Source organism: Leptinotarsa decemlineata, unplaced genomic scaffold (genome assembly GCF_025532065.1).
Source record: "Leptinotarsa decemlineata unplaced genomic scaffold, Ldec_3_MD MMD2_tig00001393_RagTag_RagTag, whole genome shotgun sequence".
In the NCBI taxonomy this organism is placed as follows: domain Eukaryota; kingdom Metazoa; phylum Arthropoda; class Insecta; order Coleoptera; family Chrysomelidae; genus Leptinotarsa; species Leptinotarsa decemlineata.
Window position 1 is genome coordinate 6,599,727 of NW_027412562.1, and position 288,358 is coordinate 6,888,084.

At 35.6% G+C, this 288,358-nt stretch overlaps 1 protein-coding gene across 1 annotated transcript; it reads right to left on the bottom strand.

The window, feature by feature from the left end:
• Window positions 1-21,975: 21,975 nt before the first annotated feature.
• On the bottom strand, window positions 21,976-225,076 carry Drgx (Dorsal root ganglia homeobox). Its single transcript, XM_074175921.1, has 7 exons — window positions 224,845-225,076; window positions 173,715-173,832; window positions 155,046-155,239; window positions 109,721-109,837; window positions 106,776-107,023; window positions 28,633-28,766; window positions 21,976-22,562 (listed from the first exon to the last, which is right to left on the bottom strand). Exons 2-7 carry the CDS (start codon window positions 173,806-173,808, stop codon window positions 22,231-22,233), a joined length of 1,119 nt encoding a protein of 372 aa, XP_074032022.1. The 5' UTR covers window positions 173,809-173,832; window positions 224,845-225,076; the 3' UTR covers window positions 21,976-22,230.
• Between the last annotated feature and the right edge of the window lie 63,282 nt (window positions 225,077-288,358).

Sequence of the window (288,358 nt, forward strand, 5' to 3'; positions counted from 1 at the left end):
TTAATTCCAACAAATGTAGCATCATCACAATAACTCGTTTGAAGGATCCTGTTAATTTTGATTATATGATGGATGAGGAAGTCCTCCACAGATGTTCTGAGGTTAGAGATCTTGGGGTAACTTACAACAGTACTTTATCGTTTGCCAAACATATTCAAAATATTGTTAAATCTTCAAATCGAATGTTAGGATTCATTATTAGACAAACTCGGGACTTTACGAATAATAGTACTATAAAATTATTATACTACTCACTTGTAAGACCTAAATTGGAATTTGCAAGTATAATATGGTCAGGTGAATATCGGTGCACAATCAATGCAGTGGAGAAAATACAAAATACATTGCTCAGGTATCTATATTATAAACAGTACCGTATTAGATTTTTCTTGACTACATCTGTTTGATACGCATACAAATTTATTATATTTAGTGTTTTCATCTGTGCACGAATATGATTTTCTATTGATAAGCTAATTTACATATATTACCATTATCGATTTTATTGCACAACTATATTCAATAACAGAGTATATATAGTTCATTGCTATTCAACCTCAAAGTTTTTGAGTAGGTACACAACTGACTCTCATGATTTATAATTATTGAAATGTGAAGATTATTTTATATTCATTATCCATGTAATCAGACCTTCGGTCTGTTTGGATATCAATAAATAAATAAATCAGTGTCATTGCTTTTCGAGTTTGCGCTTTGGTATTTGAGCGAGTATTTCGCTCAAATACCCAAGCGCATGCCACTGCAGGTAGAAAACAACCCGAGCGCTCATGCAATATTTTGTTTGCAATACAAAAATAGGGTCAACCTGGTGAATTTTCATTAAACCGCCTGAACATACTGTGACAAATCATAACGAAGTCACAAAACTTGAGTGTTCGATACTTTTTGCCCTTATAATGAGTAGTCATAACCTTTTACTAGGAGGAAACAGAGTATAGTAGTAGCTACAATTATTCTACAAAGCGATTTCTGTATTGCCTTTGAGCAATCCCTTTTATATAAATTATTAACAAGTTTTGAAATGGAAGTGAGGCAGCAAAAACGATAAATTCCACATAATTCGAATAGTGAAGTAGGGCACAGATGTTTAGAATAAGTTTGCAAGAATGCGGGTGAAATATAGCCTGAAAATAATCAGTATTATTGCACTAAGTACGGCGGAAGGATTGTTTTGTAAGAAAGCGAGGATTTACGACCTTAGTTTTAATTGTCTAAGTAAGTTCTTGTAGGGATTATTTCCAGTTTTCATTCTTAACGGAGTAAGGCGTGGAGCTGTTCAAAGTTTTCAATTTATATTCCGGAAACGTCTGTTATTCCAGCAGGGAAATGAATATTTGTGCTTCTTTGCCTCTATTGATATAACTCACTATATCATGATTGTATATCAAAAGTTAAATGAATGTATATCACAGGAAAACAAAAAAAGGTAAATTTGCTAGTATAACACTCAAAGGAGTTGTTTCGAGTGGGTTACTCTTCTACACTGAGAAAATCTCACATTATGTGGTTAGATTGTCGGTAAGTAAATTCTTTTGCAGTCTAGTTTCAACACTTTACAATTCAAAGATTTTCTAATTCGGTAGTCCGATATTAGCAAAAGATTTGGTGAATGAATGAACGGTTAATAAATCCATAATGATGATGAAGAAGTAAGGGATTTTTGAAGAAGAATCACCTATTGCTGGACAACCATAGGCCAATAAGCTTAAGCCCTTTCATGAGCAAAGTGGCAGAACGAGTCATCTTGAAAAGACTAGAGGATCAAATCAGCGAATTGGGAATGTTACCAGACGAATAGTTCGGTTTCAGATCCGAACACTGAACAGAGCAACAAGTCCTGAGGGTAGTGACTATACGATAGAAGGTTTTAACCTGGAAAAGGATACCACACCGAAGCGATACTCTTAGACGTGTCCAAGGCGTTCGATAGAGTTTGGCACGACGGACTACTAGCCAAAATGAGCAATTTTGGTTACTCGAAACAAATGGTAAGACTAATCGAATCTTTTCTAGCTGACCGACGATGCCGCTGCAGAGTAGGACAAGAACTCTCCACCATGAGACTTCTAGGAGCAGTCCTTTCTCCACATTTCTTCTCGGTATACATAGCAGACGCGCCCAAGCTAGAGAACAACTCTAACAAGTTGACACTCTACGCGGACGACTCAGCTCTACTTGCAACAGCAGACAGATAGCTCAGTGGAATGAGCCAATCTTTGGAAAATTAGTATAAACACTGAGTCAGGCTTTACTGTTCACCCGGAAGAAAACGTCCTCTTCAACGGACAAGAACGGAAACGAATCGAAATAGCTAGGAGTCACGGGAGACTAACGTCAGGCCCCATATATGGCAGAGACTAGGGCTGGCGAAAGCCGCTCGACAAAACCTATATCGGATCATAGGTCGCAAAGTAACATGGGACTCCACGTAAAACTGCTGCTAATCAAGAGCTTTCTATTTAAAATCATTCTATATGCCTGCACTGCCTGGGGCCACTGCACAGTGATATACAGACGCAGTATTCAGACGTTTATGAACGCTTGCTTGCGAGCCGCCGTAAACACTGCAAGATACATGTCTATCAAATTGATCTACCGGGACCTGGACCTTAATATCCACTACGTAGACCCATACATGAAAACGTCTTCGAAATAATTCGAACATAAGGCAATCCAGCGCTGCTTGACCTACACAAAGCGCTCAACAGGGAAGACCCCAGATTTCGCGAAAAGGATAAGCACATGAGGCCCACGAAGCAGAACCAACGACCACCTGAGAGTCGCTGTCTCTGGTTAGGTTTAGGGGACCCCTATGTATACATAACATACAGTAAAATCACGACAAATAAAATCAATAGATCACGAGAGTGAAAGCACCTTAAGGCTACTTTCGACCTCAGGAGGTCGGATGTCAATTTTGCTGAAGTGTCCATCAGCAGGTCCAGTCAGGGATGAGGGGTGGATGGACGAGATTCTAGCTTCTTCACACATCAACCGTCTGGGAAAGATTCTATCTTAGGGCACTCAATCCCGGAGAGCATGGGGGGGACTCTCATTCATCGCTTGAGAGTAGGCAGATTGAGACTCCGGCTAAAAGTCACAAAACCCTTGAAGCATGTCACTACTCTAGACCCGGTTCAACCAATACTTCAGATATCAAAACATAAATAGATGAGTATTCCTCCGACTATTCGCAAGTTAATTTTAATACAGCTGTCTCAGTCTATTCGGCATCGTCAGTGCCAGGCAGGCGGTTTTCAATTGAAAACAAATTATGGAAAATCAGGGCGTGTACTTCATTTAAATTACTGAGTTAACACAAGCGAGGCATTAGTTTGAAAATATATATTCAAAATATGTTTTTTCGTTAACCAGCTATCGCATCCCTCTGAAGTCGAAACTTGTGCGAGCTAAGGACTAACGAGGTCTTACCTTTTAACGTGTGATTTCTAACACGGGTTGGACGATAGCAAGTGAAAATCGAGCGTTCAGCCTGGGGCTTGATCCATCGACTCACACATCGGCCGATTGACTGAGTGAACAAAGCACCCACGTCGAACCGCCCGGCTACCGACCTTCCATCCATGGAAGCATCTACAGTAGTGTTCATTTATTTACCATTTCATTTCAATTCTAGCAGCTTGTCTGCGTTACCTTATCATACAGGGTGTATCAACCATAGAGTTTGTTGAAAGCTTCGTTTCAATATATAGGGTGTCCAATGAATGTGTGATAGACCAAACTTTTTAAATAGAAGTTTATGTCAAAAAAATGGGTTTATTCACCACCAAATATATCCTACTCATTTGAATGGAATGAGGAAATTTTTCAATCAAATATATACTTGAGAATAGTGTATTTTCATGTCGTCTCAATAAGTTTACCGAACGGCGCTTTTACTATACAGTGATAAACAAAACTCGGGATCACTTTTTTCTCAGTATTTTCAAATGGAACATCATGTACATAGGGCCATTCGAGAATGGTCCTCACTATAAGCTTCCAGAAAATGTAGGAATTGATTATTTTATTTCTATCGGAAATGTATGTATTTTCGAGGAGAGTAATTAAATAGAAGTAATAAAGTTTTTCTTATTCAATGCTGATCAAAAAGAGTAACAGAATGGTAACAAATAATTTTGAAACGCATTAATTCACAATAAATGTTTGAAGAATTTTCCATTTTGAACTATGCACCGACTGAAAAACTTCTCTAATCCTATTCTAGCAATTTCTTACTCTTTGCAGATGATTTGCAAATCTTTCGGCCCATTACATCACAGGAGGACTGCTTAATCTTACAAAAAGACCTTGACTTCTTGTACAATTGATGTACCGAAAATAATCTTTCCCTCAATACAAACAAATGTAAATACTCAAAATACATCCTTAAACATAATATTATTTCTCATGATTACTGCATAAATAACAAACCTCTTCAAATAAGCACTCATCAAAGGGATCTTGGTGTCACATTTGACCCTAAACTGAGTTTCTCCATCCACTGACATAATAACATGCTCAGCCAAACGGATGGTAGGGCTCATTTTTCATAACTGTAAGAACTTTCGTAGCAGAGACAGTTTTTTAACTCTTCTCAATGCATACGTCAAATCTCAACTGGAATATGCCTCCCTCATATGATCACCCATATACAATGTCCACATAAACAAAATCGAGTCTATACAAAGAGGCTTCATAAAATATATTACTTACAAGCTAGAAGGAGTTTACCGTGAACAAGGCATCGACAACAGAATACTACTGAATAAATTTAATCTATTATCCCTTTAAAACCGAAGAACCTACTACTCTATAATTTTCATTTATAAACTAGTGAATAATCTGATTGACTGTTCCGAACTCCCATTTCAACTTTCATGTTCCACGAATCAATTCTAGAAATGAACAGACTTTTTATCTACCAAATTCTAGAACAAACATATTACTCAAGTCACCAGTTGTTGCAATGAGCAAACTTTACAATCAACTCTGCGAAAATCTCGACATTTATTATGAACCTATTGGTCAAGTTAAGAACCACGTTAAGAAACTTTTACACTCTAGTCACAATACATGAGGCCAAATTGAAAGTCATTCTACCATGTGAGCTTATTACTACTATTGTATTACTTGAATTATGTTTTTTTTTTGTAATACACCTGAATTATGTTTTTACTTATTAGCTCTATATCTGACTTAAGATTTTTTTTCAATTACTCTCCTAGCTTGCTGCACACAAGTGTTCCACCTAATGTTTTGCTTAACTCTCCTAAATGTTTACTTTATTTTATTTTTTGTGTACTCGCTTCAGGTGTTTCTAGTTGATAAATTAGTATTGTATTCATGTATATGTGTATGTATGTATATATGTATGTGTATTGTGTGTATATAGGCAGATATAAACTGAAACATGTTTGTTAATAATAATATTATGTCTTGTTATTGGGATTTATTCCCGTTTGTATTGAATATTCCTATACATGGTGGACATGGTGGAAGACCAAGGACCTTATGGTCCAAAGAAGAATAATTCCCATTATTATTTTCATAATCACCAAAATTTATTTTTGTTTGTGCATACCCTAACGGGCACAAGCATTCAGCCAATCTTTGGATAACTAAGTAAGAAATTTAATATATTATAGTAGTAACTAATCCCTCGGCTTTCATTTCTTCGAAAGTTGGGAAATTTTGCTGGTGGGGTTGAGAAAATTTGGATTCCCTCCCCCCCTGGTTTTTCTTTTCGCTACGGCCCTGCATACCAAAATCACAATATTTTGTTTCAGCGCTCTGTTAACGTTTGGCATTTATATTGAGCATTTATTACTTCTTACTATTAGGAAACAAGAGGCAATAGACCACCACCTAATTTTTTGCTTAACTCTCCTAAATGTTTACTTTATTTTATTTTTTGTGTACTCGCTTCAGGTGTTTCTAGTTGATAAATTAGTATTGTATTCATGTATATGTGTATGTATGTATGTATATATGTATGTGTATTGTGTGTATATAGGCAGATATAAACTGAAACATGTTTGTTAATAATAATATTATGTCTTGTTATTGGGATTTAGTCCCGTTTGTATTGAATATTCCTATACATGGTGGACATGATGGAAGACCAAGGACCTTATGGTCCAAAGAAGAATAATTCCCATTATTATTTTTATAATCACCAAAATTTATTTTTGTTTGTGCATACCGTAACGGGCACAAGCATTCAGCCAATCTTTGGATAACTAAGTAAGAAATTTAATATATTATAGTAGTAACTAATCCCTCGGCTTTCATTTCTTCGAAAGTTGGGAAATTTTGCTGGTGGGGTTGAGAAAATTTGGATTCCCTCCCCCCCTGGTTTTTCTTTTCGCTACGGCCCTGCATACCAAAATCACAATATTTTGTTTCAGCGCTCTGTTAACGTTTGGCATTTATATTGAGCATTTATTACTTCTTACTATTAGGAAACAAGAGGCAATAGACCAATTTTCGATCAATTTTACTAATTCCAAGTCTGAGAAAAATCATAGAGAGGTTGGTGAAAAATGAAGTATGTCATATTGAACAACAATTTGGATTTCAACCGAAAAAGTACATTCTATATTCAGTGTTCTAAAAATTCAAAGCATTTATTACTTTTTAGAATCAGAAACAAAACAATATATCCACGAAATTTATACATCTATATTTGTAAGTCCAAATTAATGACAATTATACATGTGGAGTGAGCCACCCATCTTCTGTAAAACTAGAAACAGCTACCAAGAAAAAGAATATGAGACACACTTAGTGATTTTGACAAAGTAGTACTTACATTATAAAAATTATTAAATTAACTTGGGTTGAACCAATTGAATAATAACGAAGTCATACGTGGTGACTTGACACGAAAGGATTTTTTTTCTTCAGCTCATGGTTGTGTCCCACATGGTTGGGTAGAGTATTTATATTCAGTAACATTAAATTTTGTAAAAATTCTTCTGGTGTAATCGAATCGTCATACAATACACACTGTTTGATGGAATAGCGTAGACATTTCATGAAGGATCATAAAATCGATTAAAATAAAATAAACTTACAGCGACCTCTTCTAGGTAAATTTGAAATCTTGAAGAGAAGAAGGAAGAGAAAACTGCGGTGAGGTAATAAAGTTGGGTTATAAAGGTTATTTCTACATAGATGGAGGGAGTAGGAAATAAATTACGAAATTGAGATTTAAATATTGAGAAAATTGAAAAAATTCAAACAATCAAAATGAATCTGATTATTTAATAAGATTGTTTGTGTTATTGATAAACAAAACCTCACTAATGTTCAAGGTCCAAGGGAGGGTGAGTGTACACCCACAGCACTTAGGCCACATGTGACCCATTGTACATCCTCCCGAGGAGTTGTCCTCCTAGGCCATCGTCCATCCTGTCCTTTCTAGGAAGGTGGACAGTTCACTAGGAGACATCTCCTTCATATTGGCAGGTGTAGGCCAAGAACACACACTCTCTTTGGCAACCTTGAGGTGTCTCAGGATGGCCTCCGCGAAGGTTTTGGAAGGTACAGCGACATTACTGTCGTTGCGCGGCTTCTTCAACCTTCTTGGGGTTCTCTCCGTGGAGGTACACAAGTGAGGGAACTTTCCTGCAGGAGTACCCGGTTCCTTGCCTTTATTCAAGGTGGAGCTCTTGGCACCTGCCGCAGGAAGTGCCCTTGCTGTTGCTGCTGTCCAGTCTTGGTAGGTCCTCCCTTTATCACAGATGCGTAAAAATTTTATGTCTATGTCTGGATTGAAAAGGTGGTTTTGGTTGATATATGGTTGGCGAAGGAGCTGTTTCTATTAATTTCATAAGAATGAGCATGATGTCTATATTTCTGAATGGTTTTGTGATGTTCCTGAACCGTGGTTTTAGAAGAGCGGCCGGTTTGACCGACATACGTTGCAGAACAAATTAGGGTTGAAGAAGAAAGTTGATAAACTTTTAAATTTTCTAAAATTGGGACTTTATTTTTACTATTGATAAGGTATTTGCCTAATGTATTATTGCAGTAAAAAGAAATACCAAGATTTATGTAAAATTCATGGAAAATATGATTGGAATATGATATTATCAGAAACTTTGTCTAGAAAAGGAATAGAATAATATATGAAGAATTATGAAGGAGACCATAAGTTTTTGTTGATGGATTCAGTTACATACCTTTGGTAAATTTTGTCAATTAAATCAATAGGTTTTTACTTTAAAAACAGATTACAATTACGGCCGCCAGCTACAAGTTCATTTGTCAACACGCCAACGATACCGACACCGATACTTCTGACGTTATTCAATTCGGACATATGTTTGAGGCGCACACGGCTATCTGAATTTTCTAAAATCATGTATGGAGACATAAAAAATATCAGGACGTGGCCTACTTTCAAGCTCTTCAATGTAGCCACAAAATGGAGTCATATCTCACCAGCCACAATGCTGGATACACGTGAAGTGAATATACGCCCGCCATAAATTACATCAGAAGGCATGCTAATTGCGTACAATTAGCCAGAGTGAAGTGCGAATTCGTGACGTGAGCTGTAATTCCCTCTGAATTATGATGCCAATTGTGAAATTAGATATGAACACCGGTACCTGGCCCTCCTCTCCACTCCAGCCAACCTCTCTCTAATGGAATTGCCTACTGATGCTGTTTGCCACTGTAATTTATGGATATTAATTTCCACGATATTTCAGATTAATTGCCAACAACAAAGTACTCGTTTCAGTGGCGATAATGTAATGGGCCGTTGTCGATTAGTTGAAGCGAGATGAAAATTGGTTTAATGTTTTCATTTGGAATTTCGAACATAGGCGGACACTTTCACCAACTGGCATCAACAAAAAACTTCACAGTTGTGAATACTGAATAACATCAAATTGCATATTGCTCGTATATACCTTCCTAAGAGAAAGGCAGTGGCTTCATCACACAAAAAATTGAACAACAGGAAATGGTGAGAATAGCAGAGTAGAAAAAACCAGTCACTAGAAAGAAAAAAAAAAAACGTTGAAGCAAAACAAGGAAAACATTAATCCTGGCACAGCGACTGGAAAAGAAGTTGAAGACGAGTTGAGCAAATTCAACCATCATGAATAAGTGTACCAGAAGTTCAATAAACAAGTGAGTTAACTAAAAAACTAACTTGAGTATACTTACATGTCCAAACTTTCGACCTTTCTGGAGCAAAGTAAGTGAAGATGTTACTATGAGAACAGTTTTACTAACAATAACAAGACCACCATGAGGTAAAATGCCTACCACTTTCGATAGCCAGAACGACTCACCCTTCTTGTTCTGGCGTTGTGGTAGTGGGCATTGGAAATATTTTATAAAATTCTGAACAACTAACACAGCTAATGCCGCACAGAAAACTGAAGTAAAACCTTCAGGCCCCTGTGCAATGTTTCCGATTCGAAAGATTCTTCGCAAGTATTTCCCACCATGAAAAGCAGAAATTGATTTCATTTGGTTGATACGACCAACCGATAGACTGGTTTCGGGGTACTTGCCCCATCATCAGACCGGGCATGGTCTCTTTCGAACGGAGTGAACCGTCTGAGTATCACGACCAAACAAATATAATTCCAGCTAGTCATGAATTCTTTCTGCAGTTGACCCAGTGGGATATGATCCCTATTCATATATTTTAAAAAAACAACAAAATTTGCCAAAAAAAGTTGGAGGTTTGGCCTCCGTTGAAATAAAAAAAATTGAAAATATTTTCCTTTTGTTAAATTTTTTTCAGAATTGAATGAGATATCCGCAATTCTGTCACTGAAGTTCAACTCTTTCAGCAGAAGGTCTACAAAAAAGTAGCAGGATAAAGTAATGTATATATCGAGGAATATGACAAGAATTGGATTGAAATAACAGAATGGAAAAGCTTGATGGATTTGTAGTTTCTTGTCCACCAAAGATTAGGGTAGAGATTACCTTCACTGGATATGCACACTGTCCACCAAAGATTAGGGTAGAGATTTCCTTCACTGGATATGCACATACACTACAGACTACATGAAGATCTATGAGATTGAATTTATTGAAAGAAACGGTCTCGAGAAATTTATTACACAATCAGCTGAAAATATTTCAATAAAACTATGTTTTCATAGAAGAAGAGGAGAAGCGTGAAGTGAAGCACTGGTCTTCCAGCAGGGACTTCCGAACTTTGACAATTAAAAGCTTTTTGAAGCTACATCTCTCAAATTAGTTGTCATTTATTTAATCTGTTTTACCAAATTACCATAGACGGATAAAACATTCAACAACACGTACAAATAATAAAATTGTTTTATCATAGTGGGTGTTCTGTTTGGGCAACGTACCGCGCGCTTCACCCATTTTTCGGTCGCAATAATCGTCCTACCGAGAGGACTATTCGCAATGTGGTTAGGTTAGGTTAGGTCCAAAGTGAGTGGGTCTATTCGACCCTCCACTGCACATCTATTCACATTCGACCAAATGAATCCAGGTTCTTGATGAACCCGATTAGTTTGTATGGTGAGTGGTCTTTCAGGTCGGATGGAAAAAGTACGGCTCCGCCGAACTCTAAGAACCTGATTTGATCCCCAGCGGGGCAGGCTCAAAGTATGTGCTCTGCTGTTTTATCATTTTCCAAACAGAGGCGACACACACTGTCTTCCGACAGTCCGAGTCTCTACATATGATGATTCAAATGACAGTGACCTATAAGAAGGCCTGTTAGACATCGTAGTTCATCCCTACTGTAGTCCAACAACTGTTTGGTATCAAGCTTCGAATGGTGAATAAACGCCTTGGAGTGAGCCAACCCTGGAAGATTCTGCCAGAAGTCTATAAATCTTCTTGCCATCCAGGTGTTCAATCTTTGTTTGGCAAAGCCTAAAGCGATGCCAATGACAGGTTTTGCTCAGTTAAAGCTGCTTGCAGCACCCTCCTCTACAAGAAAGTCAGCAGCTCCATTGCCTTCCAGGCCAGTATGGCCAGGAATCCAGACCAGAGACAATATGTTGAGTCTTCCTATTGAGGAGAGTCGTTTTGGCAATATGTTACCAATTCAGATGTTGCTTGGTAGGAGCCAGAAGTTTTCAACGCTTGACTGTCCGAGAATATTTTTATTGACTTGTGTTTGAGGTTGGATTCTTCCAATCTCTCCGCACACGATTCAATAGTGTGAATTTCCGCCTGAAATACAGTCGCATAGGTTCCTGGGCAGGTTGATATCCCTGTTCTGGGTCTGCAACCAAAAATACCTGCACTGTAACCGAAAGGTGTTTTTGATCCATCCGTGAACCAACAACTAACCGCTCTTAATATTTCCTTCTACCGGAAGATCCAGTCCTCTCTACTTGAGAACAGTACTTAATAGACAATTCGTAGTTGACAGTTGAAGGCATAAAGTCAAAGGTCATTTCCAGAATACTGTCACTTCCAGTGTCAACCAACAGTCTGTTGCACTCTGCATCAAATTGGTTTGTGCAATTGGCAATGTGCACAAGTCTATATGCAGTTATCTAGACTCTCTCTCCAGAAAAATGTGGAGAGGAGGTAGATCTACCAGGATCTCCAAGGTCGCTGACGGTGTGGTACTGATGGCACAACTGATGGCCAGACAAGCCTGTCTCTGTGAGCCAGAAAGCCTTGCCTGTGCCGTGTTCTGTAAAGTCTTCGGCCATCAGGCAATTGCACCATTAGTGATCATTGGTCAATCATTACATAAATACAATGGATTTGTTTGGGACCTAAATCCCAAGTTTCACCACAAATCATTCGACATGTCCATAGAGATAGTCCGACTTTGTGTAAAAATTTTTACAAGTGAGGGCCTCAGGTGCTTTTTTTATCAAGGACAATGCCAAGGTATTTCACCTCCGTTCCAAATAAAATGACATCACCAGTGAGGGAAGTAGCGTTAGATCGTCCAATATTCTCCTTCCGGTGAAGGAGTCGCAATGTGGTAAATGAATTTGAGTCCACTGGTTCAGTAAACGATCGATCAACACATATACGTCGACGAAACACAAGATCCGACGAAAACATCGCCGCTGTCTGTGAAAGTTTGCAGGAGGATTCGAAGCAGTCAATTACGCATCGCTCACAAGAACTTGGTTTTTCGCAGACCACAACTTGGCGAATTTTGCGTCGTGACTTGGGTCTGCAGAAGTCTGCCAGAAGTACAAAGTTCAACTGACCCAGGAACTCAAGGTAAACAACCATAGACAATGACGTGTGTTCGCTAAATGGACTCAGGAGCAGTTGGCAGCTGACCCTAATCATCATCGAAAAATCATCTTCAGCGATGACGCTAATTTCTGGATTGATGAGTTAGGTTAGGTTAAGTTAGGTGCAGATTGAGTGGGGTCTATTCAACCTTCACCGCAACCCGCGAGGGTTTGTTGTGGCTCATACCTATTCACACTCGACCAAATAAACCTAGCTTCTTGACGAAGCCGATTAGTTTGTATAGTAAGATGGTAAAACTACGGCTCTGTCGAACTCTTAAAACTTGATTCAGTCCCCAGCGGGACAGGCACAATGTATGTGCTCTGCTGTTTCGTAATTTTTCAGAGGCGACACACACTATCTTTCGACAGTCGGAGTCTCTGCATGATAAAGACGATTATTATTATTATTATATGATGATTCAAATGACAGTGACCTGTAAGAAGGCCTGTCAGACATCGTAGTTCATCCCTACTGTAGTCCAACAACTGTTTGGTATCAAGCTTCGAAGGGTGAATAAATGCCTTGGAGTGAGCCAATCCTAGAAGATTCTGCCAGAAGTCCATAAATCTTCTTGCCATCCAGGTGTTCAATGTTTGTTTGGCAAAGCCTAAAGCGATGCCAATGACAGGTTCTGGTCCGATGAAGCTGCTTGCTGGATGAATGGGTACGCGAACAAGCAAAATTGTCGAATTTAGGATGATACACATGAGATGCATCCCGAAAAAGTCACTGTTTACTGTGGATTTTGAGCTGACGACGTCAACGGTCCATATTTCTTTGAAAATGACATGTGGTTTCAACAGGACGGCGCAAAGTACCACACAGCACGAGTGATTTGAGGGCATGGAGAACTGTTAACCGAGATCGTGCGACATGACCACGTTTAACTTTTTCTTGTGGGGTTTCCTTAAGGCGCAGGTGTATGCGAATAAGCCACAAACCACAGCGGTCCTCAAGGCCAATATAACCCATGCCAGCTGTCAAATTCAGCCTGATTTATGCGCCAGAGTCATGGAAAAATGGTCGTTCCGAATGCGCTCGCCCAGAGAAACTGTGGGGAATATTTCAACGATATTATATTCCACACATAATGGCATTGATAAGTTTCTCGAACAAATAAAAAATCTCGATGATATCTCATACACACACACACACACACACACACACACACACACATTTTATTTAATTGAAATTTAAAGCAGCTAGGAAGCCCTCAATGAAAGACTGTATTTTTGAGATAAAAAAAGTTTAGTTCTGGAAAACAATAATTATATAATTACATCATCATGTTTTCAATCAGGTTACCTTTTGGTTTGAACTTTTGAATTGCAACAAGTTTGTTTACTTTTTCCCGCCTTTACTTTCGATGGGGGTTCGCAAATCCCGCCTTCTATAGTCTATATTTACCAATGGGGCTCTCGAATAGGACGCATCGATCAACGTCGCGACGTCTGGAGTATCGTCGCTGTTCCCCATTCACGGCTTCTATTTGCATTGCTGATATAGTAAGCACTCTAGAACAAGTGATTGGCATCCTCAGTTATTACAAGTTTTAGTAATTATGTTTGATATTTTATTGTCAAATCAATAAATTCAAGCAATTTGGTATGATCAGCTTTTGACATTCTTCTCCTTATTATGGACCAAACCTTTTTATTGTGTTCTGTTGAAACTTTCTTATGCCGAATTGAGATTATTCAAATCTGTCTTAACATCGGTCGTTAGCCGGTCGGTTGAAAGTGGGTGTTTTGTTCACTCACTCGAATTGACTGCCGTGTTGGTCGGTGGCTCGAGCCCCACGCTGAACAATCGATTTTCACTTACTACCGTCCAACCCGTGTTAGGAATCACACGTTGAATGGTAACACCTCGTAATCCTCAGCTCGCACAAGTTTCTACTTCTGAGGGTTGTCGTTCGTAGGGATGTGACAGCTGGTTAACGGAAAAACAGATTTCAAACAGATTTTTAAACAGGTTTCACTCGCAAGAATTTTCGCCTCTCATTGATTTGTAATGACTTTTGATTTCAACTGCTCCCACTTAAATAAAAGTATTACTTTTGTTGGTGACAATTATGTGACTTACCTGAGTTCATATATCATTTGTGCTTTTCCTTTAGATTTTTTTATTACTAATCCGTTCGAATAAACTTATTATTTGTTATAGTTTTCTTTTGCAGCTATTATTCAATAGTCGATAATAAGATGGAAAAAGTTCAGTTATTCATCTTTATAAGCTGCCATTTTCGAAAAAAAATTGCCTTCCCACAAGCACCTTTTCTTTCATAATAAAAATCTCGAATTAAAATAAGATATTACCTGCGTTTTTCGGAATGATTCCGATACCGGAATCGTCATTACCATCATTTTTATAATATTTGGTTCCTATTTTATTTTTTCTGTTCATTTCGTCTCATTCTACACTGAAATGAAACTTTGCGAGATTGGGGCAGAGTTCACTTACCAAAAAAAAAACCCTGACACTGTTTATTTGCCACTGAATGTTATAATTTTTGAGCATTGTTTGAAAAAGGTGTTAGGAGATTCGAAATCTATGGAGGTACAAATGAAAATGAAATGAATGAAATATGAAAAGTATTGAAAATCCCAGAAAAATACATAATGTCAAAAAAGAAGAAAAATTAGGCAGAAGTAAATATTGTATAGACCTGAGCGATATTTGTTGAAAACCATATCAACAATAACCGATTTAATTTACTGCAAGATTTTCACAAACGAGTTTGATAACAACCAATAACTCAAGCATCCATATTGAAAATAACAAAAACAAGAGTCTCATGTCGGATAGTTTATGAATTTTTATGTGGATCATCTCAGATGTTTTACATATGTCAAACTGAAGAACATTTAAGGTCACATAAGAGAACATTGAAACAGTTTCTAGAATGAAAAAATGAATTCAACGTAAGCTTCCAAAATTATCAGATCAAAATCTTGGCATGAGTTAGTTGAAAAAGTTATCTCCCCAAGGTCATTGTGGATACTAAAATCGTGAAGTAACTTGGTTTATTTTTTGCAATTTTCATTGTTTATTCAATTTTCGTTCCTCTCCTTGTTGTTTGTATATTTTTGACATTTCCCTTATTGTTAATCCATTTATTGATTAATTGTTTCAGGTTACAATGATGTGTTTGCTTAACTTATTAGCGTTTTTACATTTTTTTGAATATTCGTACTGATTTAGGCAAGGCTAATTTTTTTCTGATTTTACTGAGTCATCCAAATACTTCAGTCTGCTAATTTTGAGTGTTTTCATATTTGAAATACTAGAAAGTACCACTTACAAGTGGTCTAGAATACGATAATAACTCTAGTTCTTCATTACTATTGAACGATTCAATTGCTCCAAGTAAGAATGTGTTTATTGGTAATAAAATGTGCATTTCTCAAAAGTAAATAAAGTACTTACTTCAACTAGCTCTTCTGCTCATAGAAAATTCTAACATGCATATCCTTTAATATTTCACTTCTATATTTTCAAAAATCATTTTTAAGAACACGAAATGAAATATTTCAGAATACAACCAGATTCACTTGCCATAAGTATTTTTTGTGTTAATTCCATAAAACGGTTTCATTATTTTGAAATTGAAGATTGAAATATCGTGCATCAATAGAGAATTTCCCACAAGCAAAACTGATTGAGGTAAGTACTTCATTCACAAGTAGAGTAGGAACAAATCTGAACCTAGTATTTTAATCTAAATGAAACTCCTACTTATATTTGGTGCTTATATATCTTTTTGAAAGTTAGTATACCATGAAAGTACAGCATTGAAAGAAATAAGCCCATATACACTATCGATGCCACTTTATAGCCCTGGTGGGAATCATTATTATGATGGTCTAAATAAATTGATTTCCAGATACTTACCTGTACTCGTATTTTTGACAGTAAATTATATAAATTGTATTACAAAAACAACTGGGTTAACTTCGAGTTATATTCATCGGCTCGCAATCAACACACATACCTCTGATGATGCCGCAGTAGCAGACGAATCCTTTCGTACTATAAGTTCCATTTGACATTTATGGTGATTAGCAATGTGCCTTTTTGTGTGTCATTTATATGCAAAACAAAACAGTTCCCTGAGGTTCATCCACGGAAATATTTGATAGCCAACCAAACTCTTTCCCAATTTTAACCACTTATATTCTTTGTGAAAAATAATCTGATTTTTACTTCGGTCTTGAATTCCATAGGTATAAAGTTCATTCAACGGTATATCATGTGACATGGTATCAAGATCAATAAAACCCGCTAGTATTTTTTCAAAAAATTACAGAATAGCCCATTTTTGCAGAATAAAAATGTGTAAAAAAATTCAGAGGCAAGTAACACACGGCATCAGGGTCGGATTTGAAAGAAATAATTTTTTCTGTCGAGTCATTCAAAAATGTATTCCCAGCAAATGAAATTACTTTATCAGTTTTTGGGAAAGATAGTTTTTGGCTTTCTACTACTCCATCTTGATACAAAAAAAGGACGAAGGAATCTTCCAAAGAAAGGAAGGAAGTAATCAATTTGAAAATAAGTAACTCTATACATGGATGTGTAGATCATGCAAAGAAGTAACTTTCAGACACAAACTGAAAGAAAGTTATCAGAGAATGTAGTAATTTGTTAAATTCAAATGCAATTTATTAAAAACAAAATTACCGCTTTAACGAATGGAACTTTGCGAGCTTTTTCACCGAAATGTCCTTGATGATTTCTCTGAAATCTAGCTGACCTGTCAAAATTTGGATGTTTTTTATATCTTTCATTATTATGGTGGCCCTTCTCCTGTGGAGACCCAGGTACATTAACCCCGTTTGCCCTCTCCTAAACCCGGCCCTTCACGGTATACATCAGATATGGCTGAAAAGTTTGTTTTGATGCTGCAAATATATTTTTGTGGAACAGGATGACAAAATTACTGTTTTTTTTTTAGTGTTTGCTTTGCAGAGTTTGAATAACTACCACAGTCAGGTCCTGAAACCGGTGGCTTTCAAACTAGCTGAGAGTGGGTTGGTGTTCTTTATTGGACGTAGAATGATAATTTCCTGCCAGAGACTATATCATCTTTACGGGGCAAATCGTTAAGATGAAAAGCACCATTTCACATAGTACTCCCTCAAAAAAATAATTTTTCGAGAGAGTAATATGGACGAAATCTTTGGAATATCTGGAAATAATCTATTTGTCCTCTTTTTAGAAGGTATTCGTCGTTTCGACAGTCAAGGTACTGCAACTGTCGCTGAAATGAAACAAATTTTGTCTCAATATTGTCTATTAGCACATTTTACATAACAGCTAAAATATTATGATTATTTTACATGAACGTTAGTGAGAAATATCATACTAAATCACATCACAAATTGGTAACTAAACTACAAAATTAAGTGTACGCTACATTGTTATTTACAAAAAATAATCGAAAGTAATTCTATGTGTATATGTTACGGGCAACGTGATTACCTGGGCATTATCAATAAGGACCGACCATTATTAATAATGCCCAAGAGCGATGGGCAAAGTCATTAATTTATCACTTTGACCGGCCATTATCAATAATACTCGACGGCCCGTGGTCCATGTAATAAGTCAGTGTTTGAAATACCTTGAATTTATCACTTGGACCGGGCACTACGAATAATTCTCTACTTATCACTCCGGCATCGATCGCAGTCCTTACGAAGCTATGTTTGGCAAACCCAAAGTAGGTTTAAAATCAGTCTTGCCATCATTTGACGGGTTAACAGAGATAGTAAGTGAAGATGACCTTGAGGCAATGTTAACATTGTGGACAGAGCGGATAATGCCGTAAACGAAGACAGCGATAACATAGATGAAAACTCAACCGCTGCTACTGGTTCTATTTCTGTTACGACTGAACCTGAACCCCGTTCCAAACTGAAACAACAATCTGACGATATTCAACCAGAAAATCAGCAACCTACTGTGGACATAATAAATGAAAACCCTCGACCAGACGATCAACAGCCTTCTGAACTGGAACAACATTCTGCCGATAGTCTACCAGAAAATCAGCAACCCACTGTGAGTGTGAACATAATAAATAAAAACCTGCGAGCAGCCGATCAACAGCCTTCTGCCAATATGAGCAATAAAAAGGAAAATTCTGATAATGAAAAGGTTGCATCTTCACTTAACGCAAATTCAAAAGAAGTTCGGAAGGCTTGTAACACAATTAAAGAATCACTTGATAAGAAAAACTTTACAAACTTGGAACTAAACACGGTATTTTAAACCAACTGAACTTCAGAAATGAGTTTACTGTGTATAAAGACTATTGAACTATGTTCAATAGTTTATTTTTTGTTGACTTTTCATGAATTTTTTTCATGTAATAGACAAAAACACTACAGTTCACCTATTTTATTACTTTGCCCAAGATAGGGTGAGCATTATTCATAATGGCCGGTAAAAGTGATTAATCATGCTGTTTTAATCACATTGCCCAATTGAGTCAGGCATTATGAATACAGACCGGCCATTATTAATAGTGCCCGGACTTATCAAAATGCCCGTAACATATATATGTAAAGTGGTTGTGGAACTTTATGACTAAGTAAGGTATTTCACTTCTTTGAAAAATCAATGAAAAAATAATAATTCTAATTAGTGAGTTCAGAATGGTTCTATTTCGTTTCCATAATTCAATCATCAAATACATTGACATATTATCACTTCAATGAAAACTGAATAAACTTTCGAGTGAAAAAGAGCTCCAAACACTCCAACGATGGAAGTTACATTGGCCAGCCATTATATTGCTCAGCTTCATAACATGCAAAATTCTTTTCTGAGATTTTCTTCGAAATAAAGGTACATGTTTCATTATGCAATTGTTTCTTCAATTAAAACCATATCAATTTCATGAAGTCATCTAACTGAACATCAATAGAGAATTTTCCAATGACGGTATTTTTTTTGTTACATCAGACAAAATATTTTAATTTTTCACCAGTTGCGTTACCAGGGTACACCAGCATTGATGCAAAATTAGTCAGAGGTCAATTAACCAAACAAAGGCATGATATTGGTAAACAATTGATATCCCAATGAATAAAGTATTTTTCAGCTGAAAACCAGAGCCCATACGCAATTCCATCATGATTTACCGCCAGACAACGCTATTTTGATAAGCCATAGGTCTTATCAGTGGTGTTAGGTTGGCCTTCAAATGCATTACCATCTCAATTTCGAACAGGTTGGAGCCTGGCTCCCTTATACTTACAACTGGAGTTTATCAGAAGGACAAACGGGTCAAAAACTTATCATGTGATGGTGGCATGAATGTCCTTAGACATCAGTACCGTCCTTCACGGTGAACTCCTGCCTGGCTGGGGTGGCTGGATGAGGAAATTGTTCATTTGTTAACTGGGGACATGAGGGCCTCATTCGACAGAGTGTCGGAGCCTTCTATATCGGGAGGGGTCGTCTACAGCATAGTCTATAGCTTACCTAACTAACGGTTAAAATGCATTGCCGGACTCAAGTATCCTTGAAGGACAAGACTGAGGAAGCACAGGCAATTACATCTTCACTTACGATGACGCCACAGAGAACACAATCCTTGAATATCCAAGAACAACGAGGCCTTCCAAGGCGGTCGATTGCAAAGCCAAACTTTGATATCGACCGCCGACGAGATTCGTCTTCTGTTTTTCACTGCAAGGCAACTACTACACTGATCAAGGTGATAAGAGCAATTTTACTTGCTGTTTTCAATGTATTGGTCTGATGTTACCCCGTGATGGATAAGGAGGTCCCTGATTCATAATGCAGAGTACCCTTCGAGGTTTTTGGGCTCATTACCCCTGTAGGCATTATTGGGGCTCTTCAAATGATGTACCCTTCACTTTCAACTATTTTCAAATAGAACTTCTGGGACTGCTATATCACGATCACCAACATTCGTGATACATTATATTCGTTTTGTAGAATCAGAAGTGCCGTATTACTTTTACCGTATTTACTGCACACTTTTTTCAAGTACAAGCCTATAAGACCGGTATGGAAATGTTATCAGTCCAAATGCTGAATGACAAAATGGTTAAGGCCTTCGCTGCTAAGGTTTTCAGTATCACTATTTTCCGGGTGGATTTTTGAAATTTCTTCCTGAGTGACTAGCTTCTTTAAAGTTTTTCACATCCTGAGTGTATCATCGATGACTGGATGTTACGGCTGCGTGAAGTGTATTTATGTTGACTCAGGTACTTATGATGCACTGATGGAACCTTTGGTGTAGTAATGAATATTACTGGAGTTTTTTCCCAACACCAAATCGTCATTTTTAACACCTCGACACGTGTTTCGATCACCAAGTGATCATCTTCAAAGAGGAAGATTGAGTTTTTGAAGATGATCACTTGGTGATCGAAACACGTGTCGAGGTGTTAAAAATAACGATTTGGTGTTGGGAAAAAACTCCAGTAATATTGACTCAGGTAGTTTGATGTGCTGTAAATGGATCAGGTATGTTGACTCAGGTAGTCTGTACCTGATTAGGTTAATTGTCAATAGGGCACCATATTCGGTTGAGGTTTACAGCTTCTCCTTTTCTGTTGAAATTATCTGCGTGTTTGTGGATCTCTGTTGCCTCCTGTAATAGGTACAGGAGGCAACAGTATCCCTTGGTTGGGGGCAATGAGTTCTGTGTTTTCCAAACGAATCCTATGATTTCCTTCACAGAGTGCGTGTTCCGCTATAGCCGACTTGCCCCTTCGGTCAAGATCCATGGAACCAAGGTTGTGGGACTTTGAAAGACACTGCAGGCCAGTGACACCAAATACTGAATTTTGCTTTGTTCATAAAAAATATGATAGAAATCTAAAGATTGTATTCTCTGTAAAATCAAAACTTCATCAGCAAACTTCAATGTAAAAATCGATGAAAGGTTCGAATTGAAGAAAGATTATTTTCAGGAAAGATTCGTTTTTTGAGAAAAAAAACTTTTTTGCTGTCTGCTTTTTCATCATTGAACAGAAAATGTCGTTATATTATGGAAGAAATGAGTGCTCCGTATTGTAATATTATCTAAAACAGTACTGATGAGGCCATGAGACAAGTGTTTCGTCCCGAAACTTCGAAGTATACCATTGTTAATGATAGCGTTTCATGTATGTGACATTTTATAGCAATACTGTATCATATAGCATGTTATATAGAGGTCCTTTGAATGATATTTGTTCTGATTAACAGATGTTTCAAGAAAAAACTGAATGGAAAAAAGAAGTTCTGTGTAATTCATCATTCATAGAAAGTAGTTGTTTTAATATGATATTTTCTTTCAGTTTGTATCTGAAAGAAACTTCTGTATGTGATCTATTTATCTTTATAAAGAAGATTAATTATAGTAATTCTCTTTCTACTCCCTACATTTCTATTCAATGATGGAGGAATGAAAAACTAAAAAGTCAAAAAAAAGATAAAAGATATTTTGAAACTTCTCAATGTTGAATAACTTTTCATCTGTTGAATATTATTTTTCAAAAATGCAATCTCTCTTTCTTTTACCAGTTCGTAATTAAATTTAGTTCAGTTACTCGATGCCTATTTGAAATCCAATTGAAATGAAATATTTTTACAAAGATGTTCAGTTCAGTTACTCGATGCTCATTTAGAAGATCTTGTTATCCCATTGAACTGAAATATTTTCAGAAAGATGTTTTGATTAAGATTAGAATACACCAACTTCAGAGCTACAATAACTCATATTCTGGAGGACAAATAAATAGTGATAAATGTTTACTTCTAATAAAAATAACACCGTTGGTGTTATTTTTATATAGCTTAACATTTTTTCCAATGAACTTTGTAGATCTTTCCTTGGGTAATGTTCCACTGATGAGTATATTTATATATGCACTACCATGGACTATTCGAGAAATATTGATACTATATACATCTCAGTATCTTTATGTACACGAAATATTCTCCATTTTACGTTGAAGATTCTTTAGAAGTACTAGGCCCGACATTAGCATCCCCAGCTTCGTGCTTCCTCTGCAACGCTTGAAAACTGAGCGGTGGAAGGAGTGGAAAGTTTAAACCGGCTCCGGCCAAACCGGCAGCCTGCTGGAAGTTCGCTACGTGTTGTAGGCTCTGCAGCAAAGCTGCGGAATGTTCCTGTGCTTTCCGTCTCAGCTCCGCTACGCTGGACGATCTATGGTCGCCTCCTGGTGATATTTCAGATGCCTCCGAAGTTGGCAACAACGACGATCCTAGAGCACTCATTGGTTTTATAGGACAACAAGAGCAGAGGCCTGGGAATCCTGAAATAGAAGAAGAATTAAATTTTAATTCACATTATTTTTTCTCGAGAATTTTGCTTATATGCCCGTGCCATTTTTCGGTAAGCAATTTTGATGTGTTGTGAAGTAAATTCGAGAAACTAGTTTGAAGTCCCGCAAAGATACAGACTGAATGAATGGTATCTACGCCGGTTGAAGGCCGGATTTCCGCGTCATTCAGTTTAGGCAGAACAAGACATTCGTCCTTTGGGAGATGTATACGCCGACTCAAGGCCGGATTGAAGAAGAATTCACGGATCAATCAAGGTATTAGTTTCTTGAAACGTGTTTACGCCGGTTGCAGGTTTGATTGAGGACGGATTCCCGCATCTTCCAAGGAAAGGCGAAACAGATAAAGCTTGGCTATCGGCATTGAGAACCATAGTAAAAATTATTCATTAATATATAAGTTCAAACAATTTCAAATATTAGTGCTTCTAATGACTAATATATTTTAAAACAATATTGCTCAGTGAGCCGCTGTGATAAATATGTCTCGTAAAATGTACAGCCTTCCAGGAATCGAAGGAATGAAATACTGAATCTATCAGCGGAATGTGCTTCTGCAGTGAATATTTCATCTGTCATCTGAGATGATTTTTGTATGTATATAAAATATTTCCATTTGTGGACTATGAAATATCAAATCTATTTTGTTTTTCCTTAGTTTTGCATTGATGATGGTGCCATCTAGTGGCAATAGTTCCTGGGCTACTTTCATTGGGTATGCTTTCAAATAAGATGCATTACTCATATTCTTATTGCATGCATCTTTGAAAGATTTCGAGAAAAGAGAAGCCGCTATGGGCCGCAGTAATAGAAGATTCAATAGGTAATAGTTTATTTTTGTATGCGAATGGGAAAGGTAAACGTAATAAATGAATGAGAAAGTTATACCTATCAGAGGTATTTCTGTATAACATATAAAGAAACCAAACAATCTTTATACTCCTGAAGATGCCACTCGAATTATCATATAACACCTGGGATGAAAAGTCCCAGGCCTGAGCAAAAAAAAACGCTTGATCCATCGAAGTTATCTCCATCAAGAACCACACAATCATACCAGCGCCGCTCTAACCACTTTCGTAGAACGATTTATCTTTCGCCTCAAAATAGGCATCAGTTTCAGCAATAACCTCTTCATTCGAGCAAAATTTCTTACCGGTGAGCATTTTTTGAATTCTGCGCTGGGAGCCAAATCTGGAGAATACGGTGGATATGGGAGCAATTCGAAGTTCAATCCATGTAGTATTGCCTTCGTTTTCATTGATGTGTGATGTGGTGCGTTCTCTTGATGAAACAATTTTATTTCTCTGCCATATGCGGTTGTTTTTTTGCAATTACGGCCTTCAAACGCACCAATAACGCTATATAATATTCACTGTTGATGGTATTTCCTTTCTCAAGATAGTCGCTGAATATTACACCACGCACATCCCAAAATACTCAGGCCATAACCTTTCCACCCGATTGTTGTGCATGCATGGCTAAACACTGCTTAGAATCATCAAAACGTTCTTGTTTTTGGTCAACAGTGAGCTTGCGCGGCAACCACTTTGCTCAGAGCTTTCTCATAGTCAAATGCTCATGCAGTATATAGCCAACACGTTCTTTTGATACCTTTACAATTTCAGCTAACACACGCAATTTCACTTTTCGATCATCCAAGACGATTTTGTGGATTTTTTCATATTTTCTGGTGTTACTGCTTCATTTGAACGTCCTCTGCGTTCTGCATCATCGGTGTCTCTACGACTACGTTTGAAGTCAGCAAACCAACGTTCAATTACTGTTTCTGATGGAGCAGAATCCTTATAACACATTTCAAGCCATTACTTCGAATGAATGACATTTTTTCATTAAGAATCAGTGTGAAATTAAAACACGAAATTGTGGCTGATTCATTGTTTCGAAAATAACAAAAGTAGTGTAACTTTTACCACAATAAATCACAAATCTATGAGTAGAATATAAGGCAATTATGCTTTTTTGAAAGTAAGTAATCACAGAAAAAGCGGTGAATGCAGTAATACTATCTATTACGCACGAAAGTTGCGTTTGGATGTATTCCTCGCTCCGCAAGACTTTGATAGCTCTTCCATCACCTCATAACTAAGATTTATCTTCAAATCCAGCAACGAATTACATTATCTCGTTCCGTTTATACAGCGCAGGGTTTCTATCCACTTATAAGCGGCACATTTTGCCAATTTTCCAACATTTTGCACCTGAGATCTCTCAAATTTATTAGGCACATGATTTCAACCTTTGATATGATTAAGAAAGAACCCTGACGTAATTTATGAGAGAATTTCCATGAGTTATTGAATCGTGGTAACAAAATTTTAGTTTTCATTACGAAGAAAAATGTGTTGAGCAGTTTTGAACTGAAAGTAAAATTATAGTAGACTAGAAATGGATTGGTGTCGAAATAACTTCGACGTTGAAAAGCTGTGAAGAACCGTGTTAGGAATCACACGTTGAAAGGTAAGACCTCGTTAGTCCTTAGCTCTCACAAGTTTCGACTTCTGAGGGTTGTCGTTCGTAGGAGTGCTGGTTAACGAAAGCATCATCTTTTTTTTTAACTATTATTAAGGATTCATGCGAATTTGTTAGGAATATTCCATAGGAACAACAAATAGAAACTTTGCTAGGAATTTTACGATAAAGGGTAAGATCTAAGCACAATGAACGTGTTTAGACTTTTGATGCCGTTTGTCAACTTACAAAAACATTTTTCAAGGAGCGCCTTAAGGAAAATCCTTAAGGCGCTCTCAGAGCGGTGCCTGTGCGGAAGTAGCGATTCACATTGGATTTGAATCGCTGGTGATCAAATCCATTTGGAAAAACGTTTTCAGGAAGTTCATTCCACGTAAACACAGTTCTCTAGATGAAAGAGTTCTTTAATAGTGAAGTAAGAGGTGTACTGAGTTGAACCTCAAAACGATGAGCAGCCACAGTTCGTCGCGTGTTTTTGATATGTACCGCTCTTGGTGGAATCGAGTGTGCCAAGTCACTTGAACACTTCCCGTGAAAGTATTTATAGAAGAGAGACAAATTTCCAACCTTTCTTCGATGTTCCAGGCTATCAAGGTTGCACGTGATGTTCGCGTCTCCAGTCAGGCGGATGGCTCTTTTCTGGATGGACGCTCAATATATTTAACAGAAGCAAATATAGATGAAGTTGAAGAAATAATTAACAACTTAAAAAAACACCAAGCACCAGGAATAGATGAAATATCAGTAGAAGTTCTGCAGCATATTAAAGAATATATTAAAGAGCCACTAACACTGCTCATCAATAAAATACTAACGACAGGATATTGGCCTAAATCTTTAAAGACGACAGTTATTAAACCCATTTTTAAAAAAGGAGAAAAATTCTAGACAATTTGGATGGTCACGGACCATGCAGAGAAGGGGATCCGAACTCCTGACGACTTTACAGGCTGTATCCAGTACCATTCTGTCATGTAGACACTCCAAACTTAAAAGTCCACGACCTCTCTGTTGTCGGGGGAAGTACAACCGTGGAACGGACGATTTGGGAAGCAAACTCCTCTAGAGATGCATCATTTTTTGGGTCTTTACGTCGAGTTGATACCGCTTCTCCCGAGTCCACTTCACTACTCCAAACGAGTAGAGTAAGATTGGAACGGCAAGCATATTTGTTGCAGCAACTTTGTTCTTCCCCGACAGTTCCGATGACCAGATCTGTCGAAGTTTGTGCTGATACTTGCCGCGGAGAGAGTTTTTCACTGCAGATACCTCTTGTGAGTGGCGTTGTTCCACCCCGAGGTAAGTCTCTCCGGCATCCAGATGGTGTAGTATGCTTCAAACTACGAGCTGCACATCCTCTCCGTAGTCCCCGCATCGTCCTCTTTTGAGATGAACCATTGCACATTTGTCTATCCCGAATTTCATACCGATAGCATGCGTGTACTCTTCCACCACCCTCAAAGACATTATTATTATTATTAATCTAGCAACTTCAGGGTATGTTTGGGGGCAGAGCTCCATACATGAGAACAATAATTCAAAAGTTGCTGAGGTGTTCGCATTTATCTTTTTGGAGAAAACCGATGCCTGGGTTTTTGTGGCATTGAATTGAACCTGGTTACTTTCACCCCAATTCGAAATCACTTCTAGATCCTCATTTAGATATGCAATCTAAATATGGAATCTAAATGGAATAACGAGACAAGAACATTCTTTAAAATGGGGAACGTCATCTTTCAAACCTGAGGTGTACTCAGCTGTTAGTCAGTAATGGACAGAAATATCTTGATATTTCAAGTACTTGGGATGGTGAAGAACGTTTATCATCAGTTCTCATCATCCACAGTCGTCTGGGTTAGAAATACTTTTAGAGGAAGTAGAATCATAGAAATTGAATAGTATAAGCTCCAGCATGGAAACTTGTGGTACCCTAGATCTGATTTGAAGATATTATGAATTAGTCCCTTGTATTATAATAGTATATCATCAAACGAGCGGGAAATGTGTTCATTGCCCGTGAGAACAAAGTTTGACGACGCGAATCGGCGGCAAGCGTCGTAAATCATTCGAGTGAGTGAATAGCTATTTATTGATAGTCGAATACTATACTTTCTCTATGATTTTACCAGGAGTATTTCAAAATAAGAATTATTTGTGAATGATATACCGAATCAGAGATAAATCTTTGAATTTAATAACAAGAAGCAACTGACGAAAAACATTCAAAAATATTTTCTAATTTTGTTATTTCATCTAATTTCAAATAGGACTATCGGCACTCAAGTCCGATGTTCTAACAACTACTCCAAGAAGAAGCTTGTGTGGTGTGGCACAAAGCTGAGTTTTTCATTACTCTCATTGTGTTATGAAGTGGGGAAATTTAAAAAAAACACATTTTTTTCGTCACATTACAAGTTTAGAATAAAAAATAAAAATATTCAATAGATCTGTGAAATATGACCAGTTTTATATCGTGGAAAGAAACCACGATATAAAAATAGTGTGTTATGCAGACGATATCAATTTACTAATTTTTGAAAAAGGCATAGACATGCTACTGAGTAAAACTGAGAGGATTTATGAAGATATCATTCGTTGGTCTGAAAAGAATTGTATGTTACTGAATCATAACAAAACAGTTCCAGTATTTTTTGGGCGCTCCAAACAAAGATCACCTGTGTTATTCAAAAATACAGAAAAACAAATAACTTGTAGTGATGAGGTGAAACTTTTCGGAGTAATTTTCAACAAACATATGCAATGGGCAAGTCATATAGAACTATTGTCTAATAAACTGAGAAGTAGTTGCCACAGCATAAAGTATATGAAAGACCACTGCAGCAAAAATGTCTTGCTTACGCTGTACTTTGCACATTTCCACTCCCACATGAAGTATGGTATACTGAATTGGGGAAACAGTGCCGGTATTAATCGGATCTTCATTCTTCAAAAATACGCAATTCGAATTATGGAAAGTATTGATATGAGAACCAGTTGTCGTCAATACTTTATAACTCTTGGTGTATTAACAGTTTATAGTTTATATATACTAGAAGCTTGCACTTATATCTATAATAATAAAAACAAGTTTTCGGTAGATAACAATCATTGCTATAACACCCGTCATAGAAATCTCTTGTAGCCTGATTTTCATCGCACATCTCTGTATCAAAAAATTCTTATTGTATTGGTTGTAAGCTTTATAATATTCTTGATGATCATATAAAATCATCCTCCAATGTTCATATTTATAAATCAATACTAAAAAAGGTCCTACTTCGTAAGTGTTGTTATTCCATAGTCGATTTATTTTTATGATAATAATTTTTTATTTTTAAACCATATAATTGATGTTTTTTATATATACATGTATACGTAAATTTGTATTGTTGACATGTCCTTGTTCGATGTAATGATGTAACTGAAATACTGACGTTTTTAATCATTGATGTAACCTTCATGCATTCAAATGATAAAATAAAGAAATATTATTATTATTATTTCATTATAGTTAACGTGTACATAAAAATGTTTCCTTCAGTTTTCTTACCTTTGAGTGTAGGAAACAATGGCGGTGAAAACTGTGAAGAGAGATGTGAGGCAAGATGTGGTGAGAAAAATAACGGTGGTGTATTTCTTGTGCCTGAACCACCATCCATAACTGGTCTGAAGCCTCCTGTTGTCCTGAAAGAAAAAATATTGATCAGAAAAAAATTATGAAATTGATTGGGAGAGGAATTGCTATTTGCATTTTCAAAATAATATCGCTCTATGGTTGGAGCAATAAAAGCCGCTGTTCCTTATCGAAAATATAGACCATATTTACGGCTTCTTATTCTTAGGAAGTTTTATAACAACCGATGCTACTAAAACCAACGTTATTATCTGAAAAAACGTTTTTGCGTCCATCGTTATCAAAACGATTTAATGATGCTGAAGGGAATGGAAAGATCATTTGTCGAGTTTTTTTATACCCACTTTGAGCGCTGTAACAATTTAGTGAAGTGGAAATTCTGTAGATAGTTTGAAATTGAATTTTCTGTCGAAATGTCTGATTCAACAAAGGAATGGAACACCTGAAATTAAAATGTGACCTTGCTACCTGCTTGGTTTTCAAAAATCTTATCTCTGAATTATTATGGACAGGTCGTATCAGGTTTGTTTACCTTAACTAACAAATGTTATGGCAAATAGAATCGTGAAATCTCCCATTACGAAGATGATATTTATGAGACGAACTGAAGACCCAATAGTTGAATACCAAAGATAAATGAGACACCCCAAAGCGGTTAATTGCAAAACAAAGCTTCGACATCGATCATCTAACGAGAGTCACCCTCTGTCTCTCACTGCAAGGCAACTAATTGGAACTGGAGCCCAAAAACAGTGCACTCATGATCCAACACTGAACAATGCCCTCAAAGGTCAAGCCAGAGTAAATGGAGGCGATGACATCTTTCCGTATGAAGACGCCATCTACCGGGCCTTGCAGTGAAAGCTTCAGTGGAAGACAGTTTAATGTCACACTGATGATTAAGGGTGACTTGGCTTTCTTTCATGTTCTAACGGCGTTCTTTTTCAAATGTTTCGGAAATTAAATAACGCAATGGAACGTGTGGTCAGAAACCGACTCATATTGATTATCACTCAGGCAGAAACCCAAGTTCTAAGTACCTATACAAAGAACTCTCTTTCTGCTACTTGTATTTAAAGAGATTGAACCTCATGCAGCCTGTCAATATATAAGGTTCAGTTATTAGTCGATTTACTAGGCATCTCCATCTAAGAAGTGCTCAGAATGCTCTGCTCGAAAGCCGGTATACATTGGAACTAGCCTCCCCACTGTAAAATGAAGGCTAACCGAAGAACACTCTTAATTTAGATTGACTCAAACGATTCTCTTTTCGCATTTTCCAGAACTAGAAACTAAGATTTGTTCAGCTTCAGCGACTCCCACATTCTCCTTATGTGAATCATTTTTGTGATTAGACATTTCAATAGGTTCTCTGTTGAGGTGGTCATTTTACTGCAGGAACCTGAGTATTCTGGAAGAGTGTGTTCTTGCGTGTCGCAAAAAGAAAAATAAACCATGTCCAATTTGATATACAAGGTGTCGCGGTGCTTTCAAAAAAAAGCAGTAAAATACCTAGGAGCCTAGCTAGAGCACTAAATTAAACTTCGATGAATACATCGAAAGAGTTTCGCAAGAAGGGGAAACAATAGTGACGGTATTTTCCTTCCCCATGTCAAATAAAGGAAAAGTAGAGCAATTATGAGTATAGCCCAGTCTCAAATATTATATGCCGCAGCAGCCTGGCACACGATGACAAGTAACAAAAACTTGTTTTGAAACTTGCCAGCATCTAGCACAAACTACGTATAAGTGTGTGGTCAGTCTATAGAACAATATCTACAGATTGGTTTGAATATTTTATATAATATTAGACAATAATAATAGTCCGAACTTATGCAACATCTACAGAAGCAGCAGGGGTTAGAGCTGGAAGAATATCTATAGAACTTCTCTTTGAAGAAAGGTGAGACAAATACAAAGGGAATGATTGAATAACCGCAAGAAGCAATTTTATCTCACGTTGGCAACACTTGTGGATACACGAAAAATGGGGAAGGTAGAGACATCAGTCGATACCAAACATGGGCGAGTGGACGTGTAAAAATGGTGAAGTGGACTACATCATAACACAAGCAATTTCTGATGGGCACAGTTGCCATAGGAAATACTTGTTCAATTAACTGAGGTCCGAAAGTGAGGACGGTCCATAATATGGAGAAATAATTAACGCAGAGCAGGAATACCAATTAGAAACGGGTTCTTCTTTCGAAAAAAGAACTATGGCAGGATTCACGGTGTTTTGTGAAAATAGATGGAGAAAAGTATATGCAGTGATGAGATTCATTCATTCAAATGAAGAATTGAGAAGACAGAATCAGCTAAAGAACCCAGTCATCTATGGAAAACAGTTATTGAAGTAATGCGCAGGAACTTCCAGCGAGAGGTATTTTAAGCCGGTAAAATTCTAACACACCTCCACGTTATCCATCACCAGGGAAATTCTAAGATTTTTCTCTCTTGCAAAAAAGGTAGTCGCTGTCGAGAGATATCAGTTCTCAGTGGAATCAGTCCGAGACCAGCATTTTCTTAATAACCAGGTGCCACGCGGGGCTCTGTTAGAGGTGACCAACTCTTCCCTTGCTAAATCAAAAACAAAAACCAATCCCGAGGTTGGACAGAAGTGCTCACCTCAATCTGAGGCGGTGGCTGGGAATGAATAGAAATGTCCACCCCAATCTACCGCATGGAATGAGGTTGAACATATCAGATCTCCTCGTGAAGTAATACAAAGGCCAAGGCGTAAGCGCATTTACGGCGCCGAGGCCAAAAGGAGAAAGAGAGTAAAAGAGGCAGGAGTAGCAGCAACTATAAGTGCACCCTCCACCTCCCCCACTCCACCTCCAACATCAGGGCACTTCCTGCGGCGGGCGCCATGAGCTAGGAACCGGCTGCCCCTGCAGGAAAGCTCCCTCACTTGTGCACCTTCATGGGGGGAACCCCAAGAAGGTTGAAGAAGCAGCGAAACGACAGTAATGTCGCTGCACCTTCCAAAACCTTCGCGGAGGCCACTGTGAGACACCTCCAAGTTGCCAAAGAGAGTGTGTGTTCGGCGATTCTTGGCCAATACCTGCCAATATAAAGCAGATGTCTCTTAGTGACCTGTCCACCTTCCTGGAAAGGACAGAATGGACGATGACCTAGGAGAACAACTCCTCGGGAGGATGTTCTATGGGTTACATGTGGCCTAAGTGCTGTGGATGTCCAAACACTCTCCCTATTCTAAAGATATAGATACAAGTGCCACCTACAAATTAGATGGAATGGAATATCATTTTATAGCAAACTCTGATATATATTATTGTGTGTCGCAGTGCTACCGTAAATGAAATTCAATTCACGGAGCATAGATAAATTTCCACTTGTATCTCCTGCCTCCAAGAGTTTGCACTTTTTAATGCTCACCAAGTTCGTTTTTTTATGAATATGTATATACCATACTTATAAACTACAAAAAAGATATTTAGAGATGTAGGTAATTCTTGTAATTTTAAAAGAATACAATTGAAATTAATTTGAAAACTGGTAACCTATGTCACCAATTTCACTCTCTCAATTTATCGCTTTCTATACAGCAAAGTTCAATTTTGGCTTGTTATATCCAAACATCAGCTGTGTTACTTTCAACATTGAAATTCTCTTTCTTCCTTATAATAGGGCGATGTAAAAGGGATTATTCTAATAAGTGGAGAGTAGAGACAATTTTCATAGGACAATTAATTTTCTCGAAAGGAAATTATCCTAATGAAAATATCGGTGTCATTTCGCGTTTCTCTGAAATGCAAATGGGACGTTAGCCATTTTCTTTTTGTTCGAGCGAACGGAAAATTCGTTTTATGATATTAGGATCTTCATGTCTGCTTGATGAATATTTAAAGTCTCGCCTTGTCAGATCTTTGCTAGCTTTCAAAAGATGTAATATGGCACTTCTCACAAAGAATACACAATTTATATGTTTTATAGATCCGTTTTGTAAAGGGCAAATATAGTTTCCCTTCTCTGCATAAGCTACTTTCGATTAAATTTTAAAAAACGTGGATTCGCTTCTGGTACATTTCGTATGCTATACATGAGGGAGTATATTGCCGTGTAGAACATAGCTTTGTGCACGTGGGGGTTTCTCTACACTTACTAAAAATTACATCAACATAAATTCCTGTCCATCACTTTGAAGTGTTTTATTGGAGGAATCGTCAGTAATAGTTATTGGAATCACCAGGAGGAAGATCTATACTTGTCCCTTGGAATATAAGTATATTTAAATCGATTACAATATACCCCTTTCAATTTGAACGATGAATAGATAACTAATTGAAAATATTTTTTTCAGAAAAGTTACTGTTTTGTCAATCGGCACGCGAGTGAGTTTGGAATTGTTTCTGTGAAGCAAAGCAAAGTAAACGCAAGTTTGAACTTCAAATAAAAATAAAACACTCAACTTCCACTTGTGACACTCTAGTTACGTGGTCATAGTTCGTTTCAATCGTTTAATTCCCCTATATGTATATCAGTGATATTTCAAACAGAAACTGACTAAAGCTTATGACGCACTGTTTGAAACCTTTGGTGTAATAGTGAATATTACTGGAGTTTTTTTCGAAGACCAAATCGTTATTTTTCAACACCTCGACACGTGTTTCGATCGCCAAGTGATCATCTTCAAAAGGAAGATTAAACTTCCTCTTGAAGAAGAAGATTAAACTTCCTATTGAAGATGATCACTTGGTGATTGAAACACGTGTCGAAGGGTTGAAAAATAACGATTTGGGAAAGAACTCCAGTGATAATGACTAAAGCTTGTCGCCCACTTGTCCGGCACAGCACGATCCGTCTCGTTAAAATACGGATAGTATTGGAACAATGAAAATGAATGGACAACCGCCCTCTAGTCCGGCACGGCACAGCCAAGAGCGTCCGCTGCAAAGATTCCAGCTCTCCGATCCTGACTGGCAAATAACGGTACGTGCTGTGACGGACTGGTCAAATGAGCGCGTCACCGGCCAGCGCTTGCCAACATCAACTTCTCCAAAAGTGCCTGGGAAGTTTCTGTCTTTCTGTTTTGCTATTCCATCAGTTGACAGCACAGTGTCGGACGGTACCTATGAAAATGGACGAGGAAAAATTGAGTTGCTTGTTAAGGCAGGCTCTAGAATATTCAATTCTGAAAATTTGTCTGAAGTCATTCGGAAATACTGGAAAAATTTCCTTCGTCTTCTTTCAGATCGTTGAAAAGATAATGAAACTCTCCCATATTTTTCCTCTTTTGATTGAATGGGATGTACCCACATTATTATTTTTTGTTGCTATATTCTTTTTCATTCAATAATGCGGCCACAATAATGACGTCTTCTTCGTCAGAACTGCTAGTGATAGGCATGTTTCTGTTACCGCTCGATGTCAACTGAAATTCCGTTGCAATCAAACAAACAACACCTTCAGTATGCTGGTTGTATCTGGACAAGTGGGCGATGCTACTACCCGTCGTCATCAGGCGACAGACAGCGTCGGGCTGTGCTGTGCCGGACAAGCGTGCGACAATCTTTACGTCTTATCGTCCACTTGTCCGGCACAGCACAGCACGGCCCCGTCCCGTCAAAATATGGATAGGATTGGAACAATGAAAATGAATGGACAACCGCCCACTAGCCCGGCACGGTACAGACAAGAGCGTCCCCCACCGGAAAGGTTTCCAGCTCTCCGATCCTGACCGGCAAATAACGGAAAGTGCTGTGACGGACTGGCCAAATGAGCGTGTCGCCGGCCAGCGCTTGCCAACATTGTCCGTGCTGTGCTGTACCGATAAGCTTGAAGCTTGTCGCCCACTTGTCCGCCACAGCACAGCACGGCCCGTCAAAATACGGATAGGATTGGAACAATGAAAATGAATGGACAACCGCCTACTAGCCCGGCACGGCTCAGCCAAGAGCATCCTCTCCGATCCTGACCGGCAAATAATGGAACGTGCTGTGATGGACTGGCCAAGTGAGCGCGTCGCCGGCCAGCGCTTGCCAGCATCAACTTCTCCAAAAGTGCCTGGGAAGTTTCTGTCTTTCTGTTTTGCTATTCCATCAGTTGACAGCACAGTGTCAGACGATACCTATGAAAATGGACGAGGAAAAATTCAGTTGCTTGATAAGGCAGGCTCTAGAATATCCAGAAGTTCTGAAAATTTGCCTGGAGTCATTCAGAAATTCTGGAAAAATTTCCCCTCGTCTTCTTTCAGGTAGGTGAAAAAATGATGAAATTCTCCCAGATTTTCCCTCTTTTGATTAATAAGATGGACCCACATTATTCTTTTTTGTGACTCTATTATTCTTCATTCAATAATGCGGCCACAATAATGACGTCTTCTTTGTCAGAACTGCTAGTGATAGACATGTTTCAGTCACCGCTCGATGTCAAGTGAAATTCCCTTGAAGTCGAACTAACAGTACCTTCAATGGTTGTAGCTGGACAAGTGGGCGATGCTACTACCCGTCGCCATCAGGCGACGGACAGCGTCGTGCTGTGCTATGCCGGATAAGTGAGCGACAAGCTTTTAGATCTATCAATGAACAAACATTAATGAATGAATAATCATTCCTATTTTCCTATCGCTACCACTAATACCTTTCATAACTCATAAAAACTGAAACTATCAAAAGAAACCGTGTGTCACCGAAATGTCTCATCGAATTCATATTCACAGCCATCATTTGCCTCCATCGTTGTTGTCGACAATGACGTCAGTTCACACAAGTAAATATTTGAAATAAGTATAATTATTAGGTTGTTCAGAGAGTTTTCCCGTTTATATTTGTCTACTTTGAACTGCAATGTATCAGTGAAGAGACAATAAGGCAAGTGTCTTACGGCGATGTCGGATGGCTACCAGTGAGGATGACAGTGTTCCATGTGAGTCGAATTTCACCTCTTTCATTTACTACATTGGTAGCATATTGATATCTGAATTCAATTACATAACTAATGTTTCGAATACAAATGAAAAAGTGTTTTTTATTTCATTGTTCATATAAAAGTATTTTTCTTTCGCGTAATTCAATTTTCATATGAAAGTAGTTGTTTCGAGGGTTTTTTTTTCAGTTTGGGTCTGAAAGTTACTCCTTTGCATGATCTGCACATCTTTCTATAATATGTTTGAAATATGTTTTTCGTTAACCAGCTATCGCACCCCTACGAACTCTCAGAAGTCGAGACTTGTGCGAGCTAAGGACTAACGAGGTCTTACCTTTTAACGTGTGATTCCTAACCCGGGTTGGACGATAACAAGTGGAAATCGAGCGTTCATCTTGGGGCTTGAACCATCGACTCACATATCGACCGACTGACTGAGTGAGCAAAGCACCCACGTCGAACCGCCGGGCTACCAGATTTCCACATTTTTTGTACAAAGAAGGAGAAATAGATAGCCAAAAACCTCTCCTTCATAGAAAAAACCTCGAAACATGACAATTTCTGTTGAACGTTCATGGGGCATCCACTTTTCGAGCTTTTTAACCTTTCCAAAACGTTTTAAACCATCAAAAACTGCATAGAGCTGACGCCCAGTTCCCGATATCCCGCGCATCAGCATCGTCAAATCCTCGTTCTGGTTTACTGTCAGACCTGGGCTGAAAAGTCTCGGGCCTAAGACAGAAAACGTTTTTTTTTGTTCAAAATTGGCTTCAATCTCCATCAAGAGCCCCACAATCATTCCAGTGCCTCTCTAACATTTCAGTACCACTCAAGCCTCTTAGCAAAAATCTCTTCATTCTAGCGAAATTTCTTACCAGCGAGCATTTTTTTGAGGTCTACGAATGGCCCGTAGTCGCTGGGAGCCAAATCTGGCGAATACGGTGGATGTGGGAGCAATTCGAAGTTCAATTCATTTGGTTTTCTTATTGTTTTGATTGACTTGTGACAGGGTGCGTTGTCTTGATGAAACAACATTTTTTTATTTGCCAAATGCGGTCGTTTCTTTGCAATTTCGGCCTTCAAACGCTCTAATAATGCTATATAATATTCACTGTAGATGGTATTTTTCTTCTCAAGATAGTTGATGAATATTTCACCACGTATATCCCAAAATACCAAGGTCATAACCTTTCCAACCGATTGTCGTGCTTTCGGGCACTTTAGACGAGGTTCGCCAGTTGCTCTCCACTCAGATGACGATCGTTTTGATTCCGGAGTGAAGTGATGGATTCATAATTTATCCATTGTCACATATCGATAGTAGATGAACAACCAGGGCTTTGGGACGGAAGTGGCTTATCTGTGCTTTTCAATGTTTGTTCATGTATAAGGCTCAATTAGCGGTGGCGTTATCGCTGTTTGAGAGATAACGATTCGAGTGTGCTTGTGAGAACAATAATATTGGGTATATGGGGTGTTGTTTTAAAACATATCAATCACATGTTGTACAGCGTGCGTAGCTTCAAAGAAAAAAACATGGATGCCTGCGTTAAAGAAGAAAACATGGCAGCCATCGCGGTATACATGTTGTGTGCAGCGTTATAGAAAAATCATGAACAAACACTGATAAGCACTGATAAGCCACTTACGTTCCGAAGTCACGGTTATTCATCTTCTATCGATGCAAAAATTCTGGTTTGGTATGTTTGAATCACTGCTCAGAATCATCAAGACGTTCTTGTTTTTGGTCAACAGTGAGCTCGCGCGACACCCACTTTGAACAGAGCTTTCTCCTAGTCAAATGCTCATGCAATATAAAGCCAAAACTTTCTTTTGATATCTTTACAATGTCAGCTAACTCACACAACTTCACTTTCCGATCATTTAAATCGATTTTGTGAATTTTTTTGGACGTCCACTGCGTTCTGCATCATCGGTGTCTCTACGACCACGTTTGAAGTCAGCAAACCAATGTTTAATTTTTTTTCTGATGGAGCGGAGTTCTTATAACAGTTTTCAAGCCATTGCTTCGTTTGAACGGTCTTTTTTCCATTAAGAAGCAGTGTAAAATTAAAACACGAAGTTGGTTTTGATCCATTGTTTTGAAAATAACAGAAGCGTAACTCTTAGCACAATAACTCACAAACCTATGAGTAGAATATCATGAAATTTCAATATAGCTTCCTTTTTAAGGTTGAAACTAACTGAAAAAGCGGTGTATGCAATAAGATTAGCGCCAATAAGACTAGCGCCAATAAGACTAGTTCCGAAACTTTTCAGACCATGTACTAGTTGGACCACTTCGAGGCTCATCTTCGAGGTTAGTATCTTCGAAAAAAAAAATTCGCAAACCAACATCGAACAGTGCGTTCATTAACACCACCATTGCCAAATGCTTGGTTAATTGTTCGTGCTGTTTCGGCAGCGCTTCGGTTCAATTCGGAAACAATTTAAAACAATTGTGATGATTTCATCTACCAAATCGTACCATTGATATATTTTGCTCTTTGAATAGCACGCTGGAAATACCAGTCTTTTACATCACCTCCTTGGTCATAGTCACGTCGTCATTGTCATTGACATATGAATATACTCGTAATTTCTAATATAATGAGATTGAAAACCCCATACATAAAGACCATACCGTGTTGCCTAAAAAAATAACTATTTCAAGCCGTTTCCAACATAGGTTGCTGAAAACCCTCCCCTATAATTACATTTAACACAGCCCCTTATCACCCTCGTATATTTAAACACATTATATCATCCAAATAATGTTCTTCCAAGTAATGTCCCTCTTTCGCATTGTCTCTGCCATCTCGAAGGTCATCTAAATAGGAGTCCGGAAGCGCGCGAAAGAAGTGGCCTGCTTCCGGGCCCGAGTCACTTCCGTGTGCGCATGTGCGCGTTTCCGGTCCTCCGTCGACATTAACGTTTTGTTTGCCGAAAAGACATACGCGGACTTGCATATGCTACATTGATTCTCACCCTCGAGGACCATCGAGTGGGGCGATTGAGGTCTTGAGGGTGGCTCTTTGTTATTATGCGATTTTTTTGGGTAATAGCGGTTTTGGGGTGCTTAATTCCAGGATTGCTTTACGCTATTCCTTATTCATTGGGTGTTTTTTATGATTAGGTCCAATTGTTGGTCTGGGAATGATATTTTTGAAGGGTAGGATTGATTTTTCGTTGCTTATTAACTAGACGAGTATATTCAATACATTTTTATGATAATAGCCATCGATGGATGCAAGTGCAGCAATTTCATGTGGAGCAGTTTTGCATTTTAAAATTTTTCGTTGAAAAATCTTATTTCTAACGTGCAACGTGAGTGGAATAATCTTAATAATTTCAGATACTTCCATTGGTGGAAATTGACAAGAAACAATAGGAACAAAATTACTGAAAAATTACCACCACCAATTGTTCTACAGTAATTTAGCGGATTCTCCAAACCTATCCTCAAATCAATGAAGTTGTTCGGGGTCGTTAATCAATGCTTCACTGTACCAAAACTTGTAATAGAAACCAGAAAAATCGAAAAATGGACCTTTTTATAACGCGGTAAAACTGAGAAAATTTTTGAAAGCACTTGATGAGGGCCACTCTGTAAATATTTCGAGTTGGATGAGTAGCGTTACTATTTTCCGCGATGGTAGTTTTTGTTGGAGTTAGTTATCGTAGAATAAACAATAGATTCAAATTGAAAAGTGAATGTTTTTAGAAGGAGTTGGTTTTTTTGTGAGAAGAAAATGCTGTGCTGGCTTTCTTCTTCTACACCACTGAACGAACTGAACGAGAAAGAGTGATTTTCGTGTAACTCAATTCAATTTTCATCAACAACTTTGTAAAAACTATCATCGAAACTTTCCAAAAATTCTTGTCATTGGTACAAATATGTCGATGACGTTTCAATCTGTTTCACATCGTCAATTACAGTCATTCATGCAATACATCAGTTCCATCCATTGAGAATGTGAAAAATCTACAATAAAATTCGAAACCAATAGTTCGTTAAACTTTTTGGATAACAAAGTTTATATTCTGTATCTGTAGAGTAGGGAGGGTGAGAGTAAACCCACAGCACTCAGGCCACATGTGACCCATTGTACATCCTCCCGAGAGGTTGTCGTCTTAGGTCATCGTCCATCCTGTCCTTTCCAGGAAGGTGGACAGGTCACTGAGAGACATCTCCTTTATATAGGTAGGTGTAGGCCAAGACTCGTCGAACACACACTCTTTTATGGACGATAACTCCGGAATCTCGCATAAATAATGCCTGATACTTTTATCTTCTTGTTCACACATCCTGCATAGAGGTGTGTCCACTAGCACCCTCAGTTAACAGTGGCCAGTCAGAAATCCTACTGTTAAGCGTAGGTTTTTCCTGGTCATCGCCAGATATTTCTTCGACGCCAGCTTCCCATGGATTGAGCATGGGTGTAACATTTGGCTAGTTCCGCAATTATCGAAATCATCAGGCCGTAGGTGCCACTGGGTCCTAAAATTCTTAGTCCAGCCGCTTCTTTGGCTAAAGATTCGGTAATGCGATTACCTTTATTCTTGTCGCGCCTTTAACCCACCTAAGGATGATGTTATTATATACCGAGGCTTTGGCTAAATCTTGGTGGCACTCTAGTACTAGCCCTGAGGTAACACGTTTCTGTTCAATGCTAATAGGGTTTGTCTGCTGTCAGTGCAGATTGTTACATTTTTGCCAGAAATTCTTTTCCTGGTTATTTCTTTTGTGGCGATTGAGATACCAGCCAGTTCTGTTTGGACCTCACTGGTATTTTTCCCATTTCCCACCTAATTCTTAGGCTTAGTGACCTTGAGTACACTCCACATCCTGAGCCTTCTTTGGTTTTCGAGCCGTTTGTATATATGCGTATTGCATTTGTAGCATCTGACTCTGTGTTCTGGTTTATTAAACACAAACCTCAATTGATCCATTCCTACTTCTAGGTTTACACCAACAGCGCGCAATCGTAACGCAACCTTCTCAACGTACAGGCCGAGAATACCTACCACAACAGGTCCAGAGGGGTCAGACTCGTAATTAATTCCATTGCCCCGGTTGGTGTTGTTCTCATGGCTTCTGTGATGTTTAAACAAGCCAGTCGCTGTAAGTTTATATTGAAAGAACCTCTATATACATCAAAACCAGAATCACCGAACAAACGTTTTTAAATTGAAGAAAACCAATTCAACGTATGAATGCCATCTATTTGAAAACAACGACGACCTCGACATAAACTGCGATGTACAACATGAATGCAGTAAATGAAAAACTAAAATTGAACCTGCTTGAATCCCTGGATATTAATTATCGGTGAAAATCAAGTTTCCTAATGGACAACTCACAAGTAGGTAATCTCTCACCACAGTTCAATTTATTTTCATGGAAAATACCAGAATTGGTTGAATCATTAGTTTCAATGATTTACTTGATTTGAAAATATTGGCTACCTTCCGGAATCTTTTATGTTAGTTATGATCATCCACTTTTTCAGGTGACAAAAAACATCAACACTTACTATGTCACCCATATATTTATGGGAACCTGTAGTCATTCTCAGGGAGAAGGAAAGGAAAAACTAGAAATCGAACAGATTTCTTGGAAAAAGATTTGCCCACGAGCACATTTCGAATATGACACTGAACTCAACTGAGAAACCTGTCTTTAAATTCATCAAAATAAGCTTTCGTTTAAAACACCAATCAACGCGTTTCCTGTTCATCATTTCCCAATTTTCCGAACGATGACCTCACCGCTAACAAATGTTGCATTTATGTCGGATCAGGATTATTAACAGAAAAATTCCATTTAGGGCCAATTTAAAATCAGACTATCCCCCGCACTGACGTCGCTTTGAATTGAAATCTGTATTAGAGGGCGGATTGGCGGTGGCTGATTTTTACCATTTTAAATTCGAACCTTAATTTTCCACCCCTCCGACATTTGAATAAATAATGGGAGTATTTATGATGTAGAGAGGATATGAGTTAAACACAGAGTATAATTATTCTTATTATATTTTTGAAGAGGGAATAAGGAAGAACATTGAAACAGGATTGAAGTAGTTGAAAATATTTTCCTACGAATGTTCGGTAACTAGTACTTTTTTCAAGTGGGGCAAGAAATATCGCTTGTGGAATAGTTATTTGTGTTCGAAAGCTATTTTCAGGATTTTTTTGGACGTGGTCTGCAGGTTTTATGCCTGGCGTTTCGTCTACTACTGCGGTAGACAATAACCGTAACCACACCTCAGTAGTGAGCGAAACTTCAGACATAAAAATCTGCAGACCACTGCCAAAAAAACTTGGAAAATAGCTTTCACACAGTTATCAAGTCAAGTCACAAGTCAAAAAGGACATTTTCGTTGCACGGTGGACAAAGTTTGCAGCTTGGACGAAGTCCAAAGCTGCGTTTTACACATGTTGCACACATTTTTTCTACCATTGAGTTATTTTTTCATGTCACATTTTGTTAAAGGATATTCGGGAGATTATCTTACAATGAACAAAAAAATCCTTAAAAACGATAACATAAAAAATTTAAAATAACAATATTTTTACAAAACTGGTGATTACAGAGGCTCGTTCGTGGTGAAGATGATGATTAATTAATCAATTAATTGATGGATGTAGCCGTTACTACGTGGTAGGAAATCATAATGATGAAAAGAGAAATGAAACTTTCTATGTTTTTTACCACTTTTATTTGTAACTAACACTTTCTAGGTTTTTTACCACTTTTATTTGTAACTTATGTTACTGTAGTTTCGTCCTATAAGGACATTTTCAAACTTATATATTGTATAAGTAACTGTAGTAACGTTAGTTACAAATAAAAGTGTTAAAAAACATAGAAAGTTTCATTTCTCTTTTCTCTATCAATTAATCAATTGATTATAAAAATTTAAATTTTGTTTGAGCATTTAAAAATTTTTTTTTATAAATACAAGTATTCTACTTTAAAAACACAATTATTCATTTGCATGCTATTTCCTGAGCTTTTCAATTAATTTAGTTCAATGATTGAAAAAAAAATTAAAAAATATTTTTTTGTCAGAGTAGGCGAATCCCTCTAGATAATCGTCAGATTATGAGACAGCACATCTAAAACATAAAAATGAACCATGTATATCTTAATCTGACGCGCTTGAGTATTTCAAAATGGCGAATTTTTTTTGCACATCATAATAATGGCCGCGAGTTTGCGTCAGATCGAAATCGTGAGATTATTGAATGAGATCATTTTTTTGTTGCACTTAACACCCTCTTAGAAAATCTGACGCGCTCGATTATTTTTTTTTATTTTCAACCCTTATGTACAACCACCCACATCATGCAAACGATCAGATCAACATACCAACATCATCAAAAATACGTACGACATTGATGGTATCAATATCTGATGCGCTCGAGTATGTCCATGCACGTATGTCCATGTTTTTTTTACATATTTAATAATCTATAGCAGCTTCCCCCACCGATGAAAAGGTATATATTATATAACATTTTTTTCTTCTTATCATCTAAGCTTTGCAACCTAATATGTCTTTATAACGCTCGAGTAAATCCCCATTTTGCATCGTGGGCTCCCCTGCTAACAGACACATTGTCTGATACTCGATTGAAACACTGGTTATAACTGGTTACTTTTTGAATTTGCTGGTCATTACGAAGAGTTGTTTTTTACATTCGAATATTTGTGTCTACAGTTTCATATGATTAACCACTTTAGATCTGAAGGAGATGATAATCCTTCCAAATTTATCACTGGTGTGATGTTGAGGAAGCATCGGAAATTGGGATGTAACAAAAAATAAACTCCCGGAAAAATCTTTTCGCATTATGAATGAAAAACTTTTGGAAAAAGGAACGTTTTTGATTTTTACTTTTCCATATTCATAAAAAAGTGAGAATCTTTTCAAGAAAGAAATGAAGCAATTTATTTCGAAATAAACCCTTCATAAAGATCTGTAGGTCATGCAAAGAAGTAACTTTCAGACACAAACTGAATATAAAAAAGTATTTTCGTATAATTCGATGGTCATATGAAAGTAGTTATTTAGTGAGGGCTTTTTCTTCCAGTTTTTGTCTGAAAGTTACTTCTTTGCATGATTCATACTTCTTTGTAGTAAAATTATTTGCACTTTTCTTCTCTTTAGAAGATCCCTACATTTTTTTTATGAAGATGGGAAAGCAGAATGCCAAAACCTAAAAATGAATCTCTCCTAAAAGTATACCCCTTTCAATTTATGATAACCTTGCTGTTTTTTAGTGTATTCGCGAAATATAACGTGAGAAGGGCTCAACGTTATCATTCACACAATCATGCCAATATCTGATACGATTGGACAGAGAAATGCATGTTAGTTGAGACCACAAATTTATTAGATAATCGTCGTAATCAAAGACAATCATAATAAAAGTTTCAAGAAAAAAGTTAAAAATGGATATTGCTCGCCGAAAGATCATTTTCCCATAAACTGGTTAATCAAAATAAATTTAAAAAAATGTATGAACAAAATTGTTCCCCCTATAACCTCCCCCCCTCCAGAAAAAAAAACACACAAGAAAAACAAATTTTACTAACATAGCGGCTATTTTGAGAACCTTCCATGTAACATAATAACTTTACTTAAGCTCATTCTCATACTCATTCTGTACTATTTTATTGATCATTTTATCACATACAAAATATTATATTTTGCGTTCAATCATCAATTACCATTGTCGCTGAACCACTGTAAATATTAGCCTGATCGTAAGTACTATTTTATAATCCAGACTTTTTAAATAATTTTTTAACATTAATTTTATATTACTTCTTATGATGAATTTCAATTTACCTCATATGTACAAATTTTTATTTTTTATTATTTACTGATATGGTTACATCACGAACAAGGAACACCCCTTCGGCGATGCTCCTGTGATGCCATTGTTTATTTACTCCTTTTTATATTTGAGAATTATGTATACATTTCATCTATATTAAGTGAATAAATATTATTATTATTATCCCAATTTCGATTCCGTTTGTGTATAAACTGCTGACATCAAGCCTATTCATTAAATTACGAACCTTTTAATGCCCCGAAATTGCGTTGTGTAGGTTAACGTAGAGAAAGGTGTATTTTAGAGGCTTAGCCAGAAAACATAACGCACATACGCCGTTGCGGTTTACAGAAACCTCGTCCTCTTTGATGCCTCGATGTCTGCTAATCATCTGATTAATTAATTGCTCAGTCAGTCTAATTCGATACCTATTTATTAATGAGCATCAGCATTAATGTAATTAAGGGAGGTGTTGTGAAACATTTTCGTGTTGCCGGGGAACTTAAACCCGATCCCAAAACTATTAAACGGTAATAGATGTCTAGTACGGGAGGTGATCAAAAATGATACCATTAACAGTGGTATTCTTACTTGAAGTTCAAGAGTATGATGTCTACGTAGTCAATTTATACTCCTTACCGTTGGTAATGTATTCATCAATTTTTGAGTTTCCTATTTTTTTCAATTTCAGTTCAGGAAATAGTTATTTGTTTAACTAGGCAGAGAAATAACAATTTATTGCCGAGGCTATTATAGCACATGAAACTAGCCGTGTGAAACATACTATTTTCCTAGATTGTTTGTACAGTCTGTTTGAAAAATCGAAATAACTGACTGCCAGTGTTACATGTAAAAACTTGCAAATTCCATATTCAGTAAAACGTGTCGAGACTTGCAAAGTACTGCCGCAGTCGTCAACGCTTGTTCAGACGTGCAAAGGAAACGAAATACAACTTGTGCTTGCAATCTTGCAGGAACTTGTTTGATTCTTCACTAACATAAATATTATTATTTTATGTTTACCACACCGAATGGGGAGTTTTTTTTAAATAAAATAAGTGATAATTGATTTGTGTCTTATGCTGTGAGTAGATGTCAAAAGTAAAGTTGGATGGAACCACTTTTCGTATTGACCATCTCCACTTTTTTGACATCCACTCGTAGCACAATAAGTCAATCAATTAACCAATCAATTCTCAGTGTTTATTCGAAAATTTTCAATTCGTGCTTAGAAAGCAATCGTAACACAAGTTTCCTCAGTTAGATCTAATCTTAATGTTTCAGTCGAGCTTTGGGAATGGAAATGTTGCTGTAGGGGCCACTGGAACCAGCAAAATTTCAAAAGTGGTTTATGATAAAAACAATTTTGGGAACCTCTGATCTAGGGAGACGACAAGAGATTGTAACTCAACCTTTGATTATATATTTTGATCAATCTACTTTCACTCAATAATTCACTATTACTCATGATCTAGATCACTCATTCCATAGAAAGAAATGTCAATAACACGTAGAACTTTCGGAAACATGCCTTTGTGTGTAGTAAGACAGAACCGCTTGGCAAAATGTTGCTCCATCTAATAACTGGAATATTTTGCCTGACATAATAAATATGTCTGTCGAAGAAGAAACATTTCCAGATACTTTGAAAATAGGTAAAATCATTCCCAAATTTAAGAAAAATGACCCGCTGACCCTGAACAAATATCGACCCATCACGATTTCAAGTACTGTAAGCAAAATCATCGGAAAATGTATTTATAATAAATTGCTTGATTTTTTTGTTAATAAGAGATATTGTGAACAAGTTTCAGTACGGGTTTTGTCCGAATGGATCGACGAAAGTAGCGACTGTTGCTTTCATGGAACGCATTTACAACAATGTTGACAAGGGAAAGTAGGTATGTAGGTGCGCTCTTCTTCGATCTATCTAACGCATTTGACAACTTTCATATTCTATCGTTAGTTATGTACTATAGGAATTTGTGGAATATTTTTAAACTGAATATTGTCATATATAACATACAGAAGGGTATACGTTAGATGGAATGGTGTTGATTCGGACATGTTTGATACTTCACGGTGTTCCCCAAGGACCCATTTTGGGGCCATTAATATTCCTGCTATACATTAATGACCTGCCAGAGTATATTGAAACATACACGATTGTACTTAATGCTGATGACATATCAATTTTTGCAGCAGCAGATAATCCTGAGGAGCTTGAAGGGAGGCTGATTTTTATCAGCAATAATTTTACGACATGGTGTCATGATATCAAGCTCATCGTTAATGCAGAAAAATCAATATTTATTGAATTCTTCAGTAAAGAAAGATGTATTAATCATATACAGGTTTTAGATGATAATGTACCAATTCTCCCTAGTGAAACAAACAAATTTTTGGGTGTTCACATTGACAGTAATTTATCTTGGAAATTTCATTTAAACCATGTGGTTGGAAAACCTAATAGCAGCTTTCATGCACTATTGCAACTACGTCACGTTTTGGCCGTAAATTTGTTGATTGCCCTCATTAAAACAAAATTAAATTTTAACTCCTTCAGCAATTCATATCTATGGTTGTTTGGTCTATACGTGAAAAAATATGAATGACTACGAGTCCAACACTCAGTGTCATCGATATCGCACAAGATCAGGAAATTTAATCAAAACTTCAATCTATCAATAGTTTCCCTTTTTGGCCTGAGCAAGACTTTTCAATTGTCTACCTATTACTCTGAAAAATTTCTCAGATATCAAAAAGTTCAAAGTGAACCTCAAAGAGTTTTTAATTGATTGGTCTATTTATTCAGTGGAAGACTATATGTATTTGAATGTATATTATATACGATAATTGTTTTTCACTCTTTGGAAGGTTCGAAATAGATGAACATTTCAACCTAGAAGACCACTATTATAATATTCATGCAGTCATTGTTCACTGTGGTTCTGGCGTTGAATTTGGTCATTATTACGCCTTGGTCAAAGACGAAATGGACTGGTTTAAGTTTGACGATAGTCGTGTCACGAAGTGTTCTGGCGATGCATTGAATTTATTGGAGCCTCTGGAGACATCCTACATTTTGTATAAGAGAGAGGACATTGTTGGATCAAGATCTTCAGATGATGTGGTGCTGCAGGTTTTTCCGGGTTTTCCTGCAGCTGAAAAAGCAAATGCGCCACTGGAGCAATGAAGTCGCCCCGGAGTGCCAATTAATTTTTATCGTTGTTTTTATTTTATTTTTATTGTTGTTTTAATAAAATATTCATAATAATAATAATATCGTTTATTATGCATAAAAAAACATTTATTAATAAAAGAAAAAGGGTTAGCCAAAGGCTATCTTCCACCCCTCCCAAAAATTATACAGTGAGTATAAGAAAATAATTATAAACATACTTATGATATGAAGACATGATATGATAGAGAAGAGAAAAAAAAATAATACATTATATAGTTGCTAATAACTCTTAATATTTTATTTTTTTTGAATTAGCACTGAGCAGTAAGCATCTGTGATTTTATTTCTTTCTTAAATTGATGAATATTATGATTTAAAAGTGGTAAAATTTATAAGAAAAACATCCTCAAAATGTGGTGCCTAGTTATATTGAATGAGTTAATTCTCAAATTGACCATATGTATGTCAGAATGCCTGCTTAATAAACCATATAAATAACTAGGTGTTTTAGTTTGAAGCAACTTGAACAAAAACATTTTCATCAAATATTGGACTCTGTACCTCACATTCAGCTCCTTCATTTTTAACAAAAATGGGGTGACATGTTCACTATATGGTATAGAGCTTACGAATCGCATGCATGCATTTTGTAATACACCGAACAACAATACTCGATATGGGGGTAAATAAGAGTTTTAACTAACCTGAGTTTCATTTCTTCTGATAACTGATACTTGAATTTATATAGCGATAGTTTGAAAATGTTTGTCACATGTTCATGGAAAGACAAAGAGCTATCTATGGTTACGCCAAGATTTTTGGAACTGTCTACCCAGTCAATATCTGCGTTATCGAGAGTGAGCCTAAAGTTGCACTGAGTTTCTACTATTTGTCTTTGAGACCCTATGCATAAGGCCAAAGTTTTATTTGGATTGATTTTCAGTCCATGATTCTCCGAGTATAGGAATGTTTTGTGCAAATCTGTGTTTATATTTGCCACGCAACTTTCTGTATCGGTGTTATGAGAAGACAAAGATAACTGTATATCATCTGCGTATAGATGTACTTGACAATGTGATAAGAAAGTAGGGTAATCAAAAATAAACACTGAAAACATCAAGGGTCCTAAAATACTTCCCTGCGGTACACCTGATATTGTTTCTTTTAGGGATGACCATGAGTTTGACCCTCTGTGATCGGCCTGTGAGATAGCTGGTCATCCATTTAAGAGAAATGTCATCGAATCCTATGAACTTGAGCTTGCTGATGAGTAAATCGAAATTAACTAAATCGAAAGCTTTACTTTGATCAAGTAGTACTAAAATGGTGACTTTTGATTGATCTCTGAATCTCGCAAAATCGTCGATTACTTTTAAGAGGGCAGTCTGTGTTCCGTGTTTTTTGCGAAAATCAGACTGCTCGTACGGGAGTATTCGATTTTCTTCAAGAAAATCTCTTATTTGACGGAAAACATTTTTCTCGAATATTTTAGAGAATGAGGGCAGGATGCTGATAGGGCGTTGGTCACTGAACGTGGTAGGTGCATTCTTTTTCGGAATTGGAATTATATTAGCAACCTTCCAACTATCTGGAAAAATACCCTGTCTGAAGAACTCGTTGAAAATATGTTTAACTCCATCAGTACAGTGCGGTATCACCAAAGAAGTTATCTTGATATTTATATTGTCAGTACCTAAAGCATTAGATTTTATTTTTTTGATAGCAGTCAAAATATCATCATCACATATATCGGTGAGGGAAAAGTTCATAGGAGCGTTCAATTTATTATTATTGTAGAATGAAAGAGTGTCATTATTTACTATTGAATGTCCAGCCACGTTTAAAATATAGTCATTGATTTCTTCAGGTCTACGTAGTTCAATTGGCAGGCTATTGGTTTGCGAGGATGATTTTGTAGTAACACCCCAATCTGCAAGATTTCTCCATGTCATTTTTGAATTGTTTTTATCTTTGTTTAAAACAAATTGTACGTTTTACTGCGTCACTGACGTAGTTGCGTAAAGTTACATAGTACTGTCTAGCGGCTGCTGTCTTTTCTTTAAGATATTTGGCATGAGCTCAATAACGGGTTTTCATCATCAATTTAATATTATAAGTTATATACGGGGATGCTTTATGTTTTCTGTTTACACTGCAAATTGGAGCATGTTTGTCAAAAAGCATAATGATGCATTCCTTGCATGATGCATGTAACTCTGTTACATTCTATTCTGCGTATTGTTCAACATTATATTGGTTCTGATATAAAGTTTCATTGAAATCGCTCCAAATCCAATATTGTACAATGGATTGAATACATCGTTCTGATCAAATTGATAAAGATTTTATAACATATTCTATATTATAATTATTGTATTGACTTCAAAGTATCTATCAGTCGCATTTAACTTTGCATCGGGGTCTAAGTTTGCCTTGTCTCTTCATTATATATAAAATTTCTTCAATATTTTTTTAAAAACTTCAAATTGAAGCTTGTAATCAGAAAGATGAAAGTAACTCACAGAAACTTCATACACTTCACTATCACATCATAACTCATAAATCCTTCTCAACTTTTCATCGAAACGGTTGCTAATTGAAGTAATCAATTAGGTTGTCTTTAACATTTACGCAAATGTATCCCATATATAATTTAATGCAGCGAATCTCCTAGTACGTCACATATTATATTGAATAATGCTGTGAACTCGGTACGAGCGAATTGCATTATCCCGACTTCAAGCTGTTTCCAACTAAACTGTAAAGGATATCAAATTTATTCATAATTAAGATGAAACCCATTTAGTAATATGTCTGAATTTGGAATGTAATTTCACCAGCTTCTGATGTTGAACATCTCGAGATAGCTGCCATTTTGCCAAATTGAAATGGAGCCATATGGTAATGGCTGAGGTGACTGGATGAGTGATATTGGTATTAGCACCAACTGAAATAATTAAATAGTTGATTGAGAAGCGATATTCAATAAATTCCTTCGTGAAATATAAAATTTATAGGTTACAGAACAGTGGGATTTGTTGAAAGTGTAGTGGAATATGAAAACTATCTCCAACATTTTTTTTTATTTCAAAATGAAACTTGTTTCATAACCTTAAAAGTTAATCCAACCCAGATCATCTAAAAGAACAATTCGTTCAGGCCAGTCTCAACTCCCTACACCGTAGGTTATAAACTGAAACCTATCACAAAACAACTACTCCCCTGGCTAATACTACGAAGGGCGTTGGATTATATCCGACATGTGTCACTGCAGGATCATTCACTGAAATTATTCCTGCATAAGGCGATACAACTGCCGCAATAGATTTTCAATTATTGGAACACACTTGCAGACCGGTTTCGGGCTGTTTGGCCACTAGTCAGTGCAAGGTAGTGTCTATCATCAACATAAAGTCGATGATTTCCGATAATTGAAAAAAGAATTCTTTTAGAGTATCATTCCTCGAATTAGGCTGAAGCGAACAAGAAACAACCAAGTTTGTCATCGCCCCATCTAAGTGTGAGGTTTTTCGTTTCAACTCATTTTTCGTTGATATTTTTCAATATGGAGAAAAACCTGATGAAGCGATGAAAAAAGTAGGTTAAGGAAACAGAAAAGAGTTTGTATATGTACAAAAGCGTTACAGCTCAAAACGGCTCTTGGTTTCTATATTATTAGTGGGCTTTTTTCACATTTTGCTTGTCCTCTCCAATTTAACATTTCAATTTCTTCTATATTACCCTTGACAGCGTTGAACCATTTCTTTCTCAGTCGCCCCCTTTTCTTCTCTGTTTTTCTTGTTTGCAGTACTGTTAGTATATTCCTTTTTTTAGGCATTTGTAGAATATGTCCCAGCAAGCAGTGCTCTCCATCAATTCTTGATTCGAACCTCTTCTCTATTTTCCATCTGTCCCTTTCATACCTCAGAAAATTATCCGTAGGTTATTCCTTTCTCAGATCGCCGTCTCATTTATTCCTTCTAGCTCATGAGTATGGTACTGGTAGGCTTATTATTGTTTCATATGCTCGTATTTTGGAGCACCTTGACACTTTGTTTGTCTTCAGCAGTGACTTTAACGATCCCACTGCTATTGGTGTTATCCATTCATTTACTTGTGTTATCTCCCCTCTCATTTTCATATATTTTTTTGTTTTGGCCAATTGTTAGACTTTGTTTTCTGGCTTCTTCTTCAAATCCACCAATTTTTATAGTAAATCATTCAACGCGTTAAGAATACCAAATCTACTGCAAAACCTTTGCTTTGCCGTTATTCGGAATCGTACCGCTAGCTTGGATATTGGCTAATTATTGTTTTCCAATACTATGTTTAGTAGGTCACATGATAATGGATCCCCTTGTTCGAATCTAATCTAATCTGTTGACGGGAAACTGTACTGAAAAAACGAACAGTATATGCAGTCCTATATTTAATTCATAGCTGTTGTTATTCAGCAATTCTATTAGGTTGTTTGAAAAGTTATGTCAGTCTTGATGAGTCTACTTTAAACTGTATTATCTCAGTAACTTCTTATTCAATTTAACCGAAATAAGCGCCATTTGAATCAGTGCACTTTTTCCAACGTGCTCGAAATTCGATGAAGTCAACGAACGCTATTTTTGCTTGCTACTAATTGGCGAAGGTTCTACTAGCGAGAATGTTCCCGAAGTGCTTGATAAGATTGTAGTCGGTTGGCTGGAGGTCTGGGGAGTATGGAGGGTGAGGTGAAACTTGACAATTTCTGTCGATCATTCAAATGGTGGAGCACCCACTTTTTGAGCTTTTCCACCTTTCTAGTACGTTTTAAACCATCAAAAACCTAGGCGTCGGCATGGGAGCCGACGCCTACTTCTTCTTAAGGTCGACCACTTCGGGGCACATTTCCGAGGCTAATATTTCCGGAACAAAAGTTCACAAATCAACGTCGAACAATGCGTTCAATAAAATTGTGATTACCAAATGCCTAGTTAATTTTTCGGGTTGTTTCGGCTGCGCTCTTGTTCAATTTGAATTCGTAGAGAAATATTTGCTGAAAATCGCTTAACTTAGCTCAGTAATATTTATTTATTGAGATATGGTTTTACAAAAACACATGACATCAAAACGGACAAAACTTTTGAAACGACCTAATAACATAAAGATTCGATCGGTTGTTGTTCTTCTCCACTTGAATCCACAATGATATTCTCCTATTGACTCTGTTTCATATACTTCCCATTCTTATTTTTTCGCTTATATTTTGTACACATCCTCGATATTGCGATTCCTATATAATTCTCATAGATTTTTCAATCACTTTTTTACGTATTTCCTTTATTATTTTCCAAATATTCAATTGTTTTTTGTACAACCTCCATTGTAGAGTGTTGTACTCATTCATGGTCATTTATTTTACTCCTTGTACAGACTAGAGTTTTAAATGAAAAAAATATAGTTTAAAAAAAACTAAAAAACACGCTTTCAAAGAACAAAGAATAATGCTAATACTGTTCGTTCGTTATTGTTTCAAGCTTATTTAAGAAAATTATTTTCAACTTTTTAGTTCGATGTTCTTTAGAAGCGTGTTTTTTAGTTTTTTTCAAACTATTTTCATTTTTCACTTTTCAGTCCGATTTATTGTCAAAAATAATTTTTTTTAAGTTCTAGTCACTAGTATTATAAATCTTTAACAGACGGCGCACGAATCTAAAATTCCTCTCAAACAACATAATAAAGTTTTAGGTCTCAAATTCTATAGTAATACTGAGATGCAGTGGACGAGGTACTGAGATGGAGTGACATTTTGTGATGTTCGCTCCAACTTCGGAAGAGGAATGAAATACTCTGAAAGAATTCCGATTTTCAATTGTGGAATATCATTGACTTTAGGTCGATGATGGTCACTATCTTGCACTGATGAGTGGCTAATAAGCCCGAAACCGGTCTACAAGTGTGCCCGTTCCATAATTGAAGGTCGACTCTTTCAGTTGTATTGCCAATTGCATATGCAGGACATTTTCTGTGAAAATTCCTGCACTGGCGCCTGTCGGATATAATCCAACGCCCTTCGTGGTATTAGCCAGGGGAGTAGTTGTTTTCTGATAGGCGTCAGTCCATTAAACCTACTGTGTAGGTATATAAAGACTGTCTTGAACGTTTGAAGTTCCATTTGCTTTAGATTTGTTTACTGCCAGTCTTCAAGCATAGCCCACTGACTAATAAGAAAGTTCTTGAAATATGTTTTTTATTTTGATTTTTTTTTGAACAACTTATCAAGGAGGTTATGTATAGCGGTATCTGCCCGCGAATAGCTCAAGCGATATTTGATAGTTATGTACTGCGCCATTTGCCCACAAACAGATAAAGCAATAATTGATAGTTACGTACAGCGCCATCTGCCCGCGAATAGATCAAGAAATATCATTGAGGTTACGTACAGCACAATCTGCCAGCAAATAGATCAAGCAACAATGCCGATAATTCGGTCATTCATTATAGTAAGTCATTATAGTAAGTTCACCTCGGAATTCGAGATACCCAGCTGTAAGTCTGTAAATACTTGAATATTGACACCCTAAAAGTTCTCTCAAAACCTACATATGGTAGGGTGTAAGCAACTATTAAATTTCAAGGTCAAAGGTAACAAAAATCGGTTTTTTGCGCTTTTTTTGGAAATATCTCATTTCCTATGGGTTTTTTGCTATTTGTATTTATTATCAATATTGTAGAATACAAAATTCTCTACAAATTTTGTTTGAAAAAATTTATTATACGGTGAACCGTTTTCGAGATAGAGGGTGGAGAGCACGCGGTCACAGCATCACTTCAGGTCAACCGGTACCTCCGGTCGAAAACGCGCCATATATAGTTGATGAACTATCGATAAATCAATGATTATAAATATTAGTCAATTTTTATTAACTATTATATTATATTTTATCATTTTTTTCCTAACTCATCCACTTTTTATGCAGTATTAATTTATTTAACAACACTTACCTGCCATGTAATTGCAGAATTGTTAATGAAAATATAGGAATTATATTTGAATTTTAACCTAATTAATATTTATAACTTTTTATATGATGAAAAAAAACAAATAAATTATGAATTAATCTTTTTATTAAAAAATATCATTGAATACATTTATTTTTATAGAATAAATAATAATAATGGAATAAAGGGTACAAAAACTACAATTTATAATTTTAATCATCTTCTTCCTCTTCATCGTCGTCTTCTGGCTGCTGGTAAATTTCAAACTGGTCTTCATCATCGTCTTCAACGACATTTGTCTCAAGTTCTTCCATGATTTCGGGATCAAAGGTTCCATCTTCGTTAATGTCGCTCTGATATGGTAGAGCATTGAGGCAAGCTTGCCCATTACACTGGCCACAAGCTAAAGAGCATTGCAAGCCCGCTTTCCTGCATCCGCATCGCGAACCACAACCACTCTTGCAGTTGCAGAAAATTGTATTTAGCAAATCTTCTGGAGCAGGTGGTAAAATTGTCATGATAGGCTCCAGAAAATCGTTTCGCATTGCCCAACCCCATACCTGGGGTTGATAATATACACGGTTGAAATGTTGATGAGCAGCTGCACTTGTTGGTGGAATATTTGAAAGCTGCACAGGTTTATTAAGTTTTGTAGACTTGACGTAATGCATATAACGAAGATGATCGAGACTTTTCACAGATTTCGGAGCATTATAGACTGCCAATAAGGTTTGAGTTCCACTCTCTAATAATCTCTGGGCCGAACAATTTTCTTCCTCAAATGCTGCAGCTAGTTCATCCAAATTTGTCAGTTTCTCAAAAACTTTAAAAAATGATTTTTTCTCTTTTTAAAAAGCGCAGAAGTTGTGTCACAGCCACTTAATGCGTGCAGAAATAAAATATGTTTTTTAGAATGAGGATAATTATCAAAACTTTTATTCGAGTATATCTCTGTTTTTACATTACCTTTCCCAACTTTTTTGAAGAAAATTTCTTGTTCGTAAGACAATGTACGCCCAATTAAAATGACAAGTAAATCAATATCTTGTCCTATTAATACTGTAGTTTTTTTAGACTTTGATTCTTCAATTGCAGTTTCAACAATGAGAACATCCGCATCATCTCTGGCTTGTTTAGTAGTGATATTTGCAGTTTGTAATTTTTCAATTAACATTATATTATGATTTAACTTTTTCTCTTAATTATTTTTTAATTTTAGTAAACGGTTATCAGTATTATTGAATAGATATAGATTTAATGCATGAAGAAAATGATAAAATATAATATAATAGTTAATAAAAATTGACAAATATTTATAATCATTGATTTATCGATAGTTCATCAACTATATATGGCGCGTTTTCGACCGGAGGCACCGGTTGACCTGAAGTGATGCTGTGACCGCGCGCTCTCCGCCCTCTATCTCAAAAATGGTTCACCGTATAAAAAAATTTTCCAAACAAAATTTGTAGAGAATTTTATATTCTACAATATTGATAATAAATACAAATAGCAAAAAACCCATAGGAAATGAGATATTTCCAAAAATAGCGCAAAAAACCGATTTTTGTGACCTTTGACCTTGAAATTTAATAGTTGCTTACACCCTACCATATGTAGGTTTTGAGACAACTTTTAGGGTGTCAATACACAAGTATTTACTGACTTACAGCTGGGTATCTCGAATTCCGAGATTCTTATCTAATTTAAACTTAAATGACTGGATTATGAGAGTTACAAACATACATACAGGTGAAGCTAATATAAAGCGTGTAAAAATAGAAAATGAACAAGAAAACATTTTATTAATTCTTTATCACAATCACAATCGTATCACATATAAATTTCCTAATTTCAGTGAATATAAGGGCAAAAAGAAGAGAAGTGCAATAAAGTTGGCCTTCCACTTATCTCTGAGATAGTTAAACGATATTTTGGTGTTTCAATAACACCTGAAAGGGTGTTGATTAGTTACTAATTGTAAAAGCAGAAGAAAAAAAATATAAATGAAAAAACAAACCTTGAGTATATTTGTTATCATTGAACCGTGCATGTATAAATAGATAATCTCGTATTTACAGTTTATCTACAGAAGTTTTACATTGACAAATATGGATAACCTATTTCTATGTCCAACAAAAACCCCTCAAATATATTTTCGAGGAATAACGAATAATTTAGTATGTAAATATATTTTCCAGCAATATGCGAATTTTTGAATCTTTTGTTAGAGGTGGAACCCCATTTCGTACATAGCAACAAATCCTAAAGAAGATCAGCTGCAAATCAGTGAAATGGGATACGTCACCTTCTGAACCTCTGTGGGGATGAAAATGTAAATGAATGTTGAACTCTCAAAGAGCAAACTGACACGCTTGAAATTAACATCGATATGATGGCCCCGCTAATTCTGGTGATATAATTTCCAAATGGAAATAGGATGTGTATCAAGCGATTATGATGCATCATGTAGCAATTAATGCAAACTATATCAAATTCAATTAAGCCACTCTACGAAGGCCCTTGCTTTGACCGCCCAGCACATTACGGATCCCTCTGTCGGAAGTAGCGACAATCATCCCCAGAGAGCGGACAATTTCATTTAGGAAATTCGTCTTTGCTGAATACATTTGTGGCCATATGTCATGATTCTAAGAGCAAGTGAATCGCTTGCAAGAGCAACTTTGATGTGAAGATCTGATATTCCGAAAAAAGTTTGAAATGTAAGGTTCAAAGCTTCATTCCAGAGTCGCACGATTCAAGTACACGTTTTAAAACCCATTATATCGTTTTAATCAGAACAAAGATAAGATAGATGAGAAAGATAAGAAAGATAAGTGATGAGTTCGGAATTGATACTACTACTAAAATTCTAAAAACGAAAAATATTGGACATACTCAATAATCTAGAGTCACTCGGTTGAAAGAACACATGTAAATCAGCTAAAAACTAGTGTTGTTCAAGATTCAAATATAACAGGTAAAATCATTTCATGTTTTTTCAGAAACTGAAAGTATGAAAAGTGACCAGCAGAATGTTGAACCCTTTAGTGTCCATTATTAACTTTGACAATAATACTTCACTCTGAAAATTTCAGTTATAGCAGTTCAGCTAATGGATGAAGTTCGTATGGTGAAAATATCCGCTGTCTTTTCAATAAATAAGGTTAATTTATTCATTAATTTCTATTTTGTCCCCTTCAAGATAGCCCTTCTCAGATATAATACACATGTGCCAGCGTTTTTTTTTCAATCTTGGAAGCAGTTTCGATATGTACTTTCTCTCAGCGATTCTCCTATTGCCTCCTCAATCGTCGCAAGGCGCCGCCCTTTCATGAGTCTCTTCAATCTTGAAAACAGAAAAAATTCACAGGGGGCAAATCTGGTGAATACGGTGGCTGAGACATAATTACGGTGTTATTTTTGACTTAAAAAGTTACGAATAAGCAATAACGAGTGAACAGGTGCATTATGTATAAATTATTCGTTTGAAGGTGATTGATAATGTTTCACCATGAATTATTGTTCCAAAATACCGGACGTTTTTTCTAGTTGTTTCTCGCAAGCGGCGGATAACTTCCAGATAAGACTCTTTCGAAGGTTTCGATGTCATCGGTTTTTTTGGTCAAAATTCAACAATTTTTGAACGAAGTCCGCTGTCACAAGCTTCTTGCCCAAACTTTCCGAAAAAATTGAATGACATCTCTAATAGTGATTAGTTCATTCTCCATAACAATTTTCTTCACTCTTTTAACATTTTCATCGGTTGTTTAGTCCGGTCAATTTATACATTCGAAGCTACCTAAATTCTCACCAAGCTGAAAATCATTGTTTAAAATATGATTAAAAATAAAATTTGAAAGTTCCCCATCTTTACCCTGTATGGAAAAACATTTATTCAAGGTTAAAGGTCAAAAAAATTAGTTTTTCGCGATTTTCAGCAAAACGATAAGTTCAAACATAAAAATACTTCAGACAAAAATTTTAGATCATAAAATTATCTACAAAAATGTATCAACATTTTTTTCTTACGAGCCACCGTTTTTGAGATAAAACGATTCAAAAAGTTGTAAAAGTTATAAGTGAAAATTTTCAACAAATTAGACGTAAATATAAAGGCAGTCCCTAATATAAATATTTTTAGATCAAGATTGAAAACTTTTTTAATTGGCAAAAATTGCTACTCCTTGGAGGAATTTTATCGATGATTTTATCCCTCTCCATGTTATTTGTGTTTCTTGTTCATTTGGCAAATCATTTGTAAATACCTATACTTTTTTCTTTTTTTTGAGCTGACGTTTTTCTTGTTATTGTATATTGGAAGATATGTTTTTTTCATCTTTTTTTCAATTGTACCTTTCAACAAGTGAGATATTTGATAATAAATAAATAAATAAATAAATAATCGTTATAATATGCACACGTTTTCACGCCACCTATGAAGTAGTGTACGTTTTTAACGTGGTTTCCCCAGTAGGCCTATTCCACGGGTCAGTTGTGATCCTGATTAATTTGAAACTATTGCAAAATGATGGATATTAGCTGAGATTGAAAAGATAAAAGCAAGTTAAAAAAGTAGTGAAATTCAATCGTACAAGTCGTAACTTTCAAATTCTTCTTCTTGATCTTCTAGTTCTTGTTCGTTTCGTTCTTCTTCTTTTTCATCTTCATCCTGCGTTATTAGCGATGTATCGCATGTCGTCTCGTTGGAATCAATCGGATCCTCCACTGTTGGTGATTGAATATCAGAGCACGACCTTGAGCCTTGACAATGTGTACATGCCAAAGAACAAAACAGTCCGGCTTTTTTACAACCACATTTAGCACTGCACTCCTTTTTGCAGTTGCAAAAAATTGTGTTTAGCAGTTTTTCCGGCGCAGGTGGAAGTAAAGTTGGACTGGTTCTAATGATTTGTTGACCAGCTTCCAACCCCAGTTTGTAGGGTCTAGCTGATAACCAAGCCACAGTTGAACTTGGTAATATACCCGAAAAATATGTTGATGAGCAGCAACTGAGGTTGGAGGAAAACAAGGTAATTGTACTCGTTTTTTACTTGTGGTATTTTTAACGAAACATGCATATCTAGACTTATCTAAGCAGGTAGTATTTTTAGGAGCTCCGTACATAGAAAGAAAAAAGCGAATACCGTTAGTGATAATTTCTTGTCGAGTTGAATTACTATTTTTGAAAACTTCAGCACATTGAACTAAAGTTTGTTTTTCAAACATTTTGAAAACTGTTATTTTACCCCTCCTGTAAAATGCAGATGTATTACAGCCAGTTATTGCGTGTAAAAATAGTACATGAATTTGACATTCTGCAAAAGTAGATAAATTTTTTGATTATTATATTTCCGAATGATGTTGAGCTTTTCCTGGTTTTGAGAAGAAAAACAAGAAGAAGAATTTGAAAGTTACGACTCGGACGATTAAATTTCACATCTTTTTTTTAACTTAAGTTGCTTTTATCTTTTCAATCCCTGCTAATATTCATTATTTTGCAATAGTTTCAAATTGAACACGATCACAACTGACCTGTGAAATAGGCCTACTAGGGAAACCACGTTAAAAAGAAGGCGCTAAGTACACTTCCTCATAGGTGGCGTGGAAACAACTTTTACAACTTTTTGAATCGTTATATCTCAAAAACGGTGGCTCATAGGAAAAAAGGTATAGATACTACATTTTTTGTAGATGAATTTATGATCTACAATTTTTGTTGGAAGTATTTTCATGATAAAACTTACCGTTTTGCTGAAAATCGCGAGAAACGGAATTTTTTGACCTTTGACTTCGAATAATTTTTTTTCCATACAGAGGAAAGAAGTGGAACTTTCAAATTTTATTTTTAAACTGATTTTCAGTTCGGTGGGAATTTAGGTAGCTTTACTCTCATTTTTTTATCTAATTTGACCGGACTATGTTGATGTGCTAGGGCGTCTATGCGAGCGTCGTCATTCACTATTTCTCGACCTTCTGTGAGAAGCTTGTAGCACTTGTAAAGTTTTTTTACTCAGAGTACAATTACCGTATGCCACTGTTAACATTTCAAGTGTTTTCTAGCACTTATTCCTATTCTTTCTACACAACATTTTTGATAGCAGAAAATCACTGAACACGCAAAACACTACTGACTTATATGCCTCTCACCAACAAACTAAACATGCTAAACAGCTAAAACAGTGAACATGTCTTCGAGACGAATGTACCAACATAAAAATATAAAAAATCGCTAATCAAATGTATGTAGTCCGCGAAATTTAAACATTCACCTCATTTTTCGAACAATCAGTGAGGACACAAAATAAGATCGAATGTAACACTGCGTGTTGGGAAACAATCGCTAGAACTTTTTATTTTTATTTTGGAGTGCGCTTAAGTTGAAAGAGGGCAGTTCTAGGGAAAAAACTTTTCTGCTTTTTATTTCTCCATCTTTATAGAAAAAAACATGTGGGAAACTCCCGAAGAAGATGGTGAAGTTGAAAGTCAAAACGCTATTTTCCCAAAAGTGATCTGCCTTGAAAAATGTATTGACTTTCAATTTGAACGACGCTTCATGACTGAAATTGAAATCAACAGTATTCATGTTTTGCTGTCATTATGACATGAGTAAATTTGTCTCCTATGGTGACTAAAACTCGTAACATTCTGCAAGTAGCTTATGATGAGGTATTGGAAACAAGAGTTTCAATTTCATAGAATGTGGCAAACTATTTCTGAAAAAAGGTATAAGACAATAACATTTTTCAAATAATATTATTGAAGAATGTAACAGCGATACACTGACATACATGCATTAACCAAAATTATATTTCATGAACTTTCTAGCGACGATATAAGAACGTTCTGTTCTCCCATTCAACCAATTTAATCTCGAGCAAAGCTGAAAAAAGTAAAAAATCCTGAAATATTAAAATGCAATAACACGCCCGCCGTAAACTTCCATTACTCCAATAAACGTATAGCGTATGCAAAAATGAAAATAAATTTATCTACGCCACGGAGCACCACATGTTTTCTTAAAACATTTGACTGGGCTTAATCGCGTAATGCTCTGGAAATTATGGCATGCAGACGAAATTATTGAATTATTAATTTTTTTTCTCTTCCCGATCTCACCTGACGGATACTCGTATACAGGACTTTGTTTCGTCGCTGGAAATAATTGAAAATTAAGATTTCATTTCATAAGCTTTTAATGGAACTAAGGTTGGAAATTCCACGGCTTGAGGGCCTGCAGTTTGGCCGCCACTTCAATAAAATTATACAATTGTCCAGACAGATTAAAAAGAAGAGAGCCAGGATCATATAATCCTAAAATTGTAAGAACTTCAACGTTTACTGCCCTAAGTGCTAGTAAATATTTGGCAATATCTCTTCTCATTATTTTTTTCAATATCTGGTTGGGATGTCTATTCAAACGACAAAAAAACATATTTTTATTATTGTGAAATTCGAATATTTTTCTTAGAAGTATACGGTCGAAGCTTTTCACTCAAATGTTACAAAACCCTGCTAATGCAACTTCTATACAAGTAGTGGGTTTTTCCAAATGCACATTTATAATCTATGAAAGGTGTAGACCCAGCCAGACGCTTGGCTTCTCCCGCCACCCTAAATTTTGTACTCCGTCTACTACTTTCCTGACTGATTGATTTTCCGTGCCAAAATCATCCCACTCCAAAATGTTTTTTCTCACTCATCCTACTAGAAGCCCAGCCTTTTTTTGGAAAAGCTCGGAACATTTTTGTATAGTATTTTGTGAGCAGTTCTTGCTGAAGAGGCAATAAGAAGCGTCTTTTTCCGAAACATCGATATCCGCCATGAGGATGACATTGTGCCATGTAGGTGAAATAGTATAGTCGAAGTAAACGATATTGTGCACACTTAAAGTTGGCGGCACTCTCAAAGGCCACAAAAACAGAAATGAACATGCTGCGAACTAGTCTACGTGGACTGTAGAATTGACAATTCCTATTGGATAATTTTCACTAACCGAGAGTTATGATTGGCTGAAGAGTCATGAAATTAAGAGTCATGTTACGGTGACGAATAGAAATCGGGGAAAGTTGAAATTCGGATAAGTACCTACTAAAAGTAATAACGAGTGTGACAACAACGCAGACTTTTTTCAGTGTAGTGATTCCAATAGCGATGGTGAACAATGCGAAAAAGGGATACCAGTAAATAAGATTCGGATGCATTTAAATACTGAAACACAGAGAGTACTGATGATTCGAGAATGTGTACGCCTAACATGTCTGCAAACAATGATCGCCACTAATCATTATGCATTCCGGAGGAAGTAAAGGATGGGTTCTGATTTCTTTGAAATCATGTGGAAAAAAACTTTAGGACTGCAATGTTGACTATCATAAGAAAATGGAAGCTGCTATTTTCGAGCAATGATTTGAAAATCCATTGATCCCAAATTTGGATGCAAATAGTGTAATAGTTCTTGCCAACGCTTCCTATCAATCACGACAGCTCATCAAAGTACCGAATAAAAATTCGAGGAAGATGAAATAGAAAGTTTTTCAATGGATAACAATTAGTATTTTGAAGATTACTGTATCAAAAACCAACTACTTGAAGTTTTACAGACAAACGCACTTGAAAAAGTGTATGCCCGTGAGAGTATTGCTGGAAAATGTGGACACACCATACTTATTTTGAAATCAATGGCTTTTTTCTTTTTTTAAAACATTCTCTCACATTTTTTGTATAATGAGAAGTAGAAATCCCAAACCTTTCCCCGAATTTTTTTGTCGTTGGGAGTTTATTTGGCTGGGTCATTTCTTACAAGCCCATGGAAAATACTGCAGTTTAATGGGTAACTGCATTTTTCTGTCACTTTTATGACAACCATTATAACCATTTTGTTGAACAGTTCCTTTAGTATAAATCTGAAAATATTAATGTTCACATAAAATAAATCAAAATTTGTCTAAAAACGCATACAAGTGGTAACTTTGCCATACAGATCTAAGAATCTATAAAAACATATATTCAAACCGGTATTTTTTCCAAAATATCATCTGAATATTTTTGGAAACAGTTTGAAATGAAGGTTTTGTAACCTGTAGTTTTATGTTGGACATGCGCATGTTTTATTTTTTAAAAAAAAACTGAAAAAAATTTTGAACAATTTGCTATTGGCAATGTCTCATGAAAATGAGTCGGATTTCAAAACTATCCTAGAATAGAGGGTGTTCCATTTGAAAAAACTGAGGTTCGGCTCATATTTATATCTTCAGAATTAGTCATCGATTCCGAACACCTTGTATAATATTTTGGAAATGTTACTCCACCAAAACGATGAAATGAAGTATTTTGACGAATCAGTAATATTATTTCTATCAAACTTTTGAACTTTATAGGCGAATCCCTTGAGAGCCCAAAACTTCTTTTTCAGTAAACAAATGAATATCTTGAAAACGGTTCATTTTTGGTAAAAGTATTCAAAAATGTTAAGGGAGTTGTTACCAACTTCCGACACCTATAACCGGAAGTGTTAGGGGAAAATGTCATTATTGTCATTCGATTCAGCATATTGGAAAACCTATATTCGCTAATTTTCAGGATACGAATCATATTATTAACCAAAATATGGCTAACCGACAGTCATCGCGTTGTACCCTGTATAGATGTTTCATGTCGAACATTTCTTCAAGTTCGTAATGCAAAGAAAATCAATAAGTAATCTCAAGAGCACTTCAGCATTGCAAAAAAACCGGGACAGAGGTAAATTCGACATTCGTTTTAGGATTATATACTCTCTTGTATTGAGATCCATTTGCTCGCGATCTCAGGAATATAAATAAATCAAGACGTCACATTTCTTATATTACATTTTTCGATATATGGAAGCAGCCTTGTTTGACATCTCTAATAATGTTTGCTGACATGTTTCTTCCAGTGTATTCTTCGAATCCGCCCCCAGTTAAAATGTTTAGACTTCAATTTACTTTGGAAAGTCCCCCAGGAAGCTTTGGCTTATGTCAGTTACGACTACAAATCACATCACAGACGAACTGGATATCCCGGATTGCCGGGATTTTAACGTCGAGTCCATTTGTTCTACGTAAATATTATAAATACGAATGTGGTAGGGGTGAAATGAAGAACAATAATATATAAGTAATCACGTAAGATATAGAAAACAAGTGAGTTTGACAACTGAAGGCTAGATAGCACAATGTGCTGGATAGCAGCCTTCAGTTCGGTTTTCAAAGTTCGAAAAATGCCACAGATGCAATTTTCTCTTTTCTAGAAAATGCATACTCTAGCATAAATGATGGCAAGGCTGTTGCAGCAGTTTTGTGTGATTTCGCGAAAGCTTTCGATTGCGTTGATCGCCTTGGTAGAAAGTCATTTGAGATATGGCATTTTGGGATGGGGCGACGCACTGAGAACGCACCTGAAGCCTCTGGAAACCATTCAAAAAAGATTTCTGAGATTAATGCTATCAGAAAACAACAGATATCCTTCAGACCAGCTTTTAGCTTTTAGCTGAAAGTTATATCCTTGATCCAAGTCAATTGTACTATCTGAAAACTGGTTTGAAATATCATATTTCGCGGAATCGGGCACAGCTACCTACTCACCATTACGAAACTCGCCAGAAAAATCAACATTGTATAGTACCTCACATGGCTAAATCGTTTGGTCAAAGGTCATGCAGATACATTGCACCTAAAGTATATAATTCTATTCCCAAATCAATAACGACATCAAAAACATTTTTACTTTCAAGAAAGAATTAAATAAATACATTCTGAAAATGCCTAGAATAGTAGTCACTGAAATAATCGAAGGAAAATGAAAATTGAAAACCTTTTAAATGCCGATGTATAACTGTTAGCAAACATGTATACAGATTATTGATATATTGTATTGAACTGAATTGTTTAAAAGTTTGATATTCGCTAAGTTGAAAATTGTGTTACAGTATTATACTATTTGTTTTCATATTTTTATTTCAAGGAAAATGAAAATTGAACACCATTTTAAATATACTCACTCTTATCAAGCAGGAATACAAACGATTGATATATTATATTAAACAGAACTGGTTGAAAGCTAAATAATCTTGAACTATGTCTTTGTATTGCATTATAGTGTTTGTTTTTTCATTTTATTTTATATTTATATTTGGATAACCACTACATAGAAAACCAACACCACACTAAATTCCTAGGCATTCACATAGACAATAAATTTAATTTTAAAGAACATGTATCTCATTTGAGTAAAAAACTATCTAGTGGATGTTATGCTATTAGAGTGATATCAAATGAACTAGGGTACACTACAGCTAGAATGGCTTACTATGCACCGATCGAATCTCATATTCGCTATGGAATAGCTTTCTGGGGCCATTGTAATTTACAGATACAGAATACGATATTTGTGCTACAGAAGAGGTCTTTGAGGTACCTTACAAAGTCTAACCCGAGAGATCACTGCAAGCCTTTATTCATCAGCCACAAAATATTATCTGTCACCTGTTTATACATAATGGAAACAGTATGCTTAATTCATAAAAATACAACTAGCATGTAATGTACACTCCCGTAACAAATTGTCACAACACCAGACAGAACCATATGCTTTACTTACCTATTCCAAAATTCACCTTGACTCAGCATTCTTTAATTTATGAAAGTATTAAAGTATATATTCACCTCCTTCCCATTCTAAAAAATAGCACATATATCAAAAAGTTCCGAAGTACAGTTAAATATATTTTAATCAAAAAAAGCTTATTATTCGATCCATGAATTCTACCATGATAACCTATAAATTCTACTTGATTTTTCAATGTTCACCTAAACTCATCTGTCTTCTTAATGTTTTATTTGTGAAATTGGAATGTTTGTATTTTTTATATTTTATGTCATGTATTGTGTTTTGCATTTTTCATATTTTATGACATTCATTTAATTTTTTTACAGGACTTTGTCAATAAGATACTAATCTTTTGATAATGAGGCATAAAGCAGAAATACGGGGACTGTTCAAAAAATAAAGTGAATGTTCAAATTTCGCGGGCTTCGTAAATTCGATTACCGATTTTTTTATGTCGGTGCACTAGTCTCAATTTTCTGCAATAAAACAAATGGATCAAAGAACTTGCATCAAATTTTGTGTGAAAAATGAAATTGAGTGCTCAAAAACACTTGAATGTTTACAAGTGGCGTAAGCTTTTTCAATAAGGTCGCGAAGATGTAAATGACGACGCTTGCCCTGGACGCCCCAACACATCAACAACCGATGCAAATGTTGAGAAAGTGAAGACAATTGTACTGGAGAATCGTCGAATTACTGTTAGAGAACTTGTCGAGGATGCCATCAAATCGGTTGGCTCATGCCATGCAATTTTTTTCGGAAATTTTGGGCATGAAGCGTGTGGCAGCGAAGTTCGTTCCGAAATTGCTGAATTTTGACCAAAAAACCGTCTCATAAGCATCACTGAATAATTATTGAATGACGTCAATGGCGATCCAGATTTGCTTAAAAGGGTCATAACTGGTGACAAATCATGGGTATACAGGGTGTTTCAAATTCGATCCTCACCATTGGGATCTCAGAAACTATGAGAGATATGAAGATGGTTAAATGGGGGCAAAGTTGTGCATTTAGCTGATTGGCAATATAATGATTGGCAATATAATATAATAATATAATGATAATAAATCGGCTTTATTGAAAAAAAAACAATACAAAGATATATTTGAGAATGAAAATATTTTACAGGAGATTCTGGTACTCCTTGGCGAAGTCTAGCTCAAAGATACTCTAACTCAACAAAAAAGCACCACTCCATAATGCACGCAAACATACAAAAATGAAAGCAATTAACAGTGATGGTACCACGAAATGAGAACCGTAAATAAAATAATAATTTGTGATTACCTTCTAAAGATAGTTGATAAATAATTTAATTTAATTGATCTGTTGTCTAAAAAGCAAAAGTTGACATTACTGACTATCATAGATATAATTTTTATATTTGTATTTGAATTTCCTGATATTGAATCTCTTCAATTGCTCAGACAATGAACTATAGAGTTTTACAGCACCAAAAAGAAATGATCTCTGAAACTGTACAGTGCGATGTTGTGGCATAGTTAATTTGTTTTTATGTCTAATGTTTCTTGAGTGAATATTTTCACGCAGAATTAGTTTTTGTATTAAAAGAGGAGAATGGGAAAGGGTGATCAATTTATGGACAAAACAACCCAAATGATGAATCATACGGTTTTTCATATTGAGCCAGCGGGAGTTTTTAAAGGCTTCAGAAATTGAATCATACTTACGAAGTCCATAAATTAGGCGGCAACAAGAATTTTGCACTTTTTGTATTCTTTTTTTATCTGCATCATATAAGTATGGCCCATATATGAAGTCACAGTATTTGAAATGGCTTAGCACCAAACTATCACAGAGCATTCTTTTTAGAGGTTGGCTCAGAATGAAACGATTACAGTAAAACAGTTTCAAGTACATATAAGCTTTTTTAATTAAATTTTTAACATGACTAGTAAATCTAAGATCAGTGTCAAGCATGACCCCTAAGTTTTTAGCTGTATTGACAGGAGTCAAGGTAGTATGACCTAGTTCTAAACGGAAATTGTTTTCTGCAAATTTACGATTTTTCTGCGATCCAAAGTGCATCATCATTGTTTTATTAGGATTGATTTTCAAATCATGCTTATGTCATCGATGACATCGTAATGACATTCATTCACCTATTTTTTTTTTGTATCAGATGGAGTAGTAGAAAGCCAAAAACTTTCTTTCCCAAAAAAACTCAAATGGTATTTGTATATAATTAAATGAATGGGAATTGGTAGGAAGAGTGCACTCTTCAGTGATTCACCCTGTAATATACATGTAAGATGTCAGTTAAGCAGTCAATTGTAATACTATTATTGCCAAATATGGAAAATAGTCATGGAATAATTCATTCAAGCAAGTACATGAATTGGAAGATGTTTCAACCTCAACTTCAATATTCTTAAACAAAAACACTCAGTATTCACAAGAAGTGCATTCAGTATCCCTCACGCAGTATCACATTGATCACTCTTTAGAAACAGTTTCAGAGCATATTTTTAGAAACAAACAAAACAAAAACACTCAGCATTCACAATTCCATCTTTTAATACTCCAAGTTGACAGACATCAAAATTGATACGATTATAGAATATAGAAGTTTTCAAATAAGTTCCTTTATTATTTGGATCAATGAGGGTTGGCTGAAAGCAAAAAATCCTCTCGTAATAAACAAAGCAAGAACTGATTGCGACATATGGTGGAGGCGCCGGGTCGATGTTTTGTCTCTTTCATAATTATTTTTATTGATAAAATATCATATTCAATACTTATTATCCAATTCCCGACGAAGACAAATCCAAAACACAAAATCCATAAAAATTGATCCAGCCATTCTTGAGTTCTTTCATTATTATTATTTTTATTGATAAAATGACAGATTTCAATACTCATTATCCTATTCCCGTTGAAGACAAAACCGAACACAAATGTGAACTGAATTTGGTGATACAGATAACAACTGAGATTGCTGAAATTATTATTACAAATTAATATATAAAAATACAAACATTTTTTACAAAGTAGGGTTTTTCGATACATGCCGAGTCAAAAAAGTTCACAGATAATGATTTATCAACTGAGTGAAAACTTGTTTTTGAGTAACAGTTCATTAAAATTATTATTCATTGGGTTTTTCATAACTTTTTCCTATTATATTTCAATTGATAGTATTTATTATTGGATAAGATATATTCAGAATGCTCTAGAGAAGAATATTAATTTGGGAAGTGTTTTTGTGAACCCTTGACTTTTTGAAATGTCGATGATTCTGTAAATGATTACAATTGGAAAATAACGGAAACTGGGACGTATGGAATCCTGGAATTCATGTGCGACTGTGGCAAAAACTATGCCCCTGAAACTAAATGAACCATTGACATTCGTTGAAAAGAACATTTTAAACACATTGAACTGTTGAAAATAAAAGATACATTTTTTTATTTCGGAGACCAGAAAAGTCTAGTTTTGCTCAAAGTTCCTTGGATTAGAAATAAAGAAATTCTGAAATATTCAGAACCGATATATCACACTGGATTTTTGAGTATTTTCGAAAAAAATAGATAATGTCATGGGAATTATGGGGGTAAAGATCCACCAAATAGCTCCCTATTTAAAAATCGGATTCCTTGAAAATTTGTTACAGTACAGTAAGTTATCTCATCTTCGGGTGATGGTTGCTCAATATAATTGCTATTTTCAGGTATTCATTTCAATTTTCAATCATATTGGTTCTTTCAGGGATTTCAAAACATTTAATATCATATTTGTCATATTAATCCGAACTAATGACATTCAACTTATTGGTCTCTTCAGTGGTTTATATTATGCATTATATTTTTAATAATTATCGGTGATGATTAATAAAAAATATTAAATACTTTGAATCAAGTTTGAAAATTAAGTTAAAAGTTTGAAATCAAAGTTACCTACTATAATTTTAATTTGTGGCTATCTATCATACTTGTCCTTTTTCAATTCAATGATGTTGAAGAATGTCAATAATGCCTCATTGTTAGAGAAATCTGCCACGGTTAAACTTATGCTTCAGTACACAGTTCAATTGTCAAACTTGAATTCACGTTTTATAATCAATATCATAGCGATATTTCGTTCGCAATTCAATTCCCATTTTCCCGGACTATAAAAATATGCAAACCATCCACAATAAGTCGAAAATTGTTCGTCGAAAACCCCGCTGGCCAACTACACAAAGCTAACTTGTATCCGGGAAACTTTATTGGGGAAAATTTGATTTAATTTTTATAACAGCACCAAAGAGGAATGAGTGCCGTAATTTCTTTTGAAGCCAGCAATATAATTTCTGTATACCGAGTATCTCCGGGATTAAATTTTGAGCGCTACGAGAAAAGTTTCACTAGCACACCTGAATAAGAAAACAGCATAAAATTTTATATAAAGAGGAAATGGAACACTTTGATACTTCGAAATTTCATATTTTATACGGAATGTGTTCTGAATGAGAGTTGGGAGGTCGTTCGCTGAACATTTGGAATTACATTCAATACATTCGAAAAAACTAGAAGAAATGTAACTGCGGAGCCGTAGAAAAAAATTTGAATTTTGAATTCGAATTTATTGGGATTCAAATCACTATAATATTCAAAGTGTTCCTCTATGATATGCGAATATAGAAGGGTGTAAATCTATATGAAAAATTATGATGAGTTGGTTATAAACTATGGTCCAGAAATGATCCCTTACAAAAATACGTAGTGTTGAAGTTTTAAGAACAAAAATGGAAATTATTTGATATTTCCGAAACCATTTGGGATATTTTAGGAATATTTCATAGGCAATGATTTCGATGCATTTTATTAGTTCGGACTTCCATTGTCTAATATGATATAAATTGATTTGAAATCCCTGAAAGAATCTATCAATAATTGAAAAAATTAGCTGAAAATCTACAATTATATCAAGCAAAAAAACTGAAACAGTTAAATAAAATACAAGAAATAATCAAAAAATCAAAAAATTTAACTATTAACACGAGATGAAAATTAAATATTATTAACAAAAAATGAAAATTAAAAGATTCCAATCTAAGTTGCTTCACAACGTATCGATTGTTAGTATCCACAATCGTCTTCGGGTGATGACTGGACTTATTCCTCTAAAATCTGACTAGTTATAGGTCATTCGAGTGCTTTCATCTATCCCCTCTTCCCTCTCTCCACATCATCGGTTTTAGCGGGAGCTGACTATTTGGCGGGAGTTGATCTTCCGCTTGATTATAGGTTTCCATATGCTGCGTATCTCTACGCTAGCTTAGCTAAATGCGTTGTTGGACAACATATACCACTTGATGTTATGTTAATGAGTCCAAACATGCTCCGCTATTCCTGATTTGCTGGTTTCTCCTCGTTGTGTGTGTTTCTTGTGCTCGGCAATGCGAACTTTCAGTGGCCTCTTAGTTCCATTGATGTATGATTCTCCGCACTCGCAGGGTATCCGGTAAATGCAATTCTTGAATTCGCAGTCCGCATTTGGTGGCCTGGTTTTCGTGAGGCTGCTACAGATATTGTTCTCAGATCTGAAGCAGGTTCTGATCTTATACTTGGAGTAACCATTCCGCTGAAGGTATTTTTTGATGATGCCTAGTTCCTTTTCGAACCTCCCTTTGTAATGCAGAGCCCAAAAGCACGGTCTACCAGAGTCTTAATGATTCCTGTCTTAGTCTATTGATGGTGGTTGGAATCGTGGTTCAGATACTGTCCCTGTGAATGTTTCCCATTTAGTGTCGGTCCTCTTCACCAATACGTCTAAGAATAGCAATTCGTTCTGGACTTCCTTCCCCATTGTGAATGTGATGTGAGGACTTGTTGATGTGCTTCAGGAAAGTGTTTAGTTTTGCATTTCCATGGTTCCATATTATGAAGGTGTCGTCCACGAATCTCCACCAGACTCGAGATTTCTTGCGGGCTTCTTCAATGGCCAGAGTTTCAAACCACTCCGTATAAATGTTGGCTCTAACCGGGGAAAGTGGCGATCCCATTGGCAATCCCTCTCAGTCACAGTCCCTGGCAGTCACAAAAGTGAATTCAATATTTTTGAAAAAAAAGTGATATGCATTTCATTTTTGAACTAATTGTCCAATTTGGAATAAAAAAGTCTCTGAGTTTTTTCTACGATACGTCGTTTTTTAGTAAGAAAATCAAACCCTTGTGTTTTCCGAGAAATTATTGAAAATTTTCATTGTATTGAATTATATCTCAGTCCTGTTTTCGAGTTACACTTGATAAAGCTGCACAGTTTTTGACACAAAAAGAATTATATCTGATTCAACAGTGGCATGCGTTCTACTAGTACGTTGTTTCTAAATGAAAATTAATTTTCAATCTCTCGTTTAATTTAAAACAAAACAGCTCTTTTTTGTGATATGCCGTTAACTGAAGAATTGTCTTCAACTCGATATAGCTTCAGCTTCAGATTCACGTCATATTGTCAATATACAATCAATCTAGTTTCTCTGCAATATGTGACTTGCTTATCACGTCTGACATTTCTTATTAGAGTATGTTTTCAAATTTATTCTTTGTGAATTATCTCCTCCATTATTACGTTTTCACTGTTTGATACTATTCAATGATGGTGGATCATTCGAACTTGGAATTGGCAGATATGCATTATGTGTATGGCCTCGCCGACGGTAAGGCTACGTACACATGAGAGCGTTGCATCGCGCGTTACAACGCCGTCAGATAACCCATAGCGTACACAAACAGCGTTGACGCCGCGTTGATCGCCAGTACAGCTATGGAATTCGAAGCGGCAGCATCTGTTTGGATTTCACTACGCCTATTTGTTCCTGTTCATAAAATTAATAATGTCGTAATAAATCACATAATAACCTGTTTTCAATAATAAACTTGTCTGAATCATGTGAACAGTCTAATCTAAGCCATGAGAACTCAAGGCGCGTTTCAATCGCGCATTCCTCGAAGAAACTTTGAGACGCGCTATGACTTGCATCCAATTGAAAGCACGCATCGCATGTGTACCCAGGGAATTTTCTGTAGTACTTCAACAAGGCGCGTTGGATCGTGCGATGAAAAACGCGCGATACAACGCATTTATTACCAGATATATCTAAATCATGATTCACCAGTACAGTATTGTCCTACAAGGAACATCTGAAGCAAGACCTCAAAGTGTGAGAACAATCCAAATGTAGGAAGCGGTGTTATTGGAAATCAAAGAATATCATAGAACAAGTATGAGGAAGACACCTATAGTAAAACCAATAATGATTGAGAGTAAAGCGCGTTGTCATATCTAAATTTTACGTTACCAGTTTACAGCAGAATCAAAATATAGAGAGAGTAGAGTAGAGTAGAGTTGTAGATTGTGGCAAATTATAGATAATACACAATACTAGTACGATTAAAAGGTATTATTTATGACAAAAATCAGTAATGAGCTTGTAATGAGTTATACTTATACATTTCCTGATTACTGATCAGTTAAAATTCATTATTTTCTGTATAGTGTTAGATATTTATTACAACTAGTGGCAACGCTGTACGCAACGATATTTCTGTCTTTGTCACTTTACCGTAACTTCCATCTCATCGTTGCAGTCCTCACTAATGTACTTGCAGCCATGAGCGTATCATTGGTTTGTGAATTATACAGCGTGAATTGTACGTTTTACAGTTAAGTTAGTCAGCAATCGACGTGTTGTGATAACAATTGGCGAAAATAATAGTGCTAATAAGTGTTTAAGCGTTACATAATTATATTTCTACACCGTTCTCAAACTACTCAAAAAATGGGAGACATGGTCGGGCCTTCCACGTCGAAAAAGGTAAAACGGTCGGAGTCTCGGTCAGTAAGAGAAAAACAAATTGTACTGCGAGTATTTCACTGTCTTGAAAGAGATCATCAGCTACCAAAAGATGACTTTGTGCATATGTGCTGTAATTCTATGTGTGTACCTCCAAATAACCAACCGGGCATTTCATTAAGTTCCACAATTACAAAAGATGAATTAGTTGATATGTGCTCTGATTATACCGGTGTACCAAAATCATCGATTTACAAAATACTAAGAGAAGCAAAAATTCATGGGGACGTACAAACGCCAAAAACTAGTAGCGGACGAAAAAAAATCACAGTTGATGAAGAAGCCAAAACCAGTATACGCAGAACTATTCACAGTTTCTTTTTCAGAAATGAGCTGCCCACACTACAAACAGTTCTGGAGGCACTTAGCGAATTTTAGGAAACTTGTACACGAAATGAAATTTACGTACGGAAAAGTTGACAGGAAAAGCATTCTTATTGAACGTCAAGAAATAATAGCATGGAGAAGAAACTATCTAAGAAAAATTGACGAATTTCGGAAGCTCAAAAAAAATTGTACTTCATGGACGAGACATGGGTTAACCAAGGACATACGGTCAAAAAAGTATGGCAGGATGGTAATATAACAAGTGCACGACAAGCCTTTATTGAAGGTTTGTCAGTTGGGTTAAAACAGTCATCTGAAAAAGGTAGTCGTCTGATAGTTACGCATATAGGAAGCGACAGTGGATTTTTACCAAATGGTGAATTAATATTTAAATCTAAGAAAACAGGCGACTTTCATGAAGAGATGAATGCGGAGGTGTTTGAAAAATGGCTTGAAGGCATCATTCAATTTGTGGAACCTGGGTCTGTCATCGTCATGGACAATGTCCCATACCATAGTCGACATTGAAGAGGATCCTAAAAAACCAAGCTTTCGCAGTAAAATTTTCAGGTCAATTCTATCGAAGGCTTTTTGTATATGCATATAAACAATATCTACTTGACCTCTCTGGTCCAAAATTTCGTATTCGAGTTCGAATACATAAGATTTCCCAACAGGGACATTTGATAATGGCCGTCTTGTTGAAGCTTACATCTGTCAAATTAGTTGTCATTTCTTCAGTATGTTTTGTCAAATCATCATGGATAAATATAGCATTTGTAGACCACAACTTGGCGAATTGGGCCTGTACTCGTGAAAAATTCAACCGACTCAGGAACTGAAGGTAAACGACCATAGACAATGACGTGTAACCGCTAAATGGGCTCTGGAGCAGTAGACAACTGACCCTAACTTTCATTGAAAAATCTTCAATGATGAGGCTTATTCCTGGATCAATGGGTACGTGAACAAATTGTCGAATTTGGGACGAAACCAATCCACATGAGATTCGAGAGCGTCCAATACATCCAGAAAAAGTTACTGTTTGGTGTGGATTTTGTGCTGGTGGCGTCATCGGTCCATATTTCTTCCTAAATTCACATTTTCTATTTAACTTATCTACTATATTTGACGAATACTTGTTGCTTTCAGCTCTGTCTCTGATAACACTTTTCTTAATATCCTAACTGCATGCATGCTTAACAAGCCTATGGACAAATAAGTTCAGTCCTGGTGTTTAAGAAAAGTCTGCGCCAGAAACTCCAGTTTTACATCTCATTTCAGATTCCATTTTCCTTTGTTTTAATGTGTTTTTTGAGCTAATTCTATAGAGGCACACTTGTTTTTGATTGAGTACCCTCAGCTTCAAAATATTGAACTATTTCCCCTTCAAAGTTATTTCCACAATCACATCCACCCTGTAATCGAATTCGATGTTGGATTTCTCTGAACGATCCATTGGTAAGAGTATAATTTCAATTGATATAAATGAATTTAGTGATGATGATCGCCTAAGAGTCTATTTTAAGTACGAGACATTCATTACAATTAAAGAATTCTTCAGTTTAAATCGCAAATATAATTTGCGAAGCTGCGCTTTCAATGGGTCAAGTGTCAATTCACAATATTTTAACGTCGTTGTCCAATTATGGCATATTTTATACACTGGTAACTTAAAAAGCATTTAAGATCACTACTTATAATAAAGTGTTTATGAGCTTCAGTATCTGTTTTTGTTTTTTGCTGTTTCTTGGATAATTAATCTTACACAATTTGAAACATAAATAAAGCTAAATCAATGAGTGAAGAATTTCTTAAAGTGTAGTAAAGGACTAATTGTAAAGTTTACCCAGAAAAATTACTACTCAATATGCTGTTCAAAAAATAAGGTGAATTTTCATTTTTCTCCAAAAATATTTTTTTAATCATCAATTTCTATTTTGTCCCCTTCAATGTAGTCATCGAAAAAGTTTTCTTATGTTTTCTGGACATACCTTGAGCTCTCTCAGCGATTCGGGGAACAGGAAACAGGAAACGGAAAAAGTCGCAGGGAGGCAAATCTGGTGAATACGGTGGCTGACATGATTATGGTGTTGTTTTTTGCCAACAAATTACGAATAAGCAATGACGAGTGAGCTGGTGAATTATCGTGATGCAACAGCCATGAACTATTTTTACACAATACCAGACGTTTTCTTCGTATTGCTTCTTGCAAGCGGCGCATAACTTCAAGATAATACTCCTCATTGACCGTAACACCATGTGCTAAGAACTCCTGATGCACTACGCCACGGTAATCGAAGAAAACAGTGAGCTGAACCTTGACATTTGATTGAACTTGGCATGCTTTTTTGGTCGTGGCTCTCCCGGGCTCTTCCATTGGTGCGATTGTACTTTGATTCCGATGTCATAACCATATACCCATGATTCGTCACCTGTTGATCCTTTTGACGTTATTCAAATTATTCTACCCTCCTATCTTCATATCACGTTCTTTTCCACTCTCATCTGAATTACGCAATTATTTTATGGGGAAATTCACCTCACTCTGTTGGAGTTTTCCGTCTTCAAAAACGTGCTATACGTTTTATGGCTGATGCCCCGTATAATGTCTCATGCCGAAAACTCTTCAAGAAGCTCAGGATTTTATGTCTTCCTTCTATGTCTTGACAGAAATAACGATTTCCACAATTATTCAACCAGAAAAGCAGACCATATGAGGCCTCCTAGTCGTAAACTTGCAATCTCACAACGCACTTCCCTGAAGTTGCATCTGTACAATAAGCTACCACGTGAATAGAGAAATCTCGATATCATCCTTTTAAAAGGAAGATGAAACAATTCTTAGTAAATTTCAATTTTTATTCGGTAGAAGAGTACTTAGGGTACGCAATTTCTAATTGATAAGTATGTAGTTTCTTACCAAAAATAAATTAAAATTATTTTTCTTTCTTCCAGGTTGACCTCATGCAGTTTCTACTAGATATTCCATCTAATACAATGTCAACCTCTGGTAGAAGTCCATTATATCTCAAAGTGGAGTGCAGTAGATTTGCAAAGAATAAAAACTCAAAGTCGTCTCCCTAATTTAATGTCCCATCAGATGTTAGAGCAGTAAAACCATCAATCAGTACATTTTTCGAACCTATATAGGTTCATCATCAGCTATTATTTAAAATTTCACACACGTTAGAAGGTAAGACCTTATTAATCCTTAGCTCGCACAAGTTTATACTTCTGAGGGTTGTCGTTCGTAGGGGTGCAACAGCTGGTTAACGGAAAAACATATTTTATATAGAAACAGTAATACTAGTTAATACAATGTAGTATAAAATACTTACATGGAGAAGAAAATATTTTATTTTATTTTATAATGGGGAAAAGAAAATTAATTGATATTACTAATGAAACAAATAGTCACCATGACGTATTAATAATGAAAAAATATTTTTTATAGTAGAAAAATAGAGAAATTTGCAACATCATCATAGAAACACTGTTTCTATCGAATATGTAAGGAATTTGTATCATATCTCTCTTTTCTTCATTCGTGAAAGCCAATTTTCGCCAAAAATTCAATGATTTGTACACTAACAAAACGTCATTGACTGTAACAAATTGATAGTCAAATGTAGAAACATCAAAGTCAAAGCCTATTATGATAAGAATTATTTTTTTTTCAATATATATTTCAAATTTTTCGAAAAAGAATGATAACTTATGATTCATCATTGAAAAGGTAAAATCTGGTTATATTGAAAACAAAAAGAATCCAATGTAGCGCCCATGAGAAAAAATAAAGCTGATGATGATTGCCAGAAGACGAAACGTCGGATAGTAGTTTTCACTTTTCGTGGTTCCAATGTAGACCGACCCGCAGCTACAAGGTATAACAAGGGTGCTGCTAAAGGTTCTCTGTCGTCTTCAGCTTAGCTCAGACTTGATAGTTTTTGTTGACCTAAATATTGGTTTCACGTTGTGTTTCTCCAACATTCTCCCAATCTGGTCTGTTTAAGGGAAAGCTTCTTCCTTGACCAGCCTAGCCATGGGTACTTTGGCGTTCTTCCTCTTGGGTTGGTCTTGGGCCTGGTCGAATTCTCCTTCGCTGTATTTATTTCTTTTGAAGGCATTTTTTAGGTGAATGTCAGAAGACTCTCAGGTTAATAGATAGGCCATGCTCTCTCAACCAACGTTTTAATTACTTCTCTCTTTCATCGTTGCTGGTGGTTAGGGTTTTTGTTCAGGTTCCTATCTGTGTCTTGGTTTCCTGTACACTATGTGGCCCAACGTACCATATTCACGTCTGTTCGCAGGAATATCCAAGGAGACTTGAGTCTCTTGGGTTTCTCGTTCCATTGTAGATGGATTTTTGGGTCGAGAGAGTTTAGATGTGATAGAAAACCGTTAAGGGTCCCTTCACCATCTTTCCATACCACAACTATGGCCTCAACATAACGCAGCCAACAATACGGTTTCATGGCTGTTGCTATGAGGCCTGTTGTTCAAAATTTTCCATGAAAAAGTATGCCACCGCCGGAATTTGTCACTGCTCATTGCGGTAACATCCGTTTGTCCGTGAAAAAAAAATTTACTGGAAATGATTTGATGATAAAAATGGGTGAAAATGTCGGTTATATCTGCTGGAAATGCTTCGCTAATTAGCCGTATCGTGTTCTTGATCGGAACCATCGTGTATAAAGAGATGACGTTGAAGCTCACTAGTATGTCTCCAGGACCTAGCTTCATTTCTATGAATGGCTGCAGTAGGGCTGTCAGGTATTTGCTGAGCTCATGAGTTGATGAACATATCTTATTTACGATAGGTCTAGGGTTTATCTGTTAAAAAGCTTCACAACCAGCCACAACTGTAGTCAACTATATAATATACATTATACATCATATTATGTGCCATTCTTTCAAATCCTATGTATTTCAAATAATGGCTTCTGGCAAGTCTATAATATTCATTACCGTTTTTGAACTCATAAAAAGGATTAGGCTTCCATTACCGTTTTCATATCGTTGACCTTACTATATTCTTCATTATATATTATGTACTGAATACAGTCCAATTACCCTTAAAGTATTCGTACTTATTTTGGGTCATCAAAGTCAATTCTAACCTCTGACTCTCCATTATTGTAGAGCTATTTCCTTCAAATGTGAGTTGAAAAATAATTAATTATAGAAAGGATTAGGCTTCCATTACCGTTTTCATACCTTTGACCTCTTTATATTCTTCATTGTATATTATCTACTGAATACAGTTCAATTATTCCCAAAGTGTTTGTACTTATTTTGGGTCATCAACTTCTAACCTCTGATTGACCATTATTGTAGAGCTGTTTCCATCAAATGTGAGTTGAGTATCAATGAATCTGTTTCGGAGAAATGTAGCCTTTCAGCTTGTTTTTCTAGTTGATGAAGATCCATGATGAAAATGAACATATATTTCATGAGTAGTGTATTTCACATGATATTCGAATGAGAAACCGTTGAAATATTTTTTCCATTAACCAGCTGTCGCCTCCATGACCGAAAACCTTCAAAAACTCATGCGGGAAAAAGTGGCAATGTGGAAGAACAATTCACTTTCGAATCCTTCGATTAATAAAGCCAAAAAAAAATAACAACCATTTTCCGAAACTTCTGTTTTTTCCGGATATCTCCGGATATACTCGGAATTTTAGAAATTTCTCAACGGTATATTGTTGATCAGGTGAATGCGCAACTTTGCCCTAATTTAACCATTTTCGTATCTCCAATAGTTTTCGTGATCTCAATGGTGAGGGTCGAATTTGAAACATCCTGCATATTAGATAATCATATTTTCCTTTAAATAGCCTCACCTCCCACAGTTTCCAGGAGCCACCATAGGAATAACTCTTTTGTTTCATATTGTATGATAGGGGGTGCGTAATCATTACCATGATTATATACTTGGTGATGATTAGAATCGCTGAGAAAAATATTAATAATATTTCACATCAACTAACCAAACTCCAAACCAAAGCAATAAACCGATTCTGGAACCACATCATAAAACTGTTCATATTAACGAGATCACAATCGGAAATCATCAAATTATTGCTCTACTTATATAACTGGGGTAGTAATTAAATACAAAATTACCAGTAACAAAATTTTATGGAATATGAATGCGGGCATACTGGATCTCAGATAAAAAATAAAAAAACACGCTGTACAACATAAATTAATTACAGTTATTTTAATACCGAGAGTGTTAATTAAAAGAAATGGGCTTTTAATTTATCGCCATAAAATATTTAACGGTTTTTATTGCTGTAAAATAGCACTTCCATTTATTAGGGATTCAATCTACTCACACACGACTAATGGTGGCCCAGTCAAGGAATATGACAGCCTGGGTCTGAGTTATGGGGGTGTTGTTTAATTCGAAAAAATAATGATAATACTATAAATAATAAAGTGAGAAATAAATATTATCTTGAGAATCAACAGTGGCCAAATACTAGGATATATAATAATGAAAATAACTTGTCTAATTTCTACTAAGTTTCTACTAAGCTTATTTGACCATTTTTAGCTACTTGAAAATGGTCGTAACAAATCCCTTTTTCTGATATTTGTTGTTATTTCTTTCTTGATGCATCCGCCACAACTTTCCTATCAAAGTTTGTAGTCAGATAGCAAATAGCAATATTTTTTTATCATGTTATTAAAACTTCCAGTTGCACCCCTTTTTTTTTGTAGGACTCCCTCTGCATGTTTTCATTTTTAGCATTATTTTCTGAAAGTGCATTCAACTATTAGTAACATCATTCATACATAAATGGATTTTTTGCTCTTCAGTGTCATTCTATATATACTATATATTTTTTTGACATCTTTGGAAAGACCTCGTTAGTTCTTAGCCCGCACAAGTTTCTCAACTTCTGAGAGTTGTTCGTATGGGGGCGACAGCTGATTAACGAAAAAACAGATTTTGAATAGGTTATACTCATATTTGAAATAAAAAATACATTTGCAGAAACTTGATGTTTTCTAATTCCTGCTTTTTATAGAGTGTCTATAAAAATATTTGAAAAGTGATCAAAGGAGTTCTCATAAAATTTATTATCATAAAAAATTAGTATGATGATAGTACAATATAAAAATTATTAAGAAAGGGCTCAACTTACTGTTAGTGAGGATAAAATAATGTTACATTTAAACAATTGAAACATGTCAATACAATAAAACAAGTTGACTCCTCACCGATATGAGAAAGATTATTGGATTAAATTTACTAAAAATTATTATTTGTTTTAAAACTATGGATTATCGGTAAAAACCATGTGATTGCAGAACAAAGAGAGAGACAATAAACAATTGACAATGACAGCTATCATGTGATTCACTTTGAAAAGGTGTGTTTGTTTGTCTATGATAAAACTATAGAACAAAAGAAAATTATTATGGTGCAAGTGTGATCAGAGACATCTACTTTTATATAAGTAAATCAATGAGAAGACCCAATATCAAATATGTCCAATTCAAAATAAATTAATTCACAACACCCTTATTAGTTTTGAGGAAAACCAGTGAAAAAGTGTTGTTAAATGAAAGTGAAACCCTGCCATAGGGAGGATAGAACTTTGTTCAAAATTATTTAAAATGTTGTAAATTATATTGAATGAAATCCAGAATTATTTCTGGTTTGGAAATCATGTATATTTTCATCAATATCTAGAAGGAAGGCATAGACTTCACTGAGGTGATCAATGTCTTATCTTCTATTAAGGCAATTACTTGATTGTAATACAAATGACATTTGCAAAAACAATCTTTCATATGTATTTTTTCTTTCAATTGATGAGATTTCAGTCGAATTATAGTCCATTTTATGACCTTCTTTGGAGACATGATTACTAAGAGCACATCTCTCGGAATGTAGTAGTAGTAGAGTAGTCTTTACGTTTGACCAATATATTCACTACTACAATTTAAACACGGAATGGAATATATTAACTGAGATTGAAAGTTTATAGGAATTTCATCCCTAAGTTTTGAAAATAATTTATCAATGGTTAATATATCACTGATGTATGAATTGATGAAACTAAAAGTTCTGTAGCATTCGCAAAGAGTTATTATAATCTACCATAACATCGCTACCATGAGCTCTTTATAAAATTATTTCAGATATTCTTGTTTCAATATAGTACTTTCAGACGTAAACGGAATTTTTAATATATCCGATATCAATTTTCAGTCAAACCTCAAAGTACATATATCACACACAAATTTATTTCGGAATTATGTAGTAGGTTTGGTGTGCTTATGCGATTTAAATTCGTGACATAGCCTGGAGATAGAGTCGGTCGAAAAAGTCCCCGGAAAAATATGAAATATTCATCGGGAAAAAGTATTTGGGCCGTTGCCTCCGTCATGTGCACTAATGGGGTAAATATGAAATGCTAATATTTGCCAAGTTACAAATTATGTTCCGCGCCGAAATATCATGGGCGGTACATAGTCGACTTGTAAACTGAACAAAAATAATTGTTTCGTGTGAAAGTGTAATAAAGATTCGTTGGAGCTATCTGAGACGGTCCTGTCTTACTGTATCTACTAGATGTTTGATACTGAATCAAGGTACCCAAAGCTCCATGTGAAGTTTTAATTAAAAATGGTAAATGACACACGTTCAATTTATAATTATTCAGTAAATATTCGTTTTTAATTTTTTATTTTTTTTACATTTACGTATTTTATCCGCTGATCAGGAATCTAAAGACAAAAATTTGCGCTTCGGTCGAGAAATATCGATCAAATGAGGGTAAGTATCCCGACATGAGAGTTAGTCAGCTATAAAGTTGTATAAACCTTCATTTTGGCACCCTAAAACTTCTCTCAAAACCTACTTATCGTTGGGTGTCCCTGACAACAGATACTCCAAGGTCAAAAAATCGGTAGTTTCTTGTTTCGTCAATTCGTGTTTCGTCACCTAGGGAAATTTTACCTGTTATGACCCATTTTATTCTTGTTTCATCAACTGCAAAATATACCTGCTTAAGGTGTTCTTGTTTCGTCACCTCATCTTTGCACCTGCGCTAGTGATTAAGAGGCTTCTATTATGCATTTCTTATTTTCATTTCAAAAATAATCAAATACGGTTTAAACAATTCGATTCCAAATAAAGTCTAGAAATTAGGAAATTAGGTTAGGTTAGGTTAGGTTAAGTTAGGTTAGGTTAGGTTAAGTTAGGTTAGGTTTACGGACTTTTATGGCCCTAGTAGTCCCAGTTGACGAATGCGGAATAAATTATTACCTGCGAAAAGGTCAAAAAGGTACAGGTGACGAAACAAGAAATTTTGGGGCAGGTGACGAATCACGAATTGACGAAACAAGAACAAATCAAGAAATCGATGTTTTACACATTTATTGCAAATATCTCGTTTCCTATAAAAAAAATGTTCAAATAAAACCATTTTCGTTTAAAGTTTATACAAACCGTATAAAGTTTATAAGTTACTGATAAATACATACTTCTAAATAATTTGCATTTTTCATCAACTGTTACGTTTCATCATTATAATTTATACATTTTCTAATATTTCAGTATATTTTCATTAAATAACACTTAGGTTAGGTCAAAAATGAGTATGTCTATTCGACCCTCCGCCGCAACCCGTAAGGGGTTTATTGTGGCTCACACCTATCCACACTCGACCAAATAAACCCAGCTTCTTATCGAAGCCGATTAGTTTGTATGGCGAGTGGTCTTGCAGGTCAGATGGTAAGAGAACGGCTCTGCCGAACTCTAAAAACCTGATTCGGTCCCCAGCGGGGCAGTCACAAAGTATGTGCTCTGCTGTTTCATCATTTTCCAAACAGAGGCGACACACACTGTCTTCCGACAGCCGAGTCGCTGCATATGTTGATGCAAAAAACAGTGACCTGTGGAAAGGTCTTTTAAACATCGTAGTTCATCTCTACTGTAGTCCAACAACTGTTTGTCGTGTCATGCCAGTTGAGGTTAACTATGCTTTGAAAAGTCAAGGTTGAGAAATGACAATTGTGTTGCCACAACTTGGGCATTTTTATCCAGTCCAAACTCAACAGTGAACTACACAGAACCAATGATAAAGTCTCTTGTATAAGTTTCATTTGGTTTCATAAACAATTGTGTTTCCAACAGTACGTAGTTTGCTAGAAAAGCTACAATTTGGAGTAAATTAAACATATAAATCGAAAATGGAAATGAAGATTTGCAAATTTCCCAAAATATCTCAGAAAAAAGTCAGACAATAGTACAGTGAACGAAAAAATATTCTGAATTGACTTTGATTCTGAAGGCATTTGCGAATTATTTCAAAAACTATTGGAATTCGTGTTTATATTGAATATTCATTACATTTATTGATGAAATCATAACTTTGAAATTTCCAAATTCATTATTCAAATCACTGATTTGAAAATGTGAAATAAATTTACATTTTTGGGAAAGAAAGTTTTTGACTTTCTACTAGTCCATCTTGATACAAAAAAAGGGATGAGGGAATCTTCCAAAGAAAGGAAGGAAGTGATCAATTTGAAAATAAGTAACTCTATACATTGATGTGTAGATCATGCAAAGAAGTAACTTTCAGACATAAACTGAAAGAAAGTACCCCCTACTTTCATATAAACATTGAATTACACGAAAGAAAAATTCTTTCAAAACAAATACCTCTATATGAACACTGAATTATATAGAAGATACTTTTCTCTACTCAGTTTATATTTCAAACATTCGTTGTGGAATAAAAATCAGATATCATCCACATGAGTTCTACTTTGAATGAATGATATCTGATTTTTATTCCACAACGAATGTTTGAAATATAAACTGAGTAGAGAAAAGTATCTTCTGTATAATTCAGTGTTCAGTCGTTTCGAAATAATTTTTCTTTCGTGTAATTCAATGTTTATATAAAAGTAGCTGTTTCAGGAGGACTTTCTTTCAGTTTGTGTCTGAAAGTTACTTTTTTGCATGATCTACACATCAATGTATAGAGTTACTTATTTTCAAATTGATTACTTCTTTTCTTTCTTTAGAAGATTCCCTCATCCCCTTTTTTCGTATCAAGATGGAGTAGTAGAAAGCCAAAAATTTTCTTTCCCAAAAATCAATCACTCCTAAAAATATAACCCCTTCAATTCAAATTTAGATTGAACTTTAAATCTACTTCATTTGAACTTCACGAGGTTCTGTTCTAACTTACTGTCACGAGTCGCTTATGTTTCATTCCAATTTCCATTCTGTTGCGAGCCAATATAAAAATCATTTTATAATACCGACAAGCTTTACAATTTGGAATTCTCTGTAAATTTGTTAGGTTTCGCTTTTTGCAATATATTCATACACTCTTTCCACGTTTTCAAATTGAAAAATAGAGCTATGTACACAAATCTAATCTCCATCAGCTATTTTATTATAGATGCGAGTATATCAATTTGAATATTTTATAAACGTTCAAAAAAATGAAAAACTGCGTCCACATGAAATATGCAGGAGAGTGGAATTATTGAAAATTTCATGCAATTATAATAGAACGGAATATGACAGAAGAGTGCATTTGAATTTCACGAATTTCGTAAATTGGTTGTAAAAAAATTGAAAAATAAAAAAATAGTAGGTACACCAAGAAATAACGTGAATAGGGGTAAGAAGGGTTGAAAAAGTTGCGATACAAGAAAATATATGTGAGAGACGAAACTTTTCCAAAAAGACACTGTTAAACAATGAATTTCATCAGTTACAAGTTCATTTAGGTGGCAGAATTACGAATTATAGAAAAACAGTTAAACAATTGGTAAGAGAAGTCGATGGACTTGATAATGAAATAAAGCATTCATTGATTTAAACAGTGCATTTCTTTAATATCCCCTCCCCCTTTCATTTTTTGAACGGGTCAACTCAAAAAATTCAAATTTGGGATAATGAAATTAATGCATGAATACTTTATTTTGAAGTGGAATTGACAGATGAAACTTTCAAGATGGCGATAAGGAGGTCTTGTGACACATCATTTTGAAGCTCCTGACGAATACTTCACAATAATATGAAGTTAATATCTTTACCTACTACAAAATGGCAGAACATTTAATAATATCCTGAAGACAAACACATTAATATCGATATTTCTAGAAATATTCCTTTTTATCTGCCATATGGCAATTCCAACAACCCGATAAGGTTTTTTAAGTTATTTTTTGTTTATGAAAATGACAAAAATGTCAGTACAACAATGAACATCATTGTTCAGTTAGAATATTCTCATTTAGATTTCGATTTTACTAGTAGAAAGGTACCACGTCAACAATCTCTAAAATGGTCAATTCCCGTCCATTGGAAGAAAAAAATGAAGCGATTTTTATTTACGGGGCGACGCGTAACTTTCACGAGACCGAAAGGATTTTCAATGAACGTTTTCCGAATCGTTCTATCTGTAGAAAATATTCGAGGGAATTTGTATCCAAATTCACAACTACCAGTAGTGTACATAACAAAAAGCCCCCAGATCATCCGTTCATTTCGGAAGATGGTAGTAAATCCTTAACAGTCTACTTACTCCGTCGCGAATGTTTGTGAGGTGTCTTCTTCTACTGCGTGAACACTTTTGGAGAGGAATAGGTATCATCCATACAAAATTGAAATAGTACAACAATTAATTGAAGATGACCCTGATCGAAGAACAGAATTCTGCGAAATCATGACGGAAACCATTGCAAGGCATCCTTCCTATCTCCACAATATTTGTTTCAGTGACGAATGTTTTTTTTCAAACGGCAATGTTCACAGACAAAATTGCCGTTATTGGAGTGACACCAATCCTCATGTTTTCCGGGAAACACATATCCAATATCCAGAAAAGTTTAACGTTTGGGCAGGAATATTGGGAAACCATATTGTAGAACCTCTATTTATTGATCAAAATTTAACAGAAGAACTGTATTTGAATATGCTGGAAACTACTGTTGACCCTCTCATCAGTGTAATCGTCGAAGCGAATCCTAATGAATTCCATATGGATATTATAGTCCAACAAGATGGATACTACTTTTCCCGGTCGTTGGATTGGCCATCGAGGTCCTACAGAATGGCCACTTCGCTTGCCAGATTTGACACCTTTGGACTTTTTTATGGGACTATTTGAAGCAAATGGTGAACGAAACTGAACCTACTTCAATATTGGATAAACGACAGAGAATAATGAATATTTGTAGAGATATTGATGTTACTGTGTTCGAAAATGTTCGGCGTGAAATATCCGATAGGCTGTTCATATGTCGAGAAGTTCAAGGCAACCATTTTGAGCATCTTCTGAATTGACCTCAAGCTTATTACCTCATATTATGTAGTTAAATGTCACTGTATTCAGGCAATTATTAAAATTTTCGCCATTTTGTAGTAGTTGAAGATATTGACATTATATTCTAGGGTTGTGGAGCAACTATCAGGAGGATCAAAAAGATGTGTCACAAAACCCCCCTTCCCGTTTAATTTTTCTTCCCAGATGGCAACCAGTCGCCATCTTGAAAATTTCATCTGTCAATTTTACTTCAAAATAAAGTATTCATGTATTAATTCCATTGTCCCAAATTTCAATTTTTTGAGTTGACCCGTTCAAAAAATAAAAGGGAGAAGAAGAAGAAAAAGAGAAGGAATTTTAAAAACACCAAGAACAAATCACCAGATCTTCAAGAAGTGGAAAAGTTATGAATAAGCAGATACGAAAAAAATGATACGAATGACGAAGAAAGTGAAAGAAGTAACAATTAAAAGCTTAACATAGTAAAGCACCAGGATTTAATGAAAATACGAAATCTGTGATGTTACTAATTAAATCGAATAGCATCCAACTTCAATCATAGTAGCCTAAAAACTAACAAAAAATTACAGCACCAAATCTACAAGGACGGCACTGATATTACAGTAGTGAAAATGTATGAACATTATTGATAAGAAGATAAGATCATCAATATAAAACAAATTACGCAAAAAAGTTTACAACCTTAGAGACTAACACAAACGGAAAAAATAGAGAAAGATAAGAATAATGAAAAATGATTTGAAAAATGACAATAACTCTGTTAAAAGTCAATAAATTGAACGAAAAGTTTTCTAATATTAACAGTTTACATTAACAAAATACAAAAAAATGTTCCAAGAAAACAACTGGGTATGAAATCTATAAAAACAAAGAGTACCTACATTAGTATCTCAGTGACAAAATTTACTGATGGAATAGAGATAATTTCAAGAGAAGAAGAGGACCAGAATAAAAACCTTCCATTCTAATAAGATGGTACTAAATAACAAAAACGAAGATTCTGAAAATCGATAGAATCGGAAAACATGAATAAATATACTGACCGAAGGTTTTTTAATGAAAAGCAATTGATTTGGAGTACGATGATTCACATTTAAGTACGTAAAGATAATAAACGGATAGATGTTGTTGAAATATAATTCCTCAGAAGAGTTAGAGGAGTGGCCAATATGACAGATGAGAGAGGACATGAAAATAAATTCAACCCTAGATAATATTATCAACGAGTACAAAGTAGATGGAAAACATTTTAAGTGCAAAAACACCAGGATACAGAGTTAGTTACTTCTGGGAAAAACAAAATTCATAAAAAAGACGAAAAAACTATCTGATAATATTGGTGAGATATATTAGATATTAGATCAGGTATTGTAATAGTCAACAAAAAAACTATACGAGTAAACCACAACAATTTCTGTGAAGTCGTTAATGTCAAAAAACATTTTCTCAACAAAACAATCATTAACGAATTGAAAACATTGAATGAAATGTACCCTGCAAAAATGAGTAAAACAATCACTCGTGACAATTTAGACACCCCAAAGCCGAAGACAATATTCACTAACCAACTGCTCTAATTAACATCAATTAGGATCCTCAAATAACATTATGCTATGTAAAACAAGAGAACAAATTATTCAATAATTAATTTAAAACACTTGTTAATTAGACAACATCACGCACTTAAAATCTACCAATCCATCAAGTCCAAGTTGAAATCTTCAATCCAGGATGATGTCATGTACAGCGTGTTGATTAGTTTGTCGGTGAGTTATGTCATAATGTTTAATTATCGACTAATTCGTGTTGAAGCAGAAAGTGCGAATTTGTTTTTTGAAACGCATTATCCCAAAATAGAATTTCAGTTCTATTGCACTCTAATCCTGTTTTGGAAGGAATATTCCGCAAGGAATGAAGATGATGATAATAATAAATCTTTTCAGTTCGAAATCATAAGTGTATGAAGACATCCAAGCAGTAACTGAGGAAAACGTCATAATCAGTATACAGGCCAGGGCGTTTCTTTCATGTGGTAAATATTCGATAAAACGTTTCGTGTCAACATGGCCACCATCAACTTTATTTAAATACGGACCTGTCTTTTTTTACATATATTGATGAAGCGATAAATTCACAACCCAAGGGTATATCACATTGATATTTTTATAGCGTTTCATTTGATTAACCACCATCATCAGTGACAACAATCAAACAGAAAAAAAATTTATCGTGAACTTTTGGAAAAAATTAAACCAATACGGAAAATCAAAGCTACATGGTAATCTACATACTCGAACTGACGACCTCTTTGTTGAATGCACATAAGTTGTCGGTCCAGAAGATTTCTGTGGCAATTTTCTAGTATAATAGGTGTAATACTAATACATGCATCTCTTATTTTTGTTTAAGATGGTCGATATCTGTACTTGGTGTTGAAAAAACGTTATCCTTCATGAATCCCCAGACAAAAAATCTAAAGAAGTGAGATCTGGGGTTCGAGCTGGCCAGTTAATTGGTCCATTGTTTCCAATCCATTTTCTTTGGAATGTTGCACCTAAATGTTTTAGATGGTAAATGAATTGAAGTGTTATTTGATCAAATTATACAACAATCGAATTTTGACCAAAAACTGATATTTTCGTCACTCCCAGGATTGGAAATTATAAAAATATTACGAATTATAATTGATTAAGGGGAAATAAGCCTTGAAAAAAGGATTTTGGCAATACAAAAATTTCCTACCTATCGAATTTATTGTGTTTACTGAATTATGATTTGGAGAAATTGAAACAATTTACAAAAGTAATAACGACAGGACCGTAATTTAAAATTGTTGCCACTGATGATGGTAGTTATTTCAAATGAAACCTTTTAAAAATATCAAATGCGATGTACCCTTGGATTGTGAATTTATTGCTTTATCAATGTCTGTAATAAAAAAAACTGGTCTATATATTGAAAAAAGTTGATGGTGGCCATGTTGACACGAAACGTTTTTATCGAATAATCATTATTACATCGTCATAGTACACTTCGAATACAATAACATTTTATTTTTTTTATTTTTCAATATTCTCCGAAGTAACAAACAAGTCCATTCGAAAATAACGAAAAACAGCATTTTCCCCGTATAACTCGAGAAGGGCGAGAGTCTCCGTAAATTTTCTTCTACCATTTTATTGTTCCCGATGGCAGTTACCTTTTTTCCCATTCAATCGTCTTTGTATCCATTACGGTTTAGAATATAGAAATATTACCACATGATAGAAGAAACGGCCTGTATACGTGTAAACAAAAAAACAGCATACTTATAAAAGAATTTTCAGAATATGGACATAATTATAAGATACAACATGGAAGGAAACGAACTAAATTATATTGAAATATAGAATCATGAACGACCGAAACTAATTGAAAGCAGATACACAAGAACACATTTGAAGAACTTTAAAAGTATCATAATACAAAAAATAATGTAATTTGGTCGATAGCACGAATAAAAAATTGATTGTGAATAAAATTATGATATGAATTCATTAATATTGTAATATTTAAAATAAATTATTAGTGTACGTTTTTCGAAACAGGCATATTATCAACTTGCTCAAAAATGAAGAAAATAAATTTTATATCAAATAAAATCCATAATATAAGCTTGTTGCGAGATTTTCCAGATTCATAAAAGAGCATATTCTTTTTCTTACAATTACTAAATTCACGATCGAGTTACATATTGTAAATCAGGTAAATTCCTTTCAAAATATAGTTTTCAAAGCATTTAGATGAAATTTGTTCGTAAAAATCTTAATTTATTTTTAATTTATTATTTTTAATTTTTCACTTATCGCTGGACATGTTTCTTCATTGTCAAGCTATAACTTGGTATAGTGGTTGTCTTGTTTTCCGCAATTTTCAATTTTTACCCCTTCAACCTTATCATTAGATATCTGTATAATGCGAGGGTCCATGAAAAACACAGTCCAACTTCTTTGAGAGTCTATCATTTTAGATTTAGACTAACGTTATTCCATTTTCCGTATTTTTGTCTGCACACCCTTTGTGGGGGCGCATAAAAAACTAGTCTGCCATCTTGGATGCCTAGTCGTATTGGATTTAGAGTGATGTAATGTCATTTCTCATATTTTTTTCTCTCTGGAAACTCCTTCATTTGGTACCCATGTCATGAGGGTTCATAAAAATAGTCCGCCATCTTGGAGGGAACGCCTTATTGGATGTCGAATGACGTCAACTAGCGTCAACGTGCATGGATAACAATGCATGACGTCAACGTAATGCTTTCATTCGCAGTGAGTTGAGCATACGATTCACACATTTTAGAATAACGAATAATTGTCATTGATCTACTTTTCATCTTCAAAATTCTAGTCAATGTTTCCGATTCTCCTTCAATATTATCTCTGATAACTTCCCATTCATTTCATAAATTTCAACAATAATTCAGGATTACATACAAGTATCATCATAAACAGATTTTCTCTTTTGATAACTACCATGGTAACGTTGACAATTTTTATCTCCACTTCAATCCTTCAGAACAAAATAAAATGGTATATCTCTTCAGACTAATCTCATTTAATATTTTGAAATCACAAATGGAGACACCTCACATTCCATTCCATGAAAGAGAGGACATTGGCAGGTTTTTCCGGGTTTTCCTGTAGCTGAAAAAGTAAATGCGCCACTGGAATCAATCAAGTCGCCCCGGAGCGCCAATTAATTTTTATTGTTGTTTCACAATTTCATAATTTGTATTACCTTTTTTCTATGTCTCTATAACTGAAAATTTATTGGCAAAGAAAAAAAATATGTATAATGGTTAACTTCACATTGTAACATCCGACAAGTGCAATGCATAAGATACAGGATGTAACAAAAAGGTAGGTTATGAATTGAACCACATATTCTGGGGTCAAAAATAATTCGATTGGATATAATTCATCTAATGCAAATGTTCATTCAAAAAAAGTCACAGCCCTTCGAAACTACAAAATAAAAATCGATTTTTTACAATATTTCATGAATTTTTTAATGAGAATGGATCCATGGATTTCTTATCGTGAGAGCATCTTTCTCATATCTGTTTAATCTGTCTGTTTAAAATCTGTTTTTCCGTTAACCAGCTGTCGCACCCCTACGAACGACAACCCTCAGAAGTCGAAACTTGTGCGAGCTAAGGATTAACGAGGTCTTACCTTTTAACGTGTGATTCCTAACACGGGTTGGACGGTAGCAAGTGAAGATCGATCGTTCAGGCTAGGGATTGAACCACCGACCAACACGGCAGTCAATTCGAGTGAATGAACAACGCACCCACGCCGAACCGCTTGACTACCGACTGACCATATAAAACCCCGAAATGAGTTAAACCCTTAAAAATTTTAGGGGGTACTGAACCCCTAAGCCCCCCAAACTTTTCTTTGCGTTACAATTAATACTAATATTTCTAATACGGAGGGTGCTTTAATCAAAACTTTCGCAGAAGTTATCAAGGAATTATGGTCAGAAGATTCATCTAATAAAGAAGTAAACACAGTCTCCTTAAAAAGTCAGATTCAGTGTTTTGCCCCTCGATTCATGGGTCATGCGCATCAAGACGCCCATGAGTTCCTTCGTTATCTTTTAGAAGGTTCACATGATGACGTTAATAGAATTATTGAGAAACCTGAATCGACCTTAACGGAGATTAAAGAAAAATTGAGCGACAGCGAAAAAGCGCAAGAGTCATGGCTGATTTATTTGAGTACATATAACTCTAAGATTGTAGATAATTTCGTTGGTCAATTAAAATCCACGATGAAGTGCACACATTGTGGAGACTCATCTGTAACCTTTGATCCTTTCTGGGATTTGTCACTCCCCATACCACAAAGAACTGGCCAATTGAATTCATCCCAGTGCTTGGATTTCTTCACAAGAGAGGAAACTTTGGATGGATATGAAAAACCGACGTGTTCAAGTTGCAAGGAAAGGAGATAATGCACAAAGTCTCTATCGATCTATAAGTTTCCCCGTATTTTAGTCATTCATTTTAAAATATTTTCTCAAACAGAAAGATTTAGAGGCAAGTTAAATGTTGCTATCGAATTTCCTCTAGTTGGATTAGACATGAACAATTATGCAGCAGAAAATGTGACTCCTTGTCGTTATAACCTATATGCACTTTCGAATCACAGTGGATCTACCCACAGCGGACATTATAGAGCATTCTGCAGACATCCTTATACTGGCACGTGGCACGAATACAATGATTCACACGTGTCACCAATTTCACCAAAATCGCTTGTGAGTGGAGATGCATACATCCTCTTTTGTGAAAAAAAGGAAACAAGTTCGCACCTTTGAGGGTTTTGAAATGTTATTTTTGTACTGTTGTTTTTAATTTTTTAATGTTATAATGAATTAGTTATGTAAGATTTATGTTGTATTATATGTAAATTAACATTATCCTAAAAAAAATCAAATCAGTATTGTGACATCGGGTAATACATCTTATTTGAATTTTTTTGCCACCTATCACTTTTTCGAAAAGACACTGTTCATCGAGATGCGGTCTCTTTTTTATTATCTTTTAAAAATTCTCAATTGACTTGTAGTTCCTATGGATAAATAACAAACACTTGCTTTAACAATTACATTTGTGTCATCATTGGTTCGATACATCATTTTTTATTTGTTTTACCTCGTAGCACTTTTTTAAAAAGTCCAGTTTTCATCGAGATGCATCAAAAATTTTGGGTAACAAAAAGTAAGTTATAATAACTGAGTATTGGTGTTATTTGCAAGTACAATAAATACATACAAATCTGTGATATTTCCTAATATAAATGTTCGAAATGGCGTCCATTTTTCCTGAATAAACATTCGGCACCGTTTTAAAAAGGAAAACTGAATTTTTTGGAAGATCATAGGCTTCTAACGAAATCGATTCAGTGCCTCTCTTGATGTTCGCCAGTGATTCCAACAGAACTTCAGAAGCGAAAGTCAATATGGTTAAGATCTGGACTTCTGGCTGTCCCAGAAATAGGTGCATTAGCACCCCCTTCACTCCAACATCCAGGGTACAGACCAAAAAGTTTCCTAACTTCGTTATCGAAATGCGCTGGAGCTTCATCTTGTAAATACCATAAATTTTTCTTATTTCTAAATTGAACTCTTCCGAGTATTCTGGTAAATCATTTCATAAGAAATATAAGTAATTTGCACCATTTAAATTATTTGAAAGAAATATTGGTCCTATTGAATTATGATTCACAACGCCTGTCCAAAAACTGACTTTGATAGTCTTTTGGTGATTAGTTGTTTTTTTTGTGTGTGTGAGGGTTTTCAACGCCTTGTAGCTGCTGCACTAGTCCCTTGGCAATCACCTGTGATTACCAGAATTACAGATAATTATCTGAAAATTTGTTATAGTCTGATCCAACTTACCCAGAATCAAATGCATATCTGTCATCCCTGCAAACGTATCAATCATTATAACAAAAAGTTTAATTTTTCTCAACACTCTCAAAATAAGCAATAAACGAAATTCAATTGGCAGTATGTAACCGTTGAAGCAATTGTTTGATATTTATTCACGCGTGAACTACACGTATTGAGAGCAGTCTACTGGATTTTTAAAAGATAATGAAAAATAGCCTGTATCTCAATGAAAAATAGCTTTTCGAAAAAGTTTATCAAGGTAAAAAAAATCGAAAATGATGTATTGAACCAAAGGTGTCGCAATGTTAATTCAATTCTAACGCATACGAAAGTTTGGGAGGTTTAAGGGGTTCAATACAGCCCTAAAATTTTATGGGCTGAACAAATTTCGTGATTTCATATGAAAAAGATGCTCTTACGATAAGAAAGACATGGATTCATTTTCATTACAAGTTATTGAACAGTTCATGAAATATTGGCAAAAATCGATTTTCGTTTTGTACTTTCCAAGGGTTGTGACTTTTTTGTGTGCTCATTTGTATTGAGATAAATTATATCAAATCAAGTTTGTGTCTGTGTAATGTGAAATATTTTCTTGAAAATATTGTTACTGTGGATTGGATAAAGCTGTTAGTATTCATCATCGTCTCATTATGTTTGTTAGATCCTCTCAATATTCCGAATTGAATGATTAATAAATAAAGTTAAATAAATAAGTGATAATTATAATGATGAAGTATATAGTATAGTATTGAAGTATAGTATTTCAGTAGCCTTTCAATAAAGTTCCTAATTTATTGCGTGGACCAATTACTGAAAAACTCAGAGGAGTTACAGCTACTTTCAACAATCAAGGAGTTCATCTTCTTCAACAAATGACTATTTTATTCTATTTTTAGTATTATTTTCGTAAAAATATCATAATATGCATTCCTGTCGTTGTGGACGGTTTTTCTTGCTTTAATCAGCTTCATTACAATGTTAATATAATTACAGACACTGGCATCTCCTCATGTGTCTCTTTAATTAACCAATGACGTCATTAAGTGTTTAATTATAGACCAAGCGAGTGTCCCATATTCCATAGTTTCATTTTATGCTAAAAGCCGAGCCATATCAATCAACTTCCAAGTTGATAATTGAATAATTTGAAAACAAATGGACTAAATAGCTCCCGACAAAAGTTTCGGCAAAATACTTTTTCGTTGTGAACATTTGGATTGATGTTTCATCAACTGAATATTTAAAACAATGATGGTCGCCCCAATATTTCGTGAATCTGATTTGGGCAATGAAACGGAATATTCTGCAAGGGATTTTTATACAGCATGAGACAATGAAAACGTACAAACCCGATGTTTCATAGTTGGCGTTAAGAAAAAAATCGGTGGGGTGCGATTCAACCCCTAAATTTTCAGTGGAATTGAGGACCAAGCAATACCTTGCTGCCGACTCTACCAAGATAATGTCTTGTTGTATTTCTTCGAATGTATATGTAAAGTATGTTTGGAGAGATACTACACTATAGTTTGTGAATATATAGCGTGCCTCACGGTCGATGGTAGGTTAGACGTTTTTGAAAAACGCAAGGGACAATTTCACCTCTCACATTTCCTTACCTGTTCTATCGATTTAAAATATTTTCAGCATTGCGGCGTTTCCACTTCTATCAAAAAGTCCTAGCAATTATATTTTTTTAAATGAAACACCCCGTATATTAATACATTTTTGGAATCGCTCTATTATTTTAATACTTTTTTGTTAATAATGTTTTATACCTATCTCTATCTGTTTTCGAGATAAAAAATAAATTGTGCTAAATATGGTCCAAAACATAGCCTTAATTGAAATTAAGTACATCAGTACTCTCAATTCATGAAAATTTGATATTTTGATGATAGTTTGGACAAACTCGAAATATTCAAATAACACCAAGAAATCGACTCCATATCATACAGGGCGTGCTAAAATTACTATTATTTCCATTGTGGATAAAAGTAGTCAAAAGTTAATTTTTTCAAAAGAAACACCCTTTATATTACTCGATAAATTGAAAGATAGTGGAAAATGCTTCGAGATGATATACATGTCCCTATACCTAAATAGTCAAGTTTTCTTAATAAAGCCGTTTTTGTGGAAAAATAGTTATTCACGTTTTACCTACACTTGTTGAAAGTGGCATTTTATTTTGTGAGTGGGGATTATTGCAAAACGAGCGTCAGCAAGTGGAGCAAACTCACTAACGAAATAAAATCACTTTTAACAAATGTATCATACAATTTTTTTTTGTATAACGTTACTGCTGATAATCAAAAAAATTATAGGGTCCATGGGATTTGAACACACGATCTTTGGATTACAAGGCATATGTTACAACTACATACGCAAACTCACGTTATTTTAAGGAGGATTATTGGTTAGTCATGAATGACTTTCTACAGTTGGACTCAATACTACTTCGTCATCGTCAGTAACTTCACAGGGATTTAATATCAATATTATTATTAATAGCACGAACTGCATGTGTGAACTTTTCTAAATGATTTTTTGGTAGGTGTTCTAATTGAAGTGTTTCTATCGAAGAGATTTTCAATAACAGTAGTACAAAAAATAATTGTTAAAGAATTTGATTTCTAGGTAGCCGTGGAAATATCAAGCTTATGACAGTTTGGTGACTTTTATAAGTAATTGATAAATGGTTATTGACGGTGTTTCAAAAAATCGCCAAAAATGAATGCAAATATTGATTATTCAAACGAAGTCCTTATGAAATTATTTATTATACACGGACAGTGTGATCAAATCATTGCCAGAACTTGTAGAAAATTCAACCAAATGTATCCTGAATTAACACCAATGAACGAGAGGAAGTTTGTAAGATTACAAAATAATTTCCTTAACTATGGTTCCATGTTAAAAGCGCCTTCAACATTACCAAAACCTATTACTTCAAATGAGGACAATACTGTTAACGTTTTGGCATATTTTTATGCATATCCAGAAGCTTCCATTAGCAGTGCAGAAAAAGATTTAGGTGTATCACATCTGTTTAAAATCTGTTTTTCCGTTAACCAGCTGTCGCGCCCTTACGAACGACAACCCTCAGAAGTTGAGATTTGAAGCTAAGGATTAACGAGGTCTTACCTTTTAACGTGTGCTTCTTAACACATGCTTCAGTACAACGAATTTTGAAAAATCACGGAATGCATCCGTATAAATTTACCAAAGTTCAAGCTCTATAAGCAGAAGACTTCGAACGTAGAATGCATTTCTGTGAATCCCTTTTGATTCATACACAGGAAGATCGGGAATTTTTTGTCAAAAGTGATTCGGAGCGACGAATCAAAATTCACGAGGGATAGTATTTTTAATAGATAATATAAGCTTGATAATTCCACTGCTACCTAAATCCAAATTCTAAAAAAAAATAATGTTTCTAGAAGAAGCGACTTTATTGAGAAAACTTGACGATTTAGGTATAGGGACATGATATATCATCTTGAAGCATTTTTCACCATCTTTCAATTCACCGAGTAATATACAGGGGTTTCATTTGAAAAAATGAACTTTTGACTACTTTTATGCACAATGAAAATAATAGTAATTTTAGCCCACCCTGTATGATATGGAGTCAATTTCTTGGTGTTATTTGAATATCTCGAGTTTGTCCAAACTATCTTCAAAATATCAACTTTTCACGAATCGAGAGTACTGATGTACCTAATTTCAATTAAGGCTATGTTTTGGACCATATTTAGCACAATTTATTTTTTATCTCGAAAACAGATAGAGATAGGCATAGGACATTTTCGACAAAAAAGTATACCATTGCGATTCCAAAAATGTATTAATATACGGGGTGTTCCATTAAAAAAAATAAAGTTGCTAGGACTTTTTGATGGAAGTGGCAACGCCGCAATGCTGAAAATATTGTAGATCGATAGAACAGGTAAGGAAATGTGAGAGGTGAAATTTTCAGAAAAATCATGCTGTGCGTTTTCCAGAAACGTCTAACCTACCATCGACCGTGAGTCACGCTGTATTATTATCACCTATTTGTAGATACAAAGCTTGAATATATTCATACTGATGATTCCAAGATGAACTATTCTACTCATTTTATGGTACTAGCTTGAATTTCGTTTTATTCAAGCCAATTTATTATTATTTCATTTCACTATTAGTTTTTGGAAGGAAAACGAAGGAATTCGAAGATTCATTGATTTCCAGTAATCAGTTCTAAAAATGTAATTTCTGGTGAATTTTCATCTTGCTCATGAAACAGACGTACTGGATTCGACATCCCATGAAATTCCAAACAGAAAAAAGAAAACTTTTTCAGCCTCGACATTCAAGTGAAGAATAATATTATAAATTTTGCTGAGATTCTTTCTTCATTTTTCATTCTTCAGCTCGTCTACAGTGAAACTTTATTTTCAAATTCAAATTTTTATTTGGTTCATAACAAAGCTACAGCTTTAGAACATGTCACAAAATACGATAAAATTAACATATGCTCAAAAAGTAAAATATAAAATCTTCAGAAGATACTTAACTGTGCAATAAAAATAATAATACAGTACATACATACAATCGTGCAAGGCATCTTTGCTCTATGGTCCAGGGAATGAATGGAGAAAATCATTAATTCTCCGTAGTATCATCCATTCTTTGTAATCGGGTTTGAGGTATTATCAAATTATCTTCATTTCTAGTATTGTGATTGTCTAAATATATCGAACACAACAGAGTAACTATTAATGTTTTGTTTGACATATAGTAACTTTACAAAAATTTTCAGAGAGTAAAGAGTCATTATTCTCAACGTTTTAAAGATTGGTTTGCAAGCGTTTTCAAAATTAGCTCCTATAATAGATCTTACAGCCTTCTGAATGACGAATATAACATTTGAATGAAACTGAGCTGCCGAGCTCCAGACAGACAAGCCATAATATCTAAAATGGATTCGAACAGTACATAATAATAGTTATTGCAGCGGATTGGTTAATCAGTTGTTTAACTTTTCTTATAGCCTGACATCTACATCTACACCCAGAAATTTAGTGCGCAGCATGTCTAGGTCGTTTTCTACATTGTAGGATATTCTGGATTCAAAAATTCATTGAGTATGAGCTTGTTTGTCAAGAACCGGGTTTTTGCTTGTTCCATAACTTCCCCAAGGATTGTAGCCGGACACTCCCCTTTATTGATACTGATGCCAAATGTGGTGTCATTACCATTCATAATTGTCTCGATATTTGAGGTGAACATATTTGGCAAATCGTTAATATAAATAATAAAGAGAAGAGGGCCCAATGTTGGTCATCAACATGAGCAAATCTGAATGTGTTATCTATATGTTGTTCTCGTTTCAATCTAGACATGTATATTTTTTGTATTAAAAAAGTACATTTCAAGAAACAAATGATATGAACTGATTTATGAAAATATTATATGAAATTTTAATGTATCTTCGGATGACTATTCTTTCAATCAATTTAAGACAGATGAAAAATCTGATCGTATATTTTCTGAAATGGAAAGGACATTTCAGGTTCCGTACATGCAGGTTATTATCAAATTCAAATTAATATGTATTTCTAGTATTATTTGAACCAAAATAATGAAATGAAATTAATAAACTGAAAGATTCAAACTAATGATTATATTTTTTCGGCAACCGTTCGGGAAGCGAATAATGAAACATATCTAATGATAAAGGTAATTCAACAAAATATTATTATTGTAGGATACAAAAGTATCAGTTATATTTGTTTAATTTTCAAGTTGCAACATTCATCGGCTCAGCCGGTGTATGTAGACGGGAAGAAATACACAAATGTCAATTGATCTGAAACACATATTGAGGAAACATTTGTTGTAATTGGGCGAGAAAACCTGCTATTTTATATATACGCAATACTTATCTTTACGACCATACCATACTCCACATAACATATTATTCGTGAATTACAAAAAAAAATATTAGGTTCAGATCATATTCAGTTTTTTGGTATCCACAGCATTGGGAATTTCGGATTAGAAATGATAAAATTTTAAAATTTACACAATCCTAAAAATTACACAAACCGTAGCATTCGTTGTACTTCAGCGACGTTATTTGCTGATAATGGTGGAAACATAAAAAATTTGAAAAGGCACGGTGGCTGAGAGTCGACCATTGTAGCTGAAGGATATATAGACAATTCACTTACAAACAAAATTAAAATTGTCGAGACCATTCAAAAATTATCAGAAGAAAGCAATCAATGTGGAACAGAAATTTCACAAGCATTTCAAAAATATTAAATCTCTTCAATATCAGCAAATGCTTGAATTGTTAAATGAATATTGATATAAATAAGAATTTGAATGTTTCTGTTAGTACCTATCTTCTGTACGAATATCAATATTTAATAAAACTAAGAATTAAAGTGTTCAAACTTTTGTTCTACAAAGAAATATAATGAAAAAATGTTCCACTGATTTGTTATTCTACCCAGTTGCCGAAAAAATAATGTACACAACACGTACGAAAACGGTTTTTTAGACTAGCAGGCTAGAATTTCTTCTACTCGTCCAAAAAAAAAAGTAATTCACGGACTATTGATCAATAAACCAGTAGTTTTGCTTGAAATAGGTTTATTTCACCATTCCGAAATTTCAAAAATTGTTCAACAGAAATAATCCATTTGAATCAATAATTTTTTTTTTATATGCTTTTGTCATCTTGACTTCCGTATATGCAAGGCAAACGATGAGCTACAATCTTGTTAAATAATTGAACCACGAGAAATGTGTCGTCTAACCTAAATAACAAATTACGACACAAGATTTTCGAATGTTTATGACTGCATTAAGGAGACATAATAAGGGCTTAAGGTAATTTAGTCGCAGCGTCAGAAAATGAAGTTATAAAGATGGAAACTTCTCAAAGGGGACGTTATTGTCTGTAGCTGTAATAATTTGGAATTCGTATAATCAGATTTTATACTGTACTCCTCTATCTTTAGTAAATTACAATGAAGTCGAATTACGGTTTCTGTGGAATAGGGAGATTCTGTGAAATTCTAATGAAGCTCATTTCGGTCGCATTGCTGTATATTAAAAGAAAGAACGAATTTAATTCAAATTGAAAAGGGAATAACTTCAGGAGATCAGTTTGGCTTTCTACTTCTCCGTCAATAAACAAAACATTTGGGAAAATTCCAAACAAGGAACGAAAATAACTGCAATAAAAACTCTTCATGAAGTACAGAAGTACTCTCAATTACAGACATGAAGAAAAAAATCCATTTTGAAACAACTACTTTCATATCTTTTGTTCCGAAACTTCGAAGTATAGAATTCAGGATGACAGTGTTCCATGTAAATGATTTTATTTATCAATACTCTTACATATATATCAGTTTGTACTACGACGTTTCTACGATTGCTGTCTGTTTCATTTCCATTACGAATATTCCTAGTACAAACCAAATGGGAAAAACTGATTTATGTTTCCATATGAAAGTATTTTTTACTAAAGAACGTTTTTTTTTGTTTATTCCAGTGTTCTTGTGGAATTCGTTGTTTCTGAATTGTATTCTCATCCAGTTTGTATCTAAAAGAAATTTCTGTGCTCTATATATTGATTAGGAGTTGTCATTGTAGTTATTTGTTGGAAATTTCCAACATTTTTTATTCAATCATGAATAAGCTTTATTTTCCAATTCGTGTGAATGAATTCGAACTGACTCTTTCACTAATTGATCATGACCATAAAATCTACTGAGGTGTCTTCAAACTGATTTCAATTTAAGCAATTTATTCGGTTATTGATATATCCTTTCACCAAGCAACACCTTTTTTCAGGTCCCTATAATAGGAGTGTTAACATTTCATTCATAACTTGAGAATAACGAACCTGATGAACATTATTCTATTTAATATGAGTCTCATTGTTGATCACTAGATGTCTCTATCATCTTGAAAATATATTATAACTTTTCTGGGGTCATAATCCAGATGAGTTTTGTATCAAATGCCGTTGTTCCATACATGCGTTGTAATGATTCAGTCAACGGTGTACACTTAAAATATGAAGAAGTTGAATGGAAACTCTTTCCAAAGACATTCAAACCGTTCAATGCAGAACAAAATAAACTACTTTATATATGTATCATTGAAAACACAAAGTAGTAGTAACAACTCTCACATTCCGATCTGCCTAGAGATAATACCTCACTGAGGAATGTCTTATAAAGAATGAAGCTCTTCACAGAATAGTGCCAATCTCAGGTCTTTCTTTCAAATCTTAGAAGCTGTTGCGTAGCTTCACTTTTATTTATCCCTATACTTCATTTCATTGATATCTTAGTTGATCGGGTTACCATTATTGAAATGTCTCTATCATGTAGCACTTCAAGAGTCTTCAAGAAGGATCCTGTCCTTCACTAGGACATCATCTTCCTGTGATCTGTCACCTGAATCAAAGTAACTTGATTTTTCTTAATCAGCTGCTTTGAGGTGACTTTGCAATCCTAAGTCAGTTCAGACTCATAAGTAAATGATTTCTAAGCTTTGAATACCATCTTGTACCCATCAGTACACAATCAGAGAATCAAGGATAAACTACTTGCCAATTCCAACGGGTCCAGATCCATCTGGTCGGTAGCTGAAGCTGTTAATCAAAACTTTAAGAAATCCACAATTCCACCACTAACACAAGCGGATGGTTCAATTGCAACACCAGTCATAGAAAAAGCAAATCTACACCACCTATAATTCCCACATTGGAATCCATAATGCCGGAAATTACTTTTTGACAACGTCTAGTCAGACGAATTTTGAAACAGCTCAATATCAACAAGATCTGGTCCTGATAAAGTGCTCGTAAGTGTATTCGAAAGTGCGTCAATGAACTCGCACCGGTATTTTGCAGGAAGAGGTTTTTTCCTTCTTGTTTCAGCCTATTCCCAAAAAGGGCAAGAACAATCTTCCAAATAACAATAGACCAGTCGCTCTGCTATCAGTAATATCAAAAATTATAGAGAAAGCCGTAAACCACCAGATCCTTGAATATTTGGAACGACCTTCTATCGTATGTCACCTATATTTGGAAATACGCAATTGAGAAACATGGAGAATCAAGAGCTGTTGCGCTTGATATTTCTAAAGGCTTTGACCGTATGTGGCATGAGGGTTTGCTGGCCAAACTTCGATGCTATGGCTTGTAGGATCCTTTTTGTGTATGGCTCTTCAGCTTCCTGAAAGAACGTTTCCTGCAAGTGGCCGTCGATGGATCTCTCGAATACTTTCACCACACTGGTGTTCCCCAGGGATCCATATTGTCTCCAACCCTCTTTTTATTGTATATCAACGACCCACTGGAAAAAACCAAGAATCCAATATATTGCTTTGCTGACGACAGCACACTTGTCTCGCCATTCCATTTGGATTCCAGGACATCGGAGGCACATCTTCACCGGCAGTAAGAAGTTAGATATCTCAATGGTGATTTCGAATTGGAGTGAAAGTAACCAGGTTCAATTCAATGCCACAAAACCCCAGACATCGGTTTTCTCCAAAAAGATAAATGTCTCCGAACTGGATATAATAATGTCAGGTCAGACAATCACGCTTTATGCTTTGATAAGTTTGTTGGGGTTGAAAATGGCACAATCATGTCGCTGGAATTGCAAAGGCTGCTTCTCAAAAGCTTAGAACAGTGTTCCGAACCAGAAAACTGTACACACCTCAGCAACTTTTGATGCTTTATAAAGCTCAGATCAGACCTTTTTTGGAGTATTGTTCTCAAGTATGGAGCTCTGCCCCTAAACATACCCTGAAGTTGCTGGATTCCATCCAGAAAAAAGCCATCTGCCTGATGGAGACGCAAACATCACGTGCAACCTTGATAGCCTGGAACATCGAAGAAAGGTTGGAGATTTGTCTCTCTTTTATAGATACTTTCACGCGAAGTGTTCAAGTGACTTGGCACATTTGATTCCAGCAAGAGCGGTACATATTAGAAATACGCGATGGACTATGTACATCTCGAACTTCACTGTTTAAGAATTATTTCACCTGGAGAAGTGGGTTTATGTGGAAGAAACTTCCTGATAACGTTTTTTCAAACGATTCCAAGGATTCAAATCCAGTATGAATCGCTAAATTCGCACAGGCACCGCTCTGAGAGCGCCGTAAGAATTTTTTTGTAATGCTTGTGTTTCATTCTTAAAAAAGGCACTGAATGAACTAAACAGAATGAGAAAAATTGAGTAACAAAATTAAAAATCCAAAACTTGAAAATAAATAAGTGAAAAAATATTATGTTAAAACTGTTTCACTGAAAAAGATAATAGTGATGTAGACAAAGTTCTGAATACTGAGAAGTAATGTGGAAGGTTTTTGGTAGCAGTCATCACACCACTCTCCTGAGCAATCTACGGTATTGATCAGATGAAAAATAATTAAAATCGTTGGGTGTAGCGTAACATGAGTCAATATGTAAAAACTACGCCCAACGATTTTATTATTTTTTATGAGATCGATACCGTAGACTGTTGAAGAAAGTGGTGTGATGACTGCTCCCTAGGATCTTCCGAATTATTTTTTAGTTTTCATCTGAAAATGGAATTTTTAACGGGTGATGATCGACTGTATTGTCAAACATGCGCCAAACTAACTGACTGTTATAAGGAAACAAGTATAGCTGAGGCACCAGTCAATCTAATAATAACACTGATGATTTTCAAACAAGACTCAACCTCTAACGAAAGCAAGAAACTCTTTGGAAGGTTCGAAATAGATGAACATTTCAACCTAGCAAACCACTATTATAATATTCATGCAGTCATTGTTCACTGTGGTTCTGGCGTTGAATTTGGTCATTATTACGCCTTGGTCAAAGAAGAAACGGACTGGTTTAAGTTTGACGATAGTCGTGTTCTGTCGAAGTGTTCTGGCGATGCATTGAATTTATTGGAGACTTTGGAGACACCCCACATTTTGTTTCATAAGAGAAAGGACATTGTTAGATCAAGATCTTCAGATGATGTGGTGCTGCAGGTTTTTCCGGGTTTTCCTGCAGCTGAAAAAGCAAATGCGCCAGTGGAATCAAAGAAGTCGCCCCGGAGCGCCAATTAATTTTTATTGTTGTTTTTATTTTATATTTATCGTTGTTTTAATAAAATGTGTTCAGTATATTATCAACATCATTTTCATCTCCTAATAAAACCGTGTAACATAAAATTTTTTAAATTTTTTATTTGAGATATGTCATAAGTTACTGATCAACTGAACTCTTGACCTTTCGAGAACAGAGTAATAGCGGGGCGCCTCTATAATTATTTGTTTCTAATTTATTTTGTGAATACATTTAAAACCATCTGGAAATATTACAGTGGACAAAGATTCATTGAATAAGACAGTTGAACTGTTTTCTAGCAAGTTTACATTATTTTTGTATTCATTTCTTTTTTTTATTGTTGGGGAAGTGGAACATGTTTTTTCATTAGAACAAAACTCTGTGACAAGTTCGCCCTCTATAAAGCATAATCATAGAGATTCCACTCACCCGTCTCCGAAGGGAAACATATGCGAAAACGGCGGAGGTTGGATGGGCCTCGGTGGTTCCGAAGACACCGAAGGAGCAGGGCTACGAGGCGAAGAGGGATTCGATGGATCGGGTTCACCTGTGGCGCTCCGGAGCTGCTCGGGGGATTCCTGACCGGCGCTACTCCTGCTGGAGCATTCTCGTTCCCGAGCTAGTTCCTCGTCTGCGTTCGTTTCCGGGGAGCTACTCGGGGGGTGGCCATCTTCGACCTGGGACAAAAAAATAACTGTTTAGGGATGTTGACTCGATTCGAGCAAATTATCGCGAGAAACGTAGAATAAGTGTGACTTGATACTCATTTCATCGAAACAAATGATATAGATTGAATCACAATTTGATGTGAGACAAAAGAGGTAGTGTGGCAAACGTTTGTTTCGTTTGATTTTGAATCGTTTTTCTAAAATAACTTTTTCATATTATTGGGTTGGTTGTTGTAAATTAAGTATAAAAAACAGATTTCTTAGTTTTGGGTTGCCTAATTTGCTAATTAAGAAGTGTGTCAATCGAATGATTAACGGAAAAACAAATTTTAAACAAAAAACATTTTTTTAAACAAATGAAATTCTAACGTTTTTTGTTATTGATGACAGAATGTAAAAATAGATATATTTGCTATTTATATTAGATTATTTGGAACATATAGATGGAAAGTAGGCTCCAAAAAAGGTTATTTAAATATACATTTGATACTTTTTTATACTTTTTTGATATTTTTTTCCTACAGATACATACTAGCCAAATCAAAAACTTGACGTGGTTCAACAATTATTTTCCTTTGTGGGTTTCCAGTTGAACTTCGATTGTTTTGTCATTTCATAGCATTAGGGCATATACTATTCGTAAAGATCCATTTCATCGAATTAATTTCATTAAAAAGGTCTGCATATTAATGACCCCACTATATATATATATATATATATATATATATATATATATATATATATATATATATATATATATATATATATATATACACGTCAGAATGCCCCAGAAATGTTTCATTCCTAGATTTTCAACTAAAAACTCGAGAAACGTAATTTTTTTTGTCTTTGTAACTACCTTAGAAAAAATGTTCCTGGGGTAGTATGTTTTTAATATACAGGGATATTAAAATTCGTTTCTGTACATGGGGATCTCGTAAACGATAAGAGAGAGAGTGTCGGTTAAATTGTGGCAAAGTTGCGTATTTTAGAGACCTATTCAATGATGTGAAAAAATCGAATGTAGTTTTTTTTTGTTCTGGAGATATACAGGAGAAACCAAAAAATCCCAAATTGATTTTTTGCCTATATCTTCTTTATTCACAGACATATTCAAAATCTGTCTCTGCTATTGGCACTTGATGTGGGCTATCAGAATATGTCCATGAATCTTTTATATAGGGTGTAATCTGACTTGGACCACCCCCATCTTTGAATTTTTAAATACGGACCTGTATTTTTTTTGTAGTTTTTGGATCGTAGGCGTTCACCTCCTACTGAGACATTGAATTCTATTTTATATTTCGGGATGTTTCGGTAATATTTGATTATAATTGGGTGAATTATTCCTTTTTAAATTACGGCCCTACAAATTGGTTGACAATAGCAACGTTCACGTCTTCCTATGTACTATAGAGTTTTTAGAGAGTTTTTTTTTATTTCTAAGTACCTAAGTACCTAAGTAAGACTCAAGATTGAGGGTTTTGAATGATTTCGCAACAATGCAGCAAATAATTGTGTTAAAGGCAATAAAGAATCTGAAAAACCGAGTTCAAAAATGTCTCGAAATGGAAGGACTCTAATTCCAACATTTATTACGCCATTAATTTTTTTGTGTAGGAACATAAATTATTTAATTTCAATTTTCATTACAATTATAGTGTTCGTTTGTGATGGTATTATTGCTATCATTTCTTTTTCTGCTTATTAAAACACATATAACATATTTTTGATGTAGATATGTTTCAGATAATCATAAAAGGTTTTCCTATTCGAAGTTCATTGTAGAAAACGCTCAGAGCAATATAAAAAATATGAATAGGTACCTAAAACTGAAAAAAAAACTCCAAAAACTCTACGGTATATAGGGAGATATAAAAGTTGCTATTGTGGTTTTATTCAACTCAGTCAACCAATTTCCAGGTCCGTAATTCAAAAGGGAATAATTCACACAATTATAATCAAATATTACCCAAACATCCCCAAATATAAAATTTAATTTTCTCAGTATGAAGTGAACGTCGACGATACAAAAAAATACAACAAAAAATGCAGGTCCTTATTTAAAAATTCAAAGATGGGGGTGGCCCAAATCAGATGACATTCTGTATAAATAATTCATGGAAATATTCTGTTAGCCCAAATCAAGTGCGAATAGCAAAATATGGACAGATTTTCAATGTCTGTAGATAAAGAAGATATAGGCAAAAAAATCATTTGGGATTTTTTGGTTTTTCCTGTATATCTTCAGAACCAAAAGAGTTATATTCGATTTTTTTCACATCGTTGAATAGGTCTCTGAAATACGCAATCTTGCCACAATTCAACCGACACTCTCTCTCTTATCGTTTACGAGATCCCCATGTACAGAAACGAATTTGAATTGCCCTGTATATAGGTTGCTGACAGTACCACATCAGTTACCATTAAACAGCAAAATATTTCATAATTTCACATAATTTATTGTCACGCAACTTAAAATTCAAGAGACGCGTTAATTTAATGTAGTTCTTACTACATAATAATAAGTATCCGAAAACTCATAATACCAGTAATGAACTGCTCTTTTGAGATTTGATATTTGAGGAACCCATGAAATGGAATATCATTTTTAACTCAGTTTCTCACTGCAAAACACTATAAGATCGTTTCATATATGGTTGAAAACGAGAAATTTCATTGAATGTAATACCGTCAACTTTTTACCTTCTCTTCCTTTGTCTCCCCGTCTCTCTTCACAATGTCTTGTCCATCTCTTTTTCTTTGTTCTTCCTTCAATCTCTCTGCTTTCCTCCATTTCGCTCTCCTATTCTGGAACCATACCTGAAACAAATAAAAACTGTGTATCAGATACAACCATTGCAAAGCTGACCCAAAATTTGTCCAAACTAAAATAATACAGGTGCATTTTAGGATATGATCAAGAAAACAAAATTTTGATTTTTGTCGGCTGTCAGTCTGAAATCTGCCCAACAAGAGTATTTCTGAAATGTTCTTGAATAAACTATATCCTCAGCACTCAATCGACTAGAAACTTTTGTTTTGATAATAGTACCTTCAATATTACTGCAGTTTTATCACAACACCAATGCGTTATTTTCAACAACTCAACACGTGTTTCAATCACCAAGTAATCATCTTCAAGAGGAAGTTGAATCTTCCTCTTCTTCAAGAGAAAGATTGAACTTTCTCTTGGAGATGATCCTCTTGATGATAATTCCTTTCACCAGGAGGATATTGGACGATCTAACGCCACTTTCCCTCAATGGTGAGGTCATTCAATTTGGAATGGAGCTGAAATATCTTGGCATTGTCATTGATGAAAAACTCACCGGTAACGGTTACTTGGAAAAAGTTTTACACAAAGCCAGACTGTCCCTATGGACATTGCGAAGGTTTTGTGGTAAAACTTTGAGTTCAGGTCCCAAACATATTCATTGGTTTTATGTGATGATTGTCAGACCAGTGATCACTTATGGTACAATTGCCTGGTGGCTGAAGGCCTTACAGAAAACGGTCAGGCGAATTTCTCTGGCTTACAGAGACATGCTTGTCTAACCATGAGTGTTGCCATCAGTACTACACCGTCAACAGCCATGAAGATCCTTCTAGATCTACATCATCTCCACATTTTTCTAGAGAGAGAGGCTAGATAGACTGCATATAGACTTGTGCACATTGCCAATTGCACAAATCAATTTATTGCAGAGTGCAACAGACTGTTGGTTGACACTGAAAGTCACAGCATTCTGGAAATGGCCTATGACTTTATGCCTCCAACTGTCAACTACGAACTGCCCCGAACTGCTACGTACTGTTCCCGAGTAGAAAGGACTGGATCCTCCGGGATAAGGAAATATTAAGAGCAGATAGTTGGTAATTCAGGTTCCGGTGCAGGTGTTTTCAGTTGCAGACCCAGGACAGAGATATCATCCTGCCTAGGAACCTATGCGACTGTATTTCAAGCCGAAATTTATGCTATTGAATTGTGTGCGGAGATATTGGAAAAATCCAACTTCAAACACAAGTCTATGAAAATATTCTCGAAGAGTCAAGTGGCGTTGGAAGCTCTTGGCTCCTACCGAGCAACGTCTAAACTGGTAGCAAATTGCCAAAAACCACTCCTCTCAATAGGAACACTCAACAGATTGTCTCTGGTCTGAATTCCTGGCCATACTGGCCTGGAAGGCAATGAGGCTACTGACTCCCTTGCAAAGGAATGTGCTGCAAGCAGCGTCATCGGACCACAGCCTGTAATTGGCATCGCTTTAGGCTTTGCCAAACAAAGATTGAACACCTGGATGGCAAGAAGATTTATGGACTTCTGGCAGAATCTTCCAGGATTGGCTCACTCCATTCGAAGCTTGACACCAAACAGTTTTTGGACTACAGTAGGGATGTCTAACAGGCCTTCTTACACTGTCATTTGAATTATCATAAGAAGAGACTCCGATTGTCGAAAGACAGTGTGTGTCGTCTCTGTTTGGAAAATGATGAAACAGCAGAGCACATAATTTTTGCCTTACCATCTGACCTGAAAGACCACACACCATACAAACTAATCGGCTTCTTTAAGAAACTGGGTTTATTTGGTCGAGTGTGAAAAGGTGTGAGCCACAATAAACTCTTGCGGGTTGCTGTGGAGGGTCGAATAGACCCACTCACTTTGGACCTAATCTAACTCAACCATCTCCTTCTACATCGACCACCGAATGCTTGCATTACTTTCTGTTTCTTTCTGCATCTTCTGCTGTTAGGCAACTAGATGAAAAAAGACTAAATGAAAAATGTTTTGCACTTCTTCACATATCATTTCAAAATAATGAAAGTTGCTATGTTAAAAAACATAACTGGCGTGAATTTTTTTAATTTATTCTTCATTTTTCATAGTATGTCGTGTAGTGGAGAATAGATAGATAGATGTATTGAATGAAGATTTTAATTTTCATACAGTTGAAACTCATGAAAAATATTAATGTTGATGGCAACTTTTAACAACGTACACAATATAATAATATAAAGACTCATAAACTTCGTCAAAAAAAATTTGTTTGTGTAGTACAACTACATATAACGGAGCTCTTTTCATGCTTTCTAATTTATACTCAGAAAGAATGAAGTTTATGAGATAATTTATCACTGTCACGGGATGTCCACTTCCTCTCCACACTAAATTTCCAAACTTCTGCAAGAGGTATACTGCACCATAACATGCTGTTTTGAAAGCATCAATGTTCAGCTCAGGCTCCATAAGCTGCTATCTTATTATTTCAAATATTTCTGACAAATCATTCACATATATTGTGAGGACTTTACTGAAAATAATTTTTTCAATCACTGGTCCTTCATAAAAAATAACTATTGAGGTAATTAACTGAAAATATTACAACATCGAAAAACTCAACAGAAACATTTTAAATTTCACTAGTTCGGACTTCCATTGTCTAATATAAAAAATGATTTGAAATCTCTCAAACAACTGAAACAGGAAGAATTAAAAATGAATAGCTGAAAATAACCTGAAATGAAATAATAGTGAAATAAAATACAAGTAAAAATAGAACGATTGAACAAAAAATATAATAAAAATAAAAATATCAAGAAATAAAAATGAAAATAAAAATGAAAATAATAAGTTAGGAGATTCTAATCCCCATTAGTTCACGACGTTTCGATTGTTAGTATCTACAATCGTCTTCAGGTGATGACTGGACTGATTCATCCGAGAAATGATTATTTATGGGTCGTTCGAGAACTTTCACTTATCCCCGCTTTCCATTTTTTTCCACTTCATTGGTTCAGTGGGATATGACCGTTTGGCGGTATTTGGCCATTTTTCGCTTGATGATGGGTTTCCATATGTTAGATATCTCTACGCTAGCTTGGCTTGAAACGTTGTTGGACAACATGTATGCGGCTTTTAATCAAAGAAACAATTCTCTTATTTCTTGATTTATAGGTTTATTGCAACAACCAATAGGGCATTTTCTTCTTTCTTATTTTGTTCATTTCTTGAGTGACCAGAAATCTCATGTACCGTAAAATGGGGTCAATAGAAGTAGTTTTCGACTTTTCATACTCTATAGCTGAGTATGTATTCACTTTATCTAAAAGGAAAAATTTGAAGAATGTGTCTCATTGCTGATATAAAAGACGGCTTCAGAACGCAATGCCAAAAAATGTCACAGTTTCTTTCAAATGTTGCGATTTTCTATTCACCCTCCAAGCGGGGTAAATGGAAACAGCACTTGTTTTAGCACTCAATTTATCAGTAAACCATGTAAAAGGCGAATAGAAACAGTAACAAGTGCCGATAATTCTGTATTGACAGAATTATCGGCATTATTGCTTGATCTATTCGCGGGCAGATGGCACTGTACGTAACTATCAATTATTGCTTGAACTGTTTGCGGGCAGATGGCGCTGTACGTAACTGGTGTTTGACATAAATATCTTATCAAAAGACTGATTTGAAAAATATAATTATTCACTGAAAAAATATTTTCCAAATAATGTACTCGTAAAATAACGAGATCGTCCAAATAACGAAACGAAATCGTATTTCACGAAGGGCCGTCCTTTCTCATCGAGAAGTGGTTCAAAAAGGTTAAAAACACGTGATCTCATCGGCACGAAAGCACGCCACTTCATGATCCGTATTATTGTTCTAATTGGGACATGCTTCGTTTCCCATTGTTTCTTTTCCCTCTCGACGTGAAAAACAGTACGGCATCCACGGCTCCTAATTGTTTTCTTTTGCTTGTTTATAATTTCATTTGTCCTCATCAAATGTCCATTGAGATAAAAGAAACGCTTCGGTGTTACACCCTTCGTCGAAAAGAATTATGTTGTGGAGAAGTGAAGGCGATGCTGCATCATCAACTTTCATCTTCACTTTCATTTTCATTTCAAGTTCAACTATGAAATTTTCACTAGGATATAGCACATATTTATGCAGCACTATTGTTTCCTCATCTATGCACACGCACTCATCATATTTCATCATACAAAAAAATGAACAACAAAGTCAACCTAATCTCACCTGATACCTCTGATTGGAATTTTGACATTATTATCAGCGTGCGCATGTGCAAAAGCAATTTACATTTTCACTAGGAATAGTTGACTATTCGAGTATTTGTCACTGAATATGTAGGGTTATGTGGTTTTAATGAATGAAATGCTCTAGTGGGAACTAATATGAGTTGTAGTGGTAAAGGTACTATACGGAATATGACTCAAAGTCCCATGCCTTTTCTTACGGTGATCAATTTTGTAAATTTACATTTCAAGGTCAATCTCACTGGTCGGCGAGAAAGGTCCTAGCCCATCAGGATAACGTGAGTAAATATAGCATAGCGTGCACTTGTGGGAAGATATACATCGGAACTACCAAGAGATCCATGGAAACAAGGTTGAAGGAGCGTGAAAGAACCTGCAGACTAGGTCAAACTAACAACTCAGATGTTGAGGAGCCCGCACTGGAGTGGAAGAAATCATATGATTTATTTGAAAATGTGGTACTCATTGCCTCCGACCAGGGATACCATAGCTGACTGGCACGTGAGGCGATAGAGATTCACAAACACAGGAAACATTTCAACAGAAAAGAAGAAGCTGTGAATCTCAGGTTAGCTTAGGTTGGGTCGGAAGTGAGTGGGTTTATTCGACCCTCCAGCGCAATCCGCAAGGGTTTATTGTGGCTCACAACAATTCACACTCGACCAAATAAACCTAGCTTCTCAACGAAGCCAATTAGTTTGTATGGTGAGTGGTATTTTAGGTCAGATGGTAAAAGTACGGCTCTGCCGAACTCTGAAAACCTGATTCGGTCCCCAGCGAGGCTGGCACAAAGTATGTGCTCTGCTGTTTCATCATTTTCCAAACAGAGGTGACACACATTGTCTTCCGACTGTCCGAGTCTCTGCATATGATAATTCAAATGACAGTGACCTGTAAGAAGGCCTGTTGGATATCACCCTACTGTAGTCCAACTGTTTGGTATCAAGCTTCGAAGAGTGAATAAATGCTTTGGAGTGAACCAATCCTAGAAGATTCAGCCAGAATTCCATAAATCTTCTTGCCATCCAGGTGCTCAATATTTGTTTGGCAAAACCTAGCGATGCCAATGACAAATTCTGATCCGATTAAGCTGCTTGCAGGAATCCAGACCAGGGACAATCTGTTAAGTTTTCCTGTCGAGGATAGTCGTTTTTGGCAATTTACTACCAACTCAGATGTTGCTCGTTTGGAGCCAAGAGCATCCAACGCCGCTTGACTATCCGAGAATATTTTCATTGACTTGTGTATGAGGTTGAATTATTCCAATCTTTCCGGACACAATTCAATTATGTAAATTTCCGCTTGAAATACATTCGCATAATTTTCTAGGCAGGTTGATATCTCTGTTCTGGGTCTGCGACTGAAAACATCTGCACCAGACCGGAAGGTGTTTTTGATCCATCTGTGAACCAACAACTTTCTGCTCTTAATATTTCCTTCTCCAGGAATATCCAGTCTTCTCTACTCAGGAACAGTACTTTATAAGGCAGTTCGTAGTTGACAGTTGGAGGCATTGAGTCAGAGGTCATTTTCAGAATGCCGTGGTTTTCTGTGTCAACCAACAATCTGTTGTACTCTGCATCAAATTGTGCAATTGGCAATGTGCACAAGTCTATATGCAGCCCATCTAGCCTCTCTCTCCAGAAAAATGTGGGAGGGAGGCGGATCTAGAAGGTAATCCATGGTTGCTGACGGTGTGGTACTGATGGCACTACTCATAGCCAGAAAAACCTGTCTCTGTAAGCCAGAGAGCTTCGCCTGAACCGTTTTCTGTAAATCACTCGGCCACCGGACAATTGCACCATAAGTGGTCATTGGTCTGACAATCATCACATAAATCCAATGGATTCGTTTGGAACTTAAACCCCAAGTTTCACCACAAATCCTTCGACATGTCCACAGAGACAGTCTGGCTTTGTGTAAAACTTTTTCCAAGTGAGGGTTCCAGGTGAGTTTTTCATCAAAGACAGTACCAAGATATTTCACCTGCTTTCCAAATGGAATGACCACACCATTGAGGAAAAGCGGCGTTTTGCTGGGATTGACATACATCTGCTCCCTCAGGCACCAACTGTGAACAACGTCCATCGTGTTTAAGAGGATATTACAAGCTACCCTTCCGACGTGAACCTTGCCAAGATGACAAGGTCGTCTGCATACTTTAGCAGACTTACTTTTCTTCTGTCGAGGGCATCAAGCAGACTATCCATCGAAAGCGACCACACATGGGGAGATAGTGCGCCACCTTGAGTGCAGCCTCTGTTGACTCAGAACCTAATAGCCACGCCTTGAAGAGTCGTAGTTGCAGTTCTGTTTACCAGCATGGCATAGATCCAGCCAGTTATGGTCGATTCTATACCTTTCCTACCCAGAGATGATCCTATAGATGTAGGTAGTGCATTGTTAAATGCTCCTTCGAAATCGAGAAATACAGCTGTGATCCTCAATCGAATATAAAATTCCATTTTAAGGAGTTCAAGAATAGCAAACGGCATGACGGCATCTAGAGAAAGGTCAAAGGATGTTATTGACAATACACCTAATCCAGGTACAGGTATTATCACACCAGACTACCTGAATCAACTGAAATGGTCTTCACGAAATTTACCTAAGCTAGGTACAGGTGTTAGCACACCAAACTACCTGAGGAGTAGGCATAAATATGTGTTGCGCAGCCGTAATATCCAGTCATGGAATATATTAACTCAAGGATGTATAAACCTCTGAAGAAGGTAGCCACTCGTGCCAGCGAAACGTCAGGAAAATTTTTCAAAAATCCACGACCTTCAAATCCGAAAAATAGTGACACCACCAAGTTACTCTGACCATACGCTCTTATCAATTTGATTTCATATATTTGTAACGGTTCAAATTTCTGAATTCAAAAGAATCAGTAGAGCCGCCCTGTAGCTTCGTTATTTTATCAGAATATTGCTGGGATGGTGGGTTGTCTATTAAGCAGGAGTACATAAAACCGAGGAGATTCTTACGGTCAGGATTTAGAAACGATTCAGATTACCTAGTATAGTATTACCGAAACCTAAAAACATCTAAGGTTTTTTGGACAAGAATAATAAGATCACTTGTGATCACTTTTGGTGGCAACAAAAGCTGCCGAAGCATATTTATCTGGTAATTGGATAAATCCTTCGAAACAGCTATAGTTGCATCATACACGTCGTTCTTTTAAATATGAGGATACATTCTAGAAAGTACCAACAGAGAACCGTTGTATGTATAAATAAAAAATCAAAATTATGATACATCGTGAGTAGAAACCCTGATATTGATGATATATTTTGGAGCGGTTTGATTACTGAAAACTATAGTTTTCCTTTTCTCTGTGCACCTAAAACAGCTGTTGACGGGGATAATAAATAATTATCGAGTTTAATTGTTGTTAATCGAAAAGTGGGTTCTTGATAGATTAAGAATCAAACAGTTACTTTTCACTACTCATTTTTGTACCCTTACTTTCGATTTATGTAATGATCTATCTGTGTCGGTTTAATACTCGATTATTTCGATTCAATATTGTTCTGTGATAAGAGATCCCCAGTAGTAATATCGTGATCAAAACGGCCTATAGCCGCGTATTGATATGTTTACTCGAAAAGCTTGTTATAGTATTAAATATTGGTTCTTTAAACTTGATGCATATATATTTGCCTGATTTTTTTCTACACAAGTTCCTTGCAAATAATATATGAAAATCAATTTTTGAGTTACTACACACCAGTTAGTAGTGAAGTTTGTAAATACTTCTTTCTATATATCAATTTAAAATGAATTTCAAACTTAGAGCTTCATTGTTGACTTTTTGGCTACTTCTCCACCCTTTCCTGTTGAATCCATTCAACTGGCGCCCCAGGGCTTACAATGTGGCCTTACGGACAGGGGCACTGGACTCCTGGTCAGTGACAGAAATAAGTAGGGTGAGGGGAACTGAAACCCCCCCAAAAGCCTTTGCAAAACATACACTGTGGACCAGCCTAACCAAGCTAAGGTGTAAGGAATCTTGCCGACAGCTGAATGGTCGCAGGGAGATATGCGGTCACGAACGAAACCTTATTGTAATCAGCCTACCTCTGGTAATGCGGGGCTCTGCCAACGGTGACTAACTCTTCCTTTGCTACTCGTGGGAACACACATGAATGAAACAAGAGAAACAACAAAAACCAATCCCGAGGCTGGACAGAAGTGATCACCTCAATCTGAGGCGGTGGCTGGAGATGAACAGAAGTGTCCACCCCAATCTACCGCTTGGAATGAGGCTGGCCATAGCAGATCACTTCGAACAGCAAGAGCATTTCCTGCGGCGGGCGCCAAGAGCTCCGCCTTGAACAAAGGCAAGGAGCCGGCTCCCTCACTTGTGCACCTCCATGGAGGGAACCCCAAGAAGTTTGAGAAGGCGCGCAACGACAGTAATATCGCTGCACTTTCTAAAAACTCCGCGGAGGCCACAGTGAGACACCTCAAGGTTGCCAAAGAGAGTGTGTGTTCGGCGAGTCTTGGCCTACACCTGTTAATATAAAGGAGATGTCTCCTAGTGACTTTTTCACCTTCCTGGAAAGGACAGGATGGAGAATGACCTAGGAGGGCAACTCCTCGCAAGGATATACAATGGGTCACATGTGGCCTAAGTGCTGTGAGTCTACACTCATAATCTCTACTCTACAGATACCAGGGCTTACTTTTTTCCATCTATTTTGACTGTTAAAAACATATTTTTCTCACTCACGTCCAGCCCCGACAATAATCGACTAACCTGCGTCGAGATACTTTTCGGTAATTACATAAATACCAAAGTAGATTATATGTATATTCATGAGTCACACTGATTCAAAAACACCCAATAAAGATGCTCAAAATTCCAGTCTAGATATAATTGTATTTTTATTGCCAACTTCATTTCGCGAGAATATAATTCTTGCAAAAGTTAGATTTATCATAAAGTTGTCTTGAAATTCTACAGTTATTCAAGAGATTGATTTCTTTTAACTAGTTTTCAAGCGATCACACCCAACTTTTGAAAATTCCCTTTCCGCTCAGGACGCCACTGTGTACTCGCTTTGTGTAAAAAAAACGGACTGAAATTTTCACTTCTCCATCACACGATCTTTTGAAAGAGTACATTACACAATTCATTTTCTTATTGTTTCCTGTACTTTCGTTCGTAGAGAGGTTGAAGTACGTTTTGTCAGAGAAACTCCAGTCTCTTCTTTATGACAGATCGAGTGGAAGGGGGGAGATGAGTTTGAAATAATTCGAAAGACAAGTGGCAGTTGTTAATTTGAAACAAACAACGCGATGAGGGTTCTTTTGGTACATACAACAGAGGCTATTATTTCATGTAATGAGATCGGCTGATCTGATACTGTTTGTAGAGGGGGTTGCTAACCTAACCTAACGACAAAGTCCGTTGATTCAGTGGAAAGAGCGTAATTTTTGATTTTCTACTTCTATATCAATGTATAAGGAGTGAATAACTTTCAAAGAAAGGGGGAGAACATTTAAAAAATCAAAGTTGTGTAGACAATGCACAGAAATTTCCTTGAGATACAAACCGAAAGAAAATATCTATCCAAAACATCTACATACTTTCGAATATGAACATTGATTAAGAAGGGGTATATTTTTAGGAGAAATTAATTTTTGTGAAAGAAAGGTCTTGGCTTTCTTTTTCTACATCTTTATACAAAAAATGTGTTTTTCGTATTCAGTGTTCATATAAATGTATTTTTTCCGAAAGTAGTGTTCTTTCTTGTAATTCAATGTTTGTATATAAGTAGCTGTTTCGAGAGGGCTTTTTTACACACTTCATATTAGCTTCACCTGTATGTATTTATGTTTGTAACTCTCGAACTCGGGATCTGTATTGACAGAATTATCGACATTATTGCCTAACTATCAATTATTGCTTGAGCTATCCGCGGGCAGATGCCGCTACACGTAACCTCTTTGATAGGTTGTTCAAAAGAAAATCAAAATAAAAAATAGATTTTAAGAATTATAAGTGTTACCGCAATTTTGTACTACAGATGAAATATTTAGATATTTAAATATTTTCAATTACCCGTGATTTAGTACAGAAAAAAGTTTTGGATGAAACGAAAGATACATTTTGAAATCTAATTCTTTTATCTGAAAGCAAACCAGATTATTGATTTCAACAATGAAAACGTTATCATAAAATGTACACCTAAAAAATTCAGTTACTTAAATATTTCATAAATATAGTTTGAAAACTAAAAAACACGCTTTTGAAGAACATCGAACTAAAAAGTTAAAATAAATATAGTTGAAAAAACTAAAAAACACGCTTTTAAAGAATATCGAACTAAAAAGTTAAAAATATTTTTTTAAATAAGCTTGAAATAATAACGATCGACAAATACTAGTATTATTGTGAAAAAAGCGTGAGCGCTTTGTGCCATATTTTTTGTATTTCTAGCGCCCATGTTTTTTTCTCAATAATACTAGTATTTTTTGATCGTTATTGTTTTAAGCTTATTTTAAAAAAAATTTCAACTTTTTTGTTCGATGTTCTTTGAAAGCGTGTGTTTTTGAAACTATATTTATTTTCAACTTTTTAGTTCGATGTTCTTTAAAAGCGTGTTTTTTAGTTTTTTTAAACTATATTTATTTCTATTTTGTGTCTGGAAATTACTTCTTTGTATGACATACACATCTATGTACAAAGTTACCTTTTTTGAAATTGACAGCTTCCATCCATTCTTTGGAAGATTTCCACATTTTTTTGTATAAAGATGAAAAAATAGAAAGCCATTACCTTTCTTTTCCAAAAATGAACATTGAATTACACGAAAACTTTAAATTTGTTTAAATCTGTTTTTCCGTTAACTAGTTATCACCCCCCTACAAACGAAATACGAAACTTGTGCGAGCTGAGGATTAACGAGGTCTTACCTTTTAACGTGTGATTACTAACACATTTGTTTATTTCCTTTGTGTATCTACTAAACATTCCTAATATAATAGAAACATGAATTCATATTGGAATGCTACACAACGTGATATTTGAGTATTGATGTTGAGCGAAAAATATCTCTAATCGTGTTGCGGCTTCTGTCAGATGTCGGTCGGTAGCCGGTCGGTTCGACGTGGGTGCTTTGAACGATCGATTTTCACCTGCTATCGTTCAACCCGTGTAAGGAATCACACGGTTAAACGTAAGCCGACATTAGTCATTAGCTCGCACAAGTTTCGACTTGTGCGACTAACGGACTTAACGGAAAAACACATTTCAAAAAAAAAATTACGACACGAAATTCGTAAAAGACGAGGGACCCACATTTTTACAAAAACTTTACAGTTATAGTACTGGAAGAGAAGCTACGGATCGATCTTAGGGTACCTGTGATGTTGGTTCGTTCCATTTGGAGAATTCCAGTTTTATTAAACTGTTTCGATTTCACAAAAATTGAGGCTGAAACACCTTCCTTCCTACCTCTCAAAATCAAATTATCACCGGTCCTGATAGCCTGCAGTGGCTTTTGCCTGACGAAATTACAGGTCAAATTCGTCCGTTGTCCAAAAGTAACATATTTTTCATATAGGCCCATTTTCGATGAAATTGTGGTGGACGATCAGGATGATGGTTACGTCAGTAGATAACATTTATTCTACTTCGAACATATTGAAGGAAATATATTTTTAGAAAAGATTAATTTTTAGGAAAGAAAGGTTTCGGCTTCCTACTAAAAAGTGGAAATCTTCCAAAAAAAGAAAGAAAGCAATTAATTTCAAATTTTTCACATGTACAGCTTGTCAAATCTAGACTTGAGATTTCTTTCTCTCTCTCCCCCTCTCTCTCTCTCTCGCTCTCATAATCTTCTAACGAAAGCACATCTAGTGGGCGGGACCATAACGGAATTCGGAAAGCTCTTCCTACATTTGACAAACTGTAAGCATAGAGGAGGGAAAGTTTTGCTTACTTTCGCCGACAAAGAGGAGGTAGGTTTGAAAAATTTTGCTTATAGGTAATGCTCAAATGTATGCATAATAGAAAATAGAATACGTACTTAGTGCTAGGGTTAGAAATAAGAATCCCTAAGTAATTTTAAGTAAAACGTTTAAAAAAAAACGGTATTGACAACCTTCTAACTTTTAGATATAGGATGTTGAAATCTTGAGAAAAAATTGGCTTTTCATCATACCTTTAATAACTTCCTAGGTATGTTCATGAAATTCAACTCTTTGAGCATTGACATCTATTTTCATGATGTGAGATAATTTTTGAGGTGTTACTCAGTGGCGTTCGTAGAGGTATGTTGATTTTCTTCTAGAACATGATTTGAAAATGTTGAATTTGTTTTCTTATTTACATAGCTCGTATGATGTTCCTGGATTCGATTCCTAAATGTTCTGCCAGTTTAGTAAGTTTCTCAAAAAGTTTATTCTCAAAATAGTAATAAGTTTCTCAAAATAAAATACAATAATATAATAATTGTGCACTTTCATTCAGAGATATTTCGAATAAACAAGTATCCACTAAGGCAGTGCCTGTGCGTGGGTGATTTACTTATTCCAAACATTGACTATTGTCAATGTTTGTCAATGTCAATTCAGTTCAGTTGCATTTCTATAAAAGAATTATATGTATAGAATTGTGTATAATTCACTAAAATGTTGTAACATAATAAAATTATAGTAAATGTAATAAAATTAAGCTAATGAGCCTCACATACAATTATTGAAACATAAATATCATAACATAGGTAACGAACACAAATAATCAACAAGAATAAAATATATTGAATATTCTAATATTCAAACAATGAATGGACAGCCATACGTTCTAAAGAAAGAATATAATGTTTAGTCTTTTTTTTGAAGGAATATATGTTTGAGACTTCTTTGTTTTCCGTCGGCAAAAAGTTATAAAATTTACTAGATAAAAAAGTATGATTTCTCTGTCCTATTCTCTTTCTGGCTGGTTTCATTTTCAGAGAATTATTCTCTTTCAGACGAGTTTGGTAGTTATGGCTGGTGAGTGGGAGATTAAATCTGTTTTTGAATTGTCCTATCACAATTTTATAGAAATAGTGCTGACGCAAATCAAAGACTTTCGCTTCTGCAAATAATAGGTCGGAGGAATACCTAATTGGTTTGGAAGCTATAATTTTCAAAAATCTTTTTTGTATTACTTCAAGATTCTGCAAGTGAGCGTTTGTTGCTGCCCCCCAACCCCAAGTGTAAGAAACAACTTGAAGTATTCAAATCACTTGAAAAAGCTACTGTGCTAGCGAAACATTTGATATATTTTTCAAATATGGAGATCAAATCGTGAGGTGTAGTTTTTGAAATTACTATGGATCTTCATCAAGTAATGGCCAAATCAATCAGAAAGAAAAAAGGAAAAAAAAGTGAATTTGATTTTAACTTTTTTTCAATCGACACGCGACTGGAACAGAAGCTAAAACAGTGTGATGGTTGTGTTGGGAAAAATTGAATATTTTTAATGATACTCGAAAAATTAATCTTTCTCAACTTTTCAACAGGATGAGATTTGTTAAATACCTGCCGCAAAAATAACTACACTCTGTTCTATAGAGTTCATTTGGATGACGTTTTGAAATTGAAAAAAGTTCTATTAGTCTCAGAAATATTGGAAAAGAACCGAAATTGGCCAATTTCGTTCTTATGTTTTTTTATCCTCATCACAGTGTACCAGTAGTACCAAGTAGTACCAGCTCCATTTCGTAAACTTGAATAAATGTCTGTTGGGTGTCATTCTTGCTGTGTCATTCTTGCTGTAGCAAGAAGAGTAATTCATTTGCAAAATGTAACCTTATTTGGAAAGCAGAAGAGGCCACTTTTTCGAAATTTTCTGATATCGAGATCGCACTGTTAAGTAGTACCAGCTCCATTTCGAAAACGTCCGTGAATGTCTGTTGGGTGTTATTCAATATTCGTCATAGGATTAGCAAGGAGAGTAATTCCTTTGCAAAATTTAACCTTATTTGGAAACCAGAAGAGGTCTCTTTTCTGAAATTTTCTGATAACTTGATCACAGTGGCGATCCACGCCACTGCGAATTCACGCCAAGATAGAGGTAGTGACAAGTATAATTGTGTCCAGAGAGTCTCATTAGTACGTACAAATAGGACGCTAATTGGCGACGCAATCTAATACACACCTCACTGAGGAGGGGCCTCGGGATGCCGCGTCAGAAATTATAGCCCAAGGATCAAAATAATGAATAATTCAGTCAGGGAGGCCCCCTAATTCCTGAAATATAAAAAGAGTTCTAACTTTGACTAGGCACACTTTGTATCATCTCATTTTCTGGGTCCCCTAGATAATAACTCAGTAGGAGAGAGAGTCTATTGATGTAGAAATTTTCCTTAATCAGCAAACAGTCACAAACAAATGAAAGAATATAGGCTTTCACGTCAGACATCACGATTATGAAGAACAAAATCGAAAGGAACAAAAGTTTCGTTCACTACTGCGGTAGACATCTTCAGTGGTATAAGCGTTGACTGCGAGGAACAATGAAGAATCTTGAAGTATCAGCAACCACTTACTGGGGAGCAACAGTTTACTCGAATTTATACTAGTAGGGAGTTAAGAATAATAATATTCACTTCTGATTGGTACGATTTTGTGCTGGGTTGTCCTGATTGATTCAAGGTGTTGGTAGGTATGCTGCTGTGAGCTGTTACAGATGTATTCTAGTCCATTTCTGGTCCTTTTGCGTAATGTGTATCGTGCTCACAGATTTCAATTGATTCACAAGTGTAGACCAATCAGAAGTGATGATTTTCATGGGGAACATATAGTTTCCCAACCAGTCATTGCTGAGACTTCAAGATATTTCCTCTGTCCTCGTAGTCAACGCTTACACCATTGAAGATGTATGTGACAGTAGTGTTCGAAACGTTTGATACTACGAGTTTTTTCGAGCAAGGCTTCGCAGAACGGATTTTTGGCTTTCTGAAGAAAAATCAGTTGAATAGTTTTTCCATCTGCCGAAATGGCAGATGGTATGGAAATGGTAATGGTATAAGAACTATCAAGCGAAGTAGCAAAATATTCATCAATATCATAAAGTACACTTTGGAATAGCAACTTTTTTCAATTAATTTTTCCACAAAAGTGACTTTCCCACAAAAATATTTTTCAAATAAAATAGTAAAGGTACGTATAATAAAATATATATAATAATATATATTATGAATATTTCGTTTATATAGGTGAGTGGAAAAGTAGGAATTCAAATAACAGGAAGATAATTAAAAATACATACTTCTGAATACTACTTTCTCACATATATAATAATAATGACTTTATTCATAAAAAAGAATAATTATGATCATACAAACAAATAATAGCTATGTTGAATAAAGTAAAATGGCAATAAGTGCAGAAGCACTTGTTTCGCCTGAAAAAGAAAACTTAACACATACACACACAAATACATACAGACACTTTTTTTAAAATAATGTTAGGGCTATAAAATGACCAAATTGTAAACCTAGAAGTTGAACGATCAGAAGGGTGATATTTTTCATTTCATAATAGGTACTGTTGTAAAAAAATTCAAAAAATAATAACGGGCATTATACATTATATTATGAAACTGCTTTATACTTAAATGAATTGATGTTAATGCAAATGCAAACATAATGTACATGCAAACATATGCATCATATGGGTTCAGGTATATAACAAACATAACACACAAATTTCAAATATTTTTTTTGTCAACAAAATTTCTTGGTTGAGATAATATGAATAATCTTAATTTTTTCTTGAACAAATGAATAATTGTGACACTGCGCATTTCGTCGGGAATAGTATTGAACAGCTTAGGAGCAAGGTAATTGTATGAATGCTGGAAAATTGATTTTTGCGTTTGAGGAATAACGTGGTTATTTTTTTTACGGGTGTTGTATAAGTGAGTCGGAAGAGTGAAACATCTGTTCTTGTAATAAGCTATGACAATATTATTGTAAAACAGTTGGCGGATATTGAAAACTTTAGCTTCGGAATACAATGATTCTGTTGAATAATGTGGTGGTTTTGATAGCATCAATTTCAGGAACCTGTTTTGGAGCACCTCAAGTGGACGAAGGTGTATATGGAATGTTCCACCCCAGCAAGCGATTCCATAGCTCAGATGACTCGCCACGAGTGCGTGATATAGAATTTTGAGATCAGAGTATGTCAGTATTTTCAACAAATATTTGAATTTGTATAGTATACAACGTAACTTATTACAGATATATTGAATATGTTCCTTCCACTTGAGATGTGAGTCAATTATCACACCTAGATATTTCACTTTTGATTCGGGAAGTATTACATGTTGTCCAATCTTCAATTGTGAAAAAGAAGGATTACTGAAATTATTGCAACTGAAGGGTAGATAATGAGTTTTATTAAAATTTACTGTCAACAATCGATGTTCAAGCCAATTTTTTATTGATCCGAGATCAGTTTCAACAATACTTTTCAGTTCCTCCCAGCCATTCGCCTTGTAGAAAATAGCCGTATCGTCTGCAAAACCTAATATTTTACCTTTGCTTTCGATAGAGTACAGTCCATTCACATATATGTTGAAAAGGATTGGTCCTAAAACCGTGCCTTGGGGAACCCCAATAACAGTTTTTCGCGTGTCACTCAACACGTCATCAATTCTCACACACTGGAATCTATCAGTGAGGTGATATATACAATCGATCGCTTCAAAAACACTTCACTAACTTTTATCGAAAGCTTTTGATAATTCCTGTTCCATATTCTCTGTTTCACTATTACTGTAGTCGTTTAAATCAATGATGAATTTATTTTCACCATTTTTATGGAAGTGTCCAATCTCCATATAGTCTTTTTCAACTAAAATTACTTTTTTAATCCTTTTCTGACAGTCTTCTTCGGTAATATTAGATACTTCTTCTTTGATTAGCTCTATTACCTTCTTAACAAATTTTGGAAATTATTTTTACACCTGATGCCCAAATCAACTTGATGGGATTGAAAACAAAAAATAGGGGAAAAGTCTAAGTATGGTGTGTCCATACTTTTCAGCAATACTCTCTCAAGGGCATACACGTTTTTAAATGTTTTTGTCTGTAAAACTTCAAGTAGTTGGTTTTTGGTATAGTCATCTTCAAAATATAAATTTTTATCCAATAAAAAACTCTGTATTTCATCTCTCCTCGAATTTTTATTCGGTACCTTAATGAGCTGTCGCGAATGATAGGAAGCGTTGTCAAGAACTATAACACTATTCGTATCCAAATTTGGGATCAATGTGTTTTCAAGCCATTCCTCGAAAATATCAGCTTCAATGTTCTTGTGATAGTCAACATTGCATCCCAAGTTTTTTTTCCACATAATTTCAAATAATTCGGAACCCATCCCGTACTTCCTCCGCAATGCACAATGATTAATCGCGATCTTTTGTTTGCAGGCATGTTAGGCCTAAGCATTCTTGAACCATCAGTCCGTAACTGTGTCGTGAGTGTCATACCAAGTTTCGTCCAAATAGAAAATTTTACATTATTCTTGTCTATATTCAGTTATTTGTTCCAAGTATTTATTATGCAATTCAACTATTTTTCTACTTTCCATAATTGCTTGACGTTTGTTTATTATTTTAAATCTAAATCCTAGTTTCTTTACCCAATTCTGAAGAGTTTTGTCAAACGATTTCTATTCGTCCCGTAACATGACTTCAAATTTAAATTCAGACAATCATAAAAATCAGTTTTAAAAATTATCCAATACGAACCACCAAGTCTACAATTCAGGTGGACTAGTTTGCTACCAGTTCACTGGTTTTTTGGCGTTTGAGAGTGTCGCAAACTTTAAGAGTGCACAATATCGTTTACTTCGACTATAACATAGATTTTTATGAATAGTGAACTGCAAATTGCAAATGCCCAAATAGCACGTAAGTTGATAAACATATCTGAAAAGTCTTAAATGTTAATAACAACATTTTTGATTGAATATGCCACAATGTCATCATTGCTTATTGTACAATGAAAATATTCCACAATGACCATAAAACTGATAGGATTCTTGATCGTTTTGCTCTCTAAACATGTATAAATTTGATTCGTGCAAGTTGTTTCGATCAAAAGTAACAGTTTTGCAAATACGTCTAAAAAATTAATATTTCGAAAAAAAAATTCGAAACATTATCTCTCAACATACCTACACACTAGGTTTTAGTAAATGCCTGCCAGAAAACAACTATTTTCCCGACTAGTACCACACAAGGCATTGAATTATATCCGACAAATATTCATGCTCTGAAACACAGAAGTCTAGCAGATGCTTGACATTGATACAGCAGCAAACCAAAACACCAAATGCGGGAAGCGTGTCTTGCTGCGGGATGGAAGAGGGGTATCTGCAAGACTATCTTCTATGAGCTAACTTGCATAAATGTCTGTCGAATATAACTGAATGTTCGGCGTGGTATTAGCCATGGAAATGCAGGCATTCACGACAGGCATTTACCAAAACCTGTTGTATAGGTACGTTGACAGGGACGAGCTTTTGGAAATATTTATTTTTTATAAAGTTTGGTCAGGTTCTTCAAATATAAGTTTACTTGCGTCCAAGTAACGCTCAACGGAATGTCGCCGTAAGAAAAAAAATATTGACAGAAGTAAGATTTCAGTACTTTTTTATTTTTGATATTGAATTGTTGATATCAATTACTAATTGATGTTATAGAATATTATATGTTTGATGAATAGTGGCACTCTTTTTAAGTGATTTTTTTTTCAGTTCAAGATGAAAACCTTTCACAGTTCCTGGTATCATCTTCTCTTCCTCAAATTCCATCTCCGGTTTTTTTCGTAGACCGAATCTCTCAAAAATTCACCCCTGCCTCATCAGTTAGTCTGCCATCTAATTTGTTTACAACAAAATCTTTCCGATTCTTTTGTCTTCTTCCAACAGGAAAAGGCGTCCTGGAGATCATCCACCCATTCGTCCAATAAATATTTAAACAAGCTATCTCAAAATATCTTGCCGTTAAAAGTGTTTCCATAAAAGTGATTAAATTTAAAAATGCATTACCAGTGACAACAAGTAGATTTAGACATCGCAGAACGTTCAAAAGACACATTACTACTAAAAGCTGACGTCAAATGAGGGGATTATTTATTTTAATATGATTTTACATCGTAAGAGGCAGCACTTTGCCTGTTTTATGAAATCACTTAGGAAAATGTGTGATTAAAACGAATTTGATCTCGCGGAAAAGCCCCCCAAAGTGAATTTATGTTTGGAAGTATACTATACCTCTGCCTTCCAGACTACGTACTTTCAGAGACAACCGGTCAGATTATGGAGGTTACTTAACTTTGCGCGATGCCGGAGAAAATGTTCTTCCTTAACGAACGATATTGCTATCACTTCTGTAGTGAAAACTTGGCAATTATTTGAAAAAAAGGAACATTTTCATCTAATACCACCCCTAGTTTTATATGTGTATAGCTTGAAAACAATCAATCCAGTCAACAGATTATTTGCATAATGCACTGCAGAAATAGGTTAATAGAAGTGACATATATTTCTGAAACCTGTGACGTAATATAAATGAATGGTTGTTTGGAATCGGACCTTTGTCTCTGTTCATAGTTCTCATGCTAACGTCATAACTTCACCCATTCATCTTAAACTTCTAATAATAATACCTCGGGATGAAACAGCACCACTCACAAGAGGTGAAGAACTCTCTCCGCGGCAAGTATCAGCACAAACTTCGACAGATCTGATCATCGGAACTGTCGGGGCAGAACAAAGTTGCTGCAACAAATATGCTTGCCGTTCCAATCTTACTCTATTCGTTTGGAGTAGTGAAGAGGACTCAGGAGGAACTGTATCAACTTGACGTAAAGATCCAAAAAATGATGCATCTCTATATGAGTTTGCATCTCAAATCGTCGGTTCCACGGTTGTACTTCCCCGGCAACAGGGAGGCCGTAGACTTTTAAGTTTGGAGTGTCTACATGACAGAATGGTACTGGATATAGCCTGTAAAGTCGTCAGGAGTTCGGATCCCCTTCTCTGCATGGTCCGTACCATGGGAGAGCAGGAATTGGAGCATTTCTCTTTAGTGAAGCTGCCCGAGCAGCTGATGAACTCGGTTTAGTTTTCGACACTGTTGGAACCCGTTCAGCAGAAAGCTCATGAAGTCTCAGAGATAACCTCACTTCTGCGGAAACACAAGGATAAGCCAATGCATGGGGTCTTCTTCAATAACATTGGAGACCTTGGCTTATCAAAGCGCCTGACTTTCGCTTTCCTCAGATCGAGTGGGCTGAAATCGGAAACTAAGGTGTTCATCATGGCATTCCAAGATGGTGTCTTCAACACCGGAAGCGAGGCGCCCGAGACTCTAATGCACTTGCTATCAGCATGTCCAGCATATGCGGTCTCGGCCTATATTCATCGACATAACGCGGCCCTAAGAGTGCTATATTACCATCTATGGCATTTTTACGGTATTGATACCGGTGTTGCCCTACGCTCCGGGGATTGGAACTACTCGTTCCCCACCCTCGAGCTCATACAAGCTCATAAGCCTGATGTAGTCCTTCTCGACCACTAGAGCAAGACGATATTTGTCATGAAGTTTTCAGCTCCTGGCGAGACGAATGTCGCATAAAAAGACGAGGAAAATCGAATAAAATATCGATGTTTTATTTTCAAACTCCGCAGGCTCTATCCAGACCATTCTGTCAAGATGGTTGTTCTGATTATTGGAGTCCTTGGTGGAATGATGCCCTCTCTACTCTCGAATCTTAATATCATACCGGCTTGCAGCACCAAGACAGAAATCTTAGCCGTACAGATGCAGAAGGCTGTCATTCTTGGCTCACTGCGCTTGCTCAGGGCACATGAGTCTTGGACCCAATGATCACTTACCTCACGGTGTGGGGAGTGGTCGTTAGTTGATAATGCTGGCGCGTCCTCCCGGATGTAATGGGGCTTCGGGGGATAGGGTCTGACCAGCGCGTACTAGGGTAAAAATAATAATAATAATGGCTTTATTGTCCAACAGTAACCCATTTATAGTGCAATACAAAATTATATTCACAATGCTCAAATTAAAACAAAGAGAAATGAATGAATACAAAAACAATTCTTATTACCTAAATTAAGTACATGTTTGCAACGCTAATAAGATTATGAAGGTTTGTAGAGAATATATCACAATGGGAACAAATACGAGTAGTATTGAAATTCATTCACATGACATGTTCGAAAATTGTGCATTATATTATTTTTTGCTCTGAAAGGTTAAAAAATGACCTGAAATCGTTAAATTGACCGTGGTACATTAAAGTTAATTTGTTTCAGAATTATGGGACAGGCTAATCTCTCATTCACTAACTTGAATCAGAAAACTTTTTTGAACTCTTTCGAAGCTTATGGAGTCTATGGAATGGACTCCAAACGATACTTGCATATTCGATATTCGAACGTACGTAGCTGTAATACAACAGCTTCATAGCTGTAATATCATGAAAGTTTCTGCGATTTCTAACAATAAAATCATGAGCCCTTCAGGACTCAGATACTTTCCGTGAAATATGTCTTACAAATGTTAATTTTTGGTCAGATATTACCCCTAGGACTTTGATATCATTGCATATCAGAAGGTCTGAATTAGATACGAAAAGAAATATAACTTATAACTGCAAATTTCTTTGCATTAAATTCCAATCTATTACTGCGGCACCAAGCATCAAGAAACTAATTGAGATTCACTTCGTTCTTAATTACAGAAAATAGCTGACTTCGTTTTCCAATAAAACTGCTCAATATATAGCAAAAACTGCCTCTTGTGCATCAAATCAGTATCGAGTTGAATTTGCCAGTTATGAATAATGATCTGCTTCGATCTATGGTCTGATATATTCTTTATGTTACTGCAGAAATTGAATACGAATTATGTTTGTTATTGAATCATTCAAGATGGCGACGAAGATAATTTTTACAAAATAAATTGTAAAAAGTTATTGTTGAAGTGAAGAGAAATTGAGATTTGATTTTTCTGCCAACTTTCTTGACTTCTGAGACAAGTTTTGAGTTTTTCAATAACCTCAATCATTTCTGTTATATTTGTAGGTTACGAGAAAATTGAATCTGTATTGAAGAATATTTCAGGCGAATTCATTGTTAGTTTTACTTTTGATTTGGAACAATCTCAATGAAAAACTTATTGAAATATTAACAATTCTGAATCTTCTGTTGATATTCATCCCAGATATGTTTCAATTGATTTATTTCGATCATTTTCTACTTATGTCTTTATTTATTGTTGTTCTGAAATATTTTACATTGCGCTCATTCTTCTCAGTGAATTTTACTATTGCTCATAACTCATCATTTTATTTCCATGTCGCGTCAGTTTCAAATTCACATAAAAATCATCTCATTATTTTGAAGGTTCAGTTCAGCTGAAACAAATATTAGATTTGAAAAACTAAAAAAACACACTTTAATAGCAACACAAACTAAAAAATAAAAGACACTTCGAAACTAATTTAAGACTCTGTTCAACATTGGTCCTATGGCTTCGTGTATAACGAATGACTTTTAATAAGTGAAATCGGAATTATTTTTTTTATGGCTCCAATCTGGCAAACAGCTGCTAAACAAGTTTTTAGAATAATGGAGATTTAGCATCCCACGCCTTTTCACAGCAAAATGATTTTTTTTTATAAATAGACTTATTCTGACTTCAGACTTATCAAAAGTTTTTAGTTACATCAAGCCATGGGAGTCATTATGTTTCGAATTATTTTTTATTTTTTAGTTTGTATTGCTATTAAAGCGTGTTTCTTTCAACTATTATTCATTTTTCATTTTTTAGTTTGGCCTGTTATCAAAAGCCCATTTGTCTCAATATAAAATATATAAATTTCACTAGTTCGGACTTCCATTGTCTACTATATAAAATGATTTGAAATCCCTGAAACAATTAAAGAAGAATAATTAAAAATGAATAGCTGAAACTTACAATTATATTAAGCAAAATAAACCTAAAATGAAATAATAGTGAAATAAACTACAAGTAAAAATATAACAATTGAATGAATAAAAACAAAATAAAAATAAAGGAATGAAAAAAGAAAATAAAAATAAAAAGGGTAGAGATTCCCAGTCACGTTAGTTCACGACGTTAGTATCTACAATCGTCTTCGGGTGATGACTGACATAAAATATATACGCATGCGCAGACACTGTGGTTGTCTCACTTATGGAAACTTATGAAATTATTGTATTTTTGCCGATTCTTGATAAGTGTACAAAGTATTAAATAAATCTGTGTGTTTAAAGTTAGTCAAAATCTTGTTAAAAAAGATCCAACTATAAGAGGTATCAATAAAGAGTGACCAGCTCATTTTTATCGTCTTGATAAAATGTTGTATTGCTTTACGCATATTTCCCTTCAATTTTTTATTTTCTTGGTAGTTCTGACCATTTCCAATAAGTAGTCAGTCTGATACATTAGCGCAGTATCAGTTCCAATCTGAAATTTTGCGAGGGATAAATTCAAGTCCGCAACATCAATCCATTCATAATTTAGTTCTCCCTTTTTTCTGCAGGATAAACGAGGCGGTGTAAGGTTACCGCCCCAGCCGGTCATAGGCAATCATAATATGAGAGCAGATTCGAACCGCCTTCACTACTGAGGGGTTGTTATTGTCTATCGATGTGGATACATCAGTGGTGTTTGATAAGAGTGAAACTTTCGCTAAACAAAAGCTTTTTTAGGTTCATGTTTTCCAATAGATTTTTTCATGAATATAGTATTTTTCACTTTTCCAGAATGGTCGTTTTCTTTTTTCATTACTTGCATTTGAACATGACAGTTTTGTCACAATAACTTTGTTTGAAAGTTAATTTCAATTCAACTAATGTTGAAAATTACCTTCTTGAAGCAAAGTGACATTTTATTTGCCAATTGAATTCAATATCGATTATGTATTTCACAATCGGAATAATTAGAATTGTAGTTTTTTCCGAAAATCCAAATTTCTTTCTGCCAAAATTAAATATAACATGATTTGCGGAACTTGCTAACAATATTTTTTTTAAAGATGTTTAGTTGTTTCTAGGGAAGTTTTTTCTGACTATCTCAATTGTTAAAGCACAATAAATTCAATCTGAGAGTCATGGTTGAGGCCCCAAGTTGGGCGCCAAATTCGTTTATTATTTTTTAGACGGTAATATTCCTTATGAAACTTTAAATATTTTCAATCATCGCTGCTATATTTTATTGGAACTTCAATTGTCAGTTTTGTTTTTGAATTATTTCAAGAATTGATGGGTTTGAAAATAATATGGTAACACTTTGTGATTCGAAGTTATCATAACCTTTCAAATGTTTTCATGTATTGATATCACCTGTTTTTCTTGAATATCCCCAAAATTTGACTCGCTAAAGGAAAGTGTTGGGTGAACGAAAATATATTTTATGCAACTAACTTTCTTTATTTCCAGTTGCTCAGTAGGTAATCAAAGTAAAGACTGAAATTTTCTTTTTTTAGTGGATATTTTCTAAACAGGCATGTAAAAAAAATAGTTTTCTCGACTCTCCAATTATATTTGAATAATTTCACAGTAGTGTTTAATATTTCAATGACAGTTTCAAATCATTCGAAAGAATGAATCAAGTTTTATGATTTTTTAAAATATTTCCCAAACTTTTGGGACAACACGTTTTTTATTTTTCTACTTCTTCATCTTCATTTAGAAGTTGTAGGAAAAATAGAAACATAGAAACTTTTTTCCTAAAAATAAATCTCTCTTAAATTGAAATGAGAACTACTATTTGAAAAAGCCAATATCTGGAAAACTATTTAGATTAGTTATAGAGAACACCAAAATGAGATGAAAGATGATTAAATTTAATATTGTTCCGACCAAAAAAAATACAGAGTCTATTTGAAATAACGAAGTTATCTTTGTCCGAAATTATAAAAAAGTGCCAATGATTTTTCAACATTCTCTATAATATTGAGGAAATGATTTCATCGAAATTCAAAAAGATGATTTCTATACATTTTGATGTTATTTAGTTTCAAATTATTGTACCTAGTATTTTCATAAGAAAATCAATAACTCGAAAACAGTTATAGTGTAACAAAATACAGGGTGTTCTATTAAAAAAAACACAACTTCGATATGTCACACTTTTTTGAGCCACCCTGTAGACTCCAAAATGATTTTTCTTCTGCAGCCTCAATTAATATACATATAATGAAATGGTGAACATAACATAACAACGGTCAAAAAAGTTTGTTTACTATTCCGTTGAATTTTGTCTTGCAAGTTTAGGTCACTTGTTTCGTGTTTTTGTACGGGACGAACACAAAAAACTTGTTCGGAGATTTGAATGATGTATTAGTATAGTCGAAGTAAACGATATTGTGCACTCTTAAAATTGACGGCACTCTCAAATGCCAAAAAACCAATACATACAATACAATATATATATATATATATATATATATATATATATATATATATATATATATATATTAATGATTCTTATATAATCAGAAATGATAATTGAATAACGAAATTAGTTAGCTCCCTAACTATATCATTAAATGGGAGCTGTTGGAAGATATGTTGAACCATATCCTTTACTTGAACTATACCTACACTGAGGTTCTGCACACCAACGATACACTTTTGAATTCATATTTGTTGATAGAAATGTATGGAAGAGTTTTTTGTGTTTACATGTGTATTCTACTCGAACGTGACATCACAAGCGAGGCCATGTGTTTAGCGCCAAGTGTTTTGGTGCTAATTTGAAACATATAAAGTGTATTTATTTCATACTCATGATGCACTGTTTGGAACCTTTGGTGTAGTAATGAATATTACTGGAGTTTTTTCCCAACACCAAATCGTTATTCACCAAATCTTTATTTTTAACACCTCGACACGATTTGGTGTTAGGAAAAACTCCAGTAAAATTTATTTATTTCATACTGAACTTTTATTTTTGCGGAAATATGATATATGTTGTAATTATATTTCTCAATATTATAGAACAGTATTTCAAAATCTGACTTCACGCTTATTGTTTTTTGTGGCCCCCCAAAAACGTAGGGGCTTTAAGCTTATGCGGCTTATACATTAATCCTGCACTGTTTAGGTGCCATCGATTCATTTCTACCCTTTCTGATGTCACACATGTTTTTTGCGCGTTTCATTGTCTTTTTTAAGCTTTTACCATTTTTTGATATTATATTCAGAAAATATTTTGCATATGCGATAATAAATGTAAAGGGTAATTATAACCATATATATATATATATATATATATATATATATATATATATATATATATATATATATATATATATATATATATATATATACGTGGCCTGTTGAACGAATGTAAAACCGACATCACACTGCGATACTTCACTCATGAGTTACAATCAATCAACGCGCAGTCACAAAACCGCCACCAAAATCAAAACAGAATTCATTCGATTTCGGTCAGGAGCGAGAAAATCTGGCAAATCACGCAGAAAACCAATTCCATCCCGATAATGGCCAAGTGTTACATTGTGATCGTGTAATTAGGCAGCACCCCGACCGTGTAAATCGTATAAATGACAATTGAACGAATACGCCCGTGGTGCGAATAGTTTCGATTGTCTAAACAAGCGAATAACGAGTCTGGCGACAACCGACAATGCGACTCTTAATGCGAAGGGTGCTTATCCAATTTTGATATGCCCAATAATGCCTCGCACCCTTCCTAGATGAAGTGTATTTATACAGAGGAATAATGTCGTTTGTTCGAGTGTACTATTGATTTGGCGGGTGCGACTTGTTTTGCTGTTGTTTATCGTGTTTACAAAGTAGCGGTGACAGTATATTGAGTACAATATTCAGTCCAACGATGATAAAATACCTATATAAGGAAATAGGAAAAATATTCTGTTATGCTTCTAATTATATCGACACCTTCTACTATACTGTCTTCTAATAGAAAATAATGAATGATCATTATAAATGCAAAACGCAAACAAAGTGCACAAACAAAATTTTGTCATATGTTACATCAGATATAGGCGGGTTTATGATATTTTACCAGGTACACCCGATTTTCGTATTGCAAACAGGTCGTAAGCGGAATATTTTATGAGTTTTCGGGTCTTTTTCTACCTGCAGTGACGTGCGTTTGGGTATTTGTTCCAGAATACTTCTTTAAACTAATAACTATGTGTGTGTAGACTACATATTCCATGAAACAAGCTTTATTTGAACACACTATGGACGATAGTTCTTTTTTTATTCATACTTTCATCAAAAAGTACTTTTTTTTGTTGAATCCACTTGAAACTATCTGCTATTCTCCATGTATCACTTGATATTCTTTCAACTTTCTTGGAATAACAACATGCATTACCCATCACAATCACAGAGTTAGATGAAATGGGGTCTAACGGGCAGTACTTAATTAGTGACCAAGAAAACGAACAGGAGTCGTAATGGCAGCAGAAATTCATTTGAGAACCAACTCAGGATTGTACATAAGCAAGGGTTACAAATTTTTATTTTTCCATCTTGGAAATTCTGACTTTGTAACTCGAAAGTTCGAGATAAAAATCGAATTTTCGAGTCTAAGGTCAAAATATCGGGAAAAAAGTCGTATTTGAGTCAAAGTCGAAATTGCGAGATTAAAGTCGAAATTATAAGTTTAAAGCCGAAAATTCGAGGTTAAAATCGGAATTTTGAGATCTCGAAATGTCGAGATTAAAGTCTAAATTCCGAGATGAAAATCGTGATTTCGAATTGAAATTTAAAATCGCAAGATTAAAGTCGAAATTATGAGTTTAATTTAAAAATTCGAGGTTAAAATCGGAATTTTGAGATCAAAGTCGAAATTTCCAATCAAAAATCGAAACGTCGATATTAAAGTTCAGATTTGGAGTTGAAAGTAGCGAATTAAAAGTAGAAATATCGAGATTAAAATCTAAAATCCGAGATGAAAGACGTAATTTCGAATTAAAATTTAAAATCGCAAGATTAAAGTCGAATTTATGAGTTTAAAGCCGAAAATTAGAGGTTAAAATCGGAATTTTGAGATGAAAGTTGAAATTTCCAATTAAAAATCGAAACGTCGGGTTTAAAGTTCAGATTTCGAGTTAAAAGTCGAAATGTCGAGATAAGAGTCGAAATTCCAAGATGAAAGTTGTAATTTTCAGTTAAAATTTAAAATCGCAAGATTAAATCGAAATTATGAGTCTCAAATCGAAAATTCGAGATTAAACTAGGAATTTTGAGATTGAAATCGAAATTTCCAGTCAAAAGTTGAAATTACGAGGTTGAAGTCGAAAAACCGAGATTAAACGTGGAATTAAACCAGAATTATTCAAATTAAAGTCAAAATTTCGATTTTGAAGTCGTAATTTTGAGTGAGGGCGATGACATGTCCCCTTACAAAGACGACATCTATTGGATCTAAATAGAACTCAATCCTAGAATATCGAATGGACTCCTCGGTCAAGCTTCGAAATCGATCGCTGACGAGCTTCCTTTTCTATCTTCCACAACAGACTTAACTGCAAGTCAACTAGATGTAAAATAAAGCTCAAACACAACACATTCATGATTCAATAACAAACAGTGCTTTTTCGACACGCCATAGGCCTCATCAGTGGTGCTAGGCTGAACCACAAGGAGAGATGTCATCGCCCTTAGCTACTCAGTCCTTTTAGGGTAGTTGAGTCCAGAAATGAATTTGTCGTTAAGCCTAGTACCACCGGTAAGGAATACTTTATCGCCCTCACTGGAAATTACGACTTCAAACTTGAAATTTCGACTTTACTATGTTTTTAACTTTATTGTCGGAATTTCCAAGAAACAGTGTAAAAGATATTTGGCCCTTCTGCGCTTCCGTAGAATTGTAACCTAGGAAACATTTCGTGAATTATCGTTTTATATTCGTTTTCCATCCACAGTTTTCGTTTTACTGGACGAAACAGTTGCGAATAAAACTAAAGAGTGGGAATCGACCAACCGTGGAGCAAGACACTGGGAGTTAGTGTAAGTGACGGTAACTCGACACCGAAAATGTCCATTTCTATCGGTGCAAACAACCCCAGAGACCAGTTTTGCTATCCGGGAGGTGCTGCTTTATAATACTGCCACGCGTCCGGCCCATCTTCGTTTACGTCTCTGGAGAACTTAACATTTTTCGGCCCGGCAAATCATATTTATTTTTGAACCGGAAAACGTTCTCCTCTTTCACTAGATTTTATGGATCTGTCACTTTATATTTGATAATATTGATATTTTTCGACGTTCCCGGGTTAATTTCGCATGGGAAACGTTGAGGGTGAATTTTTGACCGTTTAGGCAAGGGTAGTTGTATTAGATAAACTGTTGGTTTGTCAATCATGCCTTGGATTGCTGGAATTCTACGAAAAATACAGAATTCACTGATTATGTTCAAATCGAAATATCCTTATGCAAAACAAGAAAATTCTAAAGATGTTATCATCACTGTCAGTTATCGATTCCGGAATATGCGGCATTTTTGCATTCAAAATTATATACAGTGTGACCAGTGAAGTCCACATCATATGGGAATTTTTTGATAATAGCTCTACTCGAAATTTTACATCAATCTCTGTTTCGATCGTGACGAAAAGTAACCTAAAAATGTAACAGTCATGTTATTAGCATTATCTGTCAAATTTTAATGGAAACATCGAAAATTTCAAAGTATCTATGAAAGTTTTTTGAGAAAGTTTGTCTAAACACAATTATCAGTTTATATGCAAAATTTAAGCTGTATAAAATGGTTTCGATTTATTTATTTTTTTGGAAATCATACCACTGTTGCTATATCTTCCGAATTTTGAAAATAGATAACGGCCACAAAATGAGACATGTCTGGAGGAAAATTGGAATGCTGTCCAAATCAAGCAATTGTCTTGGAAAAAATGCAAACTGCAAATCAATGCAAATTGAAGGTTCTCCACGGTACAGATTTAGTACGCAATAAGGGGCGGTCCTTATGGCCGGCTATGATTCATTCTGTTTGGAAGCCCATTCCCAAGAATGAGGATCCAGCCAGTCATTCTGATCTCTGAATTATCAGTTTACTCCAAGCCATGAGTAAAATTTTTGAAAAGGTGATTTATTCACAAATTGATTAATATTTCAAAACTGTTGTGTTTTCCCCGTGTGTTGACCAATAAGAGAGTAAACTGAATAATGAAACTTAACTTTATTTCACTTCAAATACAACGAACACTTCAACTAGAACTTCAACAATTATTTGATTATCTATCGCCTCACTAGATCACTTCGCGCACCGCACTGTAACGTGCACTTGACTGTGTCGATACGCTCGCAGCTAGCTTTTAAATATCCTAATCGAATGCCGTAAAAATTTTGCCGAAGTTCCGTCGGAATCGGTATAATTATTCTCGCTGATTCTAGAGTGGCAGGGAACGCGCTCTCTTAGCTACGTTACGTTTGGTTTATGGCTACAGTTACAGCCGGTATTATTTCCTTTCGGGCATGATTGGCAACAATAATAATAATCTGTTATCGCCATCGCAATGTGATTTTAGGCAGGGCTATAGTACAGGTACAGCTCGTGGCTACTGTTACACAAGATATTGTTGAGAGACTTGATAAGAGAATGATTAGTACTCTGGTTTCACTAGATTTTTCTAAAGCATTCGATACCGCCAATCATGAGCTGATTTGCATGAAATTCAAATGTCTTGATTTTGATAGTGCTGCCCTATTTCTCATCTAGTTTCATTTACTGGGAAGATCTCAAAAAGTTTTTTCACGGTCATTACTCTCTATCTCTTAATATTCTATCTGGAGTACTGTAGGGTTCCATTTTGGGACCTTTATTGTTTATCATTTATACTACTGACATCCAGAATTGTAAAATACAGGTCTATGCTGATAACACATATAGTTATAAAATATCCATTTTAAAATCGATGAGTATGCTGAGGCACAAAATCTCTTCAACATTGATCTAGATTTGATCATTTATGATGATGCATTTTGGATCGCAGAAGAACCGCAAACTTGCAGAAAACAAGTTCCATTTAGTACTAGGTCATATTATGTTGACTCCTGTCATTACAGCTAAAAAATTGAGGGTGCTGCTGATAGTTTAGTGCTAAGCCACTTCTACTACTGTGACTTCATATATGGCCCATCTTCTATGATTCAAATAAAAGAAGGATACAAAAAGTTCAAAATTCTTGTTGCCGTCTAATTTATGGAGTTCGTAAATATGATTCCATTTCTGAGCCTTTAAAAAATCCCGCTGGCTCAATATCAAAAACCGTATAATTCATCATTTGGGTTGTTTTGTTGAAAAATTTATTACTCTTCCTCATCCTCCCCCCCGAATACAAAAAACGAATTCTGACTAGATATATCTACTTAATGAATATTAAAAATAAAAACAAATTTACTATGCCACAACATTGCACTGCATGCACTGCATGCACTGCATTCAGAGATCATTTCTTTTCGGTGCTGTGTAACTATACAATTCATTGTATAAGCAATTGAAGAGATTCAGTATCAGTAAATTCAAATACAGGTATAAAAATTAGTTCTGAGCTAGACTTCGCCAATGAGTACCAAAATATCCTGTAACTTTTTTTTCATTTCTTTGCATTTTTTGGTATTTTCAGTTCAGTCGATTCACCTATTATTTTTATTATTATTATTATTATTATTATTGTAGTGAACATAAAATGAGTAGAAAAAAATTCATGTCAAACGATTTCATTGAAAAAATACAAAAACGATGCAGATAATGTACTAAACACTAAAAAAATATTCGGAAGGTCCTAGGTAGCAGTCATGACACTACTCTCCTCAGCAATTTACGGTATTGATCAGATAAAAAAATCGTTGGGCATAACGTAACTTCAGTAAATATGTAAATACTACGCCAAACGATTTTAATATATTTTATCTGATCAATTTCGTAGATTACTGAGGAGAGTGGTGTGATGACTGCTACCCAGGACCTTCCGAATTGATTTTTAGCTTTTCGTACAATAACCTACCTACTGGTAGTAGGAGAATGGATACTCCAGATACTCTCTAGTAGATCAATAAGTATTCATGTAGAAGACATCACAGTGAAAGGACTGGTCATGAGGGGATGTCCACAGGGAGGGGTCTTGTCACCCCTTCTCTGGAACATAGCTCTGGATACCCTAATTAATCACCTTAACAAAAATGGATTGTACACAATAGCATATGCAGATGAGATAGTTATCATGCAGACCGGCAAATTTGTAAACACACTGTGCGATAGAGCGCAGGATGGGCTCAAATTAATAGAAACATGGTGTAAGGAACACTCACTGTCGATCAATCCCAAGAAGACTGAGATGGTCCTTTTCTCCAGGAAAAGAAGTTTAACGGGCTTAAAACCTTCCGAAATCTTCAAAAGCAAACTAAACTTCTCTGAAGAGGTGAAATACCTTGGTACTATCCTCGACAAGAAGCTACCATGGAACTCTCATCTACAGAGTAGAGCAAAAAGAGCATACGTGGCTTATGAGCAATGTCGAAGGACAGTGGGACGCGCATGGGGTATTTCACCCCGTGTGGTCGCCTGGATCTACACTTCAATAATAAGACCTATGTTAACATATGGAGCCATTGCATAGGGACCAAAAGTTCTACAAGCAACGGCCATCCAAAAATTATATCAAATACAGCGACTGGCTTGTTTAAACATCACAGGAGCAATGAGAACAACACCAACCGCGGCAATGGAATTAATCACGGGTCTGACTCCTCTGGACCTGTACGTTGAGGAGGTTGCGTTAATGGCCATGGTACGATTGCGCACGGCTGGTGTAAACCTCGAAGTAGGAATGGGTCAATTGAGGCTGGGTCTATGGCGGGAAGCGCTTACTGCGCAACCTCTGCTGCAGGCAACAAGTGATGCAATTGAACCCAGGTTTGTGTTTAATAAACCCTACAAAATACAAATTAAGCAGAACACAGAGTCAGATGCTACAAATGCAATACGGATTTATACAGACGGCTCAAAAACCAAAGAAGGATCAGGATGTGGAGTATACTCCAGATCACTAAGCCTAAGGATTAAGTGGGGAATGGGAAAAAATACCAGCGTGATCCAAACAGAACTGGCTGGTATCTCAATCGCCACAAAAGAAATAACCAAGAAAGGAATTTCTGGCAAAAACATAACAATCTGCACTGATAGCAGACAAGCACTATTAGCCTTGAAAAGACAGCGTGTTACCTCAGAGGTAGTACTAGAGTGCCACCAAGACTTAGCCAAAGCTTCGGTAGATAATAACATTATCCTGAGGTGGGTTAAAGGGCACGACAAGAGTAAAGGTAATCGCATTGCCGACTCTTTAGCCAAGGAAGCGGCTGGACTAAGAATTTTAGGACCCAGTGGCACCCACGGCCTGATGACTTCAACAATTGCGTAACTAGTCAAATGTTACACCCATGCTCAATCCTTAAAGAGATGGGATGGAATTGAAGGATGTAATCTTACCAGGATCACCTTGGGCGACTCTGGGAAGCTGGCGCCGAAGAAATATCTGGCCAGGAAAAATCTACGGCTTACAGTAGGATTTCTGACTGACCACTGTCAGCTAAGGAAACACCTACATAATATGGGGCTAGTGGACACACCTCTACGCAGGATGTGTGAACAGGAAGATGAGACTGTCAGGCATGTCCTGTGCGAGTGCCCGGAATTATCGTCAATAAGAGAGTGTGTGTTCGGCGAGTCTTGGCCTACACCTGCCGATATAAAGGAGATGTCTCCCAGCGACCTATCCACCTTCCTGGAAAGGACAGAATGGACGTTGACCTAGAAGGACAACTCCTCGGGAGGATGCACAATGGGTCATATGTGGCCTAAGTGCATGGGCTTACACTCACCCTCCCTACTCTACAGATACCTACATGATTGTTTTTTCAATAAAACCGTTCAACTTAAAAACTGAGCAAATACGTTTGAAAATGTCACTGTTCCTGCAGAATAAAAACATCCCACCTGAATGTTAACAGATGCTTAATGTCTATGGGTCTGCAAGTACAACACTGCGTCCCTTGCCTCACTGCCTTTTATAATATTTACCAGAGTTGTAGACGAAACGTGAAAACCTGCAGACCACAGCCAATTGAACCAGAAAAAAGATTAGACAGTTATTTCTAGCTCTAAGTTTACATTCTTTGATCAGCTGTTCCACTATTTCACATCCTAGTATAAACAGATTTTATTTCCAATACCAACGACAAACATTACAAAACCACCAAAACGCCCACCAATCTCACCCGCCGAATACCTTCCAGTTATTTGGCCTGTAATTACCCGACCATATTTGCGAATAATAAGACCGTGTAATGACTTCATTGATATTTATTACCGGGAGTTCGTTTTCTGAAGGGATTAGACGATACGAGAGGGTGGTTTGTATTCGGCGGCAGGTTGACGGTTGGGTTCAGAGGGGTTGTAGCTGCTACTTGTAACATTGTGTAGCACAAAGGGTAACATCTGTTGTGGTTTGCCAAACAAACTATGATAATTGCGCCCGTTCATAATCACTTAGCCTCAGGTTGTTTTATTAAGATTTATATCGACTGGAGAAGAGTGAAATACGAGAGGGTGGAGACATTTGATGGTGGTTTATTTGCCTTGTCCTTGATCTACTTGTAATTTTTAGATTATACAAATTCAAATTGAAATAATGCAACTGCGCTGAATATAATGGATTGGAAATCTCGTTTTCATTCTCTTTGTCGCTGAAAAAGAGGGTGACGTCACGATTAGCTTCGATCTAATAGTGCTTCAAGTATGTACCTACTCCATCACCTGAAGAATATGAATTGATGGTAAAGTTCTCGCGTCTCGTTGTTGTTATTCGTTAATTATACTTGAGTTTTTCTCTCATTCGAAAATGATGAAAATTACTTTTGCTGTCGGATTAACAATCGAGGAAAACAGAGTTCGGGCTGGTCGGCTATGGTCGAATGGAAGTATACGCGGTGTTGCATGGAAATTATTCGAATCGTACTGTTTTTATAGACAACAGCTATTCTGAAAACGAGAAAATTCATTTTGGGGTACATCAAGGTTCTCTCCTTTGCCCACTTTTATTCATTGTCTATATCAATGACATATTTCATCACATGTGTCCAATCAAATGTATTTGTTATGCAGCTGATTGCTCCCTTTATGCTTCTGGCAAGAAACTTGATCACTTGGAAAAAATTTCGCATGATTTTTTAAGAAAAGATGAAACATGGTTCGTTTCTAATTGGTTGAAACTCAATGAAAACAAAACTCAGAATATTGTTTTTTCAACCAACAATACGACTGCAAACAGTTCAGAAGTTAAACTACTTGGAATTGTTATGAATGACAAATTAAAATGGTCGGCGCATATCGATCACCTGAGTAAAAAATTAAACTCTCTCTATTGAAAAACGCCGTAGAATCTGTGAGAATTTTTAGGCTCCAGAAACAAGCTTTACGAATAATATCTAAATCCAATTATAGTGACAGTTGTCGGTCCATATTTGAAAACCTGGAAATACTCACCTCACCGTGTATTTATTTCCTCAATTATTTGCTGGATATTCATAGAAATAAAGAAAAACTTGAAAAAAAAATTCATATCACAATATCACTTGATTCGACCAACTAGACGTCGTTTATTGACTTCTGAACGCAATACCTTGGACGTGAAGTTGTATAATAAATTACTATTAACGCCTAGCGTTACCGTATGGTCACAAGTGGTTAAGCTTTCTGTAAAGGGTGCTGCGGCTCTATTTTTTGGCCGCTTGGAGAGACGGCGCTGTCAGTCTCTTAAAAATAGTTCAACAATAGTTCATAACAGGTATAGACGACATTTGTACCAGACACGTGTGCGTGTAATATATTTAGGTGTTTTTGCTGTTGCGTAAAAGTGCTATGGAGCCAAACTGTGTGTAAGTATATAGATCGAGTTTCTTCAAAACTGTTTCTAACTTTATTAGCTCATGAGAAGAAATATCAAATATCTGACAGACAACTTAGAGCTCAAGTCGAAATAAAACTCCTGGACAACTCCAGAGTTGGTGGGTGCAGTTCTGATGATGTGTCGCGAAGTCTTGGATCACTTCATGCTTCACCAAAACATAAGTCTTGTTCGTCATCACAAAACAAAGTACCTTCGATAACACAACTTACTGTTGATGTAGAGGACTTTGACTGGGTCCAATGCGATTTGCAGTCAAATCACCAAATTTTTGCAACATGTGAGTTCAAGCCATATCAACATTTAATTTCTGTGGAATTATTAGAATTGTTTATCGATGACGACATTATACAAATGATGATCGAGAAAACGTCTAGATATGCCTTATTCAAAAACTGTTCCGACCCTAAAGTATCTGTAGAAGAAATGAAATGCTACATTGGCAATACTTATTATTAGTGAGTATAATGATTTACCAGGAAAAAGGTTTTAGTGGGACTCGAATAATGACATGAGAAATGAAATGGTTTACATGTCTATGCACAGGGACCAATTTTTGCAAATTTCATGTTTTATTCATTTCGCTGATAATAATAAACCAGAGCTGTCTGATGAATTGTGGAAAATGTGTCCACTAATGAACAAGATTAAGAAAAAGTTTTCAGCTTATTTTGAGCCTGAAGAGCATCTATGTTATGACGAATCTATGATTCGATATTTTGGAAAACACAGCTGCAAGCAGTTTATCCGAGGTAAACAAGTTCGTTTCGGCTGTAAAATGTGGTATATGAATATGGCTTCTGGTTACCTCATCAACTTTGAAACAACAGGGAAATAACCCCCGCCGTTCCCCTGAAAATGAATTATTATTTGATGGTGAAAATGCTAGAGGAAATAGAAAGAGTAAAAGGTTTACATAAACTCTATTTCGACAACTTATTTACAGGCGTAAAGCTCATTGAATATTTACGAGATAAAGGGTATCAAGGTACTGGAACTGTGCGTGAAAATATATCTCCTAAGGCATGCTCTCTTACAGGAAAGAAGACCTTTGAGAATAAACAGAGAGGTACTATCGAAGCTATTCATGATAAAGGAAATGGGAATTCATATGTTCGCTGGACTGATAATGAAGTTGTCCCTCTGGCATCAACATGTTTTGGAGTACAACCAATGTGATCTGTGCGCCGAGATTCAAGTGCCGAGAAAAAAGTAGTTCAAGTGCCTCGGCCATTTGTGATTGGGTGGCGTTGAAAAGTGGTGGTGGAGCATATTTACGTGGCTAATGGATGCCTGTGTGCACCTCCACAAGAAATCTGGAGGGACTCTTCCGCAACTGGAGTTTAGAAGGGAAATTGCGAAATTTTATTTGAACTCTTCCGGAGTTCCACCAAAAGGTTCTGGTAAAGTTTCCACATGTTCGAACTCAGTTTCTTCGAACAGGGTATCTGATGATATGCGTTATGATAAAAAAGATCATTTGGTTATTCGAGTTCCCCAAAACAAACAAACGGCGATGTTGTGCCGGAGAGGGCTGTTCCGCAATGGGTAGAAAAATGTGCAAAAATGCGATGTGGGTGTTTGTATTAATTGTTTTTCTATATTTCATAAGAAGTAGATGTTAGGCTAAAATAACGGTTTTTGTAGTTTAACCGCCCAGTATTACCACGGCTACGGTAATAAAAATAAAAATAAAAATTGCTGTAAATCCTTACATTGCACCCTAAAAATCTATAAATTCAATACTTTTCTACCAAAAAAAAATTAACCAGGCGTTAATGGTTAAGGAACTTCCTACCCATAAGTTCAAGATACTAATTCGAAAATATTTGATGTCACACTGCTTCTTTCTATTCGGCGGGTGAGTATTTGGAGGCCGGTGTGAGTTCTTGGGAAATTACATAGTGTCATAACAAACACATCACTACAACACATGCCATTAGGGAGCACTCTTCACCCAATTTAATTCTAAATAATTAGAAATAAGAGAATTATATTTAAAATTGTAGTTTTGATTTGAATGTGTATTTTATTTTATTTTAATTCAAATTTTATTTTATTTTATAATGCTATGCTATATTCTATATATATATATATATATATATATATATATATATATATATATATATATATATATCAAAAGGGGAAAATTCGTGGACAGAACACTCAAAAAATAGGGGCAAACCGCGGACACGTGTTTCTGGCTATTGGCCTCATCAGCGCGGTGCAGCCAATTGCAAAGATGGACAACAACTGGTTACCAAACATGAAAAACATCACATATGCACGGTGTCAACAACAGGAGCTAACTGCACCGCGCTGATGAGGCCAATAGCCAGAAACACGTGTCCGCGGTTTGCCCCTATTTTTTGAGTGTTCTGTCCACGAATTTTCCCCTTTTGATTTATATCATACACACTCGTTAATATATATATATATATATATATATATATATATATATATATATATATATATATATATATATTAATATATATTGTATTTTAGATAGCCCTGAAGAAGCTTCAAAATAAAGCGAAAATATTGTAAATAAAAACCGTTTTTTCGAAAGTTTTCACATTATTTGACTGCTGAAGCAGTCAAATATATATATATATATATATATATATATATATATATATATATATATACACACATCGGAAAAGTCTAGGGATATTTTTATAACATACTAAATATCATAAAAATAAATGCATGAGGTCGTTTAATTTCGATTAAATTGGTACACTCGACCACCCTGTAGATTTCTATGCGTTGAACAAAGCCTGCAAAAACGGTAACTAATCTTTTATCAAGTTTTTTACAAACTGTAGGTTTTCGGCTGAAATGAATAATCTGAAAGTGTCGAGTTTGTACATTCTATGCAGTTCTTGCTCAGCAATTAAACTGGCAATATTGTGCTTTAACATGGAACGCCATCACTTACCATTGGCTGAGATGAATAGAGCTGTAGGGCTTCTTCAAGGTGGCATGCGACAAAATGATGTAGCTCTTCGTTTGGGGGTCTCCCAAAGTGTTATCAGTCGATTGTGGCGGCGTTTCCATGAAACTGGCAGTCTAGCCGAACAACATCCAGGGCGAGGACGCGCTACAACTGCAGTTCAAGACCGATTTTTGGTCTTAACCGCAAGAAGACAACCGACAATCACAGCACCTGAGTTGGTTAACGTGTTGCAGCAGACGCACCAGGTAACCATTGGTCGTGATACTGTCAGAAATCGACTGCATGAAGCAGACCTCCACAACAGAAGGCCACTTAGATGTCCACCTTTGTCGAGAGGCAATCGCGGTAGAAGATTAGAGTGGTGTCAAGAACATCAAAACTGGGATGCAAATGATTGGGCCACAGTTTTGTTTACAGACGAATCCAGATTTGGATTTCATCCAGATTCTCGTCGAGTAAGACTGTGGAGACGACCTGGAAATAATGAACGTTTGAGACACGTCCAGGAAGTCCACACATAGAGAGGTGGTACAGTAATGCTATGGGGCGAAATCATGATCGGCGGCAGAACCGATCTCGTTTTTCCAAATCGCTTCCTCACAGCTCGACAATACCTCGACACCAATCTTCTACCTATCGTCCGTCCGTTTGCTGGTGCTGTTGGTGAAAACTTCCATCTAATGCACGATAATTCTCGTCCACATGCCGCACATCTAGTGACTGACTGGCTCACCAACGAAGGAGTTGATGTATTGCCATGGCCAGCACAATCACCGGACCTGAATCCCATCGAGCATGTGTGGGACATGCTTCAACGAAGAATTACTCCGCATATGGGGAACATTCACACAACGTTTCAATTGAGAGAGCTTTTAATCGCTGAATTAGCAAATGTACCCCAACAAGACATTGACAATCTCATTTTGTCGATGCACGATAGATGTAGGGCCGTAATAAACCAGCGTGTAGGTCATACTTTGTACTGATTCCAATTTTTTTTGTATTATGATTTTTTTCGGGGTGCCAAAGAAGAGCCTTATTTTTTTTTAGTTTTGCTTATATGCGCACTCAGTATTTTTGACCATTTATTAAATTTTATTGTAAGTTACATTCGTTTAATAATCACCCGTCAACTTTTTTTTCCCTAAAGCGATCTAAAAAAAAATTATTGCCATTTTTAAGAATATCCCTAGACTTTTCCGATGTGTATATATATATATATATATATATATATATATATATATATATATATATAAATTTTAGCGACTGTGAGTAGTTATGTTTTTTCTTTGGTTTCGTGGGTTCAGCAGTCAAATAATGTGAAAACTTTCGAAAAAACGAAATTAAACCAAATTGTATTTTAGATAGCCCTGAAGAAGCTTCAAAATAAAGCAAAAGCTTGACAAATATTGTAAATAAAAACTGTTTTTTCGAAAGTTTCCACATTATTTGACTGCTGAACCCACGAAACCAAAGAATATATATATATATATATATATATATATATATATATATATATATATATATATATATATATATATATATATATATATATATATATAAATATAAGTCACCAAAAGGATTTGAAGCTCTTTAACTCCTATTTAATTATATGCGAGCGCTTTCGACAGCTGCTGGTGCTGTCATTATCTAAGCTCTACTCAAGAGTTTGAGGTCTCGTACGTGAAACCATCAACCGCGACCCCTTCCTGGATTCGACGATTAATCCACTTTTACAAAAAATGGCAAACATTGAAACAACATGACATTCAAGTTTATAGAGGTGTTAAGTCCCACTCAGTCAACCGATAAATTCCAGTCAAACACCACCCCTGATGCCATAAATTCGACTACCCCCGAACGCGCGTCCAGGGTGTCCCTACACGATGTAAAACGACACGCGATTGACATGAGAAAATGTATTTGAAGGTCTTTTTATGTAGTTCCGCGTAACCGGATATTCTAATGATAATTGGAAAGGAGCCTATAAATTGAATTTTCTCCCTTGATTTTGTCTGAGGGTAATTAGATTTGTTCGGTAATTGGTAATTGGTAGGTACGTCAGAAATTTAATGCGGTTTATTAGGTTGGCGTCGGAATCAGCGTCATTATAATTCGATTAGTACTGATAACGGATCATGAATGGCTTCTGTTCGCGATAATTAACGTCCTGTAACAACGCGTCAAGGAATAATGCAGATATCAGGAAATTCATATTCAATTTTGAAAAAATAAATATTTCGAAATCGAATCTCGAAACATTTATCTCCCTTAACATACCTACACGGTAAGGTCTGGTAAATGCCTATCGAAAAACAACTTCTCGGGCTAATACGACGCTAAACATTATATTTTATTCTACAGATATTTATGTAAAATATAAAAGTGACAAAAAAAGGTAAACACCCATTAATATTGAAAATATTTCAATAATGTTTTGCATATGTATTTATGTTGGAGCCATTAAAAAGCCATTGAAATTTCAGCCGTATCGGAAGCTATTCTGACAAGTTTTTTTAACTGTTTTTTTTTGTGTGAGCATTTACCATTTCTCTAATTTCTATTCTTATTTTTACTTCAATTGTTGAAGAGTTTGTTGTAAAGTGTTTCATGTATGTTATCAGGCATGGACCCAAGAAGGTCAAGAACACAGAGCTAGGGGCACCGATCGTCGCAGGGGAACAACAGCTGAGGATCGCCGATTAAGACTTTTGTGTCTTATACTATAACAATTTTCAATAGAAGGTAACTCATATACAAATTGAACTGAGAGCTAACGGAAACAATGTTAAATGTTAGAACTAAATTCTTTCCGAGGTCATTTTTATTGTCTATGCATCGCCATTGTAAATAACTGAAAAGTAAGATGATTCCATAAAATTTGCCCCCCGTAAGAAGATAGCTTCTGCATATCGATAGGATGTACGAGCGAATAGGTGAACCAGTTCGTTAAATACTTTGAACTATCGGTAAACTGATCCACTCTTCGCAGGTCTATTATATTTGAGTCCTTAAAATGCCATAACTAGTCATTCGGTTTCTTAATTATCAAGCGTCCTCATGTGCATAGGCAGAATAAGTTCTGTTTTTTGTGAAGGTGACTTTGTTTTGTATTTATTAAATATATTTTATTATATTCATCAAATATACTGTTATATTTATCAAGTTTAAAATATAAGATAGAGTTGGCCGATACTTGTTTTTCAAAATACATTATCATAGATTTTCATCACATTCACACTTTATTGTGAGATAATTAGTTGACCTAGTCATTAAACACAGGTATAAATGTTCGTTAAACTCAGGTATAACTGTCATTAATTAGTTCCTAGAATATTATCAGTTTCTAGGTAGATAGTAATATTTCAAAAAGTATATATAAATCACAATGTATGTAGAATTCAGTTTGTAAGTGAACACGCTTGAAAAAGCTACTGTGCAGCGAAACACGTTTTGCTGATTTGTTATTCTGTTCTAGTGTAAGTCTCACAATAAAGTGGTTTTCAAAATACATCAACTTAGTTTCAACAATAGTTTTTGAGGTAAGTGAACAACTGACAAATTGCTGAATAATATGATTGATTTTTTTTATTTTCATTGTATTAAGATGGATGCCGTGGCAGGTCCAAATAATGTACGAAAAAAGCGGAAGTTTATGTCGTTAGAAGAAAAACAGATTGTCTATAGAGTGTACGAAAATTTAAAAAATACACTCTGTTCAGTGGAAAATGTAGCCGACAATTGAACGCATTGTATGTGAAAAAAAAGGGGCTGGCATTGTGCAAGCTAGAAAAGTACATTGTCGGAGTAGAGAAAAAATTGAATTGGACGAGTACCAGAAAAATTTTGTACGCTATACCATTCTTTCTTTTTTGAGAATAAAGCGCCAACCCTGGAATCCATTAGGATAAAGGTAATGGATAATAATCTCATTCCAAAAATGAGCAAAGAGAAGTTAAGGAAAATAATGAAAGAATATTTAAAATTTATATATGCCAAACGATCCGGTAAATCTGTCTTAATAGAAAGAGAAGATATAGTCTCATGGCGACGGAGATATCTTCGCTCTATTAGAGAAATCCGTTCTGCTCACAAAAAGATTTATTATCTGGACGAAACATGGGTGAATGCTGGTCACACAGTATTTAAGATCTGGCAAGATACTACTGTAACTAGTCATCGTCAAGAATTTGTGGACGGTTCATCAACAGGGTAACGCGGACCAACTGGTAAAGGGCAACGACTAATTGTCGCCCTTATAGGTAGCGAGAGTGGCATTTTATACGATAGTGCACTAATTTTTTTATCCAAAAAAACGAAGGATTATCACGAAGACATGGACGCCCAACGCTTTGAAGGATGGTTTGAATCCCTTCTTCGGTAATAGTAATGGATAACGCTTCTTATCACAGCCGATTAGTAGAACAGCTGCCAACTATGACCACCAGAAAAGCAGACATGCAAAGTTGGTTAGGACAAAAAGGAATTCCATTTTCCGAGAACATGGTTAAGGCCGAGCTTATGAGTGTTATTAAACAGCATCGTGACATATATCGCCAGCATGTGGTGGATACAATAGCTCGTGAAAACGTGACATATAAAATTTCTGATGTCCAATGTTTATAAGAACCCGCAATGGAACGGATACGGAAAGAAGATTGGGCTAATGCTGTAGCCCATGGGATCAAGGAAGAAGAAAAAATGTGGAGATTGGACGGGATGGTAGACACTGTTTTTGACCAAATAATAATAATAGATTTAAGTGTGATTGGGGATTCTTTTTCGGACGAGTCAATGGATTCTGAAACTTCATAAGCATGACATAGGTAATGACGCAACAAATTGCAATCGTGCAGATACAGAATGAATTGGGATCAACAGTGGAACCGCGTAGTCTTCAGTGGTGACTCTCGCTTTTGTTTGGGTATGCACGATGGTCGAGCTAGAGTAAGAAGGCGTCATGGTGAAAGACGAAATCCCCAGTTTCTTGTGGAGAGACATGTCCACCATACTATTGGTTTAATGGTATGGGGTGCCTTTGCATATGGTAGAGGGACATCTTTAGTCTTTATTAGAGGCAACATGTCAGCTCTTCGTTACATTCACGAAGTAGTGAAGCCTTATGTCCTTCCATACCTTGAGAACATCGAGAACCCTATATTTCAACAAGGCAACGCTAGATCACATGTGACTAGAGTAACTCTAGACTTCATGGATCAGCATGACATTAACCGCTTACTATGGCCTCCCAGATCGCCCAATCTTTCACTGATCGAACATGTGTGGAATATTCTTGGTCGCAGACTGCTGAACTTGCAACAGCCCCCACAGACTTTGGCAGCACTTAGACATGAATTGAGAGTGAGGTGGAATGAGATATCTCAACAGGATATAGACCACCTTATCAGGACAGTGACCAGACGTATCCGCGAGTGTATAAGACATCGAAGATCTGCAACACACTACTGAACTCCACTGGTTCAACGATCATCTGTCAAGTATGTAAGTATCAAGTATGTAAGATCTACACATCTTTGTATGAAGTTAATTTTTTCAAATTGATTGCTTCCTTTCTTTCTTTGTATCAAGATGGAGAAGTAAAATGCCAAAACTTTCTTTACCAAAAATTAATCTCTCCTAAAAATATACCCTTCCAATTCAAACAAGAATAACTGAATCTCACGAAAGGACTCTCAGGAACATGATCATTCGCTTTTTAGTCTCGCTACTATTCCTACAGATAAAAATTAGTGACGATATTGGAAAAATTGCTTCTTGATACGAACAGATGCCGATATCTGCCAATATCTCTCTCGAGTCATTATCAATCGTAATCCTCAACTATCTAAATGTTGTATTCGTTCCATTCACCCAAATATAACTTAATTATATTCTGGAAACACTAAATATGAAAATAAATTTAAATATTCGACAAAATCAAACTTACTTGTACTCTGGCTTCTGTCAGATTGATTTTCATGGCCAAATCTTCCCTAGTGAAAACGTCAGGATAATGAGTTTGAGCAAAAGCACTTTCCAGTTCTTCCAGTTGCTGCAAAGTAAATGTGGTCCTATTTCTTCTTTGCTTTCGCCTAACGAAAGTATCGTCGTGGATTGCCGGATGATAGGAGTAACTGGTATCTGCAAAATGTTTTGCTTTTTGAAAAAAAAAAACATCAATCGCTCACAATATAGTTCGAAAAAACATATATCAGTATTGACAAAATGGTTTAGACTTTCATTGCTTTTCGAGTTTGGAAGCCGTGGATTTTTGGAATTTCTTCCCGACGTTTCGCTGGCGCGAGTGGCTAGCTTCTTCAGAGGTTTAACCATCATGGCTTGCTATCCGATGATGTCATCGATGACATCATCGGACAGCATGATGGAAACTATGATGGTTAAACCTCTGAAGAAGATAGCCACTCGCGCCAGCGAAACGTCAGGAAGAAATTCCGAAAATTCATGGCTGTCAAACTCGAAAAGCAGTGACACTGATATATCACTATTATTTTAGGACAACTCTCAGTCACAAGTTTTGTATGACCCATATGACCCTGTCTGTTCGAAAATAACCTCAGAACCATAAGTTATTTGGCAATAAGAGAACGTTTGAGTGTTTATTCATTCAATAAAACGACATACAATATCGAGATGAAACTACCAGACCTCAAGTTTATAGATCAGCCATAGAAGGGTTCAAACAATTGCTTTTTCCAAAATTCGAACTTATGAACCAATAAATCCAAGTCATCTATGAATTCTCTATTGCTTCCCAATCTTTTCTTTGGAATATTTACTTCATTCATTCTTTCACATATGGAAGATCCACCTATTTAGGATAACAATGAAAGCTATAATTATCACATCATCCATCCTGTGTTAAATATTCTTATGCCTGCTGATCATACTTGTTGGCAAAAAAGAATATGGTGGCTGCGAAACTAGCCACAGTACGTTGCTATCAGTAAGTTTTTTCTTTTTTTCAGCCCGCAATGTGGATCTTCATTTGACCACTCATTCGAATCAAGCATCGTAGATCTATTGATTTTTTATGGGTTTCATAATAGCATTCCTCTTTAATAACAGTTCAAAAACTCTAATTGGTGCTTATTAAACCATATTTCAAAATACTTTCTTACCCAAACAAAGTTTACTGGCGACTAAATTAAAATATGTGGCAAAGAAGAACTTATGTGCCGAGAGAACATGTACACACATGTTCTCTCGGTCTATATCGAGACATCTCGAAAAGTACATCAAAGTTTTTTCAAGACTGTATGAAAAGTACTACACTTGTTGAATGAGGGAATGTGGCTCCATTCACACTTGGAAGACTGATACAAGTTTTGTTGTTGATACATTGACTTCAGTCTTTCTTTCAATGCTTACTTTCAATGGCATTTGTAAGGTGAAGGAAAGTTTCAGAGGTCCTAGGCTTGGTACTACAAAGGTCGGTTTGTATGAGCTTTTTTTCCAGAGCCTATACTGTTCAGGATCTGTTGCTTTTTTGCTTCCCGCCTATTCTCAGAGCTTTCTCTTCTATAGGGTTTGAGTAGAATAAGGTCAATAAATTGAAAGTATCTGATTCATTGATAATCTGATATGTTTTGCTCTTATTATTGATGGACTGCTTACTTTCAATGGCATTTTTGAGGTGAATATACCTCAGGAAGGTTTTAGAGCTCATAAACTTGGTATTTCTACGGTCGATCTGTATGATGTTTTTCTAGAGCCCATACTGTTCAGGATCTGCTACATGCATTCCTCCACTATAATATTGTATTGATCATGAGTTTGGATGTCTAACTCATCTGCAAAGGCCGTTACTTCATAACCCTTTTGGCCCAGAAGACATAGTGACTGGTCAATTACTAGATTTCATAACAATTTAAACAAGACATCCTGAACACAGCTTTGCTTCTAGTGGCACTACTGTGCCTTCTACAATAGTTGTGAATAACACTTTCAATTTGTATCAGTGATATTTCTCATCCTTGGTGCCTAGATAATTGACTCTAATGCGAAATTATCAATATCTATTCTGTATCAAAGTCTATTGGAGACTGTATTGGTCGCGTGCCCCTGATTTCCGTGCATTTTAAATGATTTTCTAGCTTATAATTTCATCAGTGTCATATTATCATTCCACCAAGAAACATTTCTGTTCAGTCTCTGAAGTCTGTAGGTTCACCATCTAGTCTAGATATTTGTCATAACCAACTTCAGGGAATGCTCACTTTTTCCACTATGTTTTTGTTTGCTCGTCAAGCCCTTACTAGGTTTTTCACCTCCCTCGCTGATATTTATTCCAGTCTATCGTTCAGTCTCTGAAGTCTGTAGGTTCACCATCTAGTCTAGATATTTGTCATAACCAACTTCAGGGAATGCTCACCTTTTCCACTATGTTTCTGTTTGCTCGTCAAACCCTTACAAGGTTTTTCACATCCCTCGCTGATATTTATTCTAGTCTATCGTAAGGAAGGTACATTGATTTATTGACGATTTTCGATAGTCCTATCTCAATATTCGACTTCAATCTGACGTCTTACAATAGGTAAGAGATACACCAAACTGATTTTGGTCGAAAGCTGCAGGAGATTCAATGAAGTTACTGTAATTTATAGAAGGTGGTTGAGGAAAATTTCTGGAAGATCTCAAAAAACGAAGAGGAGTAAGTAAAGCTGAGCCTCTGAAACACCATTAGAACAGGAAGAACTTAAGGTACTGCATAGAGAAAACTCTTGGCAATGAGAAATTAATCATAAAAAATATACAAACATAGACTGTCATCACACTCTGTAGATATTTCTGTCGCAGTATCGTAGTCGTCATAAGACTCTCCCCAGAAAATTAAGAATTACACGCGCCAATCAGGTCGCAGGTCAGGAACGCGCTCTTTCATGATACGATTATTTCCTAATGTACACCTCTCATTCTCTAATAAGTACGTTCGAAGGGCCTTTCATCATCTCTATTGTTCGGTGAAAAATTATCTTCCTAGAAATTACAATGCTGGTACTATCCATTTGTTGGTAGAGTTGCAAGAAGATTAAGAATTGTCAACAGTTAAACAATTAATTTTGGCTAAGGAGACGGTTTTGCTAAAATTTCCTTCGACGTTTTTAAGTCTACACTGGCTAAGAAAATTAGAATATGCGATGTCATAATGATGAGTCGATTTTTTTGGTAACAATTCAATCGAAGCTTTTTTTGCAGCCGTTTCAATATCACCAGGAACACACAATTCCTCACTATTATTTTTCATTATGCAAGACATTAAACACCAACAAGAACTTTGAATGAGACTTTAAATAAAACTCGTGAGCTGTAAACAATACTGGTTGTTGGTAACCAGGTAATTCGGCGTCACCTGACACGGCCACTTCACAGCACAGCATATCTTGTCAGTAAACTATGAAAATAGTTTACTGACAAGATATGTCAAAATGCGTTTTTATAGAAATATTTAATTTATCTATTTTATTATGAAAACAGAACAATTTAATAAAACACATTTTATGATATTTATGTTAAAAGTAAGTTTCATTTTGTTTGTGAAATTGCTCAACTCGCTACGCTCTTTTCACTTAGACATAATTGAGAAATAAAAAAAATTATGTCTTCATTGATTACTTGAATGTCAGGTAAGATATTGAATTATCCAAAAGTTAGAAACCATTTCTGAACGGCTCTATTTCAGATTTTTTTCTGTTGCCATTTTGACAAAAATTACATTAGTTTGCTTCTCACGAAGCAATGAAAAAACCTATAGTTCAATTCCATAATAGTAGGCACCAAATTCCCAGAAAAATTATTGCATTTACACGAAAATGTTGTTGAGGTTATGACTCCATATATTTTATCATATGTTGAGCAAAATTCCGTACACCATTACAAAATTTCTGAGAATTTGATAGAATTTTGGAATTATAGTATAGACATATCTAGAAAATTTTAAAAAATATTCGATTTTCATTTAGGATATTCAGTTCTTCAGAAATAACTAACCACCTCATTTTTTAAATTGAATTATTTAGTTCTTGTGTTAAGATGAAAATCTCAAAATTATAAAAGTTCAAAGGGTCTCAGAAATCTGAACCCACCGTGTGAAACAAAATACATTCAACGAATGAATTTCTTGTATTTCCATATTTCACAAAAACCTACAAGTTACCTAAAATGCATTTATGAAATCTCCAATGCATCTACATTATCAGATTGGCGAACGGAGCTAATAAAAAAACCTCTTTGAAAAGGTAGATCACAATAAATTTTCTGCTCTTCGCTAATCCTGGACTTTGTATTAAATCAATAACGAGTTGAATGTTTGATGACTTTGAAAAAGCGATGTTTGCCAGCGGTTTTAATTCGCGGAGAGCTGAGCAGATTACAAGATTAAATATACAATTTCTCTGAATTATACATGAGATTTTAATTAATATATCCTCAGCAAGGCAGTAATTGTATTACGCATAACTGAAATTAAAGTTTTGATGCGGTAGAGACGGTTGTGGATTTCGCCTTTCTGAAAAGTTTCCTGCTGCTGCCCTCTTCGGATGATGAAAGCACGCAGAAACGTATAACCTTGTTTGCTCCTTTGAATTATTCACCACTTTCATTTAAAGTCCATTAAAAAAATATGGCTTTCTTAGGCAAAGCGTGTGTTTCGAATAAAAAAGTTTCCGAGGTTATTTATTTTTTCCCTATATTTCACCTCTCAGTCATTCAAATTATAACTTACCAGCTCTTGGTGATTCCTGTGAATTCATTTTTTAATATCCTTTATCTTTTTATCGGTCTGTAATTCTCAGGGATAGACAGCCGTCGGCACCGTCCAGCAATGAGTTGAAATCTATGGCCAAATGGCGGTGGGTGCTTGATAGATTTTTCCACCAATGAGTGATCAGCCCATCTGGGCCTGGAGCAGCAAAGTTCTTGGAATCCACAAGTGCTTTTCGAACGTCATCCGGGGTTATCGGGTTGGGCAGTTCATTGAGATTAGGCTGTCGAAGCTCTGTGCAGTCAAACTGCTCTAGGGCTGGAGTGGAATGGAGTGGAATGGCTGCGGGACATGAATGTCCTTCCAGAAGGAATGCACCTTATCAGCGATCGGCGATTTATTCGAAACATGTGGAGGCTCCTGGAATAAGCGAGAAGGATTCTCGCAGAACCTAAGGTTTTCCGCGATACTTCTCGCTCGCCTCACTAGTGACTTCTTAGCAGCCACTAGCATTCATATCCTACCAGGGCAGTGCTGTTTGGCGGTCAGCAGCACGCCTCGACTCAAGATGTGATGGATACGTTCGTAATTCGGTGCCTATTCGCCGCACTGCGGGCGTGAAAGGCCTGTTGACCGCCCTGTAATCCATCACACATTGGATACGAGACTTGTGTTGTCTTGCCGACGTAATCTTAGCCTCCATCTTGTTTACACGTCATTCAATCATCCGAACGCCGGGATTTCGTCCTTCCGATTTGGAAAAAGGTTGTACGATCCTATACACGTCGGTGTTGATTTGCCAGATGTTAGCCTCTTTTGTTAGAACACTATGAACCTCCACACCCAAACAAGCCACTTCTTGTGGCTTCAGAACCCTAATTCTGTGGAGAACCATGCGTGTTCCGATTGTCTCCATTGGTGGCGTGATGCGAGTCTCCTCTCCAGCTGTACCAACGGGCGGTAGAACTGTCACTTCTACCACTTCGTTAGCAGGCTGGGAAGAAGCTATAGAGCCCTACCTCCGAAGATAGGATACGTAATCCCTATGATTTTGGGCGTAACAGACGGCATGTTCCGGATGTGTTTCACACCACAGAGCATACATTCTCGCCATGTACCCTCTTCGCACGGGCTCACTACCCTCGTAACAAAGCATTAGGCTATCTCTTAGCTCATGCGTCTACTCAAAGCGTCCGTTCTCATTGCCAGGGTCGTCATCGGTAGGCAAATCATCGTTATGGGCCGCATCACCTTGTCTCTGACCCCCCGAGCGGGTCGATTGTGGGGGATCCTTTCTCGATTACTAGGAACCAACTGTTGGGTCCACTGGGTGGTTAGCCCAGGTCAGATTTTGCACCAGTTGTTCGGTGCAACTGTAGTTTGCGCTGGTCAGGCGCTATCCCCGACAAATATCGTCTTGCTTTGGTGGTCGAGAAGGACTACATCAGGCTTATTAGCTTGTATGAGCCTGAGGGTGGGGAACGAATAGTTCCAATTAATTTGGCACTTCTCGTTCCCCACAACGGATTCAATATCCCCCGGAGAATAGGACAACACCCGTGATTCGTCAATACCGTAAGAGTGCCGTATATGGTAATATAGCACTCTAGGGCCGCGTTATGTCGATGGATATAGGCCGAGACTGCATATGCTGGACATGCTGATAGCAAGTGCATTAGGGCATCGGGCGCCTCGCGGCAGGCCCTGCACCTTATGTCAGGAACCTCTATACTCATCACGCGACTGCGGTAAACTAAGGTGTTGAAGACACCATTCTGGCAAACCATGATGAACCCCTCAGTTCCCGACTTCGGCCCACTCGACTTGAGGAAAGCGAGAGTCAGACACTTTGATAATCCAAGGTTATTATTATGGTTATTATTATTATCAATAAACATGAGACAATTTAATTTTTGACTTTGAAGCTCTCACTGTATCGGGAATCCTCACTTTCAAAAACGCTCAAACTCTTTTGGCATGAATAACAACTAGAAAACAGTTTCTATAATTCACAACCCACAACTGTTTTGGAATTGTTTCCCATGGTTTTCTATTCCAGTATGCTCTGTGAAACCCCGAATGTTTGATTTCATGAACATTATTTCGCTTATTGGGTTTATGGCGTTTCAATCTATCTGGAAAATATTTTCCCCGAAAAGTTATATCTTGTCGGAAAATGTCTTAGGAGATTAGATGAAGAAGTGACCGCAGGTCAAAGTTGAAAACTTTCGAAGTGAATTTGCTCGGAAACGAGATAACTCCATGTAACACAAATTCTGTTAGGATTATTGGGTTTGCAAGTAGCTTACGACATGACAAATATCAACTCAATATCATATGTTTCTTTCCGTTCCGGAAGTTTTCTGGTGAAAACCAGCAAGAAGTTTAGAAGGTTTTGTTAAAGAAGAACATAAACCACATTACTTGAATTTATTGTAGGCTGTTTAAAAAAAAAGGCACGTGTATTATTGATATATCGAAGAGGAAATATTTTTATGTGAAATACAATAAAAGATGAGAAAAAAAATTAAAATTGGATACGGGATAACAGAAACTCTTTGGAAAAATGTATAGATGCATGGATGATCTTATAGAACTGGCCGATATTTGATAAAAAACCATATTGAAAATGACAGATACAATTTGCTGTGAGATTTTCACTATGAGGGCTTCAAATTTGTTAGGAATCACACGTTAAGAGGTGAAACCTCGTCAGTTCTTAGCTCGCACAAGTGTCGACTTCTAAGGGCTGTCGTTCGTAGGGGTGTGACAGCTGGTTAACATATTTTAAACATATATTTAAATAGTAGGGCTCAGTCTACTGAAGAGAAGGAAAATTTGGAACAGATCCAGAGGGACTCTAGGAAAGAAGCGAAGGAGTTGAAAAAAATGCGGTCCTCGATTGACGATTGAAGACAAAATGTGAAAAACCAGAAAAGTATATATATATATATATATATATATATATATATATATATATATATATATATATATATATATATATATATATATATATATATATACAGTGTCACCGATAAAGTCCGCATCAAATGGGAAACTTTTTTATTTATCGTTTTATGTGAAATTTGATTTTGGCAGTAGATTTTGCTTAAGAAATGATGTCAAATGGCGTCTACAAAATAGGTCACGTGATTTCCTAAACCTGTCAAAATTGACATTTAAAAAAAGAAACATCGAAAAATGACATTATTCTTCAAAATATCCAAAAATATCAAAGGTTAAAAACATTTTCTTTTGTAAATTTATACCCACACACCAAGTTTCAAACCCATAATAAGTATTTTATATTTTCACTATTTTTCCGCACTCCTGCTTTTTCTACTTATCAAAATTTAAGCACACCTGTACTAAATCATTTATTTTAACTAAAATCGTCCCCGAATTTCTTTTTTTGTAATATAATAATATTTTAAGAGCCTCTTTGATGTTAAAAACAAATTTTGAAAAATAAAAGTTGTCAAACTTGATGCAAAGTTCATCTAGTTTCAACGGGGCTTTCAAAACTATACAGTACTTGAGTTTTTTAATGAGCAAATGGCCTCACAATATGAATTAGAACAAAACGGAACATTAGGAAACATCATTTCGTGATTCTTGAAGCCCATTCAATAAAAGAAAAAAACTCATTGTATTTACATTTACCTACTCCGCTAACAACACTAATTTAAAAAAAATGGGTAGACTGTGAAAAAATATGAAACTACATAATGTGTTTTAGAAAACGTCACTGTCACTGAATAAATTAATGCCCGTTAGTTCAATGTAATGTATGAAAATTAAAATAATATGTTATCTTTACAAGAAAAAATTGAAATTGTGCTAATTTGTGGTGAAAACACATTGCATCGACAAGTGGCTGATATTTTTAACGCAAGACATCCTGGTAGACATGTACAGCAATCCACTGTAAGTAGGATTTTAAAAAAATTTAAACTGACTGGTTCAGTTGAAAATACTTTTAAAAAACGTCATAATCCATCACGCAATAATGATGAGGTTCAGTTGGCTGTCTGCCTGGATGTTATCGAACAGGGAAAATCAAGTATTACCAATATTGTAGATAGAACTGGCGTTAAAAGAGAAAGCGTAAGAGCAATTTTACATAAAAATAAATTCAAACCCTACAAACCCAAATTTATAAATACCTTAAAGAAAAGAGATTTCGATGTTCGACTAGATTTCTCTTTCTGGTACCAAGGAGAAATAGAATTAAACAGAAAATTTCCTTACAAAATCCTATGGACCGACGAAGCTACCTTCACATCGAACGGCGTAGTCAGTTCCCAGAATTGTAGGTGGTAGGCTCAGGAAAATCCTCATTTTGTGATAGAATGTCGGGACCAATATTCATTTAAAACAAATGTGTGGTGCGGTGTTTTAAATAATCAGGTAATGGGACCATTCTTTTTTAGACACAATTTAACTTCTCAGGATTATTTGCAATTTCTAAATACTGAGATCAGTGATATAGTGGACAATATGCCGGTTGAAATAAGACAGTCTGTGGTATCAATGTGACGGGGCTCCTATTCATAGTTCAAGACAAGTCAAAGAGAAACTATTAGAAATGTTTAGGGGCAAAGTTATTGGGCGAAATATGGAGCAAATATGGCCGCCTAGGTCGCCAGATTTAACCCCACTAGATTTTTTCTTGTGGGGTTACTTAAAACAAATCGTTTATAAACAAAGACCTTTTCGTGACGTGAATCACCTAGAAACTGTTATTAGAAACTCTATTTTAAACATAAACCCTGTGAGTATCAGCAACTCAATAAAAGATGTATCAAGAAGGACAATTATCTGCATAGAACGCGATGGAAGACATACAAAAATGTAGTGTATTTAATGTCGTGAGTCTTTTTTTCGTGTTTTTTTGCTATTAGGTATAGGTACATGTTTATTTTCAGTTCCTTTTAATTAAGATTAAATTCCACTGTATTTTTTCTTAAAAAACAATAAACACTCTAAGATATTGTTTCCTAATGTTCCGTTTTGTTCTAATTCATATTGTGAGGCCATTTGCTCATTAAAAAACTCAAGTACTGTATAGTTTGGAAAGCCCCGTTGAAACTAGATGAACTTTGCATCAAGTTTGACAACTTTTATTTTTCAAAATTTGTTTTTAACATCCAAGAGGCTCTTAAAATATTATTATATTACAAAAAAGAAATTCGGTGACGAGTTTAGTTAAAATAAATGATTTAGTACAGGTGTGCTTAAATTTTGATAAGTAGAAAAAGCAGGAATGCGGAAAAATAGCGAAAATATAAAATACTTATTATGGGTTTGAAACTTGGTGTGTGGGTATAAAATTACAAAAGAAAATGTTTTTAGCCTTTGATATTTTTAGATATTTTGAAGAATAATGTAATTTTTCTATGTTTCTTTTTTTGAATGTCAATTTTGACAGGTTAAGGAAATCACGTGACCTATTTTGTAGACGCCATTTGACATCATTTCTTAAGCAAAATCTACTGCCAAAATCAAATTTCACATAAAACGATAAATAAAAAAGTTTCCATTTGATGCGGACTTTATCGGTGACACTGTATATATATATATATATATATATATATATATATATATATATATATATATATATATATATATATATATATATATATATATTGAATGATGCAACTAATTTTTCCTTTATTTTCAGTATTTTACTATTAATGGTTACATAGAGCTTCAAATCCTTTTTGTAACCTACATTAATAGTAATATATATATATATATATATATATATATATTGGTACTCCTCAAACTAGGAGTACCAACTCAAACAGTACTACCGACTGTCGAAAGCGCTCGCAGATAATTAATAGAAGATATAAAGCTTCAAATCCTTTTTTTCAATTTAATATTGAAATATATATATATATATATATATACATATATATATATATATATATATATATATATATATATATATATATTATATATATATATATATATATATATATATATAAGTAATTTGATATACTGTTGTCCGAGTTGAATCGTTGAATCGCGTCTGCAATTTTCATCAAAATATAAATAGGCATATAAATCCAAACATAGAAAAGCCGAAAAGTCAAATGCAAATTTGACGTTAAAATTTTGTCACAGCATCAGAGAAAATGTGATTTTCAAGATATTTGCAAATACAGTGAGATTTTAATGATGTAAGTGATATATAATTTTTTTATATTAAAATTATTTGTTTAATTTTATTGATCAAAAGTTAAAATATAATTGTAAATTTAACTTAAATTTTGTATTTCTGATTTTTTGTTTAAGTTAATATTATTTTTACTTATGTGAACCATTTCCAGAAATATCCTTTTGACTTTACTATTTTCAACTGCTAAAATTTTTGTATTTTCATAATCCATAAGATGATCTGAAGAGATAAAATGTTCAGCCAGTCCACAAGAACGTTTGTTGAGTCTGCAGTCACTTTTATGTGACGTAATTCTTCGTGAAAGATTACGACTGGTCTCACCAATGTAAACTGAATCACAAGAAGAGCATGGAATACTACTCTACTCAAGTTTGAGTAGAGCCTAGATGATGATAGAACGACCAGCTGTCGAAGGCGCTCGCAAATAATTAAATAGAAGTTATAAAGCTTGAAATCCTTTTGTGACTTACATTAATATTAAAATACTGAAAATAAAGGAAAATAAAGGATAATTATATATGTACTTATTTTGGACAAGAAAATCTCCAGGAAATCAATGAGTTTGTTCATAAATACCTATTTTATTTTGTTGTTTTATGATTTGATATTATTAAATATTAAGTTTTTATTACCATACTGTATAATTTTGAGAATTTTCGGTGATAACAAAAAATAAAAATAACTTTGCACCAAAAACTTTAAATTAATTTACTTTTGAAAACAATTGTGTAATTTGTAATATTACAGGCTTTCAAAATGAACCGTCGTATAGAGGATGCTGTCTATTTATCGTTTTAGCAAAAGTTTGTTTTTCGTAGTCCCCATTAAAAAAATATTGGTAAAAAAATAAAACTTCAGTTAGATGGCCATGACTTCAAATCTAGATGTATTTTTCAATTCTTGTCACAAAATCAAATATTTGAAGGGTCCTCGTATATTACGTGTGTTGTACAGTATTTTGTTGGTGAATGTTAAGTTTTAGGGGATGCACAAACTTTTATCAAGAATAATTTTTTGTCGAAAAAGCCTTAATAAATAAGTTTTCCCATATGGTGCATACTTTGGGGATGACCCTGTATATTTGTTTAAATAAAAGCTCAATATAAAGACGTGGATTTTTATTATTATAGGGATGTAGACACGAAAAGTGCTATTTGTGATCCGCTCATCATTCTCTGAAAGCATCGTACATGCATAATCGCCTAATTCGATAATACTTGAGCGAATAAGATTTTAGACGATAATCACAGGTTGTCGGACCTACTGCTTGTCGGAAGAGGTCAAAACTAATGTGATAACTCCCATAATCCACCCCAAGCCTGGCATGTGGTGCTGAAATTTGTTATTAGGGGTCTTATATCTCTAGGGGACGGTGCGTACAATAAAACTCGCCATATACCACTCCACATTATGTTAAGAATGATTACTCTAACACCGTAAATGGAGTATAATCATTTCGCGGTGGATGCAACAAAAAGCACGATTATTATGGGAAGTACACTAACTAAAAAAAAATATGAAATTTGGATTTCTAGAATGTCTGAGGCATATTTGGATTTATACTATTCAAAATCTACTCAAGCTACTCGGTATATGAATAATATATCGCATGGCGAAAATGTAATTGCACACTATTATATTTCGTTAACGTTACTAGATAAGATGTTGGATAAATGAGATAACTGCAATAGAGTTAGTTCGAAAAATCCAGACCATTGTGAGCCGTTCTCGGAATAATTGAAAACAATTGAAATCGTCGATTTTGGTTCATCTGCTCTGGTATCTTCATTTTACCAAATATTAAAAAAAATGTATGAAGTTTTTTGATTGACTTTCATGAAGGTTACAATATACACTCATTTTATTCATCATACGACGTTTCGTTTACCCCCTGTAGAAATTAATTTCTACCAAGGAAGCTATGATTTTAGTGAAACGCGTCTACAAATAAAGATATGTTGAATAGCTATTATTTATGATATGAGTGTTGAAAATGAGATTTTATTTAGTGGCTGAAAAAGTTTGCGAAACGAGCATACCGAGTTGAGCACTTTCACGCAGATAAAAAATATTTGACGACAAAAGTTGCTACTATTTACGGAATATATGGAGCCTACTGGCGAGAAGAGTTGTGCCATTTATTATTAGATGACATTAAATTAATGGAAGAATCATTGATTGTACAAAATCCAAATACAAATTCGAAAATAGGTCGTTCTTTTGGCAATGTTGGGAAAAAACATTGAATATTTTAATAAATACGTTGTATTACGCCCTTCTGTTATCAATTATCAACGTTTTATTCTGAAATACTCAAATTATGAATGCAGTGCTAACCCAGTTGGTATAAACATGTTTGGGAAAATGCCCTCCACCATTGCTGAGTTTCTGAATCTGAATATACTAGTCACTGTTTCAAAATGTCTTTTTTGCTGGCAGAATCAGAAGCAGGAGGATATTAAGAAGCACGGATGATGGAAGTCTACAACAGTAGCTGAGGGTTACATCGATCAATATATTTCTTATAAAAAAGCTATTGCTGAAAGAATAATCCCAGCAGCTATCTCCAGCGTTACAACATCGTTCTCTTCACTTCAAGAATCAAATGTTAATGCCCATGAAATTGTCAACTCAGATAGCTCAAATATATTACAAGGCTCTTCAACATCGCAAGGTATTAATATCAGCAATTGTTCTTCACTTGTAGAACGTTCGCAAATCAGGACCAGTCAAAAACGGCCTCCGTCAATTTCTTGGAATCCTAAGCACACAATTTTTATGCTAATGGAATTAAACTACCTGTGTTACGTTAAAAAAATTTCACTGATTCAAATCTCATTGAAATGTCACAATTTGAAGTAGACTAATAAAAACAGACAAAACTTCTGAAACAACCTAATATTATACATGAATAGGCAGGTGAACCGTCTTTCCATATATGTCGTATCGAGATCATACGGGTGATATTCAGAAGTATATAATAAAAATTCAGCAAAAGTGAAAACAAACACCAAATACAAAACATTCGTCATCACCACACAAGATTGTTTCGACCTGGCATAAGCCTTTTCAGTGTTGCGAAGCTCTACCAAGCATATATTGCTGGAATCACCTTTCCTAAAAGGAAAAGCCTAAGAGAGTTGAGGCGATGATATCTCCCTTGACATCTGGTCAAAACAGCGCCGTTTTGTGTTTTATCGCGAATGCTTTTGTTTTTTCTGATTTTGCAGTAAAATTAGCAGACAAAAATAGAGAACGAATCTCAGTTGGTGATTGATGTCAAAGCTTGGCACCGCCTTTGATATTCGTGGAATGAGTCTTTCAACGATCATATAGTTATCGTCGTATGGAAAGATGTCATTGCCTTTTTCTAACGAAGGTAGGTGTAATAGTCTTTCTTTAGAGATTTAGGTATTGTTTTTACAATGTAGAAGTTTTTTGTGGTTTTATTGCAAAATATATTTTTTCATTTGTAGGTTATTGACAATGTTTCATGATGAATTTCACTAGTTCGGACTTCTATTGTCTGATATTGAATAAATAAATTTGAAGTCCCTGAAAGAACTAATATGAGATGATGGACTGCCAATGGGATCGCCACTTTCACCAGTTATAGCCGTCATATACATAGAGTGGTTTGAAACTCTGTCCATTGAAGGAGTCCACAAGAAACCTCGTGTCTGGTTGAGATACGTTGACTACACCTTCATAATATGGAACCATGGAAATACTGAATTAGACGCCTTTGTGAAACAGATCAACAGCGTAAGACCTACCATCACTTTCACAATGGAGAAAAAAGTCCACAATGAATTGCCATTCTTAGACGTATTGGTGAAGAGGACCGACACTAAGTGGGAAACGTCTGTATACGGAAAACCCACTCACACGGGACAGTATATAAACCAGGAATCCAACCACCATCAATCGACTGAGAGAGGAATCATCAAGACTCTATTAGACCGTGCTTTCGTGCTCTGTAATACGAAAGAAGGTCTCGAGAAGGAATTTGACATCATCAAAAATGATATTCAACGGAATGGCTACTCCAAAGCGATGGTGGAACAAACTTTGGCTAAAAGACAGCAGGAGTCTCGCAAGGAAGAGAAGCCGTCACAACCAGTGCTTGCACTTCCCTACATCAGAGGATTATCGGTCGGGATGAGAAGAATTGAGTCCAAGCACAACGTCAGAACCTGCTTCAGATTCGGCAACACTATCCGTAGCAGCCTCACGAAAACCAGGCCCCCAAACGCTAACTGCGCTAAATGCAATTTCAAGAATTGCATTTACCGGATACCCTGTGAGTGCGGAAAATGCTATATAGGTGAAACTAAGAGTTCATTGAATGTTTGCATTGCCGAGCACAAGAAACACACACAGCGAGGGGGAACCAGCAAATCAGGAATAGCAGAGCATGTTTAGCCCATCAACATAACATCGAGTGCTCCCAAGCTGAGATCATACACAGGGAGGAACATTGGTTCAGGAGGAAATTCAAAGAAGCCGCATATATAGCCAAGCTAGGGTAGAGATACCCAACATATGGAAACCCATAACAAGATAACTGCCACCAAATGGTCATCTCCCAATAAACCGATGGAGCGGAAAAAGGAAAGCGGAGATTGACCCATAAATAGTCATCACTCGGAGAAATTAGTCAAGTCATCACCCGAAGACGATTGTCGCTACTAACAATCGAAACGTTGTGGAGTAACTTGGCTTGGAATTCTATTTTGACTTGTATATTATTTCACTATTATTCCATTCCAGGTTTTTTTTTGCTTTTCATAAGTTTTTTCAAGGATTTCAAATCATTTTATATAATATCAGACAATGGAAGTCCGAACTAATGAAATGGATTTTTGAGTTCTGACGGTATTTTTGCCAGGTGAAAAAAATACCTTTCAATCTGTCCAAGTAGAAAAATAAATTAGGAATAAAGAATATGAAAAAATATGAAAATATGAAAGGTTTCGTGAATTCAACCCAGGAAGTCCAGTCCATTCGTTCTTTTGAACGTAATATACAACTCATTCGTATGCATGTATTCGCAATGCGAAGAATGTCTATCTGAATGTTAATCTCACTAATCCAGGCCAACTACAGACCTCAATCAGCGAAATCATATACAATTTGTCGCCGGCACATCGCAAACACTACAATAAAGCAATATCGCGCATTTCACAAAGGCATTGTAGGGTTTGCAAATAGCCGCTCGCTCTGGAGATGCGATTAGTTGGCATTTCATTCAGGCCGATCCCTGTCAACTATTATCACTTTCTGATTTGTCATTCCGTCATTTCTCGAATTGAATATTCAATCCATCCGTGCGTATTTTCGATTTGACCATTACATTTTGCTATGGTGTCTGAGTTTGTACGAATGAATAAGTAAAAAGGTGAAACTGGAACCTATGTCATAAAATAAATCCAAGCACTCTTCGAAAACACCAGAACTGAATTACTCTTCTTGACGTGCCTTCCACCAACCAAATTAGTTCACTTCATCTTTTGAAGACGCCAACTTCGCGCGTCGAGAAAAGTTTTGCAGTTCTGGTGTTATGGAAAAGTGCTTGTTTTTGAAATAAAGAATATTGCTATTTCATTTTAAATTGCAACTATGGATCTGAAAAGTAAAATTTTGTTATTTGAGCTCGGACTAGTTTTGACAAAAATCAAGAAACGACTTACAGTCTGGGTCACAAGATCCTTTTTTTGGAACTTCAGTCCAAGAGCACCAAAATTTATGATCTAGGGCTCATTCGATTCGGAATGACCTCTAGCAATTTTTTGAAAAATTTCAAAGAGGGGCTCGAAAAAATCGCAAAAGTTATAAACAATTGAGTAAAAAAGGGAGTTTTGATTGGAATGTAAACGTTATTCGAATTTCAATCAAACCAAAAAGAATACGCGACGTGTTGACGATACATCTAGCCGCATCAAGTAGGTTAGATGTTGGATTTGCTTTCTCACTTCAAAGCACGATAGATTTTAACAATGAAATATTTTTGTTGAAAAATACGAGTTTAGTAACTTCCATACTCTGTTCATATATTCGAATATTGTGTTTTCAATAATTGTACTTTCATACAAATGATATTGTTGAAATTTCTCGCCCTTCAGGCAATGAAATTGGTTTGATTTGACGATTGATATTTTCTTCTTAATTCGATGCAGTCATCTGAGAAAATTTCAGTAAATGATTTTTACTTATACCACTCGTCGTAAAAATTTTCTCAGATAAATTTTCAACTTTGTTATTTTCGAGCAATACCAATTGAGCAAACAGCAATAGATAAGCAAAAATAAAAGAATTTATCATTTTGTTTGCTCTCATGGTATTGTTGATTAACAAAGTTTTTTTTGTAAACATGAAAAATTGTCAATAAAATTTTGAGGTCTTGTGGTATTACTTTCGAATAAACTATTTCACAAAAATAACCATTTTTTTGAAATCATGTACGAAACAATATAATTGCTTCACAAGAGTTATTTTATCAGTTGGGAAAATCAAAAAGGAACAAAGTTTTACCTCACTTTGTCCGTGAAGAACGAATGTGTTAAGTTACTTCCGCAAATGAATACCAATAACTTGACAGTTTAGAAAATCAACTTGCTTTTTAATGAAACACAAGTCAACTGTTTCTCGACTTAGCTAAAGCTAGATTCAACCAGTGTTGATCTTATATTTTATAATATCTAGTTGTACTAGTTGGTTCTAATTTTGGCTAGGTTAGATTACAGGTTGGATTTTGTTTCATGAACAAATATATTCTTGAAAAATTATATGTCTGTTGTACTGATAGGCCCAACAAAAATAGTTCCTTGTTGAAGTGTCATTTGATATCATATTCAATTATGTATGTAGTTTGATAGGTAGAATCGGAACTCCTGACGTGAAATAAATCAATAAAAAAACACTAGTTGTAGTCATCTCCTGATGATGCAAACTTGGTTAGCGAAACGCGCGTTGTGAGACAATGTTTTTCAATAATACGTAGTTGGCTGGAGAATATACACTTTTAAGAAACATGAAAGTGACAAGTGAATAAAGGACGCATACGATCAATTCATACATTTTTATTACTAAAAATTAGTTCCTAAAAAATTCGATGTTTCAAGTGGCCATATCTCAGAAAGTAAACCAGCGCAATACATATTTACTTCAGATTCATTATCAGCGACAAAAATTCGTGTTTTGATTTTTTTTTTGTCCAAAGCTAATGCGAGTCTGAATAACGAATATTTACGATCTTAAAAGATAATATTCACTACATATCAACGAGTTGTATCTCAAAATTATATCTAATATTGATATGTGATTCAATTCCATAACGAATTTTTGGAGTACAAATTTCTTCCTTCCTTCATCTGGAAATTTCTCCATAATTTTTTGTATGAAGTGAAAGCCATAAACATTTGTTTCTGAGGCTTTTTCAAAAGGTGGTATGCTCAAGTTGATATACACTTTTGCTGAAATCTTACTATGCTTCAAACATCAATTCCAACACGTTTTCAAAGTGGGTAAAGAAAATGAGAATTTGTACTCTTCGGATTTTTAATGATGAGTCACCTTTGAATATTATTCAAGGAAATTTCGTGAAAAAACATCAGTTGGACCTAATACCTCCAACTTGATGTTACAGTCCAATAATCGTGATGAAATTTGGTTTCAAAATGCTTAAAAGATCAAATTGAGTTACTCACATGGATGAGTTGGGGTAAAGGGGTATTCCAAAGTTGGCAGTCTTGGCTGAGGTGCTCCTGGATGTAATGAAGGCGGGCAGTGGTAGCAGAACATTCCTCTGCCACTGCCACCTGCAATCTGTAACAGTAGAGAAAGAGAAAGTATTATGTACCTGAATCAAATATACAATAAGAGAACATAATAAGGAAGAAACATAATAATTCTTTCAAGAGGAAGGCAATCAAGATGCATGAAACTCAATTTAATTTGGGGTTTTAGGTTGACAGCTGTACCTTTTCAGCTGTACCTATTCAGTTGATGTTGGAGTAGCGCAAGGTTCAATTCTGGGACCATTGCTTTTCTTACTATTTCTCAATGACCTCCCAATTAATGTCGATAGGCGCTTTTATCTAATCAATTTTGCTGATGACACAACATTTGCTATAGCTGAGTCATCAATGGAGGATATGATTTTATCGGTCGAACTCTGTATTAGTGAAATGACAAAATATTGTCATTCCAATAAACTGATGCTAAATGCACAGAAAACAAAAATTATATATTTCAATAAGAACAATTTGATCGATAGTAAAGTCCTACAGACAAATAACTCCACTAAGTTTCTGGGTGTAATGATTGATAAATCACTCTCATGGTCTGAGCATATTGAAGGTTTATCTAAAAAACTATCCAAATCATACTTCGCAATTCTGCAATTGAGGTATGAACTTCTTTCTTTTCCTAGTTCCTTAAAATCAAATAATAATTTTGTTTCTAACAAATATATTACGAAATCAAATGCTATAAAGTTTCCTAGGACAACAAAATGGCATTAATCCCAGTTGACTCAACTATATAGAAACGATTCATAATGTTCCCAAAGCAATTGGTGAAATTTTGTAAAATTATTAGTAGGTACCAACGTATACAAAGTTTCCCAGAAACTGGTAAATTCGTAAAAACAGAAAAAATTCTCAAAATAATAATAAGTTTCTCAAAATAAAATACAATAATATAAGAATTGTGCACTTTCATTCAGAGATATTTCGAATAAACAAGTATCCACTAAGGCAGTGCCTGTGCGTGGGTGATTTACTTATTCCAAACATTGTCAATAATTAGTACACTTTAAAATCGGGTTCAGTTGCATTTCTATATAAAAATTATTCGTATAAAATTATGTATAATTCACTAAAATGTTGTAACATAATTATAGTAAATGTAATAAAATTAGGCTAATGAGCCTTACATACAATTATTGAAACATAAATATCATAACATAGGTAACGAACATAGTCAACAAGAATAAAATATATTGAATATTCTAATATTCAAACAATGAATGGACAGTCTTACGTTCTAAAGAAAGAATATAATGTTTAGTCTTTTTTTTGAAAGAATATATGTTCGAGACTTCTTTGTTTTCCGTCGGAAAAAAGTTATAAAATTTACTAGATAAAAAAAGTATGATTTCTGTGTCCTATTCTCTTTCTGGCTGGTTTCATTTATAGAGAATCATTCTCTCTCAGACGAGTTTGGTAGTTATGGCTGATGAGTGGGAGGTTAAATCTGTTTTTGAATTGTCTTATCACAATTTTATAGTAATAGTGCTGACGCAAATCAAAGATTTCCGTTTCTGCAAATAGTAGGTCGGGGAAATACCTAATTGGTTTGGAAGATATAATTTTCAAAAATATTTTTTGTATTACTTCAAGATTCTGCAAGTGAGCATTTGTTGCTGCCCCCCAAGCTAGAATACCGTAAGTAAGTCGTGTTTCCACTAATGATTGATAAAGAATTTTGAGATACTTGAAATCCATTATTTGCTGAAATTATTTGAACCTATATAGGAGAGAACGTGGAGTTTTACAGGCTTGCACCAGGTGTTTATCCCACCTAAGATGACACTATTATGCCCAGATATTTCGCATTATTGGCTCTTTTAATCGTAATAGTTTCATCCGAGCTTATATTAATTTGTAACTTGTCGTAGTCTGGGAGGCCACTGACATAACAAGAAAATGGAACGAAACAGGTTTTTTTCATAGTTTATTGAAAGCGATTTTTGTCCAAAACATTTAAATAAATTATGCAAATCTTTCTCTGCTTTTTTTTCAACCCGTCCCAAGTATCATCCTCATACATAACGACAGTGTTGTCTGCGAAACTGGAAACCGTACCTAAGCTATTGAAGGTAAGTATAGAGTTTATATAAATTATAAAAAGTGTTGGACCGAGTACGGTTCCTTGAGGTACTCCACATCTTATTTTTGATTTTTTGCTCAATGTTTCGTCTATTCTAACACATTGTTTTCTATTTAGAAGGTAAGTTTTCAGTAATTCAAAAGGTTTTCCTCTAAATCGTAGATCTTGCAATACTTCTTACATCTTCGTATGATTGACCGTGTCGAAGGCTTTTTGCAAGATCTAAAAAAACACATAGGGATGGATGGCCTTTATCCAAATCTTCATAGATTTTGGTTTTAACTAAGTGGATTGCATCTTCCGTAGATTTACCATCTCGGAACCCAAATTGTCTATTTGAAATCAAATTATATTAGGCGATAGTTACCTGGGTTTTTTTTACAGCCTTTTTTGGAAATTGATGGAAAATGACCCTCTATTAATACTTTATTTATCAGTTATTGATAGAGGGTCATTTTCCGTCAATTTTCAAAAGGTGGAAGTTAGGATTAAGTTGTCAAAAATATGAGTGTCTTATATCGTACTCGTAATAAAATCATTGGAAAAAACAATATACGACAAAACCAATGATATTCCTACAACTGAAATCATGAGGAAGAAATTGAATACTTCCGGCCATAACGTGAGCTGCTGTGACAAAACTATTCAGAATTAGATGAAGAAACTAGGATTCAGATTCAAAATAATGAACAAATATCAAGCAGTTATGGAAAGCAGAAGAATAGTGGAATTGCGTAACAAATACTTAGAACAAGTAACTAAATACTCGTATAGACAAGAATAACGACAAATTTTCTATTTGGACGAAACTTGGTATGACACTCACGATACAGTTACGAAAGGGTGGACTGATGGTTCGATAATGTGTACGCCTAACATGCCTTCAAACAAAGGATCGCGACTAATCATTGTGCAATGGGGAGGAAGTAAAGGCGGGTTCCAAATTTTTTGAAATTATGTGGAAAAAAACTTGAGGACTGCAATGTTGACTATCATGAGAATATGGAAGCTAATATTTTTGAGGAATAATTTGAAAACACATTGATCTCAAATTTGGATGCGAATAGTGTACTAGTTCTTGACAACGCTTCCTATCATTCGCGACAGCTCATCAAAGTACCGAATAAAAATTTGAGGAAAGATGAAATACTTAGTTTTTTAATGAATAACAATTTGTATTTTGAGGATTACTATACCAAAAATCAACTAGTTGAAATTTTACAGACAAAAATATTTGAAAAATTGTATGCCCTTGAGAGTATTGCTGAAAAGAATGGACACAGCATACTGAGACTTCCTTCCTATTTTTGTGGTTTCGATCCCATCGAGTTGATTTGGGGCGAATTGAAACAAATCATCAGGCATAAAAATAATTTTCAAATAATTCATAAGAAGGTAATAGTGTTAATTAAAGAAGAAGTATCTAATATTACTAAAGAATACTGAGAAAAGGATTGAAAGAGTAATTTTAGTTTAAAAAGACTATATGGAGATTGGAAACATCCATACGAATGATGGTAATAAATTCATTATTGATTTAAATGACGACAGTGATAGTGAAACAGAGAATATGGAAGAAGAATTATCAGAAGCTTTTGAAGAAAGTTAGTGAAGTGTTTTTGAAGCGATAGATTGTATATACAATGTGAGTAAGTAGTATTCAGAAGTATTTTCAATTATCACCCTGTTATTTGAATCCCTACTTTCCGAGTCACCTATATAAATGAAATATTTATTATATATATGTATGATCCAAAAATGACACCTAGATTGACGTAATCTTTTTCTCTTTTCAATTTCCAATATCCTTGACGGCTAAATGTATTGCTTTCATTACATCAATCAACATAACATAAAAATGTTCAACATGATGTAGGTAGGAAAAATTTCAATTATGGTGCTGGTGAGATAAACAAAGTGGAATTGAACATAAACAGATGATCTGTACATCTGAATGTTAAACATAAGTATATTGTTTTGAGTTTTCTTGTTTCGATTCGTTTCATTGTGGGTTTGTGACAGTAGTAGATTTTGTTTCGATTATTATAGATATCAGAAACTGATGAATGAGTGAAAAATAAATATTTTCGCCAACATTTGGCACAAGAAATCAGAACGATTTGTGAAAGCAGCTGAGAAGATTTAGTTTTATCATTCAGCTATGCACACTGCACAATAATCAGATCGGTGGATAATTTGATGTAGTGTTGTTTTCCATAGACCACCCGTTTGTTAGCCGTTTAATTGCGAGTATGACGACAGGCTTCCATCATGATGTCACGTATCAACTTAACTAAATTAACTTAATCAGAATTAATTTGCTGTTAATTTAACCGATGCGACCAACAGTGTACGTTATATCTAATTTGAAAGGAGACAAGTGGTTATTGCGTAAATCAATTTTCAAGATTGATATTTGAGTAACTTCTGTATATTTTAGTTGGTACCATATGTATTCGACACATTCGGATTGAGGATGGAGAGAAAGTCATTACAAATTTTCAAATGTATATTACATGATCGCTTTCAAGTATTGGACGAAAGTCTTTTTTTGGAAAGAGTATTTTATTGACATTTTTGAAGATTTTCAACTTCCACAATCTGAAGCATATAAAAATCGTAATAGAGAAAAACTTTATACACTTGTAGGTGTAGAAATTGCAAATTTTTCAGTTACTGCGTAAATTCAAAGTGTTTTTCACCGAGAAAAAGTTTCTATTTATCAGTAACTTGTATTTAATACTTTTGTTTATGAGAAACCAGTTGAGAAATTATTCAAATACTTATCTTAATATTTAGGGGGGTAAAGTCTCACCCCGTCTTCAGAATTGGAGTAAATCCAAAGAATATTGCAGTTTTTTTGTTCGTTTTCTTTTCAAAACATCCCCAATAAATAACAAAGTAGTTTTGAAATTATTAATTCATTTATATTTTTCAGTTTATGGAAAGTGAAAGAACCCAAAAAAAGTTGATACAAAGCAAATGATCACTTTCATTTCATTTATTTACTAACTTGAGGCCGGTTCAATTTTCGTGAATGAAAGTAACAGAAACAATATTTATTTATAAACAAACAAAATTATAAACCAGTTTTTCAAGAAAGTAATCAATGTGATTAACAAAATACAATGAAATATTGGTGGTTATAAAATCATCTCTACGTGTGGAGTCATTATAATCCGCTTATGAATAATTTTTGAATAGACATAATCCAACTAAAGTAAACATTTTTTCTGTTTCTCTACAGGATGTTCTGTATTTCAAATTGAACATGATTTGAATAATTATGAACACGATATCTATCTGAGGCACTTCACCCCATGAATTGATGTTATAAGACAACACTGTAGTATTCAAATCCAATTCCTTAGGTTTTTCTTTCAAAAATACACTGAAGCTTATCCTCGAATAAATATCTGAGTTCATTTTCAGTGCCAAACCTGGGTGCTCACAAATTCTTCATTTCTTTTTATGGAACTATAGACTTGTTATCCACTTCCAAATAGAGTACCCCCCTTATTTGTGAATTGTACGCATTTTCCTAATTTATTTGTAGAATTCCTACATTCCTACACGATAGAATATTCCAAATGCTTGCCGAAAACAACTACTTACTTGATGAAGGGAATTTAATTTGTGTGATTTTTCTCATAGATGACAATTATTGCAGATGCTTCTAATTAGTCCAGTTGTCCAGTTGCAGGATCTCGCTAAAATACATCGAGTGATCACCATCAGCATGAGACATGTTCAACCAAGATACCGTGCTCTGATACTCAACTAATTTCATTTCAATCAAGTTACACCGCATATACGAAATCTTTGAGTTAGAATCTGTTTCGACTGCAGTAAAGTACTCAAAAATCGGCCCGTATGTAATCACTCACATTTTTTGGACGAAAGCTTTCCAACACGTTGAACCAGCGGTTCATTGGAATGGCCAGCTGTATCACCTGATCTCAAATTTTTTATTTATTTCTGATAGATAAATACCTATGATCAAAAGTTTATGCTATTGAACCTTTAAATGTAGAAGATACTATCTGGTAGTCATAGCGATATTCATTTTGGTGGATTGGGTAGAGTGTACATGAGAATGTTCACTCCTAATTCATTCATACATGTCTGTATCTGTAGAGTAGGGAGGGTGAGTGTAGGCCCACAGCACTTAGGCCACATATGACCCATTCTACATCCTCCCAAGGAGTGGTCCTCCTTGGCCATCGTCCATCCTGTCCTTTCTAGGAAGGTGGACAGGTATCTGGGAGACATCTCCTTTATATCGTCAGGTGTAGACCAAGGCTTGCCGAACACACACTCTCTTATTGACGATAACTCTGGGCACTCGCATAGGACATGCCTGACAGTCTCATCTTCCTGTTCATACATCCTGCATAGAGGTGTGTCCACTAGCCCCATATTGTGGAGGTGTTTCCTTAGTTGACAATGAATATTACTGGAGTTTTTTCCCAACACCAAATCGTTATTTTTAACACCTCGACACGTGTTTCGATCACCAAGTGATCATCTTCAAAGAGGAAGATTAAAACTGATCTTCCTCTTTGAAGATGATCACTTGGTGATCGAAACACGTGTCAAGGTGTTAAAAATAACGATTTGGTGTTGAAAAAAAACTCCAGTAATATTCATTACTACACCAAAGGTTCCAAACAGTGCATCATTAGTTGACAATGGCTAGTCAGAAATCCTACTGTTAAGCGTATATTTTTTCTGGTCATCGCCAGCTTCTTAGGGTTGCCAAAGGTGATCCTGGCAAGATTGCATCCTTTGATTTTTTCATCCCATCTCTTCAGGGATTGAGCATGGGTGTGACGTTTGACAAGTTTCGCAACTGTCAAAGTCATTAGGCCGTAGGTGCCACTGGGTCCTGAAATTCTTAGTCCAGCCGTTTCCTTGGCTAAAGAGTCGGGCTCTTCAATCCAATTATCATCTACCGAGGCTTTATTATCTACCGAGGCTTTATTATCTATCGAGGCTTTATTATCTACCGAGGCTTTATTATCTACCGAGGCTTTTTTCATTCACACATGTGCTAGGCTGTTTTGTTTGGTCCATGTTATTGATAGGTATTCTAATGGTAGGATGTCGATTTTGGAGTTGTATCTCAGTCCATTTTTGGTCTTCTTGAGTACTGGATGCCACGTTCTTTCAACAAACTAGTTAACAACGAGTCTGAACTACCCAGCTCAAGGGTGGCACTACAGGAGTAAACATCCTCATGATCCAACTGATTTTCGCGATGAGAATATTCCCATAGATACCCCACCTCTACCACCCTCCACTAGTATAAATACGAGTGACCACAGAGCTCCCCAATCAATTGAGGAGCTCTGAGACTTTTAAATACTACCTATGTTATAACAGTTGGCGCCTACACCAATGGAGTTCTTCCCAAGTAGCGGAAAAAAATTCAGTACTACAAATACCATTCCTACTCGTGACTTCGGCCGTGAAAGCTTTTTTTCTCAAAGTATATCTGTTGTTGAATTGAATTTTATTTGGGTTTGACTTTATTCAGAAGTAGTATAGACAGAAGTAGTATAGACAAAAAACTTCCAAATGATGTATCGCATGATCTCAAATGCCATTGATAAAGTTATTGAAGATAGCTATTACTCTGTAGCGACTGTATTTCAAGCAGAAATTTATTCTATTGAATTTTGTGCGAAGGGATTGGAAGAATCCAACCTCATTCACAAGTCAATAAAAATATTTTCGGACAGTTTAGCAGCATTGGAAGCTCCTGGCTTCTACCGCGCAGAGTGTAAATTGGTAGCAAATTGCCAAAAACGACTCTCGATAGGAAGATAACATATAGTATCTGGTCTGGATTCCTGGCCATACTGGCCTGGAAGACAATGAGGCTGCTGACTCCTTTGCAGAAGAGGGTGCTGCAAGCAGCTGCTGTCTACTGTAGTCTGATTCTGCTGCTGGCAGAATCAGACTACAGTAGAAATGAACTACTATGTCTAATAGGCCTTCTTACAGGTCACTGTCATTTGAAATATCATATGCAGAGACTCGGACTGTCGGGAGACAGTATGTGTCTGTCACCTCTGTTTGGAAAATGATTGAACAGCAGAGCATATACTTTGTGCCTACCCCGCTGGGGACCGAATCAGGTTCTTAGAGTTTGGCAGAGCCGTTCTCTTACCATCTAACCTGAAAGACTACTCACCATACAAACTAATCGGCTTCGTTAGGACGCTGAGTTTATTTGGTCGAGTGTAAATATGTGTGAGCCACAATAAACCCTTGTGGGTCCAATAGACCCATCACTTTGGGCCTAATCTAACCTAGCTACTACTCATTAAAATTTGGTATATAAATTTCATGTCATAATTGAACTCCGTGAACGTAATTCAAGGTTTCTTTGAATTTTTTCATTATACGTTCGTGTAGTTTTATTTAATTCAGTTTCAACACACTAAGCTGTCTTGATTTAAAAATGCGCAAGAAAGACCAGTGATTCTCATTATTTTTTGCAGATCCGAGAATCAACCTCACTTCGTAAGATGAAGATTTCAACTGAGTTTCACGTGACTAGCCCTGAAAACTCTCCACTTCTGATTATCTTTCCAATAACGCCGTGTTATTTTTTCATTTGTACTTTCATAACATGTATCTTGAAAATAATTATCTCAAAGATCTGATTATTCCATAGTGATTGCAATATAGAATTACATTCGAATAATTTTTTATTTTCCTTGAGTTTAGCAACGCCATCTTACGACAATTATCTCTCAAATATGTTACGTACTCAAGAGTCAGTAGGGTTCATTTCAAAAGTAAATAAAAAGCGGATTCAATAACATTTGTCACAAATTCCATGCCGTTTTTCACATAGGCACACTATTGACTTCTAATCTCTATCGCAACCAATTCTGAACCTCAAAGCGAGCTTTTGATATGCCAACAATCTTTCAAGCCGGCGCCCGTGGCTCAGCACCCGGCGAGAGCATGAAAATTACATTGCATACGTATGATTAGGGCCTAATTCGTTAACGTGGAGGGGCCCACAGTAAGGGATATCCACTCTAATAGAATTACTACAGGACCCATATGATCAACTTACCGAATGTACGGGATGATGCAACCTACGATTCAGCGAGAGAGATTCCTTTATCTGAATATAACGTGTCAGTTGGGATAAAACATTGCGTGACATTCCGCACTTGAAAACTTTTTTGCAAAATGTATGGAAAGCTTCCAGAAAACGGTTACTCAAAAGCATTCAAAAGACTCTTTGAGAAATTTGAGTGTTATTTTCATTTATAATTAATAGGGACACTGGAAAAGGGCAATGCATTCATCTCAATTCGAAAGGTGAGACAGAAAGCAGAGGTTTGAAATTGATACTTTCTTCTGGTTTGTATCTAGAATATTATCACTATTTTTTATTATTTTATTTTAAATGATTGATATTCCACGTTATAGAGATGATTATTAAAAAAGGTAAAAAGTTGCTAAGGGCAGTCAATATATTAGGAAAGCAGTAGTCGTGGCTTGTTTTGAATTATGTTTTAAAAAATCTGTTTTAAAATCTGTGTTTCCATTAATCAGCTGTCGCCCCCCTACGAACGACAACTCTCAGAAGTTGAGGAACTTGTGCGAGCTAAGGACTAACGAGGTCTTACCTTTTAACGTGTGATTCCTAACACGGTTGCAGAATCATCCCAGCTTCAACCAGATAAATTCTCTCGAGAAAAATATCTGGTCGAGGAAGGAATCGAACCCACGATCTTCCGATCGTGAGTCGGGCGCACTACCACCGCGGCCAATTCCACAACTGGAATGTGGGACAACTTTTTTTGTATGAGACGTCATTTGCTTTGATTTTGCCAAAATCAAGAAATAAACAAATATGCATGGGCCAAATATTTATTTGATACTTACTTCCGACTAAGACCTCAAACATGTGATAGATATAAAGCAGTTTTTTTTAATAAAAATGATGTAAATGTATAATTTGACGCAGCTGCAGTAAGATCTTACGAAATAATCAATGCACAAATTCATATAACTTTCATTGTGGCTATGTTAAAATGATATTTGAAACACTCATTGCATTCACAATTAATAATTAATTACGAAGGAAACAATAAGGTATACCTAAGGTTGGGCACTGAAAATGAGTAACTTTTGGAACAGCAATGAAATACAGTGTGAAAAAAATTGAAAATTCCTCACCACATGAGTCTTTCTTTTCTCGATGTTATCAGCAATAGGTGTGCTCTTTCATGTATGTTTATGAAGTATGAATGGTTGAATAGCAAAATAGTTCAGTGAAGTTTGTTAAGTGGCATAAGTTGAATTGGAGTTACTCGATTGATGATCCAAAAGTGGTCGGCAGCAAAAAAGAGGTATTCAGAGATCCATAGGGATCCCAAACCAGATAAAATGCTTGTGATGGTTGGATAACCAAGGCTTCTTGGAAATACCAAACGGCTTGATTTGTCCGGGGCTTAATGGAAACTGCCAGATCTACAGAAAATCATCATGATTGAGAGATCTAATTGAGGTTATGATTGCCTATTCTTTTATTTGAGTAAGTGAAATATGAGAAGAATTTATTGTAGTTTCATCAAAACGTTTAAACAAATATCAGTAGGGACTGTTATCTCCTGCTAATATCAAAAAATGTTTGAATGGGTAATAAAAATGGACGATATGAATTTTAAGATCTTAAATCATTTGGTTGATCCATTAGTTTTAAAATATGTAGCTGTATCTGAAATATAATAATAAATGTTTGTTGGTTGGTTGGTAAGTGATAAACTTCTACATCGCTCAACCGATCGTGATGAAACTTGACATGTATGAGTAATTTTTCATAGAGAAGGTTTTTAGGCTATCAATTTTTCTGTGACTTGCCATTAGATGGCGCTGTAGAACAATTTTTTTAAGCACTGTTCTATAACGCTGCGAACGCCTAAATTCGTTGATTCTGATTCTGTCAAAATATTAAAACAGCAGCGATACAGCAACATAGTACTAGTATTTATATAGCTAATGATCCAGCTATTAACTATATTCAAAAGTTGTGTCCGTTTTAATGTCATGTGTTTTTGTAGCCCCATATCTCAATAAATATTTTTTCTACTGTATTGTGATATATACTGTAAGATAGAGAATTTTGTACTTTATACACCTCCATATAGCGTATTACTATATGACATCGGTTAGCGATTTTCGGACAAATTTCCTCTACGAATTCAAATTGAACCAAAGCGCTGTAGATACAGCCTGAAAAAATAACCGGACTGCTGCGCTTGATATTTCTAAGGCCTTTGACTGTGTGTGGCATGAGGGTTTTCTGACCAAACTTGGCTATGGCTTGTCAGATCATTTCTGTGCATGACTCTCCATATTCCTGATAGAACGTTCCATGCAAGTGGCCGTCGATGGATACCTCTCAAATACCTTTACCATCAACGTTGGTGTTCCCTAGGCATCCATATTGTCTCCAACTCTCTTTTTATTGTATATCAAAGACTGATTGAAAAAAAACAAAAATCCAATATATTGCTTTGCTGACGACAGCACACTTGTCTCGTCATTCTATTTGGATTCCAGGATATCGGCTATGCTTAATGAGGATCTAGAAGTGATTTTGAATTAGGATGAATGTAATCAGGTTCAATTCAATGCCACAAAAACCCAGGCACCGGTTTTCTCCAAGAAGATAGATGTCTCCGAATCGGATATAATAATGTCAGGTCAGACAATTCCGCTTTCTGCTTCGATAAGTTTGTTGGGGGTTAAAATGGACACCAATATGTCTTGGCACAATCATGTCGCTGGAACTGTAAAGGCTGCTTCTCAAAAACTCGGAACACTGTTCCGAAACAGAAAACTATATACACCTTAGCAACTTTTGATGCTTTATAAAGCTCAGATCAGACCTTCTTTGGAGTATTGTTCTCATGTATGGAGCTCTGCCAAACATACCCTGAAATTTGCTGGATTCCATCCAGAAAAGAGCCATCCGCCTGATTGGAGACACGAACATCACGTGCAAACTTAATAGCCTGGAACATCGAAGAAAGGTTGGTGATTTGTCTCTCTTCTATAGATACTTTCACGGGAGGTGTTCAAGTGGCTTGGCACATTTGATTCCACCAAGAGCGGTACATATCAGAAATACGCGACGGTCTGTGGCTGCTCATTGTTTTGAGGTTCAACTCAGTACACCTCGAACTTCACTGTTTAAGAACTCTCTCATCTAGATAACTGCGTTCATGTGAAATAAACTTCCTGAGAACGTTGTTCCAAATGGATTCCAATGTGAATCGCTACTTTCGCACAGGCACCGCTCGGAGAGCGCCTTAAGGATTTTTCTGTAGTGCCTATGTGTTGTCCTTGAAAAAATTATTTATATTACACCTGAGCAACAGAAACTGAATAGTGAACTATTTCACATTATTATGTACTGAGAAGAAGTAGCGTATACTTCATACCATTTTGTTGTTACCACTTCAAATTTTCTGAGAGTCTTTTAGCTGAACCATCACCCTGTAAAACTCCCTATCTGCATACACACTCAGTGCACTAATACCTACGTAGAAACCAGAGAGATGGGGAGAGATCATTTCCGATAGCTTCAAGCCGGTGGGTGGCAAGATTTAATTTCGTTACTTTTCTATCTCGCAACATAATTGGTTAATTATTCGTTAATGAAAATTTCTGACTGCATTCATAATTTTCAGTAAATCAGGTTTTCTTTTGTTTTCAATTGTTTTGGGGGCAGTGTGTATTAATTTGAGAGAAGTCAAATAAAAATTGAAAATTCCTAAAATTTCATATACAGAGTGACCTACCACTAAGGAATAACGCCTGCTAGAAATGTATTTGTGATACATTGTGTAAATTAAGTACAGGATGGGCAGTATAGCAAAAGGTGTTTTCAATATGCAATAAGCAAGTTATAAGTTATTGTAATGTAATTAAAAAAATATCGAACCAAAAAGCAAATGTATGTTTGATTGTTATAGGTGATTTCAAATGTAATGCATACAGTGATTCGTCCGATTTTGAAGAAATGAAATATTTACGTTCGTGTTTCAATCTCCATCATGTAGTAATTAGCCAACTCTAGGGCAAAATTTAACAACTTCATTAATGTTTCATGCTGATGAAGTCCCTTTTGGTATTAGTTAATGATATTGGTTGTTTCAAAAGTTTTGTCCGTTTTTATGAGTCTATACTGTAATATCTCAGTAAATACGCGCCCTTTGAGTCAGTGTATTTTTGCCAACGTAACACAAGTCGAATAATTCCATTAACTTAAAAATTGTGTACACGGGATTCGATGAAGTCGACGAAAGCTGTTTTTGCCTGATCCTGATTGGCGAAGATTTTACTGGTGATAAACTTAGCGAAGTGCCTGAAAGATGGTAGTCGGTTGGCGAGAGGTCTGGGAAGTATGGTGGGTGAGACAAAACTTCGACGATTAATTCTTTCAATTTTCGGACGGTAATTTGTGAAACGTGTCGATAGGCAATGGCGTGGAGCAAGCTCTCTTCTGTTGACCAGAACCGTCAGCTGCTGACGCAATTTTCTGTACATTTCGACGATTTTCTCGTAATAGGACTCTGCTGTGATAGTTTGGCTCGATTGGAGAAATTTATAGTGAATCACACCAGCCACTGATCATCATAAAGTAACCATGTTTTTTTTAGAGGGTCCACTTTTTATCATACGTGACGATCCGATTCATGAAAATAATGTTATGGTTGCACGAAAGCAAAGAACAGTCCTGGAAACGTGGTAATCTCGCTCCGTCGTTCAAATCGCAGGGCACCCACTTTTCGAGCATTTCCGAGCTTTTTGAACATTTCATTTTTTTTAAGACGAAACACGAGCACTACAGGAAAATGCTAAAGGCGCTCTCAGAGCGGTGCCTGTGCGAAAGTAGCGATTCACATTGGATTTTAATCGCTGGAGATTAAATCCATTTGGAAAAACGTTCTCAGGAAGTTAATTCCACAGAAACGCAGTTCTCCAGATGAAACAGTTCTTAAACAGTGAAGTTTGAGATGTACTGAGTTGAACCTCAAAACAATGAGCAGCCACAGACCGTCGCGTATTTCTGATATGTACCGGTCTTGGTAGAATCAAATATGCCAAGGTACTTCCCGTGAAAGTATCTATAGAAGAGAGTTAAATCTCCAACCTTTTTTTGATGTTCCAGGCTATCAAGGTTGCACGTGATGTTTGCGTCTCGAATCAGGTGGATGGCTCTTTTCTGGATTGAATCCAGCAACTTCAGGGTATGTTTGGTGGCAAAGCTCCATACACGAGAACAATACTCCAAAGCAGATCCATCTGAGTTTAATAAAGTATCACAAGTTGCTGAGGTGTGTACAGTTTTCTGGTTCGGAACAGTGTTCCAAGCTTTTGAGAAGCAGCCTTTGCCATTCCAGCGACATGATTGTGCCAAGACATTTTGGTGTCCATTTTAATCCCCAACAAACTTATCATCAAAGCAGAAAGCGGAATTGTCTGACCTGACATCCGGTTCGGAAACATTTATCTTCTTGGAGGAAACCGATGCCTGGGTTTTTGTGGTATTGAATTGAACCTAGTTACTTTCAGCACAATTCGAAATGACTTCTACATCCTCATTAAGATATGCAACAACCTACTGCCGGTGAAGATGTGCCTTCGTAGCCGATGGCCTGGTATCCGAATGGAATGTCGAGATAAATGTACTGTAATTGGCAAAGCAATATATTGAATTATTGGTTTACAATATAAAGAGGGTTGGAGACTATATGGATCGATGGAGAACACCAGCGTTGATGATGAAAGTATTCCAGAGATATCCATCGACGGCCACTTGCTGGGAACGATCTTTCAGGAAGATAAAGAGCCATAAACAAAAATGATCCAAGCCATAGCATCGAAGTGTGGCCAGCAAAACCTCATGCCACAAAAGGTAAAATACGTTAGAAATATCAAGCGCAACAGCTCTCGATTCTCCATGTTTCTCGATTGTGTTATGGGTGACATACGATAGAAGGACACCTGTTGATCTTCGTTTCCGAAATCCATTTTGATGATCGCCCAAGATGTTGAAGCCTTCCAAATATTTGAGGATATGATGGTTTATGACTTTCTCCATGACAGCTTGCTCGGAATTTTTGTTGAACCTAGGTTTTCCGTTAGAAGGTATTTTCATTGAAAACGGAAAATATGCATTCATGGATGATAAAATAACTTTCGTGAATTCAGAAGCACAAGTTGATAGATCTTTAGATACGTTTTAAACTGTCAAAGATCGCATGAGAGCTGACGTACTGTAGGTTCAACACTTTGGAGCTCATTTTCGGGACTAAAATCTCTGGAACGAAATTTCTCAAAACATCGTCGAACAGTGCGTTCATTAACACTATCATTGCCAAATGTCTAGTTCATTTTTCGGATTGTTTCGGCAGCGGTTCAATTTGAATTCGTAGAGAAAAATTGACCGAAAATCGCTTAACGAGCACAAAATTGAATTTTGGAATAAAATTAATATCATCGATGTATTGACTACACAATTCCCTATCGATCAGTATAAACCACGACACAGTAGAATGAATATTTATTGAGATACGAAGCTACAAAAACACATGACATCAAACAGACATCTCAAGATGTCTTCGATGATAACAAAAAATCATTTTGGACTGAAAAAGTATTGTATGATTACCAATCTATATCAAATTTCAAAAATGCACTTGTAAATGGAAAATGATATGTTTTATTATGAAAACCAAAGTTTGTTTTCATTAAATTGGCTGAACGATGAGGTTACTTTCGCTCGTAAAGATTAATATGACTACCTTATGATAATGCTCACAAATCGCCTTTCAATTTTCGAAATTTTTGGACACTCACTTTGACTCACTTATGAGGCGAATCAATGTCTTGAAAATTCGCACTGTTATTTGTAAAAAATATGTTTTCGGTGGCCATTTTGGGGATGAAAAAAAGTCGATGTTCAGTTTTATAAGTCGTAGAATTCGAATCTCAACGAAGAAAATTCACCAACATAACCCCTTCTGGGAAAGTCCAGGCAATACTCGATAATTATTTTTACTGTACTCAAAAATTATTCATTTATTTATTTCACCCAAGCCTGGGAGCTTGGATCAACTTGAGATATTCTAAGTAAAATGCACTAAAAACATAGTCTAGTGTTACCAATGATGTATATTCTGTTTATTTAGTAGCCTTTTACTTTCCAATGTAGATAGGTCTGAAGTGAGTGGGGTCTATTCGACCCTTCACTGCAACCCACAAGGGTTTATTGTGGCTCACACCTATTCACACTCGGCCAAATAAACCCAGCTTCTTAACGAAGCCGATTAGTTTGTATGGTGAGTGGTTTTTCAGGTCAGATGGTGAGAGTACGGATCTGCCGAACTCAAAGAACCTGATTCGGTTCCCAGCGGGGCAGGCACAAAGTATATGCTCTGCTGTTCATCATTTTCCAGACAGAGACGACACACACTGTCTTCCGACAGTCCAAGTCTCTGCATGTGATGATTTAAATGACAGTGACCTGTAAGAAGGCCTGTTAGACATCGTAGTTCATCCCTACTATAGTCCAACAACTGTTTGGAATCAAGCTCCGAAGGGTGAATGAACGCCTTGGAGTGAGCCAATACTGGAAGATTCTGCCAGAAGTCCATAAATCTTCTTGCCATCCAGGTATTCAGTGTTTGTTTGGCATAGCCCAAAGCGATGCCAATAACATGTTCTGGTCCAATGAAGCCGCTTGCAGCACCCTCCTTTGCAAGATAGTCAGCAGCTTCATTGCCTTCCAGGCCAGTATGGCCAGGAATCCAGACCAGAGACAATGTGTTAAGTCTTCCTATCGAGCAGTTTGCTACCGATTTAGACGTTGCTCGGTAGGTGCCAAAATCTTGCAACGCCGCTTGACTGTCCGAGAATATTTTTGAGGTTGGATTTATCCAATCTCTCCGCACACAATTCAATAGCGTAAATTTCCACTTGAAATACAGTCGCATAAGTTCCTAGGCAGGTAGATAACTCTGTCCTGGGTCTGCGACTGAAAACACCTGCACCAGAACCGGAAGGTGTTTTTCATCCATCTGTGAACCAACAACTATCCGCTCTCAATATTTCCTTCTCCCGGAGGATCCAGTCCGCTCTACTCGGAAATAGTACTTTATAAGGCAGTTCGTAATTCACAGTTGGAGGCATAAAGTCAGAGGCCATTTCCGGAATGCTGTGACTTCCAATATCAATCAACAGTATGTTGTACACTGCATTGAATTGATTTGTGCAATTGGCAATGTGCACAAGTCTGTATGCAGTCCATCTAGCCTCTCTTTCCAGAAAGATGTGAAGAGGAGGTAGATCTAGAAGGATCTCCATGGCCGTTGACGATGTGGTACTGATGGCACCACTGATAGCCAGACAAGCCTGTCTCTGTAAGGCAGAGAGCTTCGCTTGGGCCGTTTTTTGTAAAGCCTCCGGCCATCAAGCAATTGTACCATAATTAATCATTGCTTTGACAATCGTCACATAAATCTAATGGATTTGTTTGGGACCTAAACCCCAAGTTTTACTTTCCAGTGTACTCGTATGTAAGTATTTTCGAATTAAATGTGTACTTGTTGATGACCCGTTTAAATAGTTTTTGTTAAGGATATGATGAATCATGTTCGGGTTGAAGTTATCATTTACTGTAATCTTTCAATAAATTGATGGATCATAACGAAGAAAAGAGAATTGAATTTTCCATTGTTTCTACCACTTTTATTTGTAACTAACGTTACTGCATTCAATGCAGTTTGAAAATGTCCTTATAGGACGAAACTGCAGTGATGTTAGTTTCAAATAAAAGTTGTAAAAACATAGAAAGTTTCAATTCTCTTTTCTTCATTACTGTAATCTGTTTCATCATATTTTGTTCCTCATTATTGTTCTTTGTGAAATTGGAATACTGATGAATATTTGTACTTTATATTGATGTGGGTGATTAGAATTTTTGTTGATAGTTATGTCTGTGAGGATTGGTTTATGACCAATTGCGGAATCATGTTTTTGTTTGTAACTGTAAGGTTTATTAAATATATTGAATCTTTTTTGTTTTTCCTATTACGAATTAAATATTTTTGAGAATGGATTCAATATATTGAAAAAGTTTTGCTCACTATTGCTTAGTAAAAGGCGTTTCGAAAAAGTTTCATAGTGTAAGATTTGTTTAATCATCAATATGGTTAGTGTTACTAATTTTCAATAAGTAATATATCGCTATATTCAAATTTCAAATATATTTGAGATGATATTCAATATGCGGCGCCGAAAACGAAACGAATCGAAGATTTACAAGACGATTTCTATTTTTTATTTTGTTTTCGATGCCGTATACCTACTGTATGTCGCTACTTCAAAACAAAAACGCTACATAAGAATTTCCTTCATCTACAACCGAATATTCTATATTCAGCTCTACTGATTGAATCATCTGAAATTCATTAAAATACTCGACGTGCTCCCCAGTTCATGTGTTCATCCAATCTACTCTGAAGAAAACAACACTCAGATTAAGTCCTACAATTACTGGCACAGACATTCAAATTGAATTAGGGCCCGTATAAGTTGACATATATCATGACGTTATTATAAAATTAGGTTTGCCTCACATACACCACAATCATATTCGTACAAGGAGGTGAATGAATATGAGGTAAATATTTTTATAAATAACAACTTTTTTGGAGTTTCACTGTGATGTCGATCAGATATGGTTGATTACAGGCCAACCGCCTGGAGGCGAAAGAGCCAAAATTTGAAATTCGACAATTCTAGTTTTTTTGGAAAGATTTCAAAAACAACCTCTGATACTCTAGGTCTGAAAGGAGAATTATCTACTTTCCCAAGATAGGAAACTTTTGACCAATGAATATTACTGGAGTTTTTTCCCAACACCAAATCTCTATTTTTAATACCTCGACACGTGTTTCGATCACCATCTTCCTCTTGAAGATGATCACTTGGTGGAAAATTCATTAGTAGTAATATTTATTACTACACCAAAAGTTCCAAACAGTGTGTCATAAGAACTTTTGACCAATACAACCGACCTTGTAGGTATTCCGTTTCCGAAGTAGCAATAGTGAGATCAGCTAAAAAAGAAGGCCCGTATATATTCTCGATGCTCCACTTACTTAGATGGAAAAGGGGCCAATCATAACCTCATTCAAATTATGCAATCTCTTACCTGACTTACTCAAGTCAGTCAAAAATCCTGTTTTCAATAAAATGCAAGACATTACTAGAAGAAAAATTGTACTTCTTTCTCAAGGAATATCTGGAAAATCAGCTCTGTAGTCCATTCCACTTTGATGTTGAAAGATTGTGATGCAAATCTTCTATTCTATCTTTTATTCATATGTCTCTTTTAATCTTTTATTTATATGTCGTATTTGAATGATATCTAACTGATGTATTAGTATCTATAGTTTTTAGGTATATTGACCAATCCAGTATTTCTTCCATTATTACCATTAATGAATGATTTGATTTGATCGACGTCAAAATCGATATTAACTGATTGGAAAAATTAAAGTATTTTACTGGTCTGAATTTTTTTTTCTTCCTGTAGAGTAGGGAGGGTGAGTGTAAGCCCACAGCATTTAGGCCACATGTTACCCATTGTACATCCTCCCGAGGAGTTGTCTTCCTAGGTCATCGTCCATCCTGTCCTTTCCAGGAAGCTGGACAGGTCACTTGGAGACATCTCCTTTATATCGGCAGGTGTAGGCCAAGACTCGCCGAACACACACTCTCTTATTGACGATAACTCCGGGCCCTCGCATAGGACATGCCTAACAGTCTCATCTTCCTGTTCACACATCCTGCATAGAGGTGTGTCCACTAGCCCCATGTTATGGAGGTATTTCCTTAGTTGACAGTGACTAGTCAGAAATTCTACTGTTAAGCGTAGATTGTTCTAGGTCATCGCCAGATATTTCTTTGGCGTCAGCTTCCCAGGGTCGCCCAGGGTGATCCTGGCAAAATTGCACCCTTTGATTCCATTCCATCTCTTCAGGGATTGAGCACGGGTGTAATATTTGGCTAATTTCGCAATTGTCGAAGTCATCAGGCCGTATGTGCCACTGGGTCCTAAAATTCTTAGTCCAGCTGCTTCGTTGGCTAAAGAGTCGGCAATGCGATTACCTTTACTCCTGTCGTGTCCTTCAATCCACCTCAGGATAATGTTATTATCTACCGAGGCTTTGGATTAATCTTGGTGGCACTCTAGTACTGTACTAGCCCTGCGGTAACACGTTGTCTATTCAAGGATAATAGGGCTTGTCTGCTATCAGTACAGATTGTTATGTTTTTGGAAGATTGTGTCTTTTATTTTGCATTTTATTTGTATGCCTCGCTTACTCTTTTATATGTCCTATTTCAGTGATGTGTTAGTTATTGTTCTAAATCTCCAACTAATGTATTAGTATAGGTTTTAGGTATATTGACTAATCCAATATTTCTTTATTATTACTAATAATGAATGATTTGATTTCATTGACGTCCATATTAACTGACTGGAGAAATTAAAGTGTTTTACTGGTATACATTTTTTTTGCAACTTGTATGCATTTAGAGAAATCATAGTGATATGAATATTAGAGTTATGGATTCCAGTGAATGAAGAAGATTAGCAAATGAAAAAAGACAGTGAATGAAAAGTTGAAGAAGGAATGATTTGGCGAGAACTTGCCTAATTCTTCAGTTCCCAATTCAACTCACAAACAATCAAGTGAGTTTCTACAAATTATTGGCACAAACTTAACTCCACATTTCCAAATATCACAGTGATGGAAACAACTGTCTTGAATTGATATTCCCATATTCATTTTTTGATGAAAAATTGTCTGTTCCAAAAGTATGTGAAATTCAAAATGTAGTTCGTTTTGGAGTGTAGTCTGAACTAAAATAATTTGATAGTATATACCTAAACTTGTGATATAACGAAACATAACACGAACAACATTCGTAGTGGCCAATCTTCCAAGCTACGCTTTCTGTTAATGTTGTTGTAGTCCAGTCACTATAGTAAGTTCACCTCGGAATTCGAGATACCCAGCTGTAAGTCTGTAAATACTTGTATATTGACACCCTAAAAGTTGTCTCAAAACCTACATATGGTAGGGTGTAAGCAACTATTAAATTTCAAGGGCAAAGGTCACAAAAATCGTTTTTTTTGCGCTTTTTTTGGAAATATCTCATTTCCTATGGGTTTTTTGCTATTTTTATTTATTAACAGTATTGTAGAATACAAAATTCTCTACAAATTTTGTTTAAAAAAATTTTTTATACGGTGAACCGTTTTCGAGATAGAGGGCGGAGAGCACGCGGTCACAGCATCACTTCAGGTCAACCGGTGCCTCCGGTCGAAAACGCGCCATATATAGTTGATGAACTATCGATAAATCAATGATTATAAATATTTGTCAATTTTTATCAACTATTATATTATATTTTATCATTTTTTTCCTAACTTATCCACTTTTTATTCAGTATTAATTTATTTAACAACACTTACGTGCCCATGTAATTGCAGAATTGTTAATGAAAATATAGGAATTATATTTGAATTTTAACCTAATTAATATTTATAACTTCTTACATGATAAAAAAAAAACAAATACATTATGAATCAATCTTTTTATTAAAAAATATCATTGAATACATTTATTTTTATTGAAAGTAAAGAAATGGAATAAAGGGTACAAAAACTACAATTTATAATTTTAATCATCTTCTTCCTCTTCATTGTCGTCTTCTGGCTGCTGGTAAATTTCAAACTGGTCTTCATTATCGTCTTCAACGACATTTGTCTCAAGTTCTTCCATGATTTCGGGGTCAAAGGTTGCATTTTCGTTAATGTCGCTCTGATATGGTAGAGCATTGAGACAAGCTTGCCCATTACATTGGCCACAAGCTAAAGAGCATTGCAAGCCCGCTTTCCTGCATCCGCATCGCGAACCACAACCCGTTTCACATTGCCCAATCCCATACCTGGGGTTCCAAATCATGTCCCACCCAAGTTTGAACTTGATAATATACACGGTTGAAATGTTGAAGAGCAGCTGCACTTGTTGGTGGAATATTTGAAAGCTGCACAGGTTTATTAAGTAAGATTTTAAAGAGGCACTAAATTATTTTCTATTTAAAATGTCATTAGTGTAAATGGGAATGTAATTATATTTTATGATTTAAGTTTTTCTCTTAATTATTTTTTAATTTTAGTAAACGGTTATCAGTATTATTGAATAGATATAGATTTAATGCATGAAGAAAATGATAAAATATAATGTAATAGTTAATAAAAATTGACAAATATTTATAATCATTGATTTATCGATAGTTCATCAACTATACATGGCTCGTTTTCGACCGGAGGCACCGATTGACCTGAAGTGATGCTGTGACCGCGCGCTCTCCGCCCTCTATCTCGAAAACGGTTCACCGTATAAAAAATTTTTTCGAACAAAATTTGTAGAGAATTTCGTATTCTACAATATTGTTAATGAATACAAATAGCAAAAAACCTATAGGAAATGAGATATTTCCAAAAAAAGCGCAAAAAACCGATTTTTGTGACCTTTGACCTTGAAATTTAATAGTTGCTTACACCCTATCATATGTAGGTTTTGAGACAACTTCTAGGGTGTCAATATACAAATATTTACAGACTTACAGCTGGGTATCTCGAATTCCGAGATTCTTACCTAATTTAAGCTCAAATGACTGGATTATTGGTTCAAGTCTACTCACGTCTTTATCACTTTCTTTGCTGATTCCATTCTTCTGTGAATAATTTGTCAAATTTAGAAAAGCTCATTTCTCTGTATATCTCACTAATATCATCAGACTCAGATACTGAAGTGAAAAATATTGAATTACCATAGAAATTGTTAAGCACTCCCAATCATTTTTTCTGATAAACATTATTGACCCCACTGAATATTTGAACAGAATTTCGCAAACGACTCAAACCTAATTAATTAAATAATATTCTATATAATTACAATTATTGCTACTGCACGGCCCATCGAATGTTTATTATAATTGCATAAATTAATTAACAACCTGAATTATTGAATCAACTCTATTCATTGTAAATTAATTATTCAATATCCACCATAAGCAGAATTCGTTGGTACTTGATTACTCGTTGTAATTTCATGTTCAACTAGTCAACCATTAAATTTATTTTATTTGTTTATGCAAAACCTCATCAGGAATGAAAACGTATTGATATCCTGGATGTGATTGGAAATAACATGGATAGTGTTTACATGAAAAATTTATGGGAAAACTGGACTCGTCAGGTAATGAACTAGCTGATGGCTGACGTGAATAATGAAATGTTTGAATGGTAGTTTTTGAGGCAAGGAGTTCCACTGTAAAGAAACGATTATTTAGCATGGATTCGTGCAATAGTCTAAGCTCTATACGCAAGTTTCAAGTCGTGACAATCCATGTTTTCTATTTGATATTAATGGAGACTCACGACTCATGCACATATATATTATGAGAAAGAATTCATACAGCACAACCCCTTTTAACTTTCGAATGGGGCAGAACATCAGAGTCTGACAAAACTTCTGTACTTTTTTATCAAAAAAGCCAATAATTGTGACATCACTTGACGCCAAAAGTACATTTCGTATGAAAGGTATTTCAATTTTCTATTGAATTTCGATAATTGGTTGAGAAATCATTGATGCTTGAATTTTTGACCAGTAATTTCGTAAGTCGACCACAATATGTCAGATTTTTTGAAATAACTGTTTATTGGAAAGAGAAATAAATCAGCAACATATTTTTCCATTGATAAGTTTTAATTTCAAACGATATCATTTCATTCCAACCTCGTTATCATTCATCTTATATATTGAAAAAGTAATTTGGCAAATGTCCAAAATGTACTACTTGAATCTCCTGACAGTAAAACAGTCTGACAAAATGGTTTAGACTTTCGCGGCTGAGGTTTTCAGTGTCACTGTTTTTTGAGTTTGAAAGCCGTGGATTTTTGGAATTTCTTACTGACGTTTCGCTGGCGCGAGTGGCTAGCTTCTTCAGAGGTTTAACCATCATGGCTTGCTGTCTGATGACTAACTTTTAGGCTTTGTAAAGCGTATCAGATAATCAGTTGTATTGGTACCTGTATTTGTACCTGTACTGTAAAATTATGTGGTCTCCTTCACTAAGTGCGAGTTCTGCCACAGCTAACTTGTCCGCTTGGCCTTGTCTGCAGTTCCTTTTATGCTCTTTCAGTCTTGTTCCCATGGATCGTTTGGTGGTTCCGATATATACCTTCTCACAAGTGCACGGTATGCGATAGACCCCTGCTACTGATAATGGGTCTTTTTTGTCTTTAGCCGACCTGAGGCTTTATTGTATCTTCCTCGTGGGTTTGAAGATTGTTTCGATGTCGTGTTTATCCAATAGTTTCACAATTCTCTCCAGACAGATAGAAGACAGAAGGTAGATATGCGCGTGTAACCCTCGTTGGGCGTTCAAGTGGTTTAGGAAACGATTCAGGGTGTCTTTTCTATGTTTCCAGATGACGAAGGTGTCATCCACGTAACGTAGCCACAAGGTTGGCTTCAATTCAAAAGTGTCTATCACCTTTCCTTCAAACCGTTCCATGGAATAATTTGCTATCACTAGGCTAAGTGGACTCCCCATCGCAACGCCATCTGGTTGCTTCAGAAGCTTTTCTATTCCTGATATCAAATAATAAGTCGGTCCTGTAGTTTCCTAATTTATTCGTGTTTCCTCTCCTTGGAAACTTAATTTCAAACTACTACTTTTCTTTCTTTTCTGACTGGAAGTTTAAAATCTTTTTGTATCAGAATACTATTCAATGATAATCTCATCACATCCACGATTCAGAGACATCAGGTGTTTCAACACAGCGTGATCATCTCAATTCACTCTTGAAGTGTGTCATTAATATCAATTGCAGGAGGTAATCCAGTGAGGAGACCGCATTAAAAGTGATTAGCATATTATGCGGTAAAATGAACCAGTAGCGTACTTGGAGTAAAAAAATACGTTATGATATTCTTGGATATTTTTACGTAAAAAATATGCGAAAATGGATTTAATCTCCAGCGATTCAAATCCACTACTTTCGCACAGGCACCGCTCTAAGAGCGCCTTAATGATTTTCCTGTAGTGCTTGTGTTTTATCTTCAAAAAAAAAGAATCAAAGTAGTAGGGTGTTTTTGAAAGTCTCACGCTATTAAATCGCAAGTTAAAAGGTAAGACCTCGGTGGTTTCACAAGTTTCAACTTTTGAGGGTTGTCGTTTGTAGGAGGTGACAGCTGGTTAACGAAAAAACAGATTTTAAATAGATTTTTTAAATAAATTGAGATGCTGCAAAAAGATGAGCAGTTCTATGTTTCCATGATTCTGTGCTATGAAGGTTTCGTAAACGTATCTCAACAAAATTCAGGGCTTCTTCAATTAGTCAGCGTTTGAATGTTGGCTATAACGGGTGAAATTATCGATCCCATTGGCAGTTCTACAGCATCCTAGAAATTCCGAAATTCCACGTTTATTGGTAACCGTGTCTTCGTGTCCTTGAACAATGATCATTAATAACGCCTTCTAAAAAAGTAGATAGGGTTTATTTCACGAGAGTCATTTTTTGAAGTTGTTCTTTTTTTGACGCGTTTGGGAAAGATGATGAGAGTAAATTTTCACGATGCGCAGCCACACCGTTGCGAAAAACCAACATCCTGAAGATAGTTTCTTCTTCTTTAATTTGACCAGACTCCTCCTGTCAATAGTGAAAAGAAGCTTTGTCTGGAGGCACAGTTGCCTTGTTCGAGGCAATGCTGCCACTCTAAGTTTTTTCATTCTTTCTCTTCTATAAAACTACTTCATTTTTTTACTAGGGGAACGCCAGTCCTCTCAAAATGACTTTTTCAAATAACTATTATCGCACTGACGACTCCATCGAATCCGTCGACCTCCAGCCTGGTTACTGGCGTTGAAGATCGTCGGTCCTCTAAAAATGTCTTTCACTTCAATATTCAATCGAACCTGACTTTTTCAAAAAACACCCCACTTTTGGACTCTACTCCGACCACGATATCCAGGTTCCATCTTTAAGAACGGTCATTATCAGCACAACCATCCTCTGTCGTGATCGGAGAGGGAAGATAGTCAACATTTCAGTTTTTCAAAAAAAGTTACCAATAGTGTAAAAGTAAAGACCTTGCAACTGCGTTCACGATATTTATCAAGTGTTTTTGAACCTACAACCCGAATGAAATATATATAAATATACATAAATATATATTTTTCCAAATAATATATCATGGTGACTGATATTTATTAACAATTTGTTGATTAAAAAACAATTTACCATAGTTATAAGTGATAAAAGTGGTTTTCACATATTACTTTGAGTACGTTTGTAGAATTTGAGGTTATTTGACGGTTTGTCAAATATTATTACTTATTTACATCATAAAATAAAATAAATATTTACATTATTATTTGATATGTAATAAGTGCATATTTGAATTATTGAACTAATAATAGATACAAATAATAATTATAAAAGTCCGGAAAAATGAAATCATTCCAAATGTTGAATGAATTCAATTTTTTTTTATTAGAGTAATCTTAAAACCTTAAATAATAAAATGTATCGTCAGGTTTTCCCATACATAGTACATAGTACAAAATAAATTTCGTCAAATATTTGGAATACATGAATAAACGAATAATCAAATAAGTCACATCGAGAAATTATTTATAAAAAACGAAATTTAACTTCTTAAGTGCGTACATAAGTACACACACTTCTTTTGAGGAGGAGTTTTTATCAATCGTCTTTGGGTAATTTCACCTTTCACAATCTGAAAATTATGAAAATCGTAATGGGGAACTTTATACACGTATAGGAAGGACAATTTTTGTCATTAAAAAAAAAAAGCTACGATACAGATACTTATCGTTTTGGAGGATAAAATCTTACCCCGTTTTCAGAATTGGAAAAATCTAAACATATTCGCAGTTTTTTCTCCGCTGATTCGCTTCAGTTCTAAACTTCCTCGATAGATGTCAGAGGAGTTCTGATATGTGAGATATGTCAATATTGTTAATTGATTTCTAAAACATTTGAACATAAGGTGTTCTCTGATATTAGTTTGTTGCTATTTCACCACTATCCATATTTCTCTACGAAACGGGTATCTATTTTCAGGGAGCTGTTCAAAATACACCCCTTTCTATATATAAGAAATTAAGCTGATTCTTTGAATTTGCGTTTCTCAGAGTGGAGTTCATTGGCAATCATTCTCGTCTTGTTTCACTCAACTCGATATTTACCGTCTGATTTCAAAATATGACGTTGATCCTGGTAATCGTCTATTTCTGATGTAATCTCAATGTTCATTCTCATGTACTTTCGATGGTCTCGAAGTTTCACCAACATAGTTGTCAATTTGTGGAAGGCGGATAAAGAAGGTCGATAAAAACATGTATTTGAAATCAAACATTCCTTCTGTCTGTTCATAAAATGAAAAAATCGATAAAATGTCTTTATACCATATTATGCTTACGATTCTCATTCTATCCTCATATAATAATCGCCAATAGTTATAGCAAATAGCGTTAAGGTCACTCTATCAGAAACGTCATTCCCTTATTCATAATTTAAACGTCAACATATAGCGTTTTCAATTCTGAAGTACGTGACATCAAAAGAACCCTTACGAACAATGTACACTACCAATATAGTGCCTAATTTGGTATGAATAATTGTCACATATATAGGGGACGCAATTTGTCTGCATCTCCATTAGGTATTAGACCATTTGAATGTGATTAGATTAGTATCACTACCCCTATTCTTTCATCTCGGACGGAGATGGGTATTAAGTTGTTACGATTTGCATACTAAGAAGAATCATTCCCATTGATTGAGCAAATGTGAGTTTTTGACTTGAAAAATTATTATAAATATAGAAATACTAATTATCTACAGATTAAATGAATACATAATAGTCACCCAAGTACATATTTTGTCGGCTGACACGTATTTTCGGTCAGCTGCCGGGTTGCATACAGGGTGTTCCTAAAATTATTGTCAGTCGGAAGTTCGGAGATGAAGAACCCTCGGGGCGCCTCAATCACCTCCATTTATGTTCATCGATTGTTTAATAATCCTGACATAGCTAAAACGATTATGGACATACAGGATTGCTTACTTTTGCGATTTTGTTAGACAAGTCACGTGATCTCGCAACGTAACAGTGGTAACTCTGGATTGATTCGGTACTGCACTTTTAAATTAAAATAAACAAATTTCATGTAAATCCCTTATTAAAATATAATTTTTATATAGGATTAAATACCTTATATGAATGGAATAATACTAAGTAAAAATTTTTCTTTTGTGGATGATAGGGCGAGCTATTTTGCCCTTTTTAAAAGTAAGAGGTTTCATCAGTTTTTTATTATTTTCGTGAAAACTGTAACTCCCCCAAAAATTTTGTAATGAATCTTGTTTTAGATAATAGTATTATCTGAAAAATTTGTTTATAACTTTTTGTCCAATCTTTTATAATAAACGCTTGATATTCAAAAATATATAAGTAATAAATTGTTTATAGGTGTAACAACTTTTTTCATTTATCTGACAGAAAATACATGATAGGTACGGTTTTTATTTTTCATTAAGAAAATGAGAAATTTAGATAGAATAATTCAACTTAAACTCTGTTCCATAAATGATGAAATTGATACATCTACAATTTAATATATTATAATACTACATAAGAGCAAAAAGTAACTTTTTTATCCACTCAATATATTTGAAAAAAAGTTTTTGCATGAATGTAGAAAAATAAATTTAAAGGACTAATGTATTACTTTATTTAATTTTCTTTTTTTTTTCTATTATCAGAATTGTTTAAATGTTCACTTTCAAGTGACCTATTTTCGTCGGCCTTTAAGTTATTATATTTCATCCTGATAATTGTTCTCAGTTTGATTGATTGATTGATTTTCTAAATCCATTCAAATGGTGTTTTTGGAGAAGCTTGTTCCACTTTTTAATTTTTTCTAACCAATTATCTGTGGGTTCAATAAGATCTCCCAATTGTAGTTGCTGGATCCAAGAAGGTATATTATAATTATGATCTTCTGTTTTTATTTTTATAAGTATAATCGCCCAAACCAGGTAGATCATTTTCAGGCTTTTTATCAAAGTATCCAGCAATATATTCTAAAGAGTCCTCTGTTATTTCTGGAATATTTGTATTTGAAGTTGAAGGAATGTTAGTAGAAATATCACAACTACTAGATGGAAATGAGCTACTGCAATTTGATCTTATTGTCTGCTCTAAAATTGTGTTTGCGTTAATTTCAATTTCCACCTATTTCATGACTTTTGGAGTAATATATTCTTCTATTGTCGGTTCTTCAGTATTTACTGCAGCCTGGAATATGGTAGAATTTTTTTTCCAGAATGATCATTGTGATTCGGTAAATTGCTTCCATTGGACTAGGATGTTCATTTGGACCACGGTTTCTAATTTGAGAAAATCCATTTCTGAGAGTGAATGTATCCCCTCTTCTGCAGCGACGAATCCATTATGTTTGCAAAGTTGTGGAAACCGTATCCTTAGCAATAGGAAAAGAGTAAAATATTACATCAGTAACTGATGTAATATTTCAACTGATTGAAGTCAGCTGATTGCTTTTGCAAGTTGACACTGCACAAATACGACCAGGCATTTTTAACTACAAATTACAAGGTTATTCAATGGTTAGACAATTATTGCTATTACTTACAAAAAAAAATGTGAATATTTCTAATTTTTACCTTAATTTAATTTAAAAATGTTCAAAAAACAAAAAAAAAAGTTCCACAATGGCAAAAAACCAATCTCAAAATAGAAGAAAATAAGTCTTATATGGCGTCTAGTCGTTACACCAGTTTAAAAAATGCCCAAAAGTACAAAAAAATATCACTTTCACAATAACAAACGCAACGTTTCAGAAACCTTATTGGTATAGTTGAAAAAATTAATCAAAATAAACAAAAACAATGTAATACTGTCCGAAAATAATCCTCAAAAAATGTTAAAATAACACACAGTCTTATGGCAGCTACTAAAAGTGTTCAACGTGGTTCAAGTGTTCAAGTAAGCAATCCTGTATGTCCATAATCGTTGGTTTTGTAATATCATGTTCTATTCCTACGTGTTGAGGGGTATTTCATGAAGTCGTTGAGATCATCTCGTGGAAATCTGACTCTTGATAACAACAGACCGCCCATCTTCGAGGGCGCTAAACGCCCAAAATAGAACGACTGGGACGTCGCAAAAAAGGTTATCACAGCACAGGCAGTTGAATGGGCTATCGAGTCTCTCTCACAAAATTGTATAGAGCTAGTCTGGCGTGGAACTATATACCACCCAGTTGGTTAGCAGCAGTTGGTTAGTAGTGGGCCGGAGAGACCCACACCCCAAGTCGGTACGACCAATCAGCCTTACATCCTTCGTGCTGAAAGGACTTGAGAGGATATTGGACGGACATATCAGGAGGGTAGTGTTATATGCATCCCCACTGAATAACCACCAGTATGCTTATCAAACCGGCAAAACGACAGATTCAGCAATAAACAACCTCGTTGAGAAAATCTCCCAATCCCTCGACAACAGGGAGATTGCGGTTGCTATATTTCTTGATATTGAAGGAGCATTTGACAATGCACTACCTAAGTCTACAGGATTGTCTCTGGCTAGAAAGGATATAGAATCGACCATATCTGGCTGGATATATGCCATACTAGCGAACAGAACTGCAACTACAACTCTTCAAGGCGAGGCTATCAGGTTCAGGGTCACCAGGGGCTGCCTTCAAGGTGGGGTACTATCTCCCCTTCTGTGGTCGCTCCTGGTGGATAGTCTGCTTGATGCCCTCGACAGAAATAAAGTTGATCTGCAAGCTTATGCAGATGACCTTGTCATCCTGGCAAGGTCCACGTCGGGAAGGGTAGCTTGTAATATCCTCCAAAGCGCGTTGGACGTTGTTCACAGTTGGTGCCTGAGGGAGCAGATATCTGTCAACCCCAGCGAAACTGTGTTAATCCCTTCCCTAATAGAAGGAAATTGGATTATCTAACGCCACTTTCCCTCAATGGTGTGGTAATTCTATTTGAAACGGGGGTGAAATATCTTGGCATTGTCCTTGATAAAAGACTCACCTGGAACGCTCACTTGGAAAAAGTTTGACACAAAGTCAGACTGTCTCTATGGACATGTCGAATGATTTGTGGTAAAACTTGAGGTTTAGGTCCCAAACAAATCCATTGGATTTATGTGATGATTGTCAGACCAATGATCACGTATGGTGCAATTGCTTGATGGCCGAAGGCTTTACAGAAAACGGCCCAAGCGAAGCTCTCTGACTTACAGAGACAGGCTTGTCTGGCTATCAGTGGTGCCATCAGTACCACACCGTCAGCGGCCATGGAGATCCTTCTAGATCTACCTCTTCTCCACATGTTTCTGGAAAGAACGGCTAGATGGACTGCATATAGACTTCTGCACATTGCCAATTGCACAAATCAATTAAATGCAGAGTGCAACAGACTGTTAGTTGATATTGGAAGTCACAGCATTCTGGAAATGACCTCTGACTTTATGCCTCCAACTGTCAACTACGAACTGCCTTATGAAGTACTCTTCCCGAGTAGAGAGGACTTGATACTGCAGGAGAAGGAAATATTGAGAGCAGATAGTTGTTGGTTCACAGATGGATCAAAAACACCTTCCGGTTCTGTTGCAGGTGTTTTCAGTCGCAGACCCAGGACAGAGTTATCTACCTGCCTAGGAACTTATGCGACTGTATTTCAAGCGGAAATTTACGCTATTGAATTGTGTGCGGAGAGATTGGATAAATCCAACCTCACTCACAAGTCAATAAAAATATTATCGGACAGTTAAGCGGAGTTGGAAGCTCTTGGCTCCCACCGAGCAACGTCTAAGTTGGTAGCAAACTGCCAAAAAAGACTCTCCTCGATAGGAAGACTAAACAGATTGTCTCTGGTCAGGATTCCTGGCCATACTGGCCTGGAAGGCAATGAAGCTGCTGACTCTCTTGCAAAGGAGGGTGCTGCAAGCGGCTTCATTGGACCAGAACCTGTCATTGGCATCGCTTTGGGCTTTGCTAAACCAACACTTAACACCTGGATGGCAAAAAGAGTTATGGACTTCAGGCAGAATATTCCTGGATTGGCTCACTCCAAGGCGTTTATTCACCCTTCGAAGCTTGATTCCAAACAGTTGTTGGGCTACAGTAGGGATGAACTACGATATCTAACAGGCCTTCTTATAGGTCATTTGAATCATCACATGCAGGACTTGGACTGTCGGAAGACAGTGTGTGTCGCCTCTGCCTGGAAAATGATGAAACAGCAGAGCACATACTTTGTGCCTGCCTTGCTGGGGACCGAATCAGATTGTTTAGAGTTCGGCAGAGCCGTACTCTTACCATCTGACCTGAAAAACCACTCATCATACAAACTAATCGGCTTCGTTAAGAAGCTGGGTTTATTTGGTCTAGTGTGAATAGGCGTGAGCCACAATAAACCATTGCGTGTTACGGTGGGGAGTTAATTAGACTCACTTTGGACCTATCCTAACTTCAAGTAACCTACAAAGTCACTTTTGGGTAATTTCATTGTTAATCTTTGTGGCTGCCTAGACATTAGTTGAAAATCACACAGAATAATTCACCAAACCTACTTCATTACAATAAACTACCTGATACTTTGAAACTATCGGCATTCAAAAAAAAGTTGAAGCACTTCTTTGAGAGCCAATGTTGCTACTCAGTTCAAGATTACTTTTGGGAGACTTTGCAATATGAATTAATTGTGTTAAACTGTTCTCATCATAATATCAGAAATGCGTTTCCTTTTCGAAAGTATCATTTATTTACACTGCACATTAATTTGGAATTTTATTGTTTTCAAATATGTTCATCTGATTATATTTCAACTTTGTCTTATTTTTCAATGATTTTTCAATGATCTTTACTAATTATACAGTGATGTATGAAACATAGTAGAATAAATGAATAATCAAAGGGCAAACTATCATTATTTGTCTTTCTCAACAAACACTTTCCATGAAAACAATCCAATAGCAACTATCGTGTCGTCAAGATAACCAACATAATCTTCAATTAACTAATTATGTGGGTACTGCTGTGTTTACAGTCAGTCCTAGCTAATAAAGAAGTATAACAGACTGAATTGTTTTTTTATGATTTCTATTATCGAGCTAATCAACTAGATGAGCGGACCGGTTTTTTATGATTGTATTACGAAGTGATTTAGTAGTCAATTGATTTAATAATTGTCTTGTTGATTGGTCTGTATTTTATTAAGATGGCTTGAGACGTCGATTGAAACTGCTTACTGTACATTATGAAGAAATTCGTTTTGGTGAAGGTGCCACGCCAAATATTCGCACTTTGAAGTTTCATAAGATTTTGAGACGCGTCACAAATTTTTCAAGAGGCAAAAAACTGTAAATTGTCTACAATATTTTTATAACCTTATGAGAATTTGAAAAAGATAAAACATGGATTATTCCATTGAAGATATTCTTTATTCGTGAAAATAATTTTTCGCCAAAATTTCAATGACTTGTACAGTAACAAAATTTCATTGAGTGTACCAAATTGAAAGGCAAATTTAGAAACATCAAATTCAAAGCCTATTATGGTAAGAATTGATTTTTTTAATATCTCCAATTTTTCGAGAAAGAACGATAACTTATGATACATCATTGAAACGGTAAAATCTGGTTCTATTCAAAACAGAAAGAATCCAATGTATCGCTCATAAGAAAACATAAAATTGATGATGGTTTCCGGAAGGCGTAACGGGGGATAGCACATCTGAAAACACCATCATGCAGCAGGGAGAAAGTTGAAGTGCAATTTATTTTTGAATCTTGCGAAAAATAATGCCAGAAAAATATGAAAACCATTTTCCGAAATTTCTGTTTTTATTTTCGGATATCTCCGGATATACTCGGAATTTCAGAACTTTCTCAACGGCATATTGTTAGTTAAGCAAATGCACAACTTTGCCCCAATGTAACCATCTTCGTATCTCTCATAATTTCCGAGATCCCAATGGTGAGGATCGAAGATGAAACACCCTTTAAACTTTCAACATTTTAAGTTTTTAAAGGTTGGTTTTGACGCATCGTGATGAACTCTCCACACATAGTAGCACTGAGTATTTTCATTGTCATTTCAACAGTTTCGATAACAAATATAATTATCAAGAACAATGAAGGTAACAGACATAAATATGATTATAATAATATTTTATTCAAAAATTACATAATACTATGTTGTATAGTATTGAGAGAAAACAAGACATACAGGTTTCAATGAAAAGTAAAAACAAGAAACACAATGAAATGTTTTTTTGCAAGCTTAAACTTCTGAAAATTATTGGAATAATTCTTCAAAATGCAGGTGTTTTGCAATGCCATTTTCAATTGATAGTTTGGCCAAGCTTGTCAAACGAAACTGGCTCATTGTAAAACTCATTTTCATTGGACGCTTATGCTGTGCAGACAGAACAATATTTCAGTTAACCTCATAGTTTGAAAATTATATGCAAAATAAAAATACATTTGTATTTTTTGGCCATTTGGAGACCTATGCTAGTACGGGTCCTGTGGCGGACCGCCACTCGTCGGTACGTCACTGCTGGTTTACCAAGCACCCATATCTTTAGAGATTTCAAAGTTTTTTTCTACAAGTATACCCAGGAAAGATTTTAGAAAACTTTCATTCAAAACATAAAGAAATTCAAAACCAAAAATATAATTTGTTGAAATATAACCTCACAGGAATTTTTCACTAGAATTTCCTATTGGAATAAATCTTTCTACCGTCGAAACACTACAATACGAGTGGGAAAGCAATGAATGAAAAAGTTGTTATTATTACTTGATCATTTTTGTGTGGCCTATTCATTAAGAGAAACATATTTTGAACAGAGGAAACTTAAACTTCAAATACTGCAGCATCTTCCCATTTATTTCCCGTGATCATACTCGGTTAGCACCGTTTCGAACTTCCAAAGTTCCACTTGTGGCAGTAGATCACTAAACACTACGTTAGTTTAATAACCTCATTTAACATTCGGGTTTATGGATATGTTATGCGGCTAATGAGATACATCCTGTATGGTGTAAATTAAGTGCAAACTCAATTGCGACGCGTTAAAAAGATTTGGGGAGTCAAAACAATTTTATTTGCATTATCACATTACGGACAACAATGTTCAGTCACTGACGCGATGAATGAATGTATGTACTTCATTCGAGGAGAAACGTTTCACTGAATGTGTTTGAGAACCGATTATTGATCCTATACTACCCCAATAAAAAAATCAAATGATTTTCTCCTTCTATGATTTTTGGAAAAAGCATCAATTATATTTTGTTTCTTGTTGGGCAATATATATATATATATATATATATATATATATATATATATATATATATATATATATATATATATATATATATATATATATTAATGTAAATCACAAAAAGGATTTGAAGCTTTATAACTTCTATTTAGTTATTTGCGAGCGCTTTCGACAGCTGGTCGTGCTATCATCTTCTAGACTCTACTCTAAAGCCTAATTTTGAAGTGCTGTTGTTCTTGTCTTCACTTCAACATTATTTACATTTTGAAAAGTTATCAATAATTTTATGCAAGGTACGTACAAAACAAAAAATTGTAAATATTCAACAAATTAATCAATTCAAATGAAAAACAACAGTAATACAAAAAATTGTATTCTATTTCAGGAAACCAGTCAAATATCCAATGTGTTACAAAAAAATTTTTTTTGAATAAACAATTGAAAAAGCCTGTAGCCAGGGGCGAAACGTCTTGACAATTATTTGAAAAAAATTTTCCAAAAGAATTCAAAACCCAAGAACAACGAAACAACTGTGAATATATATATATATATATATATATATATATATATATATATATATATATCTATATATATATATATATCTATATATATATATATATATCTATCTATCTATATATATATATATATATATATATAGAGAGAGAGAGAGAGAGAGATATTTTTCTCAACACCTCAGATGGATTCAGGTTCAAACACAAATATAACTTACGAAATAAATAAACTGAATTTCAGATGCCTCTGTAAATACATTTTGGAAAGACACAACTGACAATAGAAATGGGAAACAATTCAATATAATATAAAATCTAAATTCTAAATTGAAATTAACTAGTGTGAACATTAAATTATGCTGGATAATGTTCTATGCTAAACCGATCTATGTAAGGTGAAGTTTATGAAATGTCACTTAATCTGTCCTGGATACTTTGTAGTTTTATGTTCGATGGAAATCCATGAATTTGATTTTTGTTCAGTTGTCCAGTGCTTCCTCTTGAATAAATTATTTATATGTGCATATATTTTATATTCAATATGGAAAAAGGTAAATATCTGGTTTTCCTTCTGTGTGTTTTGTGCAGTGAAAATCACGTCTCCACTGGATTCTCCTCTCGTCTGCTGGAAATTCTCCAAGTAATAAATTTATACATTTCTTGATAAGTTCCTTGGTTGGAATTGGCTTATACAGGTTAGTATTAATTATAACTTCTTACAGGTATTATTTTTTTATGTAATTATTCAATATCTACTAACTTTTCCATTAATTTTAATTAAATTCTGGCAGCAAAAGATTTGACGTGGCGTCTGTTTTCGTCGCCTTGAGAAAACTGTTTTGTTGATAAAAAAGTTAAATCATTTCCTTAGTTAGTAACTATTAATTTTTGTTAACTTTGATATCTTAAAAACTATTTTCTCTAGAAGTTTGCTACTTATTTCTAAATTTAGATATATCTTTCCTTGATATTTGTGTAAATACATATTTAACCTCACTTAAGTCTAAACGTATATATTTTTCGCTAGCATCGTTTCATATCCGTAACTAGGGAAACGGTTTACAAAAATAATTTTCAAACTTTTCCCGTTCTTTCATTTTTGTTTTCATGTAAAGTATGTGAGCTTCTAGACATGTACAGGGTTTACTTCTTTTTACGAATTTTCCTGAGATGTTGTGAATGTATCTATCCACTGTTGTTATCGAGTCATTTTTTAACAAAAGATATGTAGATGACATATTCATCATCTGGCCCCACGGAAAACAAGAACTAGACCGGTTTGTGACCTACCTGAACAACATCCATCCCCGCATCCAGTTCACCACCGAAAGAGAGGAGAACAGGCAGCTACCTTTCCTAGACCTACTCATAACACGAAAACCAACTGGCAACTTGGGTTATACAGTTTACCGAAAACCCACACACACCAACCGCTACCTACAAGCAGCATCACACCACCACCCTACCCAGCTACAATCCGTAGCCAACACGTTAATATCCCGCAGTTTCCGCCTAACAGAACCAACAAACAGGGCAACAGAATTGGAGGAGACAACAACGGCTCTGCGACAAAATGGTTACGGACCAAAGATCATTCAAAAGGCCATCGACAGACAAAGAAGAACCAAAAAAACATCCCCTAGATCAAGAGAAGACTCTCCACACGACAGACAATCTGTGACACTACCTTATATCAAAGGTGTGACCGACAAAATCGGGAGAATACTAAGACGTAAAAACATTCGGACAACCTACAAACCACACAAAACGATATCCAGTTGGCTGCCCAGACCGAAAGAGAGAATCTCCCTAGAAAACCAAGGAGTATATAGCATCACATGCGAGGACTGTGGACAACAATATATCGGTCAGACCAACAGACGTATATCTGCCAGAACCCAGGAGCACAAAAACTCGATAAGAACAAAACAAACCTCCTCTGCCCTCTTTCAACACCATCTACAAACAGGTCACAAGATTAATTTTGAGTCCACGAAACAGATAGCACAGGTGCAAAACCCAAGAATTCGACAAATCAGGGAAGCAATCGAAATCGAAAAGCAAGGCCTCATCAACAAAAGGGATGACTCACTAAACATCCCAAGGATTTGGAAATCAATAATTAAAAACAACCACCAAAGACAACCACAAATTGATAATGAACCATCGCAGGTTGGAGAACCGCCAGAAGACATTCACAACCCTCAGGTAGAAAAACAGATAGGAGAACTACCAAAAGCCATCAACAACCGTCAGGTAGGAAAACAGGTAACAAATCCATACAACTTACGCAAGCGAAACCATATAAAAACACCACAAGAAGAACCTAACATCAGTTACACCTCTCGAAGCGAAGCAGTAACTCGTCTTGATAATGCCATCTGAGATGATGGCGAAACGTCGACTATCGAATAGTACCCAACGGATGAACACCCGGAAGAACAACACATCATATTCTACCATCCGTGAAAACCTACATTGTAATATATATATATATATATATATATATATATATATATATATATATATATATATATATATATATATATATATATATATATATATATATATATATAATATTTTTGTGAATAATAACTAATTTTCCTTTATTTTCAGTATTTTACTATTAATGTAAGTTACAAAAATGATTTGAAGCTCAATAACTTCTATTTGATTATCTGTGAGTGCTTTCGACAGCTGTTGTGCTGTCATTCTCCAGGCACTACTGTATCTGCAGATCTGGAGGGGTCTCTGGAAGAAAGAGCAATTGGCAAGCACAGGTAAAGTACCTTAGTCTTCTAATAGATCGTAGACTCACCTGGACCCCGTACTTTAATAGAGATGGACCAGAGATGTATCAAAAGTCTGCACCCTCTGACCAACAGAAGACCCAAATGAAACCTACGAAATAAACTCCCAATCTATAACATGATGTTCAAGCCTGTCACAATGTACGCTTCAGGCGTCTGGGGACAAGCGGCTCCGTCGAATCTCTCTCGTCTGGAGGGATTGCAATTTAATATAAAGCGGATGATAGTGAATGCTCCGTGGTTCGTACGGAATGACGTCATCCGCAGATATTTGAAGCTGCCTTCCGTTCGGCAGTTCATCTAGTCGAAGAATCGGCGAGTTCTCGATAGTGTGGAAACTCACGATAATCCGTTAGTTACGAAAGCTATAGATTATGCTGTAGACGACCCCTCCCGATATAGAAGGCCCCGACACTCTGTCGAATGAGGCTCTCATATTCTCCGTTAATGGGTGAACAATCTTTTCATCCACTCACCACAACCAGGTAGGGGTTCACCGTAAAGGACGGTACTGATGTCTGAGGACTTTCATGCCACCAAGTCAGTATTCTCCATTTGTTCTTTTGACAAACGCACGCCGAAAGGATCAGGGAGCCAGGCTCCAACCTGTATCAACTCAAGACGTCAATATGTACGAGTTATGAATATATGGTTATGACATCGGAATCAAAGTCCAATCGAACCAACGGAAGAGCCCGGGAGAGCCAAGACTAAAAGAAGCACGACAAATTCGATCAAATGTCATGGTTTTGCTTAGTTTTTTCTTCGATTACCGTGGCGTAGTGCATTAGGAGTTCTTTCCACATGGTCGTACGGTCAATAAGGAGTATTACCATGAAGTTATGCTCCGCTAACGAGAAACAACGCCAAGAAAACGTCCGGTATTGTGGAAAAACAATTCATGGCTTTTGCATCACGATAATGTACCTGCTCACTCGTCATTGATTGTTCGTAATTTTTTGGCCTGAAACAACACCGTAGTTATGCCTCAGCCACCGTATTCACCAGATTTGCCCCCCTGCGACGTTTTCCTGTTGTCAAATTTAAAGATTTCTATGAAATGACGGCGTTTTTGCGCCGAGCTGAGAGAGCTCGGAGACATAATAAAAATATGCATATCAGAACTGCTTCAAGGATTGGAAAAAACGCTGTCATAAGTGTATTTTATCTGATAATAACTACTTTGAATGGGACGAAATAGAAATTGATGAATAAATGAATATAGACTCAAATCTGAAAAGTATAGAAAAAAATATTAAACAAAAATTTCAACATTTCGAATCTAGAAGCGATTCATGAACTGCAATCATGCATTCACTTACATCAAGTGATGTGTACATATAGACTGTTCAACATGCAATGTACACCAAGAAATCAAGTTCATTCTTATAATACTCGCATCAGAATAATATGTGCACAAGATAGCTTCTCATGTTTGTTTGAAGGTGGTTGACAATGTTTCGTGGTGTATTTCATCAGTTCGGACTTCCGTTGTCTGATATAATATAAATTGATTTGACAACCCTGAAAGAATCTGTAAAAAAATAAAAAAAGATTAACCGAAAAATAACAATTTTATTAAACAAAAAACTGAAATTACAAAGAAATAACATACAAGCAACAACAAAAAAAAATAAATATTAATACAAGCTGAAAATTACAAAATTGAAAAATATTATTATTCGGGTTATCACTCGAATTTTTTAATTTGATTAATTTTTTTTTTAATTTTTTAAATTTTCTAATTTTCAGCTTGTATTAATATTTCAATTTCTTTAGTTGTTGTTTGTATATTATTTCTTTGTAATTTCAGTTTTTCGTTTAATGAAATTGTTATTTTTCGGTTATTCTTCTTTTAATTTTTTTTTACAGATTCTTTCAGGGATTTCAAATCAATTTATATTATATTAGACAATGAAAGTCCGAACTGATGAAATATATATATATATATATATATATATATATATATATATATATATATATATATATATATATATATATTTAGAGGCGACCTAGTCGCCTCTATTTCAAATGATATAAAAATGGCAAATGAACTTCGAATACTGTTCCATATTTGTTATAATCTGATATAAACTAATTTGCAATGCGACATATCGTTCATTAGTCTTCAAATTTATTGTTTCAAATACGGACCTCTAGTTTTCTTAATCGATTTTTATAGCCACTGTTATAACAAATTCAGCTATGTATTACAATATATTTTTCGAGGTTGGAAATACTGATGTTTTCTCAGAATATTGAATGAAAAATCTTCCAACAACTCAACTAGAGTCTCCGACAAGAATTCCAAATTTAATTTCCCAGGCAAAGATGTCTCAGAAAAAGGACTCTCTCTTGGAAACAAAATATATCTGTTTTACGAAATTCAATCATTTATCTAATGAGTTTTGTCATTACCCACTAGTATACAGTGCATTTCTTTAATGAATACTTTATTTTGAAGTGGAATTGACAGATGAAACTTTCAAGGGCGACCGAAAGGATTTTTAATGAACGTTTTCCGAATCGTCCTATCTGTAAAAAATATTTGAGGGAACTTGTATCCAAATTCACAACTACCGGTAGTGTACATAACAAAAAGCCCCCAAGTCATTCGTCCATTCCGGAAGAACAACAAGTGCAAATAATTGGTGAGATGGTAGTAAATCCTGAGCAGTCTACTCATTCCGTCGCGAATGTTTGTAAGGTGTCTCCTTCTACTGTGTGAAGACTTTTGAAGAGGAATAGGTATCATCCATACAAAATTAAAATGGTACACCAATTAACTGAAGATCACCCTGATCGAAGAACAGAATTCTGAGAAATCATGACGGAAACCATTGCATCCTACCTATCTCCACAATATTTGTTTTAGTGACGAATGTACATTTTTTCAAACGGTAATGTTCACAGACAAAATTACCGTTATTGGAGTGACACCAACCCTCACGTTTTCTGGGAAACACATACCTAATATCCAGAAAAATTTACGTTTGGGCAGGAATATTGGGAAACCATATTGTAGGACCTCTATTTATTGATCAAAATTTAACAGGGGAACTATATTTGAATAAGCTGGAAACTACTGTTGACGCTCTCATCACTGAAATCGTCGTAGCGAATCCTAATGAATTCGATTTGGATATTGTATTCCAACAAGATGGAGCACCACCACATTACTCCAGACAAGTAAGAAACTATTTGGATACTACTTTTCCCGGTCGTTGGATTGGCCATCTAGGTCCTACAGAATGGCCAGCCCGCTCGCCAGATTTGACATCTTTGGACTTTTTTTATGAGATATTTGAAACAGAAGGTGTACGAAACTGAACCTGCTTCAATATTGGATATACGGCAGAAAATAATAAATATTTGTAGTGATATTGACATTACTGTGTTTGAAAATGTTCGGTGTGAAATATCGGATGTTCATATGTCAAGAAGTGCATGGCAACCATTTCGAGCATCTTTTGAACTGACCTCAAGCTTATTACCTCATATTATGTAGTTAATGTCAATGTATGCAAGCAATTATTAACAGTTCCGCCATTTTGTAGTAGTTGAAGATATCGTTATTATATTCTAGGGTTGTGAAGCATTTGTCAGTCGCTATCTTGAAAGTTTCATCTGTGAATTTTACTTCAAAATAAAGTACTCATGCATTAATTTCATTATCCCAAATTTCAAATTTCAATTTTTTGGGATGACCCGTTCAAAAAATATAAAGGGGGGGGGCATTAAAGAAATGCACTGTATAAAAGACATTGTTAAAATTCTATGATATGTATAGTGTTATTGATTTTCATCAAGTAACGGGTCAGACTAATCATAGATAGATATTTGTACATTCAAATAAGATTATCAATGTCAGATAATCTGTTGAGGATATTTTTTTTGGTTACATTGGTAACACATTCTCAAAAATTTTTATAGGAAAACTAATAGGAAATCAAGTGTAGGGACAGCAGTATTATGACTTACATTATTGAATGTACTACAATATTCCACTACCAAGTTAGTACATAATGTAAACAATGATCAGTAATAATAATTTACGAATTTTTCAATAACCTGCATGATCTTTGATCAGTTCCACACTGCTGTGAATATTAGAGCCTTTGAAAACAAGCTGTCTGGTATTATTTTTGCTTAAAATACCTCAAAATTGTTATCGAGATAAATCCTTGGTTATATTACCGCTTCATTTTCGAATTCTTGGCTGAATTAATGGATTTCAGTATGACATTTTTTAACGTTAATTGGTCTGACTTCAAGAGATAATCCAAATTTTCATCCAACCTCCAGGGCATTTCTTCATGCTATGCCAGACAGTTTCCGTACGAATCAACATCTTTCTAATCTGTTTGAGCATCCCTTGCTCTTATACAAAGTCAACAAACTAGAACGTTATTGGCAATTAATTTCGGTTAATTTCATTAAACCGTGATTTCCCGTTGAGATATCAACTCAGGATATTTGGATAATAAGCTCGTTGAGAACAAGTTTCGGGATATCTCGCAGATCTCTACACCAATTGTGCAGATATGAAGTACTACAAAGTGGTACTTCCTGTGACCGAATTGTCGCTTTCATTATCGAAGAGGCTCTACTTTTCACACTGACTCTCAAGTGGTTACCATGAGGGGTTGAAGAGGGTGATTATAAAACTGATAATCGTCAACAACAAAAGAGAAGCGTAAAATACTATTTTTCATTCTTTGAGGTATCATGAAGACATACCAAAAGATTGCATGTTGAAATAACAACATTCATTCAACTCTAAAATAAATACTTCAATTGATAATATGTAAGGGTTTGTTCTGGTCATGAAAAGTTGAACTGGAAAATAAATACAAATAAAGAATACACCAGAACTGAAACATTCTTCTCGACGTTCTTTCCACCATCAAAGTTGGCATCTTCAGGACGCCATCTTTCCTCCGAGTTTTTTTTTTTCGACAAAGCACTGGTAGATTTTAATACACACTGAATTGTTTGAGAAGTAGTCGAAATACTTTGTTGAAAGTTATGTTCGAAGAATAATAATACATTTCTACTATATAACTATACCAAGATACTAAGTTAGTCAAGATTGGCTTCCTATACAGTTTCAAGTGTTTATTATGAGTTTTGCAGATGTGTTATATTTTATATAGCTACAAATATATCATCAGATAATTCAGAATTTCAGATTCCTACATACAAAAAAGCCACATGTAAAAATTTATTTCCTATTAGGAATCAAACCTCAACCTACCTTGGGACCTATACGATTGTATTTCAAGCGGAAATCTAAGCAATGAAGCTGCTGACTCCCTTGCAAAGGAGGGTACTGCAAGTAGTTTCATCGGACCAGACCTGTCATTGGCAATGCTTTAGGTTTTACCAAACGTACATTGGACACCTGTATGGCAAGAAAATTTGAAGACTTCCGGCAAAATCTTCCAGGCTCACTCCAAGACGTTCATTCTCCCTTCGAACTTTGAAACCAAACAGTTGTTGGACTACAGTAGGGATGAACTACGATATCTAACAGGCCACTGTCATTTGAATCATCATATGCAGAGACTTGGACTGTCGGAAGACAGTGTGTGCTGCCTCTGTTTGGAAAATTATGCAACAATAGAGCACATACTTTGTGTATGCCCCGTTGGGAACCGAATCAGGTCTTTAGAGTTGGGCAGAGCCGTACTCTTTCCATCTGACCTGAAAAACTACTCACCATATAAACTAATCGGCTTCCTCAAGAAGCTGGATTTATTTGGTCGAATTTGAATAGGTGTGAGCCACAATAAACCCGCGCGGGTTGCGGTGGAGGGACGAATAGGCCCACACACTTTTGACCTAACCTAACCTAATCTAGAAATCAAAGGTATTCAATATGCTTTCCTTCGATTTTTAACGAATTACAAATATTCATTCTTCTGAAAACATTCCAAAGGAACACCCAATTCAAAGTTAAGCAATATTTGGGTATTACATCAATAATTCCAATGGAAAAATGATAATAGTGAATCAAAACCATTCAAAGTTTTCAAGTTCATTGAAATAAATATTCTATTCCCTATGATTTTTCTCCCAGCTCCTTATTGTCATGTTTTTTTTAAATAATACTGTTATCACTTACTAGCAACACTATACGGCGCTATTAGGCAATACTGCTTATATTAATGGCTGATAATGCAGTTTTTTTTATAATTGACAGAAATATATCAAAATGTACTATTAGTGTATGGGCTTGAGTATAATTTGCACCGGATTATTTTTTAGTATGTCTATTTTGAATTGTACATTCGCATTTTCAGGCCATACATCATTTTCCTTCTGTAAACTAATGTTCTCACTTCGCAAATTTCCCCTACCTTTGTTTTTTTCGCAAGTGAGGTCTCCGGATGAAAATCTTCTCTATTCTGGTATCCTCTACACCTCAACATCCAGTGAGTAGTTTTGTTATCATTATGGATTGTTACATATCATAGTCGTGTCTAATACTATTATAGTTTTTGTTATCTCCACAGCTAGTTCAAGGACCATATTTGAAATTGACCATCACATTTTTCTTTGCCTGTAGTTATACCACCCAATGTAAAGTCAAACACTTTCTGTGTCTTTGTTGATTTATCTGCAGCTGAGGTCTCCATATTACAGCCCTTTTTTGCTCAGGTATCCTCTCAATTTGCAATGTCCAGTTAGTAGACCTGTAGTTGTTGTGAGTTAATTCCTGTTTTGTCGAAGAAGGTTTTTCTTGTGTATAGAGCCCAAACATTATGTCTGGTTTCAGCCCCCTTCTCATTCCATAGGTACTTCTGGCGGAAATTAGTGCAACCTCAACACTTTCTAGATGTTGGTTCCAGGCCAGTCTGGACTCTAGTATCACTCTGAGGCATTCGACAGATGTATTTGTTCTCGAAGTTTTGGAGGTCCTAGGATCCCTGTATTGCACCTCTTGGGTTGTGTTCGACCCCTCTTCCTTGGCCCATCTAGTTATAATATCCAGGATCTTCTGCTTGCGTCCTTCCACTATATGTATTAACGTGTTTGCGCTGGACAGGGATGAGCAAATCGTCTGCATAGCTCATTCCTTTATAGGGTTTCATTTCGTTATTGATTTTTATTTTTGTTTTATAACTTCTTCTTAGGAAATTAACTCCATTTCCATATAACTCTATTATCGAGCAGTCGTCCAAAATATCCATCTGCTTGGGTTTCTTATGTTAATTCTTTTATTTTAATTTTGAATAGCATTTTTGAATTTTTTCATCACATATCATTGGAATGCTCTCTTCCCTTGAACCGAAAGTTTATTGCCACAAACATATGGATATTTAGATCGACAGGCACCACTTGGGATGTTTCGAGTAGGTACTCATTGTTAACACTTTTCATACTCATACTCATCCGTGCCAATGATGTTTCTTTTACTATGGTCATGTAACCCAAACTCCCCCGCAGCTTGTGCTGCAGGTGGAAACACTGGTTATCAAATGCGCTCTCAATATCCAAGCATACAGCTAAAAGTACTTCCTTGTTCTTGTAAGCGAATTCTGCTTTTTCCGTGTCCCGGCTGAAAGTTGTTTCTGATGTCTCAAATCAATATCCCTTGCAAAAGATTGTGAACACTTTCGTGTGGAGCATGGATCTATATTCATCTAGCGAATGACTGTAATAGTTTTTAATTTCAATGTCAAGAAGTTGTTGGACGATTGATATTCGTTTCTTAAATATTAAGAAACTTCAGTGGTACGGTGAATTTCACATTCGAAATTGGTATATTCTTACCACACTCGTTTATGAATATGTACTGGTTCTCTGTTCTCTTTCGAACATAAATTATTTTTCTCTTGAGATCCAGAGCCTCAATTACGAATATAACATGACGGGGTGTTGCTGTGCTCTTGTTGCATTGCCTACAGTTATAGGTTCTCCATTTTGCAGACAACGCTTTTTTGTTCAATCAATCCTTATAATCATTTCGTGTCGATTTTTACTCTTTCCAAGCAGTTTCTCAGTTCTATTATGAGCTTTCCCGGTGTATATATTCCCAGATCTATTATCAATTACTCTGTATGTTTTGTCAATCGTATGAGACCCAAAAAATAAGAGCGTTATCAATTCCGAGATGAAATAGGTCATAAGTGGAGTTCCTCAAAGCTCTGAACTGTATTCCATACTATTATCACAATGACTCTTGTGAACTACCGGTTCGATCTACATTCACCAAATCATGCAGATGTATTTCTCATCATACAAAATGATTTTGATGAAAAAGAATGAAAAAAGAATTTTCTCATTTGATACACTGATTCAATGCCAGCCGACTGAACTTAAGAATCGAAAAATCTGATTTGATGCATTTTCATTAGAGTAAAATATGTAGCGAATATATCAATATTTCATCTCAGAGTGCCATTTACGTGAAAAATGTTTCAGAAGTCAAGCTTTCGAGTTATCTCTTCGAAGAGTGTTTTCCTCTGTCTATTCAGTTTGTGTCCCAAACATTCGTTAAGAAATTGAATCAGATAACATTCAGAGAATCAAGTGTTCATGTAAGTGAAATTTCACCTTTTTCATTCACTATATTGTGTAGCAATCCTGTGAATGATATCTGATTCATCTCCAAAACGAATGTTTGGAATACAAACTGAATACAGGAAAGTGTTTTTTGTATAATTTAATGTTCTTATAAGCGTAGCTATATCGAAAATATGTTTTTTTAGTGTAATTCAATGTTTATAAGAAAGTAGTTTCGAGAGAGATTTTTCTTCCATATCTGAAAGTTACTTCTTTGCATGATCTACGCATTTGTATAGAATTCATTTTTTCAAATCGATTGCGTCCTTTCTTTCTTTGAAAGATTCCCACAATTTTTTTATGAAGATTAAGAACTACAAAGCCAAAAGATGAAATTATACTGAGTTATATAGTACTGTTTTGAGGTTGTGTTTATAGTACAAAAACTTAACGTACGGCCTCTTATATGCATTTCTATTTCGTGGAGATCACTTCAAGTTCCTTGACGTTTTTGCTTTGCTTGTTAATAATCACCAAAATAGTTATTTTATATCTTTCGGCATTAGGAAATTATGGGTTAAATTCGGGATCTACAGCCGCCGACAGTTTCATGCTTTCTGTCGTATTTTGACGTGTAGATTATGAAACCGGAAAAAATCGGTTCTCTCTCCTATTCCCAAAGCTCGTTACGAGTTTTGAGCCTCATTTTTGCACAATACAAACTATAGAATCATAAGTAATGATTCACATCACCTTCACATGTTACTTCATCGTATTTGACACTCTTCAGTAGAATAATCAACATTTTTTCTATAAATTAATTGACGGAGCTGCTTTTTTCTGAAATATAACTATATGTATCTGTCTGTTAATATCTGTTTTTCCGTTAATCAGCTATCGCCCCTCTACGAACGACAACTCTCAAAAGTCGAAACTTGTGCGAGCTAAGGACTAACGAGGTCTTACCTTCTAACAGGATATCAGGTATATGACCTTATAATATACAGGTGTCACCGAAAAACAAATCCATCTTTTAATTAAGTTTGTATGGGCAAAATGGTGATTATCAAAATAAAAAGTGTCAAAGAAAGTGAAATATGGTGATGTGCTAAATAAATACTTGCAATTTTATTGTATGTCTTATACAAAAAAGAAGTCTCTAAGATTTCGGACCTTTAGAGGGCTGTAACGCGATAAATGAAGGAAAGCGCCGGTGTTCTCTTTCTACTTTACCAAAAGAGGAAAGAAATAACTTATGTCATCACAATGAAAAATCTTCACGAAGATATGTAGATCATGACGGAACTTGCTATCAGATATGAATTGAATGAAAAAACCCTTTCACATGAACATTTTGAAATCATTACTTTCATATGAACAGTAAATCACATGGAAATCACGTTTTTCGATCAGTTTGTAATCAAAACATTCGTGCTCGAATTGAAACATTGAAGTAGAATACAAAGGATTATAGTGTACTTCGAAGTTTTTGGGCAAGATCCTCGTCTCATATACCCATCAGCACCGTTTCGGAGAACACTACAAGATGAGGCACTCGTTTCTTTCATAACATTACGACTGTAATGTAAGAGAGAAATCTGCTCTTGCAGAATGACAGGTCGTACATTCAAAAGGTTAGTTAATTCTCGCCATAGGAACTTAATTTGAATGTAAAAGGAGTTTTTTTATGAATAATCTTTTTGACTTTCTATCTACCGTTGAACCAATAATGTAGTAAACTTCGAAAAGCAGGAAGAAATAAAATAACTACAATAAAAACTTTTTTTCACTGATATGTTCACCATGCATACATAGAAGTTACTCCCAGATTCAAACAGGATAGAAATATACTTGTGTATGGTCTACATTTTCATACCTATATAAACTTTTCATTGTAGTTAATTTTTTTGTCTTTCTTCGAAAATTTCTCCCTTTTTTCGTTTTTTTCCCGAAAATCTTATTTATCCCCAAAGTATTCCTTCATCAATTGAAGTTTTACCATAATTGAAGAAAGGTAATGACTTCTAAATTATTAACTTCAATGTAAAATGACACCGAAAGATGCGGAACAGTGAATAATTTCAAAAAAACTATTTGTTGAATATAAACTTCTTCTCTATCGAAAGATACATACAAATCAGGTACTTTTTTTTTGCTACATCATCGAGTAGTGAGCAGTGACACAAACTGTAATTTTCTAATGAAAAATGAATCATTTTCAGCTAATTTCTGTATTTTTTTTAAATTGAATTTTTTCATATAAATCGCACTTCCCCTTGAACTTCTGTGATATTTAGTTCATCTCTCTGATAAAAACTATTATACAATTTCAGCAGAATTAATATAAATGTCGACGCTATACCGCTATACAGCAAATTGACAAAATTGGGACTCTCACACCAACTGCGTACTCTAATTGAATCATATCTAGTTAACAAAAAACAATTCGTCAAATATGAATCTTTCAAATCAGCTCAGTACGTAGTTACATCTGGGGTACCACAAGGTTCTAATCTGGGACCTCTTTTATTTTTAATTTCTATTGATGACTTGGCAACCTCTTTGAATATTCCTAGCCCACTATTTGCAGACGACCTGGAACTATATCATAAAATCGACATCACTGACTGCCAACGTGTACAACATGAATTACATGTAATTAAACTTTGGTGTAATAATAATCGTCTATAACTGAAAGTATCCAAATGTAAAATAATATCATTAACAACGAAAAATCGAACTTTAATGTACGATTATTTAATCAATAATACTACAATCAACCGCGTATACGAGATAAAAGATCTTGGTATAGCATACGACAGTAAATTAGCATTTACAACACATATGCTGCTGATGCAAATAGTATGCTTGTATTCATTTACAGAAATGGCGTATGCCAAATCTAAGTTAGAGAATGGCTCTGTGTTATGGAATCCAGTTTACGACTACCAAAAAACATCAATTGAGAGCGTGCTAAGAAAAAACTTATGTTTAGAATTTGTTGACACGATTTGATATGAGATCTTTGGAAAATAGAAGAGTTATCCTTCGTATAAAATTTCTGCATAAATTACTAAACAACAATATTGACAGTACGGTTCTTCTACCCGAGATCAATTTCTTAGTACCAAGAAGTGAACGTCGACACAATCTGAAATTCTATTGCGAAGAATCATGCACAAATGTTATGCTACGATCACAATTGAATTTTATGTGCAGTGAACATTGCGATATTCATTGCGACTCTCTGAACGCGTTGGTATCATGTATCCACAATTACTTTTAATAATACTATAAATAACATTTGTGTCAGTACTGCTACATTACAGGATTTGTGACTTTTTGTGTTATATACTCAATTTTTAATATCTCTTTTGAAATTCTATGTATACGAATATTTTATATATACTTTATTTTAGCATTTACTTTTATACATTTCTATATTCAATTATTTTTGAAATTTATTTCACATATACTCTGTAAAAATAGCATTTCCTGTAAGCAGTTTTATACATCCCAGCTCCTTCACCAAATATTCTAAATCTGAACCTACCTTGTGACTGTCCCCGAAAATCGTGATGCTGAGTTTGGGGGAAACCCCCTCGTCGTTCCCAAAAATTTTTCGACGAATCGAACAAGGTCACACCAAGTTTTTTCGCAAGAGAACAAAATTATCGACACATACTAGTTTGAATCTCTGAACAACAAAAATTCGTATTCGAAACGAGTGATTTCAAATCGGGAAAAGCACACACCGCCGCGAGCTTTAGAGAAAACAATTGTCAACTGCTTTTGGACCATTTGTCAGAAGACACACGAGACTAAACGTTGTTAGGGGAGGTACGTGCGCAGCATCATCAGAGCTTGCGCTCTGCACACCCGGAGTTCGGAGGCGTGGTTTGACGTCCCAAAGAGCGAGATGGCTCGGCGAGAGATGCAAATGGAAGAAAAGAGACAGACCATGCCTCTACAAAGATCCTTCCGGTAAATGCCGGATCTTTCTTAAATGGTGGGGGCAGATAGCGATACTGTTTATGGGCTAAACACTAAACAGTTTTTTATGAGCGGATTAGAGAGAGAAGGGTTTACTGGATTTGTCTCGGTTAAAAGGAAGACGGATGAGGTGTATCTTTGTATTGTGATATATTTACTTAGTGCTATTGGCGAGAGAGATTTTGTGTAACGTCCTTTTCATTTGTCGTGTGTCGGTGGGTTATTCTTGCTTACTTTTTTATTATTCAGAAACCAATTTGGGGTTCGTTCTGCGGTTTTATTCATTTAGTATCAGCGGAATGGATCTTATACGGGGCGCGGTGGGAGGAGACAGGTTGGAAAAACTGTAATTGTTTGATGTCTAGTTTGAAGAAAACACTTTACTTTCCATCTCTTTACTAAATTATTAGATATCGAGCTACAGCGAACTCATCGTATTTCAATAGAAAAGGGGTCGATACTTTGATTGAATGAGTGAGTAGCAGAAGATCCTAATATACAATGAAAAATAGTCATATATAAACAGTGATTCATCGATTAACAGGATTTACATACATAAAATGTATAATTAATATAATTTCACAGGAAATATATAATTAAATTGAAAAGAGTAAATTGATTTTTAAGAAATTTTTGATTAAATGTAAGTTTTGTGAACTGGGTTATAGGTTTGGAGAGGACCATTATTTAGATTAAGTTGTTTGTTGAGAATAATTCAATTCAATTTGATTGAATATATTTTTCAAAACCATTCTACATACAAACATCAAATCAAAACCAATCATAATGAGGAAAATGAATAGAATAATGGATATTGGATAGTTGTATGAGTTTTTTTTTTAAATGACTCACTGAAGTAGACTCACGCTAGGCAAATATAGCCTGTTTTGTGATGTACAATTGTTTAACTTATGTAATTGTATTCAAATGGTAAATGTAGGTTTGCTACATTATTTTTATGAATATAGAAAGAATATGAGAGAGAATTTAAAATAAGGGTTCAAATGAGATTTGATAATTTGAATCTTTCAGATTGGAGTATAACCGCTTAGTGTAATATTATTGTTAAATTTCGGTAGTGTATGTGAAGTGCTTATATACGCAATATATACAAATTATGAGTAAGTATTTATTTCAGTGTAAAGTTGGAAATTTTTCTGGGTGATTATGTACATACTCTTTCGTCTCTTTTTTGAATAGTTTGAAGGATGTTATTTATATCTTTTATTTGATTTGAAAGGGTTATATTTTTAGGAGTGATTAATTTTTTGGGAAAGAAAGTTTTTGGCTTTCTACTACTCCATCTGATACAAAAAAATGGATGAGAGAATCTTCCAAAGAAAGGAAGGATTAATCAATTTGAAAATAAGTAACTCTATACATGTATGTGTAGATCATGCAAAGAAGTAACTTTCAGACACAAACTGAAAGAAAGTCATCCTGAAACAGCTACTTTCATATAAACATTGAATTACACGAAAGAAAAAAATTCTTTCGAAACAAATACTTCTATATGAACACTGAATTATACAGAAGATACTTTTCCCTGTTCAGTTTGTAAATCGAACATTCGTGGAGGAATAAGAATCAGATATTATTCACATGAGTTCTACTTTGAATGAATGGTAATAAATTGTACTCACATGGAACACTGTCACCCTAACTGGTATACACGTGTTTCGCCTTAAGACACTTTCCCTAAGGCTCTTCAGTACCAAATTGGATAACATTATAGAAAATACACACACTTCATTCATGAATTACGATTTTGAATGTCACGGAATAAGCTTGATCTGCTTATGTCATCGATGACATCGTAATGACATTCATTCACCTATTTGATTTAATCCCAGCCATGAGGAATCTTATTTGATTTGAAAGGGTTATATTTTTAGGAGTGATTAATTTTTTGGGAAAGAAAGTTTTTGGCTTTCTACTACTCCATCTGATACAAAAAATGGATGAGAGAATCTTCCAAAGAAAGGAAGGATTAATCAATTTGAAAATAAGTAACTCTATACATGGATGTGTAGATCATGCAAAGAAGTAACTTTCAGACACAAACTGAAAGAAAGTCCTCCTGAAACAGCTACTTTCATATAAACATTGAATTACACGAAAGAAAAAAATTCTTTCGAAACAAATACTTCTATATGAACACTGAATTATACAGAAGATACTTTTCTCTATTCAGTTTGTATATCGAACATTCGTGGAGGAATAAGAATCAGATATCATTCACATGAGTTCTACTTTGAATGAATGGTAATAAATTGTACTCACATGGAACACTGTCACCCTAACATCCATAGATTCCAACAGATTTATAATTTTCCCTTTTTTGCATGTGTGGAGGAGTTTTAAAGTATCTTTATCTATTTTACGTAAAGGGCCGTAACTTTTTAAATAAGGGAGAGCGCCGCTTTTATCTTTCGGATTCGTAATCTACGCATCAAAATACGTAAGTACAGTCAAACATTTTTTCAAAATCGCCGGGTGTCCACATAACGAAAATTTACCGAGTGGGTAAATATAAATATAAATATAAATATAACCCTTTCAAATCAAATAAGATTTCTCATGGCTGGGATTAAATCAAATAGGTGAATGAATGTCATTACGATGTCATCGATGACATAAGCAGATCAAGCTTATTCCGTGACATTCAAAATCGTAATTCATGAATGAAGTGTGTGTAGTTTCTATAAAGTTATCCAATTTGGTACTGAAGAGCCTTAGGGCAAGTGTCTTAAGACGAAACACGTGTATACCAGTTAGGGTGACAGTGTTCCATGTGAGTACAATTTATTACTATTCATTCAAAGTAGAACTCATGTGAATGATATCTGATTCTTATTCCTCCACGAATGTTCGATATACAAACTGAATAGAGAAAAGTATCTTCTGTATAATTCAGTGTTCATATAGAAGTATTTGTTTCGAAAGAATTTTTTTCTTTCGTGTAATTCAATGTTTATATGAAAGTAGCTGTTTCAGGAGGACTTTCTTTCAGTTTGTGTCTGAAAGTTACTTCTTTGCATGATCTACACATCCATGTATAGAGTTACTTATTTTCAAATTGATTAATCCTTCCTTTCTTTGGAAGATTTTCTCATCCATTTTTTTGTATCAGATGGAGTAGTAGAAAGCCAAAAACTTTCTTTCCCAAAAAAAATATCTTTTATATTTTTAGATAAGATGTTGAATATTTTTGGACCATAAAAGAAAAAAGAATTCTGGGTGACCGTTTTAATTAAGAACTCAATTTTTATGTCCTGGTTCATTTTTGAACGAGTATAACAGAATTATGATTTTTCTTTCACTTGTTAATTTCCATAGATTCCAACAGATTTATAATTTTCCCTTTTTTGCATGTGTGGAGGATTTTTAAAGTATCTTTATCTATTTTACGTTTCGAATTTTGAAAATGTTCGTATATTAATGATTTTGTATCCGGAATGACATGTTCATGTTACCTTATATCAAAATTTCTACCAGTTTGGCCTGTATATATGGCGAGGCATTCACCACATTCTAGTCGATATATATCAGATCTCTTTCCTTTATCTAATTTAGGTTTGAATATATTCTGTTTCCTAAATTTCCGTTGGATGTGTAGAATATTTGTAGATTTAATTTTGAAAAAAACTAATCAATAGAGTTCATTGCATGATTTTCACTATAAGGGTTTTACAAAAACCGCGACACGTGTTTCGCTATACAATAGCTGAACATAACTGAGTATATATTTACTATAACCTAGTCTAGACGAATAGGTACTAGGTTCGTCTAGACCAGGGGTCTCCAAACTTTGAAGCCTTTGGGCCATAATGATTTTTTCAGTTTGTTTCAAGGGCCAATTTCCGCCCTTAACTATATTTCTAGACTAGGATAATCGCAAAGTGCGTGCGATTTAGAAAATAGTGAATGGATGTGGAAGTCCTTCTATGTCGATTTGACAAATCATACGAACTGAATTTGAGATTGCAAGGAAAAAATCAGCTTCTCCCTGATTTATACACCAATATCAAATCCTTCAGGCAGAAAATAATACTATTTCAATCGCAATTACGTAAAAAATGTTTCACACATTTTGAAACATGTGAAATATTCAGCTACACTACAGAGACTGAATTTCTCGTCAATTTTGCAATCGAAACTTTGAGTGCTTTGAAGATAAATTTTGATACTCATTTTTCAGATTTTGATGTCATTGCGAATGAAATTAAGCTTTTTCAAAATCCTTTTGATTCTGACATTGAAACCCTGGCTCCGGAAGTCCAAAAGGAAATTATTGATTTACGGTGCCGTGATATGCTTAATAACAAATATCAAAATTCATCTTTGTTGGAATTTTATAAGAGTCTTTCACTGGAACAATCTGATAATTTGCATAAATTTGCTCGTGGGTTGTTTTCTGTTTGTGGTACCTACTACTTACTTGTGTGAGAAAACGTTTTCCAAGATGGAGTACACAAAGAATGTTTACAGATCTCAATTAACCGATGAGCATCTTAAATCTATTTTGATAATTGGTACAAGTAAAATTGATCCACAACTACAAAGTATTGTCGGTGGAAAATCACAATTACATAAATCCCATTAGTGTTTTTGTTTTACTGTGATTCATTTCAATTATTTGTTAGTTATTAATATGCTTGAACTTAGATACTTAAGTTAGGTTTTCTTTGTCTGTCGTTAAGTTTTACTTAACGTTTTTTGCGCTTTTTTTGGAAATATCTCATTTCCTATGGGTTTTTTGCTATTTGTATTTATTATCAATATTGTAGAATACAAAATTCTCTACAAATTTTGTTTGAAAAAAAATTTTTATACGGTGAACCGTTTTCGAGATAGAGGGCGGAGAGCACGCGGTCACAGCATCACTTCAGGTCAACCGATGCCTCCGGTCGAAAACGCGCCATATATAGTTGATGAACTATCGATAAATCAATGAATATAAATATTTGTCAATTTTTATTGTATTAGGTAAGAATCTCGAATTCCGAGATTCTTACCTAATTTAAGCTTAAAAGACTGGATTATAAACAATTCGTCGCTAGGTTACTCAGAAGAAAAGTAAGTTATGAGCATGTGGTTATCTAAACGGAAGAGAACGAGACACTTTTCATCCCGCAGTGAGAATTTTTTTTCAGTTCTTATACAGGGTGTTCCTTAAACACATGCTAATATTTAAGGAGGTAATTCTTAGGCCCATTTTAAGAAAAAAACTTCCTATGGACGTATGTCCTAAACGCCTTAACTTTTGAGACACAGGGTGGCAAAGTTTTCAAAAATAATCAGTTTTTTAATAATAACTGAGATAATTTTGTAGACATCTTTGGCATATTTGGTACATATGTTCCATGCCTCAAGGTGCATTTTCTGATGTACACAAATTTGTATTTTTTCAAACAGTGGCATCCCTACGGGTTTCGCATTGAATATTTTTGGGGAAAAAGTACTACGCCAATGCTTTCTTTTCAAAATAAAATCATTTTTAAAATCCTCATTTAGTTTTGAGAAAATTTGATCTCCTGGTATTTCTTTGTCCGACCCATGATTTTCACTCAAAAAAATAAAAATCGACAGAAAGCAAATTAAGAAATTAGAACAATTCTAAAATGAATGAGAATCTGAAAATTGCTCCATAACGCATTACCAATTCCCTAATAATATTTGAAAACATAATCTGCAAAAAAAAAAAATCACAAAAACGAGTTTTATTTTATTTTGTGACAGTAAGTCTAAACGAATAGCACAAATTTGTTAATTAGTAATAATACCAAAACTGTTGGAATACCAAAAATTGTTGGAAGTGGCCACCTGCACTTAGTATGCATGCTTCCGCCCTTCTAGGCATGGAATTACGCACCCGTTCAAATATTCCCGGCGTATTTCGTATAGTTTCACACGAGGCAACTATTCGCTCTCTTAAATATTCTAAAGTATTAACGTTTAACACACAAGAGTTTTAAGGTGACCCCATAAAAAAAATCTAAACTGTTGAGATCGTGGGATCTTGCTGGCCATTGCTGAGGTCCTCCGCGACCTATCCAACGATTAGGATAAACTGTATTCAAATGGTTTCGGACAATTACACTGAAATAAGCAGGGCGCCATCGTGCATGTACCATATTCGATTCCTTAACGCAAGTGGCACATCTTCCAATAACCCAGGTAAGTCTTCTTCGAGAAAGTGTAAATAAGAACGACCATCAAGGCGTCCTGGTAGGAAAAATGGGCCTATTAGATGATCACCTATAATTCCTGCCCATACATTAACCGAAAATTGGTGTTGGAAATGGGTTTCGGTTATTGCATGGGGATTTTCTTCAGCCCACACATGATTGTTATGGAAATTTTGAATGGCATTCCGAGAAAAATTTGCTTCGTCTGTGAACAAAATTTGTGTCTCAAACTGCGGATTTAGATACCACTTTGTAGATACCACTGACTGAAGTTCACACGCTGTGGAAAATCTCTGGGGAGTAATGCCTACAGTCTTGAAATATGGTATGGGTATAACAAAAAATCAACCAAAATACGCCAAACAATTTGATGACAAAAATCCAGAGTTCTAGCGATCTTCCTCGTACTCGTCTCAGGATGTTCCTCAATTTCTTGCAGAACCGCTTCCTCAATTTCAGGAGTTCTTAATACACGAGGTCTACCTTCCGGAGTCCCTTTCTTGAAACTACCAGTTTCCCCAAGTCGACGATGAATATTTGAAAAGGTTCGGCTATCTGGTAAGGCACGATTAGGATATCTTTCCTGATAAATGCGCCTGGCTTCTGTTGCATTACCATCGGCAAGGCCATATACGTAATGCATTTGCTCCATTTCCGCATTCGTATAATTTACCATATTTACTGATATTCAGAAAAACAGCGGACTACCAAAATAACTTCAATAACACTTCAAATTCAATCAAAACGCGCTGTGACAGTTTTTAACACTAACACCTTACTTTAAACCAACATCAATATTAGCTAATGACGTTTGTACATACAGAGAATTCGTTTTTTATTGCTATTGTAGGTACGCTGTTTTTTCTGCTTTTAATCTTTAAAAGAAATCACATATCGACAAACTCCATATTTCCAAGAGGTGCAGTAAATAGATTCTGCTACACGTCATTTATTCCAGGATAACTAAATTTATGTTTTCAAAAATTATTAAGCGGTGCTGCGTTATGACGTAATTTTAATTGAGAACAGTGCATCTGACAACAAACAAATACCTTTTAGATCCTCAATTATTTTGCAACAAATCTGATCTCTTAGTTTGCTTTCAGTCGATGCACGATACCGCATCAGATTTTTAAGGAATTTATCCTTAATTAAAGCGATTTTTAATTTTTTGAGCGAAAACCATGCGTCGGACAAAGAAAACCCAACAAATCAAATGTTCTCAAAAATGTATGGAGATTTTAAAAATAACTTTTAATTCAAGATAAAGCAGTGGCGTAGTATTTTTTCGCCAAAAATATACATTTCAAAACTCGTACGTACGCTACTGGCAGAGAAAAATTAAGAAAATTGTGCATCAGAAAATGCGCCTTGAGGCATGGAACATATGTACCAAATATGCCAAAGATGTCTACAAAATTATCTCAGTTATTATTAAAAAACTGATTATTTTTGAAAACTTTGCCACCCTGTATCTCAAAAGTTAAGGCGTTTAGGATATACGTCCACAGGACGTTTTTTCCTCAAAATGTGTCTAAGAAATACCTCCTCAAATATTAGCATGAGTTTAAGGAACACCCTGTATAGCTTCCTCAATATCTGAATATTTTTCAAGTCAATAATCAATATTGAATAATTTCTCCTTGATGTTGATTGATTTAACTTTTTTCAGTTGCTTCAGTTTTTGCTATGAAACTGGTTCTTTTCATTGATAAATTATTCGAAGTTTGCGGGTTTAATGGCCGTGGTCTGCATGTTTTCATACCTAACGTTTTGTCTGCTTCTGCGATGCGGCAACTGCCAAAGTGATCTACTATTTCTTTCCATGTATTTTTGTAGTTTGAGCTCTCCTCCTTACGGTTGATTTTATTCTTATGTTGATGAGTTTCTATGGCCTCTTTGAATAGTCTGGGAAATACCCTCTAGTTCTAGTAGTTGGACTACAGTAGGGATGGACTACGATGTCTAACAGACCTTCTTACAGGTCCGTGTCATTTGAATCATCATATGCAGAGACTTGGACTGTCGGAAGACAGTGTGTGTCGCCTCTGTCTGGAAAGTGATGAAATAGCAGAGCATATACTTTGTGCCTGCCCCGCTGTGGACCGAATCAGGTTCTTAGAGTTCGGCAGATCCTTACTCTCACCATCTGACCTGAAAGACCACTCACCATACAAACTAATCGGCTTCGTTAAGAGCTGGGTTTATTTGGCCGAGTGTGAATAGGTGTGAGCCACAATAAACCCTTATGGGTTGCGGTGGAGGGTCGAATAGACACACTCACTTTAGACCTACCCTCACCTACCCTCTAGTAAACCCGGAAATAACCAACAAACACCGGTAGTGAAAGCCTACATACCATAAATATTTTATTAAAGTATGATACAATTATGAATACGTGTTCCCGTGGGTTGGGTTACCTATCGCGTGCGTCCACAGGTGGCGGATAGAGGAACGGCTAGGGGACTGGAGGCCCTGTCCGGAAAGCCAATGTGGTCTTACGGTCGGGGTCTCCGGACTCCTGGTCAGTGGCAGAAATGAGTAGGGTGAGGGGAACTAAACCCCCAAAAGCCTTTGCAGCTTACCCAAGCTAAGGTGTAAGGAATCGTGCCGACAGTTGAAGGGCCGCGGGGTGATATGCTGTTACGAACGATCCCCTTGGGGAACTGGTCGAAACCTCATTGTAATCAGCCTACCTCTGGTAATGCGGAGCTCTGCCAGAGGTGATCAACTCTTCCCTTGCTACTCGTAGGAACACACATGAATGAAACAAACACAAAAACAGAAACAACAAAAACCAATCCTGAGGCTCGACAGAAGTGCTCACATCAATCTAAGGCGGTGGCTACCAATCTACCGCTTGGAATAAGGCTGGACATAGCAGGTCACCTCGTGATGTAATATAAAGGCCAAGGTGTAAACGCATTTGCGGCGCCGAGGCCAAAAGGAGAAAGAGAGCGAAGGGTGCAAGAGTGGCAGTAACTATAAGTGCACACTCCTCCACCACCACTCCACCTCCAACAGCAATGGCACTTCCCGCGGCGGGCGCCAAGAGCTCCGCCTTGAATAAAGGCAAGGAACCGGCTGCCCCTGCAGGAAAGCTCCCTCACTTGTGCACCTCCACGGAGGGAACCTCAAGAAGGTTGAAGAAGCCGCGCAACGACAGTAATGTCGCTGCACCTTCCAAAACCTTCGCGGAGGCCTCCATGAGACACCTCAAGGTTGCCGCCAAAGAGAGTATGTGTTCGGCATAAAGGAGATGTCTCCTATTGAACTGTCCACCTTCCTGAAAAGGACACAGGATGGACGATGACCTAGGATGACAATTCTTCGGGAGGATGTACAATGGGCCACATGTGGCCTAAGTGCTGTGGGTCTACACTCACCCTCACGACTCTACAGATACAAAGATGAATACGTGTTTCAAAGCAAATTCAACATTTTATCATCATGAGATCATATCATCTACAAGTACAAAAAGAAAACAAAAAATCAATATATCAAGACAAAAACTTTTTGATAAGGTATTTCCTTTCGTTCATTTATTCATATCGAGTGGTCCAACGAAAAGTATGCACCTTGCTTTTCTCCTTTTTTTGTAACTTAACGCAAAAATGCTCGGACAGGTCAATTTTGCTTTTGAGGGGGACACATTTTAGATGTATTTTTCTACCTGTGCCTTCAACCCTCTAGCGAGGGTGAGTAACAACCCTAAAATTTTAAATGGAAAGTGGGGTCGAGTGATATATCATTTGAAAGGGCACAACATTCTCTTTCCAATGATACCTAATTTGTTGTATATACTTGAATAGTTATAAAAAAAGCAAGAACATTTACTCGATATTTTTGGTGTTAATGAAAATGCGGAAAAAAACGGCATTTTTATCACTACTACATTCCTCAATTTCTCTCGTGCGTTTTTTGGTTCAAATAACAACAGCAGATAAGTGTACAAAAATAATTTAGGCAAACGTTCATTGATTCAGTTCAGTTGCTTTTGAAATCATTTCAACTTTACTGTAAAAATGGTTTATTCCATTCCTGAACGAGTTGACATTGTTAAACTTTATTATCAACATGATAGTTGTGCTAGACTTACTGCTCGCCTTTTAAATAACAGTCATCCCGGGAAAAATGTGAATGATTCGTACGTTGCCAAGTTAGTCCAAAAGTTTGTCGATACCGGGTCTGTCGTAATGTGAAACACCAGCCACGGAAACCGATCAGAAATGAAGCAGTGGAAGTCGCTGTTTTGGGACATGTTGAATTGGATCATACTCAAAGTACCCGTCAGCTTGCTGCAGCCTCAGGTGTCTCCCGTTCGTCCATAATACGGATATTAAAAGCCTATAAATTTCATCCGTACAAAATTAAATTAGTTCAGGAACTCAATGAAGATGATCCTGATAGAAGGCTGCAATTTTGTGAACAACTGAGCCAGCTTCTAATTGATGATCCGCACCTATCATTCAACACATGCTTTTCCGATGAGAGTACATTTTTTGAATGGAGCTGCGAATAGGCATAATTGCCGTTACTGGGATGACAGTAACCCACACTTATTCCGAGAGGTCCATACCCAGTACCCTCAAAAAATCAATGTCTGGTGTGGCATATTAGGTAGTCATATCGTAGGGCCACTTTTTATTCCTGGGAATTTAACTGGTGAGGTCTACCTGAACATTGAAGATACAATTGATCCTCTCATAACAGAAATAATTGAAAATGACCAAAATCATAATGATGATCGGCTGGCTTCATTTCCAGCAAAATGGAGCACCTCCTCACTATGTTGCTCCGGTAAGAGAGTTTTTAGATGACCGGTCTCCTGGACGGTGAATTGGAAGGAGAGGCCCCATCGAATGGCCTGCCAGGTCACCTGATTTATCGCCTTTAGACGTTTTCCTTTGGGGACACTTGAAAAATTAATGTTTTGCTACGCAGCCCGAGTCCATAGAAGATCTTCGCCAACGAATTACAGCAGAGTGCAGAAGTATAACACCTGATATGCTACAGAATGTTAGGAATAGATTTGAACAAAATCTGTATTATTGTATGGAAGCAAATGGGTCACATTTTCAGCACTTGCTGAAGTAGGATTCTACTAAGTCAATTACACATTTCAAAGTACTGGGTTGTAGTTGTTTTTCTTCATAATACCTACATGTTTGAGTGAAATACAACAAATTAGGTATCATTGGAAAGATAATTTTGTGCCCTTTCAAATGATATATCACTAGACCCCACTTTCTATTTAAAATTTTAGGGTTGTTACTCACCCTCGCTAGGGGTTGAAGGCACAGGTAGAAAATACATCTTAAATGTGTCCCCCTCAAAAGCAAAATTGACCTGTCCGAGCATTTTTGCGTTAAGTTACAAAAAAAGGAGAGAAGCACGGTGCATACTTTTCGTTGGACCACTCTGTATATCATTTGTTTCAGTATCATTTTCAGGTATCGGGAAATATTCGAAGCTCATATAAAGTAAAATTGGAACAGTCAGAAAAGTTATTTGAAAGCAAATACAAAACCAATATCCTTTGTTATCTATTTTCTATCAATCGGAATCACATACATACCAATCGAGTATCGAATACGAAAAATAAATTTGTGATTCTCTTGTCTCCCAACTTATTTCCCAATGCATTCGTAATGAAAATATATGTTCGATTGTCTAGCTTTCAGGCATCGAAATATGTAACATATTCATTGAACTTTTCCCATTGAGTTTGCACAAAAATTGAAAATTAAAGTATTTGAAAGAAACGAGGAATCGAAAAATATAAGAATAGCTATTTATGATAGGAATTTTCGAAAGTAAGGTTTTATTTTGTGAGTGAAAAAGTTTGCGAAACGAGCGTAACGAGTTGAGCAATTTTACGAACAAAATAAAACTTACTTTCAGCACAAATATCATACAAAATTATTTGTACAACTGTCCTGTTTTCATAACGAAATAAATAAATTTAATACTTCTATAAAAACACATTTTAACATCCCTTGTCAGTTAACTATTTTCATGTTATCGCATTTGATGTGGAGTAGCCGTGTCAGATGACGTTACCAACAAACAGTATTGTTTATAGCTCACGCGTTTTACTTGAATTGTTACCAAAAAATCGGCTCAGCAGTACGACATCGCATATTCTAATTTTCTTAGCTGGTTTAGACTTGAAAACGTCGAAGGAAATTTCAGCGAAACCGTCTTCTTAGCCTATCTAAAAGAGAAAACAAAAGAATGGAACTCGTCTCAGTAGTTTAACTGGTCAAATTTTCAGCTTACCAAGCAACCAGCAACCTAGGACGGCTGTCTACGTTCCTAGGAAATACAGAGCGTTTCCGATGGCACAATTCAGCACCTCAGATCTCACTGCGGTCAAAGTTGAATGTCCAGTTGGGAAAGGCAAATATATGGCGTTGATAATCGCATCGGTGTACCTCCCTTCAGATGCAGCCACCCTACCACCGACCAGAGAAATGGAGGTACTAGTGGACCACTGCCTCAACCAGAGAGTGGAGCTCATATTGGGTTGCGACTCAAACTCTCACCACGTGAGCTGGGGCAGCAAGGATATCAACGCCCGAGGTAAGTCACTATATGAATATATAATACAGAAAGATCTAACTATCTTGAACAGAGGCACGGAGCCAACATTTATTAATGCCCGTAGCCAAACGTTAATAGATATCACGCTCACGACAGCCGAAATATCAAACAAAATCCAAGACTGGCAAGTCTCGGACCATATCTCTATGTCAGACCACCGCTGGCTGACCTATACGGTAAGCCAGGATCTCAGGACTACTGTAAAATCCCGTGACCCGAAGAGGACGGATGTAGATCTCTACAATCGACTCTTAAGAGGAGCTCTGCGGGAAACAGAGGTCCTGACTCCTGGCAACAATGAGGAACTGGAAAGGTACACAGTATCTATCCACAACAAAATAGACACTGCCTATAAGGAATCCTGTCCAATGAGGATGGTTCAAACGCATGGCACAACCAACACATGGTGGTGCCCTGAATTGGAACACCTCAGGAAGACAGCGAGAACGACCTTTAACAAGGCAAAAAGTACAAGACTCGAAGAGGACTGGGTTATATATCAAGCCAACCTCAGAGAGTTCAAAAAAGTCTGCAGACTAAAACAAAGAGAAGCCTGGAGAGCCTATTGTGAGGCAGTCGAAGACTTTCCACTAGCTTCTAGGCTACAGAAGGCACTCTCAAATGACCACCATAAGACTATCGGCATCCTGACGAGGAAAAATGGCGACAAAGCCGCCAACCTCCAGGAGAGTGCTGAGATTCTTATGGAAACTCACTTCCCAGGTTCTGTCTTTCCTGGAACGGCGAACTGGACGGATGTACCAATAACACCCTCACAATATGACTGGCAATATGCTAGTACAGTAATTGATGAGGACAAAATAAGATGGGCTATATCGGGCTTTTCCCCCTTCAAGTCACCAGGGCCTGACGGTATAAGACCAGCCCTACTTCAGTGGGGACTGGACACTCTTATGCCACACCTGGTTGGAATATTCGGAGCCTCTCTAGCTCTGAGGTATATTCCCAGTAAGTGGAGAGAAGTAAGAGTAGTATTTATACCCAAACCAGGTAGGATGGACTACACCCTACCAAAAGCATTCCGACCAATTAGTCTCACATCGTTTTTCTTAAAAACCATGGAGAGACTATGTGAGCGGTATATAAGAGATGAAGTACTTGTTAACAACCCACTTCATCCAAATCAGCATGCATATACCCCGGGAAGGTCTACTGATTCGGCCCTTCACCATGTGGTTGGCAGAATCGAGAGATCATTGGATAACAAAGAATCCACCCTAGGTATATTCATAGATATTGAGGGAGCGTTTGATAAAACAACCTTTCCAACAATTACCCAGCAACTACACTCCAGGAATGTACCCCTGGTAGTAGGAGAATGGATACTCCAGATGCTCTCTAGCAGAGCAATAAGTATTAATGTAGAAGACATCACAGTAAAAGGACTGGTCATGAGGGGATGTCCACAGGGAGGGGTCTTATCACCCCCTCTCTGAAACATAGTTCTGGATACCCTAATTAATCACCTTAACAAAAATGGATTCTACACAATTGCATACGCAGATGACATAGTTATCTTACAGACCGGCAAATTTGTAAACACACTGTGCGATAGAGCGCAGGATGGGCTCAAATTGATAGAAACATGGTGTAAGGAACACTCACTGTCGATCAATCCCAAGAAGACTGAGATGGTCCTTTTCACCAGGAAAAGAAGTTTAACGAGCTTAAAACCTCCCGAAATCTTCAAAAGCCAAGTAAACTTCTCTGAAGAGGTGAAATACCTTGGTATTATCCTCGACAAGAAGCTAACATGGAACTCTCATCTACAGAGTAGAGCAAAAAGAGCATACGTGGCTTATGAGCAATGTCGGAGGACAGTGGGACGCGCATGGGGTCTTTCACCCCGTGTAGTCGCCTGGATCTACACTGCAATAATAAGACCTATGTTAACGTATGGAGCCATTGCATGGGGACCTAAAGTTCTACAAGCAACGGCCATCCAAAAATTATACCAAATACAGCGACTGGCTTGTTTAAACATCACAGGAGCCATGAGAACAACACCAACCGCGGCAGTGGAATTAATCACGGGTCTGACCCCTCTGGACCTGTACGTTAAGGAGGTTGCGTTAATGGCCATGGTACGATTGCACACGGCTGGTGTGAACCTAGAAGTAGGAATGGGTCGATTGAGGTTGGGCCTATGGCAGAAAGCGCTTACTGCGCAACCTCTGCTGCAGGCAACAAGTGATGCAATTGAACCCAGGTTTGTGTTTAATAAACCCTACAAAATACAAATCAAGCAGAACACAGAGTCAGATGTTACAAATGCAATACGGATTTATACAGACGGCTCAAAAACCAAAGAAGGCTCAGGATGTGGAGTGTACTCCAGATCACTAAGCCTAAGGATTAAGTGGGGAATGGGAAGAAATACCAGCGTGGTCCAAACAGAACTGGCTGGTATCTCAATCGCGACAAAAGAAATAACCAAGAAAAGAATTTCTGGCAAAAACATTACAATCTGCACTGATAGCAGACAAGCACTATTAGCCTTGAACAGACACCGTGTTACTTCAGGGCTAGCACTAGAGTGCCACGAAGATTTAGCCAAAGCCTCGATAGATAATAACATTATCCTGAGGTGGGTTAAAGGGCACAACAGGAGTAAAGGTAATCGCATTGCCGACTCTTCAGCCAAGGAAGGGGCTGGACTAAGAATTTTAGGACCAAGTGGCACCCACGGCCTGATGACTTCGACAATTGCGGAACTAGTCAAAAGTTACACCCATGCTCAATCTCTAAAGAGATGGGATGAAATCAAAGGATGTAATCTTGCCAGGATCACCTTGGGCGACCCTGGGAAGCTGGCGCCGAAGAAATATCTGGCGATGACCAGGAAAAATCTACGCCTTACAATAGGATTTCTGACTGGCCACTGTCAGCTAAGGAAACACCTACATAATATGGGGCTAGTGGACACACCTCTATGCAGGATGTGTGAACAGGAAGATGAGACTGTCAGGCATGTCCTGTGCGAGTGCCCGGAGTTATCGTCAATAAGAGAGTGTGTGTTCGGCGAGTCTTGGCCTACACCTGCCGATATAAAGGAGATGTCTCCCAGCGACCTGTCCACCTTCCTGGAAAGGACAGGATGGACGACGACCTAGGAGGACAACTCCTCGGGAGGATGTACAATGGGTCACATGTGGCCTAAGTGCGTGGGCTTACACTCACCCTCCCTACTCTACAGATACAGAGATATGGAACTCGTCAACTTTGTGGAGCAAGTTTTCTATGATAAAGTCGAATACGCTCATTGAAAATGTTGTGTACACAAACAAATATTTCAAGGTAATAGCATTCTTAAAGTGAAAATATGAAAGTTATAGGCCCAAAAAATCAAAAACTCCTACATTTGAACAAGTCCAGAGGTTTATAAATGATGCGCCAGATGAATAATATTTGATGGAGCCTGCCGTGAATAGCTGTGCCATTTATTAATAGAAGACATTAAATTATTGGATAAATCATTGATTGTTCAAATTCCAAATACAAAAACGAACATAGGATTGTTGTTGTTGGAAAAAATATTGACTATTTTAATGAATACGTTGCATTTCGCCCTTCTGTTATTAATCATCAATTTTTTTTGAAGTACTCAAATTATAAATGCAGTGCCAACTCAGTAGGTATAAACACGTTTGGAAAATGTCCTCTAGCAATACTGAGTTTTTGAACATCCCGGAACCAAAGTAATATGCAGATAACTGTTTCAGAAGGTCTTCTGCTTCTTTTCTAGCAGAATCAGAAGCAAATACAACGGATATTGAGAAGCTCGGAGAATGGAAGTCTACAACAGTAGCTGAGGGTTACATCGATCAATCCAATTCTTGAAAAAAGGCTATTGCTGAAAGCATAAGCTAGCTCCAGCGTTACAGCATCTTCCTCTTCACTTCAAGAATTAGATTTTGATGCCCATGAAATTGTCAACTCGGATAGTTCGAATATATTACAAGGCTCTTCAACATCGCAAGGTATTAATATCGGCAGTTGTTCCAATTGTACTTTTTATATTGAAATCTGTTTAAAATCTGTTTTTCCGTTAATCAGCTGTCGCCCCCATAAGAACAACAACTCTCAGAAGTTGAGAAATTTGTGCGAGCTGAGGACTAACGAGGTCTTAACTTTTAACGTGTGATTCCTAACACGGGTGCAGAATCATCACAGCTTCAACCAGATAAATTTTCTCGTGAAAAATATCTGGTCGAGGCGGGAATCGAACCCACGGCCTTCAAATCGTAAGTCGGGCGCATTACCACCGCGGCCAATCCCACATATTAATGTTCATAAATAATAATAATAATGATATATGTAATAAATCATAACATTCATTACAGAATTGTATCTATATCTATTGTTCATATGAAAATTTCTTGAAAATTGAATGATTATGTTTTGTTCATTGCTATTTGGTCGAAAAAAAATCGTGTTTATAATACTTCCTAGTGTTAAAAATATTTTTAACACGCTACTTTGTAAACATCATCTTTTAATACTCTTGCCAACAATTTAAAATGTTACTTTTAATAACAGTTGTATATAGTTTCAAAATTGTTCTGGACTACCCATGCCAATCCTTCAAACCGCAATAATTCAAACTAATTATCATTACTTAAAAAAATCATGATTCGGGAAACCATAATTCGGATTGAACTAAGGCTACAGCTGCTAGTCCCACTTAAATTGGGACAAAGTTACGCAATTATTCGACAAATTGAATGTCGTTTAGAAATTAATTTTTACTGCATCATAGTCCTTTCAAATTTTCCAGCCGACGTTTCGTCTCCTGTCTACCATTACCACCCTTCGAAGCTTGATGACAAACAGTTGTTGGAGTACAGTAGAGATGAACTACGATGTTTAATAGGCCTACTCGCAAGTCATCTGAAGCATCATATGCAGAGACTCGTACTGTCGGAAGACATTGTGTGTCGCCTCTGTTTGGAAAATGATGAAACAGCAGAGTACATACTTTGTGCCTGCTCCGCTGGGGAACGAATCAAATTTTAGAGTTCGACAGAGCCGTACTCGCACTATCTGACCTGAAAGACCACTCACCATACAAACTAATCGGCTTTGTTGAGAAGCTGGGTTTATTTGGTTGAGGGTGAGCTACAATGAACTCTTGCGTGTTGCGGTGGGGTGCCAAACAAACCCACTCAATTCTGATTTAACCTAACCTAACCATCATTAACCTCATTTCTAAGTGGAGGCGATGACGTATCCTCTAGTGAAAATGGCATCTATGGGATCTACAGAGAACTCAATCCTAGAATATCGAAGATAATCGAGGCTCCGCGAGGCGAGATTCGTTCTCTGTCTTCCACTGCAGCTTCCACTACGTGGCAACTAGCCCAAACACATCGCATCTATGATTCCACACCAGACAGCGCTGACGATGACACCTGGAGAATTGAGTTGTGTCGATCCCATACGTGACGTCTTCGTAACCGCACACAATTCAATAGCCCAAATTTTCGCTTGAGTTACAACCCAGGCAGGTTGATATCTCTGTCCTGGGTCTGCGACTGAAAACGCCTGCACCAGAACCTGAAGGTGTTTTGATCCATCTGTGAACCATTAACTATCTGCTTATAGTTTTTCCTTCTCCCGGAAGATTCAGTTCTCTCTACTCTTCGTTATCTTGTTTAAGTCAGAATTATGAGCCTAGGGCCCCTTATGCTTTCGGCTGTTTTTCTTAGGTTTCTGTGGCGGGGCGGCAGGGGATTGCATGGTCCTCTGTCGACTTCTTTTGGCTCTTTGCCCTGTGTGTAGAAGTCGCAGCATACTTCTTCAGCTTTGCGGCCGTTTAGGCACTGTTTCTTGTTTTATTTTCCGGCAAGCATGGATTGCAGTACCGGTAACTCCACTAGAAGCGCCTACAGCTGTCCTAAGGCCGTTGGGAGACCTTTGGGAGAGCTGCAGGCGTTCTCTGACGATGAGACGGCCCTCGCATACGAGACGTCGCTCCTGATTGGGTTTCTTCCGACAGACATTGGGTTTGTGGTCTGTCTGTTTTCGTTCGGCCTATCTGAGGCCCTTTTATTTTCAGGGCGTTCTGGGCACCCATGGAAGCTCGCTGGGTGTTCTCCCTTGCAGTTAAAGCATCGCAAGGGCGAGTTTTAGGTCTTTTGCATTCCTTGGTCATGTGCCGTCCGGCACATCTAACGCAGGCTGGAACTGCTTAACAGTTGCGTTGCGTGTGACCAAACTTTTGGCATCTGTAACATTGCCCTGCTCGATTTCTCGACTTCTGTGTTTCGGCGCTTACACGCACGTTTTGAATTTCGGTGATCTCATATATTTTGTTTTGGCTCCTTGAAACTGAAACAAGCACGAACGGTATCGGTACCTTGTTAGCTTTATTCAGGCGGGCTACGGAAAGGATCTCAAATCCTAGGAGTTCAGTCTTGATGTTGATGGATTCCGGGACCCCGCGAAAAACTACTCTGAGTGATTTTTCGATTTTCATTGTATAGGTGTGGTAGGGTATTTTCTCTTAATCGAGGATCCGAGTAATTCTCCTATGATCATCTGTATTTTTAAGGTGGACTTTATTTCCATCTGTTGTTTTCACCGCCTGCAATATGGAGATGTTTTGCGCAGCAGCAATCGTGTTAAAAGCTTTCCACTTTTCTTTTGCGCGGATGGTTATGGGTGGAGGCTTATCCGCTTTTTCTGCCCGGTCATTTTTCGAGACGTCTGTTACTAGTTCTTCGTCGCCTACTTCCATTGAGTCAAGTGGCGGGACTTCTGTTTCCTCTATATTTGCCGACTCAGTTTTCTGAGTGGGCTTTTGAATTTGATCTTCCAGTGCCACGCCCGGCTTTTGTGATAATGCGGGTGTAGTTTTATTTGATTTTGGCATTGGTCCATTTAGTCTGGGAAAAACCGGGTTTTAAATGTTTGATTTATTGAGCCGTTTCTGGCTCTTTTTTCCTCTTTTTTGGGGCCTTTGCCGTTGGCTTTCTTCGCCCGACATAATATCGTCGCTGTCCAGATCGCTGATGTCAGAGTCGGAGTCGATAAGACAATGAATTAGAGGTATTTTGTTTCTCAAATTCAAGTCCATTCTCTTTGCAAAGAATTTATATGCTTCCACTAGTTCGGTACTACTTATTTCATAGTATTTTATAATAGTTGATATTACAACCAGGCCTGCTGCTTTTGGAATTTTACAAACTTCCGTAAAATTGAAAATTGTTTCTATAACTTGTTCCATCTCGAAAGATAGATGCTACACTTCGAAATTAGCACAACGAAAATTAATTCTCTCTACTCGGAAACAGTACTTTATAAGGCAGTTCGTGGTTGACAGTTGGAGGCATAAAGTCAGAGGTCATTTCCAGAATGCTGTGACTTCCAGTGTCAACCAGCAGTCTGTTGCACTCTGCATTTAATTGATTTGTGCAATTGGCAATGTGCACAAATCTATATGCAGTCCATCTAGCCTCTCTCCAGAAATATGTGGAGAGGAGGTAGACCTAGAAGGATCCACATGGCCGCTGATGGTGTGGTACTGATGGCACCACTGATGCCACCACTGGTGACCGGAGAGCTTCGCCTGAACCGTTTTCTGTAAAGCCTTTGGCCACCAGGCAATTGCTCCATCCCACATAGCAATAGATATTCCAGGTATATTTCATGAATATACATTTAAGGATATTGTATTATGCTATGAATATGCCATGGATATATATATCTTCTGTAGAATATTCCCTGGAAGTGCTCCTGGCGAACCTTTGATATATTTTAAGAATATTCCTTGGGAATATTCTTGGAATATCTTATAATATTCTTAGAATATGTAAGGTATATTCTATTAAGAATATTCCAGGAATAGAACCCGAGGAATATTCATAAAATATTCAGGATATTCTTAGTTTATTGTAGGAATATACAATAGGGAAACACCATAGAATATTCTTTAAATATATTTTATGAATATTCTAGGAATATTTGGAATATTCCAAGAATGTGACGAGTTAACGCTATTAGGCATGTATATATTGCATTTTGATGCAAGATTCACACAAGTAATAAAACACATAATATTCATAAACAAATATATTTCAAAAACAATATACGCTGAAATATTTGACGTTTCAACCAATATTAAAGATAAAAAATCTAATTCAAAATATTTATTCACTGAATAAAATATTCCTGAATACTGTCATATTACAAATATTAGAAATGTATTCAAATTAGGATGTTCCTACTCTCAAACAAATGTATACTAAAAAATATACTAAAATAACAACTCTATGAGTTCATCAGCACTAATTAAAAAATAATAAATATATCATTTCATTGAAAAAATGTATTACATCAAGATATAGGTTGGGTAAGGTTTCTCACTTGAAAAAATAAACCCACAAATGAAGTATTTGAAATGAGTGGTGTATGATGGGTTCTTCAATGAATTTCACTTACTTAAAGTTATCCAAACTTTGCTCACCAGAATAATTTTCCTTATATTTGTCCAACAATGCATCAGCCAGTGTTTCAATAGTAATACCTGGAACAAAATGTACATTAACGTTCATTATCACTATTTGAAAGTGGCACAATAAAACTGGAATAAAAATCAAATAGATATTTTTCGCATAGGTTACTCATGAACATTTACAACATTTTATGACTTGGAGAGCAACTTGCATTGTCTTGTTGAAAAGTACTCATTACGTTTTCAGTTCCTTGGCGCACCTGCCTGTATTAGGTACCACTCTGTTTCCTTTTGGGCAAATTGATACTATCTTGAAAACGAGTGATAAAAATTATGAAAACAAATGATACAAAAGAATGTGTCATTCACTTACTTTTCTCTATTGAAGATAGACAACTGATATCACTCTAGTTCAAACATGTACTTAGTCAAACCAACAAATCCCACACACCAACTCTCCTCGAGCCTAAAATGAGGTATAGTAGGTTAATCACTATGACTTTACTATCGATACTATTGCATTTCACTTACTTTTCTTAAAGACTGAATATATGCAACTCTCCTGTTTGAAGATCCAAAATCAAACTATTCGCTGTACTGCAAATTGGACAACCCCAAATTATAAATGGTACACTGAACGTGAGAGAATTATACTTTGATAATAACACCAATACACCATGCATTACACACGCGAACCTGCCACGTCCACCGCCATGTTGAATCAAATGGCGAATTTAACGCAAAGGTACCAAGCATTAAGGGACAGCCGCTTTCACAGAGCTTATTCGACTGTCGCGCGCTACACTTCAATTGACCAATGAGAAACTTTTACTCCAATTCTTCACTTCCCCATTTCTCTGTTTCCAGGATTTTTCGCTTTGTAATTAAATAATTTCAAATACAAAAAGACAAATAGGATGAGAATTAACCAATTTATTGATGCAACTGGTTCATTTATTGGCCCATTCAAATTTTTTTGTCGTTTCCAACAGTTGCTGTTGGAGCAATTCTTCCAGAATCTTCGCGTTGAGTTCAAAAAGTGGTTAACACTATCAGGGTTATATACATTAGGTTATGCATTCGATTAAGATCTTCAAATATTTTTGTTTTTAATAATATTGAATTATTTGAATACATTATTTTAAGATAATTCAAAATTCCATTGTATAGAATATTCCAAAATATACCGTGGGGATATATTCTAAGAATATACCATATGGTATATTCGATCGCGACAATATTCTTAGAATATTCAAGGGAGAATAATCCATTTATAGACATTCTACGCACATTCTTTCGGGAATAATCCCGCCATATTCATTCAAGCATATTCTATGAATATTCTTAAGGCATGTATATATTCCAAGAATATTCTATGAATATTTGGAATATATACGTTCGTTTTATGATATACAGGGAATATTCCATGAATATCTGGTGCTGTGTGGGATAAGTGATCATTGGTCTGACAATTATCACATAAATCCAATGGATCTGTTTGGGACCTACACCCCAAGTTTTACCACAAATCCATAGGGACAGTCTGGCTCTGTGTGAAACTATGAAGAAGGGTACTTGTTGACGTCAATTTGTACACATACCTGTGAATTAATACAAATAATCAAAATAAATAATATGGAATCTGAATAGGTATCAGCATTCTGATTATGATTTATTTGGAGTACCTACTTCTGCAGACTGCTCAGAAGAATCCTAGATCTGTGAAAATATATGGTAGAAATCTAAATAATTGATATGTTATAATCTACAAGTTAAAGTTGGCAAACAGGGTTTTTTGTGTTCAGATTGTCTCGCAAATAGTATAAAATGAAAAGTGGAAAAATTAAATGTATGAAGGATGGCTCTTTTTAATTGGAATGCACTGTATAAAATCAGCTACATATATTGCTAAACAACGAAACTATCAACTCATTCGAGAAAATAATACCTATATCATTACTACATTATTAAAATGTATCTGACGATTTCCCACGAACTTAAAACGTGGATTGGGAATCAGCGAATATTCCCGACTCGAGCGATTGTAAATTAGATGAAACCGGCCGCAACTGGATTTTTAAAAAGAGCGCGCAGAAGAAAGCAGGAACCAGGGTAAATAGTGTATGGGCCTCCAGAGATTCTCTCCGATGTATTGCCTGTCTGGATCGCTCAGACGCCTGCATCCATCCTATTCGCATGCAAAAATACCCCAACGAATTACAGGATAAGCCAGGATAACGCCTCCAGGAGACGAGCGTACACCGCCCGAACGATTTATGGACCTTCTTTAAGTGGAGCCACATTTTTTCCGCCCATAAATAAGCTGAAGAGAACACGAATAATGTATGTGTGCCCTTTTTAACGTTACGTGGACGGTGTTATCCGAAACTTCGAAGCAAATTTGAAGCAAATGAGGGAATGAAAGTATGAAACCACCGGACCCAAATTATAATACATTGATAATGGTACACTTCTTCGGAATATGCTATCATTCGAGAGAGAGAAAGAAAGAAATATATAACTACGTTTACTATCAAAGAGTTTGAAAATCGTATCAAACAACATTTCTGTATCTGTAGAGTAGGGAGGGTGGGTGTAGGCCCACAGCACTTAGGCCACCAGAGGAGTTGTCCTCCTAGGTCATCGTCCATGCTGTCCTTTCCTGGATGGTGGACAGTTCACTGGGAGACATCTCCTTCATCGACAGGTGTAGTAGGCCAAGACTCGCCTAACACTCACTCTCTCATTGACGATAACTCCGGGCACTCTCATCTTCCTGTTCACGCATCCTGCATCCTTAGTTGACAGTGGCCAGTCACAAGTTCTGCTGTCCCAGGGTCCCCCAAGGTGATCTTGGCAAGATTGCATCCTTCGATTTCATCCCATCTCTTGATTGGATTGAGCATGGGTGTAACGTGTGGCTAGTTCCGCAATTGTCGAAGTCATCAGGCCGTAGATGTCACAGGGTGATAAAATTCTTAGTCCAGCCGTTTCCTTGGCCAAACAGTCGGCACTGCTGCTACCTTGACTCCTGTCGTGCCCTTTAATCCACCTCAGGGTAATGTTATTATCTACCGAGGCTTTGGCTAAATCTTGGTGGCACTGAGGTAACACGTTGTATGTTCATGGCTAATAGGGCTTGTCTGCTATCAGTGCAGATTGTTATATTTTTGCCAGAAATTCCTTTCCTGGTTATTTCTTTTGTGGGAATTGAGATACCAGCCAGTTCTGCTTGAACCACGGTGGTATTTTTTCCCATTCCCTAATTAATCCTTAGGCTCAGTGATCTGGAGTACACTCCACATCCTGAGCCTTCTTTGGTTTTTGACCCGTCTGTATATATGCGTATATACATATGATTAAACGAATAATGTAGTTGTACACTCAAAGAAATTGAAAAATATCTCATATAAAATGACTAAGTTGCATTGTATGCTTGAGGCTAGATATAGCACTTAAACCGCAAAGATAGACGGATAGATTTCTTTTTCAAGGACTGCTATGAAAAAAACAGCTAATGAAAAATATGACCCACTGAATGATTCATTGATGTACCAAAACACTCGTATGTATATGAAATGAGGCTTCAAAGTGCCAAAAAAATTCAGTAAACCTGCATCGAGAAGGCGATGGTTTTCGGTTGCCAGGGTACCGTAAATTTATTTTCCATTTTTACGTTCAGTCTGCCAGTAGTATTTTTTTTGCAAATAGTTATTTACGTAGCACGTCCACGTCGACAAGTAGACAACATTCTAGGACGAGCGATGGGCGAGTACTGGAAGTCTGCCAGTCCAAAAAAAAACGAATTTTGGTCATGTTGCGTACTCTATTTTTTCGGCAATCGTGTAGAATAACAAATCATTGAAACTCATTTTTTCCTTATATCTCTTTATAGAACAAAATTTCAAACATTTCAATCCTTATTTGTATTACATATTGAAATTTGAACAGAATATAGGTACTAACAGAAACATTCTGATAGTAATTAACGTCGGGCGTACCACAAGGCTCCCACCTGGGTCCTTTATTATTTTTAATCCTTATAAATGACGTGAAGAATGCTTAAAATTTTCCAAAATATTATTTTACTCTGACGACCTGAATATATTTTCAAGAATAAAGTCAAAGGCAGACTGCTTAAGCGTCCAATCTGACCTTTAACAATTTCCTCAATATTGCAACTGTAACAGATTGTTCCTTAACTTGAATAACTGCTCGACTATATCATTTACAAAAACACAGTATTTGATTGAATTTGACTACAATTTACTTTAAAAAAATCTGGACAAGGTCAACTATATTTGTTTAGAAGTCATCTCTGACAATGGCAATTTACAAATATATCGTAATAGGATGATAGGATTCATTAGCAGGATTTGCAAAACTTTTAACAACCAAGAAGCTATCAAATCATTATATTTTGCTTATGCATATAGTAAACTGAATTTTGCCAGTGCCACCTGGAGTCCTGGCTTAACCTCTATAAGATCAGACTTGATAGAATCCAAAATAAATTCATTAGATTTTCGAACTTCAGGGTAAATGGTGTTTATAACGTTGATAATTTACATTCAGCTACATTAATATTCAACATTTTGCTATTAGAAATACGAAAAATTGTCTTGGATTTGGTCTTTATGTTTAAAATCCTTAGGAACTACTAGGATGCTCCAGAACTACTATACTTAGTATATATCCATGTTTCATCCAGAAACACCAGAAATAGGCGATTTCCCAATGTAAGTTTTGAACAAAGCAATTTAGGTCAAAACGCCTGTATTCCTAGGCTTAGCGTTAGTTTCGATAAATAGTGCCCGGAGATAGAAATTTCTTGTATGTCATTAGAACAAAATAAAATCTCTTAAGGTTTCCGAGATCCAAATGGTCACCTTTGAATTTGGGACACCCTGTGCATTTGTAATTGCCAAAATTTCATTTTACAATCTTCACTGACTTCGGAGATACAGTGTGACCCATTTTTAATGAAAACACACCCCTAAAATTTGAAGTTGTAAATCGATTTTGAAAATTTTCTTTTAAATGTCAAGTACTAAAAGGTCTACCTTGGGACAAAATTTGAAATGTTTATTGAAGTTTCAGGACATACTACGATATTTTTTCTTAGTCGAAAATCGGGATTTTTTATTAGCGATTATTTTATTGAAAAAATCACTACGCCACTGGATTCAGAGTGCCTCTAAATAGGTGTGACCAAAATTTCATGAAAAAATATTCATTATTAACAAAGTTATGACAACTCAAAAATTCGAAAACTCACACAGCTAACAGTCACAATATATAATTTTTTTATGATTTCAACAATAAAGTGCCGCCAGATGAAAAAAAAAACAAATAGCGTAAATATTTTTAATGAAAATAACGGAAATACATTCACACAATTCAACTAACAATGAAGCAAAAAATTTTAATGAACGTAACTAATAACTAATTATTGAAATGTTTCGATTCAGTGCAACAATCAATTCTATCTCATATTCTAGTAGCCTCTTCTAATCCACCACGTATTTCGATACATGTGTGATACATGTAGCGCTTACGAATGTTTCTGATTACGTTCCTTAGTTCTTGAGGGCTAATATCTGCACATACCTGTCGAATTCTTGCACAAAGTTCATTTCTATCTCTTGAACGGTTTTTGTAAACCTTTTGTGTGAGAAGTCCCCAGAGAAAAAAGTCCAAAACTGTGAGGTCTGGAGATCTGTGTGGCCACTCTATAAACGGACTTCCACGGCCTATCCATCGGTTTGGAAAATATTCGTTAAGCCAATGCCTCCCAGTTCTGGCATAATGAACTGAACACCCATCTAACTGGACAATTAAATTTGATCGTTCATTGATTTGCAGCTCGTGAATAGCATCTCAAAACTCTGTGTTTAAAAATTCTAGAAACCTCAAAAAAGAAAGGACCAATAATTCGTTAGATCAATATCCCACACCAGACGTTGATTTTTTGGGAATACTGGCTTTTACAGTTTATTATCCAGTTAGGATTATCCGCTACCCAATAGCGACAATTCTGATATGACACTACTCCATTTGTAGTGAAAGTGGCTTCGTCGGTAGATAAAATATTTTTTAGGTAATTTCTATTGTTTAGATATTCCGCTTGGACCCATAAACAATATTCCAGGCGTCTTGCTTCGTCGCCTTATTGAAGTGTGTGTAAAAATTTTGGCTTGAAAGGTTTAACATTCTTCGCCTTGAGACATCTCCGAATAGTTTCTCGTGGAATATTCAAATCTAAAGTGGCATTCCTTATACTGGCATTAGGATAATTTCCGAAATAATCTAAAATGATTTGATCATTCCTGTCATTCCTGTTTCGTCTTTGTACAGAATTACTTTTTAACATCATTTTTGAAACTGCACCAGTTGCATTGAATATTTTATTTATTTTATTTACCGTACCGCAGCTAATACGAAGACGATCTGGATGTCTCTCATTAAATACTCTACAAACCTCTCTAGCACTTCTAACGTCATCTCCCGAAAGGCGTACAATTTCAATTTTCTCTCTTACGCTCAATCTTGCAGCCATGACACAAAATAATTCGAAGAACTGTAAGGTGAATATTGTTGACAATAGTATACTTGAATCTTTCACAATTGTCAAACTGTAATATCATTTCCATGGCAACTAAGAGTTAAATTGAAATGTTAGGTCTTAGTTTCAGTTAATTTGCGTGAAACTTGAATTCAATTCCGTTATTTTCATTAAAAATATTTACGCTATTTGTTTTTTTTTTTTTTTTTCATCTGGCGGCACTTTATTGTTGAAATCATAGAAAAAATATTCTCATTGATATATCTGTTGATATAGGGTGTTTTTTGTGACTGTTAGCTATGTGAGTTTTCGAATTTTTGAGTTGTCATAACTTTGTAAATAATGAATATTTTTTCATGAAATTTTGGTCACACCTGTTTAGAGGCACTGTGAATCCAGTGGCGTAGTGATTTTTTCAATAAAAAAATCACTAATAAAAAATCCCGATTTTCGACTAGGAAAAAATATCGTAGTGTGCCCTGAAACTTTAATAAATATTTCAAATTTTGTCCCAAGGTAGACCTTTTAGTACCTGACATTTCAAAAAAATTATTAAAGTCGGTTTACAACTTCAAATTTTAGGGGGGTGTTTTCAATAAAAATGGGTCACACTGTATATACAAAATTTTTCGGATACCCTGTATATTACGTTATGTAGCGTTTCAGTGAATATTTGTCTTAAAACGAATGAATAAGAAGAAGTGATTATCGTATAATTCAATGTTCATATGAAAGAAGGTGTTTTGAAAGGGATATACTGTTTTTTCCACTTTGTATCTGAAAGAAACTTCCGTGATTTGAAGGGCCGTAACTTTGTAAATAAGGGAGATAGCCGCTTTCTCCTTTCGGATTCGTAATCTACGCATCAAAATACGTAAGTATACTCAAAATTTTTTTCAAAATCGCCGGATGCCCTCAAAACGAAAATTTACCGAAATTTTTTATTTTAAAAGTTTTCTCGCTAATTTCATAAGCATATAATCACAACATTTCATATCACTTTCTTCAACGATTTTTAATTTATTTTCAGAATATCCTGTGAGAGATTTTGAACATTGGCACAAGAAATTTATTATATTTTTCCACAGGAAAACCCAGAAGTTCGATATACACCTTAATAATAAAGAATGTTCTAAAGCCGCTAGGGGTAAACTTTGGTCTATTTATATTCATTCAAGGATTCAAATAATTCATTACTAGAATATATATGTTTTATTTTGGTAAAATTCCCATTTTGTCAAGGACTGGCAATACTAGAAATAATTATTCTTGAAGTTTTTTCTGAAAACCTCAGCCGCGAAAATCTAAACCATTTTGTCAGTTTTTTCTGAATTAATAGGAAAATCTTGAAATGAGAAAAATCGATAGTTTGATCCTAGAAAAGTTTACTACTTACTTATACTAGATAGACATTTTCAATGTAATTATTTTTATTTGGTTTTGCGCCGTTTGTCATCTTTCAAATTTTTTCATTCAAAATAAAAACTAGATCAATGATTTGTATTTTGAATTTGGAAATCCTTTCCATTTTTGAACTTCCTAACTTCGTCTGTCATTCCTCAACTTTTTTGACAAATCACTTTATCAAGATATGTTGATGTTACATTAAACTTTTTGAATTAAATTTTTGTTATATTTTATAAATGATAATTGAACAAGAAGTAGGCATCAGAAACATACTTTGGTTTACTGTGAAATGAAGTTGAATTGATACTTCCTGTATTATTTTCCTCCACAAATATGTTGTACTTTTTCAAACAATGTTTAGTGCTAATTAAAACATCCTGTTTCAAAAAGTGATAGATAGGTTTTCATTCATTAATCATTGCATAGTAATTACTCATATAATTCATTTGAGTTTTCGCCACAATATATTTCAATTATTAGCACAATTCCATTAAATTATTATTATGTGCTGTATGAATTTTTGACTAATGGTTTGGTGTTGATTGGTACAATTTTTAAAAATTCGTGATAAAAGTTATAGAATTAAAAAATTCTATAACTATAACAATAATGATCTGAATATTTTCACAAATTTTTATGTAATTCCGTGAAAAATTGAAGCAAGATCTAGTACAATATTATTTGAAAAATCCCTACAGATTTTAATGAAAAACTGTTATTATTGGGAGTTACTGGTAACACAAGGTTATGCAAGTTTTCAAAACAAAATATATCTAATGGTAGAATAATTTAGTAAAAAAGTATGTACACAATGTTGTAGTACAGAATATTACAAATTGGAGTCGTCCCTATATGTGATATAATTTGTAACAAAAATGTTTACAATTGTAGAAATTTTCGCAACATTTTTTCCGTGGATCATTGCCAAATGACTGGTTGATTTTTCGGGCTGGTGTAATGCAACGGAACCTGCTTCATCCCCATTGTCAGCGAACGTCAAACCCAATAAAAACCGCCATCGGAAGCCAAAGAGAATCGGCATGGAATTTAAAATCAAAGCTACTCAGGATAACCTAATAAAAGTCGTTGTAGATCGCAGAGGGAGTGACGCTGGTGACAAAATTGAGTATCAATTTCCTAGTCTTTTTGAGCTGATGCTTTTACTTTATTTATTACTGACGATGCCGTTTCGGCTAATAGTGTTTTCTCTGTTTACACACTTTTATGCCCGCACATCACATTTTGATAATTATCCGTGTGTAGTTTGTAACGACGTCGGAGTTTGCTTTGATCTCGACCACTTTCTGAAATAGATGCTTTCGTTTCAGTCGCGTCATGAAAAATTTAAACGATATTGTGTTCATACACCATGTTAGAAAATAAAATATAGTCACATCTTCATGTACTTTTTCTTTGAAAAATCCTCTGGGAAATATCTGATTTTTCAATTAATAACAATATGAAATATAGAAAAAAGTTTTCTATCAGTTACCTAGTTCACACGAAACAAAATATCATTGACTTCTAAAAATTCAACAAGTTGTGTGTAAATGGCATTTGCAATTATCTTCGAGGAAGATGGTAAAATGAAAATTTGTCGGAAGTTTTTTGCTTCTGAGCAGTCCCCTTTTTTGTGAATGGCAAGTACTTTTCCGATTTTCAGCTTTAGTGGAAAATAACCCTCAGTGAAGCATGCATTGACTATGTCCGCCAAGGGATCAGTTATGTATAATGATCAATAATGATCTCATCAACTCATCAGAAAAAACTAAATTTCTTGGCATATGCATAGATAGTGATATGTCATTTCAATCTAGCATTAATCAAGTGAATAATAAACTTAACAGCGCATACTATGCCCTAAGACAGTTAACTTCAATTTTTAATAAATCTCAGCTGTTAAATGTTCATTATGCCATATTCTATCCTCATATTTCCAACAATATGTGTTCTTCTGATATAAACAGAATTTTTGTCTCCCAAAAAATAGTTATTCGTTTGATATTCAATCTTGCCTATAAAGATTCGTGCAAACAAATTTTTATTGAAAATAGAATCATGTGTTTACCTTGTATATATATTTATAAATGCGTTTGTTTGTTTATGAAGAAATATGACACGCACCTTCAAAACTCAGATTTTCATACCTATCCTACTAGACAAAAGAATAAAATCAGATTAAAAAAGCACTCGACTGCATTTTTCGAAAATTGCCCTTCCTATGCAGGGACAAAATTTTATAACAAACTTCCGGTTGAGGTACGGACGGAAGAAACCCTAGGTATTTTCAAAGCAAAACTGAAAGAGTTTTTGATTTCCAGATGTTTCTACAGTGTCGTCGAATATGTGAACAGAAGTGATTGAAATGCTCATAGGTGTATTGCTTATGTGTATTGTTTAAGCATTTTAAAAGTTTGTTCAAAATTTTAAATCAAAAATTTCTATGTTTATTGTTTCGTCATATCTGTATTTTGAAGTTTATTTATCTATATTTTTCACTGACTTGTCCTATATCACATTGTGATCCTAAAGGAATTAATAAAGTTATTTTTATTATTATTATTATTATTGAGCACAGCTTTTGATAACAAACATATTTACACCTTTTATATCTTCGGTTTTTTTATTTTTCAATTTGTTCAAAATAATTCTAATATCGCCTGATGTTAAAGGTCGGAAGAACATAGATTTATTTATATTATATGCCTTGTCTATTACATTGATTGACTCAGTTTCAGATAAATTTTCCAAAGTGGAATTCGTATTATTGATGAAGAATCCATTCATTTGATCTGCAGTTAGGTTTTCAGGATTGTTTGAGATTTTATTTTTTCTATCAGCTTCAGTATCAATGATCTGCCAAACTGTTTTACTAAAATTATCTGCAGATGTTAATAGACTTTGATAGTACTCTTTTATAGATATCTGTAATATATCCTGATACTGTTTTTTATATTCTTTATATATATATATATATATATATATATATATATATATATATATATATATATATATATATATATATATATATATATATATATACGTACGTTTTGCTCAGTTGCGTTTATATTTTGTGACTGAAAAACAGAAACATCAAGGTTTCTTTAGCTGCCCTACCTTGAGACGTTATCCATTTTCGTTTTTGTTCTTTAGGTTTCGTAGTTTCTTTTGGTAGTGGAAAGCTTATATTAAGTAATACATGAAAGTACTTTCGAATATGTTGAATTTATCTTTAGCCATGTTATTTACATATATTTCGTTCCAACTTTCATTTCTCAGGTAGTTACTGAATGTTGTAATATTTTTTGTATTGTACCTTCTACTCCATTTTTCCCTAGTATTATTTAGCAGTACGATATCAATATCAGAAATTAGTCCTACTGGATGGTCAGATAGTCCAATAAGTATAGTATAACCACTGGCAGAATCACAATTACTGAAAATATTGTCCAAACAATTACCTTTATTGTGAGTTTTTTCATTAATCAGTTGTTGCAAACCAAATGACATGAACAACTGAATCAATACTTGTGCATTGGAATCATTTTTGTTATTAAAATGGACATTGAAGTCACCAACCAGAAAAATATGAGTGTCTGTTTCAAAAGTTTCTGTACATTCTAAGATTTGTTCCATCTTCTGTAGGAACTGATCAATATTCTTATAGTCAGGTGCTCAATACACATTCATCATTATCAATTTGAGAGATTTCACGTAGCAAGCAGAGACTTCGCAAACCTGTTCACAAGAACGCTGAGTTATAACTGTTATAACTAATAGCTCAGTAGCATTGAAATTCTTGTGAACATAAATGCAGGAGCCTCCATTTTTTTTGTTTATCCTACAAAAATAGCTCACCATTCTGAAGTTCAGAAAGTTATTGAATTCAATGTCACTCGCGTTCATCCAGTGTTCTGTGAAACATGCGAATTTTATTGAAGAGTTGCTTGAAAGGAATTGTTTAATAGCCAGTATTTTGTTTCTGAGACACTGAATATTTTGATAGTATGAGGAGATGCCTTCTGAATGAATTTCATAGTTTGAGTGTAATTTAGAATTTGATCTCTTATTTATAAAAAAGAATTAGCTTGATGCCGCGTGTCTCCTTGAGTCACTTCCGATTTTTGTTGGGGATTATCAAGAAAGCGTTGTCCAAGTTTGAAATTGAAGCGAATATGAAAATGAAAAATGATGTTTTTGATGAATTGATGAATTGAAAGAACTAATGAATGAAACTATTCTGATGGATAATTTGGGAGTTGAAAATGACAAATTCAATCATATTTCAGAAGAAGACAAAAAGGCGTTTCAACTCATGGAAGAAACATGTCGCCAATTAGAGAACAACTACTGGGAAATTGGTTTGCTTTGGAAGAAAGAAAATATCAATTTGCCAGACAGCAGAGCTACCGCGTTGAATAGATTATTCACTGCAGAGAAGAAAATGCAGAAAGATAAGCATTTTGGAGAGCACTATTCTAAAAATACAAAAAATTTCGTTGAAAAAGGATAAGCAACAGTTTTGACTTGCGAAGAAGTCGCCATTACGTCTCACAAAACCTGGTATTTGCCACACATTGCAGTTAAACGTCCTAGTAAACCACAAAAATTCATATTCGTATTCGATGCTAGAGCCAGAATAGATGGAATCAATTTGAACGAAAATGTATTAAAAGGTCCTGATCTTTTGAATTCTTTAGTAAACATTTTATTCAATTTTCGTCAAAATCGAATAGCAGTGATGTTTCAGAAGTAGACATCGTCATTATTGCGGATGAAAGTTTTCCCAGAAACTCATGGCCAAGCGGAAAAGTTTCGCGAATTTTTCCTGGTCCCGATGGCAGAGTACGGGTAGTCGAAGTGACTACAACAACAGGAGTTTATCGTCGTTTCATCACAAAAATCATTTTGTTGAAGCCAAAGAAGAAATTTGCGAGCCCCGGAGGATGTTGTGAATTAATTTCACATCTAGTATTGAAGTTGAGATTGTTTATTGTTTTATATAGTTACCATTATTATTGTCAGTTTTGTTTTTGATTAAAAAGCAGAAAAGTCAAATAAAATCTTATTTTGCCATAAATAAGTAGTTTGCCCAAACACCTTTCTTGATGCTTATTTACGCTATACAAAGAACCTACCTGCATATTTCAAGATTCTAGGTTCAGTAGCCTCATCTGTTTGTTAATGTAAGTTTCAATCAATCAATAGGTACCCACTTATACAATATTGAGTAGCATCAGCAAAAAAAACTGAAAGGATTACAATGAAATATGTACATTGGTAATTATACTAATCCTGCTCCTACTAATATTATAAATGTGTAAAGTTTGTGAATATGGATGAATGTAATTTATGTATTTACGTTTTTTACTTTTTAACGCCTAAATAGCTCAACGGATTCAAATGTAAGTTGGTATATAGATAGGTAGCCGATCGGCTCGACGTGGGTGCTTTGTTCACTCACTCGAATTGACCGCCATGTTGGTCGGTGGTTCAAGCCCCAGGCTGAACGATCGATTTTCACTTGCTATCGTCCAACTCGTGGTAGGAATCACGTTAAAAGGTAAGACCTCGATAATCGCACAAATTTCGGCTTCTGATGATTGTCGTTTGTATGGGTGCGACAGCTGGTTAACGGAAAAACAGATTTTAAACAGATAAACAGACAGATCATGACCTGGAATAACACACAGGGTAACGAGGGTAAAACAGTTGGGGAAAGCTAGAATTGTATAAGTGGGTCTCTATTGATTGAATGACACACTTATATTAACGTACAGCCGAAGCTACTGAACCTAGAATTTTGAAATATGCAGGTAGGTTCTTTGTATAGCGTATATAAGCATCAAGAAAGGGAATCAGGAATTTCCACCCCCAAGGTAAGGGGGTTGAAGTTGGAAACCTATAGTTTTGGCTTAATGAAAAAATACCTATTTGTATGAAATGGTCTGTTACGAAACTCAATGTGACAAACCAAATTCTACGAGAGCGAAGCCGCGGGCAACAGCTAGTGATTTATATCTATATTTTTAAAATACAGTAACTGTAAAAAAGTATGCCAACTGCACTAAGTAATGAATAGCTTCAAGAATTGAATTATGGTACCTAAAAAGAAATTTCGCAAAACTAACACAACCGTCAACGACGTATGCCCTCACGCCTCTGCCCGCGTTCGGGTTGCATTCTACACCCACGCATCATCCCTCGTCGTCTTACAGTAGACGCGACGCGTAATGGCTTACATCGTTTCGTCAAGTTAATCTTATCGTGATAACTTTTAAACGATTCGTCCAAATTACTCAGTGTAAAAGACAAAATTCATCTATAGTTAATACTTGAAACGACAATTTTATCAATTTTTCTAAGAATTTGACAGATATTCTAAAATGTGCATTGTAAAAAAAGTATCTAATTTAATTGTACTCATGGCTTGGTCACAGTATTTCTGTGACCAAGCCATGACTAGTTTCACTCAGCGTCGGTCCCTTTGATGTCGGTGTCCAGGAGTTTCATTTTTTATAATGATGACGTATTTGACACTAATGACATTTCTCCCTACTACAATCTCAACCAAAGCGTGTATACACTGCTCAACATAACAACTATTCATATAAACTGCTCAAAAAAAAACAGTCTATGAAAACCATGTTGGGCACCTGAGAAAATTGTACTAATGATAATTTTGCATTTGTGTAATATTGAAGTAACCCAGATCATTTGGGCAATGATGAACTAAGTTTCAAGTAGATTTTAAAAATTCATGGAATCGGCAGATGTTCATATTCGAATGTGACAAAATATATTTTCATTTCAACAAGAAAAAAGACAAGATAAAGAACTATAAATGTATGTGAGAGTTTTCGGAGTCGGAAGTTATGAATTATTTACACTGTAAGATAATAGGTTGTTTTGCTGCTTCCAGCTTTTATCCAAGTAAAAATTGATAATAAAATCACTGACAAGTCCAAATGCATTTTGACTATACCATTATATATGTTTTCCGACAGAAAACAACTACTTTTTTAGCTAATAACTCGACATATATTGACAAATGTTGATATTTGAATCTATACAAGTCTAGATGTCTAATCAACCCCGAAAAGTTGCTGCGTAGATTAAAAACAGTTATTCTAAATGAAACATGTCCTATTAGTCAGCAACTTCTTATATAATGTAAATTTGACTATCAAAAATATCTTACGAATGTTAACCTTTCCGAATCCAAGTCGCCTCAGACATAATTGCAAAGATTCTCACTTTGAAGAAACAACTTTGCAAGAGCTCTCTAGGACAAATAGTGGGACTTCGCCTGATTCGAACAAGGAACCAACTGCGAACCGTTTTGAAGTGTTCCTCATCAGTGCAGACCATGCTATCACGGTTGTATACACACAGGGACTCGTTATTCCTCCTAGAGAGCTCTTGCACAGTACCATGATTCATGAATAACAAAACTCGTTCTTCATCTTGTCTTTTTTCTTGTTGAAATTAAAGTATATTTTGTCACATCCGATCCCATGAATTTTTAAAATCTACTTGGAACATAGTTCATCATTGTCGAAATGATCTGGGTTACTTGAATATTACACAAATGCAAAATTATCATTTGTACAATTTTCTTAGGTGCCCAACATGGTTTTCATCGACTGTATTTTTTTGAGCAGTTCATATGAATATTTGTTATGTTGAGCAGTGTTTAAACGCTTTGATTGCATGCCTGTCTTAAACTCGTCGTTTGCGCAGACCTAAGACATCGACGCGTGGGTCTGCGCGTAGGAAACTTCAAACCACAAATCAGCCTTTATGAAATTACTGTATACAAAATACTGTGGCTTGGTATTTTGCATATAGTGGCTACCATATAAGAAGTAGATATATGCTATCGCGGACTCTTATTTAGAACTATTTAAGATAAACAATCTTACGGTACATTATCTGCATGTAACGGTATAGGCAGCGCATGCCAAGATAGCTCTCAAGGAGCAAGAATTTTTCCAACTTACTTAATACTTATTGTTATATTATGACCAAAATTACACAAAACTTTTGTAAATTGTAACCTTTATGTTAATCTGATATATAACCCGTATTTATGTTTCATCTAACTCCGTTCAGTCGTTAAGGCGTGAAAGAGCCACAAACATACATACATTTATCCATCCTCACAAACGTTCACATTTATAATATCAGTATAGAGTATAGATATTCGATCTCATTACACTAGACGAATTAGAAAACAAATATTTCAAAATGAAATCTGGAATCAGTCGTCTCTTCCAATGTATACCTACATCGTAGATTCTGGTGAATGTATGACGGACAACAACTACTTTCCCGGCTAATACCATGCCAAACATCGAATTATATCCCATAAAAATTTATGCAAGATCTCACAAAGATCATTCTTGCAGATGTTTATGCAGCATCAGCTAGATGCTGCAACTCACTTTTGATCTCTACTAGACCAATCTGCATTTTATGATAATAATAATAACGCTTTTATTGTTGTTTCTCAAAAAAATAGAACCAAACAAAAGGCAGAATTCAATCTCTGCAATGGATTGCAGAGAGATAGAAATTGGTCTTTCATCCAACCGCAAAAAAATATAACAATTCTGTTATTAACTTACGAGGAACATATATGTAATTATATTATTCTTTGAACCAGACAAGTGGCTAAAACAGGAATAATCTGTTTAAATCTGTTTCAAATCTGATTTTCCATTAACAGCCATTAACACACCCCTACGAACGACAACCCTCAGGTCTTACCTTTCAACGTGTGATTCCTAACACGGGTTGGACGACAAAAAGTGAAAATCGTTCGTTTAGCCTGGGGCTTGAACCACCGACCAACACGGAGGTCGATTTAAGTGAGTGAACAAAGCACCCACGTCGAACCGACCGGCTACTGACCGATGAGTTTGTCATAATCATAATATCAAATCACCTGAAAGAATAATTCGTTCAGGCCAGTCTCAACTCCCTACACTGTCCGACACTGTCCGACAATGTCCGACAGATGTCAGTGCAGGATTCTTCACCGAAGTTATTCCAGCATATGCTGTTGGCGATACCACTGCCGCAATAGATTTTCAATTATTGGAACACACTTGCAGACCAATTTCGGGCTGTTTGGCCACTCGTCAGTGCAAGATAGTGTCTATCATCAACATAAAATCGATGATTTCCGATAAATGAAAATCAAATTCCTTCAGAGTATCATTCCTTGAACTAAGCTGAAGCATACAACAAACAATAGGTTTGTCGTCGCCCCATCTGCCTGTGAACGAAGTGATCGACTGCATATCCGAAATTTGCCCAATTCCTCGTATAAGGAAAGAAAACTTTTCACATATAGTCAGTCGGCATACTTGAAGACTGGCTATAAATCAAATCATCTAAAAGAACAATTTGTTCAGGTCAGTCTCAACTCCTAACCAAACCTACAGTGTAGGGAGTTCGTCTTAAGACGAAATTTGGATATTTTTTGATTTTGTTGGCCATTTTCCTACCCATACCTGAAAATGTGGAATTGAATTCGTTGGCTATATCTCTTCTGTCTGTCAACACCCGTCCACTTTCGACTCTCTGAACCCCTTGGTATCTTGTATCCATAATCACTTGTAATAATACTATAAATAACTTTTGTGTCAGTACTGTAACATTGCATGATTTGTAACTTTTTGTGTTATATACTCAATTTTTCATTCCTCTTTCAAATCCTACTTATACGAATATTTTATATATACTTTGTTTTAGCATTTACTTTTATACATTTCTATATTCCATTATTTTTAATATTTATTCCATATATACTCTGTAATAATAGCATTTCCTGTAACTGGGTACTCCTGTTGGAAATGTATTATTCCTCTGATTATTTCTTTAAAGGACTCATATCTTTGTCCTGAGCTCTTTTGTTTTATGCTACTAGCCTAAATTACCTCATAACCAAAACAATGTAGTGTTCAAGTTTTGAATTTTCAATTATATTTTCCCAATTGAAGAAAAACGCCAACAAACTCTTTTCTCTTCCACTACTTTCTAGTAACAATGATAGATATTACTTTAAGAAAATAAAGTTCAGGATGAAAGTTCATTATGTTTTTTCAAATAGCTTCTCAAATTCAATGCCAAACTTGGTATTCAGTTTAAAAAAATCAAAATGTGCATCTTTTCTAGACAGGATAAAAGTTGATAGTTGTTACTGAAATATCAGTATATGATGGTATACCATGAGTAGTTGATATATTCATTCATTCATACATTCATCTCTCACAGCAAACTCATGAAGTAAGTACTCTTCCATGAATAACTGATCATCATCCCTCCAAAAAAAGCATCCTAACAAAATCATCCATAATTAATCCTTGATGGGGATTTTTGGATTACTCTGATTCAATCTGCAACTCGATTACAGAACTTGTTTTATGAATTTTCGGTTTTATTTCTTCATTTACTAATTACAAAGTCTGAATTGTTTTTAAATAATTAGCAAGTTTTATAAGCGGCGTTGCGCGCAGAATTTCATTTGCAGATTACTCCTCTTCCGTATTTTCATTTCGAATTATTTCTCTCATTTTTACATAATTATTCCTCTTCCATTATTCAAAAACGGTGGAAACAAAGCGCTACCGTGTCGGACAATATTCAATTTGTCTCCATAGTTATTGTTACGCAGAATTTTGTTCCCGTTATACTCATTCTGCAGAAATTATTACATTTGTTTTAATCAGTGGCAAAATTTTCAATGGAGGTTGGCTCATCTACCATACGTCCACTTAACTTCGTATTGATTCGAATTTTCGGAAAATAATCCTATAAAATAATGTGAAAGAATGGGTGTTCGAAAACATGACCCACATGGCATTTTTCTTTGTAATGGTTATTATTGAAAATCATACGAAATTCATCATTAAAAACGAATATAATGTGTGGTAAAAGGTATCCACTTTCAGGCATATTTGTATCCACCATTATCGTCAATATATAATATTTTGTAGCAATTCGCATTCAGGTTGATTCTAAAACGACTTCAGCAAGGCTTTTGATAAAGTGGACCAAAATATTCTGATGTCGAAACTTCCTGGTTGGATATTTTATTATTTTCATTCCATGGGTCCACTTCTGTTCACCTTATTTACTGCAACATTTCATGAGGCTCTGCAGCACTGTAACTACCACGTGTATGCTGATGACACACAGATATATAAAATCTTTGAACCCGATAATGTCATGCAAAATAACAGAGAAATGAATATCGACTTACAATCTTTAAAAGACATATGTGATAAACATCTACTCAAAATAAATCCTCAAAAGTCATGTGCTATTTTGTTCTGTAATAACAATGTCAGGAATGATATATCTTATAATCTTATACTGAGAATGGGAAATGAATATTACTGGAGTTTTTTCCCAACACCAAATCGTTATTTTTACACCTCGACATGTGTTTCGATCACCAAGTGATCATCTTCAAGAGGACACGTGTTTCGATCACCAAGTGATCATCTTCCTCTTGAAGATGATCACTTGGTGATCGAAATACGTGTCGAGATGTAAAAATAACGATTTGGTGTTGGGAAAAAACTCCAGTAATATTCATTACCTACACCAAAGGTTCCAAACAGTATATCACAAATGGGAAATGACACAAAGAATTTGGGTTTGATACTAGATCAAAAATTGAGATTCAAAGAACAGGTTAATATTATGGTGAAAAGAAGTTACACAAGTTTGAAGATGATATACCCACATAGACACTGTTTACGCCAAGATGTAAAAAAATGCTGTGTTATTCATTTGTGCTTTCCCAATTCAACTATTGTGATGTTGTATATGAGCCATGTTTAGATGGCTTGGATAGTCAGCTTATTCAGAAAATCCAGAACTGCTGTTCGAGATTTATTTTCGGCATAAAAAGCAGGAAGAGAATTTCCCATGAAATCAAAGAAATTGAATGGTTCAATATGTCCAACAGGCGTAAATTACATATCCTTTGCTACTTCTACAAACTTTTGAAATACAAACAACCCAACTATCTTCATGATAAAGTCATATATAGAAAAGGCATACATGATACAAATACTCGACAAACTTATTTCATCACCATTCCTTGACATAGAAAGGAAATTTCCAAACGTAGTTTTTCATATTATATTGCTAGTTACATGAATACGTACACGATAACTGACTACAGTAGGTCGTGTTTCTCTTAGAAAAAATCCATGACTATGTGTGCGTGAACTACAAAAATGAAAAATAATTTTAAATATCTCCCAACTCAGAGCAAAAACAAATCTCACAGCGTCCTCATGCAATTCATGACCTAAAGAAATCACTGCCCTCACAAGTGAAAATCTGTTTAAAACTCTGTTTTTCCGTTAACCAGCTGTATCACCCCTACGAACGACAACCCTCAGAAGTGAAAACTTGTGTGAGCTAAGAATTAACTAGGTTTTACCTTTTAACGTGTGATTCCTAACACATAGACGATAGCGAGTGGAAATCAATCGTTCAGACTAGGGCTTGGACCACCGACCAGCACGGCAGTCAATTCGAGTGAGTGAACAAAGCACCCACGTCGAACCGCTTGGCTACTGACCGACCGAATTATAGAAAAGGTTTCTATCATCTCTCTCTATTTTATCTTTTTTTACTCTTGCTTTTCTCCCGTCTTCTCGTTCACTGGTACTAGTCAGTAAGTATATTTTAGTTTTTAGTTTAGTTTATAGTAAGGGTCTGAGTGGAAGACCAGTTTCTCTCTTCCTGGTGTTGAAAACTGAACTCTCACCTTTTATTTATCTAGCTTTTTTTGATTGAAACTTTATATTGTTTGTGAATTTGTGGTAAATAATAAACGTATTATTATTCATAATAAAAGTAAAGTATATAGTAGTCGTAGTAGTAGAAATTGAGAAAACTTCATAAAATATAACAATATGAACTAATCTATTTCTTGTAGGCAAGTAACACTTAACACAATACAAGCTGAAAAAATCAAATAGCTAGGTCAAGATTATGGTTTTTGAAGAGGGAAACTGATATATTACAGATTATAAGGTTATTCAAAGAGTCAGCTAAGCGAAGAGTTTTGGGAATAAAGCTGTTGTAGGGGTGATTGAATCTGTGAAAAAAAACATGAAAGGTTTGCACTGAGGACAAGAAGAGATAACTTGGAGAGAAGCTCGGGGATGGTACTCAGTTCGTTGATATTTCAAATAGAAGTATCAAGTCTCTATGTTTTCTAAGTACTTCGATAGAAGATATGTTCAATATGAGTTCTCATGCAACATAGTCATAGTATACACACATTTCGAAGGCAATATATCTCAATAAATTGTGCTGTACAGCATCAAGTAATGGGACGCCAAACAGTGGAACAATAATCGAGATGAGACCTAACTAGGGAATAATAAAGATATTCAATAGCAGTGATGTTAGTAAAATCGCAGGTGGTTCTCTCTATGAAGCCAAGCATCTGCATGGATTTTTGAATTATAGCGGAAATATGTGATTTATAGTGTGGAGTTTGGAATCACATCTAGATCTTTGGTTTCGAAAGCAGATTGTCAGGTGAGATTATTTATACTATATTCGAAATTGATTGAATGATGTGTTCGATGATAGCGAAGAATATGACATTTGGATGTGTTCAAACACATATAATTTTTCGTACACCAGTTAGATAGGCAATCTATATCGTTTGGTAGAGTCAATTTTTGGTTTCACATTCAATTATTTCAAAACATTTCAAATCGTCAGAAAATAGCAAAGCTTCTCTTCCATGGAAGCAGAGAATTAGAACGTTAATTAAATGAATAAACAACAATGGTCCCAAATGTGATCCTTGTGGAACACTCGATATAACTGCGATGGTATGAGAATAGTAATGATCAACCCTGACAGCTTGCCTTCTTTCCATAGGATAGCCCATGAGCGACTACAATATTAGCCCTTCGACGCCGTTTAAACAAAATTTATGAATCAAGAGTTCATGATTAACGTTGTCGAAAGCTTTGGAAAACTCGGTGTACACAGAGTCTTATGAACCCCTTCCCAGAACATCCGACAAAAAAATCAACGTATGTAATCCGACTCAGTTCCACTGACTTTCTGAATGTGAACCTGAATTGTTAGTTTCCCATAATTGTGAAAGTTGAGTTGGCTTTCCTCGTATCTCTTCAACGGGATACAGATTGTATCCATGAATAGTTTCATTTCAGAGCCATTCATTGTTACATCTAGTGTCCCACAAGGCTAACATCTGAAACCCCTTCCATTCTCCATTTTTATTAACGACATAAAACCATATTTCGAATTCACATAAACCTTACTATGTAGATAACATCGCGATTTTTAGCAAACTCCGCATTAATATTCAGTCAGACCTTTCCATATTCTCGCAATATTGTGCTATCAATAAACTGAGTTGGTTATCGATGAATTTTTCTGCATTTTTTATCAATATTAATTATGAATATGTAGTAGGCGCATTTCTAGAACGAATCACATGAAAAATTTGGCAGTCATTTTCAACAGTGATATGAGCTTTGTGACTCACTACTATACAATGAATGAATATAAAAGAGTAATCATATATTACAAAAGAGTTTGTAAAATTTCAAGAGCCTAGTAATCAATGAATAAATATTTTCAATCATATATAGGCAGTTAGTGAAAGAGAGTTGAGTCATACACTTTGGGCATGATGATCAGGACTCTTTCATCGAGTTGGAACATGGTCAGCGAAAAGACCCACATCAAAACCGCGTAGTAACACAACCCAACTTAGATTAGCATAGTTCATAAAAATGTTGTAAATCATTCCCAAAAAAAAAGTAACGCCGGCCGCCACTGGTAACCATAAACCAAACGTGACGTAGCTAAGAGCGCGCGAATGTACGATGATTTCCAGCCACTCTAGAAGTAGCAAAAATAATGCTACCTATTTCAACAGATTCGGCGAAATTTCTACGGCATTCGATTACGATATTTAAAGACTAGCCACAAGGATATCGACACAGTCAAGTGGACGTTACAGTGCGGTACGCGAAGTGATCTAGTAAGGTGATAGACGTTCAAATAATAGTTGAAGTTTTAGTCGAAGTGTTTGTTGTATTTTAAGTGAAATAAAGTTAAGTTTGATTATTCAGTGTAGTCAATTATTGGTCAACCCACGGGGAAATCGTAACAGAAGCATCTAACGTTTACAATCCTCAGTTGAAGTAGGATGAAATTGGTGTTTGAGGAATGCATGGTGAATATATGGATAGTTTTTATTTCCAAACTGTTAGTACACTCAATAACAGAAAATATATAGACCAGTTAAATGTATATTAAATGTCTATAAGTTGAAGATCAGTAAAAATATACGTACACAAAACGTGTCTTATGTGTAAGCAAAACTATCTGATACAAGTGTGAACTTAGGTGCTCTAGCTTGTTTCGTACACCCACAATAATTGAATCAATATTGTCCTTACTGATATTTGAATTCAGTTTATTTATTTTAACAAGTTTGTTTTTAAACAATAATCACTTAGTTTTTGCTCCTTATGTATTTATATGTATTTATGCAGCTTCAATTAACAAACTTTTCTCATTTTTTTTACAAAGGAAACATCTGTTTGCATGTTGCTAAATTGATAATCGACCTATTGTCCCACTAACAAATACTTTCACCTCACCAAATCAATAACTTTTCATGCTGGACCGAATTCCAGAATCAATGACTCACCAATATTCAAACTACTATAAATGTTTCTACACACGTTCCATTTGTTTCGTAATTTTTTTCTAATTTTTTTTCGACATTGTGGACTTTCGCCTTTTCACAATTTCTCAGCTCCATGACTGATTCACGTATATTACTATCCCACTTCTGGTGTGATAGAAATAATACACCAAATTTCCATTTGTGAACTTCCAGTGGAAATAATACACTGAACTTCCACTGTAACACCCTTATATTTCAATAATATTTCAAACAGCAACTGACTAACGCACTACATTTAACGACCTGTCCTCTATCGAGGAACAAACATTAACGAATGTATAATCATTTATATTTCTTTATCGCTACCACTAATACCATACATAACTTATGAATACTCAAACTATCAAAAAAACAATGTGTCATCAAACTGTCTCATCGAATTTCTATCCATAGCCATCATTTGCCTCCATCGTTGCCGTCGACAATGATGCCAGTTCACACAATGGTTCATGATGGATAGACAGATAGTTTTAATTTCCAAAAGGTGAGTACACCCAATAAGAGGAAATGAATGATGTTTATAAGGTAAGGATCAATATAAATATACGTACTTACATAGAACGAGTCTTATGTGTAAGCAAAACTAGCTACTACAATAAAAATTTCACATATTAAATGTAAACCTTACAAGTACGATGTAACTCAGTATAAAAAACAATAACCAGGTGATATCTTCAATATTTCTATTCTAGCAGGTCACAGTGAAACAATTTTTCCTGCCTACGATTGAGTAGACACTTTAAATGGAATTTTTAATATACGTTCCTCGCAGTATGTTGTTTTGTAGCAAGTTATATAGGAAGGTTATTGTTGAAATGATAGGTTTGGTGTCGGTAGCCGGGCGGTTCGACGTGGGTGCTTTGTTCTCTCATTCAATCGGCCGATGTGTGAGTCGATTTTAAGGCTAAATCATTTTGAAACTCAATGACTTCCATTTCTGTTGCAGCGATGTCTTCGCCAAAGTTCTGCATAACACAAGTTGCAAACTGTTGGATATCAATTTCCATAAAGGGTGAAACAACAAACTGCGCTACTAAAGCCATTTCATTGAAATCCTTAAAACGATTTTTGAAGTTATTCTTCAGGGTAGAAATTATTTCTACATGATACTTGTTGTCATAGGGTTCTAATGGATTTTGAGATATTTTTTCTGAAAGAATAGGAAAATGCTTGGCATCGCTGTTAATTAGGTTTTGTTCCCAAAAGTCCAGCTTTTTGATAAATGCTTTTATATCAGAAATCATTTCCGCTAGTTCTTTGTCTCTCCCCTGAAGCTGCAAATTAAGTTCGTTTAATTTCTCTGTAATGTCCACGAGAAAACCAAAATCTCTAAGCCAGATTGAATTTTCTAGTTCCGGAGTCGGTTCATCGCGTTGTTTGAAAAATTGAACTATGCCAGATAGGACATCATTAAAACGTTTTAGCACCCGTCCTCTACTTAACCATCGAACTTCGGAATGAAGGAGTAGCTCCCCGTATTGACAGTATACTTCATCGGCCAAGGTTCTGAATAATCTTCTTTGTAACGCTTGAGCTCTAATCTTGTTCACAATTTTTACTACCAGTTTCATAACGTTGTTCAGTTTCAGGAAATTTCCACATAATGCTTGCTGATGGATAATGCAGTGGTAACAGAGAAATTGCGGAAAAGTTTCATCTTTACGACATAACGCCACCAGACCCTTATCAAAACCCACCATAGCTGGAGCGCCATCGGTTGTCAAGCCTACCATTTTCGATATTGGAATTTTCTCGGAAGAAATAATATTTTTTAAATGAGAATGAATTACCTGCTTTTTTAACTGTTTCAGTTTCTCTTTTCTGGCGGCAGAATGTAGTGGGAATGATTTTTCAAAATTAGAATGTACAGTTTTATGATGTCTCTCAATATTTCCTTTTTTGGCAACGGAGACCGAAGTATTACATAACAAACACACATTTTTATCTTTAACTTCTGTAAAAAAGTATTGTTCTTCCCATTCCGAATGAAAGTGGTATGTCTTTACCTTCTCACAACTGCTTGCCATAATATTATTTTTGATGTTCTCTACTAATCCAACCGCTGGACGTTGGTTACGCGTTCAGTTTTAAACTAAGCGCAATGTCGCCGCGCCGTGCGTATTTATCTCGTTCAAAGCAATCCAGATCGTTCTCGAACATTAACGCGCTGGTTCGGTTGGTCGGTTCAAGCCGATTCTAGCTTGATGGCGTCAGCGGCAGATCGCTCACCGCAACGTTGCCGCTGTTTATGTTTAACATTATGACAATTAGATTTTTTTGTGGAATTTTCGGAAGCTTCTCTGATTTTTGCAGTTTGTATTTTTTAAATTAAAATCGTTGTGAGAGCTACCAGAATTGCCTCCGCGAGCTACCGGTAGATCGCGATCGACAGGTTGGCGACCACTGCCCTATATAATAGGGTCGAACAAAACTATTGCAAGCAAAGAAGCAAAACAGAACACTGTCATGTTTGTATGAGGCAAGACCCACTCTTTCTGTTTTATATTCTATTCTGGTTTAAACATTTATATTTGATTTGAAAGATAATTTCCACTAACCCACCAAGAATACGGTGGATTCCTCAGTTTATTGACCCGAATTCAATTATTATTGTGTTTCAAGCTGTATCTGTTTTATCTGTTTTCACGAAAATTAGGTCCACTCAAAATTGGTGAGAATATCGAAATCTTCGAGGCTGACTGTATCAAGTACTTGGGAATAATAATTGACAAACATTTGAGATGGGATCATCAAATCAATTATTTGCTGAAAAAATTGAGGATCCTCCTGCCTAAATTCATATTTAAAAAAATTCTTGAGTATACACCATTTGAATATACTTTATTTTGCTCTGGTTCAATCACAACTACAACGTGGAATATTAGGCTGCGACGGAGTGAGTAGTACCTACTTGAATAAACTGTGACCACCTTTTCAAAATTAGTAAAAAAATGGATATATGTCAATTATATTTTTATAATCTTTTGATTTATATATATAAAAATAAATCAAACGTTCAATATAATAATCATGAGAATAATACAAGAAATAAATTAACATATTCTTTGAAAAATAGAGTGAAGAAAACGATATCACAAAAAATTATTATATATAATTCCTTATATATTTGATAAGCTGCCTCATTATATAAAAAAACCCAAATCTTTTTTTTGTTTCATATGAAAATCAAATTAAAGAATGGATAATAGGGACTTCACGAATTTTTTTCCATGATATAATGAATTTCAATAAACCATGATATACATTTCATCAACTACATTTCTGAATAATTTTATTTAATTCATATATTGTTATTAAGAACATATTTTGAGTTTATGTATTCATTTGTTATTTTTTTTTTCACATATACAGGGTGTCCCATATAAAACTCCACGGCAAATATCTAAAAAATGAAAAAGAATATCCATTTTTCGTGAAAGCAGATAATTTTGGTGTCAAAGGGTCCTCTTATTTACGTAGAGATCCAGTACTAGGCGTCATCCGTTAGGGTGTCGCGACACCGACGCCAATTTTTTTCAAATGGTAACCCAGTATTTTCGATCATTTTGAATACTGCATTAAATTCTGAATTCAGCCATATAACACACTTGTAGTTTTCCTTGAATACTGATGAAAAAAGGCAATTTTATTGCGTATTATAAAGAGGGCCATGAATAAGTCAAAGTAAATGCAATAATGTGTTTATCGATCTGTCAGAAGACCTGTCAGATTTGACGAAAGTGTATTCAGTTTTGTGTTGGTTTTTCGAAAAATTGAAAAATGGTTCAATTTTCAAATGCAGAAAAGTTGGATATGATATGTATTTATGGCGAAGCAAGAAGGAATTCAAAACAAGCAGTGATAATATACGCTAATCAATATCCTGATAGAAAATTACCGTCAGACAAAACATTCGCTGGCTTAGCTAGATCTTTGGCACGAAATGGATGTTTTAATGAATGGAAGCGAAGAAAACCAAAAACTTCTACTGATGAAAATCACAGTGTTGCAGTGCTAGGTCAAATGTTATTGGAACCACATAGTTCCACCAGAGAAGTAGCAATGAATTGTGACATTTCGAAATAGTCAATACAACGTATTTTGTCAAAAAACAAATTCCATTCATACAAAATACATTTGGTTCAATGACAACATCCACGTAGTAATCTTCATATCTCATTTTCAACTAAAATATATTCCTATATTCAGGAGATGCTGATAGAAGATTGATCTTTATTGCATGGTTGTTCACCCGTATTCATGATGTTAGAGTGATGAAAGCCGTTTCCATAACAACGGTATAATAAACAAACATAATTGGTACTATTGGTCTGACGTGAATCATCATTGGGTGCAAGAAACGAGATTTCAGTCTGTGTGGGGTGTTAATGTTTGGTGCTGAATCATTGATGGTTATTTGATTGGACCTCATTTTTTCGAAAAAATTCTCAATGTGGAGAGGTACTTGGTTTTTCTACAACATGTGTTGCCAAGTCTCTTGGAGAATTTACCAATACAAACTCGACTGAATATGTGGTTTCAAGAAGATGAGTCACCTCCACATAATAATAGAATAGTTACCTAATATTTGGTTGATACTTTTATTGAGAAATGGATTGGAAATAAGGGTCCAATACCATGGCCATCTCGAAATCCAGATATTACTCCACTAGATTTCTTTTTGTGGGGATATATCAAAAACTTAGTTTATATGCGACGTCCACAAAACGTAGAGGATTTGAAAAATAGTATCACAAATGTTTGTGCTTCCATAACGCGAGAGACGCTTTTAACTGTCACGAATCGGGAATTACTGAAAAGATACAATATGTTTATTCTACGTGAAGGGAGGCAGTTCGAACACTTACTAAAATGATTCTTGTTATCACTAATTGATTTCGTTATCATCATGTTAGTTGAGTTATGGTCAATGTAACATATTTTTTGGTAATTTGAAACATTTATTTCAATTTGTACAGAAATACGCATCTAAATAAAATTGAATAGATAAAGAAATTGTAACTGATGGATTCATTTTATTAAACTCATATTATTGCATTCATTTTGACATATTCATGGCCCTCTTATAATACGCAATAAAATTGCCTTTTTTCATCAGTATTCAAGGGAAACTACAAGTGTGCTATATGGCTGAATTCAGAATTTAATGCAGAATTCAAAAATCAATTAAAAATATTGGGTTACTGTTTAAAAAAATTGGCGTTGGTGTCGCGACGCCCTAACGAATAACGCCTAGTGCTGGATCTCTACGTAAATAAGAGGATCCTTTGACACCAAAATTATCTGCTTTCACGAAATATGGATATTCTTTTTCATTTTTCAGATATTTGCCCGCGGAGTTTTATATTTGGACACCTCATATGTTCATATACTTTGTATGTAAATATATGTGAAATTGTATTCATAAAGATATATCTGTTATTATGACTTATTAACTTGGCACAAGTTTTACTTCTCAAGGTTATTATTCGTTCATTTAGAAGGTTGTTTATTATTTCCGATGTATATATCATAAAATGTCATGAAGAAACTTATATTATTATTATATTATTGTCATATATATTTGTGAAAGGACTATAATTTTCATACATTCATTCCATTAAAAAGACATTTCTCCAGATTCTGAATATCCTGTTGGTTTTATTCCACCAAAGTCGTATTTAATTAATGGAACTGTAACGAAAGGTATTGCCAAAGCATCCGATGTCGGCCAAACTCCTAATAACATTAGGAACTACCTAATTCACTGGTAATCCCATTAAGCTGCCCACAATTGTCTACACAACTGAATAGAATGAAGTGCTACTGAACCTTAACACGAAAATCTCCAGTGGCCTTTATCAACGCTAAACAACTCAGCCTTTATATTGTTAAGTTTTCAGACGAAAAATTTCCTCGAAATCTGTGTAGGAAACGTGTAAGAGGAATGATGGTTTCCGTTTTGCTTTTTCAGCTTTTTGTTGTCATCGAAATGAAATCCATTAAGAGTTAGAAACTTAACATGTCAACGGACAGGTAGTTCAAGAAACATTATAGAGTACAGATATAAAATTTCTCTCACATCCTCTTAACCCAGATATGCCTGAAGATATGCCTGCTTTAATGTTAACAATTTACCTTCCTTAAGTCAAGGAAAACACATTTCATTTATTTTTTAGTATTTACAATCTGTCTTTCAAGGTGTCCTTAAAAAAGGACAATCGGCATATAGGTAGCAGTGTTATATAAGAAACCTAAATACTAGTTCTGAAGTAACTGAATTAGCAAACTAATTTTCAGACCTATGATACCTCACAAAACACTCCATATGCAAAGCCACGTCACATTTTTCACATCTTTTCTGAACTTTTTTGTGACATACACGACATCGAGTCTGTTTGGGTTGGGATACAAGAAAGTGATCTTGGTTATCTAATCTTGATTCAACGTTCTCCAACGCGAAAAGTCTTCCCCTTTTTTCGCACATCGATTGGTTTCCAAGAGCGTCAAGGTAATTTGTCGTCTAGTCGATAGATTGTCAAGTGAACCTCCTTGTAGTCTATGGAGTTGCCATGCGTTCTGTTCGCAAATGTCTAGACCATACGCAATTAGACAAAAATATCATTTTTTACCTCTTACTGACGTTCTGTAGAGGCTTATATTCTGGTCGCAACGATCTACTCCTCCCATGAACTTATTATAAATATATAACGTGTGTGGCTGATCTACAGTGATCCTTTTCTTATCTTTTTGGGAAAACCGTGATACTTGGTGTAATGGCTCCACCGATAAAGTATTGGAAGCAACATTCACTGCATTGCTATCATGCCATTTGACAATAACTACTTTGTTCTGAGTGGATCCAAAATCATATTCTCCTCTCTTCTTTTTCTTTATTTCGTTTTTTGATAATATTGGACACTTCGACATACTGTTTTCCCGGATAGTTCCTATAGCTCTTACATTGTCCTTTTGCAGTTGATCCAAGAGTGGGACCGTTGTAAAAAAATTACCAAAAAGTATATGGTAGGGAAAAAAACTTCCAAGCATCTTGAGTATGTCGGCATATTCTACAATAACGGATGGGCCTAAACCAAATGATTTGTATCGTTCTTTTAGCTTTGTTTTGGCTCCTTGATAAGGCTCAATCCACACAAAGTAGCCGCTACTTGTGGCACCCATCCAAACCTTGTAACCATAGCGAATTGGTTTATTCTAGATGAATTGCTTACATCCATGTTTCCCAAAATAGGAAACCATGGATTCATCCACACTGTGAGTCTCAGAATAAGGCGCGAATCTTTGGAAATTTTGATTCAATCTATCAAAAAATGGCCTAACTTTGGCATACTTGTCATTTATATCCAAATTGTCATTATCGCAGCAATGAAGATTTGACATGATAAACTCAAACCTATCTCTAGCTAATGCATTTGCTACTACTTCGTTCCTTGTATCGCCACTTTTTTCCCAAAACATACGCTTCCTTGGAAGAGGCACATATCCACTTAGCAACAATACTTCAAAAAATGCTTTCATTTCAGAGTGTGTTATATTTCCGGGTTTATTTTTCTTTGCAGCATACATATTGCTATAGGTTACAAACATATCTATGCTATCTTCATCAAACATTTGAAAAAATAGTTCCGTTGGAGAAAAATTTGCATTTGCCTTTTGCATTGGTTGCCACTCTATTGCAGATGGTTGCAGATCCTTTTTTTCCCATACATATTTTTAATAGAAGATGTTTGTATAAGGCTAAGCGGGATGCTGTCTTCTTCATCCCATAAGTCTGCATCTTCTTCATTTTCCTCATTTTGAACCAATTCAGCTTCCGCTCTTAGTTGGGTACCAGGTAAGTTACTTACAGTCATAAATTCCTCATCCCCCGAGTCTTCATCTGTTAAATCATTGCAACAGTTGGTAGGTGGCATAAGGCAATTTGTATGTTATTTCTATTGGATGTATCGTCTTCCTCCAAGCTTTCTAGTAACTCGTGTAGCGTCAAGCCGCTGAAACCAAAAATTCATTATTTGCATGGTGATATGCCGATTGTCCTTAAGAAAGGACAGTGCTAGAAAAAGCATACTAGCCTCCTTGTACAAACATAACCCCAAATAAAAAGTATAGTACATGATATATACAGTGTGACCCATTTAAAATGGAACCACCCCTGTAGAATGTGCATTTTTCAATCAATCTCAATTTTTTTTTATTGACATATTAAGCATGAAAAACTGTATCTTGACACTAACTTTCACAATTTTAGTTTCATTTCCAAGGCACTCTATGGTTTTTTTTGTTTGTCAAAAACGGCAAAAGTTTATTAGGCAATTTTTGTTTTCAAATTTGACTACACCACTGGATTCGTAGTCGTTATAAATCAAAACTGTCAAATTTTCATTAAAAAATATTTGTTAACAACGAAGTTACAACAACTTCAATTTTGGAAACAAAGTATTTGTTTGTAATTTTTAATCAGATTATAGACATATTTGAGATCTGACAACACTGTCATCACCAAGTAGAACACCAGTGAATTTGTACAGTGAAAATCCGAAGTCAACAGCTCAATGCGTTCTACAGTTATAACTCCTGAAAATATGGTAATGTGAGAGATTTGTGGTGCAAGCGTTTTGTAATAAAAATCTGACTACGCCACTGGATTTGTGGATAATATTCCCTTAAAATCATTCATTTGAGTGTAGGTTACGAGAAGTGTATTCTAGAATAACAGAAAATTAAAAATTCATTTTCAAGTTATGCAGTACTTAGTACATTCTTTCGCATAGCCGCTAAAATCAAATTGATTTAAAGCATGGAAATCATTTATTCAATAATAAAACAGAGAGCAGGACAAAAATTGTTCCCTGTAAATTCTTCATAACTCAGCTAAAACAATCTTTTAGAGGAGATATCAATAATTTGAGGAAGCTGAACTCATTATGCAAAGATTTTATAATAAATCAACAGTAGGCTGTGATTTTGACAGTTAATCATAAATAAAATAATAGTTGTTAGTTACGTGCATTTAATAATGGCTTTGCAATTATCATTAGAAGAAAGAATTGAAATTGTGAGAATTTCTGGGGACAATTATCATAGTGAAAGAGAAGCAGCTAGGATATTTAATCACAGACATCCAAATCGACTTCCCATTGACAGAAGCACCGTCAGTAAAATTAACAAAACATTTAAAGAAACCGGTGCAGTCAGCAAACATATTTTAAAAAATAATCACCGAAGAAGAAATTTAAACGAAGGTGCTGTTTTAGATTATTTTAGAAACCACCCAAACAGAAGTTTACGAGTCGCCAGTTTGGATATAAACTTACCGAGAGAGACTATTCGACGATGTCTTAAACAAAACAAAATGAGAGCATTTAAACCTAAATTTCTTCACTCTTTAAAGGCAGGTGATGAAGTGAAACGTATGGAATTTTGTTTGTGGGCACAAGGCGAGTACCTGAATACAAGAAATTTTTTAAACTGCATAATGTTTAGTGATGAAGCTTCTTTCAGCACCAATGGGGTAGTTTCATCGCAAAATGCTCGGTATTGGGCTACGGAAAATCCGCACTGGATCATAAATTGTAAAAGTCAATATTCCGAAAAAGTTAACGTTTGGTGTGGTATAGTACAAAATAGAATAATAGGTCCATATTTTTTTGATGGAAACATAAACGGGCAACATTTTTTGGAATTTCTAAATAACCAATTATCGGACGAAATAGATGAAATGCCTCTTGCGGAACAAGTAAATTTATATTTTCAGCTCGACGGCTGTTCCGTGCACAATTCGAGGATTGTTAAAGAGTGGCTAAATAACCAGTTTCCAAATCATTGGATAGGACGAGGTAGTGACTTAATTGAATGGCCACCTAGATCGCCTGATCTAACAATATTAGACTTTTTTCTGTGGGGTATTCTGACACAAAAAGTATACAGAACAAGACCAACGAATCGAGCTGAACTCATGCAAAGGATACGACAAGCTTGTGCCGAAATTACAGTTCAACAAATAAAAAATAGTGTAAACAATATTCGGAAGAGATACGATAAATGTATTGAACTTAATGGAGGTTTGGTAGAAGCCACAAAAATTTGAATGTTTAGTTTTAAATCAATGTTTATTTTAGTATCAGTTTTTTCTTAATGGCAATTAATTGTTGAATAAATACTTTGAAACTTGTTTGTATACATTTTGTTTTCATCAGCTATAGAAGAAGGTAGAGTAAGTTCAGAATCTCAAAAAATGTGATTTTCCAGGTGCGCTGTTACAAAAGTACTATTATTTATTATTGGAAAACTTCCAAAAAGCTTACAAGTATCACCATTAATACTTCAAGATTTTATCAAGATTTGGTAAAAGCGCAATTGGGAGATCCCATGACATGAGATTCTGAACTTGGTCTACTACTGCGTAACTTGAAAATGAACTTTTAATTTTCTGTTATTCAATTATTCAATTTTTATTTTAATAATAACTTCTCGTAACCTACACTCAAATGAATGATTTTAAGGGAATATTATCCACAAATCCAGTGGCGTAGTCAGATTTTTATTACAAAACGCTTGCACCACAAATCTCTCACATTACCATATTTTCAGGAGTTATAACTGTAGAACGCATTGAGCTGTTGACTTCGGATTTTCACTGTACAAATTCACTGGTGTTCTACTTGGTGATGACAGTGTTGTCAGATCTCAAATATGTCTATAATCTGAATAAAAATTACAAACAAATACTTTGTTTCCAAAATTGAAGTTGTTGTAACTTCGTTGTTAACAAATATTTTTTAATGAAAATTTGACAGTTTTGATTTATAACGACTACGAATCCAGTGGTGTAGTCAAATTTGAAAACAAAAATTGCCTAATAAACTTTTGCCGTTTTTGACAAACAAAAAAAACCATAGAGTGCCTTGGAAATGAAACTAAAATTGTAAAAGTTAGTGTCAAGATACAGTTTTTCATGCTCAATATTTCAATAAAAAAAAATTGAGATTGATTGAAAAATGCACATTCTACAGGGGTGGTTCCATTTTAAATGGGTCACACTGTATATGTTTTCTAAAAATTTTATCTATAAAACTCCAAAAATCTACTTATAGGATCGAAAAATACTTACCCCGTTGAAGGTCAATGGGATAATCCATTTTTTGATGACGATATTTTTTGAAACTACGAAACGCACAGCACAACAACACACGCGCAATTCTAATAACTTATAAACCTTCAATCACATCTTCTGCGATGCAATACCAAGCGCCATCTCATTTAAACAACCGAAACTATGAAAATAAAATGAATGTAGGTGGCTGTAACAGGTGTCCTTATTTAGGGACAATCGGTATATCTGGGTTAATTTTTGAATGGAACAGTTATCAATATCGGACAAAGTAAACAATAAAAAGGGTCCATTTTCAGTACTTACTGCTGAAATGAATTATAATGTAACGTCACTTGTCGACGAGAAGCAGCTATCAGCTTTTTTTTAATCCGAATGGAGGTCTTGTTATTCCGGTTTGATAAGTATTTCAATTCTCTATTGATCACTGGCCAAACTTCGATGCTATGGCTTTTCGGATCACTTTTGTGTATGGTGTTCCCCTGAGATCCATATTGTCTCCAACCCTCTTTTTATTGTAAATCAACGACTTATTGGAAAAAACCAAGTATCCAACATATCGCTTTGATGACGATAGCACACTCGTCATTACATTTGGATTCCAGGACATCAGGTGCGGATGCACATCTTCACTGGCAGTAGGAGTTTGAATATCTTAATGAGGATCGTGAAGTCATTTCGAATTGAGGAGAAATTAACCAAGTTCAATTGAATGCCACAAAAATCCAGGCATTGGTTTTCTCCAAGAAGTTAATGTCTTCGAACCGGATATAATAATGTCAGGTCAGGCAATTCCGCTTTCTCCTTAGATAACTTTGTTGGGGATTGAAATTGACACTAATATGTCTTGGCACAATCATGTCGCTGAAATTGCAAAGGCTGTTTTTCAAAAGCTTGAAACACTGTTCCGAACCAGAAAACTATACATACCTCAGCAACTTTTGATGCTTCACAAAGCTCAGATCAGATCTTATTTGGAGTATTGTTCTCATGTATGGAGCTCTGCCCCCAAACATTCCCTGAAGTTGCTGGATTCCATCCAGAAGAGGGCCATCCGCCTGATTGGCAAGTAGGAGATTTGAGCCGGTTCTAAGCCTCCCCCCACCACTATGACGTATTAATTGCTTTTTTATTGGTTGTTGTTTGGTGAAGTCAATGTGATGTGACCTTGAAGGGTGTGGTGTATGGATCGTTCAGAAATTTTTTCCCGGTTCTAATACTCCCCCCACCAATATGACGTGTTATTTGCTTTTTTTTGTTGTGCAGTGAAGTCAAGGCGTTGTGACCTTGAAGTGTCTGGTGCATGGATCGTTCAGATTTTTTTTTCATATGAGATTTTGTGTGTGTATGTGTGTGTGTGTGTGTGTGTTAGAGAATGCACGGTACAGGGTTTCATCATGTGCTTGTTTGTCTATGTACAAACATACGTCTGCATACTTCGAAGATCCTCCAAGTAATGAATGCTCCATCGGTGTGAGGGCACCAAGTTAGTAGTGGAGTGACGTCACAGCAATAACCGTTCAACGGCTAGAGAGCGACATGTTCACTCCACGACGTGTGGCAGAGTAATGCGTATTCATCAGTCTGCTCTCACCTCCCTCGATGTAGTGAAGGATGTGACGTAACGCCCCAGACTCGCCATCAATGGTGACACGCAGGCGGGCGAGTACTGTGCTAACGTCTGTCCTCTCCGAGAGCGCAACGACAATTGCTTGTTCGGCTATCGCTCTCGAAGCAGTGAATGATGTGACGTAACGCATCACCCTACCCTCGCTATTGATGGTGACACGCAGGCGGGCGAGGACTGTGCAAACGTCTGCCCTCTCCGAGAGCGCAACGATCACTGCTTGCTCGTGCCGGCAACTCGCATCAAATTGGGAGATGGGCTTGGCTGTGACGTCAGGCATCTCTAGTGGATGCATCGATGTGTCCTTACCTACCCTCACTCTCTACGGTGATGCGCAGGCGACGTGGATTATGGTATTTAAGAAGCGGGCAAGTGTTGGTTATGTCAGTTTCCATCGAGTGAGTTAGTGAGAACATATCATAGAAAATGTATTCTTGTGAATGTGGTAAATCTTTTACCCGTAGTGACAACCTTCGTCGTCATCAGCTCCAGAGTTGCCAAGGAGGGCCATCAGTGAAACGAGTGAGATTAGATGACGCTGCAGCACCTATGTACACATGTAATTGTTGTAATGTGATGATTCCATTGACTCAAGTGAATTCTCACAATAGAACTCTACAACATAAGAATAATACATGTGTTCAATTCAGTGATGGTGTTCAAATTATAAAGAGCGCCTTCAAACGTCGGATTGCGACATACAGGGTGCAGAGTTCCATTGTTTCCACCGATTACATGTTATTCTTTAATGAAATCAGGCAGAAAGTTATAGAATTATTGGAATCGGCCATCAGGGTTCACAAAATCATCAAAGTGAATATGGAAGTATTTGGGAGTTATATTCTACAAACACAAGACCTGAAGGAAACCAAATCATTTAATTCACAGAATAGAACAGTTGATCAATCTACTGATTTGAATTCCTTATTTGATGGATTTCGAAATGGGATTATCGCTCAAACTACAGAATTCCAGGAACGTGATTCAGGTAAACATTTCTACCAAGTTTTAATTGGATGGATTAGTAATATTGTTCTGTATTTAAGGTTGGACTTGTGAAAAAATCATGTTTCTGGAGTTGAACATTAATAAATACAGCCCGCTCAGTGGATGTTCATATGTGAAGCTGCCTGAATGTATCGAGCGTAGGAAGGCCGTGGTTAATGTCCGTAATGAAGATCAGCATTGTTTTGCATGGGCTATCACTTCAGCACTACATCCTGCAATCGATAGAACATCAGAAGTTTCATATTATACTTTCAAACAGAAACAGGTTCATACCATTGTTAACATTATAGTCTCAAACAAAATGTATGTATGTAAAAGTATTCATCATTATATGCATACAATGATTGACAAAATGCCAACTTCAACTTTCATTTAAAGTAGTACTCATCATATGCATAGATATTCAATGACTATCAAATTCCAAATATCGACTTTTCAGTCAAAGTAGTAATTTATTTGTCATATAATGTATAGATATTCAAAGACTAACAAATTACTTAGACTTTTATTAGTCAAAGTATTCATTTGTCATATAATCTATGAATACTAATACAACTAACTACTGTTTGTGTGAATAATGTAGCCCTGAAAAGGGCTGTTGTTTTTTTTGACCAGTAGGTCCACGGTTATTGTGCCACAGGTTGGACATTATTACATATAATACATGTAGATACTCGGGTGAAGTTTGTTAGTGGCCTCTCGCAAGCTTCACACCAATTCTGTCCCATTTCCATAATTGAGACAGTGTTGTGGGTGTTGACATGGGCATACCACCCTCCATTATTGTTTCTATGCGAATAAAACCGAAAGCAGCACCAACATAGTTTTTTGTTCTCTCCATCTATTGTGCTGATCAATACGTATGCATCCATTGCACAATACAAATCCAAGGGATCTTCCAGTGTCTCACTGACATTGAGCGTTCGCATACCGATCCTCAAAGCACCATCGCCTTCAGTTGTGTCAGCTTCTATCCCTTCATCATCTCCTTCTTCATCCATGACCCTCTCAAACTCCATCACGTCATCATCTTCGTCGCTTTGGTTGGCCTCGTTTTCAACTTCGTCTATCTCATCTTCATCGACTCCAACATCTTCTGCTTCAACTATCACTTCCTCTAGCGGAACATTGACATCCTCATCATCTGATTCGTCTATCCAATTGTTTTCATCAACAGCAGATATTCTATTTAATGCAGCATTTATTTTTGCAGAATTCATCTTGTTGTTGTTTGCTCACAGTTGTAGAGAGTGAATGAATGAACTCTAGGTTTGCAAGTCGACTTATATAGGAGGTGATGCGACTCCCACTTGACTCGTTTAGAGTGGAATAGTAGGAGAAGTTATCCCACTATACTTTCACATGATGTTGATTTGTATAAATAGAGATCGTAGGTGTAGGAGAGAGCATTCAGAGTTTCTGTAAGTCATCTCTTAATATTTCTAATCGAATTAGTAAAATGCCGTTTCCAAAAGAGTGGAATGAAAAACCAAAAGTGTGTGTCTACCCAATGATGATTGCAGGGGCTATTGTGTGCTACTTTTGTCAAATAAGTAGACCTAAGGATTCAATCAATCCATGTACTGGTATGTGTAGTGATTGCGTGTTGCGGATTCAACTATCGCCTCCTTCTCATCCACCGAAGCGAACAAAATCGGATTATCGTCAACAACAGTTACAGTGTCTGAAGTGTTCCGAACCTATAATATTTAACAATATAGGTATCTGTAGAAATATTTGCGGTACCTGTGCTGCCGTTCCAACTCCACTGCAACGTTGTTTGCGTTGTGATACATATTCCATGAATTGTTGGAATCATGTATGCAATGCATGTAGAAGTACTTGGGATCTGTGTGAGAAGGTTGGTCACCTCTACCCCAATAGGAGAATCCATTTTTTTCAATGTTGGTGTTTGACGCACGAGCAACAACTATTGAGGAATAGAGTCAAAGAACGTTCCACATCCACAGAGACATATTAACATTTTTCATTTTATATTTTTTATTATCGTTATTGTCCTCTATTATTAATAAATATATATATATATATATTTTGAATTTATTTGTATTATTTTCTAACATTTAAAAATACATGCATGCAACACAAAGTTTTCCTCTTAAATGACAAAGATTGTTACATGCGTGAATAGTTCAGTGAGAGAGCGCATGTGCCAGTTGATGAAAGAGCGCATGCGCTAGTTTATTTTCTTCTATAAATGGTGAGGTCTCAGTAACATCATCACCTTTCCTATCCACATTCTATTGCTATCACATATCATTCCTCAGACCTTAATAATCATGAGCTCTATGCCGCTATTGATTGCTGAAGATGGTTCACCACTTGTTGATATCGATCAGACTGATTTTGAAAATATTCCAGTATTACATTTATCGAGTCAAGATTCGATAAATGATTTTGATATTAACGACTTCGTTAACTTTGCAGATGTGCCAGAACCAAATGAGCAAATTATTATTGAAAATCCGATCGTTTCGCAATTATCATCACTCAAACACTCTTCATCTACCCTTCCTCTTGGTGTTGAAAAGAAATCTAGAACAATCAAGAGGAAGGTTACTAAGGCATCTTCATCGATTGTCACTGACTTTAAAGAAAAGAAAGAATCCAAAAGTGTTGTGCGACAGAAAAAACCCGCAACGAAAAGTGACAGATCGAAGAGGAAGCCAAAAGGTACTCCTAAAGAAATGAAGAGTGATTTGAAAGCTGAACCGCTATCTTCTTTCAGTCCCCTCCATCGGTTTGGGGAAATGAAAAGGAAAGCAAAATACCGTCTTGTAAAGGCACAGATGACTATTGCTGAACTTGAAAAGAGTGAGCGAGCTATTAATGCTAATAATGAAACTCTTGAAGCATTAGATGCCAAGATTGCATTAGCGAAGGTTGAATTGGCTAGAATGTCTAAAGATGCTGATGAACTCCGTTCAAAAATAGGTAAAGATAAGCAATTCCATCAACGTTCGAGAATGCAAGCTCAGGCTGAGCTTGAGGAGTCGACTAAGCTTTATGAGACGGCATTATCAGTGAGAGATAATTGGCAAAAAGAGTTGGATACTGCATTTCAAAGTGACGGCGATTAGTTTTTGGAATGATAATGTGTTTTCAATATCGTGAGTTGAAAAATATAAGCGGGAATGGAGTATACAATTAATTTGGTTTGGTATACACAGAACATTGCGAATGGCTGGGGCAATGTTTACCGCTGCAATATTTTTCAATTCACATACTTATAATTGAAATGAAAACAATAATGAACTTTAATATTACTTTATTCATAAAAGTCACTATTAGATACATTTAAACCATATTTGATTCATCAATCCAAGAATTTTGTTCGCTAGGAAGACCTAACCACTTTACATATACTTTATTTTTTCTTCTCTTCAACACCTTCTCAATCAGATATACGTCAGGATTCTCGGTTCGTAATAACTCTTCTTCGTAAAAACATCCTCTAATCGGCTGTTCATTCATATCTTCAAGATTATAAGTCGTTGGGATGGTTTTATTAATTTTAACAATCTTGAATAGCTCCGTGGTAAAATTCGCAGTGTAAGACTTTTCAAAAATATTTTTGTATTTACTTATACGTACAATATCATTCAATTGGAATTTGGGTTTACTTTGTCTTCCTCCAATTCCATTGATACCCTTGAATTTCAATTTTGTTGTTGAATCAACATTGATGGGTGCCATACCTATTGTACGATGAACTTTATTATTATATCTACTAGTTATAATTGGAAGAATATCAAGCCATTTGTGGTGACCTCTCATCGAAAATTCCTTGTAGAGCCATGCCTTTATTGTACGAATCACTCTTTCTGCTATAGCTGCCTTCTTTGTGCTGAATGTTGAATAATGATTGATATTATATTCTCGCATGAGAGATGAGAAGCTTCTATTAAAAAATTCTTTCCCTTGATCGCTTTGTATATGTTTAGGGGAAAATTTGGCTTTCTTCAGTACATATTTCATTGCATTAGTTATTGTACTACCTGTTTTATCTTTAACTGGCACAGTCCATAGATATTTTGAGTAACAATCAATTACTATAAGTATATATCGGTATCCTTCATTACTTTTTGCATAAGGTTGTAGTTCAGCTAGATCTATTTGCCATAGATCTGCAAAACCTTTGATGGTAGTTATTCTTCTACGAAAATTACGTCTTGCAGGTCTATGTAATTCATTAACAACTTGTCGTTTGATATCACTTACTTCATTAGTCATTCTATTTCAATATGATTAAAGAGAAAAA

Excerpts from the sequence above, each read along its gene's own strand:
- Drgx (XM_074175921.1), bottom strand. The coding sequence starts at position 173,808 with ATGTTCTGCTACCACTGCCCGCCTTCATTACATCCAGGAGCACCTCAG. Across the intron at positions 28,767-106,775 it reads ATGTTTCCCTTCGGAGACGG|GACAACAGGAGGCTTCAGAC; the intron begins GTGAGTGGAATC and ends TTTTTCTTTCAG. Across the intron at positions 22,563-28,632 it reads ATTGTTTCCTACACTCAAAG|GATTCCCAGGCCTCTGCTCT; the intron begins GTAAGAAAACTG and ends CTTCTATTTCAG.